At 52.3% G+C, this 281,413-nt stretch overlaps 5 protein-coding genes and 1 non-coding gene across 13 annotated transcripts; 2 read left to right on the forward strand and 4 right to left on the reverse strand.

Moving 5' to 3' along the window:
- Positions 1-299: 299 nt before the first annotated feature.
- TICAM1 (toll like receptor adaptor molecule 1) lies at positions 300-15,085 on the reverse strand. 2 transcript variants are annotated; one of them, XM_043466271.1, is made up of 3 exons: positions 14,939-15,065; positions 4,281-4,404; positions 300-3,052 (listed from the first exon to the last, which is right to left on the reverse strand). In XM_043466271.1, the coding sequence occupies exon 3, from the start codon at positions 2,904-2,906 to the stop codon at positions 600-602; it is 2,307 nt and encodes a 768-aa protein (XP_043322206.1). In that variant the 5' UTR covers positions 2,907-3,052; positions 4,281-4,404; positions 14,939-15,065; the 3' UTR covers positions 300-599. The 2 variants fall into 2 exon arrangements, with proteins under 2 accessions (XP_043322206.1, XP_043322205.1); XM_043466270.1 differs by lacking the exon at positions 4,281-4,404 and having other exon boundaries at positions 14,939-15,085.
- A 9,448-nt stretch (positions 15,086-24,533) lies between these two features.
- Positions 24,534-44,783, reverse strand: PLIN3 (perilipin 3). Of its 5 annotated transcripts, none has more exons than XM_043466276.1 (8): positions 44,689-44,783; positions 41,489-41,570; positions 36,833-37,031; positions 36,602-36,684; positions 35,169-35,466; positions 30,397-30,596; positions 28,962-29,087; positions 24,534-25,316 (listed from the first exon to the last, which is right to left on the reverse strand). In XM_043466276.1, the coding sequence occupies exons 2-8, from the start codon at positions 41,552-41,554 to the stop codon at positions 24,975-24,977; spliced, it is 1,314 nt and encodes a 437-aa protein (XP_043322211.1). In that variant the 5' UTR covers positions 41,555-41,570; positions 44,689-44,783; the 3' UTR covers positions 24,534-24,974. The 5 variants fall into 5 exon arrangements, with proteins under 5 accessions (XP_043322211.1, XP_043322207.1, XP_043322208.1 ...); XM_043466272.1 differs by having other exon boundaries at positions 24,534-25,319; XM_043466273.1 differs by having other exon boundaries at positions 24,534-25,319; positions 44,663-44,738.
- A 20,545-nt stretch (positions 44,784-65,328) lies between these two features.
- On the reverse strand, positions 65,329-84,431 carry ARRDC5 (arrestin domain containing 5). Of its 2 annotated transcripts, XR_006269075.1 has the most exons (4): positions 83,567-84,431; positions 82,121-82,324; positions 75,356-81,930; positions 72,482-72,824 (listed from the first exon to the last, which is right to left on the reverse strand). XR_006269075.1 is itself a non-coding variant. In XM_043466278.1 (3 exons), exons 1-3 carry the CDS (start codon positions 77,482-77,484, stop codon positions 65,380-65,382), a joined length of 1,065 nt encoding a protein of 354 aa, XP_043322213.1. In that variant the 5' UTR covers positions 77,485-80,741; the 3' UTR covers positions 65,329-65,379. The 2 variants fall into 2 exon arrangements, 1 of the variants encoding a protein (XP_043322213.1); XM_043466278.1 differs by lacking the exons at positions 72,482-72,824; positions 82,121-82,324; positions 83,567-84,431 and adding an exon at positions 65,329-65,907 and having other exon boundaries at positions 75,356-75,564; positions 77,157-80,741.
- UHRF1 (ubiquitin like with PHD and ring finger domains 1) lies at positions 82,244-114,690 on the forward strand. Its single transcript, XM_043466277.1, has 16 exons — positions 82,244-82,396; positions 90,944-91,216; positions 91,496-91,650; positions 94,783-94,998; positions 101,073-101,173; positions 101,392-101,578; positions 102,141-102,264; positions 102,357-102,464; positions 102,746-102,850; positions 103,680-103,786; positions 105,492-105,654; positions 105,741-105,878; positions 108,406-108,544; positions 108,630-108,775; positions 110,536-110,634; positions 113,166-114,690. Exons 1-16 carry the CDS (start codon positions 82,244-82,246, stop codon positions 113,310-113,312), a joined length of 2,361 nt encoding a protein of 786 aa, XP_043322212.1. The 3' UTR covers positions 113,313-114,690.
- A 6,938-nt stretch (positions 114,691-121,628) lies between these two features.
- On the forward strand, positions 121,629-237,969 carry KDM4B (lysine demethylase 4B). Of its 2 annotated transcripts, XM_043466280.1 has the most exons (24): positions 121,629-121,759; positions 149,706-149,810; positions 157,609-157,774; positions 160,943-161,118; positions 161,957-162,071; positions 165,847-166,040; positions 184,405-184,454; positions 188,439-188,542; positions 192,696-192,833; positions 210,976-211,172; positions 217,371-217,472; positions 217,834-218,024; positions 224,109-224,536; positions 224,812-224,932; positions 225,492-225,670; positions 227,742-227,964; positions 229,497-229,573; positions 229,839-229,894; positions 230,077-230,185; positions 233,779-233,964; positions 234,041-234,205; positions 234,484-234,603; positions 235,043-235,135; positions 236,095-237,969. In XM_043466280.1, the coding sequence occupies exons 3-24, from the start codon at positions 157,634-157,636 to the stop codon at positions 236,269-236,271; spliced, it is 3,342 nt and encodes a 1,113-aa protein (XP_043322215.1). In that variant the 5' UTR covers positions 121,629-121,759; positions 149,706-149,810; positions 157,609-157,633; the 3' UTR covers positions 236,272-237,969. The 2 variants fall into 2 exon arrangements, with proteins under 2 accessions (XP_043322215.1, XP_043322216.1); XM_043466281.1 differs by lacking the exon at positions 217,371-217,472.
- On the reverse strand, positions 155,242-155,348 carry LOC122441041. The gene has a single exon (XR_006269186.1). It is a non-coding gene; the product is annotated as a U6 spliceosomal RNA (small nuclear RNA).
- Positions 237,970-281,413: the final 43,444 nt, after the last annotated feature.

Genomic DNA, 281,413 nt, shown 5'->3' on the forward strand with positions numbered 1-281,413 from the left:
CCCACCTTCCCTCCAAGCTGGGGATGGCCCATGCGACTACATCCTGACGAATGAAGTAAAACCAAATTTTCAGCTCCTGTTCCTTTTATGGCAATAGTAGCCACCTACTCTGTTTTTTGTTTTGCTTTTAGCCACACAGCTTGGCATGTGGGATCTCAGTTTGCTGACAAGGTATGGAACCCACGCCCCCTGCATTGGAAGCAGAGAGTCTTAACTACTGGACCACCAGGGAAGTCCCACTAGCCACGTTTTTATCTTGACAAATGGCAAGGAGCAGGCCTTCCTGAGTACAATGGTGCTATCAAAGCATTCAATAAATATTTATTACAATTGAAACACCATACCCATACCCCCAGCTCATTCCCCATCACCACCATCTAGAGAGAGGGGAAGAGAGAGAATTGGTAAATTCACATCCAGTTCTGGCCACCTCCAGGGCCAGAAAGTCATGGGGCCCATTTTGCCCTATTTCCTGAGATGGAAGTTCTCCCCTGGCAGTGTCCTGAAAGTAGCAAACGACCCCGTGTTCCACCGCCCTCTAGAGATTGTGGGGGGCGGGGGGGGGGTCAAAGCCAAGGTCATCAGGTCCAGTCACTAGGTCATTCCGTTTCCTGCGTCTTGTCCTCGGGTGCCTGGGTCCCTCTCTGATTCCACATGTGGTTGTTTACCCCCAGCTGGACCATCTGTGCATGGTGTATGATGAGGGGCTGGTGCCCAGAGCTCTGAGGGTGCGCAGGTGGTGCCTGTGGGAAGTCCGGGGGCTGTGAGAAGGCCGGCGGGGGCTGTGAGAAGGCCGGCGGGGGTTGCGGAAAGGCCGGCGGGGGCTGCGGAAAGGTCGGCGGGGGTTGCGGAAAGGTCGGCGGAGGTTGCGGAAAGGTCGGCAGGGGCTGCGGGAAGATCGGTGGGGGCGTGCCCCCCAGCCAAGGAGGTAGGAGCGGCGGTTGATGACCCGGCAGGGTGGGAAAGGGTGATGGTGGGGTTCCCAGGGACCCCTGTCCCCCAAAGGGCAGCTGAGTCCCAAATGGCATGTAGTTCGCCAAAGCGACCTGGAGATTCTCCACCTGCGTCTGGTAGGCCAGGTAGCTGTGGACGTAAGCCGAGTACGCCGCGCCCCACGCCGCTGCGTGCTGCCGCTCACTTTCCAGCTGCTGGCTCTGTTCCCGTAGCGCCCGGGCATCCTGGTCCTTCCTCCACTTGGCCTTGCGGGCCCGCAGCATCTGGGGCTTGAAGGTGTTGGTCACCTTCCTGGCGAAGATCTTGGAGTGCTCGTCCAGCCACACCAGGCCGGTAAGCAGGCTAGATGTGCTGGGGCTGAGCTGGGCCAGGGAAGTCTCCAGGGGCAGGAAGGGGATCACGCAGTCCTGCCATCCATGGCGCGTAAGGCTGCGCATCAGAGACTGGTTCGTCTGATGCTGACTCAGGCGGCAGTCGAAGTTGGAGGTGAGCAGCAGGATGATGAAGGCCGAGTGGTCTAGGGCGTCCTGCAGGCAGTGCAGCTCACCACGCCCGGGGACCTGGAAATCCTCGCAGAACGTGGCCCCATCTCGCACGCCCAGCGCCTCCAGCCTCTCGCGCACGCGCAGTGCGATGTGCTCATCTGCACTCGCGTGGAGCACCACGAAGTTATAGAATTTCTGCTCGGACGACTCCAGCTCCGCAGGAGAGGGCTCTGGGTTCCAGACGATCGGGTGAGCCTTAGGAGAGGTCGGGTGAGCCTTAGGAGGGGTCGAGTGAGCCTTAGGAGGGGTCGAGTGAGCCTTAGGAGCGGTCGGGTGAGACTTAGGAGAGGTCGATGGAGAAGGAAAGGGAGACATCGATGGGGAAGGAAAGGACGGGGATGTTTGGGGCATGGAAGGAGTCGGTGGGCGTGGCTGAGCCGACAGGTAAGCGGTGTCTTCCTCTGAAAGTTGGACTGGCGTCTGATCTGTGACTAGGCAGGCGTTTTTGGAAGGTGAAGGGAGAGATTTTGGGGCCGCTGGCACATCCGTACACTCCACCGGATAGTGGGCGCTGATTTCCGGCACTTCTGGAAGGTCGTGTGGGCTGGCGGGGCAGGCATCCGTGGTCACCTCGGGAAGCCCTGGGCCTGGGCTGCTCCGCCGCACTGGGGAGCCGGCAGCCTCCACCGATGGGGGCCAGCTCATCTCCTCCGGTTCCTGGCAACCCAAAGGGGCGGGCTCGGGCACCACGCTGGCCTGGGGATGGTCACACAGCTTGCTGGGCCCATGGAGGTTGTGGTGCACGCTGAGGAGGGCCATGGTGGGCGACTGACTGATTTCCAAGTTGCTGGCCAGGGAGGCCGGGCTGCCAGTGGATCTCAGGGAACACGCTCTGCTCCAGCCCGAAAGATGCTCTATGGGCCGCGGGTCGCTGCGCGTCCGGGAAGGTGAGGCCGAGGAGGGCGGGAGGCAGCCCAGATCGGAGCTGGAGCGCAGTGTTTGGACTCCTCCCAGATCCTCAAGGACGTCCCATCCGCACCGGTCCCGGGCCTCTTCCTGGAGCTCCCCCAGCTTGAGGTCGTCCCTGGAGCTGAAAGCGCGGAGGGCTGCCCGGTAGGCTTCCTCCCGCATAGGCGCGGGACACAGCTTCTCCTCGGCGAGAAGGTGGTACACCCTGGCAACAGCCCAGGACAGGTCTGGGGGCTCCTCTGGGGCCTCGGTGCTGTCCACACCAGCCCACTGGCGGGCCACCAGTTGGGCCACCGCATCCGCCTTCAGCGCCTCCAAGGAGATCCTGGCCTCGGTCTCCTGGCCCAGCTTCAGGAGCACCATGGCGTGCAGGAGGTATGCCCCCCGGCAGCCGGGCCTCAGAGTCTTCAGTTTGTGCTTAAGATACAAGAGCTTGTCCTGACCCGCGGCGCCTAGAATGTCAAAGGCGGCAGAGAGCGAAGGGCCCGCGCAGGCCATGGGCTCAGGTGGGCGTGGCCTCCAGCGGCTGCGGGAGAAGCACTGGATGATGAAGTCATGTTCTGCACGCCGCCCCGCTGCGCTGCAAGCCTGGTGTCTCCACCCTGCTCACGGGTACCAGGCCCCTTGGGGACTGTAGAGCAGACCTGTGAAGCAGAAAGACATGCTTATCACCAGAAAGGGGGCTCTGAAAGGCAGTCCAGACGTCACACACATACCCCCCCCCACCCCCACCCCCACCCCAGTGCCGCCAAAACCCTGCAGACCCGGACTGCCCTGGTGGCCCAGTGGTTCAGAAACTGCCTTCCAATGCAGGGGATGTGGGTTTGATCCCTGATCGGGGAACTAAGATTCCACCTGCAGCAGAGCTACTGAGCCCAGGCTCTGAAGCCCAAGTGCCACAATTGGAAAGTCTGCAGGCAAGAATACTGGAGTGGGTAGCCATTCCCAGGAAGATCCTCTGGAGAAGGAAATGGCTACCCACTCCAGTATCTTTGCCTGGAGAATCCCACGGACAGAGGAGCCTGGCGGGCTATTGTCCATGAAGTCAAAAAGGGTCAGACACGACTGAGCAACTAATGTTTTTTTCCATTCACAGAGGAAAAAGGTAAGCCAGAGAAGTGAAGTCATTTGCCCCAAGTCACAGCCAGTGAGAGATCTGGGGTTTGTTTGTTTAGTTGTTTGTTTGACTTTTTGTCACATGGCATGTGAGATTTTAGTTCCCCAGCCAGGGATGGAAACTGCGCCCCCGAGGTGAAAGCATCCAGTCTTAACTGTTGAACTGCCAGGGAAATCCCAGAGCTGGGATTTGAACCCCAGTTGTCTGGTTCCAGAGGCTGGGGCTAATGTGCTTAACCACAAGACTACACTGCCTAGTAAGCTGCTAATAAGCCCACTTATGGAAGTGTTTCAGGGAGCTGAGTAGCGTTAACATAACTCAGAGAGGAAAACTCTGAGTCCCATGAATGGAAGCCAGCAGGTGCTCAGTACATGTCACTCAGGAAGAGTCAGTCTCCTAGGCGACCCCAGTGACCCCACATCCTGGTATTCACAGTCCGGGGTAGTCCTTCCAATGTGGTCCTAGAGTTCTGTGAGATTGACAGAATATGGTAGAAGTGATGAGGCGTCACTTGTGACATTAGGTTATGAAAGACACTGGCTTGGGATTTCCCTGGCAATCCAGTGGTTAAGATTCTGCGTTTCCATTGCAGGGGGTGTGAGTTCGATCCCTAGTTGGGGAACTAAGATCTCACATGCCATATGGTACAGCCAAAATAAATATAATTTAAAAAAATAAATAAAAGACACTGGCTACCTTCTTAGTCACTCTGTCTGTCACTCTGTCAGGGGTAAACCACGATGTAAGGGGCCCACCTGGGGAGGAACTGAGGCTTCTCACCACCAGCCACATGGGGGTGGCGATCTCAGAATCCAGCCCCAGTTGAGTCTTCAGATGATGCAGCCAGGAAGACAGCCAGACTGCAAGTTCATCAGAGACCTAGAGACAGAAGCATCCAGCTCATCTGACCCCCAGATTCCTAATATTCAGAAACTGTGTGAGATAATAAATGTTTGTGTTTTGAAGCCACAAAGTTCTGGGGTAATTTGTTATGTAGCAATAGCTAACTGATACATGTTTCATTATTACTATGAAGTTAATCATGACAGAGGGTCAGGTCTATGACTAACACTGCTGCCAAGCCCTTTGGAGGCTCTTTCCTCTTCTCTCCATTTCTTGAAAAATGCCCAGTTGGTTCCCACCACAGGCTCTTTGCACACACCATTCCCTCTGCTTGGAGCACCGAGACCTTTGCCTGGGTGACCCAAATCTCATCATCAGCCCCCAGGTACAATGACACCACCTCAGGGAGCCCTCCATGACCACCCTGGTTCTCTATCCCAGTCTGTCTTCTCCATGTCCCCCCACAACAGAACTGGCCACCGGGTGACCATTTCCTGTGTGTTAAACCTTTTACATTTTCTGTCTGCCTCCCAACCACCAGCTTTCCTGATAGCTCAGTTGGTAAAGAATCTGCCTGCAATGCAGGAGACCCCAGTTCAATTCCTGGGTGGGGAATATCCGCTGGAGAAGGGATAGACTACCCACTCCAATATTCTTGGGCTTCCCTATGGCTCAGCTGGTAAAGAATCTACCCGCAATGCAGGAGACCTGGGTTCGATCCCTGGGTTGGGAAGATCCCCTGGAGAAGGGAAAGGCTACCCACTCCAGTATTCTGGCCTAGAGAATTCCATGGACGTCCATGGGGTCACAGAGTCTGACTTGACTGAGCGAATCTCACTTTCACTTCCCAACCAACAGGAGCATCAGAGGGTGAGGGGTTGTGGAATCATGGAGAAGGTCCTAATAAATACTTGTTGAATGAATGAATCAGTGAATATATGACACTGACAAGATTTCCTTCCAACACTGTTGATAAGAAAACAGGCACAGCCTGGAGAATCCCCATGGATGGAGGAGCCTGATGGGCTACAGTCCGTGGGGTCACAAAGAGTTGAACACAACTGAGCGACTAAGCACAGCACAGCATACTCCTTCTAGAGCTATCTGTGTTGAAATAAACGTATTTGTTTCATCCCCTAAAAAAAAAAAAAAAAAGAAAAGAAAACAGGCACAGGACTTCCCTGGTGGCACAGTGGTTAAGAATCTGCCTGTCAGTGCAGGGGGCTTCCCTGGTAGCTCAGCTGGTAAAGAATCCACCTGCAAGGCAGGAGACCCTGGTTCAATTCCTAGGTCGGGAAGATCCTCTGCAGAAGAGATAGGCTACCCACTCCAGTATTCTTGGAGTATTCTCTGAGCCTCCAGTATTCCTGGTGGCTCAGATGGTAAAGAATCTACCTGCAATGCAGGAGATCTCTGGGAGAAAGGCATGGCAACCCACTCCAGTATTCTTGTCTGGAGAATCCCCATGGATAGAGGAGCCTGGTGGGCTACAGTCCATGGGGTTGAAAGGAGTCGGACACAACTGAGTGAATAAGCACAGCAAAGCACAGCCAGCGCAGGAGACACAGGTTCAATCTTTGGTCCGTGAAGATCCCACATGCCTCAGAGCAATTAAGCCCTTGGCTGCAACTACTGAGGCCTGAGTGCCCAGAGCCTGTGCTCCACAAGAGAAGCCACCTCAGTGACTAACAACTAGAGTACCCCCTGCTCGGCACAACTAGAGGACGCCCCCGTGCGGCAACAAAGACCCAGTACAGCCAAAAATAAATAAAAGAAAACAGGCAAAGAGGGACTTTCCTTGTGGTCCAATGGTTAGGACTCAGCGCTTCCACTTGCAGGGGGGCCTGGGTTTGATCCCTGGTCAGGGAACTAAGGGCTTCCCAGGTGGCACTAGTGATAAAGAACCCACCTGCAATGCAGGAGACGCAGGAGACCTGGGTTTGATCCCTGGGTCGGGAAGATCCCCTGGAGGAGGGCATAGCAACCCACTCCAGTATTCTTGCCTGGAGAACCCCATGGACAGAGGAGCCTGGCGGGCTACAGTCCATGGGGGTCACAAAGAGCCAGACACAATGGAAGCAACTTAGCGCAGCACAGGGAACTAAGATCCCATAAGCCACGTGGTGTGGCAAAAAAAAAAAAAAGCACGCACAGAGAGAAGGTTTCTCCCAAGGGCACAGAACAAGACACCATGAAAAGTGTCCCAAACCCCCAAATTTAAGTCCCCATGTGCTCAAGGTATATCACATTCAGACCTGTAAAAATGCACAGCCTCATTTCCAGTCCAGGGGGCTAAGAACACTTTCTTTGCCCCTCAACTATGCCACTGCCAGTTCCACCCTGGTGCCCATGATGAGACCCCCTCCCCCAAGAGCCCAAAACCAGTGCATCTCCACCATGGACAACTCTATCCCCCCAGGGGACACTTGGAAACATCTGGGGACAGTTCTGGTTGTCACAACTGCATTGAAGGAGGCTTCTGGCATTGGGCGGGTAGGTGCCAGGGATGCAGTTCAACATCCCACAGCTCCCAGGACGACTCCCCTGTCCCGGAGAGAATGACCCGGCCCTAGATGCTGAAAAGCCCTGACGTGGAGGATCCCTGATCTGGATCAGGAGCTGATTCATCCATCAACCCCCTTGACTGACAAATCACAGACGTCACTGTATAAATGACTCAGCTTTTTTTTTTTTTTCAAATTCATTTTGAGCAAATGTCATAGGGCCCAGGACAAAGGTCAATGATTCCAGGAAAGCCAGGCACAGAGCAGAGAGAGCCAGAGGGTGGAGGGTGGAGGGAGATGTGACTGGGCAGAGTGGGCAGAGGAGAAGTTGGCAAGAAGGGGCAGAGGGTGAGGTGGTGCTGGGGGAAACCCACGAGGAGGTGAGCAGTGTCTAGTTGTTTTTGAAAATTGAAGTGGCCTGACATGTTGAAATGCTTATGGGGATGGAGAAATAACAGAGATCCCAAAAAATGGAGCTGACTTCCTAGTGGGGGGGGACAAGTGGTCAACAGAGACATGAGTGAAATTCACGGTATATCACATTTATACTGTATAAATGCCACTGAAAAACAAGGAGGGGAGGAGGGTCATGGTCTCCAAGAATTAAGGGGTGGGTGTGTGCAGTTTTGTTCTGTTTTTAATATTTATTTATTTGGCTGCACCAGGTCTTAGTTGTGGTACACAGGATCTTTAGTTGTGGCATGTGGGATCTACTTCCCTGACCTGGGACCCCTGCATTGGGAACACAGAGACTTAGCAAGTGGAGCACAAGGGAAGTCCCGTGTGCAGTTTTAAACAACATGGCTTAGGAAGGTCTTAATGAGAAGAGAGATTTCAACAGGACACAAACATGGGGAGAAAGTCACCCATCGAACATCTAAGGGAAGAGAGATTCGGGCAGAGGGAACAGCCTGTGCAAAGGCCCTGGGGCTGGACTTTGTCTGGTGTGTTTGAGGAGCATCGAAGAGGCCTGTGTAGCTGCAGCAGAGTGAGCAAGGAGGAGAGAGGAAGGAGGAGAGGGCAGGGAGGGGACGGGCAGGTCATGCAGGGTCTTGTGGGACTGGGGGTGTAGGGGAGAGGGCACTTGGGCTTTAACTCGAAAACCTAGAACCACCTCAACCTGTCTAAATGCGGTGGCCTTGCCTCATGCGTATTGCCAAGAAGGCAAATGGGCTCAGCGGGACCACATTTGCTCACATTTCAAGCAAACTATTGTGCCATCCACAGAGTAAAAACACTAAACATATTTATTGCAAGTAATAAAGGAAGTCTGTGAAGAGGAGGAAAGTATACATAGATAACATTCATTTATTCATTCAAAAGGTAATTTTCCAGCATTTGCCATGTATTGGACACTACTGATCATATCAGGACAGAAAGAAGAATAAAAAAGGAATACTCTTCCCTCTTGGAGCTGACAATCCAGTCCAATTTATAAACTGTACATAAAATACTATTATTATATATAATATATGACAAAAGCAAAGTGACAAAACCACTTCTGTCCACTAGACTGAAGGTCAACATTTCAGTGCTTCATTTGTCAATAGAAAAGGGATTTCCCTGGTAGTCCAGTGGCTAAGACTCCAAGCTCTCAGTACAGGGGCCCAGGTTCAATCCCTGGTCAGGGAACTAGATCCCACATGCTGCAACTAAGACCCAGCATGACCAAATAAATAATATATAAAGAAATATTTTTTTAAAAAGTAGAGTCATAACTATAAAAAGGAGAACAAGTATTGCTTATGTGCTTCCTTGGTTTCTGAATTATTTTTCCATAAAGACTAAATATGAGCCATATATTACTGCAAAGAGTTCCTTTTTTTTCATAAATGTTTTTAATTCTGTTAAAAGCAAATATATGGCAACAAAGTAGGTATATGTATATAAAAAATACATGCTCAGTTGTGTCCAAATCTTTGTGACCCCATGGACTGTAGCCGCCAGGCTCCTCTGTCCATGGGATTTTCCAGGCAAGAATACTGGAGTGGGTTGTCATTTCCTTCTCCAGGGGATCTTCCCGATCCAGGGATCAAACCTAGGCCTTCTGCATTGGCAGACAGATTCTTTACCACTGAGTCACCTGGGAAGCCATATATATACACATTATATACAAAACAAGTGTATTTATTTTTTTGGCCACACCGCACCACATGTGGGATCTTAGTTTCCCCAACCAGGAATCAAACCTGCACCCCCTGCAGTGGAGGCACAGAGTCTTAACCATTGGACCACTAGGGAAGTCCAAACCTAGTATATTATATTTCTTGATTGCCACACTGTCCTTCCTGCTGTCCTTCAAACTTGCCAGACATGGTCCTATCTCAAGGCCTTTGCACTGGCTGCTCCTGTGCCTGGAACACTGTTTCCCCTGTGTATCCCCGCAGCTCACTCCCTCTCCTCCATCAGATTTTTGGTCAAGCTTGCTTGTACACATGATGACACTGTGTACAACTGCCTAGGACAAGGATCACAAAGCCCAGCCCACAGGCTGTTTTTGTGGAGTTGTCCTGGAACACAAGCACGCTCACTCATTGACCTGGGGCCCAGGGCTGCTTTCAGCTGAGTAGCTGCCACAGAGACCATGTAGCCCCTACAGATGACAATAGATGCTCTCATCCTTTCCAGAAAAAGTCTGCCAACACCTGGGCTACAAAAGAGGTATATGATTTTTCTTTTTCCATTCCATGGAGGGGCAAACTTAGATTGCACAGTTAGGGATGGGCAGAACAGTGCTATGACACTAGTGTTTCTAATCCTAAAACCAAAATGCCTGTCACTGGAGCCCATGTGGGCTTTCCAGGTGGTGCTAGTGATAAAGAACCTGCCTGTCATCGCCGGAGACATAAGAGACGTGGGTTCATTCCCTGGGTCAGAAAGATCCCCTGGAGAAGGAAATAACAACCCACTCCAGTATTCTTGCCTGGAGAATCCTATGGACAGAGCAGCCTGGTGGGCTATAGTCCATAGGATCGAAAAGAGCTGGATATGACTGAAACACACACTAGCCCATATAATTATTATGGAGCGTAACTGGTTGGGGTTTTTTTGGTTAGTTTTGGCCGTGCCATGCAGCATTCAGAATCTTAGTTTCCTGACCAAGCACTGAATCCTTGCTCCCTGCACTGGAAGCAGAGAGTCTTAATCACTGGACCACCAGGGAATCCTAACTGGCTGTCATTAATTGAATTGGGTCCCCCTTTCCCAGTTTAAATGTTAAAACTCTAACCCCTAGGACCTCAGGATGTTACCATAGCGGAGATGGGAACTTTACAGAGGTAATCAAGTTAAAATGAGGTACTAGGGTGGGGCCCTAATCCATTAAGTGTGTGTGTGTGCATGTGTGTGTGCGCGCGCGTGCGCGCACGCACGCTCAGTCACTCAGTCATGTCCTACTCTCTGCAACCCCACGGACTGTAGCCTGCCAGGCTCCTCTGTCCATGGGATTCTCCAGGCAAGAATACTGGAGTGGGTTGCTGTTTCCTTCTCTGGGGGGCGGGTCTTCCCGCCCAGGAATCAAACCTAGTCTCCTGCATCTCTTGCATTGCAGGTGGATTCTTTACCACTGAGCCACTTGGGAAGCCCAATCCGATAAGACTGGTGTCCTTATAAAATGGGGTTAGGACACAGACACCCTTGAGGACAGAGGATCTCTTGAGGATCTCTTGAGGACATGGAGGGAGAAGACAGCCATTTGCAAGCCAAGGAGAGAGGCCTCAGAGGGAACCAGCCCCGCCTACACCTTCACCTTGGACGTCCAGCTTCCAGACCATGAGAGTATAAATTTCTGGTGTTTAAGCTCCACACCTGAGGGACTTTGTGATGGCAGTCCCAGCTCTGTGTGGCTACTGAGCACTGGAAATGTGGCTACAAGCTGCCGGGGAGAGAGTAAATACTACATTTTATTCAATTTTAATTCATTAAAATGGAAAAGTTGGGCAGTGTGAAAAAAGAAAAAATTTCACCCCGTTAAACCCAACTTTGTTTCAGTAGGCTCAGATTTCACTTAAACTATATACATATATATAAAAAAGAGAGTTTGAATCGAGACCTGAAAAAATACATACTAGATCTTGAAGAATTAGTACAAGAATGGGACTTCCGTGGTGGTCCAGTGGTCAAAACTCTGTGCTCCCAATGCAGGGGGCCCAGGTTTGATCCCTGGTGAGGGAACTAAAGTCCTAAGACCCAGTGCAGCCAAATAAATAAATAATAAATATTGGGGCGGGGGGAGAATTAGTATGAGAAAAGGTATGTAAGGAGCACAGGTGGACTGGAAGCCAGGCTGCCTGAATCTAAACCCATTAACCCTGTGGTCTCCAAAGCATATCACCAGAGATTCCAGCTTCCATGGACCTGGTTACATGGCCTAAGAAACAGACTTATCTAGTTATAATTAAAATAGCCCATGAAATGAGCTCATGGCCAGCATAGTCCTGGAGGAAAGTGGAAGACAGACAACTTGCCATAGTGCAGGCACAAGTGAGCAGTAAGAAAAAGGCAAAGTGTATCCTTTCTCCTACCTCTGATGTGAGCTCACCATCATCAACAAAATGGGATTAAAAAGGACAACAATCTTACTTTCAGATGGGACCACAAGTCAGCCAAAACTTATTGAAATATCAAAATTACTTGAAGTTTTGACCCTTGGATCAACTTTCTTTCCACCTCTCAGTGGCTCCTAGAAACAGCTGTGTGTATAGTAACTTAAAAAGCAAAAAATCACAGGGGACTCTATTCAGTACTCTGTAATGACGTATACGGGGACAGAAGCTTAAAAAAAAGAAAAAGAGTGGATATATGTATATGTAGAATTGATTCACTTTCTGGTACACCTGAAACTAACACAACATTGTAAATCAACTATACTCCAATAAAAATTAATTTTAAAAAAGATAAAAAAATCAGACACGTGTTGACATGCACCCTCCAATTTTTAATTGATAAAGGGCAACAGCTGATATAGTGTGAAGGATGGGACACGATGGGGGCTGGATATTAAGTTCTATTTCATGCAGTGTTCACTCTGAAAATTCAAGTTCAGTACTTAGGATCTGTGTCCTATTCTGAATTCAGGTTCTATGTCTATAAAATATTAAAAGGAGGGACTTCCCTGGTGGTCCAGTGGTTAAGACTTCACCTTCCAATGAAGGGTGTACAGGTTCGATCCTCAGTTTGGGAGCTAAGATCCCACATAACCTCATGGCCAAAGACCAAGATGTGAAACAGAAGCCATGTTGTAACAGTCAATAGACTTTTAAAAATGGTCCACATTAAACAAAAAAATCTTAAAATTAATGCTAAAAAGGAAAAATGAAACTTACCAACTCCCTACTACACCAGCAACAGTGTGAGAAGTCAATCTGAAATAGCTGCCAACGTTGAACAGAGGAGATTGTGTGTGAAACTCAGATATTTTGGGTTCTCTTGGAATTCGGACGGTCAGCAAGACCGTGCTGGCTGCGCTCATCTCAGAGCCAAAGGCTGTCCCCTTTTACAGGACACCTTTCTGAAATGAGTCACCTCCAGGGCAACAGAGAGCAGTCAGAGAGAGTGTGCCCTTGGGGCTCAGATCTCAGCTGTATTGCCTCCAGGTTATGATCTTGGACTGGCCATATACATGTCGGTGCTTCAGTCTCCACCTCTGTGGATTGGGTACAAAGATAAGCCCTTCCTACGAGGGCTGCCATAGGTCTAATGCATGTAGAGATGGTACAGACCAATGCCTAGCACATCCTGACTGCTCCACGAGCCTTCAAGTGCATGATGATTGCCCCACCCTGGCCCCCTGACCCAGCTGAGGCCCCTGAGCTAGAGGCCCCCGCAGCAGAGGCTCAGGGCTGCGTTTGTACAAAAGCGCACAGCACAGCCAGGCTGAGAACCAGCCAGGCACGACCACTCCTGCTTGCCCTCCTGGCAAATTGCCTAAAATCACACCCTGCTTCTTCTCCATCCCCCTGTCTGCCAGCCTGAGCCCAGACTCAGTGCCCCCTCCCTAGACACTGTCTCCCCCAGCATGTTCCCCATTCACTCAATATGCCCTGCCCAGCGGTCACCCCAGCCTTCAGGAAACCTGGCTTTCCTGCTGCCCTACCTTCCACGGCCTCCAGGGCAAAGTCCACCTCACACTTGACGGCGGGCGCCTGGGCGGCAGTGGAGCAGCCACAAGAGTAGGGAACCTGGCTCTTCTGCCACCTGCCAGGTTGTAGGAGCCTGTTTTTCAGCCTCAGTTTCCTTGTGTGTAAAACCAGCAGGAAAGGGGCCCTTGTCATGTATGAGAGTTTAGAGTAACAATATAATAAAGCATTCCTTGGTGGTCCAGTGGCTAGGACTATGCACTCCCAATGCAGGGAGCCCGGGTTCGATCCCTTGTCAGGGAACTGGATTCCACACGCTGCAACCAGGATTTTTGCTTGCTGCAACTAAAGATCCTGCATGCTGCCACCAAGACCCAACATCCCGGCTGCCTCAACTAAGAGCTGGTACAGTCAAATAAATATTTTTTTAAAGAAAGAAATTTTTTTTTTAAAGTTCCAAGAGATATGAAAGTTAAAACATAACCAGACTATCTCTGGAAAATGTGTAGGAGACTCAAGGGGCATTTATTCAATAAATGTTTCTTGAGCACCTGCTAGATGCCAGGCATTCTGCAAAGCAAAAGCCAAGCCTCTGAGTTAAGACTCCTTCAAAAACTGCCTGTTAACCAGGGGTAAAGGGAGGCACAGAGAGGCTGAGTGACTTGCCCAGGATCACACCGGTAGAAAGCAAAGAGGCAGGAATTTAAACCAGACAGCCTGGCTACAGGGTCCTTGCCTTTATTCATTGCGGGCGTTAGTTGCTAAGTCCTATCTGACTCTTTGCGACCCCATGGACTGTAGCCCACCAGACTCCTCTGTCCATGGGATTCTCCAGGCAAGAATACTGGAGTGGGTTGCCATTCCCTTCTCCAGGGGAACTTTCTGGATCCAGGGATCAAACCCGCATCTCCTGCATTGCAGGCAGATGCTTTACCATCTGAGCCATCACAATAAAGCCCCCTTTATTCACTGAGCACCTACTATGTGCAGTCCCCTTCCCACGCCTGGATCTGAGGAATTATCAAGCCTGTCCACTAAAGAAGGGATCAGATACCTGCCCTCTGCACTTAGCACACACATGGGTCACAGTTTCTGCCCACTGTGGTTCCATGAGGACACTATTTGGCCCCTACTGTGTGCCCAACGTACTGAACAGTGTCTACTGGCACACAGCAGGTGCTTCATAAATGTTTGTTGAAGGATGAATGAATGGCCCTAATTCGGAGGAGGACACAGAAGCCCAGGCAGGCTCTGGAGCCTGGGGCTTCCATCAATTTTCCCCCAAACTCTGGAACCCACACCTCAGCCTGCCCAGGTCACAGGGGGTGCCCCTCCCTCAAACCCCTGCTCAGCCACAAGGAGAGGGTAGGAGTACAGGTGCCAGGAAGAAGGTCTGGGGCCAGCCGGGCCCTGAGTGGTGCCAGCAGCCACAACTGAGCTGACCTGGATCCAATCCTGGGCCAGTACCAACGACCCCCGTACCCCACGGGAAGGTCTAGGGAATGAGGAGCTGATCATTCCCGGATTCATTCTGAATGGGACGGAACCCATCTGATGGATGAGACCCACTGAAAGAAGTGCGCTGCGCCGTGGGAAGGGGTCCCCGAAGCCCTTGGAAAAAGTGGAGATTCAGTGCCCTGGAGGAGAGGGCAGTGGGAGTGGCGATCACGGAGCAGGAGGAACCCGGGCTGGGGCAGAGAGAGCGCCCCGTTTGGAGGAGGAGGAAAGGGGTATAGGGAGGGAAACAGAGCCTGCTGGGGAGGGCTCAGGCTGTTGAGGAAGAGTAGGGGGGATGAGGACTTGGGCCAGGGAGGGGAGCTGCAGCGTTGGGGCGGGCGACCTGAACATGCATCGCAAGGACGTCCGAAGCTCCCAGGGGGGGCAGCTGGCCTTGACCCGTGGCGAGGGTTGCGGGGTGCCAGGCCCCCTACCCCTGCAGGCCTGCGGGGGTCTCCTGTCCCCCCAGGCCCTCGCCCCCTTCTCACCTACCTGGGGTCGCGGGGGCTACCGGCCACACCGCTCGCGTCCTCGGGGCGGAGGTTGGTGGCCGGACGGCCTGGTGGCGCCAGCGGATGGCAGAGCGCCGAGGGCCCGCCTGTAGCCCCAGGCGCACGGCCGCCGCCCGCCCCTTCCGCGTCCGGCGAGGAGGGAGGAACCGGGTGAGATCACGCTTTCCCGGCGGGACCGGGAAAGTCCCTGAGGCGCCCCAGCGAAGTTCTCTCTGCCCCGCCGGCTGCCACGTAGACCGCGTTTGGGGACCTCTGGGGGACCCGGGCGCGGGAGACCACCACGGGGCTCCGCAGGGACAAAAGCCCTGTCCGCGGGGACCCACAGTCTAGTGAGAAAGAACAATTTAGTGCATCTCAATGGGTAATTAATGTTTTCCAGGAAATGAACAAAAGGGATGGGATAATTGGGGGCGTGGGTGAGGGTGGGAATCATGGCCACCCTGGAGGGGTTTGGGACGCTTTTGTGGTTGGAAGAGGGACAGACAGCATGATAGCATGTATGTATATTTGTATATATGTGTGTGTGTGTGTGTGTGTGTGTATATATATATATATATATATATTTTTTGGCCGAGTCACCCAGCGGGATCTTAGTATCCTCAGCAGGGCTTGAACCTGGGCCCTCGTCAATGAAAGGGCAGAGTCGGAACCAGAGGACCACCAGGAAATTTGCAAGGCAAACGTGAAGTTTTAAAATTCACGGGGAGCAGAACTAACTAAAGCTTGTAACCAAAAACAAACAACAAAAAAAGTAATAAAAAATACATATAAAATTAAAATCACAGGGGTCCTAACCTTTTGGAAGGTCCTAGACGCAGGACTTACATATCTATCTGGCACAGTTAAACCACAGTGCTCAGAGCCCATCGTGCTCAGAGGGACCCGTGAAAATGTTTTAATTTCTTTTAAAATCAGAAAGAGAAAAAAAATGAATATAATCTAGCTTAGATTACATGTGTCTTTAAACCAACAAAGTTGTAAAATGTAATTTTTTTTAAACGGAGGAAGATGCCTACAAAAGCCATAAATAATACCTTCTACTGGGCCCCTTTGTCACCTGGAATCTCTCATCAAAATACCATTTGTTATTAAAAACAAACTTCTGGTTACTGAAAGGAAAAGGGGTGTGGGTGGGGTTAATTCCTAACCAGGAATTAGGATTAATAGATAGGTTCATGAGTGCTAAGTCGCTTCAGTTGTGTCTGATTGTTCGAACCTATGGACCGTAGCCTGCCAACTATAGCCCACCAGGCTCTTCTGTCCATGGGATTCTCCAGGCAGAAATGCTGGAGTGGGTTGCCTTGCCCTCCTCGAGGGGATGTTCCCAACCAGCTAATATGGTTCGACTGTAGAGCACAGGGAATTATGTTCAATATCCTGTAATAACCTATAATGGAAGAGAATCTGAAAAGTATATGTATTTTTTTCAATATGCTATACACCTGAAGCTAACACAACATTGTAAATCAACTATACTTCAATTTGAGTCTCTTGGACAGCAAGGAGATCAAACCAGTCCATCTTAAAGGAAATCAACTCTGAATACTCATTGGAAGGACTGATGCTAAAGCTGAAGCTCCAATACTTTGACCACCTGATGCGAAGAGTCGACTCATTGGAAAAGACCTTGATTCTGGGAAAGACTGAGGGCAGGAGGAGAAGCAGGCAGCAGAGGATGAGATGGTTAGACAGTATCACCAACTCAATGGACATGAGTCTGAGCAAACTCCAGGAGATAGTGAAGGACAGGGAAGCCTGGGGTGCCACAATCCATGGGGTCTCAAAGAGTCAGACACAACTTAGTGACTGAGCAGCAACACTTCGATTTTAAAAGTACCATTTGTTAGATTAATCAAATCCATACAGGAGGTTACAACAAAGTCCATGATGTTGAAATACATTTTTTTAACTTTCTATTTTGTATGGAGTATAGTGGATTAACAATGTTATGATAGTTTCAGGTGGACAGCAAAGGGACTCAGCCATATATATGAAACATATTTATTAAAATACTTTTTAAAAAATACAGCTTAGTGATTCATCCTTGAATGAATGGATAAACAAAATGGGGTCTACCCACACAATGAGGTATTATTTAACCTTAAAAAGGAAGGAAATTCTGACACAGGCTACAACGATGTGAATGAACCTTGAAGATATTGTGCTCAGTGAGATCAACTAGAGAGGGAAGGATGAATATTGTGTGATTCCACTCAGGGTCCCTAGGGGGGTCAGATTCATGGAAACAGAAAGTAGGTAGTAGGTGCCACCAGCAGGGAGATGGGGAGTCAGTGTTTCGTGGGACAGAGTTTCAGTTTGGGAAGATGAGAAAGTCCAGGAGATGGATGGTGGGGATGGTTTCACAACAAAGTGAAAGTACTTATTGTCACTGAGCTTTGCACTTAAAAATGGTTAAAAGGTGGTACTTCCCTGGTGGTCCAGTGGACTCCTTGCTTCCACTGGAGGGTGCGTGGCTTTGATCCCCAGTCTAGGAACTAAGATCCCACATGTTACATGGTGCCAGCAAAACAAAAAAACCAAAGGGAAAAGAAAAAAGGCTAAAAGGTAAGTTTCATGTTTACTATATTTCACCACAATAAAAAAATGTTTTCAAACACTTGCAAGACAATAACTTCAAAAAGACTTCTGAAATAGAGCTATACCCAAGCAAACAAACAGAACTTAAGGTTCCACCTCTGTGTGTATCACCACATTAAAAAGATCTCATTACTCCAGTGATTTCTCAATAGTAACAAGGGTCAACTGTATTTTGAGCCACCTGGGGCAATGTGACCTGATGTGAAAATGCCTGTGGTTTTCTACTTGAGACAAAGCCACAAGAACTTCATTCATAATTGAGGAAATGGTAAATATCAGTTAGAGTCAGTGAGAATAAAGATATGAGGTTTTCCCCCCTCATTGATACATTGGACACCCTGAATTTTATCATTAGATCTCCCAAGCAGTGCATGGATTCCAGGCCGAAGTTCACTGAAAGGTTCTTGGGAGAGAAATGAAATTATCTAGATGCTAAGTCCCACTCTTTCGGTCTGCCCCCCCCCCCCCCCACAATGCCTCACTTAGTCCTAGTCTCCTGAGAGGGAGAAATTTTATTGAACCCATACTGTGTGCTAGGCATGTCTAGGCTCTGGGGACACCTGGGGGTGGGGGTGGGGGAAGAAGTGGTCCATGCTCTTGGGGCCTCCCGAGCTGGACAGGGAGAAGGCATCCAACCCATCTTCCCACACCCCTCCCCACACCCCCACACCCACTTTTTGGAGCATCCGTTACGTGGCTGTTCCCACACCAGACACATCTTGGTGGTCATCTGATCCATGTCTTAAAACAACCGTTCCTGCTGGTGTATTGTTATTCAGTCACTCAGTCTTCAACTCACTTTGGTCTGGCTTTGCTGTTTATCCAAATTGGCCAGAAGTCAGCAAAGTTTTTCCTGTGAAGGACCAGAGAGTAAAATACTGTCTGTCTTACGGCCCATAGTGTCTTTATTACAACTATCTGATGCTGCCATTCCTTGTAACCCCAAAGCAGTCACAGGTGATATGTCAATAAATGAGTGTGGCTGTGTGTCAATAAAACTTTATTTACAAAACCAGGCAGTGGGCTGGACAGTGATAGTAGTTTGCTGACCCTGGACATCGATGGTGTCAATATTTTGCTTTATTCTGGGTGACTATGGGCTTCCCAGGTGGAGCTGGTTGAAAGAACCCACCTACCAAAGTAGGAGAGGCAGGAGACTTGGATTTGATTCCTGGGTCGGGAAGATCCCCTGGAGTAGGAAATGACAACCCACTGCAGTATTCTTGCCTGGAGAATCTACTGGACAGAGGAGCCTGGCAGATTATGGTCCATTGGGTTGCAAAGAGTCAGGCACAACTGAGGCAACTTGGCACACAGGCACTGGTGACTACGTCTCCAACATTTTTCTAAGCCAGTATATGTAACACAGACTTTTTTATTTTGGCCAAACCATGCAGCTTGGGGAAACCTAACTCCCTGACCAGGGATCAAAACCATTCCCCCTGCATAGAAGCATGGAGACCTAACCACTGGACTACAAGGGAAGTCCCCAAACTTTGTTCTTTTAAAGTGTCTTGCGGTCTCATTAAGCATTGCTGTATCACAGTTTGTTGAGTCCCCTGTCATTGTTCAGGGCTTTCCGAGGTGGCTCAGTGGTAAAGATTCTGCCTGCCAATGCAGGAAATGAGGGTTTCATCCTTGGGTAGGGAAGTTCCCTGGAGAAGGAAATGGCAACCCAGTATCTAGCCCAGTACCCTTGCCTGGAGAATCTCATGAACAGAGGAGCCTGGAGGGCTCCAGGCCATCGGGTCACAAAGAGTCAGACACGACTGAGCACCACAGCAGCAGCTGTTATTGGACAAGCTGGTTGCTGCCAATATTCCCCCCAAACAGGCATGGACACCTCATGGTTATGAACGCAGAGCAGGGGAGGTGGAGGGGGAATCTGAGTGTCTGAGTGAGTGCTGGGTTCAAATCCTTATTCTGATACTTACCAGCTATGAGATGGGGCCATGGGTGAGTCCTCTGAGCCATGCCTCAGTTTCCTTCCCTTGTAACATAGCCATGATAACAGCACCTGCTGCATTGGATTGAAAGGATTAGGTGATGGGGCTTCCCTGAGGGTCCAGTGGTTCCATGCTCCCACCACAAGGGGGCACAGGTTTGCTCTCTGGTCAGGACCAAAAGAGTTGAGCTATTGCAAATCCTAAAAGATGATGCTGTGAAAGTGCTGCACTCAATACGCCAGCAAATTTGGAAAACTCAGCAGTGGCCACAGGACTGGAAAAGTTCAGTTTTCATTCCAATCCCAAAGAAAGGCAATGCCAAAGAATGCTCAAACTACCGCACAATTGCACTCATCTCACACGCTAGTAAAGTAATGCTCAAAATTCTCCAAGGTTTCAACAATACCATGAAATTCCAGATGTTCAAGCTGGTTTTAGAAAAGGCAGAGGAACCAGAGATCAAATTGCCAACATCCGTTGTTTCATCGAAAAAGCGAGCAAGTTCCAGAAAAACATCTATTTCTGCTTTACTGATTATGTCAAAATGTCTGACCGTGTGGATCACAATAAACTGTGGAAAATCCTGAAAGAGATGGGAATACCAGACCACCTGACCTGCCTCTTGAGAAATCTGTATGCAGGTCAGGAAGCAACAGTTAGAACTGGACATGGAACAACAGACTGTTTCCAAATTGGGAAAGGAGTATGTCAAGGCTGTATATTGTCACCCTGCTTGTTTAACTTATATGCAGAGTACATCATGAGAAACGCTGGGCTGAATGAAGCACAAGCTGAAATCAAGATTGCTGGGAGAAATATCAATTACCTCAGATATGCAGATGACACCACCCTTATGGCAGAAAGTGAAGAGGAGCTAAAAAGCCTCTTGATGAAAGTGAAAGAGGAGAGTGAAAAAGTTGGCTTAAATCTCAACATTCAGAAAACTAAGATCATGGCATCTGGTCCCATCACTTCATGGCAAATAGATGGGGAAACAGTGGAAACAATGTCAGACTTTATCTTTTTGGGCCTCAAAATCACTGCAGATGGTGACCGCAGCCATGAAATTAAAAGATGCTTGCTCCTTGGAAGAAAAGCTGTGACCAACCTAGACAGCGTATTAAAAAGCAGAGACATTACTTTGCCAACAAAGGTCCATCTAGTCAAGGCTATGGTTTTTCCAGTGGTCATGTATGGATGTGGGAGTTGGACTATAAAGAAAGCCGAGCACCGAAGAATTGATGCTTTTGAACTGTGGTGTTGGAGAAGATTCTTGAGAGTCTCTTGGACTGCAAGGAGATCCAACCAGTCCATCCTAAAAGAGATCAGTCCTGAGTGTTCATTGGAAGGACTAATGTTGAAGCTGAAACTCCAATACTTTGGCCACCTAATGGGAAGAGCTGACTCATTTGAAAAGACCCTGATGCTGGGGAAGATTGAAGGCGGGAGGAGAAGGGGATGACAGAGGATGATATAGTTGGATGGCATCACCGACTCAATGGACATGAGTTTGGGTAGACTCCGGGAGTTGGTGATGGACAGGGAGGCCTGGCAGTGCTGCAGTCCATGGGGTCAAAAAGAGCTGGACACAACTGAGCGACTGAACTGAACTGAACTGGGGTAAAAAAAAAAAAAGGACTAGGTGACTTCATTGAAAGGGTTTCTAAGAGTTTCTAGGGTAACTGCAAAGAACAGGAACTTTTGGATCTTTTCAGACATGGAGAAGAAACATTCTCACTCTTACTAAACACTGCCAGAGATTTTTTTTGTCCAAAAGAGTAGCCCTGTTTGCGCTCCCCCGGGAAGTGAACCGAAGGGCTTACTTCCCACATCTCCACCACCATGCCACTTTCTCTTTCTTAATTTGTATTGACGTGTAATTCATAAGCACTGAAGTCTATAAAGCTTAAAGGGACAGCTCAGTGGGTTTGGGGGCATGTACACACTCTTTCCGACCCAGAGGTAAAATCTGGGTTCTTCTACATTTGCAGCCAGATTCTTTACTGTCTGAGCCACCAGGGAAGCCCTTCGTATTTCACACACTCCCTGTAACCAACTTCCTTACCGAGATATATTAGAGATGATTCCAACCGCTACAAGTCTCCGAGGTCCCCTTCTTTGTCCCTACCCACAGGACAACCACCCGCCCGGTTTCTCTCATCATAGCTTTAGTTTTGATTTTGAAACTTCGTCAAAAGAGAACCAGTGTGTGGGTACATTTGCATCCGCCTTCTTTCCCTCAGCATCATGCCTGTGAGTTTCAACCATGTCCTTGTGAATATCAATAATTCATCCTTATTCCCATCTTTACGTACTGGGAGAAACAGTTAAGTCTAAGCAGTAAGATGGAACAGGAAGAAGGCCAGTAAGGTGGTCTCAAGCAGGTTGGCAAGCTATTCCTGTAAAGGGTTAGATAGTAAGTCTTTTCAGCTTTGCAGGATACAGGAGGTCACTGTTGTGTAATTTTGCTTTAAAAATGTACAGATTCTTAACTTGTGAGTCATGCCAACAGACAAATTCTTTGGATAGTATTGGCCCTCAGGATGGTTTGCAGACTTTTACTCTAAATCATTTTACCACACTGCCTGACACACAGCAAGTATTCATTTCTAAGAGTTGACAGGCAAATTTTCCATGGCATCTAATTTTGAATTTATTTTTATGTGTCCTTTTTCTTACTACTACCCCAAAATGTTTAATCTTTTATTTTTTATTTTATTTTTGAAAAATAATTGACATACAACACAGCATTAAGCTTAGGCATACAACATAACGATTTGATGTATGTATATACTGGGCTTCCCTGGTGGTTCAGAGGGTAGAGAATCTGCCTGCAGTGCCAGAGACCCAGGTTTGATCCCAGGGTAGGGAAGATCCCCTGGAGAAAGAAATGGCTACCCACTTCAGTATTCTTGCCTGGAGAATTCCATGGACAGAGGAGCCTGGCGGGCTGCAGTTCATGGGGTCACAAAGAGTTGGACAAGACTTGAGTGGCTAACACACACATATTAACAATATATTGTGAAAAGACCACAATATGTCTAGGTAACATCTATCACCTCACATAAACATTTTTCTTTTCTTGTGATGAGAACTTTAAGATCTACTCTCAGCAACTTTCAAATACACAATGAAATATTGTTTTATTAATGTAATTTTATTTATTTTTGGCTGCACTGGGTCTCCTTTGCTGCTCAGGCTTTTCTCTCTTTGTGGTGAGCAGGCGCTACCTGTAGTTGCGGTGCATGAGCTCCTCATTGCAGCAGCTTCTCCTGGTGCAGAGCATGGGCTCTAGGGTGTCTGGGTTTCAGTAGTTGCAGCTCGAGGGCTCCAGAGCACAGGCTCAGTAGTTGTGGCACGTGGACTTCGTTGCTCCCCGGCACATGGGATCTTCCTGGATCAGGGATCGAACCCATGGCTCCTGCGTTGGCAGGCAGACTCTTTACCACTGAGCCATCAGGGAAGCCCCTGATGTGAATCAAGTAAGTCTTTATTGAATTTGTTACAACAATGCTTCTGTTTTCTGTTTCGGCTTTTTTTGGCCACAAGGCACGTGGGATCTTAGCTCCTCAACCAGGGATCGAACCTGCACCCCCTGTGTTGCAAGATGAAGGTCTGAAACTCTGGACCACCAGGGAGGTCCTGACCTTAGGATCTTTAAGTACACCACTCCACAGAATCTTCGCACAGAACTGCACTGGGCCGGTTATCAATGAAACTGAGGGTTAGAGAAGCAAAAGACCCCACCCAAGGTCACACAGCAGGGACCAAGGAGCTGGCCAGTGGGCCCATGTCCCATCACCAAGCTGGAGTCCAGCATGGCCAGGCCAGCACAGGACGCCGAGCCCTTAGGAGCGTGTCATAAACAGAATGAGCACAAAGTCCTGCCATCACCAACATGGTTGGCGGTAGGCGGACCCTTCCCTACCACGTGCTCCACCTGGTATTGTGTAAAGCTCAATGCCAGAGACTTCCTCGGCAGTCCAGTGGTCAAGATGCCACACTCCAATGCAGGGTGCCTGAGTTCGAGCCCTGGCAGGGGAACTAAGATCCCACATGCCACACGGCACAGCCTAAAAAAATAAATGAAATGAAATAAAGCACAAGACCAAAAAGGTTTGTCTGTGAAGCGTACGGAATGGCCCTGGGCCAGAGTGGGTAGAGAATTTGGTTGCTGTGTTTTCTCTGTAAGCAAACATTAGCACAGCAGTGGGAACACGGCCAGTCCCAGAAATGGACAGAAATTTTGGAAACCCCAAACTAGCAACCTTGAATTCCTCAAAGCCAGGACAAGTTCCCTGAGTCTGCTGTAATAAATGGCCACAAACACAGCGGCTGGAAACCACACACGTTATCATCTGATAGTTCTAGAGGTCAGAAGTTTGGAGTCTTTTTTATATATATAATCTATATGTATATATATTATATGTGTGTGTGTGAGTTGCTCAGTCGTATCTGACTCTTTACAGCCCCAGGGACTGTAGCCCGCCAGGCTCCTCTGTCCAGGAGATTCTCCAGGCAAGAACACTGAAGTGGCTTGCCGTTCCATTCTCCAGGGGATCTTCCAGACCTAGGGATCAAACCCATGTCCCCTGCATTGACAGGTGGATTCTTTACCACCTGGGAAGCCACCAGGGAAGCCTGATAATAATGGTATCATTCTCTAAAAACATACTGATACGTCTCCAGTCAGTAACGTCCAGGTGAAAAAAGACATATTAATATGTGTGGTCAGTAATGTGTTAATTGAATCCCATTTGCAAAGTCTCCTTTGCCATGTGAGAAATCAGGTCATCAGCATCTTTTGGGGGTCACACGGTTCCCCCACACACCTGGGAAGGCCCAGTACAGGAAAAGAGGTAGGCTTCTCCCTTCCGCTGGCTGCCTGGGATGTGGCAAAGGGGGCAAGACTCTGGCAGGTCAGTGGCGGGGAGATGAAAGACCCCCACAGCCCAAGACGGCCATACAGAGACTCGAGTTGTTCAGCTGCTGAAAAATTAAAAAAAAAACCACACACATACACACACAATATATGAGGCCTGGACTTTGCAGGTAAAATTTATTAAGGCAACGCTGAAGCCTCCCGCACCCAGGGCTCGCTGCGCAGGCCTGAGCCCCCTCCTGCTCCAGACTGTCAGCTGCCCTGCCCTCACCTCACCCCAAGAGGCCCACCTCCCAGCGGTCCAAGTCCACTCGCTTAAGGCTGACAACCAGGGGACTCAATGTAGAAAAAGGGTGTGGGATGTAAGAACTATATTCCTGGTTTTTAAGGAAGAAAAAAAAATTGGAAACTTCTAGAAAAAAAGAAATTTCTTTTCCTGGAAATCTTGTCCTGATGATGGATGTGACACTCAGGACACGCTTCCTCCAAGCTTGGAGAGGATGAGGGACGGGTCAGATTTGAGGGGTCCCCGGTCACTCGCCGGCCCCTCAGAGAAGGCCAGAGCCCTCTGAGCCCTCCTCCAGACTCTCCTATTTCTTCTTTTCTGGGGCCTTCTCGACGATTCCGGGGGCGAAGGGGCCCACCAGCCACGTGATGGGTGTGTTCTGGGCCACATACTCCACCAAGTGGTCCAGGGCCTCTCGGGCCCTGGCCACCTGCTCGCGGCTCCGTGTCAGGACGCTGCTGGACAGATCCTGGAAGGAGTGGATGCCAGAGAAGGTGGCTTGGAGGTCCTCGACCTGCTGGCGAGCCTGGAGCGCCTGGTCCTTGATGTGGGCAGGCAGACCCTGGAGGCTGGAGCCCAGCGAGGCACAGGTGGTCTGGAGCTGCTGGGTGATGTCACGGAACATGGCGAGTGTCTGGGACTCGACCTGCTGAGAAGGGGCAGGGTGGGGCGTGACGTCAAGACCCCTTGCTTTGGGGGGTAACAGGACTCAAGGGGCTTCCCAGGTGGCTCAGTGGTAAAGAATCTGCCTGCCAATGCAGGAGATGTGGGTTCGATTCCTGGGTTGGGAAGATCCCCTGGAGAAGGAAATGGCAACCCACTCCAGTATTCTTGCCTGAGAAAATCCCATGGACAGAGGAGCCTGGAAGGCTACAGTCCACAGGGTGGCAAAGAGTCAGACACGATTTTTGACACGACTGAACAACAACAGGACCCAAAGACCAGGAAAGAGGAAATGGGGATATTCCACCCACCTTGGGGAAACCCTTTCCCCAGGGCACGGAGGCTCAGAATACCGGCGCTCTGAGTTTCAAACCGTGCCAGATAATCGCCGGTCAAATTGAAAAACAGGCACAGAGATATTTTCAAAGAAGATACGCAGACCAATAAGCACGTGAAGAGATGTTCAACCTCATTAGACATCAGGGAAGTGTGGTTCAAACCCACAATGAGACACAACTCACCCACACTAGGATGATTTGGGTTAAAAAAGACAGATATGGGGGCTTCCCTTGTGGTCCAGTGGTTAAGAACCTGCCAGTCAAAGCAGGGGTCACCAGTTCGATCCCTGGTCTGGGAAGGTTCCCACATACCTTGGGGCAACTAAGCCCATGCACCCCAGAGCCTGTGCTCCGCAACAAAAGAAGCCACTGCAGAAAGAAGCCTGTGCACCAAAACAAAGAGTAGCTCCCACTTGCTGCAACTAGGGATAGTTCGTGCAACAACACACACCCAGCACAGCAAAAAAAAAAAAAAAAAATTTGTTTTAAAAGAAGACATATATGGGATTTCCCTGGTGGTTCAGTGGTTAAGACTCCATGCTCCCAATGCATGGGGTCCATGTTCCATTCCTGATCAGGGAACTAGACCCTGAATGTTAAAACTCAAGATCCTGAGTGCCACAACTAAGGCCCAGAACAGCCCAATAAATTTGAAAAAAAAAAAAAAATAAAAGATCGAACAGGTGCTGGCGAGGATGGGAAGAAACTGGAACCCTCATATATTGGAGCGCAGCAGTCACTTTGGGAGACGGTCTGACAGTTCCTCAAAATAGTAAAGTGTAAGCCTAAATAAGCACTTGACTCAGCAATTCCACCCCCTAGACTTCCGCCCAAGAGAAAAGAAAGTGCACGTCTGTGCCAAGACTGGTACACAAACGCTCAAAGGGGTGTTATTCACAGCCGCCAAAAGCGGAAACAACGCAAATGCCCATCTGCTGGCAAACAGGGGCACAAAATGTGATTCATTCACACACCGTGACGTTCTCCCGCCAAATAAACGGGTGAAGCCCTGACACTTGCTGCCATGTGGATGGACCTTAAGGACACGATGCTCAGTGAGAGCAGCCATACACCACATGGTGTATGATTCCATTGATATGAAATATCCACAGAAAGTACATTCGCGGGTTCCAGGGCATGGAGGAAGACAGAAGCGGGGTGTTATTATACTGGGGAGACGGTCTCCTCTTGGGGTGATGGGAATGCTCTGAATTATTAACACAGTTGATAGTCACACAACCCATGAATATACTAAAACCCACTAAATTGTACACTTTAAATGGGTCAGTTGTACACGATGTGAATTCTCTCTCAAAACTTCTTTATTTATTTAATTTTGGTCTCACCACACAGCATGTGGGATCTTACTTTCTCGAGCCAGGGATTGAACTGGGGCCATGGCAGTGTAAGTCCTGAGTCCTTAACACACTGGACCACCAGGGAATTCCCTCAAACTTTTTTAAAGTACAAGATCCTGAATTTTACACCTTAATAAATTTGTTTTTGAAAAAGTGTTTGTTTGTTTGTTTTTTAAATGAGAAGGTCTGGAAGAACTTTTGAGGCAGAAGTTGTAAGCAGTGGGGGAGACTATGGTTGAGATAAGAGTCCTTGAAAATTTCTGAGTCTGGGGAGGAAATCAAAGCAGGCAGGGACCCTAGACTGTCCTGAGCCTGGTCAGCTGAGAACTCTGGCTTTGAACCTGGCCAGGAGGTGCTGCCAGGATCAATATCTATCTTTTCTTCAGCAGTTGGGGGATTGGGGGAGATGGTTTTAAGTGGTTAGGGTCTGAATGTGCAAAGTTTTACAGAGATACAATATCTTTAGAAATATAATTTTTTTTTAACACTATGTGCCTTATGTGTCAATGTGTGTGTGTGTGTATATGTAAAATAACTCACATACCAGGAAACTCATGCTTTTAAGTGAACAATTCAGTGATTTTTTTTTATATAGTACATTCACCAGGTAGTGTAACCAGCCCTTCTATCTAATTTCAGAACATTCCATCACCCCAAAAGAAACTCAAAAAAAAGAGGGAATTCCTTGGCGGTCCAGTGGTTAGGACTCTGAGCTCTCACTGCCAGGGGCACAGGTTTGATCCCTGGTCAGGGAACTAAGATCTCATAAGCCTCTTGGCTTGATCAAAAAAAAAAAAAAAAACACGGAAAGAAAAAGAAACTCCCTCCCCACTTACCCCTCTCCCAGCTCCCAACAACCACTCATCCACTGTCTGTGTCAACAGATCAGCCTGTTCTGGACGTTTCCCATCAGTGGAATCACACCCTGTATGTTCTTCTGTGTCTGCTTCTCTCACTGAGCATCGTGTTCTCAGGGTCCATCCATGTGTTAGTGAGTGTCGGGCTTCCCGCCTTTTCACAGCTGAGTGATGCTTCCGTGTGTGGAAGGACCACATTTTGTGATACATCATCTGCTGATGGACATCTGGGCTGTTCCACTTTGGGGCTGTTGTGACTCAAATACTGCTGTAAACACGTATGTTCATTTCACCTTAATGACCCTGCAGATGGTCCTGCACCCCATTCACAGATGGGGAGACTGAGGCCCAGCAAGGTTAGGCTGAGAACCAACAGTGCTAGGATATTAAAAGAGTCTCTAACACAGACAGGCTATGGTTCAGAATGAGGCATGAGAATTGTTTAAGGCAGCAATTCAGAGAAAGCTTGGATGAGTGATGGCACAGGTGGCAAAAGTCAGGGCTCGTTCAAGAGACCAGTGCTAAAATGGACTAGAGGGCCAGAGCGTGCCAGTGAGCAGCAGTCATGAGGAGCCTGGCGGGTAAATATGAAGGATGTGATGGGACACTTTGATGGGGGAGAGGAATCAGTCACTCAGTCGTGTCTGACTCTGTGACCCTATGGACTGTAGTCGGCCAAGCTTCTCTGTTCGTGGGATTTTCCAGGCAACAATACTGGAGTGGATTGCCATTTCCTCCTCCTGGGGATCTTCCCGACCCAGGGATTGAACCAGTGTCTCCTGCACCTCCTGCATTGGCAGGCAGATTCTTTTATCACTGAGTCACCTGGGACGCCTGAGGAGTCAGGGCTCAAGAAAATGGAGCATGGCTTAGAATTCAGCAGGTAGAGGCCCATCCCAATCAAGTGCCCTGTGGTTCAGAAGCAATACGTGCACCCAAGAGTAGAAATCCAGGCAGGCATCCCGGAGGAGTGGTCATCAGGTCCTGAAGGCAGTTAATGGGAGGAGGAGCTGGGGAAAGCATGTGGAGAGGGGAGCCAGGGCCCCAAGCACCCAGTGCCACCCCAGGTGGGTACCTCTGGCTTGGCTGCGTCCTCTTCTGGGCCCTGCAGCCGCTTCTGGTTCCAGCCAAGCCACATCTGGTGTAGTTTCTCCTGACCTTCCACCAGCTTCTGATCGACGCCCTGCTTGACGGTTTCCATCTGGGGCAGAGGGAGACAGACGGTGGCTGCCTCAGGGATTGAATGAAGCTGGCAGAGCCCCTGGGGATCCACAGGAACGCTGGGGAGAGGCAGGAATCCACAGGAAGCCCAGGGGGTTGGAGCCCTGAACCCTAGGACCTTAGGATGTGACTGCATTTGAAGACAGGTCTTCAAAGAAGTGATTAAGCTAAAATGAGGTCATTAGGGTGGACCTAAAAGATGCTTGCTCCTTGGAAGAAAAGCTATAACAAACCTAAACAGCATATTAAAAAGCAGAGACATCACTTTGCCAACAAAGGTCTATATAGTCAAAGCTATAGTTTTTCCAGCGGTCATGTATAGATGTGAGAGATGAACCATAAAAAAGGCTGAGTGCTGAAGAACTGATGCCTTTGAAATGTGTTGCAGAAGACTCCTGAGAGTCCCTTGGACTGCAAGGAGATCAAACCAGTCAATCTTAAAAGAAATCAACCCTGAATATTCATTGGAAGGACTGATGCTGATGCTGAAGCTCCGATACTTTGGCCACCTGATGTGAAGAGTCGACTCAATGGAAAAGACCTTAACACTGGGAAAGGTTGAGGTCACAGAGGATGAGATGGCATGATGGATGATGGATGATGATGCATGGCATCATTGACTCAATGGACATGAATCTGAGCAAACTCTGGGAGATAGTGAAGGACAGGGAAGCCTGGTGTGCTACAGTCCATGGGGTTACAAAGAGTCAGACATGACTTAGCGACTGAACAACAATGTTTTTATACGACTGGTGTCCTCAAATAAAAAGGGGCTATTAGGTGGACTTCCCTGGTGGTCTATTAATTAAGACTGAAAAAAAAAGACTCTGAGGTTCCACTGCAGCGGGCACAGGTTCAATTCCTGGTGAGGGAGGGAACTAAGATTCTGCATGATGCACAGCATGGCCAAAAAGAAAATAAACGAATGAATGAATTTTTTTTTAAAGGGGGATGTTAGGACACAGTCGCATGGAGGAATGACCAGGTGAGGACACAGAGAGAAGACAGCATCTACACGCCAAGGAAAGAAGCCTCAGAAAGAACCAACCCTACTGACATCTTGATCTTGAACTCTCAGCCCCTAGAACTGTGAGGCAATAAATGTGTGTTGTTTAAGCTGCCCAGTTTTGGGTACTTGGTTACAGCAGCCCCAGCAAACTCAACCAGGACTGCAACTGCATGAGTCGGCCCAAGCAGATATGCAGAATGGGGAGGAACAAGCCACCAGGCGTGGGGTGGGCTCACTGGTGCATATGCTGCTTGCCACGGCCCTCCCCACGGGACCTCACCAGGGTAAGCGTCTGTGTCAGCTGGTGCAGGGCCTCCTGTGCCCTCTGCCTGGTGTTCTGCAGCTTGCCCAGAGAGTGTTCGTAGGCCCGCTGGCGCAGCCTCTCCGACAGGGAGCCCAGACGCACGAAGTAGCTCTGCTCCCGGCGCTGCTGGGCCACCGAGGCGATGTCGAAGCCCTCAAGGGACGTGGCGAGGCGGGCTGCGATGGGGAGGCAGGAGAAGAATGGTGAAGGCAGAGTTTATGCCCTGGTCCGCAAGCATAAAAGGATCTCCCTCCCTTGCTTGGCTTTTTCCTCATCTGTGAAATGGGTAGGATGGGGGCCAAATATCCTGGGATTAAGAGGCGTTAGACTAATGTGAGGGTCTGAACACTACGACCCTTGGACCGTATCTGCCCTGCCTCCAGTTTTATATGATCCAACCTGTGAATACAATTGTGCATGTTCGTTATACGCTGTCTACAGCTGCTTTCAAACTATAGTGGCAGAGTATGTGGCCTCTTAGCCTGCAGAGATTAAAATATTGTTTGGGAATTCCTGGTTAAGTGGCTAAGATTCTGTGCCCAATGCAGGGGGCCTGGATTTGATCCCTGGTCAGGGAACTAGATCCCACATGTTGGAACCAAGAGTTTGCATCCCTCAACTAAAGATCTCGTGTGCTGCAACTAAGACCCCGTACAACCAAATAAATAAATAAATATTTTTAAAAATATATTCATTATCTGATCCTTTACAAAAAAAGTTGGCCAATCCTGCCTGTATAGGTCCTAGCATATATTAATAGTGGTCAATCTTTTGCAATGTTCTAGGTGCTCTGCATGCATTCTGTTTTGTCTTTTTTTTTTTTCTGGCCATGCTGTGTGGCATTCGGGAATCTTAGTTCCCCAACCAGGAATCAAACCTGTGCTCCCTACATTGGGAGCCTGGATTATTAACTACTGGACCACCAGGCAAGTCCCTCGCATGTATTCTTGTTAAGTCTTAAGAGCTCTAATAGGGAAGTACTGTCATCCCATTTTTACAGATGGGGAAACTGGGGCTCAGAGAGATTAACTGACTTGCCGAAGCTCACACAGCTGGGGCTCCACAAGTCAAGATTTGACGCCAGGCCCCATGCTCTTAACCATGATACTTGACGGGAGAAGAAGTCTGAGCCACAAGAGAAGCATCTTCACAGTAGTTAAGGAAAAGTTAGGACTGTCTAGTCCAGAAAATACCCATAAAGTTACAAGGCAACAGGATGGAAATCCATCTATCTTGATAGTTTGATCCTATCTTATTCTGCTCCCTGTAGACTTTAAGTCTTAAAGTTTGAGTTTTGTAAGTAACCTTATCTGGATTTGAAATGCCCTATAGCAGGGTCTGCAAATACAGCCCCTGGGCCGAATGCCACCTACTTTTGTGAACAAAATTTTATTGACATGCAGTCATACCCATTCATTTACCTACTGACCACGCTTCTGTGCTACAATAGCAGAGTTGCATAGTTGGAACAGAGGCTGTATGGCCCAAAAAAGCCCAAATTATTTACCACCTGGCCTGTCAAGAAAATGTGGTCCCCTGAAAAAAAGCTATATTAAAAAAAAAAAAAAAAAGGAACCCCCCTGGTGGTCCAGTGGTTAAGACTCCAAGCTCCCAATGCAGGGAGCCCAGGTTCAATCCCTGGTCAGGGAACTAGATCCCACATGCCACAATTGAGAGTTCACCTGCTGCAACTAAAGATCCTGCCTCCCATGACAAAAATCAAATATTTGTTCTGCATTCTGCAACTAAGATTCAGAGCAGCCAAATAAAATAAATAAATAATTTTTTAAAAAATAAATAAAAGTAAAAACTAAATGAGAAAGATAACTAACAAGGACCTACTCTATAGCAAAGGGATCTATACTCAATATCCTATAATATATTCTTTTCCTGTAATGGAAAAGAATCTAAAAAAGAATATATTCATATATGTATGTAAAATGGAATCACTTTGCTGTATAATTGAAACTACCACAACACTGTAAATCAACTATATTTCAATAAAATTTTTTTAAACTTCAAAAAAAGGATTATACAATGTATAAAACAAACAAATAACTGAACAAAAATACTAAACACACGGGACATTTAAAAGCAACAAAAACAAACAAACAAAAAAATAAAAGCAACAAAAACAAAAGTTGGCAGCTTGGGAAAAACAAACCTGCCCCATTCTCCTGACCAAAGACAAGTCTGCAAAGACTAAATCCAAACCAACAACATTCTGAACCCAGGCTACTGGTCAGAACTTCTCCATGGCTCTCTCGGAACCCTGGGGCTCTGCCCTCGGAAGTGAAAGCAGCTTTGTTATTTAGGCCAAGGTTGTCTGGCAACTGACTCACTGGAAAAGACCAATGAGAAATGATTCATTGGAAAAGACCTGATGTGGCAAAAGATTGAGGGCAGGCGAAGGGCATGACAGAGGATGAGATGGTTGGATGGCATCACCAACTTGATGGACATGAGTTTAAGCAAGCTCTGGGAGTTGGTGACGGACAGGGAAGCCTGGCGTGCAGCATGCCATGGGGTCATAGAGGGTCAGACACGACTGAGCAACTGAACTGAAGTGAGCTGTCTGGCAGAGTCCAGGCATGTGGGAGCAAGATGGCAGGGCCCCTGGAGGGGGCAGGTGCCCTTGGCAAAGGGGAGACCCAGGAGACGGGGGGAGCAGGGCTATTCTGGCAGGAGCCCATGAGTAGCATCCCAGCTATAACATGGCACCTTAACTCACAGACTCCCCAGCACCTTAAGCACCGCTCTGCACAGTGATTTCGTCCTTAGTTGTTGTTGTTTATTCACTAAGTCGTGTTCAACTCCTTGTGATCCCCTGGACTGTAGCCCGCCAGGTTCCTTTGTCCATGGGATTTCCCAGGCCAGATTAGTAGAGCGGGTTGCCATTCCTTCCTCCAAGGGATCTTCCCCACCCACAGATCCAACCCACATCTCCTGCACTGGCAGGCAAATTCTTTACCACTGAGCCACCAGGGAAGCTGTTCATCCTTAGCAGATGGACACAAAAAAAAGCACAGAAAGTCAAAGCTGGTCAGATAGATCTGTTCTCTGAAGTGGCTCCCAGGCCTGGCTCACAACCTGCCTCCCTGCAAACTCTGCGTCTTCCCCTGCCTTCTGCTGACCAAGACTCACAGCTGCATTTTACTCCGTCTGAGCACTAAGAGGAGCCAGCAGGCACTGAACTTAGGGTGCAAGATGGAAGACATCAGGTGGATCCCTTCCTTCAAGAGATGCAGGGTAGTTTTGAAAACTCAAACACCAAGTGACATGCGACCCTCAACCCAGGAGCTGCAGGGCCTGAGATCCTTGGCCCTGCTCCCCCTGGATGGAGCATGGTGTCTGGGTACACGTGGCCCTCGGGGACCCTTGTTGCCATGGGCACTGGTGTGTGCAACACTGGTACTGCTGGAAGTTCCCGGCACGGTGTGCAAAGGATGGCCGTGCCTCGAGCGCAGGGCCAAGGCCAACTCCACAAGCCATGAGTAGGACTGGCCGCTTTGTCTCAGTTCTTTCACCCCTGGTTTATTCCTGCCACCATCTGGTCTAGCCCCACCACAGCTCACCTAGACCATCAGGGTCTCCTCTGCTTCCCACCCCCACAGTGTCTTTCCCATAGCAGCCACCAGAGGGCGCCTGTGAACACTGAGTCAGGCCTCGCCCCCTCTGTTCACAGTGGTCCAGGGTTCCCATCTCCCTAGGGGTAAAAGCCCAAGTCCTCCCATGGCTCACAAGGCCCTCCACAATCTGCTCCCGTGCACTCCCTGCCCTTTTCCCTCTCTCTCCGAGGCTCACTGTGCTCCAGCCACACGTGCCTCCTCCCTGCTCCTCCCACAAACATCAGGCACCACCCTGTCCCCTCGTCTCTCTGCTCGGACATCAGCACAGCTTCATATACCTCAGGGCAAGGTCACCTCCTCAGAAACATCTCCTTTAATCTAATTTCTGTACCCTTGAGACTTTAGGTTCTATGAGGGCAGAACTTTGTTCACTGACATATCCCTAGAACCTGGAAGCAGGTTTGGCATATGACTGGTGCTCAAGGTTTGAACAAATAGATGCCTGGGTATGGGTAGAATGATAGAGAAGAGTTTCAGTGATTTCATTCGGGGACTTGAGCACCTGCTGGGCACCATACAGGGGACACAGCTTCTGCTTTGTGGAATTGATGACTAGACAGAAATCAGAGCCAAGTCAAGGGAGGTTTCAGGACACAACATGGGCAAGGAATGGTGTGATTTTTTATGGGGGATGTGTGGGGTGTGTGGCATGTGAGCACAAAGCTGGAGGTGGAAGGGAACGAGCCATCTAGATGTCGTGTAAGGGTTCCTGGTAGAAGAAAAGGCCAGTGCAAAGGCCCCGGTGTGGGAACACATGGGAAGGATGGGCAAGGAGGCCAGTGAGCCTGGAGCAGAATGAATGAGGGCAGGTGGGTAAGTACAAGGGAGCTTCCAGGAGGATCGGGGCTGTTACCCACAGGGAGATGGGAGCCCTGGAGGGCGGCCAGCAGAGGAGGGGCCTGACTTGAGTGCTCGCCGGCGCCCTCTGGAGGCTGCTTCAGGGAGGACAGATACCATGCACCAGGGCAGAGGAACCAAGCTGATAGAGGTGGGTTAAGACAGATGGGGAGAGGCGGCAGGGACCAGAGGACAGGCTGTGAGGGGCAGACTCCAGCTGGCTAAGAGGGACCCACATCAGATGGTCTGGGGAGGGGTTCCAGAGGCAAGGCCTGCACTCACCGAGCTCGGCGTCCGTCATGGGCAGGTGGTTGTCCACCCACTCCTCCGACTTGCCCAGCGCTGTGTCCACCCCACTCAGCACCATCTGGCCCACACGGGAGCCCACGACTGAGTGGACGCCGCTGGTCACCACGGACTTGGTCAAGTCTACGCCGCTCTGCACGGCACCCCGGGTGACGTCCACTGCCTCGGTGACTCGGGAGGCCACAGTGTCCTTGGCACTGGACACTGTGCTGGACACAGCCTGTCGGGCCCCTGACACCTTGGACGACACCAGCTCCTTGGTGTCTGCCAGGACCTACAAGAAGGGCCAGCATCAGCATCTCCATTCTCCCTTTGTACCTAGGTGCCCCCACCCCTGCACCCCAACCTCTAGGTGGGCTGAAGGGAGGAGCTCCAGCTCCCGGCTGATCCTGAACGGTGAGAGCAGTTAAGATCACATGCTCTGGGGCTGGATGGCCCAGTTAGAGTCCTTGGCTTGATATATCCAAGCTGTGGGTCCTCAGGCAGGTCACTTGACCTCTCTGGGCCTCCACTTCTTCTTCCCATGGTGTTATGGGCTGAAGGGTACTGAAGCCCCCAGGACTTCAGAATGTGACTGTATTTAGTGATGAGAACTTTAAAGCAGTAATTAAGGTAAAATGAGGCCATTATAGTGGATCCTAATCCAGTCTGTCCCTTGGGGCCAAAAAACCAAAACATAAAACAGAAGCAAGACTAACAAATTCAATAAAAACTTTAAAGATGGTCCACATCAAAAAATCCAAAAAAGTAAATTAAATAAAAAATAAAATTTAAAATAATTAAAATTAGTAACTGAGCTCCTCAGTCATACTGGCCACCTTCTAAGGGCCGAACACCCACATATGGTTGTTGGTTTCCATATTGAATGGTGCAGAGAAAGAACCTGTGCAGAGAAAGTTCAGAGACTTGGCAGCCTGGTCTACAGAGAAGGAACGGCATGTGCAAAGGTCCTGAGGCAGCTCTGAGATGGGTGTGTTCACTGTCTCTGCTTTCCCTTGCCTCCCCAAGATGAAAGCTCCATGAAGGCAAGGGCTCTGTATCCATCACCCTGTCCCATACATGTGAGACTGATGTGACTGAACTGGAGGACGGAGGCCAGCCCGGACAGAATGGAGCAAGTGAGGTGGGCATAGAGGGTCAGGGGGCAGTGGAGCCAGACCAGGTGGGACCACCAGGAACACTCTGGCTTTTGCTCCGGGCAAGGTGGGAGGCCCGAGGGGGTTTTGGGCATACCTGGCTAGCGTTCAGAATGTTCCTTCAGCTGCCCAATGGGGAGGGGGTGGGAGAATAAATGTGGTCACATTTGTCTTTTACAGTTAAGCTGAGACCACAGACCCCCTACCCTGGTAGGGCGCCAGTCTTAGTGGAGCATCCTCTCCACCCCGCCCCTCATGGAGGGGGTTAGTCACCTTCTCCGGCGGCTGCTGCAGGATGGGCAGATTCTCTTCCAGTTTGTCCAGCCCCCTGTGGGCGTATTCACTGGCCGAGGTGACTGCGGGGGTGGGGGCGATAGACAGCTGATGGTTACTGCGCATGCATGTTCCTCAGGGGCTCTGGGAGAGTCCACAGACACCGCCCCGCCTCCCCCACCCGGAGATAGGCCGGAGTGGACAGTCCATGGGCTTCCAGGCTTCACTCACGCTGGGGTTCCAGCTTGGACAGGATGGGCTGGGCCCCACTGACCGCAGCCGCCGTGAGGGTCTTCACCCCCTTCTCGGCCGCGTCGCAGACAGTCTTGACGCGGGGGTGGCTCTCCTTGGTGGACGTGTAGGCGGCGGACACCATGTTGCAGGTGGAGCTGATGAGGGGCATGCCGGCCACGCGGTCCACCACGCTGGGCTACGGGCAGGGAGGCTCAGGCCAGGGACATGGCTCGCCTCCCCCTCTCTGCACTCACTCGGTTGCACAAGCCAGGAACTGCCCGGTTCCGCCAGGCGCTTCCTCTATCTTGGCCCCGCAGCCCACTTGTTTGAACATGACCTTGACACCCACGGTGAGCCAGGCAGTGACAAGACAAGAGAACCCTACTGTCCTGGAGCTCAGGTCTAAAACTGACGTCAGTAAACTGTGCCCCCCATCCCACCCCCAGGGCCAGCCCACCACCTGCTTTTTCTCTTGCCTGGTTTTTTGTTTTCCTAACGGCATTATTGAAATCTAGCTCATACGTCATAGAATTCCACTAGTTTGAAATGCACGATTCAGAGGGTTTTAGTGTGTTCACAACGTTGTGTAACTCTCACTGCCTAATTTCAGAACTTATTGATCGCTCTCAAAAGAAACTTGTTGTCATTGACTGTCACACCCTTGCCTACCGGCCCCTGGTAACCATGAATCCACTTTCTGTCTCTGTGGATTTCTGCCTGTTCAGGACGCTTCACAAAAAAATGGAATCACACGTGGCCTTCTGTGTCTGGCCTCTGACTCAGTGACATTTTCAAGGTTCATCCATGCAGTAGCGTGTGTCAGTGCTTCACTCCTTTTTTAAAAAATTGTGGTAAAATACACATAAAATTTACCATTTAAATAATTACATGCACAGCTCAGTGGCATTAAGTATACTTACATTGTTGTGCAACCGTTGCCAGCATCTGTCTCCAGATTCTCAACTTCTTAAACTGAAACTCTGTCCCCTTTAAACACTGACTCCCCTCTCTTAGCCCCTGGCCCCACCATCTACTTGTCTCTATGGATTTGACTCCTTTGAGGACCTCTTGTGAATGGGATTAGACGGTATCTGTCCTTCTGTGCCTGGTTTCCCTCACTGAACACATCTTCAAGTTTCATCCCCATGGCACTGCATGTCGGTACCTCATTCTTTTATGGTATGATATTCCAATCTACCTGGTTTTCGTAAATAAAGTTTTTTTGGCACATGGCTATACCCATTCACTTATGTATTGAATATAGCCATTCTTAACCTACAAGAGCAGAACTGAGTAGTCAGACAGGCCTTGTGAGCCTCAGTTTCCTGACGCATAAAATGAGAAATCATTTCTGTCCTAAAGGAGTTGCAAAGGTGACCCATGTGAAGACGCATACAGAAGACTTAAGTCTCATAGGTTCTACCTGTAGAATTTGTGCAATCGCCAGTCCCAGGAGGTTGGGAGTATTATTCCAATTTTACAGATGGGTAAACTAGGGCAAGAAGCAGCTAAGTCAAGTCATCCAAGGTCACAAAATTAGCCAATGGCAAAGCTGGACCTTGGACTCAGGCAGTCCTCCTTCAGCGTTTGCTCAGGTCTCTTCAGAAATTAATCACAAATTTACCACAAAACCCAGCAATGCTGCTCCTATGATTCTACCCTAGAGACAGGAAAACACATGTCCACATAAGGCTTGTACATGAATGTTTTCACCAGCACTATTCGCAATGGCCAAGAAATGGAAAAAAATCCAAATGTCCATGAATGGGTGAATGGATAAAGAAAATGTGGTATAAAGCATGTTTTTAAAAATTCATAGCCTCCAAGGACTTCCCTGGCGGCTCAGTGGTAAAGAATTCACCTACCAATGCAAGAGGTACAGGTTCCATCCCTGGTCTGGGAAGATCCCACAAGCCACGGAGCAGCTAAGCCTGTGCGCTAGAGCCCGGGAGCCGAAACTGTCCAGCCCTGCGTCCTAGAGCCGGAGCTCCACAAGACGCCAGCGCGATGAGAAGCCCGCACACTGCAATGAGCAGCAGCCCCCGCTCGCCACAGCTAGAGAAAAGCCCGCATACAGACACACAGACACACACACACACAAATACAGCCTTTGAAGGGCTAACAGGTACAAGGAAAGACTCTCCACGTCACAACTTGTTAGGAAAATTCAAGTCAAAACTACAATGAGATACCACCTCATACCCCACACTCACTGTGATGGCTACTATCAAATGAACAGATATTAATAAGGGATGGTGGGAATGTGGAGGAGCTGCAGCCCTTGTGTGCTATTAGTGGGAAAGCAAAATGATGCCACCACGATGGACAACACCATGGTGATCCTCAAAAAACTAAAAATGGAATTACCACACGATCCAGCAGTCCCACTTCTGGGTATATAGACAAAAGCCATTGAAAACAGAATCTCAAAGAGATATCTGTATGCCCGCAGTCAAAGAAGCTTTATTCACAATAGCTAAAATGTGGAAGCAAGCCAAGTGTCCTGTGGTCCATGCACACAGTGGAATAGGATTCAGCCTTAAAAAGGAAATTCTGATACAACACGGGTGAACCTTGAGGACATTATATTCGGTGAAATAAGCAAGACACAGGACAAATACTGTATGATTCCACACAGAAGATTTTATATTTTTTTTTGGCTGTGGCTTGTGAGATCTCAACTCCGTGACCAGGGATGGAACCCTCACCCTCTCTAGTGGAAGCACAGAGTCCTGAGACCACCAGGGAAGTCCCAGAAGGTTCTACTTTTATAAACATGATTCTACTTATTTTACTTATACAAGATGTCCAGTGGGTAAAGCCATTGGCAGGAAGCAGGTTAGCGGTTGTCAGAGGCTGGGGGAGAGGGGAACGGGCCTGACTATTAGTGGGTGTGGGGTTTCGATGTGGGGTGAGGAGAGAGTTCTGGAATAAGACAGTAATGATGGTTGTACACTGTGAATGTACTTAATACCACTGACCTGCACACTTCAAAACAGTTAAAATGGTATATTTTTAGGTTATGTGTATTTTACCATAATTTTTAAAAAGGAATGAGAAAACTAATAAGGACCTACTATATAGCACAGAGAATTCTACTCAGTATTCTGTAATGACCTATGAAAATAGAATCTAAAAAACAGTAGATATACGTATAACTGACTCACCTTGCTATATAGTAGAAATGGACAACATTGTATTAATAATGTATTAATTATTAATTGCATTAATAAATAAAAGTCAACTGTTGCTGTTGTTGTTTAGTCATTAAGTCATGTCTGATTCTTTTGTGATCCCATGGGCTGTAGCCCACCAGGCTCCTCTGTCCATAGGATTCTCCAGGTAAGAACACTGGAGTGGGTTGCCATTTCCTTCTCCAGGGGATCTTCCCAACCTAGGGAATCGAACCCTCGTCTCTTGCATCCTGCACTGGCAGGAGGGTTCTTTACACAGAGCCACCAGGGAAGTCAAAATACTCCAATAAAAATTAATTTAAAAAAAAGTAAGGGAACAGAGCACCAACAGATGCTATCAGTACAACATAGAGGGACTTCAAAAAGATAATGCTCAGTGACAGAAACTAGATACAAAAGGGTATCGTAGTGTATGTCTTCATTTATACGAAATGTCCAAAACAGGCAAATCAGTAGAGACAGAACCTAGATAAGGGGTTCCCAGGAGAAAGAGAAATGAGGAGTGACTGCTAGTGGGTATAGGGTCTCTTCTGGGGGGAGATGAAAAATGTCCAGTGTGGTGGTGATGGCTGCATATGGGTAATTTACTAAAAATCACTGAGTACTACTCTTCATGAGGGTAAACTTTTTAAAAATGCTTCATCATCTTTTTTTTTTTTTGGCTTCGTTACGGGGCATATGGGATCTTAGTTCCCCCACCAGGGATTGAACCTATGCCCCCTGCAGTGGGCATGCAGAGTCTTAACCACTGGACTGCCAGGGAAGTCCTCATAAGGGTGAATTTTATGGTATGTGTATGTGCATGTACAAGTTGCTTAGTCGTGTCAGACTCTTTTGAGACCCCACGGACTGTAGCCCATCAGGCTCCTCTCTCCATGGAATTCTCCAGGCAAGAACACTGGATTGGGCTGCCATTTCCTTCTCCAATTATGGTATGTGAATGATACCTTATTTTTAAAATATCATTTAGGTATTTTTAAAAAGGTGTTTATGAAAAGGGGCTTTGGGGAACTCCCTGGCAGTTCAGTGTTTAAGATGCCTAGCATTTACTGCTGAGGGCTGGTTCACTGTTGAGTTCCCTGGTTGGGGAACTAAATCCCAAGAGTCCTGGCACGGCAAAAAAAAAAAAAATGTAGCAGGGGGAATTTTATTTAAACTGGGAAGAAGAAGTGGAAATAGAAACTGACTTTCTTAGAAGGAGGACTCTAAGAGAACCTGTAGAGACAGGAAAGATCTGCCTGGGGGAGCCAGGCAGCTTCAAACAGGAGAACCCCTGTCCTCCCAAGAGCCCTTGGAACCCCAAGTTCTCCCACCTTCGCCTGTTAATGGGGTACCTGCTAGCGCCTAGTACTCGACACACTTGGAAAGGTGTCTCTCGACCCCCCGGTGCTGCCAGCAGCCTCCTGCCAAAGCTCCCCCTGTGGGAAGGCTCCTCCCACAAATCCCAGGCCTTCCTCACCTGCTGCACCGGTTCCTCCGCCGTCACCTGGGTGTTGGCAGGGGCTTCAGGCTCGTCAGCAGACATTTCTCAGAAGCACGCACTGTGGACAGAAGGACTAGTCAGGGTACAGCCTGCCTCTCGCTTCCCTCCATGGGGAAGGCCCGGTTCATACCTGCCCTCAGGGCTCCACCACCCCCCAGTTTCCTAGAATTCTGCCTCTAGATCAATTACACGCACTTGTGAGCCTGTTCAAAATGGTGCTGATTCATCAGGTCAGAAGTCTGCATTTCCAACAAGCTCCCAGCTGTTGCTCAAAGCAGATGGTCTTGGGGCCACAACTTAAAGAGCAAGGTCTGCGCACAGCCCTCCAAGGGCTCACCTGTATCAGTTGTTGTCGCTTAGTCATTCAGTTGTGTCTGACTCTTTGTGACCCTGTGGACTGTAGCCCACCAGGCTCCTCTGTCCGTGGGATTTCCCAGGCAAGAATACTGGAGTGGGTTGCCATTTCCTCCTCCAAGGGACCTTCCCCACCCAGGGATCAAGTCTCCTGCATTGGCATGTAGATTCTTTACTGCCGAGTCACCTGGGAAGCCCCACCTGTATCAATATTATGGTGCAAAACCCCTGGAGTTGGCAAGTTGTCAGTTACTACTGGATTTCAAGACATCTTCCCTTTGACCCAGAAACCTCACTGCGGGGACAGTCCCACACTGGTACTGCCACGTGGACAGAGATCTGTGTACCTGTGGGCTGCTGAGAAGAAGGGCAATAAAGATAGATAACAGTGGTAGCCCAGGGCAGTGGCTGAAGACTGTAAAACTTACACATAATTGACACAGCCCATGTCTGGGAAGATGCCTGGAAAAGGGAATGGCTACCCACTCTAGTATTCTTGCCTGGAGAATCCATGGACAGAGGAGCCTGGCGGGCTACAGTCCTTGGGGTCGCAAAAGAGTTGGACACTACTGAGCAACTAACACAACAAGATATTGTTAAGAGACCAAAGGGCATGAGTGGGGCTAAAGTTTTTGCTTATAACTTTTTAAAGAGACTCAGGAAGAAAGATCGTGTAGCTGGGGCAACCCTCTGACTTGTGAGCCAAGTAGAGAACATTACCTGTTCAAAAAAAAGTTAATGTTTAAAAAAAAAGCTAGAGAGACCATGCCTGGCCCCAGTGTAGGTCCAACAAATCAGTCTCAGGGATGTGGTAAAATCAAAAGAGAGGTTCCCTGGGTGAATCTAATGCACACATTTGCAGGCAAGATAGCAGCCACAGGTGTGCTCCATTTTCCTGGCCAGGTGAAAAAACTAGAGCATTGTCAGATTAGATTTCAGGAGTCCTGGCCCCATCTATGCTGGGCAAGTGGGCAAGGAGCTGATGACCTCGTACTGATAACCTCATAACCTGATAACCTCAGTCCTCTTATCTGTAAAATGGGGCTAAACCTTCCTTAAGGCTGGTTCCCCAAGTGTTTCTTTTTTTTTTTTTGGTCATACCACACTGCATGTTCCCTGACCAGGGATCAAACCTGTGCCCCCTGCAGTGGAAGCTCAGAGTCTCAACAACTGGACCACCAGAGAAGTCCCCCCCAGTGAATGACCCCCAAGGTCATTCTAGGAGAAAGCCTCTGGTGAACCCCTGACCTCGAGTCTGAGCATTTTCTTCCAGACATTGTGTTTGCCATTACCTAAATGGAACCCAGGCTTCCTAGAACCTGGGAAGTGGTAAAGACCCTGCCTGTCAAGGCAGGAGACATAAGTTCGAACCCTGGGTTGGGAAGATCCCCTGGAGGAGGAAATGGCAACCCACTCCAGTATTCCTGCCTGGAGAATCCCAAGGACAGAGGAGCCTGGCAGGCTACAGTCCATGGGGTCACAAAGAGTTGGACGTGACTGAAGTGACTTAGTATGCACATGCACACACACGAGTGGAACCCAGCAAACCGATGTTTTGAGAGCACCAGTTCTGGTGTCCAAACTGGGTTTCTAATCCCAGCTCTGCAACTTGCTAGCTGTGGGAGCTTAGGAAGGCAACACCCCTTCTTGGAGCCTCACTTCCCACATCTAGGAAGAGTCCTAGCACAGAGTCCCTGCGGATTGGAGGAGAGACTGCACGTGTGGCCTTAGCTTGGGACCTGGCACATAGTAGGTGCTCAGTAAATGGATCCATTTCACACCACTCTGTCTGCCACACAGAAACTTGTGAAACCAGCCAGGATTGAGCTTCTGCTTGGTACAAAGGTCCCCCACCTGAGAAGTGGGGCGAGGAGGCACATCCACCCCTGGTGACCATCACCTGACTCCTGTTCTTTCCCTCACCTTCCCCAGAGTCTGAGTTCACCTGGACAGCACACAGGTCCTCCCTCCCATCCGTTTTGTCCATCCAATCCCTCTGGAACCGGTTTAACCAAGGACAGCCATTGCAGATATCACGCCCCCCTCCCCCATAAAAGTCCCTGGGGGTCAGCAACCTGCCTGCAGCGGGCCTCAGCTGTGAGAGCAAGAACTGGCTGAAACGGGAGTCACGCAGCCGTCCAACTGCAGCCAGGATATGCTAAGATCCAACTTCCAGAGTTCTCCCGAGAAGGAACCCAAGCCTCGGCTCTGGTTTTACAAAAGTCCCAAGGACTCAGATAAGGGGTAGGCCTTCCCACCGCCACTTTGTGCAATCCACTGGCCACACCCACCCAGGAGAAGGGGGCGGGATTGGCCCCACCCCCTCCCAGGGACAGCTGGAGCGCCAGAAGGAGGGCAAGGGAGGGGCCAAGTCCCCAGGCGCCAAAACCATTTGGAGAGGAAGGGGCTTTGCTAGGCAGAGGGATTGCTCCCCTGGTGGGGGTTGGGGGGGAATTCCTACGCGGAATAGGCTGCGGCCTGTCTCCAAAGTGCGTCTGCAATGCAGGAGGATGTGGTTTGGGACGGGGGACTTAGCCCCCCGCCCCAAGCTGCCACTTCTAGGGTGCTCTTTCGTGCGCTTCCCCCCCCTACCCCCCAGAGTCCTAGATATTGAGAGAAGAAAGTCTGAAAGTCTAAGCCTGTTCTAGAAGTTGAATTTTTCTGGGGAAGGAAGAGTGCTTAGCCCAGGCTGGAGACCCCTCCCCAGGCCGCGGAGACGAGCAGAGTCCCCAGGAAGGCCCCCCCCGTCCCTACCTCCCTTAGGACACCCCAGGACCCACTGGACCCAGCCCCCACCTCAATCGGGGCCCCTTGCCTCTCACCGCCGTCAGCGGGACGTCCAGGGCGCAGCCGCCACTACTTCAAGGCCAGCTCCAAAACCGTCCAGGGCCGGACCAAGACCAGCGTTTATATTTGGGGGCGGGCGCCCGGGACTGACGGGCCGAAGGACCAATCTGGTTGGGGGCCGCCTGCCGCCAGGCCACGCCCCTCGCCTGGCTTGGGAAGTTGGAGCCACAAGTGAAGTCCAGGAAAGGCTGGACAAGGGCGGCCGTGCGCGCACCCTCCCAACTCTGCACCCAGTTGGCGACACCCGTACGACCCCGGAGCCAGTCCAGGAGAGCCCCCTCCCCGTCTGGGACCCTGGGAACTCGGCGATGGGAGATGATCCTAGGGTCCCGGGTCCTTACCCAATCGAAGCTGTGAGAACTCAGAGATCATTGCGTGAGGCCTCCCGTATGTCAGGCGCCACCACTCCATCCCGACCCCTCCGAGCGAGGGTGATGGAGCCGGCCCCATCTAGCATGATGAGCAACTTGCCCTGACCTGTATCGTGCAACTCAATCCTCGCAACACTATGTGTCCCTTTCTCACCTCATTTTACAGCTGAGTAAGCCGAGGCCCAGCGAGCAGGAACCAGGGACAGTGCAGGGGCCAACCCTTGAATCTCTGACTCCTGGATCAACTCCCTCCTGAAGATGCATCATTTGGATTCCCCCACCCCACCACCAGTCCCCCAAATCCTTTATTTTCTTTGTCTATAAACCAAAGTCTCAAACTCAGATGGCCCCAGGGACCAGGCAGAAGGTTAGTGCTTCTGCTTGAAAAAAAAAAAAAAAAAAAAAGTGATAGCAAGCGTTTCCTCCAGGGAGCAGAGTTTTAACCCTGAGGGAGACACTCCAAGGTATTCACAGATCCATGGGGATTCTGGACTTAGACAATGTGTCCTTCCTCTTAAAAAATTTGACCAAATGAAAATCAATGGAGCTGTGTGACAGAGTTTTCAGAGATTTTGGGAATGTTCTTAAACTGTGTGCCACCCAGAATAGTGGCCACCGACACCATGTGGCTATTGCACACCAAGAAACTGAACATACATTTAAGTAACTACATGTAACTTGTCAGATTTCTGAGTCTGAATCCCCAGAATAATTAAATCAGGTATATAAAATTATCAAAGAAAAAAATTTCATATTTGTGGCATGCTTTTCCCCCCGATCCATTCGTTTTCCTACTCATTCATTGAACAGTTCTTCCTGAGCTGCTGTGCTGGGCGCCGGGAGCCTGGGAGCAAAAGGCAGGTTCCAGCCTTGTGATGCTCACCACCCAGTGGGGACTGGGCCATAAACAAGATAAGTGAGTGGAATGCACAATGGGTCAGGTGGTGGTAAATGCTACCAAGAAAAGCAAAGGACTGGGATTGAGAATGTGGCGGCTGCACTTTTTAATAAGGTAGACAGGGGTGGCCTTTTAGACTGCCATTTGAGTATAGAAAGGAGGGAGGAGAGGAGGGAGCCACAGAGAAATCTGGGGAGATCTCTGATGATAGAAACAGCCCATGCAAAGGCCCTGAGGCCGGACCATGCCTGGTGAATTGGTGGTTGTTGTTGATCAGTTGCTCAGTCATGTCCGACTCTTTGCAACCCCATGGACAGCAGCACGCCAGGCTTCCCCGTCCTTCACTATCTCCCAGAGTTAGCTCAAACTCGTGTCCATTGAGTCAGTGATGCCATCCAACCATCTCATCCTCTGTGCCCTCCTCCTCCTCTTGCCTTCAATCTTTCCCAGCGTCAGGGTCTTTTCCAATGAGTCAGCTCTTCGCATCAAGTGGCTGAAGTATTATAGTTTCAGTTTCAGCATCAGTCCTTCCAATGAGTACTCAGTGTTGATTTCCTTTAGGATGGACTGGTTTGATCTTCTTACTGTCCAAGGGACTCTCAAGAGTCTTCTCCAGCACCACAGTTCGAAAACATCAATTCTTCGGCACTCAGCCTTCTTTATGGTCTAACTCTGACATCTGTAGTGAATACTGGAAAAACCATAGCTTTGACTAGACGGATCTTTGAATTGGAGGTGCAGTTAAAACCTGATGGAGGGACTTCCCTAGTGGTCCAGTGGCTAGAACTTTGTGCTCCCAATACAGGGGGCCTGGGTTTGATCCCTGGTCAGGGAACTAGATCCTACATACCACAACTAAGACTCAGCACAGCCAAATAAAATTAATTAAATAAATATTTTTAAAATGATTTGACCGAGGCAGAGTGAGGAGAGGGAGAGAGCTGGAGGAGAATGGGTCTGGGGTGGGCAGAGCTCAGAGACATGAAGTGATTTGTCCAAGTTCACACAGCTGGGAAGTCACCAGGAGATATGTATGACTGGTAGCCTTCGGCTTCTGAGTGGCCTTCAGTGCTGGGATGTGGCCAAAATACCCCTGGTCAAGGGGATGTAACTCAATTCGGATTTGGAAAATTGGTGATTTTGGTCTTGGTGATTTTGTGATTGGTGATCTTGGTGATTTTGTCCCACATCTTCAACCCTGGCACGGGGACCGTCTCCACCTCCCGTCTCTTGTGAGCACAGCCAAGAGTGCACGCGTGGGGGGGGGGGAGGGGAAGGAAAGGTGGCCACACCATGGGCTGTTAGCACCACTGCCTCTTCCTCCTGGAAGCCTTCCTGCTCGCCTCCCCAGGCTCGTCCAGGCTAAGGTTGCCACATAAAATACAGAATGATCAATTAAATTTGAATTTCAGGTCAACAAAAAAATACCTTTTGGGGGTTTAAGTGTATTCTGTGAAGTACTGGATCTATTTATACTAAAAAATTATTCAGTGTTGGTCTAAAATTCAAATTGAGTGGGGCATCCTATTTATTTTATTGTTTTGACTGAACCTGACAACCCTACCCGCAAACGCATGTCCATTTCTCTGCTCCAGCCTTGTCCTCCTGAAAACTCTGTCACTTCCCAGCCTTGGGTGGGGATGCTCTTTGAGGACAGCACCTATTCCCAGGAGCCCTAGGGTGGCAGGTAAGAAATTGCTGCTGTTTTCTGAGCAATTTTGTTACATTATTCAGCGGCCTGATTTTGATTGTCCCCATTTTCTGGATGAGGAAACTGAAGATTCAAGAGGTGTTGTAATCAGCCCTGGGACACACAGCCACAAATGGATGGCTGCAGGGTTTGGATCTAAGGTCTTTGTTTCTGAGATCACTGCCTGCTTCCTCCTCTTTCTCTTTCTCCTCCTCCTCTCAATTCCCTTCCAGTGGAAAGGTTCTGAAAACTCCCAGGACTTTTCTACTGAACAGGGAAAGGCAGGCAAGCATCACGCCACAAGGTGGCGCTGCTGCTTCCGGATTGGTACCGCGGTCAGTCTGCCCTCTGACCCTTCCTCAAGCCATCCATTTATCAAGCATCTCCTATGATGCACCAGGCAGGTCAGATATGATTGTGAGGACCCAGCGACTCACTGGATAGTCAGTCGGTTAACAAACAATTATTAAGTGCTTGCTGTGTGCCAGCACTGCCAGGCCACCATGGGGACCAAGTCTCCATCTCTGCCTTCATGGCATTCATAGTTGAGTGGAGAGATCCACATGGGGCCAGCAGGGCCCCCATTTAGACCTTAACAGGCCTGAGACCCTTGTTCTGTATCAGATGCCTCCCTTCAGGAAAAATGATCTCTTACAATTGTGTTCTTCTGTGTGTTTTTGCCACCTCTTCTTATTATCTTCAGCTTCTGTTAGATCCATACAATTTCTGTCCTTTATCGAGCCCATCTTGGCATGAAATGTTCCCTTGGTATCTCCAATTTTCTTGAAGAGATCTCTAGTCCTTCCCATTCTGTTGTTTTCCTCTATTTCTTTGCACTGATTGCTGAGAAAGGCTTTTTTATCTCTTCTTGCTATTCTTTGGAACTCTGCATTCAGATGGGAATATCTTTCCTTTTCTCCTTGCTTTTCGCTTCTCTTCTTTTCGCAGCTATTTGTAAGGCCTCCTCAGACAGCCATGTTGCTTGTTTGCATTTCTTTTCCATGGGGATGGTCTTAATCCCTGTCTCCTGTACAATGTCACGAACCTCTGTCCATAGTTCATCAGGCACTCTGTCAGATCTAGTCCCTTAAATCTATTTCTCACTTCCATTGTATAATCATAAGGGATTTGATTTAAGTCATACCTGAATGGTCTAGTGGTTTTCCCTACTTTCTTCAGTTTAAGTCTGAATTTGGCAATAAGGAGTTCATGATCTGAGCCACAGGCAGCTCCCGGTCTTGTTTTTGCTGACTGTATAGAGCTTCTCCATCTTTGGCTGCAAAGAATATAATCAATCTGATTTCGGTGTTGACCATCTGGTGATGTCCATGTGTAGAGTCTTCTCTTGTGTTGTTGGAAGAGGGTGTTTGCTATGACCAGTGTGTTCTCTTGGCAAAACTCTATTAGCTTTTGCCCTGCTTCATTCTGTACTCCAAGGCCAAATTTGCCTGTTACTCCAGGTGTTTCCTGACTACCTGCTTTTGCATTCCAGTCCCCTATAATGAAAAGGACATCTTTTTTGGGTGTTAGTTCTAAAAGGTCTTGTGGTGTTCATAGAACCGTTCAACTTCAGCTTCTTCAGCATTACTGGTTGGGGCATAGGCTTGGATTACTGTGATATTGAATGGTTTGCCTTGGAAACGAACAGAGATCATTCTGTCATTTTTGAGACTGCATCCAAGTACTGCATTTTGGGCTCTTTTGTTGACCATGATGGCTATTCCATTTCTTCTAAGGGATTCCTGCCCACAGTAGTAGACATAATGGTCATCTAAGTTAAATTCACCCATTCCAGTCCATCTTAGTTCGCCGATTCCTAGAATGTCAACGTTCACTCTTGCCATCTCCTGTTTGACCACTTCCCATTTGCCTTGATTCATGGACCTAACATTCCAGGTTCCTATGCAATATTGCTCTTTACAGCATCGGACCTTGCTTCTATCACAAGTCACATCCACAACTGGGTATTGTTTTTGCTTTGGTTCCATCCCTTCATTCTTTCTGGAGTTATTTCTCCACTGATCTCCAGTAGCATATTGGGCACCTACTGACCTGCGGAGTTCATCTTTCAGTGTCCTATCTTTTTGCCTTTTCATACTGTTCATGGGGTTCTCAAGGCAAGAATACTGAAGTGGTTTGCTGTTCCCTTCTCCAGTGGACCACATTCTGTCAGAAGAACTGTACAAGACCACATTCTGTCAGAAGAACTGTACAAAAAAAATCTTCACGATCCACATAATCACTGTGGTGTGATCACTCAACTAGAGCCAGACATCCTGGAATGTGAAGTCAAGTGGACCTTAGAAAGCATCACTACAAACAAAGCTAGTGGAGGTGATGGAATTCCAGTTGAGCTATTTCAAATCCTGAAAGATGATGCTGTGAAAGTGCTGCACTCAATATGCCAGCAAATTTGGAAAACTCAGCAGTGGCCACAGGACTGGAAAAGGTCAGTTTTCATTCCAATCCCAAAGAAAGGCAATGCCAAAGAATGCTCAAACTACCACACAATTGCACTCATCTCACATGCTAGTAAAGAAATGCTCAAAATTCTCCAAGCCAGGCTTCAACAGTATGTGAACTGTGAACTTCAAGCTGGATTTAGAAAAAGCAGAGGAACCAGAGATCAAATTGCTAACATCTGCTGGATCATCGAAAAAGCAAGAGAGTTCCAGAAAAACATCTACTACTGCTTTATTGACTATGCCAAAGCCTTTGACTGTGTGGATCACAACAAACTATGGAAAATTCTTCAGGAGATGGGAATACCAGACCACTTTACCTGCCTCCTGAGAAATCTGTATGCAGGTCAAAAAGCATCAGGTAGAACTGGACATGGAACAACAGACTGGTTCTAAATTGGGAAAGGAGTACGTCAAGGCTGTATATTGTCACCCTGCTTATTTAACTTATATGCAGAGTACATCATGAGAAACACTGGGCTGGAAGAAGCACAAGCTGGAATCAAGATTGCCAGGAGAAATATCAATAACCTCAGATATGCAGACGACACCATCCTTATGGCAGAAAGTGAAGAGAAGCTAAAAAGCCTCTTGATGAAAGTGAAAGAGGAGAGTGAAAAAGTTGGCTTAAAGCTCAACATTCAGAAAACTAAGATCAAGGCATCTGGTCCCATCACTTCATGGCAAATAGATGGGGAAACAGTGGAAACAGTGTCAGACTTTATTTTTCTGGGCTCCAAAATCACTGCAGATGATGATTGCAGCCATGAAATTAAAAGATGCTTTGCCTATGTTCTCCTCTAGGAGTTTTATAGTTTCTGTTCTTACATTTAGATCTTTAATCCATTTTGAGTTTATTTTTGTGTATGGTGTTAGAAAGTGTTCTAGTTTCATTCTTTTACAAGTGGTTGATCAGTTTTCCCAGCACCACTTGTTAAAGAGGTTGTCTTTTTTCCATTGTATATCCTTGCCTCCTTTGTCGAAGATAAGGTGTCCATAGGTTCGTGGATTTATCTCTGGGCTTTCTATTCTGTTCCATTGATCTATATTTCTGTCTTTGTGCCAGTACCATATTGTCTTGATGACTGTGGCTTTGTAGTATAGTCTGAAGTCAGGCAGGTTGATTCCTCCAGTTTCATTCTTCTTTCTCAAGATTACTTTGGCTATTCGAGGTTTTTTGTATTTCCATACAAATTGTGAAATTATTTGGTCTAGTTCTGTGAAAAATACCGTTGGTAGCTTGATAGGGATTGCATTGAATCTATAGATTGCTTTGGGTAGTATAGCCATTTTGACAATATTGATTCTTCCAATCCATGAACACGGTATGTTTCTCCATCTCTTTGTGTCCTCTGATTTCTTTCATCAGTGTTTTATGGTTTTCTATGTATAGGTCTTTTGTTTCTTTAGGTAGATATACTCCTAAGTATTTTATTCTTTTTGTTGCAATGGTGAATGGTATTGTTTCCTTAATTTCTCTTTCTGTTTTCTCATTGTTAGTGTATAGGAATGCAAGGGATTTCTGTGTGTTAATTTTATATCCTGCAACTTTACTATATTCGTTGATTAGCTCTAGTAATTTTCTGGTAGAGTCTTTAGGGTTTTCTAACCCTCTTACACTGTTGATGGGAATGCAAACTAGTACAGCCACTATGGAGAACAGTGTGGAGATTTCTTAAAAAACTGGAAATAGAACTGCCATATGACCCAGCAATACCACTTCTGGGCATATACACCGAGGAAACCAGATCTGAAAGAGACACGTGCATCCCAATGTTCATCACAGCACTGTTTATAATAGCTAGGACATGGAAGCAAACTAGATGCTCATCAGCAGATGAATGGATAAGGAAGCTGTGGTACATATACACCATGGAATATTACTCAGCCATTAAAAAGAATTCATTTGAATCAGTTCTAATGAGATGGATAAAACTGGAGCCTATTATACAGAGTGAATTAAGCCAGAAAGATAAAGAACATTACAGCACACTAACACATATATATGGAATTTAGAAAGACGGTAATGATAACCCTATATGCAAAACAGAAAAAGAGACACAGATGTACAGAACAGACTTTTGAACTCTGTGGGAGAAGGCGAGGGTGGGATGTTTCGAGAGAACAGCATCGAAACATGTATATTATCTATAGTGAAACAGATCACCAGCCCAGGCTGGATGCATGAGACAAGTGCTTGGGCCTGGTGCACTGGGAAGACCCAGAGGGATCAGGTAGAGAGGGAGGTGGGAGGGGGGATTGGGATGGGGAATACATGTAATCCATGGCTGATTCATGTCAATGTATGACAAAACCCACTTCAATATTGTAAAGTAATTAGCCTCCAACCTATAAAAATAAATGAAAATAAATAAATAAATAAAAGATGCTTACTCCTTGGAAGGAAAGTTATGACCAACCTAGACAGTATATTAAAAAGCAGAGACATTACTTTGCCAACAAAGGTCCGTCTAGTCAAGGCTATGGTTTTTCCAGTAGTCATGTATGAATATGAGAGTTGGACGGTGAAGAAAGCTGAGCACCGAAAAATGGATGCTTTTGAACTGTGGTGTTGGAGAAGACTCTTGAGAGTCCCTTGGCCTGCAAGAAGATCCAACCAGTCCATCCTAAAGGAGATCAGTCCTGGGTGTTCATTGGAAGGACTGATGCTGAAGCTGAAACTCCAGTACTTTGGCCACCTCATGCGAAGAGTTGACTCATTGGAAAAGACCCTCATGCTGGGAAGGATTAGGGGCAGGAGGAGAAGGGGATGACAGAGGATGAGATGGCTGGTTGACATCACTGACTCGATGGACATGGGTTTGGGTGGACTCCGGGAGTTGGTGATGGACAGGGAGGCCTGGCATGTGTGCTGTGATTCATGGGGTCGCAAAGAGTCGGACATGACTGAGCGACTGAATTGAACTGAACTGAACAATTGCATTGGTATTATTTTATTCATTTTTCTTTTGATTTTAAGAGAAATTAAAACGAAACCATTCTGTGGGTCCCTGAATGTGCTGTGGGCCCTGGGTCTCCTGTGTCTGATAGATGACAAGTTGCCCCTGGTGACCAGGTGGAATGAAATGGAGTTGGTCGGGGCTGTGATGGGGGTGCATGGGGATGGTGGGGCCCAGAGAAGGCACTGGACTTAGATGTGGGGGGTGGTCCCGGAAGCCTTCTAGGAGGAGGTGATATCTAATCTGAGGCCTGAGAGATGGAATGGGGTCAGGTAGGTGAAGGTACTAGAGAGCTGTTCCAGGCAGAGAGAACAGAGAGGGTGAAGGTGCAGAGTGAAGCTAGAGGGTAGACCATGGCCATGGGCTAGGGAGTGTCATGGCGGGGAGATGGAGCTAGACAGGTCAGCAACAAGGGCCAGGCTGGCAGAATCCTGAGGGCACTGGGGAGCCGCAGAAGTTTCTGGAGCAGGGGCAGCAGGGGCATGCTGGAGCATTTGAAAGATTTCTTAGGTCATCCTGTGGATAAAGGAAACCTGGAAGAGGAAAATAGGCCCACCTGCTTCAGGTAAGTCTTGAAAGGTGGAAGAGGGGGTAAGGAGGATATTCCAGAAACAGTGATGATTATTCATTCCAGAATGGTTTATTAAGAGCCTCTTGTGTACCCTCCTCAGGATACAGCTGTGAGCCAGACAGAACCTCCTTGCCTTCATGGAGCTGACATCCTAAAGGGGTGTCACACAACTCTCAACACTTAGGGTATTAGAACATGGTAGAAGGTACAGAGAAAAATATAGCAGAGAAAGGAGATGGGAAGTTGGGGTGGTTTACAATTTTAAATAAGGTAGACCTGGGACGCTTTGCCATGGCGGTGACAGTTAAGCTGAGACCTGGAGGGAGGGAGGCTTTTGGAGGAACTGTGTGGTTTTCAGGAGGATGTGTGCTCCACGTGGTAGGAACAGGTGTGCAAAGGCCCGGGCACACGACTGTGCCTGGTGTGTTGGAGGAACAGTGAGGAAGCCTGCGTGGCTGGAGCGTAGTGAGCAACAGGTAGAGACGGAGGAGGAGAGGGCAGGGAGGGGACGGGCAGGTTGAGCAGGACCTTGTGAGCTGAGGGGAGGGCTTGGGCTTTGGGTCTCAAGAAGGTGGGAGCCATGGAGGGCTGTAGGCAGAGGAGGGATGGGACCTGACTCAGGCTGGGGCAATGGGCCCTACCTGGGGCCCTGAGAGAACAGGAGGCTTTGGGGAACAGGCTCCTTTGAGGAGGGAGGGACTGGGAGTTGGTAGTAGGGGTTGGTTGGAACCCTGCTGGGGAAGGGGCTTCCAGTGTGCGGCAGAGGTTTGGAGCCTTAATTGTGGGGACAGTGGGTGCAACTTTGGATTCAGAGCGGAGGAGGGGCCCCGTCTAGATATCTGGGGACACAAGGGTGGAAGCTTCGAGACTGAGGAAAGGGCAAATAGATATCTGAGGGGCAGGCAGGAACTCATGGCCCTGTCTGTTGGGGGTGGTGGGAAGTTGGGAGAGACACTTCTGGAGGGTGACAGGCTGAGGTTTGGAAAGTGAGGTTGACATGGACGTCTGGCTGGAAATCCAGCGGTGGGGCATACAGCGGGGTGACCCTGAGGCTGGGACCAGCAGAGGAGCAGGTCTGGGGGGACGCTGGTAAGCCTCTCCTAGAACTCCTGGCCTAACATTGCAGATTTAGTATATAAAAATCTAGGACCCCTGGTTAAATATGAATTTCAGGTACACAGTTAATATTTCTTTAGTATAAATATGTCCCAAGGATTGCAAGGGACACACTTACATTGAGAAATAACTCGTTTACCTGCGGGACCTGTACTTTTTTCTGGTAACCCTACCCCGGCCAGGACAGACCTGCCCACCTTGTCTCCCCCACCCATGGCCAGTGGGTGGACAGCCTGATCGACTGTGGTCTGATGGTCGACTGTGGTCTGATGGCGGATGGCAAGGTTTTGTCTCCACGGTCTGCTCACTGCGGGAAGCTGGGGGTCTTTTAACATGCAGGCCCTGGCCTGTCCCCGCCCCCCCGCCCGGGTGGCGCCAGCTGCCCGCTGCCCCCTGCGAGGCTTGGGGGAGGGGAGATGTTTCCTGGGCCAGCCCCTCCCAGGCCAGCGCAGGGCGGGAGGAGGGGGGTCCACACTGGGCACCCCAGGCCCAGAATGCAGGGCCAGGGGTCTGGGCAGCAGAAAGACCTCTACATGGCCTTTGTCCCGTCCAACCTGATGGCCCATCCAGCTGGGAGCCGGACATCGGAGGCCCCCTGGCCTTTCTGTGAAGTTCTGCAGCTCAGACTTCCTTGTCAGACAGTACCGGAAGGACAGAGGCCTAGGGGCTGCTAACCAGGAACCAGATCCCTCGGGGGCTGCAGCCACCTGCCCCCCACCGCCCCCACACTGAGTGGCCTTGTGTGGGGTGGCCAGGCCTGGAGGCTCTGGCCCGGGCCTGCGAGCGCCAGCTGCCAGGATGTGCCAGTCACGTTGGCGGCGAGGGAACGGGCAGTCCTTGGCTCTCTCGGCTGCCCCTTTGTTCCCCGGTGGAGGTGGGGTGCTGTTGTCCTGGCAACCGGCCTCTTCCCCCTCAAACGGTCCCTTGAGGTGAAGATTGGAGGCACCTTGGGTCCGGGGGCTCTGGCCAGAGAGGGTCCCTTGTCACCCAGGGTAGCAGAGACGTCCCCTCCCCCCCCAGCCAGCCCCGCCTGCTCAGAGCTCTGTGTCCGGATCTTGGGGGAGGCCAGGACACCCCCTTGGGATTGGAATGCCGGAGGTGGCAGCAGAAAGGGGGGGTGGGGGGCACATTTCCAGCGAGACAGGCGCTGTGCTGGCAGCTGCTGGCCACCCCTCACCCCTGCACCGCCTGTCATATGTCCCCTACGTTGAAGGCTGCAGCTGGTGTGGGTGGCTTCGGTTCCGGGGGGATGTTATTTTGGGGATGGGGGCAAAGGAGCATGATAGGTGCCCCCACCCAGGGCAGGAAGTGAAGCGGCCCCAGCTGCTTCTCCGGTTGGCACACCTGGCCCAGTAGGCACTGGCGGCCACCGCACAGGAAGTGTTCCCAACGCCCGCCTGTGTGGTCCCCTGAATCTGAGGCCCGGCGGGGAGGCAGCCGGCAGGGAGGGTGCAGCCCACCCCCCACCCCCCACCCCAGGTGTGGGCCACAATCTTCCAGGAGACCCTCAGCTGGGGTCGCAGTGGTGGCGCCACCGCCGCCGGAGTGAGCGCTTACTCAGGTTGATACTGTTTATAGATGTTAATCCCGAGACTTCTGGAGGGAGAGGTGGATGAATCTGAGTTCTATAGATGGCGAAACTGAGGCTCAGAAATGGAAGCAACTCTGGCGAGGTCACACAGCATAGGAACCACAGAGCCGGGAATCTCAGTAGCTTTTAGAATTTTTTTGGCCACATAGCCTGGCTTGCAGGATCTGTTCCCCAACCAGGGACTGAACCCGGGCCATGGCCGGGGTGAAAGTTCAGAATGTTAACCACTAGGCAACCAGGCAACTCCCTAATCTTCATTTTAAAGATGAAACTGAAGCCCAGAGAGCCTGTATTTTGGACTCCCAGGCTCCAGGTACCCATTTCTCTTGGCTGGTTCCTTAGCGTCCTTTCAAGCTTTGCAGGAAGAAAAGCTGAAGTCCAGAGAGGAGATAAAAGTGGAGACTCGAACCTGCAGCCCAGTGCAGGCCCCTCTGCTCATTTTCACAAAGAAAGTCTGCAATGGCTGCGTGGACTCAGACCCTCCGGGGTCTCTCTTCCAGCTCAGCCCCTCATTGACGCCCAGGGTCCCCGGCTAGGAATGTCATCTGCCTCAGCTGTGTGCCTCTGTGAACCAAGTCGTTGACTTTCAGCTGGAACAGTAATAATAACTGCCGAGGGCAGTATGCAGAGGGGTTAGGGCATCTAATCTTAGCTGCAAGCACTTGGGCAAATCACTGCTCCTCTCTGATCCTCAGTTGTCTCAACTGTAAAATGGGTTGAGGATTGTTATCCCTAACTCACAGATGATGGAGAGGATTAAATGAGGTAACAGAGAACTTAGCAGGGTGCCTGGGACACGGGAAGCACCATAGAAGGGTTGAGTACTTTTTACAAATTTTTAACTGTGGTAAAATACACATAAAATTCACCATTTAAACCGTGTTAAAGTGCACAGCTAAGTGTCATTAAGTACATTCACACTGTTGTGCAGCCACCCCCATCATCCATCTCCAGAACTTTCTCACTTTCCCAAACTGAAGCTCTGTGCCATGAAACCCTGGCTCCCCATCCCCCAGCCTCTGACCCCCATCATCCTACTTTCTGTCCCATGGTTTTGACTACCCTAGGGACCTCCTATGAGTGGAATCAGATAGTGTTTGTCTATCTGTCTGGCTTATTTCACTGAGCCTGATATTCTCAAGGATTATCCTCTTTGTAGCAGGTGTCAGAATCTCCTTCCTTTTTAAAACTGAATTATATTCCCATATAGATGGACCACATTTGTGTATTTACTCATCCTTTGATGGACACTTGGGTTGCTGAACCAGGATAGTGATAAGGGAAAGGGAAATTATCTAGAAGGATTTTTGAAAGTGGATTCAACAGAATTTGCCAAGGGATTGGCTGGGAAATGTGATTTTTAAAACTAAGTCCGCAAATTTTGGACATTGCTTTAAAAAAAGTGAAACCTGGGACTCCTCTGGTGGTCCAGATGTTAGGACCCATTTCCACTGCAGGGGACATGAGTTTGATCCCTGGTGGGGGGACAAAGATCCTGCATGCCATGTAGAGTGGCCAAAATAAAAAATAGAAAGAATAATAATGCCCATCAATTAAAAAAAAAGCTAAAATAAAAGACAGAGCTTAATTCTTTTCCCTCTGACTATGGGCTGAATTTAGTGACTTATTTCTAACAAAATACGGCAGAACTGATTGTGTCTGATACCTACGAGGCTTCTGAAACCAGATCATAGAAGGCACCGTAGCCTTCTCCATCCCCACTCTTGTCACTCGCTGCAGGGCAAGCCAGGTGCCATGTTGTGAGGAGGCCCAAGAAGCCCACTTAGCAAGGAACTGACGCCTCCCACCAATAGTCATGTGAGGGAGTTTTCCTGGGAGCAGCTGTCCCAGTCCCAGCTGAGCCAATAATCACAACTACATTTTGCTTTGTTTGTTTGTTTTGTCCACCCAGCATGTGTGATCTTAATTCCCCCACCACGGATCAAACCTGTGCCCCTTGCCGTGGAAGTGCAATCATAACCACTGGACCACTAGAGAAGTCCACAACTGCATTTTGAAAAGTTGTTTCACTGACTGCCGTGTGGCGAATGGATTGTAGAGGGCAGGAGTGACAGCAGGGCCCCCTGGGAAGTGGCTACTGCATCACTCCAGGCAACCAAGCACGGATGGAGAGGGCAAGAATTAGATGGACGGATTTAATAGTTATTCAAGAAGTGAGACAAACAGGACTTGGGAGAAGAAAATGTCAGTGATGACCCTAAGGTGGGCTCTTCATTGAAATGGAAAGCTGAGGGAGGACTAGGTGGAGGTGGGGATGGGGGAGGATGACATGGTGAGTTTAGTTGTGGCCACATTGAGCCCCTGTTCCCAAAATGTTCAAGGGTCTCCCTAAATGTATCTACTTGTTTAATAAGAATAGACTGTATGGATGTGAGAGTTGGACCATAAAGAAAGCTGAGTGCTGAAGAATTGATGCTTTTGAACTGTGATGTTGGAGAAGACTCTTGAGAGTCTCTTGGACTGCAAGGAGATCCAACCAGTCAATCCTAAAGGAAATCAACGCTGAATATTCACTGGAAGGACTGATGCTGAAGCTCCAATACTTTGGCCACGTTATGCAAAGAGCTGACTCATTAGAAAAGACCTTGATGTTGGGAAAGATTGAAGGCAGGAGAAGAAAGGGATGACAGAGGATGAGATGGTTGGATGGCATCACTGACTCAATGGACATCAGTTTGAGTAAGCTCCAGGAAATGGTGAAGGACATGGAAGCCTGGCAGTACTGCAGTCCTTGGGGTCGCAAAGAGTCAGACGTGACTGAACCAAAACAAAAAAAAGAGGTTCTTCACTGGGGGTGATTCAGCCCACCCAGGGACATTTGACAATGTTTGGGGAAATTTCTGTTGTCATAACTGTGGTGGGAGGGGTGCACAAGGGTTGGGGGGTGGGGTACTCCTAGCATCTAGTGGGTAAAAGCTGGAGATGCTGCTTCAGTTCAGTTCAGTTCAGTTCAGTTCAGTCGCTCAGTCATGTCCGACTCTTTGCAACCCCATGAACTGCAGCATGCCAGGCCTCCCTGTCCATCACCAACTCCTGGAGTTTACCCAAACTCATGTCCATTGAGTCTGTGATGCCATCAACCATCTCATCTTCTGTCGTCCCCTTCTCCTCCTGCCCTCAATCTTCCCCAGCATCAGGGTCTTTTCCAATGAACCAGCTCTTCGCATCAGGTGGCCAAAGTATTGGAGTTTCAGCTTTAACATCAGTCCTTCCAATGAACACCCAGGACTGATCTCCTTTATTTATCTGACCCCAAATTTCAATCGTACCGAATTGGAGATATTCTTGGGTAAACAAATGGCCAGAATAAGAAAATCCCAACTTCAGCAGAGGTCAGTTATTCAATAAAGTTTTATTTAATTTTTTTAAATTTTATTTTTTTAATATGTAACAGTCAAGTACAGACCAAGTTTCCTGAGCAGCTGTCCTCCAAATAACTATCCCCAAACAGCTAGCAGAAGGTGAAAGCCTGAACAAGCCACAGGTGAGAAGTTTTAAAAGAATCAGGATGAAAGAGATTTAAGCCACCTCCTCTTATGGCCTATTGGCCAGATCAGTCACATGGTCTTGCCTAAGTGCAAGGGATACTGGGAAATGTAGTCCAGCCATGTGCCTAAGTGGAAGAAGGAAACAGTCTGATGGAAAAGGAGCCACTTTGTGCCATAGTATTATTATTGTCCTGTTAAATAATTATTATTATTTCTGTTATTATTCAGACCTAGCAGCTTCCTGAGTGTATTGCTACTCTTGCATTCTTTTTCAACTCTAGTCCATCCACAGGGTCAGTGGAGTGATTTTTCAAATCTCCTCTCTCACATCCTGGCTCTCTAGCCCCCTCTAAAGAAAAGCACTCCAATCAATTCTGCCTCAGCCAGAGGATCAAGTCCAAAGCCTTTGGCCTAGTGTTCCAAAGTACAAAATGTTGACCAAGCAGGAGGATATGGATGCCTGCAGAAATGAACCCTAAAGGTCATCCATGTTTCAGGAGCTGGTAGAGGAGGGTTGAGAGGCACTGGAAAGCTTCCTGGAAGAGGAGAAATGGATGCTATGACTTTGAAGAAAGCAGAAGCCCCAAATCCAAAATCCGAGAAGTTGGAGGAGGATGAGAAGGGTGTGGAATCAGGGAAGTCAAGGGGACAGGATATATGAATAAAGAGGAAATGGTCAGCTACAAGAAATGCTGGCGAGAGATTAAAGAGATATCCGGGGTGAGGGAGTGAAGTAGAGAAAGTCCCTCTTTGCTACAGTTCAAGTAGCAAATACAGGAGTCTTTAAAAATAAATTTTATTTATTTATTTTTGGTTGCATTGGGTCTTCATTGCTGCACACGGGCTTTCTCTAGTTGGGGCAAGAGGGGGCTACTCTCTAGTTGACATTCACCGGCTCCTCACTGCGGTGGCTTCTCCTGTTGCAGAGCACAGGCTCCAGAGCGCAGGCTCAGAAGTTCCAGCTCATGGGCTTGGTTGCCCCAAGACATGTAGAATCCTCCCAGACCAGGGATCAAACCCACGTTCCCTACATTGGCAGGTGGATTCTCAACCACTGGACCACCAGGGAAATCCTATAGGAGTCCTCAGGATTAGAAAAATTACCATTTTGCAACCACGAGTGTAGTAACTGATTCAAGCTGGAGCATCCCTGGATATAAAAAAACACTGGGTGAAAACTTATAAGAGGCAAGGTGGTTGCATAATCTAGGATTATCTTTCACAGGGAATGCTTGTCAGTTACAAAGGGGAAAAGGCACCTGTCATGAGTATCACCAGAAGGAAGTGATCAAGGTCCAAGTGATCTGTCCCCGTAAGGGGACAGACCGATATTACGTGCTGCTCGATACCTTCTCTGCAATCTCACTGCTCAAAATGCACAACCTGAATAGTTCTATTTTGTTGTTGCTATTGCTCTGGCTGCGATGGGTCTTAGTCGCAGCACACGGGATCTTCATTGCAGAATACAGGATATTTATCATGGCATGAGGGCTCTTAGTTGTCCCATGTGGGATCTAGTTCCCTGACCAGAGATCAACCCTGAACCCCCTGCATTGGAAGCAGAGTCTTAGCCACTAGACCACCAAGGAAATTGCAGCATTTTTCATAGTAGCCCAAAGATGGAAACAAATGCCCACCAATGGATGAATGGAGAAAAAAAGAATGTGAAATATGTGGGTGATGGAATATTATTCAGCCTTTTAAAAAAAGCAGGGATGGGGATGAAAGGAATGGGGAATTGATGGTTAATGGGGACAGAGTTTCAGTTTGGGAAGGTGGCAAAGCTCTGGATGGTGGGGATGGTTCTGCAATAATGTGAACATGCTTAGTGCTGCTGAAACTGTACATGTGAAAATGATGAGGGGACTTCCCTGGTGGTCCAGCAGCTAAAACTCCACGCTCCCAATTAAGGGGCCCAGGTTCCAAACTTGGCCTGGCAACTAGATCCCACACGCCACAACTAAGAGCTAGCATACTGCAACTGAAGATCCCTCAGGCCACAGTGAAGACTCGGTACAACCAAATAAATAAATACATTTTTTTAAAAGTAAAATAAAAATGGTGAAGATTGGTAAAACTACAGGATGAAATGCAAAGTATAGTGACCCAGCACCGTGATGCTACAGTTTATTGCGAAACAATCTGGGAAAGAGGAAACGAGCAAACATGGCCCAAATCAACACCTAGAGGCTCGAGGTGGATGATTCTTTGTATCATTCTTTCAAGCCTTTTCCATAGGAATTGGAATTTTTCCAAGTAAAAAGCCTAAGACAGTAAAAGGAGGACCAGGAAGTGAGGTGGCCATTAGTTCAATGACCTGGAGGTCACTGAGACCTGATTGGCGAGCAGTTGGAGTTGGAGAAGCCCATGGAAGGGAAATAAATCCTAAAACTCCTAACTGACATCCAGCTGGCACTTGCTGTGTTCCAGAAGTTCTCCCTACAGGGGCCCATGTACTGGCCCTTTTCATCTTCTCCAAACTCTAGGGGTGAACACTATTGTTCCTCCCATTTTACAGATGGGGAAACTGAGGCCCAGAGAGACGTCCCTTGTCCCAAATAGAATGAAGTAAGCATGGTGTGGGCTTCCCAGTTGGCACTAGTGGTAAATAACCTGACTGCCAGTGCAAGAGACATAAGAGATAGGGGTTCGATCCTTGGGTCAGGAAGATCCCCTGGAGCAGGGAATGACAACCGACTCCAGTATTCTTGCCTGCAGAATCCTCATGGACAGCAGAGCCTGGTGGGCTACAGTCCATGGGGTTGCCATACATTGGACACAACTGAAGTGACTTAGCACACACACATGCAAGGATAATACAGTGAGATGGGAAAGAATCTGAGCCCCTGTCCCCCGATTCACTGGCACCCTCCTCCAGTCTAATGAAACCCCAGCTGTGAAGGGCACTCACCAGCTATCTTGTGATCCATCTCTGGCATTCTTAAAATGTTTCATCCGACTATCCAGGATGAATGGAGTCCCAAAGACTCATTATATATTAACAACCACTTGTTATGTATTTAACTACCACTTGGGGATTGGCATAGTGCAGGGAGCCCTGAGGAGGACTCTGCTGTGGTACCCCCCCACCTTAATTTCCCGAACACATGGGATGAAGCTCGGCAAAGGCCTTTGCAGTGGTCAGGACCAGATGGAGGAAGAAACTGCAATGGGGGAACCCAGTGGAGGGCAAGAGGCATGACTGGAAGGCTTCCTGGAGGAGGAGGCATTGGCTCTGCAGCTTTGAAGAACAGTCTTTCTGGATCTAGTTGTGGGGATGTGGGGATGGCCCAGACCTGGCCTTCAGAGCCCAAAGGATGCTCAGGTCAGGGCCAAGGACACGCAAGCAAACAAGATCATCCCACTCATCCCTAAAATAAGCCTTTTTGATTTTGGGGGAAGCTGGAGGATGCCACCCCAGACTTGGATCCCTTTATCCAATGCAAAGTGTAAATCACATACCCAAATCAGCAGGGTAGGTCAGTAGATCATATCCCCATCCTGACCCAGCAGTGACCCCCCTCCAGGGAGCCAGGACCGCCACTCAAGCTCTTTTGGAGACTGCTTATAAAAGTGCCTCAAGGGACTTCCCTTAGTCCAGTGGCTAAGACTCCATGCTCCCAATGCAGGGGTCCCGGGTTCAATCCCTAGTCGGGGAACTAGATCTCGCATGCTGTAACTAAGAGTTCACATGCTGCAACTGGGACCTGGAGCACCCAAATAAGTAAATATTAAAAAAAAAAAAAAGTGTATGAAAGTGAGAGCTCTCTCCCATGAAAAAAAACTGTAAAGACAGAATCAGAAAAGAATGAAATCTGTGCATTCTATCTGCGTCGCTGCTCCTCAAAAGAGTTAGATCTAAAACAGCATCTCCGAATGAGTTGCCGCAGGCTGGCCATTCAAGTGTCTGCTCCTCCTGTCCGCTGACCGAGGGCCTGCGGCAAGGGTGGGGCAGGTGTGGCTATTTCCTAGCCTGTGGGTGCTCCGGGAGAAATATTTCAGAGTCCTTAGCTCAGAAGAAGCAGTCTGGCCCATTCCTTCATTCCTGAGTGCGAGGGACCTGGCCTGTGCTTTGCGAGCCCATGGACTGCAGCCCGGCAGGCTCCTCTGTCCACAGGATTTCCCAGGCAAGAATACTGGAGTGGGTTACCATTTCCTCCTCCAAGGGGATCTTCCTGACCCAGGGATCGAACCTGACTCTTACATCTCTGGAGGGTTCTTTACCACTAGCGCCATCAGACCTTTAAAGATTTTCATGGCCTGATTTGTATGCGGTGTCTTAGTTGCTTGGGTAATCCCATCCCAGATAAAATTCAGGATGCTCAGTTGAACTGGCATATCAGATACACGACGGGTGATTCACGAATGATTTTTAAAAAGCATTAGGAGACCCCAAATATGGTGGGGAACATACTTATGCTGAAGCAATTATTCTTCTGAAATTCAAGTTTAATTAACCCGGGTGTCCTGGACTTTTATTCTCAGGAAGGACAGAATGTGAGGGAGTCGTGAAACCCAGGTGTGGGTGGCCCAAGTGAAGGATGGGAGCCAGGTGGAGGCAGAGGAGGGGAGAGAAATAGGGGGTCCTGGGGAGGGGGGTTTGGAGAAGTGCCTCGGTGGTTTGGTGATGGATGAGATGTGGGTGGATGAACCTAGAAGACTTGGGCTTTTACCCTGTGTGATCTGGGGAAGCCCCAGGGGAGCAGCTGCGAGGAGAGGAGGGATGTGACATGGGTAAGAAGCTCACAGACCCAACCTGTGGACTCAGCAACCATCTGTCCCCAGGCATGGCCCCAGACTGGGTCTCTGTCCCTCGGCACTGCTGACGTTTGGAGCCGGGTCATCCGCTATGGGCTTCCATGGTGGCTCAGATGGTAAAGAATCTACCTGCAAACCTGGGGAGACCCAGGTTTGATCCCTGGGTTGGGAAGATCCTCTGGAGAAGGGGAAGGCAATCCACTCCAGTATTCTTACCTGGAGGATTCCGTGGGTGGAGGAGCCTCACAGGCTACAGTTCATAGGATTGCAAAGAGTTGGACGTGACTGAGCGACTACACACATCCTCCATGGGGGGCTGTCCTGGGCACTGTGGAGCAGCATCCCTGGCCCCCACCCAATGGATGCCAGGAGCACAACCAGTCAGGACAATCAATATAACCAGACTTTGCCAATATCCTCTAGAGAGCAGGGTCACTCCCAGTGGGGGATCCCTCATCTAGGTAGTGTAAGAGTAAGCAAGGAGATGGGTCTGGGGTGCTAACCGGGGCAAGTCCTGGAAGGTTTTTTCAGGCTGGAAGGCTTTGGCCTCTCCTGTCATTTACAGATCTTTCCTGGGATGGGAGAAGTGGATGCCTGCACGGCTGGAGCTTGGCGAGGTTTGGGTCACATGCTGCCCATAGGCAGACTCATCCAAAGGCCATTTGTGCGAGGTGAAGGAAAGATCTGCCTTAGAGTCTGATAAAACTTTTAATATTTAGACGTTTGGGCATTTAATTCTGTCAGTCTGGGCTCACGGGTAATACCGCCCTGGTCCGGCAGCCCGCAGCGGCCTGGTTTGAGTCCACGGGGTTGCTGGTGATAATGATGGGCACCTTGGCCTTGACGCTGGTCAGGGACCAGGGCAGGTGGACAGTGCTGACCAGCTCGTACTGGGTGCTCATGATCTCGCTGTCCTGTGAGCCGCCACCGCTCACGGACAGCACGGGTGGGAGGTGGAAAGTGCTGACGATCTTGGTGGTGTTGAAGGCCATGATGGGGGTGTTGGCCTCCTGCCTGAGCAGCTCACTGCTATCCACCCTGGAACGGCGCTCCGCGTTGGGCGTGAAGCCCTCGTAGTGCACGTGGGCGTAGAGGGCGAAGATGACCGTCTTAATGCACTTGCTGGTCTGGTTGTTGATTTCTGTGGTGAAAATGACCCTCTCCCCCGGTGTGAAGGTGTTCTTTTCCATCTGGATCTGCAGGCAGATGGTGCCCTGGCTGCAGCAGTTGTAAGACACCTTCTTCTCAGCCTCCACGAACAGAGGGTTCTAGAAGAAGTGGGGGCGGGAAGGGACAACTGTGAGGGATTGAGGCCACAACATCTGCTTGCTCACTTAACAGTCCACCTGGTCTTAAGCCTTCGGGACTCTCCAAAGCCCGCTGAACCCTCCTACATTGTTGGTGGAAATGTTAACTGGTGCAGCCACTATGGGAAAACAGCATGGAGGTTCCTCAGAAAACTAAAAATAGAATTTGAACTAGCAATCCCTCTCCTGGGAATATACCGGGACAAAACTCCAATTCAAAAAGATACGTGCCCCCCTACGTTCATAGCAACACTGTTTACAACAGCCAAGACATGGAAACAACCTAGATGGCCATGGATCAATGAATGGACAAAGGAGATGTGGAACATATCCGCAAACATATTCAGAACATATACGGAACATATTCAGCCATAAAAAAGGAGGAAATAATTGCTGCTTATTTGCAGCAATAAGCACGCAATTAGAGATTACCATACTAAGTGAAGCACGTCAGAAAGAGGAAGACAAATACCAAGTGATATCACTTACATGTGGAATCTAAAATACAGCACTAATGAACCTATCTACAAAACAGTAACAGACTCATAGACATAGAGAAGTCTTGTGGTTGCCAAGTGGGAGGGGGAGGAATGGATTGGGAGTTTGAGTTTGGTAGATAAAAACTATTAAATTTAGAATGGATAAACAACAAGGTCCTTATGTATAGAACAGGGAATATATTCAATATCCCATGATAAGCCATAATGGAAAAGAATATTTAAAGAAAGAATGTATATATGTGTATGGACTTCCCTGGTGGCTCAGTGGTAAAGAATTCACCTGCCAATGGAGGAGACGGGGTTTTGATCCCTGGGTCAGGAAGGTCCCCTGGAGAAGGAAATGTCAACCCACTCCAGCATTGTTGCCAGGGAAATCCCATGGGCAGAGGGGCCTGGAGGGCTACAGTCCATGGGGTAGCAAAGAGACAGACATGACTTAACGACTTAACGACTAAACAACAATATGTGTGTATAACTAAGTCACTTTGCTGTACAGCGGAAATTGGCACACCATTGTAAATCAACTATCAGTTCAGTTCAGCTCAGTTCAGTTCAGTCACTCAGTCGTGTCCGACTCTTTGCAGCCCCATGAATCGCAGCACACCAGGCCTCCCTGTCCATCACCAACTCCCGGAGTTTACCCAAACTCAAGTTCATCGAGTTGGTGATGCCATCCAGCCATCTCATCCTCTGTCATCCCCTTCTCCTCCTGCCCCCAATCCCTCCCAGCATCAGGGTCTTTTCCAATGAGTCAACTCTTCGCATGAGGTGGCCAAAGTATTGGAGTTCCAGCTTCAGCATCAGTCCTTCCAATGAACATCCAGGACTGATCTCCTTTAGGATGGACTGGTTGGATCTCCTTGCAGTCCAAGGAACTCTCAAGAGTCTTCTCCAACACCACAGTTCAAAAGCATCAATTTTTCGGTGCTCAGCTTTCTTCACAGTCCAGCTCTCACATCCATAATGACCACTGGAAAAACCATAGCCTTGACTAGACAAACCTTTGTTGGCAAGGTAATATCTCTGCTTTTTAAAATGCTATCTAGGTTGGTCATAACTTTCTTTCCAAGAAGTAAGCGTCTTTTAATTTCATGGCTGCAATCACCATCTGCAGTGATTTTGGAGCCCAAAAAAATAAAGTCTTGACACTGTTTCCACTGTTTCCCCATCTATTTCCCATGAAGTGATGGGACCAGATGCCATGATCTTAGTTTTCTAAATGTTGAGCTTTAAGCCAACTTTTTCACTCTCCTCTTTCACTTTCATCAAGAGGCTTTTTAGTTCCTCTTCTTCAATTTAGAAAAATAAACAATCAAAGCCCTTTTCCATTCTGAGTGTCAATTTCCTTGTCTGTAACATAAGCCTAAGAAATTCATAAGCCCTTGGTTTTATCTCTACATCCATAACTCACTTGCTGTGTGACCTTGAACCAGTGCCTTGACTTCCCTAAACCCTAGTTTTCTGGAAGACAGGGAATGTCTTATAATCAATAGCCCAAGACCTAGGGCTTACCCAAGTAGTTTAGACTTAAGGAGAAAATATGGGCTCTGTATCATGAAAACTGTAGAACTGAAATTATGTAACGTGTTTAAATAAAAACTTCAGGCGCGGCCAGGGAGCCTAGAGGTGCTCCCAGCTGTCAAAAAAAAAAAAAAAAAAAACTTCAAAATGCAGTCTTTATACCAACTGGTTAGCTGCTGGATTGCAAACAAAATCATATATACAGTATATTTAATGTGTGGTTTGGGTAACATTTTACTCTTTCTTAGGGCTTCCCTGGTGGCTCAGATGGTAAAGAATCCACCTACAAGAGACCCAGTTTCAATCCTTGGGTTGGGAAGATCCCGTGGAGGAGGAAACTGCAATTCACTCCAGGACTCTTGCCTGGAGAATTCTATGGACAGAGGAGCCTGGGGGGCTACAGTTCATGGGGTCGCAAAGAGTGGAACCTGACTGAGCAATGAACACTTTGGGTAACACTTTACTTTTTATTAGTGGATACTACTTTAACAGATTTGAGGGAATTCCCTGGCAGTCCAATGGCTAGGACTCAGGACTTTCACTGCCAGGGCCCAGGTTCCATCCCTGGTCAGGAAACTAAGATCTTGCAAGCCTTGCAGTGTGACAAAAATTTTTTTTAATTAAAAATAAATAAAATTAAAGAGATTTCATGTGATGTGGTGTGTGCTTACAGTGAGTTACTCTCCAGTTTTGCTGGCTTCCTGTGTCTTCTTCTAGATGAACTTGATACTTTTACAAACACGTGTGTATGCATGTGTGTTTGTGTGTCTGTGTGGCATTTGTTATTCTCATGCAGATGTTTGCATTGATTAGGAATACATTTATTTGTGGTTGAATTGTACAGTACTGTTTTACATATTTGAATGCTTTGTATAAATCAATCCTCATATGTTTTCCAGCAACTTGCCTGCCTAGCTTAACATTCTGTGTTTTGAAAGGCATTCACGTTGGTGGCTGTCATTCTGATTCATTCAATTTCACAATGGCAGTGAAGTGTGTTGCAAAGTAGCTTATTCACCCATCCCCCCTCCATGATGAACATTTATATTGTTGCTATGTCTTTGATATCATAAAAGAGCTAGAAGGAGCATGGTGAAGACACTTCTGGGGCTTACATACCAGAAAGAGTTGCTCTGCGCCCCCTTGGACTGCAGCCCACCAGGTTCTCTGTCCATGGGATCCTCCAGGCAGGAATACTGGAGTGGGTTGCCAGGCCCTCCTCCAGGGGATCTTCCAAAATCAGGGATCGAACTCAGATCTCCCACATTGCAGGTGGATTCTTTACCCTCTGAGCCACCAGGGAAGCCCAAGAATACTTGAGAAGGTAGCCCATCCCTTCTCCAGGGAATCTCCCTGACCCAGGAGTTGAGATGATATACAGATGGCCAATAGGCACAGGAAAAAATGCCCAATGTTGCTGATCATCAGAGAAATGCAAATCACAGTCACAGTCAGATAGCACTTCACACCCGTCAGAATGGCTGTCATCAAAAAGTCTATAAATAACAAACACTGATGGGGATGTGGAGAAAAGGAACCCTTGTACAATGTTGGTGGGAATGTAAATTGGTGCAGCCACTTTGGAGAACAGTATGGAGGGTCCTCAAAAAACTAACAACAGAGCTATCATATGATCCAGTCATTCACTCCTGGGTATATATCCAGAGAAAACAAAAACCCCCCTGGTGGTGCAATGGTTGAGATTCTATGCTTTCACTGTAGGGGATGTGGGTTCGATCACTGGCTGGGGAACTACGGTCCCACACAGCGCATGATGCAGCTGAAGAAAGTGTTGATTGGACCCTCTGAACTGATTTTTTTGTATTTCTAGTCTACTTATGCTATGCTGTTGTTTTGTCTTATATAAAACAAAAATGTTGTAAGCCATCAAATTAATTTTTTTCTGGCACATTCTATCTCATTTTACTTATTTAATACTATTGTTTTCAGTCCTACACATTGATTTTATAAAAACAAAGTTTGTTGCAACCCAGAAAATTTTATATTTTCCTACCTCTTCTATTCTTTCATTTTAAAAAATAAATGGCAGCCCAACAAATGGATTTTTTACAAATATTTTCTATCCTACTTATTTTATTCTCTGCATTGTTTTCTTTTTAATAGTTTTTTAAATTAGAGGACAACTGCTTTACAATATTGTAATGGTTTTCACCATACACCAACATGAATCAGCATTAGTTGTACATATGTCCCCCACCTCTTGAACTCTGCTCCCACCTCCCCCACTCTGATCCCTCTGGGTTGTCACAGAGCCCTGATTTGGGCTCCCTGCCTCATACATTAAACCTCACAATGGCTATCTATTTTCCATATGGTAATGTATTTTGTGGGTTGCAAACATTGTTGTTTTAATATAAAATAGGAAAACAGTATCCTTTAGTACTGTTTTTGGAAAACAACATTTGCAACCTACAAAGTTGATATTTTTTTTAAAAAACATTTTTTTATTTTGGGCTTATCTGCTCTTTCATTTTGTAGAAATATGCCTCGCAACTTGCTAAATGGATTTCATACCCCACTAATGAATCATGACCGAAGGTTTGCACGACTGTGTTCTAGATCCAATATCCTTTGTCACAGAGACCTCAGGCTGACCCCTGACCCCTTCAGCTTCACCTGCTGCCCTCTGCCTCTGGCCCCTGCCTATCTTCAGACTTCCCATGCTTTCTCTCCCCTTGGAAGGCTAATTGCAGGCCATTTCACTCTAAGCTCCTCCAGTCTTATTCGAAAATTCGTTGCATTCGTTAGGACCCTACAGGCGTGAAAGAACTGGCTACTCTAACTCAAGACCAAGCCAGCAGTTCTGTCCTGGTCCTGAAGGAGGTGCCGAGAGACATCAGTGGTGGCCAAGGGGAGATTTCCATTCCAGGCCAGATGGGGTGGCCCAAGAGCCCAGAATCCCAAGAACTCCAGGTTACAAACTCAACATTGATCTTCCGTACCTGGGAGTTTCTTCGGATCTCCCTCTTTCTTTAGCATGTGTGAAACTTTGGGGGGATTCATTCATTCAAGCAGTATCATTTTATCAACTTGGTGCCAAGTTCAAGGAAAACCCACAGCCGTGAAGACCAGTCTAGTCCCTGCTCTGATTGGGAAGATAGATATAAACATGGCACACTTTTTTTTTTAATGGTACATTTTTAAAGTTCTTGTTTTTTAAAATATGGACTATTTTTAGAGGTTTATTGAATTTATTACAATAGTGCTTCTGTTTTATGTTTTGTTTGTTTGTTTGTTTGTTTCTGGCTGCAAGACATGTGGGATCTTAGCTTCCGACCAGGGATCAAACCTGCACCCCCTGCTTTGGAAGGCGAAGTCTCAACCACCAGACCGCCAGGGAAGTCCTTTAACGGCAGGTTTCTGATTAAGATACGTTATGAGGCTATGACAAGGGGCTAAGGTAAAGGGAGACTCCCTCGGACTTGACGGTTAGGAGAGAGATGTCTTGGGGACAAGTGCTGTACCCAACGGGACTGCTTGTTCCAAGAGACAATGGGTCATGTCTTTCAAAATTCTAAAGGTACACAGAGAGGGTGTAGAAAAATCAAAACCCTTGTACATGGCTGTGGGAATGTAAAGTGGAGCGGCTGCTGTGGAAGAGAGTCTGATTGCCCCTCAAAAGGTAAGACGTGGAATTGCCATCTGCCCCAGCAATTCCACTCCTAGATGGCTACCTGAGAGCAATGAAAACACATCCACGTAAAAACGTGGACACCTACGTTAGAAGCAGCATGGTCCCTAATAGCCAAGACATGGAAACAACCCGCTGTCCATCGAGTGATGAAGAGATATACAAAAGGCGGTCCGTCCATGCCACAGAAAGACAATTCACCCTTAAAAAGGAAGGAAGCACTGACACACACTACAAGGTGGATGAATTTTAAAAAGAAACTTTTCAGCTGTACCCCATGGCAGGTGGGACTTTAGTTCCATGATGAGGGATTGAACCCATACCCCTGCATTGGAAGGTGGACTCTTAACCACTAGACCCCCAGGGAAGTCCCTGGATGAACCTTGAAAACACTATGTTCAAATAAGCCAGAAACAAAAAGGCCACATAGTGTCTGATTCCATTTATTAAAACAGGAAGTGTACAGAACAGACAAATCCCCAGGAGACAGAGAGTGAATGTAGTGGTGGGTGGGGGAGGGGAAAGGGAGGTTTGAGGGTAACAGGTAAGGGATGCAAGACTTCTTTGGTTGTTGTTCAGTCCCTCAGTCGTGTCGGACTCTTTGCAACGCCATAGACTGCTGCACGCCAGGCTTCCCTGTCTTTCACTATCTTCCGGATCTTGCTCAAACTCATGTCCATTGAGTCGGTGATGCCATACAACCATCTCATCCTCTATCGACCCCTTCTCCTTCTGCCTTCTATCTTTCCTAGCATCAGGGTCTTTTCCAGAGTCAGCTTTTCGCATCAGGTGGCCCAAGTATTGGAGCTTCAGCTTCAACATCAGTCCTTCCAATGAATATTCAGGGTTGGTTTCCTTTAGGATTGACTGGTTTGATCTCCTTGCTGTCCAAGGGACTCTCGAGTCTTCTCCAGCACCACAGTTTGAAAGCATCAATTCTTCAGCGCTCAGCCTTTTTCTTTATGGTGGGGGAGGGAAGGCATTAAGGTGTTCTAACACTGACAGTGGTGATGGCTGTACAATTCTATGAATGCATGGAAAGCCATGGGTTTGGACACTTTAAAGGGAAGAATAATAAGGTATGTGAATTGTATCTCAATCAAGATGTTAAAAAAAAAAGTGGAAGGAGAAAAATTTTGCTTCTGCCCCCTGCTTCTCTCCCAGGAGGCAGCCAGCAAGCCGTCTGTTGCCAGTTTCTCTGGTCTCTGGAAAGAGACAGTTTGTTACACCTGCAAGGAAGTTCTGTGCATTTCTTATTTTTACCACCAACGGTGCAGGCTAGACACGCTGTTCTGAACTTTGCTTTATGCGTCCAACCCAGTAACATGGAGGTGCTGATACCGAGAGCTGCCTCATTCTTTTGTCTCTGGCTGTGTCTTGCTCTCTCTTTCTTTGCTCTATCTATAGAGTTGACCTTTGACTGTGAACTGTAACTTTAATTCCCTTTGCAACAAACATTTAAGTGGTTACCAGTTTCTGGCCTCCCAGGCAATGCATGCAGAGGTCCTATCACACAAATGAAATGACAGTGGTAGGAGAATTTTCCAGAAGAGAAATGAAATGGCTGGGGCAAAGTGCGTGTTCCTTTTCATTTGGATAGATATGGCTGAATTGCCTTCTGTGGGGGTTGTGGCAGTTCGTCTGGCTATTACTGAAGCAGGTGACTGAAGATGTAGTTTCCGAGCAAAGATCTAAAGGAGGATGGGGAGGGATTGGAAGATCCTATCACAGGGTTCTGGGCAGCGGGCACACAACACGCAAAGGACCTGGGGCAGGATGATGTTGGAGGAACAGCAAGCAGGCCCGCGTGGCTGGAGCAGAGTGAGAGGGGGAGAAAGGGAGGAGGGGGAAGGCAGGGAGGGGACGGGGCAGGTCGTGCAGGGCCTTGTGGGCCAGGGGGAGGTCATGGGCTTTTACTCCGAGGGAGGTGGGAGCCCTGGAAGACACAGACGGGTCATCACCTGACTCCTTTCAGTTGATCTGAGAAGGACAGACTGTGGGGGTCAGGTCTCTGCCCCTGCTTGGACCAGAGCAGTAGCCTCTGCCCTGATTCACCAGCTCCTGCCCTCACCCTGCCCTCTCCAAACCGATTAAAAGAGTACTGAGTAGTTGAAAAAACACAATATTTTCATCCTCTCAAAATGGATCTGCAATAACTCCTTTGTTGCCGTAGTAGCGATCTGAGCTCTTCCCATGTACCAGGAGTCCTTGATGTGTACCCATCCTGCTGGGTGCTTCATGACCCTCATGATCAAGGAAAGTGTTGTTTCCCATCATACCCATCATACAGATCAGGACAATCGAGGTTCTAGGAGGTGCTGTTAACTGCCCAAGGCCATTTGCTAATGAAGCATCTGGCAGCAGAGACCTCAGTCCAGGTCTGACCCCACAACAGCATTTCGCTCCAATTTCTGCTTTGTGCACCCTGCACTCTAGATTAGCTCTCAAGGGAGGGCCAGAGTCTGCTCAAGGTCACCCAGAAAGCAGGTGGCCAGACTGGCCTTGAGCTCAGATCTGCTCACCTCTTATCCACCCCTCTAAGCATCTACCTGCCCTGGAATCCTCCTCCCCTGAGGTTGGCCAGGCTAGAGATGATTCCCTACTACACAGATAAGACTACACTTGGGACTTCTCTGGTGGGCCAGTGGTTAAGAATCTGTGCTTCCAATGCGAGGGGCTGGGGTTCAATCCCTGGTTGGGGAACTAAGATCCCACATGCCTCAAGGTCAGAAAAAAGCAAAACATAAAACAGAAACAACAAATTCAATAAAGAATTTTTAAATGGATTACATTTAAAAAAAAAGGATCGATGGGGCATAAATATTCTGAGGCTGCCCTGGACACCAGTGCCGAGCACCATTCTAGGCCCTGAACCTTCAGGAAGTCCACTGACTGCTCCTCCTGAGACCTAGGGGCCAGGCACCCTCTCTGTGTCCAAGTGACAGATGAGGAAATGGCACAGAGAGGCGACATCACTTGCAGAGGGTCACACAGCAGGTAGGTTGGGACGCTGGGATTTTAACTTGGACCTTGAGAACTAAGATGCCGGCACTCTCAGCCACCATGCTCTGATGACAGAGGAGGCCCCAGGGAGGTGAAGTGACTTTGGCCAACGGAACTCCACCCTCCCTTACTTCCGCCTCTGCACCTGGCCTCTGGGAGCCATACAGAAACCTCCTCCGCTCAGGTGACCGACGCTGCCAGACCCCTCCTTCCCTGGTTGGAGGGCACCCCTTGCTGTGCTTCTTGGTGGGGAGAGGGTACCATCTCCATTATCCGTTCCCAGAGACTCACTGAACACCTGGGACACTCAGTCAGGGGGTCAGAGCGGGGCATCTGCTCACTCTTGACATACCTACCCTGGGGTCAAGGACATTCAGGGGCCAGGCCATTCTCTGTGAGGGGCACTGTGGTTGAGCAGCTTCCCTGGCCCCCACCCCCTCGATAGCACTCATCCCCCTCCCCAGTTGCGATAACCACACATGTCATCAGACATCATTGCTCAGTGTCCCCTGCAGTGACAGAATCACCTCAGTTGAGAGCTACTGCTTAGTTCCTGCCCTGGTTTCTGATTCCCCTTTTTGCAAAACTCCTGAGCTGGAGAAGCGGCCAACACCTTCCCTTCTTTTTCTGGGTTGGGGCCTTCCCTATCCCCTGGCTGCTCCTGCCCCATCCCCTACCTCTTGGGAACTTTGAGGCCAAGCCCCTACCCCTGCTCCCCCTTGCTCCCCACTACCTGCAATGATTTTTCCGCGTGAAAAATTGAGGAAGTGCCTTGAACCATCAAGTATATTCTCTTCTTGGCTAGAATGTGCTCCCGACCCATGCAGAAGGCCTGCACGAAGTAAAAGATGTTGCCGATTTTGCTGGTGAAGGTGGAAGGGAGCCTGGGAGGTAAGTTGAAATGGAAGTCAAAGGTGTGGCTGCCTGCACTTAACCAATTATCTGAAAGCAAAACACACCAATGCCATCAGAAGGTTCTAGAATCTCCCCCCCCCCACTTTCTTTATTGTTTTGGCAGTTAGCTTTTTCTGGATCTGGCCTCTCTGTCCCTGAGCTAGCTCTGAGTTTTAGGGATCCAAAACACCAAGGCTCATAAATATTAGACCTCAGTTGGGCTGGAGATGGAAGCTCTGGGTGGATGGTGGTCACCCCAATCTACCCACTGGGACTTGCTCACCCCTGCTCTGGGCCTGGGAAACTGGAGGTCTGGCCTGCAGGTTCGATCACACATTTATTCAACAAACACATCCTGGGGCCCAAGGCAGGCAAATCTCCCTGCCCTGGCAGCCGTTGGCCTTCACTGCACAGCACACAGCAGATTGACTGAGTGATGATGGTGGTGGGCCAGGGAGGGACTCACACTGCCCTCTCATCTCTGTGATCTCCCTGTTTTATTTTTTCTTACATTTCCCACAAAGCCTCTTATGAGTGTGTCCTCCCAGTCTGACAGCAACCCCAGGGATGCCAGGGACCTTTTCTGTTTTCTTTGCTGCTGCATCCCTGGTACCTGGCATGGTTGTTGTGCACAGTAGGTGCTTAATACATGTTTGTTTGTGGAGTAAATGAATTGAGGTTGATGCTCCTGAGGGGAAACGATGCTTCCCTTGGAAATGGAGAAGGGTGGTACCTGATGCTGTGGGGTTGAGGGGCTGAAAAATTGTTTTGGTTGAAAGAACTAACACCTATTCAGCACTTACTCTATAACCCCTGCTATTCCGAGCCTGAGACATGCCATTAAATCATCAAGTCCTCAAGACAATCTCAGGAGGCAGGACTTCTTTCTCTTCCCATCTTCCAGGTGAGTTAACTGGGACAGAGAGAGGCGGCCTGATTGTTGAGTATTAAGGTCCAGCAGTATCTGGATGGGTTTCCCTGGTGGCTCAGATGGTAAAGAATCTGCCTGTAATGTGGGAGACCTGGGTTCGATCCCTGGGTCAGGAAGATCCCCTGGAAAAGGGAATGGCTACCCACGCCAGTATTCTTGCCTGGGAAATCCCATGGACAGAGGAGCCTAGTGGGCTAAAGTCCATGGGATCACAAAGAGTTGAACAAGACTGAGCAACTAATGTGCAAACAATATCTGGGTATCTGCAAGGCAGGGACCCCTTCCATCACTAGATCTGAGCTCCATAGTCTTTTGGTGACACCTTCCCCGGCTACCCTATCTAAAATTTTTTAAAAAAATCTGAAATGAAACTTTGTTCAAACAAGCATTGGCCAAGCGTTCTGATTGACTGTGGACTACCCGGAAACACTCATTTTGGAAAGGACCTATAGTTCCCTGGCAGCCCAGGCTCCCTGAGGTCTGTCCAGACTTTAGATCTGAATCTGGCAGAGCTGGGGGCTTGTCAGTGCTTCCCTCGAGGATCTCTCCTAGTCCTCTCCCTCCTTTCTCTTCCCCTGTGACCACAGGAGCCAGGGCTCTACCCATTTCTCATATCCCTGGGGGTTTGTTGATTGATTGACAGATGTGTTTATCTCCCAGACCCTGGTTTCCTATTCTGGCTAACATTGGCAGTCACACCGGTCCTTACCCTCCACTGGGAATGTCTTTGTCTTGTGCACGTAGTCAGCCTTGTTGTTGCAAATAACTTCTCGGCTATAATCGCGGGACGCCCCAGTTTCTTCATTCCACTCCACGTAACCTCTTCCCACAAGCTCCACCTTCACGATGGGGTCCACCAGGGTGCTGTTCAGAGTTAGGACCACCTGTCCTTCGATGATGCAGCCAGCCAGGTAGACTGCATCTTTGGGCAGCACTAATTCGATCGATTTCACCACAGACATGGGGGGTTGGGGTGACGGAGAAACATCCTTCCCCCTCCCCCATGTCACAGAGATCCTCGGCCACAGTGAGGTCATCTGTCTGTGACATCAGCCAGTCAGGGTTCTGGGAAGGGGTTCCCAATGGCCAGGATTGGTGGGGGCAAGGTTTTTGGGGGTGGGCGGCAGTGTGGGAATCCCAAAGGCCTCACTGGTTGATGAAATGGTAGCCTGACCTCTTTTTTCTAGGAAATAGCAAACAAATAAGAAAACCACAAGATAGCAATATTCTTGGCATACAGGGAACAACTGTCATCTTGCCAGATATCTGGGGCCTGTATAGGAAGAATTCTCCCAGGCTCTCTGGTGAGATATGCATCGTAAGCTTCATTTACAGATGGAGAGGGGATGAGCCCAGGGGGATCTTCTGCCCCATCAGATGGCCCCCACATGTGGCATGTGCACCCTCCTCAGGGTTCATACATGGATGCTGGGTCCTATACAGATAATCATTTTCACTTTTTTTTTCTTTTTTTTTTTTGGTTACACCGTTTAGCTTGTGGGATCTTAGTTCCCTGACCAGGGATTGAACCTGTGACCTCAGCAGTGACAGAGTGGAGTCTTAACCACTGGACCGCCAGGAAAGTCCCAATCATTTTGTCTTTAATAGCTCTCTATTTCTATTGATGTATATTAGAAGGAAAATGATAGCGATAGCTAGGACATGGGATTTGCTGTGTCTTGGAGATGCTCAGAGCACTTTGGGCTCCATGTGATCATGGACACCATCACAAAGCACCATCTCCCTGCACAACTGATGACCGTCTTTCCTCCTGCTTCTCCACTGCACAAGAAGTCCCTGTAGGGCGGGACTTGGTCCGCTGGACCCAGGGCCTGGTGCAGACAAGGGAGGGCAATTAAAGTCTGTTCAGTGACTTAATGATTGTCAAGTGCGTATCATTTTGTAAAAGGGAAACTGAAGCCCTTTGCACCCTCAGGGTGCCTGATCTGCACATAGGCAGGTGCCTAAGTAGGAAGGACAGCAAAACAGAAGAAGCTTTAGGAAGTGTCTGTTCTCCAGGCTCTGGCAGGCCTCATGACTATGTCATATCTTGCTGTCTTTGATGCGATGTCTTTTGCGGACATCAACATTTTGCTTTTCCAACTGGTTGTTAAGCTTCTTTTAAAGATGCTTGGCATAGTTTCTTGTTCATGGTTGTTAATTAACCCAAGCAACCCCTCTGACTTTCTTGAAATGAGTAGAGAGATTGGCTGGGGCCCCTCATCACCACTGCTCAAGGTCTTTTCTGCAGGGAAAACCAGACACCTCTTTCTGTGTTGCTTGACTTCAGATATCCAAGGAGGCTGGACTGTGTGCCCTGTACCAAATGTACACAAGGAATATAGAGTCTATTTCTTTTTCAGCCATGCTGAGTATTGACAACAGCAGGCACAGAGAGAGGCTATGCTCTTGCCAGAAAAGGGCTGGGTTCCTGTCAGAGATGTTGTCAGTATGGAAGACCTCATCTGCCTCACAAGGTTGGGGAGGCCTGGCTACCTGCTCACATCTGCAACATGGTCACCACGTAGCTGATAGCTTAGTTTTGATAAATGCTATCAGTTGTGTCGGCGATGTCCTGAAGGTGGGGGGAAATTAATAGGAGCATCTCGACTTTGTGATTGGAGTATGTTCATTCCTATGGCTGCTGTAACCAACGTCCATAAATTCCATGCTTTCAAACAAGACAGCTGAGTTCTCTTACAGTTCTGGAGGTCCGAAGTGTGAAATGGAGCTAAAATCAAGGTGTTGGCAGGATTACGTTCTAGAATTCTAGGAAAGAATCTGTCCTTTGTTTTTTCCAGCTTCTAGCGGTTTCCCATATCCTTTGCCTTTTGCTTTCATCATTCCATCCTCTATTCCCATTGTCACTTCTCTGACTTGACCCTCTCACCACTCTTTTTCATTTACTAGGACCCTCATGATGACACTGGGCCAGCCCAGATAATCTAGGATAATCTCCCCATCTGACAGTCTTCAGTTTAACCCCATCTGCTGAATCCCTTTTGCCATGGAAGGTATGATATTCACAGATCCCAGGGATTAAGATGTGGACATCTTTGGGGGCCATTCATCTGTCTACCGTTGGGAGAAATAAAAGCAGAAATACCAGAGCCAAGATAGAAGGAACTCTATGTGTGGCCAGAGAAACCTTGTGAAAACACACATTGGAGCTCATTGGTTTTCAGCTCACAGCCCTCCCACCCTATCCACTGCTCTCCAGAGAAAGACCAAAGTCCTCCTGGTGGCCTGTGAGGTCTTACATGACACCCCTCTGACCTCATTCGCTCCCGCCCGCCCTCCCTTTCACTGCATCTGCCCGGCTCTCTGTCCATTTCTAAGCCTTTTCCGGCCTCTGCATTTGCTCTTTCCGCCTCGATCCGTCTGTCCTTGGTTTCTCATCTCAGATCTCAGCTCAAATGTCATCTACCCAGAGAGGCCCACCTCTCCACCTCAACCAGAGTGCCTCCTCTCCCCGCCCTCCCACATGGCTGCTGGTCACTCTCCAGCTCTTGTCCTGTCTTCATGGCACGTGTGGTATCTGAAATGATTTGCTTTATTGATTCATTTCTTGCTGGTCTCCCCAGATAAGAATTTAACCTCTTGGAGACCACCAACAGGGTGGGCCTTGCCCACTTTTGGGCCCCCAGCTCTTAACACCCTGTTCAGGCATTCTGTAGGTGCCCAGAATGGGTCACTGTGTGCCCGCCAGGACTGGTCAGAGCGGAGCAGGCAGGGCGGAGGGGGGAGGGCAGCCCTGCCCGCCTGGACAGCTAGGAGAAGGCGGGAAAACGAGGCGGGAAAAACCAGCAAACAAGCCCTGCGGGTGGGTAGGGTGGGGAGCGCTGGAGGGCCCTGGCGCAAGGAAACCGAGCTGGGGCGATCAGGCCCGTCATCGGGGTGCAGGAGGTCTTCTGGGGGGGTCACCCCCAAATTCTCCTGTATAATTTACACTGATTCCGGTCTTCCTGCCCAACTGGTCAGTGCATGCCTGGTAAGAGGGGCTGAAGGAACAGACTTGGAAGGTCAGGGGTGTCTACCCTGGGGGTCTCTGCCCTGGGGGTGATCCTTAGGGCTCATGGAGAGCACCCATGATGAGGGGGCCCAGGTCCCGCCACCGGCCCCGTTGCACGCTGGGCGCGCCCAGCAGAGCGCGCAGGGATGGGCGGGGCCGTGGCCCGCTGGGCGGAGGGGGGGGGTGGACAGAGGCGGGGGCGCCCCCCACCCCCTTTCTCGCTTCCCGCCACTGAGGCGGCCAATCACCAGGCAGGCGCCCGCCCCCGGCGCGGCCTCCTGTGGCCCCGCAACTCCCAAACGCCAAGTTTTCGCGGGAAAAAAATCAGAGCAGCTGGCAGCGCAGCGGGCAGTGGTGGCCGTCCGGGCGCTCGGGATCGCACACACGTCTGCGCAGGGTCCTGGCCACACACGCGGCTCCTCTGCCATCCTCAGAAGGGCCAGCGCGCAAGCAGGCGAGTGGATCGTGAGCGGTCAGGCCGTTTGGGGTGCCAGCCCGGGCCAGGGCGCGGACTGGGGGAGGCGGGCAGGACTCGGCGCACCCGGCGCCTTGACTTTGCAAAACTTTCCGGGACGCTCTGCCAGCACGGGAGTACATTTTCCCCGCGCCGGGGCTACCCTACACGCGGTCTCCGGCTTTGCCCCCAACCCTGCCGGCCCTTAGAAGTCGCCCCGGAAGCCCAGGCTCTGGCAGGAGCGAGCGGAACATCCCAGGCGCCCCGCGGGGGTCGCGCCGGCTCGGTGGGGGAGGGCCCGGCGAGCCGCGGGGGAGGATGTCAGGCTCCGCGCCTGCGCGCGGGGCGCCCCGCGATTCAATTGTCGCGCCCGAGCCCGATTTCGCGCGCCCTTAGTTCCCCGGGCGCGTCTGGGCCAATGAGGAGCGAGCGGGGCGGGGCGGCCGACCGCGGCGGAGCCAATCAGTGAGGCGGCTCAAGTGAAGGGGGCGGGACCTGGCGCGCGGGCCCCTTGGCCGTCCCGGCGGTGGGGGGTGGGCGTGGGCTCGCTGGCGTGGCCCGCGCGGGCGAGCGAGAGAACAAGAGGGGCTGCGGGGCCTTGCGTCGGGGTCCGGGAAACGCAGGCTGGAGCTCCGGGCGGCCGTGGGGCAGAAGTGAGTAGCGCTGCCCGCGCGGGGGTGGCCGGGACGGGGCGGCCGGTTGCCATGGCCACAGCGGGGCCCGCCGCGTCGCGCAAGCGCGCGCGCGGGTCGGGGGTGCAGTGGGGGTCCGCGGGCACACGGGGTCCCCAGCTCCCGGGTCTCGAGTGGGTTTCTTCCCCTTCGGTCCCACTTAGTTGAGTTCCCCGGGACTTCGGAAGTTCCAGTCAAAAGCGGGACTTTTGGGTTTCCCTCTCGCGTCAGTGTTCATCCAGGGAATGAATGAATGAATGAACGAACGAACAAACAAACTCGGCCCCTCACCGTTTGACTGTGTGCCCCTTCTCTTCTGTATCCTGGTGTGTTTTTTTTTTCTCCCCTGTGAAAGGCAGGGTTCGTTGACTGAGTAGCCGAAGGTGCCTTTTACTCTCCCCTAATTTCCCGTCCCTCCTCAATCCTCCACCAGTGCTACTCATTAACGCATTATCTCTTAATTCAGGGCTTGGGGCCTGGGCCAGCTGTGGCAGGTTATAGGGAATAAGGGGCTGGGAGGGTATTCCAAGAGTTACCTGGTGTCCACAGTCTGGACAATAGCAAGGATGACCCGAATATGGCACGGCCATGGTGGTGGTATTGATGGCAGAACTGACCAGGGGTGTCACTCCCTCATCCTTGCAGCTCCAGCAGGCACCATGTGGATCCAGGTTCGCACCATGGACGGGAAGGTGGCCCACACCGTGGACTCCTTGTCCAGGCTGACCAAGGTGGAGGAGCTGAGAAAGAAGATCCAGGAGCTATTCCACGTGGAGCCAGGCCTGCAGAGGCTTTTCTACCGGGGCAAGCAGGTAAACCCGCCCTGCAGGCTGCCCGCCTGCCTGCCTGCCCAGCACCTTTGTTCTTGCCTCATCCAGGCAGGGCACACACACTCTTCCCCCCCACCTCGTCCGGTCTGCTTCTCCACAGAAACCTCCAGTGCCTGAGCGGGGAACAAAGGCTCGACTCCTAGACTGACACTCCAGGCGGGCAGCCGGGCACTTGAATCTGTTGCGTTTGGAGGTCTTTTAAACTCTTAGCCCTCCCCTTTGTGGACGCTCCCCTCAAAATAATTTCTAGAAAAAAGAGGTTGGAGGTGGCCATTGGAGGGCTGATGAATTTCAAGGAAGAGCCTAGAATCAGTACTCAGACACCGGGACAGAAGAGACCAGATTTTTCTTTGAAACACACACCAAAGGTCTACAGTCGGTCAGCACCTTACTATTTTCCGACCCCCATGGGGTTTTCTAGAAATTGGAATCAGCTTATTCAGAGTCAGAGACGGTGCTTGTTAATCAGGAATTTCCGCCACTCCTGGGCCTCCTCTCTGGCGGAGGCGGTGGGGCTGCCCCTGAACGGGGTTTGTGCTTTGCGCGGGCTCAACTGGCCCTGTTTCCTTTCTTCAAGATTCCCCACCACAGCCCCTGTAGCCCTTGAAGATGCCCCCCACCCCTTGGCTTTATCAGCTGCCCACTTTGGAGATGCTTTCTCCAGTGACACCCCTGGGAGTTTTCATTCTTGTTGGCATCTTCAGAGGGGACAGTAGGCCAGGCTGTGTTGGGGTATTGCTGAGTGGGAGAAGATGGTCCCACGGAAAGTGTCCTTCCTGTCTGCTGGGGCCACCCTGCAAGGCGAGTGGACTGTAGGGACCTCGGCGACCTCGGTATAGAGACTACCCAGGATTAAAAGTGTTCCTTTGGGCTCTGACTTTGTTGTTGTCAGGTCTTAAACTGGGTGCTACCGCCATCTGGTGTCTAAATTGAAAAATAGATGCTGTCCGCCTGGCCAGGAGTTTTTTTTTTAGGGCCTGGGAGGATCCTGCCTGCCTCCTGGAAATGAGACCTGATGATTAATTTCTTGGGCTCAAGACGCCCTCCGAGACCTCTCGCCTCCTTCCTGTGGGAGATGCGAGGACTTGAATGTCTTAAGAATCTGAGTTAACGCGCCCCGCCTGGGGAAGGGAAGCTGGGGGACTCACTCACTGTGGTCACGTGCGCTGTGCGGCTGGAGAAAAGGCAGGGCTGGGAGTGGCGCTCCCCTGGGATGCGGTCTATGGGGAGCGGAGCCTCTTTGCTGCCACCTCCAACAGAGTCTCATTTTTGGGGACGTCCATACTGATTTCAGTTTGCCCCCCAGTCTTTGTGTTCAGCAAAAGGTCCTTGTGCTGAATTTCCGAAGACCTCCCATGGGCTAAACAGTTCGTGGCATCATGCAAAGGCAGGTTGGATCGAATCCTTACATTCAAGGCAGTGACTATTTCTGAATGCCTGCTCTGGGCTTGAGCGCCATGCACTTTAATTTTTACATTCAAAAACATGCAGAGAAGTTGAAAGAGCCATGAACGCCTAAACACCTACCCGTGGCTTTTATCACTGACATCACGCAGCTGTCTCTGCCTCTGTCTGTCCACCAGCCTATTTTATCTTGGGAGATGCATTGCAGAGAAAGTTCCAGTTCACGTCACCGTAGACCCTCCAGCTGGCCAGTCCTTAACTAGAGTACAGTGTTTGTTTGTAGCTCTTGTTTCTTCGGAGGAAATTTGCATACAGTGAGAAACATGTCTTAAGCAGATGGTTTGGCATGTTGACAAATGCGCGCATTTGTGTAACCAAACCCCTCTCTTCCTGCATGGGCAACATGGCATCTGATCCATACCAAAGTCTTGGTATTGCCTGTGAGAGTTGTAAAGCGTGATGATAAGCAGCGTGCCTTTAATCCTTAGGTTGGTCTGTCTGTCTGCTCGCAGCGCAGCTTCTGAAGATCTCAGAAGGTTTCTTGTTCCTGAGTAACCTCCTCTAACTGCTGTTCATCCCCTTCCCCATGCTCAACTGGGCCACTGCGTAGTCGGTTCTGTCTTCCGGGTGAGGAAGCCAGGCCTCAGCGTGATGCAATTTCCCCAAGGTTGCGCGACCAGGAAGTGGCCCGGCCTCAGGGAGGTGTGGACAGTGCCAGGCGAGTGGGGGACAAAGGCACCTTGAAGCAAGTCAGGTCTGCAAACAGACTGGGCTAATCACCGTAGGAGGCCTTGCAGAGAGCTGTTGTTTTTATAGAACGTTCTAGAGAGTGTTCGAGATTCCTTCCCCCCCCCCTTTTTTTTTTAAAGAAACAGGGCATTACATGCAGTCCCAGGTCTGCGGTGAGGTCACTCGAGCCAATAAAGCAGAACCAAGCAGAGTCTGTCTTCAGGATATGGGAGGGTCCCGCGGCGAGCTAGCTTAGGCTGAATAGGTTGGCGGTTATGTCGTTTGATTGGCGGAAATGCAGGGAGCTGGATGGGGGAAGGGACCCCGGGCGGCTGGCCCAGCCTGGGCAAGGGTGAGAGGCGTCTGGTGCTTTTTCTTTGTCTTTTTTTTTTTGGCTGCCCAGAAAAATCACAATAGCTGTCATTGGTGGTGCTGGTAACGGCGCTCAGGTGCAATACTTGGGCCTAATCGTCCCAAGTGCCCCGCCGAGTATTTCTGGCCGGGGCAGTCTGTGCTTTGCAGTCAGATGGGGCTAATTGTGGGCCCACCAGTGTACTTGGCGGGACTCAGTGAGGTCACGGATTCGGGGTGTGGGCTGAGCTTCCCTCCTGGTTCACAGTAAAGGGGCGATAAATCATTTAGTGCAGGGCCTCCCCTTGGGCACTGCTGACGTCAGGGCCTGATCGTCCTCCATGGGGGGTTCATCCCCCAGTGCTATGGGGTGTGGAGCAGCATCTCGGTCCCACTCACTTGATGCCAGGAGCACCCCCTTACCCCCCATAGTCATAAGGTCCATAGGGTTCCCAGACATTGCCAACTGCCCCCTGGGGGCAAAGTTGCTCCCAGCTGAGAAGAGAACTAATTATTTAGTCGGTGATTTTGATTTACTATAGGAGAGCTGTCCGAAGGATCAGGTAAAATGGCATCCTGGGAGTGGCCTTCTGAGGGTCACTCATGTCACAGTGCCCCACCAGATGGCCCTGCCCTGCTGGGCCTTCTTTGAAGGTCTGCCCCTTTTCCCAAAGGACAGAGTCATGTGGTAGATCGGACAGCCCCTTGCTGAGACCTGTCCTTCTGGCTGCAGGAGGGTCCCTCCCTTCCTTCCCTCCTTCCTTCTCCCCCAAACACCCTCCCTGCAGCTGGAGACACGCCCTTTAGGTTGGGGGTTAGCAAACTCTTTCTGTTAAGGACCCAGTGGAAACCGTTTGCGGCTAGGCAGTCTGTCTACTCATCTCTGCCATTGAAAGCCAGGAATAGATCCTGAGCCCAAAGGAGTGGGCATGTCCTGATTTGAGCCCTGGTAGAACTTTATTTACCAAGCGATAAATCATTTCGTGCAGGGCCTCCCCTTGTCAGTGGGAACTGTCCCGCTGGCCGAGGTGTGGCAGTTACATACAGGCTTCCTCCCAGGATGGCAGATCCAGGTTGTACTGTGGGACATGCTGGACCGAATACCCAGGGCGTGGTGGGTGTTGCAGGTGTCCCTCCAGGGCATGGGTGTCACACTGTTTGGACTCAGCACCCCTTCCACCCTTCAGAACGATGGAGGACCCCAGAGAGCATTGTGGACATGGATCACATCTGTCATTTTTTGTCCTATTAGAATTTGCAAGTGGAGAAAAATTTGTTGTTATTCAGTTGCTCAGTCGTGTCCAACTCTTTGCGACCCCATGGAGCAGGAGAAAACACACATGTATGTTTCCTTAGGCATTGGAATGGTGGTGTCAGCCCATATCACACAGGCTCCATGCCCCTGCAAGGTCATGAGGCTGGCCAGTGACATCACAGTGTCATGACAGGGTAGGTAGCCTGGGCCTCACAGACCCCTGAAATGGAAATGCCTGTCCAGGGCATGACCTGGGCTGTGGCCTGGGGGGGCTCCTAGGGCAGAGTTCACGTGTCAGGACTGACGGGTGGACAGGCGGGGTCATGCCTGTACACCCATCTCTCCCCCGGCAGCGGGAAGCATGTCCCTCTGCCACGGCCTGAATCATACCTTTTCTTCCTTCTCCCATCTCTGTCTGTCCATCTCTCTGTCTGGCCTGAACCCCATGTTGCTGGGGAGGCCTGGAGTCTTAGACGGGACTGTGGGGGCTGGGACTGCAGCCGCAGGAAGGGTCTTGATAGAGGCCTCTGGCCTCTTCCTGCCGGAGGTCCCTCTTGACAAGTGCTGGTCTGGTTTATGACCTCTCCACTTCTCCCCAGTCCAGGAGAACCACCCCTTGCCAGGCCCAGGGTCATTTATTTCCTGTGCTCTGAGCAGCACTCACACCACAAAAGTGTCCCCCCCAACGCCCCAAGGGGGCAGAAAGTGGGCGGCTCTGACTCTGGATTTCTGGGAGGAAGCTCCGTTGTCAGATGTCCTCTGTGTTTATTTCATTTACTGCCATGTGCATGCCCAGAATTCCCCAAGTCCAGAAAGCTTTGGTTTAAAAGAGGGATGTGATCTAAACGCCGCCGGCAGCTTGGCCTTTACACCTGAATGTGCCCCAAACCACATGTCTTGCGTTTTACTACAGGCAGTTTAAATCCCTGGTGGCTCAGTGGTAAAGAACCCGCCTACCATGCAGGAGACTTGGGTTTGATTCCTGGGTCAGGAAGATCCCCTGGAGAAAGAAATAGCAACCCATTCCACTGTTTTTGCCTCGGAAATCCCATGGCCAGAGGAGCCTGGCGGGCTGCAGTCCATGGGGTTGCACGCAGTTGGACACAACTGAGTGACTAAACTACCACCCCAGGCAGCTTAAGGGATTTTCACCTGCATTTCTGGTTGTACAGGATTCTAACTGCATGTTTAATTTTTAACATGAGAATCTGCAACCTAAGATCCAGCTTGCCATTCGGTTTGAATAGCTTTTATTTTTTGAATTTTCTAAAAAATTATTTTACTCAAGTATAGTTGATTTACAGTGTTGTTACAATGTTGTGTTGAAATGTCAGTCATTCAGTCCTGTACAACTCTTCGCGACCCCACGAACTGCAGCCGACCAGACTCCTCTGTCCGTGGAATTTTCCAGGAAAGAATAATTGGAGTGGGTGGCCATTTCCTTCTTCAGGGGATTTTCCTAACCCAGGGATTAAACCCGAGTCTCCTGCATTGCAGGCAGAGTCTTTACCACCTGAGCCACCAGGGATTTAAACTGTATGTGTTAATTTCGCCTTTTTTTTTTTTTTTTTACTTATTGCAGGGTGGCATGTGGGATCTTATTTCCCCCACCAGGGACTGAACCCATGCTTTCTGCGTTGGAAGCTTGGCGTCTTAACCACAGGACAGGCAGGACAGTCCCTTGTATAGCTTTTATCAATGCTGTTAGTCTCAGTTGGAGTTTTAGGACCTTAGAAGAAACCCCGGGCTTGGCGTCCATATCCTCACTGGGTCCAGCCCACCTCCCTGCTGTGTGCAACTTGAGGCTAGCAGGGTTGGGGAGGCGGGCATCCGACACACACCCTTTTGTCATAGCAAGTGGTTGTGCAAGCTCCTTCCTGCCCACTTCGGGTCCTTCTGGAACTTTCCAGAAGTGGTCCTCTGAAGCCGTCAGACCAGTCTGCATTCCATCCTGGAGGTGGAGCCCCGGGCTAGCCTGGCCCAGCACGTGGCCTCCTCAGTGCCCAGCCCGCCTGATCACACCTTTGCCTGCTGCACTCTTGCACCAGGAGGGGAGTGTGTGTGTGTGTGTGTCTGCGTCTGTGTGTGCGGGCCGCTCCCATCTATCTAGTTTCCTGACCCCTCACAGATGGCCCCATCAGTATTCCTCCTGCCGCCTTTAACTACAGCCCTCAGCCAGGTCCTGATCTTCCCCCACCCTCCTTGTCCTGCACACCCCCAGCTGCCCTTCTGCCCCCACCCCCGGCTCTGCCACCCTGGCTCCTGCTGGGCCTCCATCCCGGAGATCCTTGTAAAACAGAAGTCCAACCACATGCCCCCTCCTGGCCCCGAGTCTCTCCCACTGCCTCTCCCCTGTCCTGGTGCTTCGGTTTATTATTTCTCATCCTCTGAAACCATCCTTGCTTCCCCTGATGTGTGTGGGAAACGCCTCTACTCCCCTGCATTTAGCTGTCATGCTCAGCTGTGTCCTATGTCTTTGTAGGAATGAGCCGCTGCTTGGCTGGCAGATGATGCTGCCCTGAGCATAAGTGCCAGGCTACCTGTCTCTAGCTCAGTGGTTCTCCCTGGGGACTGTTTGGCCCTGCTGGGGCTCTGGGCAGTGTCTGGAGACATCAGTTATCACAACTAGGGGGTGTTCCTGACATCAAGTTGGGGGAGCAGGGATTCTGCTCCACCTCCCCACAAAGAGAATGATCAGGGTGGGGGTGCTTAATGTCTGCAGTGCTGAGGGTTGTCTGCCTAACCATGCAGGTGCTGGGCACCAGGTGCCTGCCTCTTGTCATCATCCTTTTTAATGACATTTTAATGACGTTCTGCTGGTTTCCTTGTCATAATGATGCTGGGGACACCTGTTTCCCCACCGTTTTTTTTAAACTAATAAAGTTTAGGTTTTAGAGCAGTTTTAGGTTCACAGATTTAAGAGGAAGGTACAGAAATTTCTCATATACCCTGTGGCCGCCCCCCCGCCCCTATTCTCCCCACCTGTCTCCTGCCAGATAGTGCAATTGGTATAACTGAGAAACCTGTGTTGACTTTTTTATTTTGGCCTTGCCATGTGGCTTGGGGATCTTAGTTCACTGACCAGGAATTGAACCTGTGCCCCCTGCAGTGAAAACGCAGAGTCTTAACCACTGGACTGTTGGGGATGTGCCTTCTCTCCTTTTTAGAGATGAGGAACATCCCACCATGAGGAGGACCTCACTGTGTTGTTGATCTGTCCATCAGTCGTTGGGCCCTGGGCTGTGTCAGCGTGTGTGTGTCCCTTCTCCTGCTGTCTCCGCTGTCCTGTGTCGGCCCCGTGTAGGAGGGCTGGCGCTGTCTCACTCTGATCTCCCGTGGCAGCCAGGCAGAGCAGGGCATATCGGAGGCTCTTGCTGGGCTTTGGGTGAGCAGGCAGCATGGGCCTGGCTGTGCAGGGTGGGCTTCAGGGGGCCCTGGTGGCCTCTGCAGCAAGTGTGTTCACTTGTGTCTTTCTGGGGGAGAGGGGTTCTCAGCCATTCTGTTCTCAGGTTTGTGATGAATAAAGATTAACAACCACTACCTGGAACGTGCCCTCCCCATGACCCCAGGTGCTGTTTGCATATTAATGGCAATCAGCCCTTTGAACCAGCAGCTTCTGGTTAGAAATTGGGAAGGAGGGAGAGTTGACTTTTGTGTGCTCTTTCTTCTCTTTCTTTTTTTAAAATTTATTTGTTTTGGCTGTGCTGGGTCTTCATTGCTGCATAGGCTTTTCTCTAGCTGGGGTGAGCGGGAGCTACTCTCTAGTCGAAGTGTCCTGGCTTCTCACTGCTGTGGCTTCTCTTGAGGAGCGGGGCTCTAGGAACGAGAGCTCAGTAGTTCTGGCGCACTGGCTTCTGGCTCACGGGCTTAGTTGCTCCGAGGCACATGGGATCTTCCCAAACCAGGGATTGAACCCTGCCTTGGCAGGTGGATTCTTTACCACTGAGCCCCCAGGGAGGTCCCTTCCTTCCTTTCTTGAGGGCACTGCTTCTGAACCAGGGGACACTGGGTGATGTTGGAGGCCCTCCATGGCTGTCACACCTGGGGTGCTCCCAGCATCCAGAGGGTGGAGGGCAGGGCTGCTGCTCCTGTGGTGTCCTTGATAGCCCCCTGCCCAACCCCCAGAGAGCAATCAGAGATCAGCAGAGCCTGCCTCAGGGTGTTCTGGATCCCGAGGGCTGAGGATCCTTGTTGGGTGTCGGTGGGGTGTCCTGGGGCAGTTGCTCATGGAAAGGTAACTCCCAACACAAAGACTTTCGTCCCCTAGTGACGTGCTCCGAAGCCAAACCCCTTCACATACCTGGTGAGTCACCCGGTGCCAATGGATCATAGAGCCCTGCTGGCTCCTAGCCTCCCCATCAGTGAGTGCCTAGTGTGGGTGGAAATAACAGAAAGGTGTTTTCTCTGCGGGCCATCCCGGGCATTCCTAGCACCCCCCACCTTGTCAAGACAACCAGAAATGTCCCTACAGCATCGCCTCCAGGGCAGGTCACTCTCCCTGAGAGCCAGGGGTACTGACAATGCTTGTTTACTGAAACAAAAGTTCCAAAGCACATAAAGTATTGAAACCTCCCCCGACACCTGATGTGTGGCCATGGCTCAGCGGGGTTGGGCCACATGCTTCCGGGGACGCCCCCCCATGTGGCAGCAGGCGTCCTCATTGGATAGGGCTTCAGTGACCTTGTCCCCAGGAGCTGGCAGGCCTCCGCCAGGGCGGGTGTGGTCCATCATCCCCCCCACTCCCCCCAGTGAGCTCCCTTGCCTGGTGACCTTGGCCTGCGTCCCTGCAGATGGAGGACGGCCACACGCTGTTTGACTATGACGTCCGCCTGAACGACACCATCCAGCTCCTGGTCCGGCAGAGCCTTGTGCTGCCCGTCCCTGTTCCCGGCAGCAGCAGTGGAATCAAGGAGAGGGACTCTGAGCTCTCGGACACAGACTCTGGCTGCGGCCTGGCCCAGAGCGAGTCGGACAAGTCCTCCAACAGCGGTGAGGCCGCCAACGAGCCAGAAGGGAAGGCAGACGAGGATGAGTGTGATGAGACGGAACTGGGCCTCTACAAGGTGGGGCTCCTGCATCGCTATCCCCACGCAGCCCTCGATCCCCGTGGCTGGGCAGCCCCCCATCCTGCCCTATGTCATCACAGTCCCGTGGTGGAGACATCAGTGCTCAGGGGTTCCTTCTCTGCCCCTAAAGCAGAACCCTGGAACTGGACCTGTGGGTGTCTTCCCTGTGGTCCTTCCAGGGGCCGTCTAAATTCTGATCTGCTGCCCTCCTCCCCTTAAGACCATGACCCTTCACAGATTTCCCTGGGGCCGAACGAGAGCTTCCTTCCCCGGCAGGTCGGCGAGTATGTGGATGCGAGGGACACGAATATGGGCGCGTGGTTCGAGGCCAAGGTCATCAGGGTAACGAGGAAGGCTCGGGCTCACGACCAGCCCAGCAGCTCCAGCTCAAAGCCAGAGGACGACATCATCTATCATGTGAAATACGATGAGTGAGTATTCTCGGGGTGGGCCCGGGACAGCAGCGGCTCCGAGGACTTGGTGTTTGGAGCTGCCTGGGTGGTGATGTCCCCTCCCTCTGTCGTAGGAATTCAGAGTGTTTATGGAGCACTTAGCATGTGGCAAGCCCTGTGATGGGCCCGGGGAATTCCCCTCTGTGAACAGTGAGGGGCTCTGAGTTGGCTTGGGTGGCCATAACCACATGCCGCAGGCTGGGCGACTTCAGCATCAGGCGTGTATCTTCTCACGGTCCCAGAGGCTGGAAGTCTGAGCTCAGTGTGCTGGCAGGGTCAGCTCCTGGTGAGGGCTCTCCTCCTGGCTTGGACACAACCATCTTCTCACTGCATCCTCACATGGCCTTTCCTCTGAGTTTGGAGAGAGCGAGCTCTGGTGTCTTCTCTGATGAGGACCCCAGTCCTATTAGATTAGAGCCCTGTCCTTATGAGCTCATTTAACTGATTACAGCCTGGGCTTTCCTGGTGGCTCTGACAGTAAAGAATCTGCCTGCAATGCGGGAGACCTGGGTTTGATCCCTGGGTTGGGAAGATCCCTCTGGAGAAGCGAATGGCCACCCACTCCAGTATTCTTGCCTGGAGAATCCTGTGGACAGAGGAGCCTGGCAGGCTGCAGTCCCTGGGGTCACAAAGAGTTGGACACGGGTTAGTGACTAAACAATAACAACCTTTAAGGACCCTGTCTCCAGATACAGTCACAGTGGATGTTAGGGCTTCAGAATGTGTGTGGGGGATACAGTTCATAACCAAGGGCAAGCCTGCCCGCCTATAGGGAGCTTATGTTGTATGAGGGCGCTAGGGCTTCATCTGTTTCCCTGCAGAGTTTCTTACTGCCCACACCAGTTTCTGGCACATCCTAAGCTTAGCTCTAAAAATTACTGGAGTAGTTGGATGAGTGAATGGTAGTAGGTGCCAGATTCCCATCCTCTTGGTCAGGGTTCACAAGCTTCCCACCCTCGGGCCAGATCTGGCCCGCATCCTGTTTTTGACAGGATAAATAAAGCTTTATTTGAAACACACCAGCACCCATTTGTTTACATCTTGTCCATCTGTGCCTGCTCTTGTGGTAGTAGCCGAGTTGAGTGTTCGCAGCAGACACCTTGCAGCTCACAAAGCTGAGTATTGACTATCTGGTCCTTGGCAACCCTTGTTGTGCATGCTAAGTCGCTTCAGTCATGTCCAGCGCTTTGCAGCCCTGTGGACTGCAGCTCTCCAGGCTCCTCTGTCCATGGGATTTCCCCAGACGAAAGTACTAGTGTGGGTTGCCATTTCCTTCTCCAGGGGATTTTCCCCACCCAGGGGTTGAACCCGTGTCTCTTATGTCTCTTGCATTGGCAGGCAGCTTCTTTACCACTAGCACCTCTTGGACAACCCTTGTTCTTGGCACTTTATTAGCAAAAATAATGAACACCAGGCTAACCAGCTCATCACAGTGGAGTTGGGATCATCCCTGCTCTAGGCTGAGGCTAAACTTTGTTGCTAATAGGATATGCTTTTATTTATTTATTTATTTAAATTTAATTTATTTTTAAATAGCTTTTACTAGAGTATAGTCGCTTTACAATGTTAGGTTTTTAAAATTTTCTTACATATTTATCTTTTGTTAATTTTTATTGGTGTTTGGTTGCTTTACTATTGTGTTACTTAGAATATGTTGCTGCTGCTGCTGCTAAGTTGCATAAGTCGTATCCGACTCTGCGCGACCCCATAGACGGCAGCCCACCAGGCTTCCCCATCCCTGGGATTCTCCAGGCAAGAACACTGGAGTGGGTTGCCATTTCCTTCTCCAATGCGTGAAAATGAAAAGTGAAAGTGAAGTCGCTCAGTCGTGGCCAACTCTTAGTGACCCCATGGACTGCAGCCTACCAGGCTCCTCCGTCCATGGGATTTTCCAGGCAAGAGTACTGGAGTGGGTCACCAGTGCCTTCTCTTTAGCCAGTTGTCTTACGCCTTTTTTGAGGCCACTTGGAATTCCTGCATATTCAGAATAATGACTTCCTGTCTTTTTTTAATATAATGTCTTCCCTCTACAAAAGTCACCATCAACACACACATATGGAAAAAAGCCTTCCCTCCCTGCATTTCCTTCTGTCGTAGTTTTCTATGGCTGCTCTACAAAGTATTGCTTCTGTTGCTGGAATAGTCTATCCTCTCATGGTCCTGGAGGCCCTAAGTCCAAAACCAAGGTGATGAGAAGGCTGAGACCCTCGTAGAACCTGGAGGGGAGAATCCTTTCTGCCTCTTTCAGCAGGACTGGCTATCCTGGCTCGTGGCTATGATCCTCCCTCCTGCCTCTGCCTCCTTTTCCTGCATTGCTCTCCTCTGTCTGCCTCTCATCCATCAGTCACTAGGTTTAGGACCTTTCTTCTCTATCAGGATCTGATCTTAACCTGATCTCTTATCTGCAACAATCCTATTTCCAGATTGAGCAGTGCCCCTAAATGAGCAGGGTGCGTGGCATGCTAAGCCACTTCAGTCGTGTCCGACTCTACGACCCCATGGACTGTAGCCCACCAGGCTCCTCTGTCCATGGGATTCTCCAGGCAAGAATACAGGAGTGGGTTGCCAGTTCCTTCTCCAGGGGATCTTCCTGACCCAGGCATCGAACCCTCATCTCTTCCATCTCCTGCATTGGCCGGCGGGGTCTTTACTGCTAGTGTCACCACCTTGGAAGCCCCTATTTCCAGATTAGGTGCCAAAAAAATACCGCTTGTCAGGGTGCCAGGGGTCAACCCCTGGCTCTAATGCCTGATGAGCTGAGGTGGAGCTGCTTTAATAAGAGTAGAAATAAAGTGCACAGTAAATGTAATGTGCACTTGAATCATCCCCAAACCATCCCTGCCTACCTGGTCCGTGAAAAAAACTGTCTTCCATGAACGCAGTCCCTGGTGCTGCAAAGGCTGGGGGCCGCTGTAATTGAAACGTGTCACAGTGCCTGTGTGTTGTTAACACCAACAGATGAGCTCTTGGGGAGGGGCCTTTCTGGGCTGCTGTGATGAGTGTAACTCAGACCCACACACCAGGCTGCCCTCTCTGCCCGGCTTCTGTCTCCCGGTGATGGGGTGAGGCCTGCTGGCACCTGAGGTCTGAGCTCAGGGCTCTCCCTTTCAGCTACCCAGAGAACGGAGTGGTCCAGATGACCTCACAGAACGTCCGGGCTCGAGCCCGACACACCATCAAGTGGGAGGACCTGCAGGTGGGCCAGGTGGTCATGGTCAACTACAACCCAGACCTCCCCAAGGACCGTGGCTTCTGGTACGATGCCGAGATCCTGCGGAAACGTGAGACCAGGACGGCACGGGAGCTGCATGCCAACGTCAGGATCGGGTGAGTCTTCCCGGCCTTTGCCTTCTCCCCAGGCCCTCTACACCCCACCTGTGGAACTATTTCCGGGGCCCTGGCAGAGATTTCCAGCTTCCTTGTTCTCGTATGCTTGTTATTTTGAATTTGGCAAACAGGTGAAAAAATGTGGCCAGGTCCGGAAAGTACTCAAGGCCACACTTAATATTCTTCCTTCTGTTTCCTGGTCACCTGGTTCTCCTGTCCAGAGACATGGCTGGTCCCAGCACCTTCCTGGGTCAACGTGTGTGTGCACAGACAGGCAAGAACACACCCAGAACCACACACTCCTACCCGGGGTGCCCTTCACATCAGGGGTCAACAGGCTGCTGGCCACAGGCCAGAGCTGGCCCCCAGGTCTGAATGGCAAATAAAGTTTTATTGGCACCGAGCCACGCCCATCTGTTCACTGCTTCACTGTGGCTGCTCCATGTTAGGAGGGCGCCCAGAAGAGAGCTGGGTGGCTGCCTACAAAGCTGAAAATATTTACTGCCAGGCCCTTTGCTGAACATATTTGCTGAACCCTTTCTACCAGGCTTCTCTGTGTGTGTGTAGAAAGCTTAACATCTTTACCATTTTAAGATGTCTTTCTTTTTTTTTAAATATATTTACTTATTTGGCCTCACTGGGTCTTTGTTGCTGTGTGTGGACTTTCTCTGGTTGCGGTGAGGGGTGGGGGGGAGTTGCATTGCGTGGCCTTCTCACTGCAGTGGCTTCTCTTGTCGCGGAGCACAGGCTCTTGAGTGTGCGCGCTTCCAGTAGTTGTGCACAGACTTAGTTGGCCCGCAGCATGTGGGATCTTTCCGGACCAGGGATCAAACCCGTGTCCCCTACATTGACGGGTGTCTTCTTCACCACTGGGCCACCAGGGAAGCTCTTACCACCTTAACCATTTTCAAGTGCACCGCTCAGTGGCATTAAGCACATTCACATTGTTGGGGCAACCATCCCCACCCCCACCATCATCCATCTCCAGAACTTTCTCATCTTCCCAGACTGAAACTCTGTCCCCTTGAAACACTGACCTCCCCAGCCCCTTCCCTACCACTGGCCCCCACCACCTACCTTCAGGATCTGTGAATCTGACTCCTAGAGACCTCACCTAAGTGGAATCTTACACTATGTGTCTTTCTGTGTCTGGCTTTTTTCGCAAGGTCCATACATGTTGCATGATGAACTTTTTTGGTGGCTGAATGATACTCCACTGTATATGTTGTATACAAGACATGGGTATCTGGGCAAGTGTCTTGAGCATAGGCACAGTGAGTGCAGAGGCCCTGGGGCAGGACCATTTTTGATGTCTTTGTGGTCTCTTGAGGAGGCCAGTGGGCTAAAGGGGAGAGGGGGAGGAGGAAGTGTTCAGGATACGGCTGGGAGGGGTGCAGAGCTGGAGTGTATTCTCTGTTGCTGGCAGCCCTTGGGAGCCTGAGAGCGCAGAGTAAGTGTTCAGTGTCAGTCGCTCAGTTGTGTCCGACTCTGCGATCCCATGATCCATAACCCGTCAGGCTCTTCTGTCCATGAAATTCTGCAGGCAGAAATCCTGGAGTGGCTTGCCATTCCCTTGTCCAGGGGACCTTCCCGACTCAGCAATTGAATCCAGGTCTCCTTCATTGAAGGCAAACTCTACTATCTGAGCCACCACAGAAGAGCATAGATGCCACTTATAATTAGAATCATCGCTCAGGCAGCTGAGCTGGGAGTTGACTGCAGGGGGCAGCGTGGCAGCAGGGAGACCAGGGAGGAGGCTGATGGGGCAAGGTCCAGGCATCAGCCCTGGCGCAGTGATGTGATTGTTAAAAAAAATAATAACTTGCTTTTTGTTTCCTTGCTTAGAATGTTGTTTTCTTGTTTTCTATGTCTTTGATTTCTGCTCTCATCTTTAAAAAAAAAAAAGTATATATTTAGTTAGTTAGTTACGGCTGAGATAGGTGACATATTAGTTCCCTGACCAGGAACTATGCCCTCTGCAGTGGAAGCTTGAAGTCTTAACCCCTCCCAGGGAATTCCCTGCTGTCATCTTTATCATTTTCTCCATTTTTTGAGTTGATTTTGCTCTTCTTTTTCTAGTCTTTTTGAGGTAGCAACTTAGATTATTATAAGTCTAATGTAAGCATTTTAGTACTGTAAATTTCCCTCTCAGCACTGCCTTACCTGGTTTCCACATACTTTGCTCTGTTGTTTTTCTCTTTATTCAGTTATCTCTGTTTTTACAATTTCCTTTAACACTTCCTCTTTGGCTCCTGACTTATTGAGAAATATGGAGTTTAACTCTCAAGTGTTTAGAGATTTTTGCATTGTCTTTCTGTTGCTGATTTCCAGTTTGACTTTGATATGGTCCAGGAACATACACTATATGATTCCAGTCCTTGTTGAGGTTTGTTTTATGGTTCAGAGTGGGGTCTGTCTTGGTGAATATTGCACAGTTTAAAAAAAAAAAAGTACATTCTGTTGTTGGGGCAAATGTTCTGTTTACATCAGTTAGACTGTGTTGGCTGATTGTTCACATCTTCTAATTCTGCTGATGTTCAGTCTGGTACTTCTGTCGTGTGCTGAGGGGGTGTCCCGGTGTTCAGCTGTAACTGGATCTGTCTCTTTCTCCTGTCAGCTTCAGAATCATGAGGCTCTGTTGTTTGATGTGGACATACTCACGTGTGTTACGTCTTTCTGTTCCTTATGTAATATCTCTCTTTGTGTCTCCAGTAATTTCCTTTGCTCTGAAGTCTATTTTATCTGAGATATGTATATGTGAATTGATACACTTTTTAAAATAAAAGTAAATGAGGAGTTCCCTGGCAGTCCAGTGGTTAAGACTTTTGTTTCTACTACAGGAGGCCTGGGTTTGATCCCTGGTCAGGGAACTAAGATCCTACAAACCACACAGAATGGCCATAAGTGAATGAATGAATATGCATGGTGTATCTCTACCACTGTGGTTGAATTTGGAGTTTCTCATAAACCGTATATAGTTGGGTCATTTTTTTTTTTTAAATCCACTTCATCAAGTTTGCATACTCCTTGGCATGTGTTATGTTTTCTGGCCATTATTGAAATATTTTTTTGGCTGCAACACGCAGCATGTGGGATCTTAGTTCCCCAACCAGGGATTGAACTCATGCCTTCTGCAGTGGAAGTTTGGACTCTTAACCACTGCATCCCCAGGGAAGTCCACCACTTGGCATACATTATCGAACCTTGAACAACTAGGGGGTTAGAGGCACTAACCTCTGTGCAGTTGAGAATCCAAGCATAACTTACAGTCCATCCTCCCATCTCTGGTTCCATTGTATTTGTGGTTGCTCATTTGAGGATTCAACCAACTGGGGATTGTGTGGTACTATAGCATTTACTATTGGAAAAAATCCACCAATAATTGGATTCATGAAGTTCAAATTCATGTTGGTCAGGGATCAACAGTATCTTGACCATTACACATCTAAGGTGATTATTGGTATGCTAGGGCTTGTGTGCTGCTCAGGCGTGTCCGACTCCATGGACTGTAGTCCACCAGGCTCCTCTGTCCATGGGATTCCTAGGCAAGAACACTGGACTGGTTTGCCATTTCTTTCTCCAGGGGATCTTCCCAACCCAGGGATTTCAGCGTGTCCTGCACTGCAGGCGGATTCTTTACCACTGAGTCATCAGAGCTTGAGCCTGCCATTTTGTTACTTGTTTTCTGTTTGTTTCCCCATTTTCTTTTTCCTGTTTCTCTTACTCCTTCCTATGGGTTATGTAAGCATTTTTTAGGAGTCTATCTTGATTTGTTGGTGGTCTTTTGGAATGTATTATTTTGCATAGTTTTCTTAGTGGTTTCTCTGGATTCTGTCATATAAGCCTGTGACATACCAGTGTCTCTGTTACCACTTTGAGGGAAGTGTGGAAATCTTTCATGCATTTACGTCTTGAGTGTCAGACGGTGTCTTGATTTCTATCGTCATGTATGACTTAGAACATGCATAAGGAACATAATCTACTGTACATACCCATGTTTCTGCACTTTCTGTTGTCTGTCTTCCTTTTTCCTCCCAGATGCCTTTCTTTTTAATTTTCTATCTACTTGAAGAACTTTCCTCCATTATTCTATAAAGGAGTATCAGCTAGCAACATTCTTTTAATTTTCCTTCATCTGAGAATGTAACCACCTCCCGTTAAATTGAAGTAATTCCCAGGCATCGAATCATTGTATCTGTTAATACTTTTGAGTATATTTCTTTAAAATGACTCTTTTACAGAAACAGTTTTCATGCTATTATGATAACAGAAAATTTAATTTCTTAACATCTATCCAGTCATTGTTCTGTCTGCCAATTGACTCATTTAGAAAAAAATAATTTGTTTGTTGAAGATCTAAGTAATGTCCACAGATTTCAGTTAAGTTGGTAGATCTGTTTCTTTTAAAAATATTTGTATTTACTTATTTCTTTGGCTGTGCCAGGCCATAGTTGTGGCATGTGAACTCTTCGTTGCAGCACTTAGGATCTTTAGTTGTGGCATGTGGGATCTAGTTCCCTGACCAGGGATGGAACCTGGCCCCCCTGCATTGGGAGCTTGGAGTCTTAGCCCCTGGACCACCAGGGAAAATCCACAGTAGATCTTTTTTTTAAGTCTCCTTTATCTTAGGTTTCCTGTCCTTTTGTTTTTCCCTCCTTTTCCTTGTTTGTTGGGGAGGCTGGGTTTGTCACATAAAATCCATACAGTCTGGATTCCCCACCAGCATCCTCCTGGTGTCATTTCCTCTGTTCCTCTGTCCCCATGTTCCCTGTGAACTGGTGGGTAGATCTGGACATGTGCCATCTAGTCTTGCAGTCACGAGTTGCATGCTGCCAAGCGCTTGAAATGTGGCCAGGACTCATTGAGATATGCTGTGATATACCCTGGATTTCAAAAACTTAAAAGTGCTGGAAAAGAGTGTAAACTGGCGATTGTTAATCATTCCTGAACATTCGTTACACATTGAAATGATATTTTGTATACATTGGGTTACATTTGTTGTTGTTCAGTTGCCAAGTCATGTCTGCCACTGCAGCATACCAGGCTCCTCTGTCCTTCACTATCTCTTTGAGTTTGCTCAAACTCATGTCCATTGAGTCAGTGATGCTGTCTAACCATCTCATCTTCTGCTGCCCTCTTCTCCTTTTGCCTTCAGTCTTTCCCAGCATCAGGGTCTTTTCCAGTGAGTCAGGTCTTTGCAACAGGTATTCAAAGTATTGGAGCTTCAGCTTCAGCATCAGTCCTTCCAATGAATATTCAGGACTGATTTCCTTTAGGATTGACTGGCTTGATCTCCTTGCAGTCCAAGGGACTCTTAAGAGTCTTCTCCAGCACAATTCAAAAACATCAATTCTTTAGTGCTTAGCCTTCTTTGTGGTCCAGCTCTCACATCTGTACATGACTACTGGAAAAACCATCTCTTCGACTATATGGACCTCTGTCGGCAAAGTGATGTCTCTGCTTTTAAATACGATCTCTTTCTTGGTTTGTCATAGCTTTCCTTCCAAGGAGCACGTTCAAATTGATGCCATCTACTTTTTACTATTTAAAAGTGGTTCTCGGAAAGTGAAATTATACATGATTCACATTTGCTTTCCTTAGTAGGTTGTCGATGTAGTGGTGGGGTGATCCGATGGAGGCAGTCAGATGGTCTGATGGAAGCAGTGAGATGATCCTGGGGTCGTTTTAACCTAGAGGAATTTTTGTAATTTTTAAAAATTTTTCATATTTTGATCAGAACTTGCTTTATAGTTTTTGCCTATTGAGCCTTGTTTAATGGGCCTTGCCAATTAGTGGGTGTCACCTCCCAAAGGTTAAAAATTATTCTCTCAAATGTATCACATAATGAAATTCTGGCTTATTTGTTGTTTTCACCTTGTTCCTGATTTGGTAGGACTTGAATTTGCGAGGATAGTAGCTAGGCAAGTTCACAGGGCCCTGTGAAAGCCTCTTCTCCGATTTGATTAGAATCAGAGCTGTTCACGGGCTGTGAGAACATGTCCAAGTGGCCGGGTCTTTTAGGGTCTTCGTTGGGGCCGCCCGCTGGTCGTCCTAACAGGCCCGTTCTCTTGTAGGGGTGATTCTCTCAATGACTGTAGGATTGTCTTCGTGGACGAAGTTTTCAAGATCGAGCGTCCGGGCGAGGGGAACCCCATGGTGGAAAACCCGATGAGAAGTGAGTTCTGATCCAGCCCCTCTGTGCTGGGTTGAGGGTGGGTGCAGGGGTGGGGGTCGTGCCTGAGCTGACATCCCACCCCACCCCACATCCAGGGAAGAGCAGGCCCTCCTGCAGACACTGTAAAACCCCTCCATGCTGTGTGTGTGATGGGGTGCAGGGTGGGAGGGTGGGGCCCTGCCAGAGCTGATCCCATCCCCCTGCTTCCTGGGATCCAGGGAAGAGCGGGCCCTCCTGCAAACACTGTAAGGATGATGAGCGGAAGCTATGCCGCATGTGTGCCTGCCACATGTGTGGGGGCAAGCAGGACCCCGACAAGCAGCTGATGTGTGACGAGTGTGACATGGCCTTCCACATCTACTGCCTGAGCCCACCACTCAGCAGCGTGCCCCCTGAGGAGGAGTGGTGAGTGCCCCCGGGTGGCCGAGGTGATGGAGATGTGGGATCCTTCCCGTGTGGCCTGGCCCTGGCTCTCTGGCCAGGGGGAGGGAGGTGCTGTGGGCCAGAAGCAGGAGCGGGCATCTCAGGCCTGGAGTGGGAGAGTCGTGATGCTCAGCTCTGGTTTGAGAACCTGGAAGTACTAACAAGAGGTGGCTGTTGTTTGCCCCACCCCTGCCCTCCTGGTGGAGACAGGGAACTGAGTCCTTGGCAGTGAGTAGGTGCTGTTGAACTGCCCTTTGTGTTGGCCGCGTGGGGACTGGGCTTGGCTTCACTGTGGGGGCACTGCTGTTCCCAGTGGGAGGGGTCAGCGTCTGCTGTCCACCAAGGGTGCCACTCGCCCCATGTGGCAACCGAGCTCTTCCGATGTGGCCCGTGGGACCGAGAGAGTGGATTGCATGTCGAGTTCGTGAATTTTAAAGTTAAAGCCGTTCCCTGCCTCCGCACTTCTGTGCAGTCTTGGCTGTGCAGGAAGGCAGGGGGCTGGCCATGCGACCTCGGGCAGGGGGTGACGTCCCTGTGGTCACAGGTACTGCCCCGACTGCCGGATCGACTCCAGCGAGGTGGTGCAGGCGGGCGAGAAGCTGAAGGAGAGTAAGAAGAAGGCGAAGATGGCGTCGGCCACATCGTCCTCGCAGCGGGACTGGGGCAAGGTGAGGGGGCCCTGGGCTCCTGGAGGGCCCTGCTGCCCTCTGCCCTCCCGCGGTCACTCATGCTGCTCTCCCCTCTGTTTTGGAATGGACAGGGCATGGCGTGCGTGGGCCGCACCAAGGAATGCACCATCGTGCCATCCAACCACTTCGGCCCCATCCCGGGCATCCCCGTGGGCACCATGTGGAGGTTCCGAGTCCAGGTACGTGCGGATGTCGGGCGCTGCGGCTCAGTCAGCGGGCACTGGCCTTCCAGCAGCCCCTCTGCCGGGGAGGGCTGCCCCAGGGGCAGGAGGCTAGGCTGGGGTTCTCACCAGGTCCTTCCCTGGTATGGCTCAGACTCTGGCCTTCAGGGACTGAGGGTTCTCTTGACAGGAATGATGTGTTTGGGTCGAAGGGTCAGACTCTGGCTCTGAAGGCGGGAGTGAGGGCGGTTGAGCTTTTCTGTAATGTCTGGTCCACTTACCTCTCGGTGGGTTCATAGGTCAGCGAGTCGGGGGTCCATCGACCTCACGTGGCAGGTATCCATGGCCGGAGCAACCACGGGGCCTACTCCTTGGTCCTGGCTGGAGGGTATGAGGACGATGTGGTGAGTATGGGGAGCTGGTTTCATTTGTGTGTAACTGTGGCAAATACACATAACAGAAAACCATCGTAACTATTTTTAAGTACACCGCTCAGTGGCATTAAGCATATTCACACTGTCATGCGACTGTCACTACCATCCATCCACAGAAACTTTTCCATCTTTTGAAACCAAGACTCTGTCCCCACTAAACACTTGAGTCCCCATCCCTTCCCCCAGCTTCTGACCTGTACCATCTGCTTTCTGTCTCTATGGATCTGACATATAAATAGAGTCATATATTTATCCTTCTGTGTCTGGCTTATCTCCCTGAGCATCTTGTCCTTAAGAGTTCATCCACGCTGTAACGGGTATCAGAATCTCCTTCCTTTTTTAAGACTGGGTAATATTCCAGTGTGTGGCTGGACCACATTTTATTTATCCAGTCATCCATCCGTGGATGCCTGTGTTGTCTCCACATTCTAGCCCCTGTGAATAATGCTGCTATGAACCTGGGTCTGCACAGATCTCTTCATGTCCCTGTTCTCACTTCTTTTGGGTATAAACTCAGAAATGGGATTGCTAGCCTGCGGTGACTCTGTTTTTAATTTGTGAGGAATGTCCATACCGTTTTCCACAGCAGCCATACCAGCTTCCATCCTCACCAGCCACACACAGGGTTTCAGTTTCTCCACATCCTCACCCACACTTGGTGTTACCTGTTTGGTCGCTGGTCCTGACACCTTGGTTCTTTGACAGTTGGCATCCTCATGGGCATGTGTGGGTTCATTTTGAGGGTATCTCTCCTTTCCAGTGCGATCAGGGTTTAGCCTGCCCTCTGTCTCATTTTCAGGACCATGGGAACTCGTTCACGTACACAGGTAGCGGTGGACGAGACCTTTCTGGAAACAAGCGGACTGCAGAACAGTCTTGTGATCAGAAACTCACCAACACCAACAGGTTTGCAGAGCAGAGTGTTACTGTTTCTCAGGCGCACATCTGCCTCGTCCTCGGGTGGCTGCACAGGGGAGGGGCTGTGTTCTGTTTTGGAGCCATTACGTGCAGGAAGTTAGATTCCCATTAAGACTGTGGTGGTGGGATCTTCTATCAGTCCAGTGGTTAAGACTCTGCGCTCCCACTGCAGTGCACACGAGTTTCATCCCTGGTCGGGGAACTAAGATCCCACATGCCGCATATCATGGCCAAAAAACAATGTGGTATGTAGGTTCCATCTCTCCCCTGCTCTGTCCACTTGTGAGTCATTTAGTCACAGTTGAAGCAAACTTTCCCACAGAAGGCCAGATAATAAACATATTTGGCTCTGCACGCTGCATGGTCTCTGTGGCAGCCACTCAGCTCTGCTCTCATAGCACATAAGCAGCCACAGAGCCCACGGAAGAGGGTGTGCATGGCTCTGTTCCAATAAAACTTTATTTGCAACACCACTAGGTGGGAAGGAGTTTCCTGAGCCGCAATTACAGGATTGGGTAAAGCATAAATGGAGAGCACAAAGGAAAAGATAGAGATCTGATGACCTTTAAATATTATAAATCACACAAAAGCCATAAGTGTGCAGAAAAGGCAGGTGACTCTTGGGGGAAAGTCTGCCATTAGCAGGATGCTGCTGCTGCTAAGTCGCTTCAGTCGTGTCCGACTCTGTGCGACCCCATAGACGGCAGCCCACTAGGCTCTGCCATCCCTGGGATTCTCCAGGCAAGAACACTGGAGTGGGTTGCCATTTCCTTCTCCAGTGAAGGAAAGTGAAAAGTGAAAGTGAAGTCGCTCAGTCGTGTCCGACTCTTGGTGACCTCATGGACTGCAGCCTACCAGGCTCCTCCGTCCATGGGATTTTCCAGGCAAGAGTACTGGAGTAGGGTGCCATTGCCTGACAGTTATGCCTTTCTATGTAAAGAGCTGTTGCAAATCAACAAGAAAAACTAACAGAATAAAGCAAAGGATGTGCAAATCATTCTGCAATGTAATGAGATCCCAGTGACCATGAAAATTTATTCATCTTTAGTGAGCAAAAAAATACACGTTGAAGCAATGATGAGTTCCTATTTATTTATCCTGTAAAGCTGCCCAGATTCTCCAGTGTTGAGAAAGGCCAAGGCATAGGCTAGCATTCCATTGTTAGTAGAAATCTAAATTGGTATTTCTTGCTTTCCAGAAAGCTCTTTGCCTAAATATCTTTGTTTAAAAAGAGGGCCGCTGAGCTGACCTCTGCTCCCCCTGCTCCCAGGCCTCTGTGCCCTCCGTTGGGACAGGCCTGTTGGCCTGGCCCACATTTGTAATTTTTTTTTTCCCCAGTTTGGCTGTGCTTGGTCTTTAGTTGTGGCATGGGAAATGCGTGTTTTATTGTCTGTTTTTAATTTGAGGCATGTGAGCTCTTAGTTACGGCATGTGGGATCTAGTTCCTGAACAGTGAGAGTGCGGAGTCCCAACCACTGGACCACCAGGGAAGTCCCTCAGTTTCCCTTTCCTTACAAGGTCATTGGATTCAGGGCCCACCCTAATCCTTTCTGACCGCTGCCGAACTTGACCCCATCCTCAAGCACCCTCTTTCAAAAGAAGGTCACATGTTCATGCGATTGGGTGCTTGGGACGCGATCTGCCCCCTGTCTCGGGGACACTGTCCAGAGCATGGGCCTGCCTTGCCCCACAGGGCCCTGGCTCTCAACTGCTTTGCCCCCATCAACGACCTCAAAGGGGCCGAGGCCAAGGACTGGCGGTCGGGGAAGCCAGTCCGCGTGGTGCGGAACGTCAAGGGCCGCAAGCACAGCAAGTATGCGCCCATTGAGGGCAACCGGTACGACGGCATCTACAAGGTGAGCGAGGCCCCTGTGCCTGCACCCGCCGCCCCGCCCCCATGCTAGCATGATGCCCTCTGACCCCCGCTCCCCTCCCTCCGTAGGTTGTCAGGTACTGGCCCGAGAAGGGCAAGTCTGGCTTCCTGGTGTGGCGCTTCCTCCTCCGTCGAGATGACGTGGAGCCGGGGCCCTGGACCAAGGAGGGCAAGGACCGGATCAAGAAGCTGGGGCTGACCATGCAGGTGCGTCGTGGCCAGACCAGAGCCAGCCGGGGGCCCGGGCAGGGAGCGTCTGGCCGGCAGGGCCTTGCTCTCCAGGGTTTCTCTCATCCTGGATGATTTCCAGGTTGCGAACAGGTGGTAGCTCCCTGGCTTTCCCCGCCTCGTCCTTCAGCCAGAGGATGTTGAGGGGGTGGTGGCTCAGGTGTGCACGTGGCTTTGCCTTTTAAACAAAAAATAATGTTTTTAAAGATTTATTTATTATCTTTTGGCTGTGCTGGGTCTTCGTTGCTGTACTCAGGCTTTCTCTAGTTGCAGCAAGTGGGGGCTGCTTTTCTCTGTGATGCCTGAGCTTCTCACTGCAGTGGCTTCTCTTGTTGCAAAGCATGGGCTTTAGGGCGTTCGGACTTCAGTAGTTGCGGCTCCCAAACTCTAGAGCACAGGCTCAATAGCTGTCGTGCATAGACTATTGCTCTGCAGCACATGGGATCTTCCTGGACCAGGGATTAAACTGGTGTCCCCTGCGTTGGCACGCAAATTCTTAACCCCTGGACCAGTAGAGAAGCCCCAAGGCTTTGCTTTTGTGGTTAGAGGTGAGAGCTGGGCTTCCTTATCAGAGCTGTCTTAGAGGCGCTTATCCGAAATCAGTCTGGAGTCTGATCTCTTCTCTTGGCCAGTCCCCTCCACCCTTTCCTCTCCTCTCCTTTTCCATCTCTCTCTCTCTTTATTTTTTTGACCACACCATGTGGCATGTGGGATCTCTTCGTTTCCTGACCAGGTATGGAACCCTGAAGTAGAAGCAGAGTCCTAACCACTGGACCACCAGGGAAGTTCCCATCTCTGTTCTTCCTCTCTGTCCCTCACCCCTTCCTAACCCCAAAGCTGACAAACCAACACAATTGGTCTAAATAGATTAATATTAATAAGCAGTGCATGTGTGCTAAGTCACTTTAGTCATGTCCGACTCTGCAGCCCCATGGACTGTAGCCCCACAGGCTCCTGTCTGTCCATGGGATTCTCCAGGCAAGAATACTAGAGTGGGTTGCCATGCACTCCTCCAGGGGATCTTACAACCCAGAGTCGAACCCACGTCTCTTATGTCTTCTGTGTTGGCAGGTGGGTTCTCTTTTCTTTGGCAGGCAGGTTCTTAACCACTAGCACCACCTGGGAGCCCATAAGAGATGGAGAGAAGTCTAAATGTAAAGATAAGGTGGATCGTGCCCCTGGACCAATTGCTCTTCTCTATGACTACAGAATCTTTTCCAAGAGTTCACCCAGTGCCTGGGGAACACTGCCTTTTTGCACTATAATTATGGTGTTTTCTGTTCCTCACGGTGAGCGGCTTTACAGCTGATACGTCGTGGTGGGACTATTTCAGGAATCTTAATTGCTGTTGAGAGTCTGATAGCGCCTACCCCCTGGGCGGGGGTGCCACAGAGAGTTGTCTTTTGAAGCAGTGTTTATACCGCAGGGAATTCAGAAGCAGAGGAACTGAGGAGGCAGACAGCTGAGGGTCAGGAACTGTTTAGTGGGAGAAAGATTTTTATTTAGGACTTAAGTCTTCACAGTATGTTCACATTACTAGGAAAGCTTGAAGGTTTGTTAATGGAACAATTGTGATTGTAGGTGCCTTAGAGATGGGGTTCTAGGGGCTTTCCTGGCGATCCAGTGGTTACGACTCCGAGCTTCCACTGCAAGGGGCGCAGGTTCAATCCTTGGTCAGGGAACTTAGATCTTCTCAGAGGATCCTCTCAGATCCCAGATCCTCTCAGGCCAAACTGAAACAAAAAAGAAATGGGGTTCTAATAAAGCCTTCTGGAACTTGGAGGAACGCAGGACCCATCAGAATGGGGTCATGGAGCTAAGGCCTGGGCCTGGTTTATGGTAAATGAGGTCATCTTGGGGGCCAGCCATGCCCATCATCCCCACAGGGGTTGGGCGGGCTGTTGGCAGCACAGAGCCTGAAATTCTTACTGCCTAGCCGCCGGCTGGAAAAAGTTTGCCTACTTCTTCTCTTAGAAATGGAAAACCATTAAGACTGTCTTGGGGGAGTTCCCTGGCGGTCCAATGGTTAAGATTCTGAGCGCTCACTGCCGAAGGCCCTAGTTTAATCCCTAGTCAGGGAACTAAGATCCCACAAGCCTCGGGGTATGCAGCAGAATAAATAAATTAATAAAGGCTATCTTGGGAATTCCCTAGCAGTTCAGTGGTTAGGACTTGGGGCTTTCACTGCTGAGGCCTCGGGTTTAGTCCATGGTTGGGAAACTTAAGATCCCCCATGCTGTGTGGGTTCACAGCCTAAACAAAGCAACAACACAAGACTGTCTTTTTTGCTGCCTCTAACGTGCGGGATCTCACTCTGCCTCCTCCCCCGCCACCCCCACCCTGAGGCACAGGCTGTGTGTCTGTGTGTTTGCCCCCGCGAGTCTCTGCTCAGTCACTGCTCCAGAGTCGGGTCGGTGGAGACGTCTGGGTTGCAGCTGAGTGAACAGAGTCTGTCTCTGGGGCCGGACCAGGGAGGGGTAACAGTCCTGTCTTCTCCCACTCGCAGTACCCAGAGGGCTACCTGGAGGCCCTGGCCAGAAAGGAGAAGGAGACCAGCAAGCGGGCAGCCCTGGACAAGGAGGAGGAGGACGGGGAGGAGGGCTTCACATCCCCCAGGAAGGGCAAGCGGAAGAGCAAGTCGGCCGGTGGGTGCCTCTGCGGCCACCCTCGCGCCCAGGGGTGGGGCCGCCTCTACTCTCCATCCTCACCCCGCCCCCCGCTCTGTCCCAGGAGGTGACGGGTCCTCGCAAGGGACGCCCAAGAAGACCAAGGTGGAGCCCTACAGCCTCACCACCCAGCAGAGCAGCCTCATCAAGGAGGACAAGAGCAACATGAAGCTGTGGACCGAGATCCTGAAGTCGCTCAAGGACGGGCCGGTGAGCTCTCCTGCCTGGCTGGGGCCGTTTCCTTTTCACTGTCGTAAGGAGGAGATGGTGTGAAATTGACCGTCTTCACTCTGCGCTGCGCAGCTCAGTGGCATTGAGCACACTCACATTGTGGTATAACATTGCCACCGTCCTCTCCAGGACGTCTCATCTCCCTAAACTGAACCTGTCCCTGTGAAACACTGACTCCCCTCCTCTCCCCCGGCCCCTGGCCCCATCTACTTCTTGTCTGTGGATCTGACTCCTCCAGGGACCTCCTGTGAGTGGGATCAGACAGTGTGTGCCCTTCTGGGTCTTGCTTCTCTCTGAGCATCACGCTCTCAAGGTCCACCCGTGTTGGAACCTCCTTCCTTTCTACAGCCGAGTAATGTTCCACCACATGAATGGAATTTGCTTACCCATTGTCTCTCATTGGACACTTGGGTTGCTTCCAGCTTTGGCTGTTGTGAAGGGGCTGCTGTAAACTTGGGTGGGTAGGTGACTCTAGGACCCTGCCTTTAGTTCTGTTGGGTATAAACCTCGAAGTGGGATTGCTGGTTTCTAGGGTCATTCTGTCTTCAAATTTCCCAGAAACCACCAAACCAGGTCAATTTTTTTTATGTTTGATCCTCCTGCCTTAGTGGGTAGAGTGACATTGATGGGTCACTGCAGGCGAGTGTCTTGGCCTTGGCGTCCTCTGTCCTTCCCTGGTGGGGACCACCTCTCCTTGGCTAACAGTCAGGATCAAACCCAAACCCTGCTAAGCCCTGGGCCAGCTGCCTGTTACTGCTGACGTCCTCTGCTTCCATTGTCTTCCTCTTTGTCATCCTGTCTCACAGCCTTCTCTCTCGTGGGTTTCTCTGCCCAGAGTCCGTTTCTCCCCCAGCCTTCCTGGCTCAGCCTCTCTCCTGTGTGAAATCACTGTGGCTGCCCTAACAAATAAGCCTTTAGGGGTAAAACCCAGGCCTGGGTGAGTCTGGTCCCTCTGGAGGCTCCTGGGGAGTTTCGACTCCTGACTCTTCCAGCTCCTAGAGGCGCCTCATCCCTGGTTCGTGGCCCCTCCCTCCATCCTCAAGCCAGCAGCTCTGCGTCTTTTGTCTCTGCCTCTGACCCTCCCCTTTCTTCTTATAAGGACCCCGTGATGACACTAGGAACCCGGGGTCATCCCCATCTCAGGAGCCTTAATCCCTCTTGCCAAGTCCCCTCTGCTGTGTGTGGTGGGTGACAGGTCCGCAGGTCCCAGGATTCAGACATGAGGTCTCAGGAGGCTGAGGTTCAGTCCTTCAGGTCTCTGTTGACAGATCAGCTTCTCTGTGGCGGGCTCTCGGTCCACCCCCCACCCTGTCCTTCCGCGGCAGCCGCTCCTTGCTCCCTGCTGTCCCCCAGCACTGCTGAGTTTCTGTCTTCCACCTTCCTGTCTTCAGTCTTCTCCTCTGGGCCCCAGGCTCCAAGAAAGCAGGTGTTTCTCCATTTTGCACCCTGCTGGCCCTGGGTGTCTGAGCGGTGGGCAGGTGGTGCTGCGTGTCGCAGGGCTGGGCTCTGCTCCGAAACGAGCACTGACAGAGCCTGGCCTTGGCCTCGAGCCTGCATGCGCTCCGCCCGGCTCCAGGCCCTCTGTCTTCTGGTCCTCAGACAGGGTCACAGTGACCCCTGTCCTCCCAGGGCAGGACCCGGGGCGAGGGCCGAGCAGGGCACCTGGAGACCTGTCGTGCTCCTTCATTCTGGGGAGCCGCGCCTTTGCCGGCCTCACACACCTGCTCTTCCGCTTTCAGAAATTCCTGAGCAAAGTGGAGGAGACGTTCCAGTGCATCTGCTGCCAGGAGCTGGTGTTCCGCCCGATCACCACCGTGTGCCAGCACAACGTGTGCAAGGTGAGGGGGTGGCCGCGGGCCCGCGGGGGCTCCAACCCCCGCCGCCACCCTGTGCTTGTTGGCTTCACTCGTACCTCCTGCCCCTTGCCCTTCCGGGGGCCTCAGGGTCTGTTTCCCGGGCTGCCTGGGTTACAGTTGCTCTCCCCTCCCCCACCAGCCTTCATCACAGGTGCCCATTGCCCTGCCACCACCCTGAGCCTCCAGCCACACTGGCCCTCTGCTGTGCCCTCAACAGGCCGGTGCGTGCCTACCTTCCCTGGGGGTCACACACTGGTCTTCTCCAGCATCTTACTGCCTGGGTGGGAGAGGTGGGAGAGGATGGGCTGTTGTCCTGCTCTGCCGTCTGGTCATACTAAATGATTTAAGTGGGCCTCAGGCAGGGCTGGAGAGGTGTGAGGCACTTATCACCTAGAGGAGCTGGGAGGAAAGCTTCCTGGAGGATGAGGTGGCACTAACCTGCCCCCTGAGAGGGGCCTCGGGGCAGCATCCCTGGTAGGCAGGATCAGGCAGGCTCATGGGAGTAGCCAGGGCCTGTGGGGGATGAGGGCTAGTGAGTGGGGCTGGAGCCTTCAGCCAGTGGTCAGTTTTAGGAGGGAAGCAGTCTCCAATCTGATGCTTTTGAAAGAGAGATTGGGAGAGGCTGAGATGGGTCCTGGACCAGGGTCTCCCCACTTTGGGGCTGGATTGTCCTCTATCATGGGGGTGTCCTGGGAGCTGAGCAGCATCCCTGGCCCCACCTACTTGGTCCCGGGTGTCCCCCGAGTTGGGAAGTACTGGGCTGCATGTATGGCATCTTTGGTGTGCCTTCTGGCCAGAGTCAGTCTGTAGGAACCTATGGGCAGTGCAGGCAGGCAGCTCAGAAGGGACTGTCCCTGCCACCTGCTCACTCTGGGTCGCTGCGCTGCGTCCAGGGCATTGGGTCAGTTGTCAGACCAGGGGAGGGACCCTGAGAATGTGGAGCACTTGGGCAGTACTCACGTGCTATGTGGCCTGATGGAGACTGGGAAAGATACCCCCTGGTGCCCCAGGCCACATGGGGCCCAAGGGGTTCAGAGGCTTGGCAGAGTGGCATAGAGAGCACATCTTTGGGATCAGTTGCCTGGGTTTGACCTCCAACTCTTCTCCTTTCTGGCTGTGTGACTTTAAAAAGCCCCATAACCAGATCTTTCCCATCTTCTCAAACTGAAACTCTGTCCCTGTTAAACACTGACTCCCAGCCCCTGGCCCCACTCTCTACTGATACTGTTTCTGTGGATCTGACTTCTCCAGGGGATGTCTGTGAGTGGCATCAGACAGTGTGTGTCCTTCTGGGTCTGGCTTCTGTCCTGGAGCGTCAGGTTCAGGGCTCACCCGTGTTGTCCCGTGGGTGAGAATCTCCTTCCGTGTGAAGGCTGAGTCACACTGCAGCATGCAGATGGACCACGTTGTGTTGATCTATCATTTGTGAGTGAGCTCTAGGTGTTTCCACCTCTTGGCCACTGTGAAGCTCACAGCAGTCCAGCACCTGATTTTGAACCTGAGTCAGCGCATTGAGCGCAAAGTTACTGTCTCTTGTGTCTGCCATCAGCTATAGACTTTATACTGGAAAAGAACACAGGGATTTTTAAATACAGGAGCCACTGTATTTTTTGTATTTTTTAATACAAAAGCCACTGCCCTCCTCCAGCGGCAGCAGGTTTTCTCCTGCTTGGCGTTGCCCCTTACCCAGCCGCCTGGTGCCATCCTTCAGGTGTGCATACCTGTGCAGGTGTCTATGCCCCTGTGGGCATCATCTCCGGCCTGTTCCTCTCATGGGGCAGTCAGCTCTCCAGGTCCCCTCAGGCTTGCAGCTCGGTCTCCACACTTGACTCTTCCTCCCCACACCACCCTCCGCGTTGTTTGGTTGACGACTGGGTTCGAACCCAGAAGTCTGGCTCAGAATCCAAACTCCATCCTTCCCTCCCTTTCCTCCTGTCTTCTCACCGACACATCTTTATTGAGCCTCTGCTCTATGCTGGGTCCTATGCTTGGTGTGGGGATCTCAGGGAAACACAGCCCCTAATTGTGGGGAGCGTCTGCTCCGTTAACACACAAGCACATCAGTCTATCAGACAGTTCCAAAAGGAGAAAGGTGCTGTTTTGAAAGCAGACAGGGTGTGGTGAGGTGGGGCCATTCTGATGTGATGAGAGAGCCAGGGTAGACCTGCCAGGTGGTGTGACCTCCAGGTGCAGGAGCCTGGCAGCCAGGATGACCTGGGAGTCTCTTTTTTTTTTTTTTCGGCCACACTGAGCGATCACCTTGTAGGATCTTAACTCCCTGACCAGAGATCGAACGTGGGCCCTTGGCAGTGAGAGTGCAGAGTCCTGACCACTGGACCACTGGGAAGTTCCAACCTTGGTGTCTTTGATGAGCCTGGGGCAGCCGGGCCGGTCATGGGCTGCCAGCAGCTGGAAAATGAGACTGAGGGTCAGGAGGGGCCTCTGGGTGCCTGGTGCTGCCCCAGGGCCCTTGGGTGGCCAGGATCACCTCTCACCTGCCCCCTCTCCCGCAGGACTGCCTGGACAGGTCCTTCAAGGCCCAGGTGTTCAGCTGCCCGGCCTGTCGCTATGACCTGGGCCGGAGCTACGCCATGACCGTGAACCAGCCGCTGCAGGCCGTCCTCAGCCAGCTCTTCCCCGGCTATGGCAGCGGGCGGTGATCCTCAAGCACTTCTCGCCAAGTATTTTTTTTTTTTTTTAAAAAACGTTATCAGAGGGGTCTGTGGCCCCCATTTCGTTTTTAGTGGGCTTAACTTAAACATGTAGTTTTTTCCTCCGCTCCCTAAAACTGCCTCGTCTTCCCGTTTTTTTTTTTAATCTATGAATTTTTCAGGAATTTGTATTATGCCTCAAAGGAAGGAACAAAGTTGGACTTCTCAGTGTTTTTATTTTGGTTTTTAACAAAAAGCCTGCAATTTTATCAGCAAAAAAAACCCAACCCAAAACAAGAAAGTTTTTCAAAAACTGGTTTTTCTTCTGAGGATGGGATTAGAAACGAGTTGGTGTGAAGGCTGCTTAAATTCCCAGGGTTGAGTTCTCAGCCATCCCTGCCACCGACTCGCAAGAAGGCACCGGGCTGCCTAGAACAATCTTTTCAAGTTTGGTGGGTCGGGCCCCCAGAGGTGAAGTTCCATCGCCTAAGACCCAGCGAGGCTGTGGTCCTGGGTGTCACCACACCCAGGTGTTGGCCCCGCATCACCAGCAGGAAACTGTTCCAAGGAAAAGCGGAGAAGTCCCACTGGGGCCAGTTGAAACGCTTACCTTCAAGCCATCCCCCACCGGGCTGCCTCCGCGTCCCCACCGCACACAAGCCACCGGCTACCCGAGCAGAAACCTGGGGCCACACCGAAGCTACCTCCACCGGACCCTCCCCTCCGTGGGGCCCAGCGCCGTCCCGACCTGATGCCACGGAAGCCACGCCCGGGGCCACATTCAAGTGCCTTTGGTCCCTCCCTCCTTTTCAACCCGGGGCTCTTTCTCAGCACTGAATTATTGACAATGCCAACCGGATTCTCAAACTGGGGTCCTCCGTGCCTCCCTGGGGATCCCAGGTGAGCGGGTGGGACGATCAGGGTTTTGTGGATCCTCAAAATTGAATTTGCAACTCACCAATTGGGAATTACAAGAGGGAAACCTTTTAAAATGAATAAACACCTTTTCCAAATGAAATTTTTTTTTTTTTTTGTAGTTACTGTATATGTACCAAGGAAGCTAATAACTGTAGGGTTTGGTTTTTTTTGTTTTTTTTGTCAGGGGGAAGTTTTGTATTTGGGGAATGATTCGTTAATGTTTCTAACTTTACCAAAGTTTGCAGCTTATACCTCAACAGAACAGGGATATTTTTAAGTCACATAACTGCAGACAAACTGGAGCAATACTGTTTTAAAAGTTTCTCTTTTTTACTTCATTATTAGGTGGTTTAATGTATTAGGAATAAACACCGAAATCCTGTGTAGGCTTTTTTTTTTTTTTTTTTACAAAGTTCAATATTCTCTGTCCAGGTTTTAGATTCTCAGAATAAATGCCTTTTACAGATGCGTTGGTTGTGTTTTTTTGTTTGCAAATTGCCCTGTAGTCTACTAGGCACTTCTGTAACTTGTAACATGTTTTCTCTATCTAGAAATACCCAGGATACTAGACAAGTAGCATCATTTCCACTTTGCAGGTGAGAAAACTGAGGCCCAGAAGATCCAAGTGATGGGTAGTGGTCCAGAGGGGCCAAACTGGGCCTTCCAGCTTGGAACCAGAGGTCACTTAGTGTCACTAAGGGGGATGGCACTGTCCCCATTTACACTTGAAGAAACAGAGGCTGTCATGGAACCCCCACGAGGAGACTGGCCCTGCCTTAAGTGGGTGTCAGCAGCCTGGACCATCATCTAGGGAACTGCTTTACCCTGCGGGACCCTCTGCAGGCCTAGGGTGCACATGGGGTATGGAGACAGATGAACTGAAATGCTGTTTCCAGTGGGAGTCAAGAGTCCAAGGATGAGGCACATTTTGCAGGTTTTCTCCTGTTTTTGGCTGTGCCTTCGTGGCTTGGCTTGCAGAATCTTAGTTCCCCCACCAGGGATTGAATCCATGCCCCCTGCAATAGAAGGATGGAATCCTAACCACTGGACCACCAGGGAATTCCCCAACAATGAGGCAAGTTGAACAGTTCCAGGGACGTTAACAGTGGCGAGTTCTATAGATGCCAACCTACCACTGGCACCTTGTACTGATGGTTCTATAACGCTGTGGGTGGATGTAAGAAATAAGCTCTGCCTCTTCGGGACCTTCAAGTGTGTCCTTGAAAACATCATGCTAAGTAAAAGTAGTGCTAGTGGTGCTCAGCAGTGTCCAACTCTCTGTGACCCTATGGACTACAGTCCCCCAGGCTCTTCTGTCCAGGGACGTCTCCAGGCAAGAATACTGGAGTCAGTTGCCGTGTCCTTCTCCAGGTGATCTAGTTACAAAAGATATATTTTCTCATTCATATGAAATGCCAAACAGGGATGCATAGAGACAGAAGGCAGATTCATGTAGTGATGACAGGACCTGGTGAGGGATGGAGGAGGTGGGGAGTTAAAGGGTGCAGAGTTCTTTTGCAGGTGATAAAAATGTCCTAAATTTGGTGATGATTGCAATACCTGTGAATGCATTAAAATCCTTTGAATTGTGCCGTATGTGAGTTATATCTCAAGTCAAAGTGTGAACATGAAATAAAAAAGAGGCCGTCTTGTGAGGAGCCAAGAAATAATGTCCCCAAGTGGGCTTAGGTGTCTGCAGGGGGGCCACACATGGGAGCAGGACACACTGAGGTACGTTGTCAAGATTGTAGAATATTTTTTGTTTCTCAGAAGTTAAGGAAGCTGTCGTTAGAAGTGAGCAAACCCCATGGACTTCGCTGGTCAACCAGTGGCTAAGATTTTGTGCTTCCAGTGCAAGGGAGCTGGATCCCATGTGCTGCAACTAAGACCCAAGGTAGCCAAATAAATATTATACAAAATATTATTTAAAAATGTCTAAAAAATGAGCAAACCCCGGCAAAGTGTGTGTGAACTGCTATGCAGAAAATAATTCCAATATTAGGTGTATTGAGTTCCTGGTTGACTTGGTAGTTCTAATTTTATAGCAGTTTTATTGAGATATATTGCCCATGACATAACACCCACTTAAAGTATACAGTGGGTTTTAGTATATTTGCACAGTTGTGTAATCATCTCTATCTAGTTCCAGAATTTCATTTCCCTCAAAGATACCCAGTCCCTATTAGCAGTCACTTCCCACCCCTCCCCCAGCCCCTGGCAACCATCAACCCACTTTTTTTTTTTTTTTTTCCCCATCAACCCACTTTTTGTCTGCCAATTTGCCTGTTCTTGATAGTTCATGTAATTAAATTCATAAGACAGTTTTTTGTGTCTGGCATCTCACTGAGCATCGTGTTCTCAAGGCCCATCCACACTGTAGCAAGTGTCAGGGCTTCACTCTTCATGTCTGAGTAATATTCCAGTTTGAGGTTGGACCACCTTTTAAAACTTACGTGGTTGCTTTTTTCTTTTTTTAATGTAAATCTTTCTTTTCTCCCTCCACTCCTTGCTATAAAATTAATAACCCTTGAAAAAGGCTGAGCGCCAAAGAATTGATGCCTTTGAGCTGTGGTGTTGGAGAAGACTCTTGAGAGTCCCTTGGACTGCAGGGAGATCAAACCAGTCCATCTTGAAATCAACCCTGAATATTAATTGGAAGTACTGATGTCGAAACTCTAATACTTGGGCCACCTGATGTGAAGAGTTGACTCATTGGAAAAGACCCTGGTGCTGGGAAAGATTGAAGGCAGGAGGAGAAGGGGCCAATGGAGGATGAGATGGTTGGATGGCATCACCGACTCAATGGACATGAGTTTAAGCAAACTGGAGATGGTGAAGGACGTGGAAACCTGCAGTCCATGGGGTCACAAAGAGTCAGACATGACTAAGTGACTGAACAACAATAATCCTTTAGAACATTTGTAAATTGAAGATGAAGAAAAAGCCAAAGTATATGATCTTGCCCCCCAGAGGGTTAATATTTTTAGACTTCATTTGTACATGTGTGTTGGCATGGCAACATTCAACCTCAGAACATCTGAGGCATAGACAGGTTAAGTGACTTATCCAAGGACATGGCAAAGCCAGGGTACATACTTGTTTATTGATGTTTCTCTATGTTTTTGTTTTATATACAAATTTAAAGAGTAACATTAGGACAGTAGTGTCTGTACTTTCTTGTGCCTGTTGATGGGGTAGCCACTTTATCCAGCACCTCAACAACCACATGAGCCGTGTGTGGTCTGGTGTTTGCATTATTTGCATATCTGCTCATAAAAGACGTATCCTATATGTGTGTCTAGTGATACATGCTTGGTGTGAAATGGAATGTTAGAATTTCAACCCCAAATGTATTTTTCATTAAAAATTAAACATTAAAAAATTTTTTTATTTTTAAAAATTTTGGCCACACTATGTGGCTTGCAAGATCTTAGTTTCCCAACCAGAGATTGAACCTGGGCAATGAAAGGGCTGAATCCTAACCACTGGACTGCCAGGGGTCTACCCCTCAAATGTATTTCTTTTTTTTTTTTTTTTTAAGCTTTTTATTTTTAAATTTATTATTCTTTTAATGTTTATTTTTATTTATTTGGCTGCACCAGGTCTTAGTTGTGGCATACGGAGTCTCTAGTTCCCTGACCAGGGATCTAACCCAGGCTTCCTGCATTGGGAGTCCGGAGTCAGCCACTACACCACCAGGGAGGGCCGCCCCCCACCTCAACCCTGCCACCAAATGTATTTCTAAAAATTTATATTTTAAAGACGTAGGAGGATCTAGGGACACCCCTGATGGTTCAGTGGCTAAGACTCTGAACTCAGGCTTCAGAACTGATGGTTCAGAGGTAAGGAATTTGCCTGCCAATGCAGGGGACCTTGATTGCCTGGTCCAGGAAGATCCCACATGTCTCAGAGCAACTAAGCCTGTACACCACAACTACTGAGCCTGTACTCTAGAGCCCTCCAGCCACAGCTAGAGAGTAGCCCCCTGCTTGCTGCAACTAGAAAGTCCACGTGCAGTATTGCAGATCCAGCAAAACCAAAAGTAAATAAATCTTAAAAAAAAAAAAAAAAAAAAAGACTGCAAACTCCCAGTGCAGAGGGCCCAGGTTCAATCCCTGGTCAGGGAGCTAAGATTTTGCAAGCCCTGTGGTGCGACCAAAAAAAAAAAAAAAAAAATAGAGGATCTATTTTTCCATCCATCTCTATTATGTATCAAACAAGCCCATAAGCAGAAGCTGGAGGGGAGTTTGGGGAAAGCAGAGGAAGGTGGAAAACAGTGAGAAAGGAACTGGCCTTGGGTCATCTGAAGGCCGGTACTTGGAGAGCCTCCTGGTCTTTCTTAGGGACACATACCAGTGATTCCCAGACCCAGCCTTTGGTGGGATCCGCACTTGTCTGCAAAGACTTGAATATGATTCATGAGTTGTTGCCAAGTTAACTTATCCATTTGAAAATTGTCAGACTGTGTCCTTCTTCCTTGGCATAGAACACTTTTACTTAAAGGACAGTGATTATAGTTTTTTTCTTTTTCTTACATTTTGTTATGAAAACTTTCAAATGTAGAAAAGTTGAAAAGACTGTATGGTGAACTCTCAAATATACTTCCTGTGTGGATCCTACAATTGTGTTTTTTTTTTGACACATAGATGGCATTTTAAAAAGTTCCCTTAAGAAGCCTCCTACGATGTTGATGGAATGTAAATTTGTGAATTGGTGCAGCCACTATGGAGAACAGTATGGAGGTTCCTTAAAAACCTAAAAATAGAGTTGCCATATGATCCAGCAGTCTCACTCCTACACATACATCTGCAGAAAACTCTAATTTGAAAAGATATGTGCACCCCAGTATTCACAGAAGCACTATTTACAATAGCCTGGGCATGGAAGCAACCTAAATGTCCATCAACAGAGGAATGGATAAAGAAGACGTGCTACACACATACAATGGGATATTGTTGTTTAGTCACTCAGTCGTGTCCAACTCTTTTGTGGCCCCATAGACTGTACCCCGCCAGGATCCTCTGTCCATGGGATTCTCCAGTTAAGAGTACTACAGTGGGTAGCGAGCGATTCCCTTCTCCAGGAGATCTTCCCAACCCAGGGATCAAACCTGAGTCTCCTGCATTGGCAGGCAGATTGTTTACCACTGAACCATCTGGGAAGATCATAATGGAATATTACTTAGTCATAAAAAAGAACCAAATCACGCTATTTGCAGCAACATGGATGGACCTAGAGATTCTCATACGAAGTAAGCCAGACAAAGGCAAACAACATGATATCACTTACATGTGAAATCTAAAATACAATACAAATGAAGTTATTTACAAAACAGAAATAGACTCAGATTTAGAAAACAAATTTATGGTTACCAAAGAGGAAAGGTGGTGGAGGAAGGGATAAATATATATAAAAACTGAATCCCTTTGCTGTACAGCAAAAACTAACAGTATTGTAAGTCAACTACACTAGAATTGTTTTTAAAAAAGGAACTTGAGAAAAAATTTAAGTCCCCCTAAGCAAAATTGGAAAGCTGACAACCTATTTAGGTACCCCGATATAAAAAAATCAGAGTCGTGACATCCAAACACCTGGAATTCACTGTCATATGGGGTAAAAAACTAAGTAGAAAAAAAAAAAAAAAGATTTCAGGTGGGGGGGGGAGAATCCCTCTAGGACTGCATGTTTGAGGCCCTATTAAGGCTACCAGGTTATATTTCTGTCTTTCCCACAGGTTAGGGAGTTCCTTGGGAGCAGTTACTATTTCCTGTTTTTTAAGTTAAATTTTAACTGCACAAGGGAATATTTGAATATAGCCCCCATGAGGCTACAAAACACCCTAGAGCAGGTTAACCTCCTCACCAGCTACCCTTTTTTAACCAACCTGGATCCCTCCTCTCCGGAAGATTTACTTTTCTCAGTTTGGGGATGGCCTTTTTCTGCGCGGGGCCACAGGCAGGTGGCTCTTAGAAACCACACAGCCATGAGTGGCCCTGCGTTCCTTTCCATAAGGTATTAAGTTCTGCACCATCCTGCGGCTGTCCACAGGGGTGTAGGGGGGAGTCATTCCTTGATGCCTACATATAAATCTAGCCCTTTTTAATGGCTACATAGTTAAAAGTATTCCAAAATTAGTTATTTATCTAATCTACAGTCGTATATTTAGAGCACAACACTGGAAACAAATGAGTACAGAAATGCAGCAGCATCCTTTCCAAACTCTGCAGCCTTTTTCAGAGTCCAGGACCTTCAGAAATAGAGCGTAAATGCCCTAGCCACGTTATTAGTAAGCGTCCAGTTGTCCGATTTATACTCTGCCAGCTAAAAAGGGGCGTGGTCAGCTACTGGCTGGCATGCAATTAAATAACCATCATGATGATGATCCTGCAAACCTTAATTACATGTTCACTTTGCTAAGTCACATCAAACGATTTACTTGCCTCCTGTCACCTGACTTAAACTTTCCAGGAGAGGGGCACACGGTGAGGGATTCTATCACTCTTAGATCTATTTCACAGGGGAAACGAGGCCCAACGAGGTTACTTCGCTGGGGGCCGACCACCGTGAGGCTTGTGGGCCCAGCTGAGCTTTGAACTTAAGTCAGGAGGCACCAAACTCCTCGCCTCTCTTACGTTTTAGGGATCTCGCGGAAGGTCACCTAGCTTTATCCGAAAGCCTTTGCAAAGTTTTGTGGATTGTGACAGAAATGAACTTGGAATTTTTGGGTGGTGGGGGAGAAAGGAGAAATGGAGGCAGAGGCGCTTGCTGTTTGACTTTTACTTCTCCCGTTCTCAGTGCTCCTCCTTTGCAAAATGAGTTCAGTTGGAGTTATCTTTGCTACCTCCTGACTGGGCGAATTGGAAAACGCTGAGCCCAGTTTCCGGCTCTGGGTCTCGAACCCCCTCTCCGAAGCTCTCAGGCGCGGTGCTGATGCTGTGCTGAGTCTCACGTACTCAGCAGCAGCCTGATAACCGGGGCGGGATTCGGGCCGTGATTGGCACCCGCCCCTGCCAGTCCGCGCCTGGGGCTGATCCCATAAGCCAATATTCTCTTGCCCCCTTGCGGTCGTTGGGCGGTCCCTGAGGCACCCTTGTCAATCCGAGGCCTAGCGCCGTCGGGTTGGTCTCAGCCTCTTAGCTGGCGTGCGCAGCCTGCAATGAGAACCGAGCCGGTCACCGGGCACGTGGGTAGGCGCCGGCGTGTCCCTAACGGCCGGCCAATGGTGAGGCGAGGCCGGTGGCTGCGCCCGCCCAATCGAGGCGCGCGGGGGGCGGGCCGTGCAGTGTTGATGGGCCCGGTGGAGGGGAGGGGCGGAGCTGTCAGCGACAGCCAATAGGCGCGCGGGCGTGGGCTCGGGGGCCAATGGTAGCCGGGGCGGAGCTGGCGCGCGGCCTTATAAGCCCCGCCCGGGGCGCTCGCGGAGGGCTCGGCCGCCAGCGACCGAGCGGGGCCCGGCCCGAGTAGGGCCTGGGGGTGCGACGCCGAGGGCGGGGGAGCGCGCGCCGCTTCTCCGGACCGAGCCGCGCGCGCCGCCTCAGGTGAGCCCGCGGGGAGGCGGCCGCAGCGTCCGAGCGCGGGCCCCAACGCCGCCGCCGCCCCCGCGCTGCGCCCGGGGCTGCGGGCGGGCGAGCGGGCGGGCGCCCGGGACTCGAGGCCCAGGCCTCGGGTGCGGCCTGCTCGGGCCGCGGCCGCCGCGCTTTGTCCGGGCCCGCGAGGCGGTTGGGGGCGTTAACCGTCCGGCCCTGGGCGCCCGCCCGGCCTCGGGCGGGGGCGGTGCGGCTGGACAATGGCGGGGCCAGGGGCGGGAGGCGGGGGCGCCCTCCCTGGGTCGGGGGCGTGCGGGGGCTGGGCCGGGGCGTCCCCGCCGGCCCCGCACAAAAGATGACAGCGTGGGTGGCCCGGCCCGGCTGGCCCTGCTTGGCGGGCCCCTCCTCTTCCATTATTCACAAGAATCCTAATAATTAAAAAAATAATAATAAAGATAGAGAGATCCCAGTCCCTGGGATCAACACGCCTGCATTTCCGGCCCTTTGGGAACCGGTGGGGTAAACGGGGCGCTTCCCAGTGGTGTCCCCCGAAATGTCCATCACTGCATCTCACCATACTGCCCGAGTCAATCCGGCGTGCCATCGCGGCTTCCAAACTCGCACCCCATTTCCCTGAGCCTCCCCTAAAATAAGCATGCAGTCTGGATTTCTCATTTAAAAAAATGTATCCACTTGCTATGCACAGAACAGTTTCCAGACGCGTTACCCCAGGGCCTACCCATCTCTGCCCGATCGCCATCTCAAAGCCCCCCTTCTCTGTAGTGGTAAATCCTGGAGTCGCTCCCACGGGGACCCCCTGGGCTTCCCTTTGCCGCCCCGTGGGAGCTGGGGGACGGATTCCTGCCCAAAGGGACCTGCCCCAGATCTTCCAGGGCCTGGGTCTCCACCCAGTGGGCGAGATGACACCAGGCAGAATGGTGTGCAGGTCCACGGGGGCCAAGGTGGAAGGTTCTACCAAGGATTTTTCTTCCCCGGGGGGCGGGGGAGACGTGCACTGCGCCCTGGCGTGTCCCATCTGTTTGGTCCGGGGAGGATTTCTTGTTTTAATAATTCAGGTGTACCTGGGAACTGTTTCCTCAGTTATGAAACTAGTGAGAAGGTTCTGTTAAGTGGAGCCGAACGATCCTGTAAATACGTAATGTGTGTCCTTTTTCATGTGTTTCTGCCCCCGGCATCGATTCAGAGGCTCCTTCAGGTCCCACTGGGTGCCAGTACTGTCTTAGGGTTGGAGGTTACTCTCCCCATCCCTCCGCAGCCATTTCTCCAAATGTCCCCAGGCTGGAGGAAAGCCCTAAGAGGGGCTCATTACATGAGTCCTCTGGGCTTTGCTCGCTGCCTTGCAAGAGCTGATGGCTCCCCTAATTCTGAAATAATAGCTTCCTTATGAGGCATCGGGAGGATTTGTCAACTCCCGGGTCAGCCTTTCCTCACCACTCTTGCAGAAGCAGCGGGCAGCCTCTTTTCGTCCCGCAGTTTGCTCTTTGGAACCCCGAAAGGATGGAGTGTAAGAGTCTGGAGTCAACTTGCGATGATCTGAGGGGAGGGGTTCTGAAACTCGCCGGCCCTCTTTCCGTGTCTCTGATTGGACGCTTGGCAAACGTTGGCGCTCCTCTCTGGTGCAGGGGGCACCTCCACGGTCAGACTGCCCCGCCCCGGGGGGAGGTCACTGAGGGGAGGTCACCCCGAGGGGAGCGGAGGTGCAGTTGGAGAAATGCTCCCAGGTTTTGCAGCGATTCAAGCAGATACTGTGTCACGCGCTGCGTGTGCGTGTGTGCGCGAGCGAGTGTGCGTGTAGCTACTGAAATGATAGGTATACAGGTCTTACTAAAAATTGGTTTTCTCACCTCTTCTAATTCTTGCCTCTCTGGGGAGTGGGCTGCTAAGTAGGTGTTAAGAGCTTAAAGGTACAGGCTAATCGGTCATTCCGGACCCCGCCCTGCCTTTGTTGTACTTTTCTGTCTCCTGGTGGAGACTAGTCCCCAGTCCCTCTGGGGTGATGCTGGGGGCCCGCCATGCCCCTCTCTCCCACGCTGGCCTCTCTGCTGTACTTGACCTCGAATTTCCCCGCCTCCTATGCATTTTTTTGCCCCTGCCCTCCTGTGCCCCGCCTCTTCCTGGCCCATCAGAACCTCAGCTCCAGGGAACCCATCTGTTCCTTGGTTCCATCTGACACTCACCTGGCCTGGGCACGTTGTGTTTTGAGCTCTGGGGCAGGTTGCTTGGGTCCCTAACTTCAGGGGGTGCTGGGTCTGGCGGGAGAATATGCGGAGGTGTGGGCATACTGCCCCCCCACCCACCCACTCAGGGAGTGGGCAGGACAGGGTGAGAGGGGTGAGGACTGAGATATGGTTGAACGACCATTTCTAGGTGACTCTCTTCTGGGGATCTGGAAGTGTGTGTGGGGTGGCAGGTTCAGAGTTGTGAGACCTTGTGGTCACCCAGCCTTCCCAAACCTCCTGGTCAGGGATGGTGGGTGGGGTGGAAAACAAACTGTGGGCAGACTGCAGGACTGTGAGGTACCCCCACCCCTTGCATCCCCCCCCCCCCCCCCGGGGTTCCTGGCTGCGTTCCAGAGACCTGCTCCCAGGCTCAGCAGGGCCTTAGCACCAGAGCTCTGACCCAGCAGAGGGCTTGACCCTGGACTCCCTCCTGACTTGTGTTCTCTTTTGTGTTCTGGATTCCTGCCCTGATCTCCATTGCCCAGAGTCTAAAAGACCTGGGTTCAGCGCCCTCCTCTGGGGCAGGTCCCTTCATGACTCTGGGCCTGGCTTTCCTCATCTATAAAACGGGTATAATAAGAGCCCATGCCAGGGATCAAAGGGGGTGAGAGTCAGGGAGGGCTTCTCAGGGCACCAGGCTGCTCTGAGTCCAGCGCTGCTTTCTCACTGCCCTTAGGTCCCTCTCTGCTCTGCCCTGCCCACGCTCAGGGCTGGGTTCTCTGGTGGAAGGGGTGCTGTCCCGGACACTGGGGTATTGAGCAGCATCCCTGGCCCCCATTCTGGTGATACGAGGAGTACTCCCTCCCGCTTGTGACAACTGCAGATGTCCCCAGACGTGGGCCAGTGCCCTCTAGGGGGCGCAGTTGCTCCCCAAGTGACCCCCTCTCACAGCTTGATATATATAAAATATTTCACCTCGACCCTGATCAACCTCAAGTTCTGAGTCCCTTTGTCCGTTTCTTCCCTGCCCCCTTCCCCAAAAGGAGGCGCTCCTGTTTGCAAAGTGTGTCCCGCCCACACTGCCGGCTCGCCCCCTGGAGGAGAGGAGCTTCCCTGCAGATGCACCCACGGGGGGCCGGCCAAGTGTGAAGTGGGAGTCTCCTGACCCCCACAGGGCCCCCACCCAGGCTTCCACCCTCTCGTGGGATCTGGAAGTGTGTGTGGGGGGGCAGCTTTAGAGCTGGTGACCCCTACCTGTCTGTTGGCTTTGACCGTTTTCTTCAGGTCGGCTCTGAGGTGAGTCACTCCTGTCCTCTCTCTTCCTGAGGGTGGTGCTGTGGTGCTGCAGGTGCCTTCTGCCTGATGACCTGAACTGCCATACTTACTCACAAAGCTCCGTGCCGCCTCATGGCCCGAGGGGTCCGTGAATCAACCGTGTGGTTGGAGGGTTTGGTTTTGAGTTTACTCCTGGCTTTGATGTGTTAGGGGAGCGTCTCATGGGCTGGACAAGGCGTCCCAACTAGTCTGTCAGTTCCCACTCCAGCTCCCTCGAAGGGCTTTTAGAAACTTGAAAAACCATCTTTCTTCACTCAGGACCCTCCAAGGGCTTCTTCTTGTCCTTGGAAAAAGGGGCCCTCCACTTCCCACCCAGCCCCCATGCCTGCTCCTTTCAGTAGAAACCACCTTGACTACCTTCTCTTCCTGCCTCAGGGCCTTTGCACTTGGTGTTCCCTCTGCCAGGATGCTGTTCGCTCAGGTCTCTACCCAGCTGGCTTCTGGTCATTCAGGACTCAGTCATGAGAGGCCATCCCTGACCCCGCTGCCCAAGTTCACCCTTTTGTCCACCTGTCTCTCTATCCTGCCTTTCCTTCTTTGTATTCAGCACTACCAGAGATGTGTATCAGTCTGTTTACATATTTATTGTCTGTCTCATCCACTAGGGCCTAAGCTTTTCCTGTAAAGGGTTAGAGAGTAATGATTTTCAGCTTGTAGGCTGGACAGTCTCCGTTCTGACCGCTCCTGTCTGCCCTTGTAATACAAAGTACAGAAACCAGTGATTGCGGCTTTGTTCCAATAAAACTTTATTTGTGGTCACGGAAATGTGAATTTCACATACATTTCACATATGATGAACTATCTTTCTTCTGTTGATCCTGCCACCCACCCAACCATTAAAAACCCTTAAAACCATTTGGGGCTTGTGGGCCATACAGAAACAGGAGATGGGTTGGATTTAACCCGTGGGCCATAGGTTGGGCGCACCCACAGTAGGATGCGAGGTCCCCACTGTGGGCACGACATCTGTCTTGGTTGCCGTGTGTACCCCCAGCATCTTGGACAGTTCCTGCCCACAGTGGGTGTTCAGTAAGCATTCAGTTGTTGGATGAATAAGTTTCCATCTTTCCTACAACAAAGTAGAGTTGTACTCTATGTCTTAAAAATGGGTCTTGGGTTGTTTTGAGGAAGTTTAAAGAGCAGGGAATATAAGAAAGTTTTCTGGCCCCAGCCACCAAAACAATCTCAAAATTGAGAAGAGTAGATGTAGGGACTTCCCTGGTGGTCCAGTGGTTAGGGCTCCGAGCTTCCACTGCAGGGGGTGCAGGTATGATCCCTGGTCACGGAACTAAGATCCCGCATGCTGCAAGGCAAAACCAAAAAAAAAAAAAAGCGGATGTAAACAAAGGCAGACATTAATATTTCATGGTTGGCCTTGCCGACCTCTCCAGGGTGTCCCCTTTCTTTCCCCGCAGCAGAAGATTGGGAAGGAGTGTACTTGGCCTAAGCAGTCTGTTTTGATCCGGCAGAGGCTAAGGGTTTAAAAGAAAGACGCTTTTTCCTAATCATTTTGTTTTGTAAGCATCCGACCCACCCTCCTTTGGCCTTCCACGATGGCTTAGTGGTAAAGAATCTGACTGCAGAGCAGGAGATGCAGGAGATGTCGCTTTGATCCCTGGGTTGGGAAAATCCCCTGGAGGAGATCATGGCAACCCACTCCAGTATTCTTGCCTGGAGAATCCCAGGGACAGAGGAGCCTGGTGGGCTACAGTCCACAGGGTTGCAAAGAGTCAGACACAACTGAAGCGACTTAGCACACACACACGACCCACCCTCTCTACCTACATCATTCCCCTTCGGAAAGGACAGCGTGGTTCTAGGCTGCAGCCACCCAGCTGCCCGCCTGCTCGGGGACGCTTGTGGGTATGAGAATTGAGATTTGTAGGGTGAGTAGACAAGGGATGGCTGTGGAGAATTGAATCGGTTGAGTGCCTGTGGCCTTGCTCCCCCACCACGACTTTTGGGAGAGGAGACAGGCTGACGAGTGATTTCCAAGCCGGGCAGATCATTAGCGGCTTAGATCTGGGTCTGTCCCAGGAGTGTTCTGACTTGTCAAGGAAGCATACCGTTAATTTACGGTCATGCCTTCTCCAGCTGATTGAAATAAACAACCTGGAGAGTGTTACTCAGAACTTCTTGGCTTCCCAAAGTTGCTTTTTTTTTTTTTCTGGTCTATGTCTTTCTGTGCCCCTCCGCCATCTCCCTCTTCCTTCTTCCTTCCTGCCTCTCTTTTCTTTTCCTGTGGCTCCCGTGGCCCCGAGGGCACTGATGAAAAGTTTGCCTTGCTATCTTTACCTTGAGGGTGGCCCGTGGTTCTCACAGTGGTCAAGCAAGATCCCTCTGGGCCTTGTGTGTGTTTGTTTAGTGGACAAAGAGTAAGAATCGGAAAGCAAGGCTCTGAGGGTTGCTGCACCCTGAATGGGTCTCTGGTTGCAGCATGGAGCCAGAGGTGATGTGTTTGGCCCCAGCTGCCAGCACTGGTGATCGGTGCTCCAGGTCTCAGACAAGCCTGGAGGGCTAGCTGTGAAGAGGAGATCTGGGGGTAGGCAGGCAGGGTTTGTCCCCAGGCCCACTTCCTTTCTGTGCTTGCCATTGGACCCAAGTGAGGGCTCCTTCTGGGCAGGTAGGGTAGAGGTAGGCCCACTTTCATGGTTTCGTGGCTGCTGGCCCCGATCTCGGGGGAGAGAACGTGGAGAGGAGTGATTCGAGGAGGATGAGCTGGCAGGGGACCTGGAATGGTGCTTTGTGCAGAAGGAGAGCAGGAATCCGGGGGGCCTCTTTTGAGCAGGAGCCAGCCCGAAGCAGCCAGTGGGCTGGAGAGGGGCTGCATGTGAGGCCAGAGCTCAGGACCCTGGCCTGTCTGGGCAACCTGTCTTGCGAGGCGGCAGCCTGGGAGCTGCCCCCAGGATGTTTGGAGGACCCTGGCTGGGCAGCTGGACCGGGACCTGCTCCTAGCATCTTCAGACCCCTGCTCTTCACCCCATCTGTCCTTTACAACCCCCTCCAGCAGAAAGGTCGGCCTCCGCCAGCCGGCTCCCTACCCTGCATGGATCTGATTATCTCGGTCACGAGTCAGGAGCCTTGCTGGTCTCCAGCTTGCGTGTGAGCAAAGGCCCTGGAGCTGAAACTCCTGATTCACTGCTCTGCTCCAGCTCCTTTCCCCAAAGAAGAGGAGGGAGCAGTGAGGAAAGCGAGCTCTGACACCCTCCTGGGAAGGAAGACGTCTCATCTCTTGGCCTCCTGGCTGCTCCTTCAGTGGCCTGTGCCCAGGCTGAGCTGGAGACCAAGGGGCAGCGTCGTTCTGGAGAAACGGGCTCCTCTGCACGTCTAGACCCCCAGGCTGGGCCCCATGGAAGGAAGGGTGGTCGGAAGGCCAGTGGATGAGCTTTGGGGGGGCGGGCGCAGGCAGGACTAGGCTGACCAGAGCTAGCCCCTCCCGGAGCTGGGCTCTAGTGGTCTCTGCAAATATCCAGCCTTGCTGTTCTTCAACCTCGAAGTGAAGACACGAAATCAGACCCTGCAGCAGCCCTTTCCCATGGTCTCAGCCTGGTGGTCAGCAGCTTGGTTTCTCGATCCGACAGGCCTGACTTTATAGCAGACCTGCAGCCATCGGGCGTGTGCTGAGCCTGGGTCCATCTGCATCTTTGCTGTCACCCAGCTAGTGGTCCAGCCCGTGTGCTCATGGCTGGGCGAACTGCATCTCTCTCCTGCCCATAGGTCTCCTGCCCACAGTGGAAGCCTGGAGCCAGGCTCTCGGGACCATCGGGGACAGCAGGGACCGGGGATGCAGAGTGGCCGAGACAGATGCAAACCGAGCACAGGGCCGGGGTGCATATGCTGCTAGGGTGGTGGCCAGCGGGCGGCAGAAGGGTTGCCACCTGGCCTGAGCCTTGTTGTCATGGGCGAAGTAGCACCAGGCGGAGGACTTGGAGGGGGCGCTCGGGCTCTGCCTGGGAGACCCGCCGGAGGAGGCTAGGGAAGCGGGGAGCCCTCCAGCCCCTTAGGCATCTTTGGGGACTCCTCCTGCCAGGTTCCAAGGGTTAAGGAGAAGGGGCAGTAGCTCTGCCCTCAGGGAGTGTAGAGTCTAGTCAGTGAGGCAGGACCGGAGTTGTTTGAGTCATGTGGGGCCACAGAGGGAGCCACAGACGGCTCCTTGGTGACTGGCTCTGGTGTGCTGACCAGACCTCGAGTTTTCTAGGACAGCCGCTCTGAAAATGCGCCTGCCCTGCCTTTTTAAAAATATTTTTTTAATTATGATATTTATCCATGAAATTCGTCCTTTTAAAGGGGACAATTCAGTGGTTTTTAGAACATTTACAGAGTTGTAAACCGTCACCTTTATCCAATTCCAGAACATTTTCCTCACCCAAAAAGAAAACCCCATACTTGTTAGATAGTCACTCCCCATGTCCCTCTCCTCCTTGGCAACCAGGAACCCACTCTCTGTGTCTGTGGATCGGCCGGTTCTGGACGTTTCCCATCAGTGGAGTCACACCCTGTGTGTCCTTCTGTGTCTGCCTCTCTCACTGAGCATCATGTCCTCAGGGTCCATCAACGTGGTAGCGAGCCTCAGGGCTTCTGTGCTCTCCGTGACGTGGTGATGCTCCCGTGTGTGGGTGGACACATTGCGTGTTCACTACTTGTTGTGGGGAGCTAGTAGTTTCTACTTTTTCCTGCCCCTTCTTTTCTGAACCATCTCAGAGTTTCAGAATTTCAGGGCTGGGCATTCAGAATGCTCACCCAGTGCTCTGCCTTCCCAACCCCCCGACGCCCGGCGCGATCCTTTCCAGGACTCTGCGCCCTGCTCCCCCCCATCTTGTGCATGTATGGTCAGGGGGTTTGAACACAAGCTGCTTCCTGGGCCACTTCCCTTTCCTGGTCTGCTCGCCCCGGCCATGGAGGGGTTGTGGGTTGGGTCTTAGAAGGCAGTCCCCTGGATTGTAAATATACCCACGGCCCCCACAGAGCCCTGTGAAGCCTACTAGCCTGCGAGCAGAGTCCTGCCCAGGCTCCCTTGCCTCCAGGGAAAGCACCGTCACCATGCTGGGTGATTCGGAAATGCAGCTGGCTTCTCCAGGGACCGCAAGGGGCCGGACGGGGTGTGGCTTCATAGCCGCACACAGCACAGCCAGCCAGCTAGCTTCGGTCCTCCCACCAGTCACAGGGACAGTGACGTGTATGAGAGACTTGCTGTCCCCTCCCCCAAGCAGAGAATATAGGAGACCTGGGGGGTCTTGAGTGCCAGGGAGCTAGCTGCTCGTGGCACTGGGAGGACCCTGTGGGAGACACGCGTGGATGCTGACGGAATGTCACTGGTGGAACGGCAGACTGTACGGTGCCCACCCCCCCGCCCCCGCCAGGCACCGAAACAGGCTTGAATGTGAAAACTGAAACGACAGAACCCTCAGAAGAGGAACAGGTGAAAGTGGAAACAGTGGCTTTTCTGAGGCATTGCTGCCCAGTAAAGATGCAGAGCGAGCCCCGTGTGTCCTTTACAGTTTTCTCAAAGGTGAGGTGAAAGGAAGCAGGAGAGATTAATTTGAATAATGTATTTTATCGAACCCAGTATACCTCAGAATGTTACCGTTCCAACGTGTGATCTTTATAAAAATTGTTAATGAGCTGTTTTTCTCTCCTTTTCTTGTGGTGCTGTCTTCAACATCCTGTGTACATTTCACATCTTGCGTTGGCCCTGGGCGAGCTGAGCGCTGGGGTGGTGGGGATGCTATATATGGGGGTGCTCATCCCACACCCCATTCCCACCTACCTGCTCAGTCCATCAGAAGTTCTGGATCTGTTAGCTTCTAGCTGGGGAGACCAGAGAGACCCAGGAGAAAGCAACTAGGGGTGAGTGCAGCGGCCTGGCCCATAGGATGTTGGCTGGAGGGCCAATCCCCATGGGCGGGGTGGCCTGGCCTGGGCCTCAATCCTTCCCGTGGACCATTGTACTCAGCCTCTCCTCTTTAACCTTGTCCCGCTCAGGTCAGAGCTCAAGGCAGTGTGTGTGTGGCATGGGTGCTGGCTGTCCTGGGGGCTTTCAACTTGGGGCTCAGGGTGGTTCTGTGAGGAGAACTGTAGGGACTTGGGGTGCTGCTTTGGCTGTGGGAAAGCTGCGACCTGTGTACAAGCAGAGTTCGGCAGTCACATCCCAGAGCTCCAGACACTCTTAAGTGGCCTGAGGTCTCAAGGTAGGACAGCCAGTGAGATCGGCCACTGGAGGCTGGTACCCATGTGCTTGGCTTGCCTGGGCTTGGATCCCGCCTCTGCTGGGTGTGTGCCCTTACCACCAAAGTGGGGGTGACAGTGGAGAGCTCTGCTTCAAGGGTGGATGAGATTTAACTGAGTTAATCCATGGAAATCCTTCAGTGAAGTAGTTCCCGCCCCAGGGGCACTCCTGCCCCCAGAGGACACTGGGTGATGTCTGGGAACATCTGGGGTTGTCACGACTAGTAGGGGCTTCTGGCATCGGGTGGGTGAAGGCCAGGAAGACTGCTTAGCACCCCCTAGGGCCCAGGGCGACCCCTATAGACAGTGACGGGCTCTGATGCCACTGTCTCTCCAGCCCAGGGAGAGCCTTCAGAGGTGACAGCAGCGATTTCCCTCTGGGCCTCTGCCTTTCCCTGACTGTGACTCAAGACGTTGCAAGAGGAGTTTCTAAAATCACTTTCCATCCTGGAATAACCTGTGTTTTCACACTGCTGTTCCGTATTCGTGCAGGGAGGAAAGTGCAGGAACAACGGAGATTACTCAAAGGCACCTTGAAAACAAGCTGGTCTCTTCTCTTCCTGGAGCTTCTTTATGTTAAAGGGGTGTGGGTGAGAGGGTTTGGCTGGGGTGTTCTGGACTGGGAAGCTGGGGTGGTGGTCCCTCGGGCGGCTGGACTGGAGGCAGCCAATCCAGAGCTCAGAGCCCCTTGGCCTGTCCCGCACGCCTCATCCAGGGTCCTCATCCGGTGACTTGGGGTTTGCTGTGGGCCACCTGGCTGAGGACGGGGGTCCTGGGTGAGTGGTGTACCCCTGGGCGGGATGGTGGAGTTTGCAGATGGGCTCCAGGTGAGGAGGAGGACTGGGTTAGGCGTCCTTGGAGCTGTTGTTTCGGGTTCCAGGATCTGCTCCTGAGGCCCCAGGTCTCCCCGTGTTGGTTAGTTTAGCCTTTAGCCAAGAGAAGGGCTAAGAACTTTGGACTGACCAAGCCAGAGTGGCTCTTTTTCTAATAAGCCTGCAAGAGAGATAGTCATTGTAAAAATAATTATTTTCCCCATGTAGGCATCAGCAGTTACAGTGAGGCAAAACCAAGTCAGTGAAGGCTGCCCTTGGTCCCTGCTGAGTCCCTGATGTGCGTCCAGGGGGCGGTGTGGAATTGAGGGTCTCTGTGTGCTGCCGGGATCCAGTGGTTGGCTTGGAGGGGTGGGGGGCGATAGGACATTCTTGTGACCCCGAGAGGCTCCGACAGTGGCTGGGGAGGCGGGGATCCGCGTGTGGGACCGGTGATGTGGCCCTGGGACCGACACGCAGGGGTCTTGTCTCACAGGCTGGGCGCCCGACCCCAGCACGCTCTGGATCAGTCGGGGGGCAGGGAGTGGGCATTGCTAAGTGACCTACCCCACACTCACCACACAGGGGAGAGAGCCTGAACCCATGCTCCCCTTCTGCCTGTAGTGTTGGCTGAGAATGTTTGTCCCCCAGACCTGTGGTTTTATCTGAGCCTCACTGGGCTTCTGTGAACTTGGATCAGGGCCATGGAGATGGGCTTGAGTGGAGAGAATGGCCCAAGAGTGACCCTCTCTGGAACCTACCAGAACCCTCGTCTGTCTGCCCCCATAGATCTGCATCCAGGGTTTTCTCCCTGGGTACGGAGCAGCCCCGCAGCCCTCCCCTGGGGTAGAGAACCCTTGCTAGCATCCCCTAAATGCTGCTGTGGTGCCCTGGGGGCATCATCCCCTTGCGGCTCTCAGATGAGCTTGGCGGGAGGGGGTCGGGAGCAGTGATGGCCTGAGTGATGGGACTCAGTAAATAGTCTTCCTTGAAAAGTGTGGCTGTGCTGGGGTCCCCTAGCGCCCCTGTGTACAGAGACCCCTAGCTGTCCAGGCTCTTAGGAGGGCCAGGGGACTTGAGGGGGGGGGGTGGATCAGCTTCTCCAGGGGTTTCTTGGGCCTTAGCCCCAGGCAGTGCTTGGTTTGGAGTCTAGAGCCCCAGCTCAGAAAGTGACCTGAGCTCCTGAAACCTGTCACTGCCACCAACTTTGGGTCCCTGTGTCCTCGCATGCCTCCTTGTTAGGTGATAGCGAGCTTTAAACGGGGTGTGTGCATTAATAAGTGCTGGTTTTCACCCCTGGTTGCGGCTTCATCTCACGGGGGCTGTGGTGGAGGAGACAGCAGGCACGCACAGCCTCCGTGGCCTGGGCAGTGCTGTCAGCTGGCCAGCTCTGCGTCAGTCCTACAGGCCAGGAGCCCAGGAGCCGGCAGGGAGCAGTGGCCCTGTGTGTGATGGGGACCAGGGAGAGGTCCGATCACTAAAGCTCTGGGTGGTGCTTCCTTCATGGTGCACAGGGAAGGCCCCTCCCAGGTAACATTTGGGCAGAGATTGAATGACTTGAAGGGATAAGAAGCTCCGCGTGGAAGCACAGAGCATGTGCAAAGGTCCTGAGGTGGAAATGCTGGGGAGGCTGCTGTGAGTGGGAGTGAGTGAGTGTGTGTGGAGTGTCAAGCTCAGCTCCCCTGGGAGGTCGAGGTGTGGTCCGCGTGCCCGGCCCAGGGGCAGGCTTGGCTCCTGGGCCACATTTGCTCGTCCTGTTGGTTGAGTCAGCCAGGTGTCCCTTTGTTGTTCTCCCTTTTAAATCTTCTCATTTGGGAAGAGTTGAGACCTTGCTATTGAGCAGATCATTTTCACATGGAAGCAGGGATTTTGAAATGGAGAAACCTTTGCAGAACCCGGGGTGCTCCCTCCCGCCATCTCAAATGCTGTTTTTAACACTGTCGTTCTTCCTGGCAGTGCTTCATGGCAGTCCCCTGTCTTGTTATGATCTATGTTGTGAAAATACTCTGCTAGTTGTTTCGGGGAAGACATCAGATGAGATGGCAGCAGTCCTGATGGTGGGACATCTCTGAAGGAGATTCGTGTATCCGAGTGGGGAAGGGGTCAATGTTGTTCCCTTTGTTTTATTTTTTAAGACTCTTTATTACGAGGAATTTGAACACACAGCAAGGTGCATAGCATCAGATAACCCCGAGTACTCGTCACCCAACTCCAGACCATCAGCCTGCGTGGCAGTCTGCCCTTCTGCCCATGATGGATTAGCCCCTGTATTTTTTTTTTAACATTTTAAAAAATTTATTTAGACCGTGCCATGCAGGTTGTGGGATCTTAGTTCCCGGACCAGGGATGGAAACCATGCCCCCTGCAGTGGAAGCTCAGAGTCCTAACCACTGGACCAGCAGGGAAGTCCCAAAACATTTTGTTTTTAAAGAATTATGGGGGTTTCCCTGGTGGTCCAGTGGTTAAAACTTTGCCTTCTAATGCAGGAGGTGTGGGTTCAGTCCCTGGTTGGGGAGCTTAGATAAGATCCCACATGTCTCCTGACCAAAAACCAAATCATAAACAGAAGTAATATTGTAACAAATTCAATAAAGACTTTAAAAATGGTCTGCATAAAAAAAAAAAGAAAAAGAAAAAGAGAGTTGTAGACTCCCAAGAAGTTGCAAAACATAGAACAGGGTGGGTCTCATGTACTTTTCCCCTGGTGGTGACATTTTGCATGACCAGAATCCACTGTCAAAACCTGGGAACTGGCATCGGTATAGAACACTACAGACCTTACTCAGATTTCACTCATTTTGGCATGAACTCATTTTTGTGTGTTTCTGTGTGATACCACCACCCGAGTAGATTTGTGTAACCATCATCACAATCAAAATACAGAGCTGTCAAAAAAAAAAAAAAAAAAGCTACAGAGCTGTCTTATCAATACAGACTAGCTCCCTCTTGCTCCTTCCTTAAAGCACCTCCCCTCACAAGTTCCCACCCTCAGCCCTCAGCAACCACGGTCTGTTCTCCAGGTCTGTAGCCTCGTCATTTTGAGAGATTTAGGGAATTGTAGGTAACCTTTTGGGATTGGTTTTTTTCACATGAGATCCATCTGAGTTGTTGTGTGTATCCACATTCCATTCCTTGTTCGTTGCTCAGTAGCACTCTAATTATCGAGTATTGTTATTTAAAAAATATTTATTGTTTGTTTACTTGGCTATGTTGGGTCTTAGCTGTGGGTTCTTTGTTGTGGGACGTGGGCTTTGTTGCCCACTTCCGCTGCACTGGAAGGTGGATCCTTAACCACTGGACTGCCTGGGAAGCCCCTCCAATATTATTTTATCATCTTTTTTATTTCTGTAAGGTGGGTGGTGGTAGTGATGTCCCATCTGACATTCCTGATTTTAGCAATTTGAGTCTTCTCTCTCTCTTCTTTCTCTTGATGTTTCTACCTAAAGGTTTGTCAGTTTTGTTGATCATTTCAAAGAACCAACTTTTGGTTTAGTTCATTTTCTGTTTTCTATTTCTGTTTTGTTAATTTCTGCTCTGATCTTTGTTATTTCCTTCTTTCTGCTTGCTTTAGGTACCGTTTGCTCTTCTCTTTCCAATGCCTTAAGGCAGAAGTTTAGATTATTGATTTGAGAGCTTTCGTCTTTTCTTCAAATAGACAGCTATACATTTCCCTCCCAGTTCTGCTTTTGGCTGTGCTGTATAAGTTCTGGTTTGTTGTGTCCTTGTTTTCATTCACCTCAAAGTATTTTTTAAAAAATATGTATGTATTTGGGTGCGTCGGGTCTTAGTTGAAGCATGCAGGATCTACCTTGCGTCATGTGGGCTCTCCCGTTGCAGCGCACCGACTCTCTAGTTGTGGCGGAGGCTCCATCGTATGTGGGCTCAGTCATTGCTGGAGGTCAGGCTGCCCATAGAAGCTGACTGGTCTGCGGCCCTGATTCTGCCTTGGGATTCCACATCTGGGTCAGCGTGTCACACCCACATGGAGGTGGGTCTTGGGGGTTAAGGAGTGCCCGCTACAAGGAGTCCCAGGTCAGCCTCGAGATAAATTTGTGGCAGGCCAGCGAGCTGGTGGGGCTCTGACTTGGATGTTCACTGTGGCTCTTTCTGTGAGAGTCCAGGTGGGCAGCTTGGTGGGTGGAGGTCAGGATGGCTCTGGGCAGAGAACCAGGGGCAGATAGAGTGGGCGCCTCTGGTCACTGACATCATGGGCGGCCACAAAGTTCTGGATACATTCAATTAAAGCTTCATAATAGCGTCAGAGTTTTGATCAGAAAGTTGGGGAGCTCTCATGATTCTGTTTTTTTTTTTTTTTTTTCCTTCTGGCTTGGTGTTTTTAAAATTTAATTTTTATTTATTAAAAAGCTATTTATTTAAGTGAGTCTTAGATGCACCCTTGGGATCTGTGTTGTGGTGCTCCACCTCTCTAGTTGTGTTGTGAAGGCTTGGTTGTTGCGTCTCATGGGCTTAGTTGCCCAGCTGCATGTGGCATCTTAGTTTCGTGGCCAGGGATCAAACCCCTGTCCTCTGCACTGCAAAGTAGATTCCTAACCACTGGATCATCAGGGAAGTCCCTTGGTATTTTGTTTAATAGCAGGTTATTAAGTATCATTCACATCCACACAATCCACCCTTTTAAAAGTGTACAGTTCAGTGGTTATTAGTGTATATAATGTGCTGTTATATATACATATATATATACACGTACACACATACATACATACAGGGATGTGCGACAATCACCACCCTCGAATTCTAGAATGTTTTCATCACTCCAGAAGGAAACTCCGTACCTGTTAAACAGTCCCTGTCCATTCCCCCCTCTTCCTTGGCAAGCATGAACCCACTCTGTGTCTCTCTGGATCAGGCTCTTCTGGATGTTTCCCATCCGTCTAATCACAGAGTCCCCCAGCAGATCTGTCTGTCTGTGGATTTGCCTGTTAAGAGTGCTCTATATAGAGAGAATCACACCCTGCGTGGCCTTTGGTGTCTGGCTTCTCTCTCTTGAGCCTCGTGTTCTCAGAGAATCTGTGTTGTAGTGAGTGTCAGTGCTTCTCTGCTTTCCTGGCTACGTAATGTTCCACTGTACAAACAGACCACATTTTGTTTATCTGCTCACGCATTGATGAACATTTGGGCTGTTTCCACTTCGTTTGGCTATTGTGAATAATGCCTGCAACACATCATACATTCATGTGCAAGTTTTTGTGTGGACACAAGTTTGATTTCTCTTGGGTAGACACCTAGGAGTGGAATTGCCGGGTCAGATGGAAACTGTGTTTGAGGCTTTAAGAAACTGCCAAATTGTCTTCCTGAGCGGCTGCACCCCGGTCCAGTCCTACCAGCCATAGACGAGGGTTCCAGTGTGGTTTGGTGTTTTAAATCTGAATTAGGTTGGGGACCATGATCATTTTGGTTTATTCCCAGACACTCTGCCTCTTTACCCTGAGGTCAGCTCCTGTCCACCCAGGTGGACCAGCCAGGGAGCTGCTGGAGGGACGGGACCCTGGGTCCCAGGCATAGCCCTCCAGGCGGCTCTGAGTCGTCTTTGTTTTTTAAGAAGTGACACGTAAGTGTTGTCAGTAGAGACAGAAGCCTGTGTGAATTACATGTTTACCCAGGTCCTGCCCCCCAGAGAGACCCCTTCTTGGTGTCGACTGTCTGGTTATCGCTCTGTGTCCGGTAGACATCTTTCTAGCTCATCAACTCCACGTTCCTTCATTTTGTGTGAGTGGGTATGATTTTCTTACTGCTGCTTCTCTCTCTCTCTTTTTTTTTGTTTTAATAATTTTTTGGTTGCATCTCGAGGTATGTGTGATTTTCGTTCCCTGCAGGGTGGAAACTGCACCGCCTGCACTGGAAGCGCAGTCTTAACCACTGGACCACCAGGGAAGTCCCACTGCTTCTCCTCTTAACTTGCACTGAGATTATTTGATTTTTCTCTCTAACACTACGGTGAACACCTTGGCTGCTGTCTCCTCGAGGCAGACTCCATGAGCATTGTTGCTCAGGCTCCTTTTCCGTCTTGGACAGTGTTTCTCAGTTGTCCCCAGAAAGCTCGGCTGCATGGACACTCCTGCAACAGCTGGGGGCTCTCGTCATCCTGGTGACAGCCCCTGCTTTTGTCCCTCCTAATCTGTCACCTCCTAGTCAAGCTGTTTTAGAGTTGCCAGTTCATAGCCATCACCCACATATTAAATTGGGGTATTTGTTTTTTGACTTATAACAGGGATGTTCAGCCTCAGCACTGTCGATACGTCTAAGCCGGATCCTTCTGTGGGGGCTGCCCTGGGCACGAGGGGGTGTTGAGCAGCGTCCCTGATCCCCACCTCCTCCATACCAGGAGCCTCTTCCCTCCCCCCGTCGTAACAACCACAGATGTCCCCGGATGTCACCAATGTCCCCTGGGGACAGTCGCCTCTGGCTGAGAACCAGTGTTCTGTTATAACCCTTTCTATATTAGGGCTATTAGTGTCTTTTGTGTTATACACTTTTTGTCAGTTTCTCATTTCTTGTCCAACTTTATTTTTGATGTGTTGTTACATAGAATATTTTAAAGTTTATTGCCAAATTTGTCCTTTCCTTTAAAGCGCCTGGTCTTGTGACCAGCCCAGAGAGGTCTTCCCTTCCTTAAGATTACCACAACACTAGTCTACTTTTTTTCTCCTCCATTTTTCCAGTTTTAGAAGGATCCGGTCTGGAGGCACCAGCTGGGGCCTGAGCTGCGTATTTTTCCATGTGGCTCCTGGCTGGGCTGGTCTGTGTGAGCTGATGAGGCTCACTGTTAGGACTGGGATCCTGAGCTGGCTCCTCTGGCGCTGGCTGTGTGATGCCAGCTGCCCCGTGCCTCAGCTTGCTCATCTGTGAAACGGGCAGTGACAGCAGTACCTGCTTCTGAGGATCTTGGGGGCTGCTTGGACGTGCCTGGTGCTTAGAGCTGGCCTGCACCTGGTGACCCGGGTCCCCATCGTTGGCCTTTTCATCTGTCCTGGTCATCCCTGACCCTCACACCAGCTCCGAGGGACGCCCCAGGCAAACTCTAGAAGGATAGTGATGTTCAGGAGGTCAGGGGGCCCATCCAGGGTCCCCGCCTGGGGCCATGGATGATGGGCAGGGGCCTCTCTGGGCATGGAATGTGTGTACACATTCATCCTCCAGCCTCACCCCGCGCCTACACAGATGCCCACAAGATTAGAGGCACATTTGCAGAGAAATAGAAAGATGATTCTCTTAACGATTACTTTTTTAAGTGGTTAGTCATGGAGTGTCTAAGACCTACACACACAAATAGAGAATGGGCTGGTGTTGAGCGTCTGCCAGGTGTGGCCTTCTGGCCAGGCAGGCTTGCCGGGGCGCCCCCTCCCAGGGCACTGGCATCCGCCCCTCTCTCTGTGTGGTGCCTGGCCCTTGCCCGGGCTCTGGGCCAGGGGGACAGGTGGCCTTCACCCAGGCTGCCTCCCTGACCCCCCGAGCCCAGTGAAGATGTAGGTGGGCCGGTAGGCCGTGTTCTTCTCCACGACGTTCCGAAAGCAGGTGCTGGCAGCCTCCGGGGCTCGCTGGCCTTTCGCCCACATGCTTCCTTTTATTTTTATCTTTCCAAGCCAAGTGCTTTCTTTCTCTTTCTCTTTCTTTTTTTTGAATCAAATTATTTGGGGATGTGATTTCAGTTTTCCAGAAAAGTCACAAGAATGGCACAAAGAATTCCCAGATGCCTTTCACCCTGTTCTCTAGTTCTCTACGAGTTCGCCTTTCAATTTGTTGGCTATTATTCCTTTTTTGTTTTTTTTGGTCTCTCTCTCTGCACCTTTTTTCCTGAACTGTTCCAGATACACATCTCTTTACCTCCAAACACCTCAATGTTCATTTCTTCTGAACAAGGGATGCTCTTAATCACATCATCAAAATCAGAAAGTGAATTCTCAGAGGAGAGTCTGGGTTCACACACTGCATTCATCTGTCACGTTGCTTTCATTTCTGCTCATCCGGGTCAGTTTCCGCATCTGCCCTTCAAGCTCATGGCTTGGGCGTCGGGAGAGTTCAGGCCTGCTGTCCTGTGGCGCGTTGCATGCTGTGGCTGTGTCTGGCGGTTCCCCCGTCTGTCAGGAATGTCCCGGAAGCAGTATGGAGTCCTTGGTGCCTGGAGCCCACTTCTGTTGACATCAGCCTGGCCCAATAGGGTAAGGGTGTGTCTGCCAGGTTTCCCCACCCTGAAGTCACAATTTTATTTATAATTGATAAGTTTCTTGCGGCAGGTCGTTGGGGACCGTGTAAACATGCTGTTGTTCCCCAGACAATCACTGTTTGTTTGGGTAGCCATCATTAATTCTTTTTTAAAAAATTAATTAATTAATTGGGCTGCGCTGGGTCTTAGTTGGTCTTAGTTGTGGTATGTGGGATCAGGTTCCCTGATGGGGGATCGAACCTGAGCCCCCTGCATTGAGAGGGCGGAGTCTTAGCCACTGGACCACCAGGGAAGTTGCAGTCATAGTTGATTCTTGCAAAGTAGGGGATCGTGTCATTTCACCACTTCCTTCTGCACTTGTTAGTCGGCTTTCTCCTGGGAAGAGCAGCTGTCTCTTCATCCGCACTTGTTTGATGGCATCAGCGAGGCCGTGTGCATCCTCACCTGACTCTGGGTTGTAACCCACGGCTGGGTTTGGTTTCGGTTATTCCAGTGGTCCCAGATCCACCCGGGGCGGGACTCATCACCTTGTGGCTCCTTGTGTCCTTCTGGCAGGTGCCCACAGCCTCTGGGCACTTACTGCCCTGCTTTGGGGCCTTAGCTCCGGGCTTGAGCGCTTCTCCAAGGAGCCCTGGTTCTTCTTGTTGATGGTGCATTTAGAAACCAAGACCTGGGTATTTAGGGTGCTCACTGCCAAAGGGGTGTCTCTGCTTCGGGGCCTTCTCGCCTGGGAAATACATGTGTAAATAAATATACACATGCATATTGTATCTGTGTATGTATACCACACAGACACTACATCCATTTCTGCTTTGGCACACACACACTAGTGCCCATGGGTTCACGCCGACACCTGCACTTCCAGCCGTCCGTGCGGGCTGCGTGCCAATCTCCCCTTTCCTGTTCTGTAACCTCTGACTCTGTCCCTGAGAACCCTGCGTCTCCCACAGTAAAAGAAGGCTCTGGAGTAAGTCAGTATTTATCTTGATCTCCAAGGCATATAGCTCAGAAGCCATGCTTAAAAGCCACATAGGCTCGTTATTCCTTTTCCTCATCCTTGTGGTTGTGTTATTTACTTGAAATTTGGTTTGGTTTGCTTCTGTTTGTATTTCATTGTAGGATACCTGTCCATCCCAGTTCTTGTTGATTTCATTCATTCCCTCTTACATTCAGTATGTGGGACATAGCATGGTTCAAGGTCAGAACTGTGCAGAAAGGTGTCTGGAGAGATGTCAGCCGCTCCTCCCCCCCCCCCCCCACCAGGAACCATCTCATTAGCTTATGTCTCTCATTAGCTTTTGTCTCAGAAGAGCAGACTTTTTTTTTTTTTGGCTATGCAGCATGGCTTGTGGGATCTTAGTTCTCTGACCAGGGATTGAACCCACTCCCTCAGCAGTGGATGCGCAGAGTCCTAACCATTGAACATCCAGGGAAGTCCCATGTATGTTTTTTCATTCATGAAAAGTGCCACAATGGGTTCTCTGGTTCAGAAGATAAGCACAGGTGTTAGCATCCGCCAGGGTCCCTCCCAGGAGGGCTGATGGGTTTGTTCCTCCCGCAGCACTGAGAGGATCTGGGCCCTCAGCCTCACCAGCAGGGGCCTCTGTTCTGTTTAGAACAGACCTGCTGTCCTGCGCCGTCAGTATCAGGGTCTCTGTGTAGTTTCAATTGGCATTTCCAAAAATGAGGAGTGAGGTTGAGCATCACCTAATGTGTGAAAAGCCAGTTTGATATCTTTTCTGTGAATACTCTGTTGATGCTTTTCACCCACTTTTCAGTTGGATTTGTGCCCTTTCCCCCTAATTTTGTAAATTTAGTAATAATATGTCTTAGGGAGCCCTTTGTAGCATGTGTTACAAACATGTAATCTGAGTTTCCTGGGTGCATTTTGGCTTTTTAATGGTGGTTTAAATTTTTTTTGAGATAGTCAAATTTACAGATCTTTTGTTTTTTCTTTTGGCTGCACTGAGTGGCATGTGGGATCTTAGGTCCCTGACCAGGGATCGAACTCGTGCCCCCTGCATTGGAAGTTCAGTCTTAACCATTGGACTGCCAGGAAGGCACCTGAATCTTTTCTTCTATTGCCTCTGGATTTTGCGCTGTCGTTGGAAAGCCTTTTCCTCCGTGAGGTTTCCTCCGTGTTTTCTGTCAGTGCTTGTGTGGATCCTCATTCCTCGTGAGTTCCTTGTGGACCTGACTTGACCTTTTTCCCAGTGGTGGCCCCCGTCCCAGCCCCATTGTTTAAGTTCCGTCCTTCCCCAGTGCTTTGAGATGCCACCCTGCCTCCCCAGCCCCCGGAGGCGGTCACCCTCTGGAAAGCGGTGTGCACGCACCCCTCTCTGCGGCGTGCAGCACACGTACTGTGTGCCCCTCAGGACTTGGTGGGTCACTTCCGTGTGTTTCAGGCCCACGAAATCCGGGCCTGCTGCTTGCTCAGAAGTCTGTTTCTTAACACCCTCCCCACCCCTAGTCACCAGGCCCTTGAGCTCCCAGCCCTGCAGGGGCCGGTCCTGCAGAGGAGCCAGGGTGGACAGGGAGGCCGTGTGTCCAGGTCATGAAAGCCTGAGGGCAGCCTGCTGGAAGGGGGTGGGGGTATTTTTTTTCCAAAAAAGAGATGTTGCCAGACTGCCCTTGGGAGAGGTCCTGGGGGCCTGTCATCGGATCTGCCTTCCTGGTCCTGCTGAGGCTCCTAGGTGACGTGGCCCAGGACAGCTGCCATTTATGAGGGTGTACCGTGTGCCAGGGTTCTCGGGTGCCTCTGTCTGTGGTCAACACCACAAGCAGGCCGTGGTGCCCCACTTGAGAGACGAAGAGTCTGAAGCACAGGGATTCAGAACTTGCTCCAGGTCGTGTGATGGGTTGGGACCAGGCCTCTGGGGATCTGTGCTGGTCCCCAGAGCCCTGCTGTGGTCTCTAGAGAGTAGAGAAGGATGCACCGCGGGAAGTGCGATTGTGAAACTGTATGTAAAGCTCTGCCACGTGAGAGTGGGCTCCAGAGGCCGCCTCTGGGGTGTAGCTTCTTTTTGTCCTTGGCTCCATTGCTGCACCATCTAGCGTCTTCTCAGGTCCTTGTTTACTGCTTGTAGATCTTCCAGGAAGTGTCCATTTAAGTCCTTTACCCACTTATGAATCAGACTTTGTCTTTGTTGTTGTTGAACTGTAACAGCGCTTTATATATTTTGGATGCAAGTTCCTTTTGAGATCTAAGGTTTGCAGATATCTTCACCTCTCCTGTGGGTTGTCTTCACCTTCTTGATTATGTCCTTTGAAGCACAAAGTCAGTTTGTTAATTTTTTTCTTTAGTCACTTGTGCTTTTGCTGTTATATCTTCACCATTGTCTAATCCCAGGTCACAAAGATTAATTCATGTGTTTTCTTCTCAGTTTTCATGCTAACATTTAAACCTGTGAGTTAATTTTGAGTTAGTTTCTGTCTGTGGTGTGAGGTAGGGGTCCAGCTTCATTCTTTGGCATGTGGACATCCAGTTGTCCCATCACCATCGTGGAAAAGACTGCTCTTCACCCCTTGGACAGTCTTGGCAACCTCATTGAAAACCAGCTAACTTGACATGTTTATTTTTGGACTGTCCACTCTCGTCCACTGAGTGCTCTGTCCATCCTGAGGCCGGTACCACATTGTTTTAATCACTGTGGCTTTGTCGCCCCAAGTTATTTTATTTTATCATTAATTTATTTGGCTGCCCAGGGTCTTAATTGCAGCAGGCGGGATCTTTGATCTGTGTTGTGGCATGCAGGATCTTTAGTTGCAACATGTGGAATCCAGTTCCCTGACCAGGGATTGAACCCCGGCCCCCTGCTTTGGGAGTGTGGAGTCTTAGCCCACTGGACTACCAGGGAAGTCCCCCAAATTATTTTATATCTAGTCTCAGGGATGGATGTTAAAGAGAAACGATACAGTTCTTATGCCTCCAGGTGATGAAATGAGAGTTTCCCTAGTGGGGATCCAGACAACCCAGGGGACCCACCTCCTCTCTGAGCCATCACCACTTCCACAGGGGCATTTTGTTGTCCATAAGGACACAGGATCTGGTGAGATATCTGTGCAAGAGAGGCTCTTCTCCCAGGACGTGAAGGCTGATGAAAACGCTAGCTTTTTAGGTCTGTCAAACGGGAAGCACTGGGAACTCGTGTTCAGCAGGTTGGGTCTTTAATCGGCCCTGAAACTGGACTGCAGGCTGGTGTCAGCTGGCTTCTGCTTTTCTTAGAGGTTTGGATCTTTTGACAGCCAGGCTCTCCTCTTCCAGCTAAGACCCGCTGTGCAGTGAGCTTCAGAGGAAGGAAATAGAGGTGGTTATGTTTTTAAAGTTTTTTTGTGTGTGTGCTTTTGATACTTTATTTTGAAATGATTTGAGAGGCATTGAAATGTTACAAAGAAAGCAGGGGGAGTTCCCTGTGTTCCTTTCAGCCTTGCTTCCCGGATGCTAACACCTGATGGGACTGCAGAAGGATGCCCGGAAAGAGTGATAACAACAACTTCAGATTTGATTAGGGTCCCAGTGCTTGACCCTTGACCTCATTTCTGCTCAGGACCCCACAGTGAAGGCGTCAGGCTCCTTAGACTCCTCAGGGCCAAGGCTGTTTCTCGGTCTGCTTGTCTCTCATGACCTTGACACTTCTGCAGAGCGCTGCTTGGGGGTTTTGTAGCACCCCTCACCTTGGCTTGATTTCTCACGGTTACACAGAAGTTGTGCATTTGCGGGAGGCTGCCCGGGGGTGACGTGTTGATGTGTCTCCTTGCCTGTGGGGTCAACCTTCACCCCTAGGATAAGGTGGCCCTGGCTGGGATTCTCTGATGTGAAGTTTCAGGTTTTCCCGCTGGGACCTCGAGACAGCGCACCTATTTCTTATCAAATATTTGCATGTCGATTTCCGCGTCCACTGTGGATTTTCCTGGCAGCAGTGGGTCACTGTGTGGATCTCACGGTGCATTGCATTTATGTTGCCTGCATTGCTTCTGCATTTATGAACTAGAACACTTTTTTTTTTCCTTTGATATTTATTGACTTGACTGTGCCAGGTCTTAGTTGCAGCCCTTGAGATTTTCAATTGTCCTTGTGGCGTGAAGGATCTTTAGTTGCGGCTTGTGGGATCTAGTTCCCTGACCAAGGATCAAACCCAGCCCACCTGCATTGGGAGCCTAGAGTCTTAGCCACTGGACCACCAGGGAAGTTCCTATGAAGTAGAATTCTTCTGTAGAGGACAGCTGTCCCTTCTTCCCCTTTGCATTACATTTTGAATTTCATACCTAAGGATGGGCGTGTGTTTACAGTATCCTGTGGGTTATAGTCCAGGATGCTAGCTGTTCATCTTGTCCTCATTTTTGTTATTGGGGACCCCCATCTTTTAGGAGTGTTTGCACCCTCCCTGCCCCCACAAGGTGCTCCAGCTCACCTTGTATTTTCCCTGCCCCCGCCTTGCACTTGATGGTCTCTTCAGGAAGCCCTGGTTCCTGCTGTAGGGGAGGGTGTTTAAAAGCCGACATCCAGGTGCTGATATGGGTGGCATGACTTCCCGGGCCCTTGGGTCCACACAGCCTGGAACTGTGAATGTGCATCCCTGCACAGGGGACATCTGTGCTTATTTCTGTATTTTCTATGTATATTTTTCAAAAGCCCTTGAGTTCATGCTGCTTTGATGATGGAGGCTCCGGGTGGCCTCCTTGCCCCGTGGTGGGTGCACAGAGCCCCTGCAGGCCAGGCTGAGTGACAGGAAGCTCCAGACCCCTTTTGAGAGCTTCTCAGGTCTCATGGCCAAGGGCAGAGCAGGCTGAATTGGGCCCTGAGCCCTCCTGGGTCAGGTAACACACAGGCGCAGGCTTCCTGCCTTTCTGGGCAACAGATGCTGGTCAGTTCGTCATCTTTCAGACCCTGGGCCCAGCTCCAAGGTCACGTGGGTGGCGTGGGTGGCTCCACCTGAGGGCCAGCCCTGGGTGGCCCAGGGTTGGTATAGGACCAGGGGCCAAGGTACCCCTGTGGGGTCTCCAGAGATGCCAGCAGTCGGTGGCAGTTCCGGTGCCCCAGCACGTGGGGACAGCTGGCTCGTCCCTTGTTCTGCCGCTTCTTCCCTGCCCCACCTGCCTGCCCTGTGCGGAGGGCGGAGGAGGAGGTGAAGGAGGAGCCACCAGCATCTGGGGCTTTGGCAGGTGGCTCCAACAGCGACATCATCTGATCGCCGCATGGCGCTTTTTAAAGGAGAAATGGTCAGACTGCGCCTCTTTGAGGTGATGGTGTCTGAGGCCTGGGGTCACTGCCTAGCCTGTCACCTTGCTGCCTACCCCCGCCTACCAGACACCCTCGTCTGCCTGGAGTTCTGTCTTCAGCACAGGCTTTCCGGCCCTGCCAGCTTGTACAGCGGGAGACACCAGGCCTTTCTGTTCTGTTTTCCTTAAAAAAAAAAAAATTACTTAGACTTTAATTTTTAAACAGTTATAGATTTGTAGAGAAATTGAAGCTGGTAGGGCAAGTTCCCTGTACCCTGACCCCAACACCCAGTCTCCAGTTACTGTGTATTACGTGAGGTGAGTGCGTTTGTTGCAATCCATGAACCTTATGGAGACTTTCTTGTTGACTAGGGTCCTGCTTCATCCAGCTTGCCCCATGTCTCCCTGGTGTCCTCTTCTGTCCCAGGACCCTGATCAGGACCCCTGTGATGTTCAGACATCCCATCTCCTCAGGCTCCTCTGGGCTCTGGTAGTCCTCAGACTTTCTTTGTTGTTAATGCCCTTGACAGCTTTGAGGAGGACTGGGGTGGGAGACTTCCCTCTGTGGGAGTTTGGTGTTTTTCTCATGGTGACACTGGGGCGCTGGGTGTGGGGAGGGGGTGAGGGGCCATCTCATCCATCATCTTGGGGTGACTGCCATCAGCATGACTCTTCCCTGCTGGTGTTGACCTGGGTCCCTGGGCTGAGGTCATGCTGGTCAGGTGTCTCCACTGTAGAGTCATGCCTCCCCTCTTCCCATGCTGTCCCCTTTGGAAGGAGGTCACCGTGCCCAGCTGACACTTAAGCCCCCTCTGATTCCTTAGCCCTGGCTCCCCTTTGCCAGGTTGGCTGTGGCCCTGATGGTGACAGGCTGGCCACGGTGTCCTCAGCCCTTGTGGGAGCAAGAGAGCCTAGCCCTGCGTGGACAGAGGTCTGGGTGGACAGAGGCCTTGCCTTGCCTGTGGCCGGAGAACTGAGCCTTGACCTCAGCCCCAGAGCTTCCAGCCTCCTCTCCTGGGGTCAATGCTGTCATCCCCCAGAGCATGACGGCAGGAGGACCCATGGTCTCGGTGACCTTGCAGCCATGGGTGGCAACGGACTGGGGTCTGTCCAGCCGAGGACCACAGGCTCAGGCGGTCTGTGCCTAACTGCCAACATGCTGCCGGGTTGTCATTGTCCTCTGGGGAGAGTGAGTGCCAAGAGGCAGTGACAAGTGACAGGGGAGACACATGGTCCATTAGACATGAGTGAGGGGGGGTACCTGTGGGCATTGGGAGTGAAAGGGCCCCCTCCTCTGTTGTCAGGGGGATGCGTGTGGAAGCTGCCGGGTCAGATTCTCTTTGCTACTGTAACAAACGACCACGGACACAGTGGCTTAACACAGCGTGAGTCTGTCATCTCACTTCCCTGGAGGCCGGAAGTCTGACCCGGGTCTCACTGGGTTGGGACCAAGGCCTAGGCAGGGCTGGATTCCTCCTGGAGGCCCCAGGGGTGAATCTGTTGCTCTCCATTTCCAGCTTCTAGAGGCGCCATGTTCTCGGCTGGTGGGCTCTTGTCTTCAGAGCGCATCGCTGTGACCTCTGCTGACTCTGACCTTCTTACCTCCCTCTCCGAGGGACCCTTGGGTGACATTGGGCCCCCTGATAACCCAGGAGCATCTGCTATGTCAAGATGCTTATTCCTGTCTGCGGTCTGTTGCCACCGAAGAGAGCATAGTCACAGCTCCCAGGGACCAGGTTGGGAATGTGCCGGGGGCCATAGTTCCGCCAGGCACAGCCGCGTGGGGGCGGGGAGGGGGATGCCAGAGTAATCGAATCTCCAGACACCAGCTCTTGTTGCTGGCGGGGCAGGTGGCAGCCGGGCAAGTGGGAGAGGCCAGGGAGCCCTTGGGATCTCACGTTGCCATGGGCGGCTTAGCAGGTTCAGAGGTGGCGGCAAGCACCCGAGGCTGGTAATTCCACAGCTTGGTGTGGCCTTTCAGCCCTGGAGGTGGGACCTGTTAGAAGGCAGTTAAATCAGGACTTCCCTGGTAGGCCAGTGGTTAAGACTCCACACTTCCAGTGCAGGGGGCACAGGTTCAATCCCTGGTGAGGGAACTAAGATTCTACATGCCTTGTGGCTCAACCAAAAAAAAAAATGTACAGAAGACCATGACATCAATTTAGTGGGTTGTGCCCAATAATTTTAGTAACCCAATTAAAATAAGAAAATGTCAACAGGCATTGTCTATTGAAATGGTGTTTGTGGGACTCATGCTATTTAAAGCTACCGCTGAGTTGGGGAAGGTACGGGGGACCTAGTTCCATGCAGCCAGGACCCCAGGACCCTAGGACCTAGCTGCCCAGCCCAGAAGGTCAGCCCCCAGTGACCTGTCCAGCCTTGAGCAACATGTGAGACATCACTGTTGCAGGGAGGGTCTGGCAGCCCCCAAGCCCAGGTGTCTGGAAAGTGGGGGTGGGGAGGCTGGACTGTTGGGGGCCCTGGGGCCACACCCCGTGTTTGGAATCTTGATCCGGGGTCCATTCAGCAAATGTCCCTGAGCCCAGCTGTGAGTGCCATGGTTGGGATCCTGTGCTCCGTGAGGGTCTCAGCTACACATGGCTGCCCCTGGGGGTGTAGATGGCAGTCACTGCGTGGCAGTTCCCGTCCGACTGTCTTCCTTCAGGGGCACCTTCCCTGCCTGCGGGGTTCCCGAGGAGGCAGGACTTTGTGTACATCTCCCAGGAGTGTCTGTACCCTAAGGCTTCCAGAAACTTCTTGGGTCTGATGCGATTGTTCACGGAGACCCTTGCTTCCTCAGCTGATGTTTAGGAGCTGAGTGTAGACTGGGCCGTTTTCGGGAGGCGTAGTGGGGAAGGTGCTCATGGTTGTGGATTTTCATGTCCTTGGAAACATCTGAACAGAGGCAGGCATCCCTGGGCTACATGCAGCTGCGAGGTTCATAATTTGGAGTTAAGATCCAGCAGCTATCAGTTTCGTTCACCGTGCTTTTATTCTGTGCGTTTTAGAAACCATCGCCATTGCTGAAACCCAGCAGAAACCCTAAGAGAAGCCACTTACTGGACTGTTGTTCTCTGCGGCCTCACTCCCCACGACCGACCAGGAACCGTGAAGTAAGTGGTGTGTGGTTCTGTCCCCAGGGCTGCTGGTGGAGAAGGTGGCCCTGTTTAGTTCTGAGTTCCTGGGGTGTCCAGGGACCTGATGCCCCAAGAGGAGCCCAGACCCCTCAAGGTGGTTCTGCTGGGTGGGTCTGTTCTCCTGTGGGCTCCATGTCTGCACATTGGCCCCTCGCTTCTAGAAGCCCTGAGAAGCCTCGTGCGTTTCGGGGGCACCACCAGGCTCGCTCCGGATGAGCAGCCCTGTCTGCGTCGTGTCCCTGGGTGGGACGCCATGTCTGGCTTCACCAAGGGGCATATTCACCCCACCCCAGTCATGGGGAGGGGAGGGTCTCTAAAAATGAAGGATTATTTTTTGAATGCTTTGAAAAGAATCCTGCAGCCCAGCTGCTTCTGAGTTTCAGCTCCAGGGTTTCCACCTTCTCCCGGACTTTTCTAATTAACCAGGGACAGAGGGTTCACAGAGGGTGGCCTCTGAAGGTAGCCCAAGGGGATCACTAGTGATAGGAGAGGGTACAGCCTGAGCGTCTCTGATCAGCACCCATGGGTGGGGAAGGATTCAGGGTGGGACGAGTGGCCCCATGCTCCAGGCCACAGTGAGGAAGGCTCGTGTTCAGTGTTGACCTTATCTGGAGGCTCCTACCAAGGCCTCGTGGCTGATGAGGGCCTAGCATGGACTAGAACGTGGCCTTGTGTGTTCTACCATGATTTAGGAACCCAGGAGTTGGGCTGTGGAGCTCGGGTTCCCCTCTCCCTGGGGTGGCGTGCAGGTTTTGCTCCTTAGAGGGTAGCTGTCAGGCCTCTGAGTCTGGGGTATGGCCTGAGGACTCCTTGGCCCACTGTCTGTTCTTGTAAATAAGGTTTTATTGGTGTGTAGCTGCATCTGTTCATTGATGTCTCCCTTCTCACAGTGGTGGGATTGAGTGGTGCCCAAGGGGCTCTGTGGGCAGCCTCATGATGGGCACATCCTTTTCAGAGGGTCATGACAAGGAGAACTTTTTTTTTTCAAAGTTCAAACAGATACTGAAGATCAGGAGCAGAAGGTGGTCTTAGTCCAAGTTTTTTGGTGGAGAAATGAGATAAATGTTTCTTGTTTGCTCCTGTCATTTTGAGCAAAGGCCCTGACCCTAGGGTACATGTGACTGTTGATTCACTTGCCGCCTGCAGTTTGGCGGGGGGGTACTTAAGTGGAAAGACTGGGTGTTGAACCAGGACACCCTTATTGCCTGAGTTGCCTGAGGTTGTGACCATGACCACTCCTTTCATGGGGCTTTGCCCCACGTGGCTTATTGAGGTTTCTGTGGGCCAGTGCTGCTGGCCCTGCAGCATCATCCGAGTGTGTCGGTCTGACCCTCGCTGTTCCCGGGTGGTACGTGCTTGCTCTCGGATCAGCCAAGGGGCTCTGGGAATGTGGAGGACGGGCTGGACCTGGGGATAGAGCTCCAGGGCGGGACCTCTGCCTGCGGTGTTACACAGCCCAGCTTACAGCTCACACCTCCTGACTCCTCCCCACAGCTCAGCCGAGTGGCAGGGGGACTGATGAGGCGACACCCTTGTACCTGTGAGTCCGCCTGCAGGAGCCTGGCTCCGACGTGAAGATGCAGGCCAAGGTCACCCGGAGGGGAGTGGCTAGAAGCAGCTCCCAGGGCTTTCTGGGGCCTCAGGCTGTGCCTGTGAGTCAGCTCTGCAGCCAGAGAGAGACTCGAGGCCCTGTGCCTGGGGTGCTGTCCGTGTCTGCGTGGTGGGAGGACAGAGGGGGTCGGGGGGTGGCATTGCAGACCGCTGAGTATTGCTTGGTCTTCTTCCTGGTTTTCTAGAAACTTCTGTCTGAACGAGTGGGCACAGATGCTTGACCTTGCAGGCCACCCCTCACAGCCGCGGTCCCAGGTGGCAGGGGCGTGGTGACTATTACTTATTTCTTTCTGGGATGGATTTTTTTTTTAATATTCTTTTTAAAAAATTTATTTTTGGCCCCGCTGGGTCTTGGTTGCTGAGTGCATGGTTTTCTCCAGTTGCAGCGAGCAGGGGATACACTTTGATGCAGAGCGTGGGCTTCACATTGCGGAGCACAGAGCGTGGGCGCATGGACTTAAGTAGTTGCGTCTCATGGGGCTTAGTTGTCCAGAGGCATGTGGAATCTTCCAGGACCAGGGATCCAACCCGTGTTGCCTGCATCACGAGGCAGATTCTTAACCACTGACCTACCAGGGAAGCCCTATGTGATGGATTTTTCTTGTGTTTGAGGGAGGTGGAATAGTGCCCCCCAAGATGCCCAGGCCCTAATCATGGGACCTGTGAAGATGCTTCCTGACATAGCGAGAGGATCTCACCGGCTGGGACGACGTTAAAGATCAGGAGATGGGTGCTCAGCCCAGGTTATCTGAGCTGTCTGATGTCATCACAGGAGTCCTTCTAAGAGGGAGATGGGTTCAGAGAAGGAGACCTGGTGATGGAGGCAGAGGTCAGGGAAAAGAGTCTGAGAGACGGGAGATGCTGCACTGCTGGCTGTGAGGATGGAGGGAGGGGCCCGAGCCAGGGAGGTGGTACCTCTAGAAGCTGGGAGAGTCAGGAGCCCCCCAGAAGACACACAGCTCATGAGAGATCCGCACAGGACTCCTGGCCCTCACAACTCGGGGAAATTTGCGCTGTTGGAGCCCCTAGGTTTGTGGAGATTGTTTGGTAGCTGACAGGAATGCATGCACAGAGCTGTGGGTCATTCTTCCTTTGTGCCTTTCAGTCTTGGCGTTGTTCAGGTAAATGTCAGGATGGACCCAACCTGGTGCTCGGGGCCCCGCCCCCACCCTGTGCCCACACAAGCCCCGTCTGGCCTCTGCCTCCCACCTTCCTGCCTCTGGGCTCTGCTCGCCTTGTCCATCTCACTCCTGTAGCAGGGTCAGTCCAGTTCCATGGGGTGGACTCAGGTTGAAGCTGTGTCCTCGCATCCTCTGAGGGGCCCCTGGCGCCTGTGCTCCCCCGTCTTAGTGCTCCTGCTGTGTGGAGGGGGCACCCTGAGCCCCCGATCCAGCTGCACAGGCCAGGGAGCAGAGGGGGCAAAGGTTTCTCTGACATGGGCTGGGGATGTGGAAGGGCAGCAGGTAGTGGCCCCGAGTGCCCCCTGGACTTCAGGCTCTGTGTGATCAGGGAGCACACCCAGGGTGCAAGGACCCCGGGTGGACTTCAGGCTCCGTGTGATCAGGGAGAGTGCCTGGTGTGCAGGGAACCCGGGTGGACTTCAGGCTCCGTGTGATCAGGGAGAGTGCCTGGTGTGCAGGGAACCCGGGTAGACTTCAGGCTCTGTGTGATCAGGGAGCACGCCTGGTGTGCAGGGAACCCGGGTGGACTTCAGACTCTGTGTGATCAGGGAGCATGCCTGGTGTGCAGGGAACCCGGGTGGACTTCAAGCTCTGTGTGATCAGGGCAGGGAGTGCCTGGTATGCAGGGAACCCAGGGAGAGTGCCTGGGTGCAGGGAATGGTGCTCCAGGCAGAGAAGGGTGAAGTGGGGAACTGTATGCAGTTTCGAGGGACATGTGACAGAGTGCCAGGCCCATGCGGTGGGCTGGAGAGGGGGTTGGGACAGGGCTGGGAGTATCAAGCTCTGCCTCCACAGTGGGTTTCGTCTTGACTCCTGTTGAGGGGCAGTCGTTCCTCCCGGGCCCAAGCCTGCTCGGGGCTCCCAGTTGTCGTCCCCTGTTGGGAACTGGGCTTTGGTGCAGGAGCTGAGCCAAGATGGGGGCAGACCTGGGGCTGGCCAGGAGTCCCAAGGAGGCTGGGGCTTTACCTGGCAGCAGGTGGAACAAGTAGAGGGAGGGGCCGGGGGGAGAGATCTCAGGGAGAGACACCTCAGAGAGCCCCAGAATCCTTTTCAAAGACAGTGCACTCCTCAAGGTTTAGCTGTGTTGTGAGGTTACATTTTCTCCAGAGGACATACCTTTCCACACACTGAGTACTGTATTCTTGTCAAACCCCAGAGTTGCAGGTTCCCAACGTCCAGTTCCTGGACAACATCTGCCATCAGCCTCAGAAACCCTTAGTCCAGGGCCCACTGGGTCAGAAAGACGAGACTGTCTCCTGGGGAGGCGGCGTCCCTGCCAGTCATCTCTCGTCTGAGTCCTGGGTCTCAGATGGACAGTGCGTGCCTGGCTGTAGGAGGCCCACCCCTTGGAGGTGTTTCTCACCCACCCTCTCCTTCCCTAGGTGCTCAGGCTCAGCGGACTCCACTGTCCCGGGCTCCTGGGGGTGCCTACCCCAGGCTGGGGTCCAGATCCAGAGAGCCTTCTGCTCCTGGGAGGGGCGGGAAAGAGTCACACCTGGTCACTGGGGTGCAGCACAAGTGGGGTGGCAACCTTCATGGGGGGCAGCCAGAGTACCCCCACGGCCCAGCCCATGAGTCCCCAAGTTTGAAGGCCACTGGGGGGAGGTACCAGCGCAGGAGGACCCCTCTGGGCTGGGCTCACTGGGACCTAGAGGGCGGGGGATCCCTTGTCAACCTGACTCAGTGGCCCCTCTTGTCAGGCGTGTCTTGGTGAGGAGGAGCCCCCAGGACGGCCGGGCAGTGCCCTTCCCGTCTGGTCCTGCTCCTCCGTCCCAGGCGGTGGGGGCTGCAGGGGGCCTGGGGGGCCTCAGGAAGGCCGAGTCACGCAGGGTCTCCTGAACACATGACTTTAAAAAGAGATGATCACTTTATTGAGAGGTGATTCACAGAGCAGACGGTTTATCCATTTAGCTTGTGTAAAACTCCCTGATTGTGGCCTGTACGGATGCTCTGCCCGTAGCCTCAGGATGAGGAATGGGGAGAGAGGGGCACGGTGTTTCCTGCTAAGGGCTTTGAGAGCCGGGGCAGGGGCGGGCGGGGGAACCCACTAAGTGTCTCTGGAGTTCACACCTCCTGTAGACACCTTCTCCATGGCTGACCCAGGGGGTGTCCTCTGTCCTTCATGGAGTGAGGGGCTCAGGTTTGGGGGAGCCCTTCTGTGGGCTGAAGAGATGAGGGCTCTAGTCGCCCATCCTGCCAGGCTCCAGAGGTTTTATTTGTTTTTGCAAGTGCAGAACTTTCTTCTTTTCTTCTCCCCCATCCCAACCTCTGTTTCTCTTTTGGCGGGAGTAGCAGCTTTATTGAGATTGACTCCACCCACCAGCCAGTTCCTCCGTTTAAAACACATAATTTTGACGTGTGTGTTCAGAGTCCTGCAGCCATCGCCACAGTTGAGGGGAACATTTCCATCACTCCCTAAAGAAACCCAGCCTTAGCCTCTGGGGTCCTTCTGGGTCTGCTTCTCTCACCAAGCATCACATTTTCGAGGTCCGTCCTGCTGCGGCAAGTGTCAAGGCTTCCTTTCGTTCCGTGGCCGAGCGGCACTCCCGACGTGCCGCTGAGTGGCGGGGCTGGTTTGTGTACCTTCATTTCTTTTTTTTTTTTTTTTCTTTTTTAAAAATATGGAACGCTTCACGAATTTGCGTGTCATCCTTGCGCAGGGGCCATGCTAATCTTCTCTGTATCGTTCCAACTTTAGTATATGTGCTGCCGAAGCGAGCACATACCTTCATTTCTTGATGGACACTCGAGGTGATTCCACCTTTCGGCTGCTGTGAAGCGTGCTGCTGCGGACATCTGTGTATAAGTTTTCGTGTGGACATAGGTTTCTCTTGGGTGTGTACTGATTAGTAGGATTGCTGACTTGTGTGGTCAGTGCCACATTTAGCTTTTGGGGGGACTGCCGGGCTGTTTTCCACAGTGGCGGCGCCATTTCATGTTCCTGCCAGCTGGGAGTCAGGGTTCCTGTTTCCCCACCTCCTCACCTGCACTTGTCATTATCTGCTTTTTCACTCTGGTTGTTGTGGGCAAGGTGTGTCTCACTGTGGTTTCCATTTGCTTTGCCCTGGTGGCTGACCGCCTCCAGCATCTTTCCATGCGCTTGTTGGCCATTTGCGTCTCTTTGGAAAAATGTCTGTTTGAGTCCTTTGCCCACTGTTTAATTGTGCTGTTTGTCTGTTCACTACTGAGTTGTTAGAATCCCGCTTGTCTTGGCACGGCATGGTCTGGTCAAGAGTGTGTCCGTCTTTCTGGACTGTTCTGTGAGTTCCCTCATGGGGGGTCCTTGGTCCCCCTGTGTTTCCAGAAGGTTGGCTCAGGGCTGGATTTCAGTCAGATTCCTTTTGTTATCTTTTTAAGTATGTGCGTGTTTGATTTTCATTTGCCCTCCTTCAAAGAAACATGTCAGGGGTTATGGAGTATTGGGATTATAAACAGTTTTAATTTTCTTCTTCATATTTACTTACTGAAAGCTTCATTGCAAAGGGCACGAATAAGAGGAAAAACCTCACACCCGCTTCCCTGCTGAGCTGAACCTGCATGGCAGTGGTGGGTGGAGAAGCTGGGTCTCTTGCCAGGTGCAGCTGTCAGAAGCTCCACCTGCTTGCATCCCCACCCCTCGATGGGAAAGCAGAGGGCGCTCAGGTGGGCAGGACTCTGGGGCCACCCCACCCTGCGCAGGACAGGCTGGTCTTGGGGGGAGACAGGTGTGGTGTCCTGCTTGGGCTCATCTCCCACCAACAATGTGGGGTGGGGATGGGGGGCAGTCCCTGAGGAAGGGTGGGCTCCCCACTTGGGGATGCAGTGGTGACCCGCAGAGTCTGTACCAGTCCTGCCAGCCGTGAGGGTGACCTTCACGGCGGGGCCTTGCCTGCCGCCCCCGCCCCTGCCCTGAGCGCCCAGGTGTGGCGTGGGGTGGCCCAGGGCAGGGCTGGTTCCGGCGCCTGTCCTCCAGGCCTGTCCCAGGGAGCTGCCCGCTCAGAGGCTGTTCCTGGGCTTGTGCTGCCCTCTAGTGCCCACTGCGGGGAGGGTGTTTGGAGAGCTGGTGGCTGTGACTTGGTGAATGGACACCGCCCCCCACTTCCAGTCTGGTGGGAGTCCTGCCCTTCTCCCCCTCCCCCCTCACTTTGTGGGGGGTCTGGACTTGGTGACTTTTTCTCCTAGTTCTGGGTGTGCGTGCACTGGAGTTCTGACCTTGTCCACATCCTGGAGCGAGTCTGTTTTCTCTTGTTTGGAGAATTTAAGCTGCCAACAGGGACCCTTCCCCAGTGTGTGTCCCTCAAGTGTCTCCCTGGCTAGGATGGGCCACAGCCTCCCTGCTGGTCCCTGTGACTCTCAGAGCAGGAGGGGCCTCTCTAGCCTGCAGACTTGTCACCTGGAGGAGGTCCCCCTCACTGACTCTCCTCCTCTGTGCCGCGTAGTCCAGGCTTGGCTGTAGCCCAGGGTGATGGGGCTCTGCTCTCCTGGTTTCAGGTCCTGCCTTGGGCAGCCCGTGGGTCGCTCCCGTGGGTCGCTGGGGCCTGGGTTCACTGACAGCAGCCGGCCCAGGTGCTGCTCGCCTGCCTGCCTACCCGCCCATGGTGGCCCTGCCCGAGGAGGGCTTCCCTGTTCAGGAAACACACACACACATGACCTTACTCCCTTTTCCAGCCTGCCCCATGCCGCTGCCCCTGGATTCCAGCTCCACGATCAATGTCAGTGAATCTGGACATGACCCTGATATGAAAAGATTTTTATTTCCAAGGCCCCTTGTTTGAAATGGGGGCTCAGGCCTCCAGCATTGCAGGAGCTCTTATAACGAGGCCAGCTCTCTTTGTAATTAATTGAAGTCATTTGGTCTTTTGTGCAGGAGATGAAGCAGCCCTGGCTCCCCTGGGCCCCATTCAGCTGCACAGCCTCTGTCCTTGGGTGGGATGCTTTGGGCCCTTGTGGGGGCGGGGGACCGGCTGGCGGCGGTGGTGCTGACGCTCTCTGTCTCCTTGCAGGTGTGGCCATCCCTCTGCCGCAGCCATGGGGTCTGAGGATCATGGGGCCCAGAACCCGAGCTGTAAGATCATGACTTTCCGCCCAACCATGGAGGAGTTCAAGGACTTCAACAAATATGTGGCCTACATCGAGTCCCAGGGGGCCCACCGGGCGGGCCTGGCCAAGGTGAGTGACCCCTGCTCCTGTAGCCACTTTCCACGGCTGCTGCTCAGTAGCCCCCACCCCTGGGACTTGGGGCCCATGAGGCACCCATTAATCCACTCCTTGAGCCCCTTATTTATTAAGGACACCCGTATGTTCTTTCCCCAAGCCCAGCACTGTTTTGGGCACTGGGATCCCTGAGGGCATGGATGCAGGGTGGGACTCAGCGCTTCGTGATGGGACCTGCAGCCTCCTCACCTCCCTGGGGCTTCGCGGAGGTTATGCTGAACAGGGCTGACTTTCTGCCTTCATACTCCTCCTTAAACACGTTTTTTGGGAGACTGTCATGTACATGGGCAAGTTCAAACGTTGTGATGGGGTCCAGAGGGAGAACGAGTGCCCCCTCTGACCCCAGCCCCTCTGCCTGGAGCAGCGGGGCACCAATTCCTGCATCTCTTCCCATGCCTTTCCCACACGGGTGTGAGCGTGTGTGTGCGCCATAGATGGCTGCCCACACCCTTCTGTGCAGGGGACAGGTCTCAGAGCTCCTTCGTGTGCACGTGAGCCTGTGTATACATGGTTCTGCCCAGCACATAATCTGGGAGATTCCTCGCCTGTTTGGGGTCCTTTGAGTCGCTTCCCATATGCCTGTCATTGTGTCTCATATCCAGTCCTCTGTTAGTGATGCTGGGGGTCGCCCAGCCTTTTCTGCAAAGGCAAGATAGGAAATATTTTCAGATTCTTGGGCCGGACTGTCTGTCTCCACCTCTCAGCTCTGCAGCTGTAGTTGGTTCGCATCCCCACAGGCCTGGCTGTGTGCCCATAAAACCTGATGTATCAAAGTGAAGGTTTCATAGAATTTTCACCCATTCTGAAATAAGTCTTCTTTGTCATTTTCCCCTAACCATTTAAAAATGAAAAAAAAGGAACATGGTATCAGCTTGCTGGCTGGACAGAAGCAGGTGGTGGGTGGTCCTGGGCCGTGGGCCCTGGGGGTCTGTCCCCCAGACAGTGTCTGCAGCAAGGGGGCAGGTGTGCTGGCCCCCCGCATCCTCGGCTGGCTTTGGCTGACCATGTCACACCCATGCCTTTCATATCAGCTGCGTGGAGAGCGAGAGGAGCGCCGTGGGCCTGCGGGACCCCCCCAATCTCTGTTCCTTGCACCACCCACCCCCGCATGGCACAGACTCAGCAGAAGGTTCTCATCAAGGTCCCTGGCTCTGGAAGACCCCGGCCTGGTTCTTGTAGGTTCGGAGCCTCTGTTTGGGGCTAAGAGATTGGCTGGTGGCAGTTGTCGGGCCCCTTTCCCCCAGGCGCGCCCCGTCTGTCTGGGGTGGACTCCTGAGGCCTGGGGCCTCCCTTTATCTGGCATGTCTTCTGTCCCTGACCTCGTTCCGCGTCTGCTGGGATGCAGCGCCAGTTCTGTTTTTGGATCCCAGTCCTTTCTGCCAGGAATCTTGTTAACATCATGGAATGTTCTGCCGGCAGCACCTGACGCTCCCCCCAGCCTCTCCTCTCCGTCCTCTGCTATCACCCCCGGCTCCCACTTCTGGGTGTTTCCAGTGTTTTCTGTCGCGGGGCCACTCAGGGTGCAGCCTTGTGGGCTGTGATTGAGTCTCGGCACACGACCTCGCCAGCATTTATCCTCTGGGCCCTGCATCTGTCTCTGCTCTAAGCTCTTCAAGCCGCTGGACCCACTTTTTGCCAGCTTACTTGAATCGATGGGAAACCACTCAGCCTGGATATTTTTGTGCGTCAGATGTTTTCAGGCACATTTTCTCCCTGCCCTTTGTTTGAAGGTTCCTTTCCACTCCTCTTAAGTGGTGTTTTCTGTGCTGTTTGCTGTGGTACGGGCAGGTCTCTCTGGAAGGGCGGGGTGGGGGCAGGCATGGCCGCTGGGAGAACTCCCCCGCTGTCCCTGAGACGTGCTGTGGGGACAGTCACACTGACACACAGGCTTGCACATGCATCCTCCCTGCCCCCATCTGCAAGGACAGCATGCTGGTGTCTCTGGCCCCCAGCAGTCTCCCTGCCTCTGCAGGGACAGACGGATCCAGGGAGACACCCCGCCACATCCCTCTTCTCCGCCCCCCACCCCCACGCCGCGTATCACTTCTCCCCCATGCAGCCCTCAGCCCTGCCAGCCTCCTTGGAGAAGGGACCGGGTGTCTTGCTGGCCTGAGTGAGCTCTGCAGACGCCAGGTCCCCTTAACTCAAGTCTCACCGGCCTTGACTGCCCTTCTGGGGTGGGTGGGTGTGTGTGTGGTGTTGGGGTTTCCTTTTCCATCAAAGCTACGTTTGATGACACCCCCCACCACCCGAACACTGGACTCAGGGCAGCTGGCTGGGGGTGGGGTGAGCACTCAGTGTGAGTGGGGGCCTGGGGGGTGGGGGACTCTGGGTATGTGTGGGACTTTCAGGGTGACCAGCCACATTCCTCAGCTGTTCTTGTGATCTGGGCCATTGCCCAGCTGGGGTCCGTGCCTCAGGCTGCTGGGGAAGGGGCGAGGGGGAAGGAGTCAGGAGGGGGCATGGCCTGGGGTCTAGGGCCGGGGTTAAGGGCGGTCGGGACCCTCAGTGCATCCCTGAGCCAGGCGGGGCCTGGCTCCTTTGATCACCAGGCCTGCCATCTTCAGGGCGGCTTGGGGTTCCGCTGGTTCCCAGGAGCAGAGGCTGGCCCCTCCCTTGCATCTCACAGGGTCCCCTCTACGTGCACCCCAGCTGCGCACTGCTCCCGGCGTGGCCGTTCGTCCCGTGTCCCTGTTCCCTGGGCGGTGTGGTCTCTTCCCAGGAGGTGTCCTTGAAGCGGGGCTCCTGGCATGGGTGTGCACTGCAGCATCCGTGTCTGCTCTGGGGCCTCACCCACGCTGAGTCCTGAGCTGGGCACGCGGTGGCCAGAGGGTATGATAATGGAGCCTCCGGGACGCAGCGAGTGCATACTATGCCAGGCAGCACCCACGGCCCACCCTGCCCACGGCTGCTCCCTGTGTGATCACACAGATCCTGGGCAGCTGCGCACAGTCCCTCCACCGCCCAAGCTGCTGATGCCCAGGTTGGCCTGGCCCTGGGGCTCCAGGGAGCTTGGTGATGTGGATGTGGGGTGCCCAGTGCCCCGGTCTCTCTCCGTCTGGCGCCTGGTCCCAAGCGGCTGAGCCCAGGGAGGGGCCGCTGACCACTCTCCTGGTCTTGCAGATCATCCCCCCAAAGGAGTGGAAGCCGCGGCAGACGTACGACGACATCGATGACGTGGTGATCCCAGCGCCCATCCAGCAGGTGGTGACCGGCCAGTCGGGCCTCTTCACACAGTACAACATCCAGAAGAAGGCCATGACGGTCGGCGAGTACCGGCGCCTGGCCAACAGCGAGAAGTACGCGGGCGGGGGCGGTGTGGGGGGTGGGGCAGACACAGTGCCCACGGAGCCTGCCTGTGTGCCCCGGGTGGGCCTCAGCACCCTAGGCTCTCAGCCCCAGGTTCTCAGGGGGCAACGTCTGGACCCTCACCTGACCCAGGGCCACGCCATGCACCGGTGTTGCCCTGAACACTGACTGCTGAAGGCCAGCCTTTCAGGGCCCGTCCATGTCCCCGGCCCTGGGGCGCCTCCCGGTCCCTCCTGGGATGTCTCAGCTCTGCGGCACCTCCTCAGAGGGAGGCTCCTGGCAGGGTCTGTCCGAGCTCCTGGTCCAGCAGGGCCCACGTGGGCGCACACTCCAGGAGCTCGTGGGCGCGTCCCTGGGCGTTCACGGCACGCGGGCACGCTCCCTTTCTGTGGAGCTCCTGGCCTCCCTGGCTCGCTGAGACCACTGGTGCAGTGCTGGCAGTGTGTTTACTTGTTTGCTTTCAAGTGTCCTGTGAGGGCACTGTCTGCCCCCACCCCATGGTGCCCGGCCCGTCATTGGTACCATCTGTACCTTCAAGGGGTAGGCAGACAAGAACTGTCAGAGCCCAGGTCCCTCCTCCAGCTCCCGTGCCCCTGACCTGTGGTCTGATTTGGGGGTCCTGGGCCCCGAGAGCTGGTGAGACGGGACCACTGGGCACTGTTCCAGGCTGGACTGCCCGCCTGTCATCCCCCTCCCCTGACGGCCGTCACACCTCGTCCTCGTGCTCCAGGGCTGTGCCCACCCCACAGCGGCTTGTGCTTGAGCAGAGCTCCTCCCCTGGTTCGTCCAGCAGGTGCCCTGAGCCCCTCACAAGCGGTCTGTCCCCAGGTACTGCACCCCCCGACACCAGGACTTCGACGACCTGGAGCGCAAGTACTGGAAGAACCTGACGTTCGTGTCACCCATCTACGGGGCCGACATCAGCGGCTCCTTGTACGATGACGTGAGTGCCGAGGCCGCCCGGCGTCTGGTGGGCAGTGCGGGCGAGGGCGGGAGTGGGCTCCCTCCTGGACGGTCAAGGCAGGGATGACGCGGGACACTCCGCTGGGCTTCTGCTGGGGCTCTACAGACAGGTGGGCGCCGAGCTCAGGAGGAGAGAAGCAGGCTGGAGGTCTGGAGACCCTTTCCTGCCAGGTCAGAGCGCAGCCCTGCCCGGATGCCATGCTCGGCCGCTGACCTGCAGCCTGACTCCAGGGCAGTTTCAAAAAGACAACAGCAAGCATTCCATCCCTTGTCCCAGTTGTTGTTTAGTCTCTCAGTCGTGTCTGACTCTGGCAACCCCGCAGACTGCAGCCTGCCAGGGTTCTCAGTCTTGACCTCCCAGGGCCCCTGTCAATTCTCACTTGAGTGCTTTTCTTCTCGAGTTTCTATCACTCCATCTTCCTGGAGACCTGGGAGCTGAGTTCCCAGCCAGCCGAGCTGCCCCTGGCTGCATCACGTTCAGTCCCCTTGCTGCCTTCGGGCCTGTGCTGCCCGAGGCCTGTCCAAGGGGTGAGACCAGACCGCTCTCCTGACTGAGGCTTGATGCCAAGGCCTCGGGCAGGGCTGGTGTCGAGCAGAGTGGGACCGTGTTTTGTGGGGATGGTTTGTAAATATTTACGGGACCTCGAATATTTGGGGGGATGGTTTATAAATATTTACGGGACCTCGAATAACCCTGGGAGGGACCTAATGGGGTTCATTTCAGGGCTCTGAAGCCTGACTCTCTCCTAGGTGTTCTGCCCTGGTAGGCACCTGTCCAAGCCCCCTCTGCCCGCTGCCTGCCCCCTCCTCTGTCCCTCTGAAGGCTGTGTGCTGAGAACACTCTTGTCCACTCCGCCCTGCTCCCCCGAGGGCAGCTGTGGGCGCCACCTGGTCTCGGGCTGGGAGGTAAGGGTGGGCATAAAGTTCCTCCTGAGAGAAGGGTCAGGACCCTCCCGGGCACCCAGGGGAGGAGCCTGTTAGAACCAGCGGCTTGTGTTACCCAAGAAGCATGGGAAACATGTGACCTTGCTTGGGTCCCGAGCTGAGTCGCTGGTGGCGTTTCAGCTTCACAGAGCCCGTCTGACCTGCGGCGGCTTTTCCCTCTTCTGCTAGTGGGTTTGCCTCGTGGTGCAAGGCACCAAGGGTGTTAGTTTGTTACCTGGGAGGCACGGGTCAGGCTTCAAGTGAGCTCACCCACGTCCCCTAGAACCCAGGGAGGCACCCTCATCCTGGGTCCAGTACCAAGTTTGCCCCCAACCCCGCTTCCTCCTTTCTGGGCCTTGGTTTCCCCATCAATAAAGTGGGGCACAGTGAGTGCAAGGAACCCTTCATTAGGGGTATCCCAGACCCTGAGCTCGTCCTCTTGGCCTTGACCCCAGAGTCAGATGACGCACAAGTCCAGCCCTCTTCCAGACGAGCACACAGCCCCTGGCAGCAGGGCAGTACCTACTCGGAGGACGCGCTCACAGATGCCCTGTCGCATGCGCTGCTGCCCAGGCCCGTGACTGCCCCCCAGCACATCCCTGCCCTGTGCAGCTCCCGTGCACCTTGCCCCATCTCCTGCCCGTGCACCTCTGAACGTAGGGATCAATCACCTTGTCGTTGGCGAGTTTTCCAGTTACACCAGTATGTTTTTGTACCACCAGCCTTGGGCCAGTGCAGAGGTTCTGGTGTCAGATTGATGAGGGGCTAGTGGGGCCGTGTGCCTTGCACTTCCTGGGGCTCCTTGATGTCCATTCACTGCTCCCCCTGCTTCTCTGCTTACCTCAAGGGCCTCCGGACCCAGGGATAGGGATTTCATCTCCAGGCCCCCATTCCCCACATCAGGCCACTGAGGCCCTGAGCCGTCACCCCTAGAGGCCAGGATCAGGGCTGGGCTCCCCCAGCTCTCCCTGGTTTCATCGTGTTCACGGCTCCTCCTGGGAGTAGCTCTGGCAGAGCACCGTGGTGGGCATCCCCCAGGACACGTCTGGTCTGTAAACACAAAGAGGGCAATTTCCCCGGGCAGGATGAAGCATCTCTTCTGTAACTAGCACCCTTTCCCTTAGGACACTTAGCCCTTTCAGGAGATTCCCCAGCTCTGAGTGGGGGGCGTCGCGGCTCCGTGGCCGGGAACCTTGCTGCGTCCCACTCCGTGTCCAGTCCCAAGCTAGTGTTAAAGTCCAGGCCAGCTGGCAGGTGGCCCCAGCTGCCTGTGCTCTGCGCCTCCAGCCGGCTGCCGTCCTGACTTGGCCGTGGTGTGGACCTCCGGTTGGGGGTGGGGGTGGTCAGTGTTAGCCTCCCGCCTCCCCAGCAGCCCGGCCCCAGCTCGCCGCTCTGCTGCCCAGTTTATGGATCATGACTTCTTGGAGGGGAATTTGACCCCAGTAGCCTGATAGGACAGAAGAACGGGAGTTCATGTGCTTGAGTACAGGGTGGGTGTGGAGTTGTACGCCTGTTGGTCAAATGACCCGTCATTTTCCACATAGAGTTTTGGAAAGTTAGTGCCAGTTGGGTTGCTTTGTTTATTTGTTGAGTATTTGAGTCATTGCTTTTTTAAACATTATTAAGATATAATTCACAAAGCATACAAACCACCCGTTTAAAACAGACATTTGTTACTGTTTAGTTGCTCAGTTGTGTCCTACTCTTTGCAACCCAACCCCATGGACTGTATAGGCCACCAGGCTCCTCCCCTCTGTCCATGAGATTTTCCAGGCAAGAATACTGGAGTGGGTTGCTCTTTCCTTCTCCACAGGATCTTCTTGACCCAGGGATCAAACATGCATCTCATACATTGGCAGGCAGATTGTTTACCGCTGAGCTACCTGGGAAGCCCTATTTAAAGTGTATAATTCAGTGTTTTTTGGAGTCACACTGTGGATGTGTAGGCCTGACGGCGGGTGAATGCATAGGGCTTTGGGGAGGTGACCGGTTGCTGGTGCCCCCTGACCTCAGGCAGCTTCTACTGGAGGTGACCCCAGGCTTCTCATGCTTATGGTGAGGGTCTGATCCTGGCCTTCCCCTGCATCCTGGGCTCCAGCCACAGCTCCCCTTGTAGAGACCTACACTGGCCCTGTGAAGTCAGGGCCTGGAATGTGGATGAGGCGGGTGGCAGGGTTGGATCTGAGGTGTGAAGGAACACCACCGTGTGATCAGCATCTCAGCATCTCCTGGAGGCTTACCTGGGGACTGGGAGTCGATGGAAGCGTGTTTTACGAGCTCTCATGACAAGACAAGGCTTGTTTGCTTGTGGCATTAGAAATAGATGAACCTGGTTGGCGGGGATCCTCCCGCGCTTGCCTGGCTCTGAGCACTGTCCCCGCCTCCGCGGTGGGAAGGTGCAGGAAGGCCTGTCTGACACGTGATGTGAGGCTCCGCTGGATGTGTCCTTCCTTCCCCTGTGTCAGTGAGCTCAAGGCACGTGAATTATTCCTCACTGGCCATGGCCTCTGCCGCGTGGCCTTCACTGCCCGCGATTCCCACACAGCCACGCACAGCTCAGTGCAGGATCGGGGGAAGCCGCGTCTGACCATCTGGCCCCGGGCGGGGGCTGTGCGTGGCTCGGGGTGGGTTTTGGACACCAGCGTGGGCGAGGCTGTGATGTGGGCGGGTGTGGGGCTGGTTGCTGACTGTCGGTCCCTGGGCGGGGGTCACACTGCCACGGGAGGCTCAGAGAGTTACGTAGGTGTCTCACTGCTGGCGTCTGGGGGCGGGGGTCAGGGGAGCTGGGTGCCCAGGGTGGCCAGCGGGCTGACCATGTGCTCGCCCTGCAGGACGTGGCCCAGTGGAACATTGGGAACCTGCGGACCATCCTGGACATGGTGGAGCGTGAGTGCGGCACCATCATCGAGGGCGTTAACACGCCCTACCTGTACTTCGGCATGTGGAAGACCACCTTCGCCTGGCACACGGAGGACATGGACCTGTATAGCATCAACTACCTGCACTTCGGGGAGCCCAAGTCCTGGTGAGGACCGGCCGGGAGATGCGAGGGGCTCCCCAGGTTGGGGGGAAGTGGCTGCAGTGCTGGGTGGGGCTCTGCCAGCCCAGCCCCACTAGACGAGGGCATGCAAGCCCCCCCAGAACCAAGCTCCAGATCCCTAGAGCTTGTGGTTTCACCCGGAGAGCCTCACACTGAACGTGCCTGCGGCCAGGCTTCTGATAGTGCCTCGTGGGGTTGTGTGAGGCTGTTGTCTTGGGGCTCGTGGGACCACGGTTTCAGCCTCCCCATACCTCCCTCTTGGCCTCCAGGTTGGAGTGGGGTTAGTATTGCCCCTCCTGATTTCTGAGGAGTGGGATCCACCTGCTGTTTGCAGTGTGGGGCGGGCATGCAGGCCCCTGAAAGGCACTCTGTGAGTGCCAGGCCCCAGAGGCTGGGCCGGATGTCCAGCGCAGTGGTCTGGTAGCTCCGAGCTGAGAGCTCCCCTGACACATGGCTTCTGCTGGTAGGATGGCGGGCGGCTGTCAGTGTTCCCTGCGTCTCCAGCAGAGACTCCTGAGCTGGGGCTGCTGCGTCTCTCTGCCTCTCCCCAGCTGTTAGGAGGCTGGTTCTCTTGTCACAGTAGTTGTTGCAGCTCAGAGGGGGGTTGGAGCTGGGGAGCAGAGGGAGACACTCAGGAGCTCAGCTGGAGAGCTGTGCTTGCCTTCGTTGGGGGGCAGCAGGGACCCAGGCGGACCCTGGCCCAGGTGCCCTGCCTTATCCCAGCAGAGAGCTGAGCCCTGAGAGGAAGGTTATCCCCGCCCCTAAGTCATGGGGACATCCTGGGCCATTTGCTGAGGGGCAGGGAGCTGACCCTCTGAGCAGAGGGCCCAGAAGCCAGGCCCCCCTGTTGGCTGCTGGCTTGTGACCACCTCTCCTTGCCTCTGCCGTGGACAGGGCAAGCCCCCCCCTGCAGTCTGACCGTGGCTCCCGCTTAGTCGGGCAGGGGAGGCTGGGGATGTGTGAGTTTCCCAGGGGTGCTGTGACAAAGGATTACAGGTTTGGTGGCTTTACCTCCCTGCACATTTGTTCTCTGAGAGTCCTGGAGCCAGGAGGCTGTCCTGGACCTCATGGGACTAAATCCAGGCATGGACAGGGCTGGTCCCACCAGAGGCTCCAGGAAGCACCAGCTCCTGCCTTTTCTAGCTTCTAGAGGTTCCACATCCCTGGCTTGCGGCCCCTCCCTCAATCCTTACAGCCATAAGCTCAGCATCTGTCTCTCTCTGCCTCTGACCCTCCCCGCTCCCTCTTATAAGGACTCTGTGATGACACTGGGGCCCTAGGAATGCAGAGTCGTCCCCATCTTAGGGGCCCCTACTTAACCCCTCCTGCAGAATCCCATCTGCTGTGACAGGTGACATGTCGTCAGATCTTGGGACTGGGCCATGGCTATCTTTGGGGCCGTTTTTCTGCTGGCCATGGGCTCTCTGGTCTTGCATTTGTACAACATTGTGGGTTGCTGGGATCTTGTTACAGTTCCACAGGCTTCCTGTCTTCAATCTGTGTCTCTTCTTGTGTGCCTTTCTGTGGCTTTCCATGAGCCCGTGATCATCAAAACCTCCAGGCACTGGGGGTATTTGTCTTTGGGAGAGACTTGGAGAGAAATCGGTGGGGTTGGTGATGGTGGCCTGAGTCTCGCGCCCATGGTGTGGTCCTCTGCATGGAGCAGAGGGGCTTCCTGGTCTGGGTGCTGCCCAGAGCTGCCCCCAAGGCCCCCCAACAGCACAGCTCCCTGCACAGCAACGCTGGGCTGGGACTGCCTGGTGGGAGGGGCCCCTGTTCTGCCCAGGCCCACACCTGGGGGGTGAGGGGGGTTCTGGCGCCATTTCCCGCAGGCGGTGTGCTCCCCATGGTCCTGGTGGGCAAAGTGTGGACAGATACCCAGGCTGGGGCTGCATGTGTGCATGTGAGTGTGTGTCTATGTATATGTGAATACATTTGTATGTGAGTATTTGTGTGTGTATTTGTGTTTGTGTGTATACAAATGAGTGTGTTAGTGTATGTGAGTATATGCATGTGAGTGTGTACGTATACACATGGGTGTGTGTATATGAGTGTATGTGTGTATATGTTAGGTATCTATGTAGTATAAGCATGGGTGTGTATGTGTGTATCAGGTACCTGTGTGTGTGTGTGTGAATTGTGTGTGTATATTGTGTGTGTGCTGCTGGGCCCAGCTCCCTGGCCTGGTCGGTGGAGGGAGGAACAGCCACCAGGGTCTCTTGAGTGACTGTGTCCAGTCCTTTTAATTAAATGAAATTAAAAGATGCTTGCTCCTTGGAAGAAAAGTTATGACCAACCTAGACAGCTTATTAAAAAGCAGAGACATTACTTTGCCAGCAAAGGTCCGTCTAGTCAAAGCTATGGTTTTTCCAGTAGTCATGTATGGATGTGAGAGTTGGACTGTAAAGAAAGCTGAGTGCCGAAGAATTAATGCTTTTGAACTGTGGTGTTGAAGACTCTTGAGAGTCCCTTGGACTGCAAGGAAATCCAACTAGTCCATCCTAAAGGGAATCAGTCCTGAATATTCATTGAAAGGACTGATGCTGAAGCTGAAGCTCCAATACTTTGGCCACCTGATGCAAAGAAATGACTCATTGGAAAAGACCCTGATGCTGGGAAAGATTGAAGGCAGGAGAAGGGGACGACAGAGGATGAGATGGTTGGATGGCATCACTGACTCAATGGACATGAGTTTGAGTAAACTCTGGGAGTTAGCGATGGACAGGGAGGCCTGGCGTGCTGCAGTCCATGGGGTCGCAGAGTCGGACACGACTGAACTGAACTGAACTGTCCAGTCCTGCCCCGACGCTGCTCCCCAGTGACCACTAGATGGCGTTCTCGCCCTTCCCTCTTGGCCCATGGCTCCAGGCGCAGTGGTGGAAATCTCCCACGTTCTTTCATCTTTTTCTAGACTCCTTGCCTGGTAGGGGCAGCGATCTGTTGCCCCCACGGCCCCCTGGGAGCAACAGCAGGAGGAGAGTCCCCCTCCTGGCAGTGGGACTGCTCAGCTCTGCTCAGCCCTGGGTTTGGTTGGGATCTCTCACCAGAGGGGTCCTAAGGGGAGAAAACCCACCTCTTCCTTATAAAAAAGAAAAGAAAGAAGAAAAAGCAAGCCGCCGCTGCTAGGTCCTGGCATGTGCTTGGAATGGGAGGTGGAGCTTTCAGACATGGGCCTGCCTGGGGACAGGGTGACCCCTGGAGACTGGGGCCCTGGTGTGTTCTCTGGGGACATGCGGCTGGGGGAAAGAGCAGGGAGGGCACCCCACAAGAGGAGTGAGCAGGAACACTGGGGTCCAGGGCAGTTGGAAAGCAGTGGGACTGGATTCGAGGGAGGTCCCTGAGAGAGGGGATGCTGGAGACATGAGGGCCAGCAGCCCTGGGTGATGGGGCAGGGTGATGTCTGGCTCTGCACACTCCCTGTCCCCCAGGACGGCCCCCAGCATCTTGCTCCTGTGCTGCACCCCTGGTTTGCTCAGGGTGACCCCTGCTGTCTCCCCCGCACCTTCACCTGCCCTCACCAGCCCGATTACTGAGTGCTAAGAAGCAGCCAGTGAGGTATGCTGACCACAGCGCTGGCTCCCTGAAGGAAGAACATTCTGGAAGGCACTGGACCTGAATCTTGTCTTCTGGTTCAGAGGGGGTGGGAGTGCACATGTGGTCCCTCACGCTGCCAGTGTAGCCAGTTCAGCGGGACAGTATGGGGGCCCCAGATGCTGGCCTGGCACCCCACGCTCGTCCTCCAGTGATCACGTGCTGGCTGTGTGTGATGCAGGCGTCAGTCTTTCCTTGCCAGACATGGAACCCATGGAGTCAGGGCCTTCGGTCCCCACTGCGTCCCCATCCCCAGCAGCCTTGCATGGGAGGGGGAGGGCTCTGACTACCAGGAGAGCTGGGAGCACCACGGGCATGGAGGTTCATGGTGTGTGGAGGCCGCATTCCCTCCTGGGCCGACTCGGACATCACCCTGGGGGCAGGGTGGCAGGGGCTGCCGAGGTGTCCTCTTGTCCCTGGGCTGGGGATTCAGGAGCCACCCAGGATCCTGGGAGGTGGTGCCCTACTCCCCGCCCTTCCCCTGGGCCCTGAGGAGTGTTCCCCAGTGGATCGCGCGCCCACATCTGTCTCCCTGATCACACCACGCTCTTGTGTCTGCAGGAGCTTAATTGCAACTATTTCAGTGTTACGGTGGCAGCACTCTTTTTTAAAAGTGTCGACTTAGGTTGCATGTCTTCCTGAGCCTTTCTGTGCCTGTTGTTACTTTGGCAGTGTGATTTGAGTGTCAGCGTGATACGAAGAGCCTGGTGTTGATAAAGTCATGGAATTTACTCTGCAAGGCCGGCACTGTGCCGCACTCAGGCAGCGAGGCTAAGAATACCTGCAGATCTGAGGCTCCAGATCGCTTTAGAGACAGGATTTAAAATAGACCTGGCCTTCCTGCAGCCTGGACGTCGGGCAGTGAGGCCAGGAGGTCGTGGGTGGTGGGAGGCGGGCGTTGCAGTTCTGTGTGATTTGGGGACCCCTCCTGTTGGGCTGGGCCTGGGTGCAGGTGGTGCTGGGTCCGCGTCCCAGGGTCCATCTGTCTGCCCGGCCTCCCTGGGCAGCACGCCGCCCAAAACTGTAGATGAGTGTGTGACACACCTGCCCATGCTTGCTGCCCGGACATAGGGTTATGTATCCACACGCAGGGGTGGGGGGACAGGGCGGGACCAACTGTGTTCCCTGTGGGGATTGTCTAGGCCGTGACTTTGAACTCTGCAATTGGTTTTCCCCGGCTTCCCCAGCTGCTTGTGTTTGCTGGGGCATCAGGCTCGCCTGAGTCAGGGCACGGAGGAGAGGGTCTCATGTTGTGCTCAGTCCTGGGGTGTGACGGGTGGATTGCTGCAGGCAGTCGGTGGAAGGGGGGTAAAGGTGGGAGAGCCTGGGAGTGGGGAACCTGGCCCTCTCCCTGACCTTTAAGGAGCCTGAGTGCTGCTCTAAGCGTGGTGAGAATTTCTCCTTTTGACTACCTGGCACCTGCAGTTTTTCTTTGGCATCTTTGCTCAGGGGAGTTCTGCAGGAGAGGGATCAGGCAGGCTTTTTTTTGCTGCTGGGAAATGTAACGCCAAGCAGGCAATTGGCTGAGCCTGCACTTGGTACTCTGGAGGTGTGTGTGTGTGTGTGTGTGTGACAGTGTGCGTGTGTGTGCATGCGTGGGCATGGGTGTGTTCGTGTGTGCACAGGCACATTTGAAGGAAGGTGTGTGCTCCCTGTCTTGAGGCCCAGGGAGGAGGCCAACTGGTGTTTCCTGCCCTCTGGCTGCAGCTTGGGGAAAAAGCCGTGAGTTGGGCTCAAGTCTGTTGCTATTTGGGAGTGGGGGCTGCTGGGCTGCTCCCCTCCCCCTTGATGGGCCCCCTGCTGGCCCCTGGGGACCCCCTACAGGCCCAGCCCAGGCAGCAGCAGCCCAGTGCCCAGCTGAGCCTCCCGTCCCAGGGGACCAGCTCCTCCCCAACCCTGCCTCCCTCCCTGGCCACGGGCTGCAGGCTCCCCCTCCACCTGCAGGTGGCGCTGCTGGACCACAGTGCCGGGCCCGCTGTGAGGGCCTGGCTTTGTTGTCCCCGGTGGCAGAACTGGGAATTCTGATGCTGAATGGAGCCAAGCAAAGAGACCCCAAGCTGCCCCCTGAAGGCACAGGATGCTGGCACAGGGCTGGGAGAGGTGGTTTAACAGGAGCCCAGAAGGGCTGAGCCCCTGGGGCTTATGGGAAGCACAGCTGTGTTACCCTCCCTCACTCCGGGACCTCTCCTCCTCCCTGCATAAAGCCCTAGGCCCCTTCTTGTCCGGACCACGCTGTCTTCCCTGATGCCACCAGCCCCGCCTTTCTGCTTGTCAGGATTGTGTCAGAACTCTAAAACCAAAAGCTGGCCTTGGCATTCGAAAATCAACTCCTGAAGTTGGAGAAACCTTCCAGTCTCACACCAGGGCATCGAGTGTCATCAGGCTGCGAGGGCAGGATGGCATCACTACTTATGCTGGCGGGTGAGACAGCAAGCAGCTTCAGAGGGTTTTGTGTGGCGTGGCTCAGCACGGTTTGAATCACAGATCAGCCCGGTTATCGGACTATTTCTTGCCAGCCTCACTCGCACTGACCCTGTGGAAGCCTGGTGCTGCCCCTGCAGAGCTGGCCAGTTGTGTCAGTTGATAACCCATGCTGCGGGAGCCTCGGGGTGGAATGGACACCCGGGGGATCCCAGGGCACCCCTGGGGGCCTGCGCCCGCCCACCACCCACTTGGCAGTGGGATCCAGTCCGGAGGCTGTTTCCTGGAATCTCACAGTGCTGGGGGGACAGGCACAGTTGGTGTTTGTTCAGGGGATGCAAAGTGGTTTTCACATCGCGCTAGGCAGAGTTAGGTCAGCCTTCTGCGGAGGAAAATCTCACCATATGCTCTCCTGCGGAGCCAGTGAGGCTGAGGGGGGCGATCTGCTGAGGTTCCCGATGATCTGATGCCTCGTGGTGGGCCTGGGCAGCCAGGTGGCACTCCAGCCTGTGGGTCGGGGGAATTGGCTTCTTGGTGAGCAGGGGCAGGAGGGCTCGTGACGCAGGGTACCCTGCACAGGTGGTTCGCGATCCACTGAGAGGCTGTTTTCCTTGTTCCTTCCGTGTTTGCCACAAGCTTGTCTGTTTACCCACTGTCTTGGTGGCATGCTCCCTCCCTCTCTCTTTTTAAAAGAGTTTGTTTTTTAGAACTGTTTTAGATTTGCAGAAAAACTGAGAAGCTAGCGCGGAGGCCTGTGCACCCACCACCCAGCTCCTTAGTTTACACGAGGCTGGAACATTTGTTGCAGTTAATGAACCTTATGGAGATGTTCTTGTTGACTAGAGTCCTGTTTTGTCCAGCTTGCCTCGTGTCTCCCTGGTGTCCTTTTCTATCCCAGGACCCCCGTGACATTCAAAAGTCCTGTCTCCTCAGGACCCTCTGGGCTGTGATAGTTCTCAGACTTTCCTTGCTCGTTTTTATTTTTTAGAGATTTATTGAAGATTTATTTTATTGAAGTATGTACATCAAAGGGATTCCTTCATGGGAATGTGTCTGGTGTTTTTCTCACTGTGACACTGGGGCACTGGGTGTGGGGAGGAGGACACAGGTGAGGGGCCGTCTCATCCTTCATCTTGGGGTGATTGCCGTCAGCATGACTCTTCCCCGCTGGGTCCCCAGGCTGAGGTCATGCTGGTCAGGTGTCTCCACTGTAGAGTCAGGCCTCCCCCTTCCCATACTTTCTCCCTTTGGAGTTTACTTTTTTTTTTCCTTCAGTACCTCAAATTTCAGAAAAGAAAAGAGAACAGTGAACAGAACAGGCTAGTGTCCGATACCCAGATTGGACAGATGTGGCCGATTGGGCGTCCTTCTGTTGGACGTCTTGCATCTCTGTCTTCCTCCTCCCTCCCTCCTGCTGGGCAGTCTCCATTCCCCGCTGCTCCATAGCTGATCCCACGGATGGACATCTCACGGCACCCAGGAGCGGGCCTGCTGGGGTCTCAGTTCAGGGCCTGAGGCAGAGTCGAGTGGTGGTGGGCCAGGCCCCTACCTGGGGCTCTGGAGAAGGTCCGCTTGGCACTGGGGATCCTCTCACACTTAGACCCCCTGACTTAGGGTGGGCCCAGCACCTTTCCAGGGCTTACCTGATTAGGTCAGGCCCACCCAGGGTCACCTCCCTGTTTTGGGATCTGCTGTTTTGGGGCCTCAGTTGTAACAGCCACGTGCCCTCCAGTAGCACTGAGCAGGCTGTCGGAATGACCATGCGCAGGGGCACCCGAGAACTGCCTGTCATGGTGCGTTCGCTTCTCGGATGTCTTTATCATGAGACTTAACACAGAACAGAAAACCGTATGGAATACGTACTTGTCCAGGGAAAGATAATTACATGCAGTTTATCAGATGGCTCCTCCGTCCACCTCTGTGTAAGCCCCCAGGAAGGACGATGTTGGGAAATGAACTCCCTCATTCCCTGTCCCAGGCCCCCTTCCTTTGCGGCCCCATCCCCACCCCCAGAGCTGAGATCATCCTCCCGATTCTGGTGGTCTTCTTGTCACTGCTTCTCTGGGCTGTTCTCCACGTGTGTCTGAGTCCCTGGGGGACACGGCTGCATGCTGGCCGGGTTTGAAACCGCCCCCCGCCTCCCTCACGGACTGATCTGTCTCTTGCGTCTCTGCTCTGAGTCTGTGAGGATGTGTCCTGCCACGTGTGGTGACACTATCCATTTTCATGGCTGCAGCGTTTTCTGTCATGTGACCACGCCTCCATCTGTGTGTCTGTTCCCTGTGGGTGGACATTCGGGTTGCTGTTTGCAGTTTGGGGCCTGGCCAAACTTCGTGTTATCTTTTACCTGCTGCTTGTGAAGAAGTCAGTCACGGTACGTGACGATGTGACATGACAAGAAATAGCCACAGCAGTAGCCACGTTGTCTTGCCCGCAGCTCCTTCACAGACAGGACCGGATTGGTGGGACCATGGCTGGGGGGTGGTGGGGCCGGGGCAGGGCCCAGGCTGCGGGGTGAGCCCACATTCCTAACCACTGCCCCGCCCTGCCCCTTGAAGCATCCTCCTGCAAACCAGGCAGGTGCTCCTGTGGGGACACACAACTGGGTGTGTCCCAGTTGGCAGAGGCGGCCCAAACTCTGGGGTGTGGGAGAGAGTGGGTCCTTTTCTTACAGAGTCCCCCAGACATCATTGAATCAGGCCTGCTGAGCTGAAATCAGAGCCTGCGGATCCTTGTGAGAGATGGAGAGGCTACAGGGGTTCTGGAACCCAGGCCAGCAGAGGCTCTGCCCCCTTAAACACATGGCTTCTGAGGTCACCCTGGGCAGAGACATTCCTGTGGGGCAGAAGGAGGCATGTTCCTGAAACTGTGATGGGCGGGCCAGGGAGTCAGTACCTGGCTTCTGCCCACATCTCATTGGCCAGTGCTGGGTCTTGGGGCCATACCTTCCAGCACTGGAGCCTGGGAGCCGTGGTCTGACCGCGTATTGGGAGTGCGGGGAGGGAAGAGGGCAGGTGAGCCATAGCTTTCCTGCCTGTGGTGCTGGACGAAGGTGGTTTCAAGGTTGTAGAGATGGGTTCAGCTCAGGCCCTGACCAGGTGCTTACTCTGGGCTGAGCATGAACCACACCAGAGCAGATGCCATCTGTCAGGGCAGGAGCTTGTGTGTGTAGCCCCGCTGTCCCCCAGGCTCACCCCCAGTGGGGCATAGAGGGCCAGGCAGGAGGCAGGTAGCAGCTGGGACCATTGAGATGGAGGCGGGAAGGCTGCTGGGCTGAGGCTTATGGGAGGAGAGGCCACTGGGAAGCCCATGCAGGGCCCTGATGGAGGGCGGGCAGCCAGACCAGGAGCAGGGAGATGGGAGGGCCCTGAGTAGGGAGTTACCCCACGGTTCCAGAAAGAGCCCTCTGGCCAGGGGGATGCTAGCTGTGGGAGGGAGGTCTGGGAGCCTGGGCATGGGGGTTGGTCTGGCAGGTCAGGGTAGCCCTTGCTGCCTGGGCAGGCCAGCCTGCCTCTGTGGGCACAGCCATCTCCTGTCTGTCTGTGACTCATGGCCGCAGGCGTGGCTGGCCCATCGCACAGCCTGCTGGCTTGGTCTGGCAGGAGCAGATGGCCCTTCATTTTGGAGTCTTTTGTTCAGAGTGGGCGCTTTGGGGTTGGAACGGCCAAGGCTGCGCTGGCTCAGGCTGCTTGAGTGATTGCTGCGCTTTTGCTTTAGGGTAGCAGGGGCCATCCCCGCCCGCCCAGAGCTCCAGGCTGGGGCACCAGGCTAGCCACCCTAAGGAACCATTGGTTCTAGAGAAGTGTCGTCGCTGGGCATCTGTCCATCCTGAGATGCCCCCACCAGCAGTGTTTGGATTAGGGGTTGATTCAGACCTCCGTGGTCTTGGCCCCAGGAGTCGCTCACCCTCCCACCCATCCTGTAGATCCGGCTCTGTGTGCTGGGTCTCGTTTCCATGGCAAACTTCTCTGCTGTTGGCCGCTTTCAGCTCCCCGGAAGGGAGATTCCTGCAAATCTGAGCTGAGGGCGTCTTCGTTAGCTTTGCTTCAGAACCTGGCTGAGGGCGAGTTTCCCCTCACGTGGGCACAGCAGCAGGAGACGGGAGCAGGGCTGTGCGACCGGCAGGCTCACGTGGCTGGCGTGAGACGAGCTGAAGGTGCTCTCTCTGCGGCTCCTGTCGGTCTGCATGCCCTCTGCACCTAACTCTCCTGAAGGGCCAGGGTCCCCACACGTGAACAGGCCTGGAGCCACTCCACATTGAGGCTGCCCTGGCTCTCGCAGCCCGAGGACAGACCTGGACCCCTGGGCACACTCTCCAACCCCCCAGCTCCCCCCGCACCCTGGCCTGGCCTTTGATGTCCAAGTCTTGCCCTGCGGGGGGCTCATGGGCTCTGTGCACCTCCCTCTGTTCTTTCCTATTCACACCTTCTGTGCGTTTCTGCAGAAATAAATCGAGGAGGGAGGGGTGTCCCCCACTGGCGTGGAGGCCATGGGCCCCGGCGCACTGGCAGGCTGCCTCCTGGTTTTATGACCAGAAATTGAGCCAGTTCGAGGGGGAGATGGCGGTGGCTTTTCTGGTGGCATCGGGTGCTCACTGGCACTGCGTCCCCACACACTGACCCCCCATCACTGGCAGCACAAGGCTCTCTCCCCACTCTGATCTGAGGCTGTACTGATCGGCTCGCCTTTAAAACCTCACCTGAGAAGGGCTCTCACAGCTTCAAAAGCAACGTTGAAACCCAGCTCACCTGTGACTTGGCATTTTTGGTCCTGTTGTATGACAAAAATAATTCAAGGACCTGAAATAGACTGGGGCTGGAGATCAGATGCCTCCAATTCAGCATTTAGTTGCCTTTAACACTTGCCTTGTAAAGCCTGCTCCTTAATAAAAGTGGGTGACCGGCTCTTGTGAACTAGGCCCTGGAGCTGGGGGTCATTCAGGTGCTGACCCACCCCCAGGTTCCCAGGGAAGCAGGGAACAGGGCGAGTGTGGAGGCCAGGGCGCCGTCCACCCGCGCCCTGAGAGGCCTAGGCGGCCCCTCCGCCTGCGGAGCATCCTCCCTGGCTGGCATCCCCACCTGAGACTCCCCATTTTCTCTGAGCAGATGCTCCCAGGACTCTGTTTATCTCGTGCTGTCTCAATAAAAATGTCATTATTTGAAATCACTGACACTGCTGGTGTGAGATACCAAATTCCATCGTCTATTGTCCTGTAAAACGATCCATTAAAGATAAAACCACCCGCAGCTCAATAAGGTTCTATCCTGGGGACAATCCTCCTAGGTCCTTGGCTGATCCTATCTCCCCAGCAAGTGTCTGTATCTGTCACATAAAGGGCCCCGGTTCCGGGACAAATGAGGGGGGCAGCCTCCTCGTGCGGGCTGCACCTCGGAGTCCGAGATGGGAGCTCCTGATAGAAGCAGGGCCGCCATCCTTTCCTTTTGCTGTCAGGCAGTTTCAGTCACTCTCAGGGAGCCATGCTGCCAGGCCTAGCGATTCTGCACAGTGGTGCTTTAGTAGGGGAGGACGGTGTCCCCCCAACCTGGGCTGGAGCCTGGCCTGGAGGCGCACTTCCCTTGCTCTCCTGATTAGAAAGGGGCTCAATCCCTCGCTCCCCATGCCAGCAGGAGCTCTCCCCACCCACCCAGGCAGATGGGATTGGTGACAACTCTTCTGCCCTCCCCTCCCAGGAAGGCAGGGGATCCCGGGCATCTCAGTAGTCCCAGGGCTGTCCGTCTGCCCAGCCTTCGGACCCACTCCCTCATGTTTCAAGGGCAAGCGAGCCTGTCAACTTTTTCTAACATCTTTTATTTCTCCTGCCTGGTGCTGGGTGATCGTTTGTCCCCCTTTAACCCTGCTGTCAGTGTGACTGCCAGTAACGCGTCTTTCACGTTTGAACCAGCATGATGAGGCCCCCCCAACTCGTACCTGACAAAGTAGCCTCCTCGGGTGCATTCTGGGGTCACTGTTGTTATCACATCCGTTACTCCCTCCTTTACTGAAGGATAAGGTGGGGGGCATGGGGGCGTTTTGTGGTGCAGGCTCACCTTGTTTTATTGTGCTTCGTAGATGCTCCGATATTTTTACAGATTGAAGGTTTGTGGCAGCTGTGTGTTGTCCGGTGATGGTTAGCACTTTAGAGTAAGAGAGCATTTTAAAATTACGGTATGGGCAGTATTTTTTTTTTAGATATAATGCTCTTACTGCACACTTAATAGACTACAGTAAGCGTACAGTTTAAACGTGCCTTCCCTCACGCACTGGGAAACCGAAACCTCACGGGGCTCATTTTATCGCGGTGGCCTGGAACTAAACCCGTCCGATCTCAGCTCCGCCTGTGTGCGTGCCGCCCTGTCCTACTCCGGGCAGGGATGCCGTGTGGCTCACTGCCGGCCTCGCTGAGAGCTCGTCAGTCTCTTGCACCAGACTGGTGATTCTGTGAGTGGCTGGGACCTGCGCAGGTTTCTGTTTGCCCTCGTTTGCGGTCAAGAATTCCTGCTTCTGGACCCCAGACAAGGGAGAGGGTTTACCTTAGTGGTTTTTATAGTCCTCTGGGAAAGTACAGACGAAGCCTGGCTATCTGTGTACTGATTTTTTTTTTTTTAATTCTGCACCCTCACTTAACTGTTTAGTTCTTTTTAAAAATGTTTTATTTAATTAAATTTTTTTTCTTTACTTTTTGGCTGTGCTGGGTCTTCTTACTGCGAGGAGGCTTTCTCTAGTTGCGGCAGGCAGGGGCTACTCTTCATTATGGTACACAGGCTTCTCATTGCAGTGGCTTCTTTTGTTGTCGAGCACAGACTCTAGGGCACTCGGCCTTCAGTAGTGGTGGCTTCAGGGCTTAGTTGCTGCACGCCATGTGGGGTCTTCCCAGAGCTGGGGTCGAACCTGTGTCCTCTGCATTAACAGGCGGGTTCTTAACTCCTGACCCACCAGGGAAGTCCCTGGACTATTCAGGTCTTACTTTCCCAGCTCGTTCTCGTAGTTTCCCAGGTGGAAGGTTATGTTGGTTTCTCACCTGGCCAGCGTCTGCAGTGCAGTCCTGTGGACTGCTTTGCCCCGACTTTCTGGGGTGCCTGTCCTGCCTCACCCCAGTGAAGTGTGACCGTGGGAAGGTCCCTTCTAGTTCTAGAGAGCTAAGAATTTTTTGTACTGGATGGTTTGCAATTTTATATAAATGAAAGTCATCTGAAGTGCAGGGACGGGTAGGTAGAACAACTCTCTGTGGCTCGTCTCCGTGGTAATCACATTCGGGGTAACTGTGTTTCTCTGGCCCTTTGGCTCTGCACTGCAGAGGAGTGGAGTGCGGCTTCTCTGGCTGGGCTTATCTCTAACCAGCGTGGAGATGGTGCCTGGGCAGCTGGGAGTGTGAGGGGAAGCCTGCTCTGTGACTGGGTTCTTCTGCTTGGCCCACCCAGACCACAGGGCAGCGAGCTGGGACTGTCCCACTGACGTGTGGCTGGAGGGGGCATGGGCCACGATGGGCTTTGTGCTTGAGGATCACAGTAAACACAGCTCTTCTGTCTGGCCAGCACATGGGGCTCTGGGGCCGCTGGCGTTGGGAGCTGCCAGGGTCTCCCAGGGCCGTGCGGGTGGCTTGCTCGTGCCAGGTGGCCTCCAGTGTGACGCGTGGTCTCGGCACTTCCCTGGACTCTGCCGTCTTGTTTCTGTTCCCGTAATTACAGCCTGTTAAACGGCGAGGGGCCTATCTGCCCCAGCCTTGTGCAGACACTGTGAAATTAACTTCCTTGCCCTCCGACTCGCGTCAGGCTGAACTGACATTTCCAAAGGGCTCCTGGCTGGACCCCTGCTCTTGGCTCGCGTTCCTCGGCAGAGAGGAAGGGGGAGGCTGAGCCTCATGCTGGGGGGAGCTGTCAGGCCAGTGATGGAAGAAATCCCAAGCGCTGTTGTCACCAGCGAAGTCGCATGCGTCTCTGGGAACAGATACCGTCCGTGTCACGGTGCTTCCACCCTGGCTCTGAGCAGGACGGTGCTGCAGGCCGGGGCAGTGGCCGGGGGCCTCAGGAATGGGCAACAGGGTCTGAGAGGCAGGCCCCCTCAAGTCTCGTTACCCTGGCAGCTGGCAGGAGCATGTGGGAATTACCTCGTTACCATGGCAACACGCCCCGATCTCAGGGAACTCAATCCTTTCTGCGAGGCCCTGCAGTCCAGGGTGGGCGGCCAGCTGAGCCAGTGGGCCCTGGGGGGTACGCTGTCTCCCACTGGAGTGGGTGTTCCTTGTCCTGAGAATTTGTCTGAGGACCTCAGGTTTTCCTGCTGTTCTGAGAGGCAGTACCCACCTGGCATTGTCTGTCCATGGCCCGGAAGAGGAGGGGCAGAGGCCAGCCCCCTACTTGCCTCGTCTTCTGAGGTCTCATGTGGCCGTCCCAGGGCAGTGGCACACGACTCTCTGGACCTTCGGGGGTCAGCTGGACACGCAGGTACTGTGGTGCACACCTGCCAGTGTAGCCCTCCCTCCTGGGAGGTGGTCCCAGGGACCCACTTCCGGGCCAGAGGGCACCAGGTGGTGGGAGTCCCCACCCAGAGAGGCCTGGGTACCCTTGGGGCCCGAAGCCACTTGTTCCATCAGCAGAACCAATGGCCCCTGAGCAGGTCCCTACTCTCCACGACTGCCTGTGTTCCTCTTCCTGACACACTCATTTAATTTTTAACTCACAAGGCATTTGCTTATTTATTTTCATTGTTCTTGATAATAATTCTAAGCCATTAGAGGGGAAAATTATATTCAAAAATGCTGTTTCACACTTTATTTGTTTGATGATTTAGAGCGATAGAAAATAGCACATTTGCTGGCTTTTATAGTCTGATAATTATTCACATCCATCAAGCCATTCCAGGGGAATAAACAAAACACCAAGAAAATGACACTATTAATAGCATCCTCTGCTGCGGACTGGAAGACTCTCCGGCCCGCTGTCTCGGCAGGAATGCAGGCGGCCCGTCCCCGGCCCGAGGCGAGAGCTGCCCGCAGAGGGCATTTCCTTTCAATTTCCCTATGTTCCTGGGCTCAAGAGCTGCCCTCCTGCTGGACTGAGGCCTCTATCCACCAGCACCCAGGAGCCCCAGCTTCCTTACTGGACTCCAGCTTGGTTTCAGCAGGGCCCGGGGGATGCCCACCTTGGCGTCCAGCCTCAGTGTGTCCCTGGCCCCCTGTAAGCACGTCCAGCCCCCACACCCGTGTCAGGATATGGGTCTCGGACGTGATTGCTGGCAGCCATGGCCCCAGGCCTCCCTCTCACCCTATGCCGGGTATGTGGTTTCTGCATTGCCTTTTGGGGAGTGGCTGTGATTGGGGGCGAGGGATGTGTATCCACTCCTCCAGGCCTCAGTTGTAAAAGAGGAACCTGGAGGAGAGGCTGGCAGATGCCCGCCTTGTGGTGCAGCCCGCTTGTCTCTCCGCAGACCAGGGGGCCGCTTCCTTCTAGATTATGACATCCGGGCCATGATCACCATTGTTCCCAGAAACATCTGTGCTCATCAGCCAGTCACTTAAACAGTGAAACTGCTGGATCGGGCTTGTCTCTTCACTGTCTTGTGGCTTTACACATGTCTTGCGTCCCTGCCTGGGAGCCAGCTCCAGAGAGACCTGGCTTGGTCTTTCCCATCACCTCCACGGCTGTACAGCAGATCGAAAAACATTTTATTTTCTCACTGAAGCCCTTGATACTTACAGATGACTGCCTTTTTGAAAAAGGCATCTGGCAAACAATGGTCGACTTCGTCTCTCTCGGCCTCCTCAGCGATTCCACAACATTAAACCCGGAGTTATGGAGCCTGTCCGGTCCTGCTGCAGCCTCGCGGGGTCCCATGCCCATGGTTGCCAGGGCCACCAAGCCAAGAGCGCTGAATTTTCCACAACTTTCTGGTTGAGTGTTGGCCAGAAGCAGTTTGTTTAAGAACTGTCACTACCAGAGAGAAAGGGTGGAGGAAGAGGGGTGCATAGGAAGGGCTGGGAAAACACGTGGAGAAGGTCCAGAGGGACCTGCCTGGTCGGCCTCAGGACTGGGGCTCCCCGTGCTGTGGGTGGAGGAACCAGTGTGACCCCCTCCATGGGTGGCCTGTGCCTCTGCAGCCTCCCCCATTTCCGACTCTGGCCCCCAAACCTCCAGTCTATTTTCTCTCCCAGTGGTCACCAGATTCTGGGAGTAGCGCTGCCCGATCCTGTCCAGGCTCTTCTGCCGTGACTGTGCCGTCTGGGACTGGACCCTACCCCCGGGAGGAGGGAGGGGCTGTTGGACCGGGGAGATGGCTATAGTGCAGCAAGACGTGCAGAAAACTAGCCTTGCTGGAGAGGGGCGCCCATGCTGGCAGAGAGCAGGATGGGGGAACCAAGGGGGACTGTGTGTGGGCTGGGGCAGGGCTGCCTGCCAGCCGGGAGACCTCACACCAGCCCAATCGTGAGATGGATGTGGTCCCGGGCAGACCGTCTGTCCATCGAAATAGGCAAGCATCCTTTGCCACCCCGGTGACCAGGGCTGCCACGTCCAGAGAGCAGCTGCCTGGGATCTCAGATGGACAGAGCAGATTGATTTTGGCCGTGAGGTTTGACCTTGTGTTGTGACAGAGTTCCTGGGGGGCAGGACAGACTGCCCCCATATTGGTGACCAATAAAGCTGACTCTGTTTTATGGCCCCAGAACCTGCTCTCTAATAGCCAGACAGATGCTTGCTACCTCGAGGGTGAGTAAGCAGCCCAGCTCAACCCAAGGAGCCCTTCTGCCTTCTTCCTCTCTTTTTTCTCCTCCCAGACCCGAGTCCGACCCGGTGGTGTGACGCTGGGTGGGGCTGTGATGATGTAACATGACCCGGGCCCTGACTGGAGACCCCATGAGGTTCTGCCATTGAAGCCCCTCGGTTTGGGGACTTTTCCTCCGGTGGTGAATGTCTGCTCTGCAAGGGAGGGCTGTGGCTGGGTGGGGGCTCGGTGTGTACCTACATTGCCACAGCCAGTAGAATTCGGGGAGCCCTCACAGCTGCACTGATGAAGCTACAAACACCCTCCCTGCCTCCTTTGTTTGGATGGTCCATGCTCAGCGCTTACGTAGTCAGGACTAGCACCCCGCCCTCCCCTGAAGACGGAGATTTTCATCCTGCAGGGTCCCTGGAGGTGGGAGGGGGTAGCTCTGGGGCCTCTCAGTACCCCAAGGGGTTCACCTGGTGGTTGCCGACTGTGGCAGGCGCCACGTGCTCTTGGCTCTCGGAGTCCGGATGTCCCCATGGCCGCTGACTTCCGTCCATGAGTCCTTTCTCCTCTCTCCAGGGGCTGCCCTTCTGAACACTCGGCCTGCGTCCTGCAGTCTGTACTTTCTGATAACAGAGGAGCCACGTGCCAACATATTCAACTTTTAACATCCACCAGATTCAATTAATCTTATCTTTACAACTCCCAATTACAGGCGGTAATTAAGTGAAAGCAGCATTGTAGACCCGCGATATTGCATTAATCATCACAGCCTTGGAGCCGTAAATTAGTTCCTTCCCGGCCCTGGGCATCTTCCCAGAAGGGACGGAATGTTTCATTCTGCTGTTTGTGGGGGGTGACATTAATCCCACCAAGGTGCCTTGGATTGGGATTAATTTTAATCATCTTTATGTAAGCGATAAAAGGCCGTTTAAAAAAAGAGTCGCCTCCTCTTTGTCCAGATAATGGGAAATTCTCTGACGCCAGCAGAATTAAAGGTGCCACAGCCACCGCCTCCAGGACCCTGAGCATGCTCGGAAATTAATTGTGTTTATCCTGTTGGATAAACGAGACAGCACAGCGTTCACCTCTCCTCCCCTCGCCCCCTTTTATTTTATTAAGAGCAGTGGTAAACCTCTCCATTGGGGTGGGTTCAGCTGGCTGCCATGTCTGGGGGATCTTCTGTGTTCCCTGTGGTCCTCCACTTGGCTTCCTGGGGGGATGCGCCCTCACAGGGTCTTGTTCTAGTTCCAGGTGTTGCCCGGCTGATTCAGGAGCACAGTGCCCCTACCCCTCCGCACTGCAGCCTTGGGCAGGTCACTCTGTGGGGGTGGGCCATGGAGCAGTATCCCTGCCCCCACCCCCTCGCTGCCAGGAACCACCCCCCCAGTGGTGACAACTGGGAATGTCTCAGATGTGGCCTGGTGTCCCCTGGGGGGAGGATCGCTGGCTTGAGAGCCACTGTCTGGAGTTTCTCCCAACAGGTCTGGAGGCAGATGGTCTGATAACTGCAGTCGGACCCTTTACCATCCTCCCTCCTCCTTTGGACAAAGGACACACCCCACATTTGTTTGAAAATGGAGGTATCCACCTGGCCACACGCTCTCAACTCTGATGTGCCTGCCTTCTCTCGTAGGTATGCCATCCCCCCGGAGCACGGCAAGCGCCTGGAGCGGCTGGCCATCGGTAGGTGCCCGGGGCCCCCTGGGGCTGGGTGGGCCGCGGGCTGGCAGCCCCACCCTCCCCGACTTCCCGCTGTTGTCTGGGTGTCGGTGTCCCACACTGTGTCCCCTTCCTTCCCTCTGGGTCAGGCCGTGGTCCCCCAACTGTGGGTCTGTCGCTTGACACAAGCTGCACGGATGTGTGCTTCAACACTCTCGTTTTCCAGACTCTTGGCACGGAGTTTGGGATGTGACCCCAGGCTTTGCAGGCTGGAGGCAGCCAGTGTTCTCGACCCCCACCCCCCAGCTCCTGGGCCTCCATCCCGCACTCCTCTGTCTTTGCAGAGCCTTTGCTCAGTCTTGAACATGAGAAGTTCAGTTCGGAGGTCCTCACAGTGCTGCACGGCCGAGTGGGGGCCGTGGGGCTGTCTGCTGTCCGTGCAGGACTGGATCACCCGGGCTCCCTCAGCAAATGTCCCGCTATCTGGATTGAGGCCCTAGCTGGGGCCTCTTGGGCTGATGGGATTTATCAGAGAGGGTCCTGGGCTGTGTCTGGACAGGGGGCCACTGACCACTCAGGCATAGGAAGGCCCTCAGGGCACGGAATCCTTCGAGACAAGCAGACATCCCGGCTGGGAGGCCCTGAGGCCTCTGTGTGCCCCAGTGGAGGGCCAGGCCACGGCCCTGAGTCACTCTCATCATAACCCCTGCCCTGTCCCCACAGAGGCTCTTGTGTCATGAGGGTGGGTGGCTGTCAGTGCTGGACGGACAGTAGCAGACGACTGGCCCAGCCATCAGCCCTTGCTCCACAGTCAAGAGTGGCCCCTCCTTCACAGGCTGCATCCAGGTGGGGGTGAGGATCTGCCTCTCAGACAGCGCCGGGCCTCTGGCCACCCTAACCTCTGTGGCAGCAGCAGGCAGCTGGTGCCCTCAGGCGGTGGAACCTTCCAAAGCCGTGGCTTGGTGTTGGCGAGGCTCCCTGATGGCCCGCCGCCGGCCTCCGTGCCTCTCCCACCCTGGGGAGCATGTTTCTCCTGGTGGGAACTCCAGGACAGCCAGTTCTGGCAAAGGCCAATTGCACTTATTTCCTAAGATCTAAAGGGAAAGCCAAATTAGATTTTTTCCCCATTATCTGACTTTTTAAAATGCCAATGAAAAATGTCTTTTCCTGTTGTATTAGCTTCTGGTTGATGTAACAAATTACCACAAACTCCCAGGGGGCACTCGTGGTAAAGAACCCGCCAACCTGTGCAGGACACATAAGAGACCTGGGTTCGATCCGGGTGGGGAAGGGGAAGAGCCCCTGGAGAAGAAATGGCAACCCACTCCAGTATTCTTGCCTGGAGAATCCCATGGTCAGAGGAGCCTGGCGGGCTATAGTCCTTGGTGTCACAAAGAGTTGGACACAACTTAGCACGCACGCATCACAAACTCAGTGACTTAAAACAACACCAATCCCCTCAATTTTGCTGTGAACCTTAAACTACAGTTTAAAAAAAAGTCCTAATTAAACCCCCACAGTTTTGTGTTCTTACGCTTGTGGAGGTCAGAAGTCTATACCGAGCCTCTTGGGGCCAAGGTCCAGGCATCAGCAGGCTGGCTCCTTCCTGAGGCCCCCTCGGTGGAGTGGGGTGGGGCAGAACCCAATTTCTGGCTTCTCTGACTTCTGGAGGTGCCCCGTCCTGGACTCAGGGCCACATCGCTCTCATTCTGTCTCCCTGGCCCATGGCTTCCGCTGCTATGGTTGGGTCTCCCCTGCCCCCGTCTTAGAAGGACCTTCAGGATGTCACAGGCCCCCACAGGGGTCCAGGCCCATCTTATTTCAGGGGCCTGCACTTGATCCCATTTCAGAGCCCCTTTCTCCAGGGAGGGGACCTTACACAGGCTGCGGGGATCAGGGAATGGATGTCTTGGGGGAGCCACAGTTCAGACCCCCACCTGCAGAGCCAGGAACATTAGCACAGGTGCTCTCTCTCTGGGGACCCTGGGCCTTGTCTTCAGCATCTCTGCTCTTGCTGTTTGGTGGGGGGCCGAGGGTGTTTGGCTTTCCCTGGTGGCTCAGACAGTAAAGTGTCTGCCTACAATGCGGGAGACCTGGGTTCAATTCCTGGGTTGGGAAGATCTCCTGGAGAAGGAAATGGCAACCCACTCCAGTATTCTTGCCTGGAAAATCCCATGGATGGAGGAGCCTGGTAGGCTACAGTCCATGGGGTCGCAAAGAGTCGGACACGACTCAGCAACGTCACTTTCACTTTCACTTTCAAGGGTGTTTGCAGCTAGCCACGCCCAGCTGTTCTCTGTCAATGTGCCTTCTCTACTAGAAAAGTGTGGGGTGATCTGAGCGCCAACTAGAGAAGCTGGAGGCGGCCGGAACTACTGCCGGGGCCTTTCTGACGCCCGGACCTGGATGCTGCCTTGCTGCCTGGGCATCTGTGGAGGGCTTGGTTCCGTGGCCGGGTTTGGGAGAGGATGGGTGGGTGGGCAAGCAGGAAGGTGGCCCTTGTGAAGTCAGGCTGCACCTGGAATTCAGGGAAGGGGCCAACAGCTCCGGAGGAGGGGTGGGGGATCTCATGGTTCCTCCACAGCCTGTCACTCGGACTGCTCTCCCCTCCTCAGAGGAAGGACTGAGGAGGCTCCAGGGCTGGTGACTCACTGCCCTCCTGGGCGTCCCTTCCAAACTTTTTGGGGGTGTGCCTCCCGGGCGGCTTTGTTGAGATGGGTGGAAGGGGGTTGCAGTTAATATGGAAAATGAATAGCTGCGCTCTGAATGGGCTCTCTGGGAGGGTTGTGCAGCCCACGGGGAGAGCGTTAATGTGTTGGCGCATTATTGGTGCTAATCACTTAAAATGTGCGCCTTTATTAGAGCTTTAATGAGAGCCACTTAAACTGTGCATTAAAAAGAGGAACTGCAGAGAGGCCGGCGGGCCAGGCGGCAGGCAGCCGTAACTCTAATGGAAATGCTTTTAGTGCAGAGCAGAGTGTGGGATTCGGTCGTCCTGGCTCTTTCCAGAACCTCCACACTGAGTCCTTGCCATCAGGAGCCTCCTCCAGCCTCGGTGTGTGGGTGGGGCCATGTGTGCACACAGACACACGCACACACGCACGTGCACACACGCACGTGCGCACGTGCCCATCCAGGGTGTGCACTGGCTGGTCTCACTGGAAGGGCTCCGGGGCCACCCAGGCCTGGGGGTCAGCCCTGGAGGGAGGTGGACACTTGGGGGTGCACGCTACTGCCTTGGGGACATGTCCCACACCTTGAGGAGCCATGCGGCCCTGCTGTGCCCACTCTGTGTGGTTTGGGGTGAGAAGCTCAGCCACCATGGGCAGAACCTGAGGTTGGCTTTTCCTTAACCACGTGACTAGCCTGTTAGTGACTTGAATTTCAGCCAACATGTGATGTGGGAACAGTGCTGAGCTGTGCTGGTGAAGCCTGGTGTCTGGGTCTAGGTGTCTGGGCCTCCCGTGGACTCGTGGATCATCTTTTAAATTAGCTACATGGTGCCCTCTGGGGCAGAAAGCAGAGGGGCTTCGAGCACAGATAGAGGCGCAGGCCTGGGTCGCCCACTCTGCCCCCATGTCCTGTGGGTCTGGGCCATGGGTAGGTGGGTCATGGGACCATGTGGGTAGAGAGCCCTCGCCCACTCAGGCAGCCCCCCTCTTTGTTGTGGAGTTGGTCAGTGTGTGGGGGGGACGGAGGCCCCGCTCACTCCTCACCCCCATAACTCATCAGGCTCTAGAGAGCAGCTCCTCTGTCCTGTCTCCCGGCTGCCCTCTCACGTGGCCGAGTGACCGTGTGGAGGCCCCTGAGGGGAGCTCGGAGTCGGGGGCAGTCTGTGGGCAGCTGTGCCCCCACCGCACACCTTGTCTGTAGTCACAAATGTGGTGCTGTACGTGGGTACACTCCGCCTGGCAGGCCCCTGGGTATTTCGTTCCTGCGGGGCCAGAGGAGGACAGGGCCGCCTGGCCACCCCGCCCCATCTGGCTGACACTGTCTCGTCTGCTCCAGGCTTCTTCCCCGGAAGCTCCCAGGGCTGCGATGCCTTCCTTCGGCACAAGATGACCCTCATCTCGCCCATTATCCTCAAGAAGTACGGGATCCCGTTCAGCCGGGTATGTAGGGGCGGGTATGTAGCCTGCCAGTGGACGGGCTTCTGGGCCCGGGCCCTGCTGACTGTGAGCGCCCCAGGAAACTGGCGTCTTCACGCTGGAGAAGGTTCTAGAAGGACTGCAGGCTGGGATCTGGCTGCACTCCTGGGCCGACAGCTCCTCCACAGTGGTGGTGAGGGTGGAGGTGGGTATCAGGAGGGATTTCCCTCCCGGTCCCTCCCAACCCAGACCCGAATATCTACTGATCCTAGGGTCAGACTGGGGAGTGGATGGTGGGGGCAGCTCCTGACGACTCTGCATGAAGTGCTGAGGAGCTGGGCCCCCCTTTGTGGGAGCCCCCTGCCTACCCCACCCATGCCCAGGGCAGACGGCCTCACTCCAGAGGGAGTGAACACCTGTTTAGAAATGAAGCGTCTGACTCGTCTGCAGCATGAAAGCTGTGACCTCATGCAGTTTCCTGTAAGGTGTCCACATGGGGCTGTGAGGGGTGAGGCCACATTGGGGGCTAAGTTTGCAGGGACCCCACCACCTGGGAGAGTGGGATGGGCAGCAGGGACTGAGCTCTGGGGCTGGGCGCCTCTGACCCGAGAGTGGGCCCAGTCCTCGTCACGCCAGGCCAGTCCCTCCCTACAGACAAGCCTCCTGGACACGAGGGTCCAGGCGAATGGCCCATGCCTGGAACTTTCTGGAAGGCATGTGGGCCATGGCCCTGAGGGCAGAGGCAGCCCAGCTACTGCAGGTCTCCCCAGAGAGTGATCTGTCAGGCACAGAGCGAGCTCTGTGAGCAGACTTCCATGCCTGCCTCTGGCCCTGGGTGTCAGCAAGTCGAAAACTGGCTCTGATGTTTTCAGGCACACAGCTGCAGGCAGCATCACCATGCGGATGGGGGTGTGGCCTCTCCTGCCAGGGTCACCCCCACCACTACTGCTCTTCAGGTAGTGGCTGTCCCTGTTCTCTCTGCCCCCTCTGTCTTCTGGTTGGATCGTTGTTCGTTACCAGAAACCTTGCAGACAGATAACAGCATTGCTCACGGGACTGAGAGGTCCTTGTTTCCCATCGCTTTGTGAAGAACATTCTCCACAGCCCTGCATCCTGGAGAGGGATGCAGGTCGTGGGAGTCAGCTGGTGGTCGCTGTCCATCCTCCCAGGCCGGTGCCGGTGTGGTCCTGCGGCTCATATGTGCAATATCTGAGTACGACCCACAGGCAGTGGCCTCCCGCTGGTGACCCTGCTGGTGACCCAGGAGAGGCTGGGCTCCGCGGCCATACCGGCTCCCACAGGGGCCAGGACAGAGCTTCGCTCTGAGGCTGTGGGACCCAGGCCCTTGTCCGGCAGCAGAGAGCCCTCCATGGGCTGCAGGCCTGGGGACCAGGCTCCAGGCCCCGCAGAGTCAGAGATGGACGCCTCTCTTAGGGCTCCACATGTAGCCCCTCATCTGAATTCCTGGTAGAAGAGTCACTCCACACTCCACTTATAAATCTTCGTAATGGTATTTACTTCTGGAAGAAAAAGCAGATCAATAGTGGAGCTTTTTAATAATTAAAAGTGTGTGTTTCTGTGATGTGCCACAGACTTCCTCATTCATTCTCCGAGAGCTCGAGGGGCAGCCGGGCTCCGGGCTTCCTCTGTGACTGGCGTGTGGGGCCCATGCTCCCTCCTCTCCCAGCTGCTCTGCCTCAAGGCTGATCCATCATCCCCGATGCCTTCTAATTTATTGTCGGGCTAACGTTGATGGCAGTGACATGGAGGACAGCCTCCGTGGGCCCGAGGTGGAGCCACCGAGATGTAGATTTTCTGAAGGGAACATAATCTTCTTGTCATTCCAAATGAGCACACCTTCCCTTCTGGGCCTTGATTTATGGGAGGGGTCTGGCGGGGGGCTCCGGCTTGGTGACAGGGACCCCACTGCCTCCCCGAGGCTCTAGCAGACCAGCCGTGCTCAGAGGCATCGGAGGAAGAGTGAGACAGCACTCTCTAGGATCAGCTCAAGTAGGATGAGAAAATCAGTAACTGGGTTTAACGGGCCGTCCCCAAACCCGAGTTTATTTACCATTTCATGAGCTCCTGAGTCCTGCGACAGAAGCCGACCCAGGGGGCCCTGCCTGAGGACCAAGGATGCTGGCCACTGGTCCTGGGGACGCTGCCCATCCCCACCTACCCCTCTCCTACCGTCACTTCATCCCTGAACACAGCTGTCACTTGGACTGGAATTTAAAAATATAACTTAATGCACAGTGACTTCCCTTGATTGGTGCAATTCATTATTTGAAAAGAAAAATATCAGCGTGTTCTTAAGGACTGGCTTTCCTCCAGGCTACATCAGTTTTGATTGATTTTTGACTCTGTGGTTGGTTTCTGGACGTCTCACCCCCCACCACCTCCCGCCGCTCCCCTTCCCCTGCCAAGGTTTGACTCCTCGTCAGTTCCTTAGATAAATCCAGCGATTTCTACTCATCCCTCTGGGGTTATTAGCAGGGCACAGAACCATAGTCAGTGACAAAGCAGTGAACGGTCTCTAAGTGGGGCAGGAGAATTGAACAGACACACTTGGCAAAAGGAGGCACGCACCTGCAACGGCAGATCCAGAAACACCAGGACCAGATGTGGTGGGTGGCACCTACCAACTTGGGGGCAGGGCTGGAGCCTTGTACCCCCTACCTGGGCCGTGAACACCCCCGACACTGCCAAGGGGGCAGGGGGATCTCACCCTCACTGCCACGTTGGTGCAAGAAACACCAGCACCATCTGGAGAAGTGGTTCAACTGGCCCCGCCGCTCTGCTCACTGCATCCCGACCAGGGAACAGCCTCAGGCCTGTCAGCAGGAGGCCAGATGAGCAAGTAGGACACGTCCGCGTGACAGGAGGCCCTGTAGGAACAAAAAGGAGTCAGCGGAGTGCCCACTGGGACGATAAACCCTGAGGATGTACCAAGCGGAAGAGGCCAGACCCAGAGCAGAGATGGTGTGGTCAGTGTCCGTGAAACCCTAGAGAGACGAGGAGGATGGGATGGGGGCACATTTGGGGCCACAGTCCCTGGAACTCCAGACAAGCTGATCTTTGCTCCCAGCTCAATCCAGGAAATGATGGCCCTCCCGACCCCAGAGGTCACTCCTGCACATGGCCTCCGTTCCAACAGCCACACCTTGCACCGCAGGACACCATGAACGGGCATGCTGGCTGCTGTTACTTCTCATCTCTTTCAGAACAGCCTACTGTTGGAACGACTGTTGATGGCTGGGGATGGTCAGTGGGGAGGAGGCTGCAGCCGCCACCTTCTCCAGGCCTCAGGGTGACAGTACTGGACGCCTCTGTGTGTTGTCATCATCCCCCGTCCCTCAAACCCAGCTCCTGGGTTTGGCGTCTTTGATGCAGAGGCCGGACCAAAGTCTGGCTGTCCAGACCATTTTGAATATGCCTAGAAACATCAGCTCCTCCTGTGGGGTTCTGACCTTGATGTGTGTCCTCCCAGCCTGCCGATACGTCACTTCAGTTGCTCTACCCTCACTTGGAAGGACCCATGTCTGGATCTAGTGGATAGGCTCCCTGCTCACAGTGGTGGGGTGACTCAGGCAAGCATCTGGGGCCGTTTCATGGGTGGGCCTACTCCTTCCTCACACAAGGACTGGACGCCGTGGTGCAGGCTCACGCCTGTCCTGAGCTCCCAGGGCTCCGAGCTTCCCCAGAGTTGACCAGCCCACCTTGCCAGCCCTGGTGCCGTGTGGGAACATCTCACAGGGGACAGGAGGTGTGATAGCCACCTGCCTCCGAAGCAGAAGCTGCCCCCCGCCCCAAACAGAAAGCACCTAGAATCCTAGTGCTGCAACTCACCTGTCTGAGCGTCCAGACTGTCCCCTTGGGCCTGGTGGGGCCTTTGTGAGCGATGGGGCTGGTAGCAGCCACCCCAGCCGCTTGCCTCACCTGCTCTACTGGCCCCACGAGAACCAGGCTGCAACCTGTAGAACCTTGGCCTTTCACCTGGCCGACTCCTTGGCTCCTGAAGTCAGGTCCCCGCACTTGGTGGGACGTCCTGGAGCCCACACCCCCCTGCTGGGCCCCTCGGTGGCTTCTGGTGGCTTTGCTGCCAGCCTGTGATGACCCATGTCGGGCATTTCTTCCAGCCGGCCTCATCCCTCACCTGTCACCCCTCCCTCCTCAGATCACCCAGGAGGCGGGGGAGTTCATGATCACGTTCCCCTACGGCTACCATGCTGGCTTCAACCACGGATTCAACTGCGCCGAGTCCACCAACTTTGCCACACTGCGGTGGATCGATTATGGCAAGGTGGCCACCCAGGTGAGTGAGCACTAGCCCCCCACCTGCTCCCCCAGCCCAGGGCCTAGGTGACAGCCGCTTATATTCAGCCTGGGGCTCAGACTCAACATCAGGGTCTGTTTCTGGATCCTCAGCAAACATGTCGTCAGCTCATTCCTCACTTGGAGGCAGGTCAGGTGTGTGCAGCAGCCGGGGCCTGGCCAGGCCTGGCTCAGGGCTCCCTCTGTCCTGGCAAGCCCAGGTGCGCTCCCACCATCTGGGGGCCAGAGAAGATTTGTTCCTTGTTAGTTGACTCTTGAGGGGCCTCTTGGTCAGGTGCGGGGTTTGCTCCGGCCCCAGAGCCTGTCTTTACAGGCTCTGCAGTGTGTGTGTGCACATGCGTGTGTGTGCGCGTGTGTGTGTGAGTGCACGTGCAACAGAGAGCAGAGCCCTGGCAGGGCAGGCCCTGTGCTCGAGCCCAAGGGCTTCCTGCTGCCTCGTCATCCACAGTGGTCACTCAGAGCCCAGAAGACTCATTTGTGTTCCACGGTAATTTGCCGACCTGCTCCCAGAGGGACGATAATCAGTCTGCAGACCTGATACTTGAACTGAGTGCTTGTTCTCAACTCCTTTTTCCCGTGCATGCACCCATCTGTGGTTCTGATGGGCAGCTCAGTGGGGCTCGAGGCCCCACAGTGGCATGTCTGGGGAGCAGCTGGATAGTGGGCAGGTCCCTGGGAAGGGGAGGCCGCTAGGAGGGCTGTTGGCCATGCAGCAGGCCCAGCCCTTCCTTGGCAGCTGGGGCCAGTGACCTTCCTCCCAGGACTGGCACCATGACCACCCTGAGGAAGCCAGTGAGCTCTACCCATCCGGCTGGGCGCTGGCCGAGTGGCCCCGGCTCTCAGGCTTCAGCTGCTTTAATCTTTTCTCTCCAGCGTAGAAAGGGGCCCAGCCATGCACACGTCTCACTCTGGCGCTGAGCACAAGGAACAGGAGAGGCCCCTCCTGCGTGGGCCTGTTCAGTGAGATCGGGGTGCCTCCTATCAGCCTCCTCAGCAGAGCCCTGGGGGTCTTCCATGAAATCACTCAGCTGTTGGGGGCTAGGGTTAGGGAGCATGGTGGGTTTCTCCCAGACATGGAAGTGGGGGCGATGTGGACCAGGAGAACCTCGAGCCCAGATCCTGGTTTGGTCAGCCCACCCCTGACCCCAGATCTTTGGAGAAGAGGGTCTAGGCTGTGATGATTGGGCATCATGGCCTGGCGATATGGCCCCATGGGGAGGGAAATTGGCATCCAGGTGCAGCATGTGGCAAAGAGCAGGAAGGCCCAGACCGAGGGTTCTCAGGGTGCTCACAGACTGGAACTTGGAAGCAGACAGGGTTAAATGAGATCCCTTCTGAAAGGGAACACCTCCTGTCTCATTTCCTGTTTGGGGTGAAAGGCTGTATGTGCTTAGTCGCTCAGTAGTGCCCACCTCTGCAACCCCACGGGCTATAGCCTCCCAGGCTCCTCTGTCCATGGGATTCTCCAGGCAAGAAACGTGGAGTGGGTTGCCATTTTCTCCTCCAGGGGATCTTCCCAACCCAGGGTCAAACCTGCATCTCCTGTGTCTGCTGCATTGCAGGTGGATTCTTTACCTGCTGAACTATCGGGGAAGAGGGTGAAAGACTAAGAAAATTAAGCCCTGGGGGTGGCTTTGTGGCACATCTCCGCTACACAGCGCAGTCTAGACGGGTTGGCGGTCTAGACGTGTTGGCTCATCTCTGTTTTTCTAATGATCTCTCTAACTTTGCTGTGTCAGTGCAGTTGAGAAAAGGAAACAGGCTTTGCAGCCAGGAAGACTGGAGAGGCGCCCCGGGATGTGAAGCGTTGGGCTTTTAGACTTAATTCAGAAAATCATGAGAGTGTCTTTGGCAGAGAGTCTTAACTTGGCTAAAAGAGGAGAAATGGGGACGTCAGAATTGTCCGCTTAGATCCAGAGGAATAATTACATCTCCCGGGGCGTGTTCGCGTTGTCACCAAGAGTTCCACATGTGCGGGGCCGCGTGGTCGCATCGGGCACTGGATTGAGTTGTCAGTCCGTCGGGGGCTTGTCCTGGAGGCCCTGCTGGAGCCAATCCTGCTGCAGAGCCAGTGGGGACCGCCCGGATATTAAAAGCAATTTGGGGTTCAGCCATGTGTTCACAAACAAGTGACATCTGGGAGGTGCAGCCTGAGATGGGGCTCCACGCTTACATTGCCGGGCGGCGTAGCATGAAATTACTGAACCAGTCAGTGTGGTGCTCTGAGCTGGGCCGGGGTTCCAAGGGCCTGGCAGCTGGGGTAGGGCCCCACAGGAGTGGCCACTGGCCCTGGGGTGCCCATCCATGGCTGCCTGATGTCAGCTCCTGGGCTGTTCGCTGGTGACCCTCCGAGCTCCGCTGCCCTATAACTAGTCTGGGCTGGAGAGGCTGCCTGGGCACTTGGCCTCGCAGATGACAAGCTGAGGTATCAGGGGCAGGGGACTGTTCGGGTTCCGTGGTGCTAGGGCTGTGGATTTAAGGGAGGGGGTGGGTGGGGAAGAGGGGCAGCCAGAGCCCGCTTCCCACTGAGCTGGGGCCTCTCCCTGCAGCCTGAGTGCCTGCCCTCCAATCTGTGTCCCCTTCTAGCACATTCCTCTGACACAGCCCTGGGGGAGAATGGCCACTTCCCAGGCGCTAGAGACCCTTTTACTTGCTGGTTCATTAGCTTCTCAGGTGCCCAGTGAACCCCCCACTCCCTCCATCGACCCATTTCTGTCATTCTCTCTGTTGACACATGAAATGCTAAATGCCCAGGCTCACCAGCCTGTGTGAACTTCAGGTGTGCCTGCTCTTTCTTCCTGATCAGGGTCAGCAAACGGGGCCCGCAGATGAAACCTGGCTGGTTGACTGTTTCTGGTACTGTCTGCAAACAGACCCTTGCTTAGATGTCTTTGTTCTTCTGGCCACGTCATGTGGCATGCGGGATCTTAGTTTCCCAAACCAGGGATTGAACCTGAGCCCCCTGCAGTGGAAGCTCAGAGTCTCAACCACTGAACTGCCAGGGGAGTGCCGAGTGTTAGGTTTTTAAAGAGCTGGGGGAAAAAAAGTCAAAAGAAGTTATATGTGACACATGGCAGCTAGATGAAACTCACATTTCACATTGATAAAGTTTTTTAAATTAATTTCTGTGTTTGGCTGTGCTAGGTCTTAGTTGCAGGATGTTCCCTGACTGGGGATCGAACCCAGGCCCCCTGCCTTGGGGGCTCAGAAACTCAACCACTGGACCACCAGGGAAGTACCGATAAATAGAGTTTTATTGGCACAGGCTCACCCATTCATTGACATGCTGTGCAGGGGCTGCTTGCATTTGGGTGTGGAGCTGAGTAGTCGTAACAGGCCATCTCACCTGCAAAGTAGAAAATATTTGCTGTTGGCTCTTGTCAGGAATGTGCAGTTCCTGGTCTAGAGAATCGATTTTGTGGACACCCTGGCTCCAGGCAGTCAGGGCTGAAGGGTCCCCCTCACTCTTTCCTCCACCGCCCCCAGGGTCTGTGGCATCAGAGGGGCTGTTCCCTCCCAGCACGTTGGCCCCCAGCTGCTGCATCACTGATTTTAACCAAGGAAAATTTATACCCATGACTGGGGGATTGGGTGGACTATGGAATATTATGCAGTCACAAAAATAGGTTCACTGTTTACTGACGTGGAAAAATGGGAATGGCATTTTGGGCGGAAAAACTAGGTTTTGGATCATGAATATGTAATCCCATCATGTGTGTGTGTTGGGGGGAGGGGTATTTACCAAATGTTGATCGATGTTAGCTCCATGGGGTAGAATTGGAGGACTCAGCAGGCCTGAGATCAGAGCCAGCGGCGGCCAGTCCTGCCTCAGGTCACATGCTGCTGCTTTGGTTTTGACCTATCCCTTTCCCTTGACCTCCCCAAGCTCCGCAACCCCGCTCCTGCAGCCCTGTCTCTCTCTCCAGCTTTCCTGATGGATCTTGCCTGCATCAGGCTCTGACTCTGGGCCTCATGACCAGGCCCACCGGTGTTCCAGAAGACACCTTCCCCACCTCCGTTGTCTCCCAGGCTGGCTGCCCCCTTCAGGCAGGTGTCCAGGGCTTGCCTGGGGCTGCAGGGGCCACCTCCACGGGCCTATGCTCCATTTCCAAGAACAGAATTCCCCAGGCAGGCGTTGTAGTGGGATTACCAACTGGGAAGATGAGAGGGCTGCTCCATCTTCACTGCAGAAAATGAAGTGTGCACACATCAGCCTTTTAGTTCTGAGCTCGAATTAGTCCTACAAGGCTGCACGCCACGTTGGATTAGCTGTGCGGCCTCGTTGCTCCTGCGGTGGGTGGCACTGGGTGAAGCCTGACAAGGGCCTCCTGCCTCCACCGGGGCGCCCCACAAGGCGCAGGAGTTGACTTCGGATTAAACAGAGCAAGAGAGGTTTAGAACCCAGCTTGAACGCTGGGAGCCCCGCACGCTTAGCTGGTTTTCCGCCTGTTGTCTGGGCCGCTGCCTAGCAGCTCTCAGTCTCTGGGCAAGTCTGCTCCCCGGCAAGGTGTCTGCTGAGCGTGGAGGGCGGGAAGACCTGGCCTCCACATCCCCCCACTTCTGGATCTGGGTTGGGGGGCCTCCCCTGAAACCTCCCACCCGGGCTACCTCGAACTTCACTGCTGTGAAATATGAACCAAATTGTCCCCGCTGCTCCAAGGACGCCTGCCTTCTGTTTGGTGACACCGCGCCTGCTCTGGGTGATTAACTGAGAGCCCCTCCCCATGAGGGGAGGTGACAGAACAGGGCGGGGTGGGGGCGGGCAGAGGAGGGCCAGACGGACGGATGCTTCTCTGGCCCACCCACACCCGAGGTGCCGGCCTGGGCACCTCTGCGCCTCCCTGGCTCCCTGATTTATGGAGCTGTGGTGGCCACTGCTCAGGGTCTGCGGTCAATGCCGTATAAAATAAGCTTCCCTCCCCCGAGCCTCCCCCAGGCTTCCTGTCACTCTGTCCCTGCAGCAGCTTGAAGCCGGTCCCCCGCCATATCCCGCCCTGGGAACTCAGGATGCACACAGCAGTGTGGGGAGGGAGGGAGCGGAGAGGAGCGCACGGCCCCCGCTCTGCCTCCCCGCTCACTTTGGCTTTGGCTTTAACTCTGACCATTTAGAACAGGTCCGGCCTGATTTGGAAGGGGGGTCTCAGGCAGAGTCTCCCTGCATCACTGTGACCTTGGATGGGCGGTGGGGGCTCGGGGGGAGCTACCTCCTCCCCTCGGTCGTGACCTGATGTCCCCTGGGCAGGGGTGAGAGCCTGGTCTGGAGGAAGGGTCGGGAGCAGTTGTTGCGCCATCTTTTCTGTTGTCACCACCCCAACCCCACAGACCACTTGGACACTTTTGTCCTCTGTGCCCACCATGAGGTTCTGACTCCATGGGTACACCCCACGTCTTTTCAGAGAGGGAAGCCTTTCTGTCCCTGAGAAGGAGTCTTCTCCCCTGGGGACTGTGTGCCCCCATGAAGACACTCCCAAGGACGGGTCTGGGGAGCAGCCTTGGAGGCAGAGAGAGACACCCTCACCAGCTCATATGCAGGCAGGACTTCCACCAGCCTGAGGTTCAGAGCCCACCTGTCATCCCTGCTCCACTCCCTGCTACTCTGTCTGGGGGGCTGGTGGGGGACATACATGCCCCAAGTCCCTCCAAGACAGCCTTGCAGCTGAGAAGCCTTCTGTTTGTCTTCTCAGGAAGTCAGAGTGATTGCAAAGAATCACAAATGCATTGTAGCTGCAGCCCCTCCCCCAGGGAGCACGCCAGTCTGTTGCGTCCCCTCTGCCCCCCTGGCCTGTGTTCATTCTGGCGCCCGTCAGCCCAGAGCCCCCTCCCCCACCCCTGTTGTCTTCGTCTCCTGTCCGCCGCCCCCCACCTCCTGCCCAACCGCCTGGGGTTGTCGCCTGGGTTACAGGCCTCTGTGTTCAGGCTCCCCACTCAGAGGGTGGCCCTAGAGACACTCTAAGTGCCCTTGCGCTGGTCTCTCTGGGGGCTGCCCGCTCCTCACGGTGCCACTTCAGCCGGCTGTTCCCCTGGTGGGTTGCCAGCGCTGGGGGTCCCCACCAGCAAGCACACGACCACACGGCTCTGGCCCGGGTGCTGGCCGCTGCGGGCTTGCTCACCCCACTGGGCCTGCTGCCCCTCATCCTTGTGGCTTTGCTGTGTTTTCCCACGAGAACTGGGAGCTTGTGATTCAGATCCACAGACCAGAGTTTCGGCACTGTGAATTGTGGGGCTGCACCATCTGTGGGCTGTCCCTGCCCTCTCCCCACCCACTCAGCACCAGGAGCCCCCCAGTGTGACAACCACAAGCGTCCCAGATATCGCCCAGTGTCCCCTAGGGCTGTTGGATCCCCCGTGTGAGAGCCCTGGGCCAGCGGGGCTCCTCAGGGGGGGCATCTTTGCCCTCCCGAGGTATCCAGCCCATGTTGCCCAGAGGTGCTGCCAGAGGGTCTGTTCTGGGGGAAGTGGCTGCGTCTGGCCCAGGGAAGGCATGGAGGCTTTTCTTAGGTCAGGCTGTAGTTTGGGTCAGGGGACTTCACGGGCACACCAGCACCTAGACCTTTCTACTGTCCTGCCGTGGACAGAATTTGGTTCTTGGCCATGGTCAACACTGAGACTTGGGATGGTGGGGTTTCTACAGAGGGCAGATGGGCTGGCTCCCCTTGGAGCCTGGGGAACAAAGGGAGACTAGTCCACGGGTGTCCCAGTCACCAGAGGGGCGGGGGGTGAAGGGCTGCAGTGAGAGGAGAGCTGAGGGGCTTGTGGGTCCTCAGGCAGAACGCCATTGGGAAGCATGGCCCAGAGCACCCGGTTTATTAGCATCTGGGTAGAGGGGGAGGAGGGAAAGCTATGACAAACCTAGGCAGCATATTAAAAAGCAGACATTCCTTTGCCAACAAAGGCCCGTCTAGTCAAAGTTATGGTTTTTCCAATAGTTGTGTATGGATGTGAGAATTGGACCATAGGAAAAAATGAGCACCAAAGAATTGATGCTTTTGAACTGTGGTGCTGGAGAAGACTCTTGAGAGTCCCTTGGACTGCAAGGAGATCAAAACAGTCAATCCTAAAGGAAATCAGTCCTGAATATTCATTGGAAGGGCTGATGTTGAAGCTGAAGCTCCAATAATTTGACCACCTGATGTGAAGAGCTGACTCACCAGAAAAGATCCTGATGCTGGGAAAGACTGAAGGCAGGAGAAGGGGATGACAGAGGATGAGATGGTTGGATGGCATCACTGACTCCACGGACATGAGTTTGAGCAGTCTCTGGGAGCTGGTGATGGACAGGGAGGCCTGGCGTGCTGCAGTCCATGGGGTCGCAAAGAGTTGGACACGACTGAGTGACTGAACTGAACTGAGAAGGGGAGAAGTCTGGGGACCCTCACAGGAGGACCAGTTCGGCTGCTGGGCTGCAGCCACAGTGCTACGCGGATGAGGCTTTTCTGTGTAGAGGAGGAAAGAGAGTGACCTTGGGGTGGGGGTAGCATCCTGGGGGTCAAAGGTTCGATCTGTGACCTTGCCCAGCCCCCAGGAAGCAGCCTCCCCAGCGAAGGACGGACGTGGGAGCCCTGGGAGCCCTGCACCTAATGGTTTTGTTTATGAAGCGCTTCCGAGGGCTTCCAGTGGATTTCCTAATGAACTGGTTTGTTATTGCGTCCCCTGCTGCAGCGTGCTGGTGATTACATCAGAGACAGGGGGCCAGGCTGCGAGCTGGCCTGGCAGATGCCGGCTCCTCAGCAGGGGATCTTCCCTGTCCTTGGGTGTTTAACGCTTTGTGGGCAGACGTGCCCCCTGCCCCCACCCCGGGATTGTTCCCTCGGAAGCATGTGTGCTGCTCCCCGTCTGCATCTGCTCAGCAGCAGTCACCCTGCAAATGCCGGGAGACAGGAAGAAGCTGTGCAGAGGGGGACACGGACGGGGGACAGGACGCCTGGGATGCTCAGACTCCGGGAGACCACAAAAGGCACGATGTGGGGGACAGGCAGCATCAGCCAGCGGGGGCTTCTGGAGGAGGGAAGGTTCAAGACCTGGCCCGGTCACACCTGTATCTCAGACTTCTGGCCTCCAGGGCTGGGCGGGGACAACATCCTGTGGCTTTCGGGCCCTCTCCCCTGTCGAGGGCACTCTGTGACATGAATACACCAGAGTCTTGAACGCTTCCATCCATCAGAGGAGCAGGGATGTGACCCGAGTCCTCTGGATGCTGCCGGCCCTACTCAGACTGGAGCAGGGCCTCTCCAACAAGGGGTGGAGGGCCGGTTACCCCCAGCGCAGATGCTGCAGGGTGTGTGCGTTCCTAGGGATCAGGTTCCAGTGGGCCCCCAGCTCCCTAGCTGCTGGCCCCTGGTGGAGGGGGTGGGGCAGGTGCCCCACATGAGCTTTTTGTAGGGGATACAGTGACTTCACAGGGTGCCTCTGGGGTCCTTCCTGCCCACTTCCTACAGCACAGAGGGGTCTTACCCTCAGTGGGGGAGCTCCAGCTTCCTGCCCCTGCTACAGCCCCAGACCCCGTCCTCTGCCTCCGCGAGTTGGGGCATTTGTGTACCTGGAGTCGGGGGGGGGGGGTGACCGTGATTATTAGTGACTGCCCAGGTTCCTCTCCCTTGCGATGCCTCCTGCAGCTGAGAGGCCAAGGGAACCCTGAACTGAGGGCAGACATCGTGAGGTGGGGAGGGCCGTAGGGATGTGAGGGGGGGGGTTCCTATCAGAATCGGAGCTTTGAAGACTGTGGACTGAACACGTGGGGTAAAGAAAGTAGAACGGAAAGGAAAAAGCAGGTCACATCCGTCAGAAGACAAGGAGATGGTTGCCGTTAGCAAAGAGTCTGCCGAGTGAGGGGAGTTAATAGTCTCCATGGCCAGGACTGTGTTAACTCAGTGCCTGTGGGTTCTGAACCACGTGGCAGGAGACTGGAGACGGCCTGATGCCCACGTGCGGATGGGCCGTCCATCCAGGCACCGAAACACTGTGCACCCCGAGAGGAACGAGGGGCTGGTTACGTGCTCCATTCCAGGGGGAGGCACGTGGGAATGGTGATGGCCGGGTCTTCTCTGGGATGACCGGATGCCTCTGTCCTGTGTGGGGATGCAGGGTATACCCTGGAAGGAGGAAGTGGGAACTGCGGGGGTGGGGATGGAGTGGGGTGGGGGAGCGGAGTGGGGCTGAGTGTCTGCTGCCCTCTGTTCCTCAGACTCTGCACCCTGCGAGGGGCTGGCTCTTCCCCCAGTCTGTCCTGAGCTGCGTCTCTGTGTGTGGGGGCAGAGCCCGGGAGGGGCACACTGGTGAACACCTGCCAGGAGACGGGAGCCCTCACTCTCCTCTGCTGAGGATCCCCCCAAATCCTGGGCCCCTACATTCTTTAGATCTCAGGCCTCAGGACCCAAATAATTTGGTCCAACCCGTGGCTTCACGGATGGTTTTTGTGTGTTTGTTCCCCAAAGAGGCCCCCAGCTTGAGATGAATACAGAGCCCCTGGCAGTGTCTTCCGGGGGTCTTGTCTGAAGTCCTGACCAGGGAGACCTGTAGAAAAGGGGCCTCAGGGTCACCGGGAACAGGCTGGGGTCAGGGGGTGTCTCGTGTGAGGGCGGGGTCAGTGGAAACCCTTCTCCCGGCCGTGGGGCTTGACATGAGGGAGAGTTTCCTTTTGTGCTGAGGTGTTAAAGGAAGGTCTGGCTTTCAGTAGGTTTTTCATTTGATCTTTCATTACACTCTCCCAAAGCACATCGTTTTATATGATTTCAGATTTGCTGGAGATGATTACAGTTTGTAAAGCGTAATTCCTTAGGCATTGAGAATGCACTAGGAGGCTGGGGAACCAGACAGAGAGCAGCCCAGATGCCTTTCATGGAACAGATGAATGGGAGGAAGGGGGCCCGGAGGGGAGGGGGCCAGAGGAAGAGGAGGGAGCGTTGGAGGGGTCTTGTTTTAGGATCAGGATGCCCCAGTACTGGGAACATTGCTTAGGTGATCCCATTTCCAACCCTGACGGCATGAGGCCGAGGAGAGGATGTGCAGTCTTGTGCCGTCACGGTTGGAAATGAGATCACATAAGCGAAGCTCCCAGTACTGGGGCATCCTGATCCTAAAACAAGATCCTTGTCTCCAAGGCAAGCCAGCGCCACCCTCCCAAGGAAGGTGCAGGGCGCATATCTGAGCTTGTGGGATGTTGCTTTCTGATGCCTTCTTTACATTTAGCAAAATGCTTGCTGAGGGGACCCCGGATTCAGTGGGACCCACTCCAGCACTGTCAGTGGCTGGGCATGTCCTGGGAAGCCCTGGGGAAGGGTAGGATGCCAGGGTGCTGGAAGGAACCCTCGTTCCCTTTCTCTGTAGACACCCTGTTCTGACCTTGCCCTGGAAGTAGGCATCCTCCGAGGACTTCGGAGAAAGGAGCAGAGCAGTAATGTTTTCTGAGACTTTCTGCCTCTGGAAATAGGGAACAAACAAAAACGGCAGAAAAACAGCGCAGTGGAATGTCTGACCCTGGAGTCTGAGGCGCTCTCCCGGGAGCTGCTGCTGAGGACAGGGCTGACGGTTTGCTGGGTGTAGAGTCTCTGTGGGCGATGGTTTCCTCCAGAACTTGGAGGTCTGACTCACGCGTGGTTTTTGTCCTCTACTGTGGCAGAAAGCCAGCTGCTTTTCCAGTCCCCCATCCTGGGTGGGTGGTAGGTGTTACTGCCTTCTAGAAACTTCTTTAATCCTCTTTGTGTTCTGAAGTTTCTTTATTACGTCCTTGGTGTGAGTCTGATTTTAGCCACCTGACACTCCTTCGGCCGTTTTGGTCTAGAAACTAATGATTCTGGGAAATTTTCCTCAGTTACTTCATTGATGGCTTTGTTTTCCATCTCTTCTCTTTGTTTCAAACTCTCTTATTCAGTTGGACTTTCAGATTGTGTGATCTTGTTTCTTTATACTTTCTTACCTCTTTGCTACTTTGTCTAGTCCTTTTATCTTTTGAATTTTTAGTTGTTATTTTTTGGTACACCGTGCGGCCCCAGGTGCCCCTGACTTGCGAGTCTCATAGCTGTGGTTTAGGGGAGCAGGAAATGGCTCATTTAGACCCCAACCATCTGGCCATGGTACTGGCCTGTCCTCCCAGCATCCTCCTCCTGCCCGGAAGCCGTGGGTGTGGGATGGCTCAAGGGAGAGCTTCATGGGCCTGGAAGGGTCAGCAGGTGGAGTTGGACCTTGTCAAGGATCAAGGCCAGAGATGAGTGAGGGTGGACGGAGGAATGGAGCCGGGGGTCCCTGCTCCCCTCTCCCCACTGAGGCCTGGCTGTACTCGGGCCCTGCAGCTCAGAGACTAAGAGCTTCCTTCCCCAGAGGAACCAGGCGTCCCCAGGAGGCACCGCGGCTCCGCGCCCCATGTGGGGCACCCCTGCGTCTCTGCCTGGACAGCTCATGCTGAGCGCTGCTGGACCCCAGGGGCCATCCTCTCTGATCCGCACAACAATTCTCATTTCTGTTTTTTCAAGCTGTGGAGAGAAAAGAAAAGTCTGTTTATCCTGCATGGCTCCCCTGGTCTGATAACCAGAGATAGACCTCTGTTCTACTCTGTTTTCTCATTTTCCTCAAACTCAGCTACAGGTCCTGCGAGACCTGGGCACGCATGGCACTGCTTTGATGTGTCACTCTTCCGATGTGGTGACAACCCGCCTGCTCCCAGCTGGGCGAGTGGATCAGGCCCAGGGCCCCTGAACTCCACCGTCGTAACTCTCACCATTTGTCATTTGGAAGTGACAGGTGTGCGTCTTGTTGAGGCTCTGACGGGTGCTGTCAAGACTCGGCCTTCTGTATAAGGCTGTGATGGGATCAAGCCGTGGGGTAGGGGGTTCATGTAGGTGGGTGCTTACATGCCCCCTGTTGGGGGCACCCTGTGTGGGGAGCAGCCCAGGCCCCAGTGGCCAGGGTGCTGCCCTGTGTGGAAACCCTGATGCCCCTGAATCCTTCCTGCCCTCTTCCTTCCTGACCCCTCTGTCTTCTCTCCCCCATTCACCCCCTTCTCTCTCTGAATCCCTTCCTTCTGCAGAACTGAAGCTGGCCGGCCACATGTACACTGGGGTCCTTAGGGACCCTGGCGAGTCCCTGGGGCTCAGTAACTGGGGGGGAGGGTGAGGAGGCAGGAGGAGCCCCCCACCCTCCTCCAGGGCCTTGAAAGGGCAGAGAGTGCCCAGAACTGGAGGGGCCAGACTGGAAAGGCACACAGGGGGCTCTTGGTCCTGGCAGCCAAGGGGGTAGCTCAGGGGGACCTCGGGGGATGTGGCCCTTCTCAGCCCTGAGTTCCTGCCCCCTCCGCAGGCATTTAAGGAAGTTTCTCCCCATCTCCCTGGAAGCTGCTGCAGGGCCAGGCCTGTTGCTGGGCTGAGGGGCCAAGCCATTTAGCCTGAGTAGTAAGAAGGGCGTGACGGTTCCAGTGTGGGAGCTAAAAGTGGGAAACCATTTTGCTCTGGGACTTTATGGCTTCTATTGCCAAATCTAATTTAGATCAGAGCCTGTCTTTTTAAACATCCAAACCTCGGGAAGCTGAAGCCTTGGAATGTGCTTGTCAGACTGTCCTGAAGCTCCAGGAAGGTTCGTATCTGCTCTGCTCTGAGGTGAGAGGGAGCCAGGCCTGGACCTTGGGCCTTGTCTTAGATGCATCTCTGAGGTGTGGACAGAACGTAACTGCTGTTGGGTGCAGCATATTAGGGTGGATTCAGTAAGAAAAGGGGGCCCACCTGCACACCCACCAGCATGAGAAATAGAATAAAACTCACCCCCAAGACTGGCCCTTTTGTGTCTTCTGCCAGGGACCCTGGTGAGGTGACTGAGGGGTTGACCGCTTCATTTAGGTGTCATTCAGGGACCTTGATTCCTGTGTTCCTCTACTTGTGAGCATTGGCGTCGTTAAGTCAGAAAACCTCGGGCTGGCCTGGCAGAATGTGTGAGATCTGTGGCTTGAGGTTAGGAGCTAGCACCTCTGTAAGAAGGAGACTTGGTGCCCCCAGACTACATGGGGCCAGTCCCTTTGTCCAGCCTCCCAGTCCCCTTTAAAGTGGGGTCCAGGCCCAGCTAGGGGGTGTGCACCACTGGCCCAGGCCCACCAAGGTCCCAATGGGCTCCAGGGAGGGGGTGCATATTCTCCTAAGAGCAGCTGGCTTGGGCTGCTGGTATGAAGGCAAGTGCAGCCTGGAGGAGGTGATTCCAGGGCTGGGCCTCCAGGTGCCAGGTTCTAGGTGCTTCTGGCACCTGTGAGCACTGGATCCTGGCAGCAGGTGGTGGGGAGTGTGCATCTCACTCTCCTCAGTGAACACTGGGCCCATAGTAGGTTTCCACATAGACACCTGTCTTCCATTAACTCAGGCTGCTGGATCGCGGTACTGAAAACTGGGCAGCTGAACCACAGATATTTATCCCTCACACTTCCTGAGGCCGGGAGCCTGAGACCAGGGTGCCACTGGGGTTGGCTTCCTGGTGGGGACTCCAGTCCTGGTACGTGGACTGCCAGCTTCCTGCTGTGTCCTCACCTGGGGGTGGCGGTGGCAGGAGTCCTGTTTGTCTAGCCTATTCTTCTTATAAGGACACTGGTTCTATAGAGTTAGGGCCCCAGCCTCTTGACCTCATTTAACCTTCTTCACCTCCTAATTCCTTCTCTGTATGTACAGACATATTGAGGGGTTCAGGGCTTCAAGATACCTTGTAAAAGGGATTCTGTGACTTAAATCAAGGTTTTTCAAACTTTCTGAAAAGGGACGAGATAGTGAATATTTGTGGGTTTGGGGGCCTTCCAGTCTCTGTGACTGCTTGGCTCTGTGGTATCAGCATTAATATGACTGTGGCCACGGCCATGTGCCAATAAAACTTTATTTATAAAAACATGTGGCAGGTCAGATTCCATAATTTGCCCGGCTCTCAACCAACTTAAATGATGTACCTGCTCAATAAAGAGATTTGGAAAGAAAAAAAGCCACAAAATCATTTAATCCCAATTCTCCCATCAAAAGAACTGTGGTTGGGGTTTGATGAAGCCCTTGGCTTTCTCTGAAGATTTTTGGTTGTAACTGGGACTATACTGTAATTTTGATCATGCATGCTGTATTTCTTATGACAGCAGACCCCTCCTGAGACCATTTCTGTAGTTGAACTGGTGTTCAGAACTAGTAACCAGCCCTCGCAGGGCTGTCTGCCGGCTCCATACCTGTCCATTCGGTCCACAGGTGTAGAGTGGTGTGGTTAGAGTTGTCCTGAAGTGTGTACACATGGTGTGTGTGTGGACACACAGTGTGTTTATGTGCACCTGGCGTGTGCGTTTTTCTCTTTGTGATGCAACAGACAGTCTTTGGATTTCACATCCTTGGGTGTGATCCTTGGGAGGGGGAAGGCCTCATCTCCGGCTGGTCAGAGCTGCGCCCTCACCCTCACTGTTGCCAGCCTTCTGCTCTGCAGGTAGCCGGTGTCTGCTACCAGGGCAGGTGGGGGGGCATCCTGTCCCTCCTCCTCTGGTGGGGGGATGTGGGGGTGGAGGCCTTGTGTCTCCTCTCTGCTGTCACTTTAAACAGCTCTGTTCCTTCTGCGTCCCGCTGGTTAATTAACTTGACTGGTCAAGGGCTCTCTGAGCTGTGCTTTTGTGGGGCTGTCAGACCCTCTTGATGAGAGGCTGCGTCCGAGCCTGTTTTGTTCCAAGTGTTGGGGTGGTGCCTCCCTTTGCTTGCAACGTGGGGGGAGGCCACAGTTCCAGGCTTAGAATTTGGGGGTGGGGCCCAGTCAGTGGGGCCCAGAGCCCCCTATGGACAGGCCCACCCTGGAGGTGGACAGGCCCACCCTGGAGGCCGGCAGGGACCCACAGCCAATGCAGCCTGTCTCGCATCCTGGCCGTGGGACCCAGGCCCGATGCAGTGTGTCCACCCCAGTCCCTGCCTCTTCCTTGTCTCCTGCTGTCTGCAGATGGCCCCTTGCCCCAAGTGCTGCCTGGTGCAGGATGCTCCAAAACAGGAGCTCCACCCTGCAGCTCTGGTGGCCAAGTCTTTAAGGTACAGACCCCCTGGGGCACACTCAGGCTACAGGGGGCCAGCGGTCCTCCTCCCCTTCCAGCCCATCTCTCCATCAGAACTAATGGGTGGCATGCACTCGGGGAGAATACTCTCCGGCTGGTCCCAGCTGACAGGGCTGCTGAGCACCGGCACTGGAGGGACAGTAGAAGACGCAGTCAGCTTTAATGGCTCTGGCAGGGCCTCAGGATTGGCTGGGAGCCAGATGGCTGCCCTGAGGGTCATGGCCCGAGCCCCCTTTCCAGGCCAACCCTGCAGCTCATGGCCCCATCCTTATTCACAGGCCCAAATGAAACAGCACTGCGGGCAATTCCACTGTGCGGGGGTCATAAATCAGGAGACGGCCAGGGTAGGGGCTGTGGGGCGAGGGGGGAGCTCTGGTGTGCTCAGCCCTGCAAGTTCTTTTCGCTGGTCTTAGCAGATTCCTCTGCCAAACTGTGAGCTGAAACAAGGCGATGGGTCTATAGTGTCTGCAACCCTGGGCTCAGCTGTTCTGCCCACGGAGGTGACCGTTGCCCTGTCCTAAACCAGAGGTGTCCCTTCTGCCCCCCAGGACCTGTGGGGCCTTGCCTCCATCCCTCCCACTGCATCCTCCCCAGTGCCCATGCTCCGTGCACCTCCATGCCCACCAGCGACCAGCCATGCCCTGCCACACCAAGGACCCCACGGAGACGTGAGGGCTGCTGCTCCCAGCGCTGACCCTGGCCGGGCTATAGGCCATGGTGACATGCCCCAGGTCCACTCTGTCCCCTCCAGGGCCACACAGGTGCTTTTATTAATTACTTAAGGAAAAGCAATTGCATGGCCACTCGATACAAATCCCTCAAGCTGCTGTTGGTGGCCACACCGGCCAGGCCGCAGCCGGCCAGGATCCCGGAACCCGGGCGCCATCTGGACCCCTGCCACTCTGCAGCCAGATTGTACTGCCAGCCTCTCTCTCTTGTGCAATTTTTCATTAAATGAATTGAGTTTGCTGGAAATCGCTGGGTCGTAAGTATTCCCTCCCACTTGGTGTGGTTGGCTTATTGCTGTCCCCACGCTGAGCTCCCAGATCTGGCCTGGGAGCGGGCAGGGTTGGGGAGTAGGGGCTGCAAGAAATGCCGCATTTGCCTCCCACCTCCCTGCCCAGCATCCTCAGACTTCCGGGTTGTAAATATCTCACTGTTTCTGAACCAGCTTAGGGAGGTTGGGAAGGACTTGTCGGGGTGGTACATAATTGCTGCATTCAATTAAGTCTTTTCCTTCTGCTCCCTTCATTTCCATTGAGAAAGTGGCAGTGACGGAGGTGGTTGTACATGGAGACGGTTGTACACGGAGGCAAGACGCGCATTTAACATGGAAATGCATTCATAACATCCTTTGAAAATTGTATGGGATGAAAAAATAAGTGCATATTCAATTCTAAATGCATTCATACATACACACATCCATACACACACTTGCATTTACCTGCAGGGGCATGTTCACACACACTCAACCCGGGAAATAAAAATCCTGAGACATTTTTAAACTGTGGTTTTGGGAATAAGCATCTCCTATGCCTGTTTATCTGACAGGCGGGCATTGGAGCAGAGCTGCAGAGGCTGTGGTGCAGGTGTCCCCCAGGGGCAGCCGCCCCGAGGCCTCCTGTTGCAACTCTTGGGACAGGCGTGGCCCCCTAAGGAGGCGAGGACCGTCCCCTTCAGAGGAAGGCGAGCACAGCCCCCCAGGTCAAGCCTGCCCCGAGGAAGTGCCTCTCCCCGAAGCTGGCCTTTCCTGTCCAGCAGTGGTCCCCAACCTTTTTGGCACCAGGGACCAGTTTCGTGGAAGATGGAATTTTTCCACGGACCTGGGAAGGGGGAGTGGCTTCCATTTTGCCTCCTGGTCACCTCCTGCTGAGCAGCCCGGTTCATAACAAGCTGTGGACCAGTACTGGGTTGGGGATCCCTGCCCTGGAGTCTACACCTGGAGCCGGCAAACCGTGGCCTGTGCTACATCTGGCACCTGCCTTTTTTGGCAACAGTTTTATTGGCACTTGCCTACCCCCATGTGTTTGTAAGTTGGTCTTGCTGCTTCCCAAGTGACGACAGGGCTGAGAAGTCATCACAGAGCTCGGTAACCCATAGAGCTGGAAGCTTCCACTCTTCGGTCCTTTCCACTCTCTATGAGCAGGTCACCAGCCCTGCCCTAAACCAGCGGTCCCCTCTGTTCCTCCTACCATCTTGCCCATGGCCTCGGCCCACAGGTAAGCCGGAGGCCAGGGCTGCCTGGCTTCCTTCCCTTGACTGAAGGCTCGCTGTCCTGAGCCCAACTTCTGCAGTCCTTGCTGGGCTTCTCCGGCCCCCAGCTCCCTGGAACATCCACGGTTCCTCCTGCTTGGGGCCTAGTTCCAGGGCGCTTCTGACAGTGCAATATAAGGGAGAGGCTCCCAGAACGCATGGTGTGTGTGTGTGTTGGGGTGTTGAGAGTCTACACAGCAGAGGAGGGGGCGGAAGGACCCCATCTCAGCCCGTCCTCCTCAGGCTTGTTTGCCCCTCTCTTGCCGCGCCCAGGCACAAGGGGCTCCCCTGGCCAGGCCGGCATTGCGGCGAGTCCTGCCGGCCTGGGGTCCAGTGCCAAGCCTCCCAGACTCTCAGCTTCCTCCCCTGAAGCGGCGGCGGGGACTCTGGGCCGTGTGAGCACTTTTCTCCACATCACCTTCACTTCTTTGTTTGCCCCATGGAGATGGACAGCTTTCCCCTCTTCCTTACTCTGTAATCACCGCTGTTATAAAACATTGCATGGGCGTTTTACCTGGTCAGGGGTACATGCTTCTGACTGGGGGGAGATTTTGGTTTGAAGTGACTTCAGGCGGCCGAAGCTCAAACCACACGGCCTCTGGGCTCCTGAGTGAGCCTGGGCACCACAGTGGACCATGTGCAGATGGGGTGTGACTCTGGGGGGTGGGCCAGAGGCACCCACTGGGGGATGCAGCCTCCCCTCTCCCTCCCCATCGGGATGAGAAGACACCCTTTCCTGTCTCAAGAGAGAACTTCTTGGGAGGACAGGGTGGGCTCAGCACGCCCTGGGTAGTGTGGGGTCGCAGGCCCGTGGGCTCAGCCATCTCTCTCCTGCCCCCCCACGCAGTGCACGTGCCGGAAGGACATGGTCAAGATCTCCATGGACGTCTTCGTGCGCATTCTGCAGCCGGAGCGCTACGAGCTGTGGAAGCAGGGCAAAGACCTGACGGTGCTGGACCACACGCGGCCCACGGCCCTGAGCAGCCCAGAGCTGAGTACCTGGAGCGCCTCCCGGGCCTCCCTCAAGGCCAAGCTCCTGCGCAGGTGAGCTGCCCAGCCGCCCCGGCCGCTGCTCCTCCAGCCAGGCGGTCCCCCATTCTCCCTCTTCTCATCTCTCCTCCTCCTCCCCCCCCCCCCCCCCCCCCCCCCCCCCTCTGCTTCCCTCCTCCACCATTTCTCCTGCTTCGGAAGCAAAGTGTTTTCTCAGCCTGATTTCTTCCTCCAACTCTTAGGGCATCACCGCCAGCACTATCTATGTTGTCGGGGTCTCGGGCTCCCTCTCACTCCTTGTCTGCCCTCCCAGGGCCCCACATGCTGTCTTGTCTCAGGCTTCTGGTTCACTGTCCTGGGTGGGAGAGCCCCATTTCTGCACTGGGGCTGTGAGACCCTTCTTGACTCTTGAGCGAGGACAGGAGCTGGGAGCCTGAGGCCCCCCCCCACCCGGATGGGAGCCTCACTCCTGCCCAGCGTGTCTGTGGCTGCTTGTTCTGGTGCCTCGGGTGATGTGTTCCTTGCATCCTGGTTATGGATGGTGGTTATGGGGGTGGTTACGGTAGTTACAGGGGTGGTTGCACAGACCTGTCACCTGGATGCTCTCTGCCCCCCATTCCACCTCAGAGGCCTCCTCTGAGCCCTCCTTCCACCCAGTATGCGTGTCCCTGCCCAGCTCCTGCCTGCTGTCAGGTGGGGAAGGAGAGAGCACAATGGCCACCCCCTCCTGGCATCTGTGCTTGGCATCTGGCCAGGAGGTTGTGGGTGGCAGGGAAAGACAGCGTTGTGCAGCCTCGGAAGTGTCCATCTCCATCGCGTTCTTTCTCGGGGGAATATCCCGGCTCTCGGGGCCTGAGCTGCCCATGGACGGAGTTGAAACAGATCCCTTTTTGGTGCTCAGGGAATAGTCCCTGGGGCCTCACCGGGCTTGGGGTGTGGTTAGAGCAGGCGGGGTGGCCCGGAGCATCACACATGTCTGCGTCTGGGCTTCGGGGCCCAGCGGGCTCTCCCGTGACCTCTCGGCTCCATGGAGGTCACCCTGGATTGTAGACAGTCTGTCAACGGTGAGTGTGGCGTGTCTCAATAAAACTTCATTTACGGACACTGAAGTGGGAATTTCATACCGTTTCCACATGCCGCAGAAGGTTATTATCCTTCAACTTTGGAACCACTGAAAAACACGAACACCACTCGCAGTTTACGGGTGACACCAAAACAGACAGCAGTTCCGGGCCTCCGCGAGGCTTCCATCTGGGCCGTCAGTCACTGCTGGCAGATCCTGTCCCCACTGGCCATGGGTGGCGCCTCCCCAGAGCCTGGTCCCTGACGGGTGGGGGCCCGGCCACTTCATTCCTTGGGCAGCGCCTCCTTGGTGGCACCCCCACACTCTGCCGACACTGGGAGAAATCGTCCTGGCTGGGTGGTCACACCCGCCCGGCAGCTTCTCTCCCCCGGGGCCGGCCTCCGTTCTGTGCTCTCATCCGTGTTTCCACCCTCACCCCCTCTCTGAGAGCGTTGCCTCAGTGCTCCCCGCTACTCCTGACAGCCCGCGTGGAGGGGAGGCTCGCTTCTGTCTCTGCCGTTGTCTCTCCCTTTGATTTCCCACTCCGTGTGTTCCTCCCCGAGAGTACTGCCTCAGGGTGGCTCCTCATCTCTCCCAAGAGCAGGAAGTGAGCCTGCTGACTCTTCAGCTGCCGGCTCCCAACCCGATCCAACGTTGCAGGGTGGTTGGCTGGTGGTGTCTCAGGCTATCTGGTCAGTGGAGCGACTCAGGGCTCCCTCCAGGGAGGAATGGGATGTGGGGCTGTGAGAGGAGCCTGCCCAGAGGACGAGGACAAGGCCTCGGGCCAGGCCACGCTGGAACCTTCTGTGTACAGAGGAGGAACCCCGCGCCACCCCCCCCCCCGCCCCCGCCAATGGGTCCCACAGCACAGGGCTCCTTCCCACCTTCTCTCTCTGTGCCAGCCTGGGACTGAATGACCAGCCAGGTCGTGTTCCCAAGGATACATTTAGTATGTGAGATAAGGCCGAGTCCCCCACTTTGGGGGGCATTCTCTGAAGAGGCTGACAGATGAAGGGCTCAGGAGTGGAGCCCCAAGCCCCAGATGGGGGCTGAGGCCCCCGCTAGCAGAGGCCCTTGTGAGCTTCCCTGCTGGCCGTGTGGCCGCCCTGCCCTCACCCCGCTGTGCCTGGCCTCCAGGGCCACCAGCTCGCCGAGCCTCCTTTGTTGGAGAGTTGGTTGGGGGTGCAGGGGGCACCACCCAAATATCCTTGTCTTGGGCCCGATTGGGGGGGAGCACAGAGCAGATTGGGGGAGAGAGACAACAGCAGAGATCAGAAGAGAGCCTCCCCTCCACGCTGGCTGTGAGGAGTAGCGGGGAGCGCTGAGACAATGCTCTCAGACTGGGCCAGATTGGGATAAACCTGGGTCTATCCCTAGACCGGGGTCTCCCTCCAGGCCTGCTGACATCCTCTGAGGGGACCGTCCAGGCTCTGGGGGCGGGGGTGGTGGAGCAGCATCCTTGGCTCCACTCGATGCCAGGAGCACCCCCCGCCAGTGTGACAACCACACACGTCCACATTGGGGTGGGCTCCTCCCCGGCCGTCTGTGGGCCCCCCTGCCCCCCACGTCCCTGTGTACCCTCGCCACCTCCTCTGGGTCACTGCAGTGACTCCTCGGTCCTTGCTCTGTTGCCTCATCCAGCCCCCCCCGCCCCCCCGAGGGCCCAACCTTCCTGCCCCCTCTCCCAATACCACACCCCAGATGTCACCGCAGAGCAGAGTCTGGTGTTGGCCCCTTTGGGAGAAAACGACGCTCCCTGTGGATTTACTCCTCATGCCTAAATCTTGCCTAGTGAACTGACCCCACCCTGTGATAAACAGGACCCGTAACCTGTGACCTTGTCCTTGCTGGTGCTCTGCCCAGCTGGTGTCTTGGCTGCACTCCCCTGCCCCCACTCCTGCCTGAGCAGCCCTTCTCCATATGTGGACAGTCTTTTCCTCTCAGCTCTTGATTATTTCCAACGAGAGCTGCGTCGCCCACATGTTGCCGCAGGTGTGTGTTCCACCGGCCCCTCATGTGCACCCCGCGCAGAGCGTCTGAGCAGCCAGGCTCGGTGGGGGGGGGCATGCTCATCTCTGAGCACGTGGTCCTTGTCCCTCCCCAGCCTCTGCTGCTGCCGCTGGTGGGACCTCCAGCTGCCCCTACAGGAGGCAAGAGCCTGCCAGCCTCCCTTACCCAGCCCTGCAGCTCCTACCCGCCTCCTTTCTACCTGCCATCCTCACTCCCCATGGAAACGAGGAGTCAGAGAGGACACCCCTGCCCCCTCTGCTGCTCCCAGACCCTTGAGGGGCTGGCCTGGTCTCCCCTCCTCCCTGTGCCTGATGCCCTGGCCAGATGGACACCCCTGTGCCTCCAGCTCGCTCCCACCAGCCACCTTGACCCTGCCATGCTCCTGAGCCCTCCCCCCACCATCACCTCCTGACCTGTCAGAAGGGGCCATGACCATGGGCTGCCCCCTAAACCTCTGAGGCAACTCAGTGCAAAAGGGTCTCAAACAAAAAGCAGGACCTCACAGAAGAGGCTGACAATGAGCAGAAGAACACTTACCTCTTCTCCAAGAGAGTGGGTGACGACATTTGTGGAAGAAGCTGCTTGTGTAAAAAGAAGACTTTAGAAGAGATGGCACTTGGGCATTTAAGAGAGAAAAGAGATACAAGAGGTGGGTTGGGAGACGCTTCACAATGTGGGTTAAACAGAAGACACCCAAGCCTCTGGAACGAGTAAAAGGTCAACAGAAGCAACACGGGGCCCAAATGGAATCAAACTTGGCAATTGTGATGCTGCAAGCTAATAGACAGAGGACAAGGGCCTCAAAGGTCAGGAGAGCAGTCATTTCAGCCCAGAAGTATGGACCCAGCCAAATTACCAACCACGTGTGGGAAGGGAGCAAGTCCCAGGTTTCCCCTCCTACCTGAGAAAGCTGCTGGAGGATGTGCTCCAGCTAAACAAGGGCATCAATCAAGAAAGACATGCGATCAAGGAAACTGGATCCAATCCAAGAGAGTCCAAGGCAGCCTCAGATAAGGGGATGGCCCCGGACTGTCGTTTAGAAGCAAGTGACCCCTGCCCAGGAGGCCACACCAAGAACTTGGAGATAACTAAGAACACTAAGCATCAGGGATAGGAGGCCAGTTACTGACTCCAGGATGAGAAAGCAAAGAATGCAGTGAAGCAGATCTGTTGTTCATGGACGAACTATGTTTATGGGATCAGAAAGATATAATATGGAGGGGGCCCCGGGGATCCTGTTGCAGCCAGACAGTGATTAGGGTGTGTGAGGTGACGTACCTCCTCTAGCCATCAGAAAGTTAGCCCCAGATCCTCCCAGTGTTGTTCCCAGCTAATGTTCTCATGAAACAGACTCTTCTTTGCATGCGATGTTCACTTTGCTGTCCCCTTTGCCTCCACCTTTGTGCCTAGTTTCACTTATCATGGGGAGTCCTTGAACTAGTGAGGCCCAGTAGCTGCTGGGGGGGGTGGGTTGGTGCTAGGGACAGAGCTCTGAGCCCAGTGGTGTGTTTTCTAATTTTATATATTTATATATTTGTGGCTGTGCTGGGTCTTCACTGCTACTCAGGCTTTCTCTAGTTACGACAATCAGGGGCAGCTCTCCAGTTGCAGTACATGGGCTTCTCATTGTGGTTGCTTCTCTTGTGGAGCACGGGCTTTAGGGCACACAGGCTTCAGTGGTTGGGGCGCACAGGCTTAGTTGCCCCGAGGCATGTGAGATCTTCCCGGATCAGGGATTGAACCGGTGTCTCTTGTATTGGCAGGCGAATTCTTTACTGCTGAACCACTGGGGAAGCCCCTCAGTGATGGGTTGGGGGCTGAGGAGAGTCTGGGCTCTCTAGGGACCCTGAAAGTGGGTGGGACAGGGTCAGAAGTGGCCTCTGGGGCCGGTTCCAGGTGGGGGGAGGGGAAGTGCTGGGGGAAGGGGGGTGCTGCAGGACACAGAGGCCAGGTGAGTTGGCAAGAGAACACCTGGATATGGTGGCCATTGTAGGGGTTCGCTTGGGCACCCGGCCCTGCAGCATCCGCAGACCCTGAGAGAAGCCGCCAGGTGACTGTGGGTGAAAAGCCCGCAGCTTCCCGCCTGTCTCTGAGTCAGGGCTTCACCCAGTGTGGGGAGTGTCCCCTGGTGGGCCTGAGTCTCTCGTGCTCCCTCCCATCCTGCCCTGCCTGCCTGTCCTCCCGCATCCCTCCCCATCGCTGTGCACCCCTGCACGCCATGCTGTGTGTGATGCCATGCTCTGCCCATGACGCGCCCTCCCTGGAATGCTCCCCACTCCCGCCTGTGGTCATCGGGGTGGTCCATGCTTCCAACATCCAGTAGGGCTTGTCACACGCTGGGCCATGCTTGGGCTCAGGGCACAGAGCAGCTGCCAGCCAGGGGTAGGGGCCTGCGGGTCAGTCAGGCAGCGAGCAGCAAAGGACCAGCAGCAGTCAATGGTTAGCATCAGGGGACAGTTAGAAGGAGGCATTCCGGGAGCCAGCGTCAAGGGCTAGGGCCACTGCAGACGCCCTAAGAGGAGGTGGGGGTTCTGGCCTCCGGAGCCTTTGGGGCTCCGCCTGCCCAGCCCCAGGCAGATGGCTTCTGAGTGAGCACCTGGTCCTTGTCAGTGGGAGGTCTTGGTGTCTGAGCCCACCAGGGTGGGCGGGAAGCCCTAGCCTGCAGCCTGGGCTGGCCTACTGTCCCTTCCCCAGGCAGGGCTTTTCCCCACCCACCCCCCCACCCCAGCTCCTGGGCCAGCCACACACCTCCCGTGGTCTCTAAACTTCTCTGTCCCCTCCCTGGAAGGTTCCGGGAACTGGCCGGGACATCCCCACAGCCCGAGCCCAGCAGAGGTGCCCTGGCCACTAACCTGCAGCCCGCCCCCACCCCCCATCGCTTTTCTTTCTTCTTTTTAACCCTGATTCCCCCTGGCTTTCACTCAGAAGCTGCAGCTCAGCCTTATCTGGGATGCTCACTTGGGGCCCGAGGACCTCCCTCAGTCCCTGGGGGCAGGGGCAGGGGCTGGGGGCCGGGTGCAGCTTAGACGAGGGGCCAAGGGGTCACTGCAGGCTCTGGGCGCAGGGCTCCTGCGGGTGGAGAAGACGCAGGGAAAGCCTGGGCGGGGCCAGGCCCTGCAGTGAGCCATCTGGGGTTAACAGGAGTCCTAGAGAAAAACCCCCTGACGTTTACATTCTAGACAAATTAGTCTGAAGGAAAACAGACACTGGAAAAAGACTGAGGAGGAGAGAAAACCCAGTCTAGAGAGGAAGAAAGAGCAGACCCGGAGGCCGGGGCTCTCGTAAGTGCACCGTCTGTCCGTCACGCAGGCATTTTCTACCAGCCGCTGTTTCCACCCGGGTTCACACTCCTGTCTCCCCGCGCCCTCCACACAGAGGCTCTTAGAGCCGTCCATCCCTGCATCCCATCGCCAGCTGCCATCGCACCCGCTTGATACCGCCCACCCTCACCATCATCCTCCCCTCCCCCAGGCCTCTCTCCCTTTCCCGCCCCTGCCCCCAGGAGCCAGCCCCACCCAGGGCCCCCGCTTCCCCTGCCCTCCTGGGGGGTGCTGTCTGGGCTCTCTCTCTGGGCGGAACGCACAGCCTGGTGCTTCTCCCTTGCATTATTTCACCTCCCCTCTGATGCCTCTCCCTCTCCAGGTCTCACCGGAAAAGGAGCCAGCCCAAGAAGCCCAAGCCCGACGACCCCAGGTCTCCTGGAGAGGGGGCAGCCGGGGCAGCCCTCCTGGAGGAGGCAGGAGGCAGTGCGAAAGAGGAGGCGGCACCGGAGGAGGAGGAGGAGGAGGAAGCCCAGCTGCTGCCACAGGGCCGGGAGGCCGAGGGCTCAGAAGGTCAGTCCCGCTTGGCTGCCTGCGCTGACCAGGCCAGAGGCCCCGCGCTTTCACACTCCAATTTGTGTGCCTCATGGGCAGGAACGGTGCTTTCTAAAAATGCATATTCTGGTGGGGGGGCCTCTGGAAAGTCCCTCACCTCCCAGAAACTGAAGAGAGGCTATTCTAGTCCGACTGGTGGCTGGAACAGAATCCACTGGTCAGCGGCTCAAATTCATGGGCTTTACGCGCTGGTGCTGGAGGCTGGAGCTCTGGGTGCTGGCGTGGCCCAGCCTGGTGAGGGCCTGCCTCCTGGTCTCTAAGGTCACTGATGCTTCGCCAGGGCCCCACCCTCATGACTCTCACCTCCCAGCCCCGCGACGCTGAGGCATAGGGCTCAACGTGAACTTGGGGAGGCAGACTGAGTCCGTAACAGGTGTCATCTGGTCAGTCAGGAAAGAGGACGGCCTGCTGCTAGCTGGACGTGCCTGTGGTGGGGCCGCCCTGCTGGTGTTGAACAGAAAAGTGTATCTGGGCGCCGTGGTCGGGTGTCTCAGAACTGTGCCCTTTACACGCCCCGGGGCTGTTAGCCATGGAGTATTACTCCTTGAGTGTGTGAACGTCCACCAAACCCACATTTTATGTGCTGCTTTTCTTTTCCAAGCTGGTTTCATTTTCCTCATTTTCAGATTCAGCTGCTCACATGTCTGCACGTAGCAGCTGCCCCCCCCTCCCCGCCAGGCGTGAAGGAGGGGCTGGGTGAGGCTGGGGGTTGGTGGCAGATCTCCAGGCAGCCCTGTCTCAGACCCCATCACAGGCTGTAGGCTGCTGGGGTTCCACTCAGGCCCTCCGTCTAGTCCTCAGGACTGTGTCTTGCTGCTTATGAGCCCAGCATGGTCGCTGCCCAGCTTGGGGTCAGGCTGTCCTCAGGGTCTTGTGGCTGATGTCACAGATGATACGGTGTTCGAGGTGACTGTCCACGAGGCTCTGTGTGTGGCAGGCATGAACCCTGGATATTCCCACCGGCTGGAAGGGGGTGTGTCCCTGCGAGGGGGCTCCTGAGTTGGAGACGGGGGAGATCGGAAAGCTTCCTGGGAAGTGACACACTGGTGCGTGTCCCCAGATAGCCTGGCGTGCTGCTCACCCGGTGGGCATCGTGAAACAGCCCGGCTCCACCCAGGAGAGTCTGCACAGCCTGGGGAGGCAGCAGCCCAGGGGAGGGAAGCGCATGTTGGCACCATCTGGGCGCAGGCGAGATCACCCCATAGAAATAGACCCGGAGCCACATCACACTTGTTTGCAGAACATGTGGTTTTCACAAAGATCCCACTTGTGATAAAAGCAACCAGAGAGTGATGCGGCCTGGAGCAAATCTCCCCAGAAATAAGAGCTTTATGGGGAAAACCAGAGATGTTTTTGAAAGACAAGGAGGAACTGAACACAAATGGGGCTGCATGTGTTAGGGGGACGCCTGGTGGTGAAGGTGGATCCCCAGCTCAAGGATCGAGGATGTTGATTTCACTGCAGCCAGAGGGATGGAGGCTGGAGGAAGAGAGGTCATGAGAGGTCAGGGCTGCAAGACTGGAGGCAAGAGCTGTCCCAGGCTGCAGTGAATACCACCACTCCGCCCCAGGGCCACCGGTCTTCACACGCAGCCTCGTATCTAACACTTGCACCCATATCCCAGTTACTTAAAGTTCTGAAAACAGGCCGGGCAGACGCTGGATGTTTAAGGGGCATCCGAGTATGCTCGGCTGCCCTGACCCAGGCCTGAGTCAGGGCTTCAGGAACCACAGCACAGTGTCTCCGATCTGGAGGCAGGAAGTCCAGGGTCAGAGTGGCTGCGGGCTGCTCCTGCTGAGGACGTGGGGGAGGGTCTGTTCTGGCCTTGCTTCTCGGCTGGTAGACAGCCAGCTTCACAGTCACACAGTGAGCCTGTCTCCGTCTTGCCCATTCACAAGGACACTGGTCACGCTGGCAGAGGGCCCACCCTGATGATGACCTCATCTTAGTAACTCATCACATCGACTGTTAAGGGACACCCCCCCTCCCCATCACCACCTGCTGGACGCAGCCCCTTGCAGCAACACTGCCCCGGCCTCAGTGTCTCGGGATCCCGAGAGCTGGCCTCATGCCCATGCTCAGCAAGGCGTCTTCCACGGTGAGACTCCGGTTCCTCTCTGGTTTTCCCTGTTGTAAGCAGATTGCCACCTAAACAGTGGGGGATGTGGCGGTGGGCTCTGTCCTTTAAGAGTAAGATGTGCTGCAGACAGGACTGTGCAGGATGCGAGCCGGCCTCCATGGCTTCTGTGCTCCCTCTGTTCTACTTCCAGGCCCCAGCCCAGGGCCCCAGGGCTTCTCCAAGGGGCTGCAGGGTCCACCTTCTTTGGTGAGCTCCGTGTTGTGTGGCTGTGGACCCAAGAAGAGTGGGGACGTTCCCAGGGAGGCGGCCCTGCTCCCTGACTCATCACCCTGTCCCTGTTCCAACCCAGAGCCTGGTCCCCAAACAGAAGGAGCTGGACTTTTGGGGCATCTCCTGCAACACGGGCCCTTTGAGAGAGGAAGGGGTCCCTTCAGGCTCCCACAGCCGGGAACCGCACTCTGGTCAGCGGCTGTCCCTTGAGCCCTTGGAGGAAGATCGCTCTGAATGCATTAGATGAATAAGTGCTCGCAGCTAGGGGTGTCCGCAAACATGTCCAGGAGTGAGTGGAAGACTTTAAAGTGGTTTCTAGACTTCCTTTCATGCCAGCTTAATGTCTCTCAAAGCTATGAGTATAATGACCGCCTTGGGCATGAAGATAGAGTCTGTGTTCTATGTTTGCATCAGGACAGCACGTGCCACTCACACGCAGGAGGCTGCCTGACAGAGGAGGCGGGGGGTGGGCAGGATGGAGAAGCCTGTACACCACGTGACAAGAGGAGCCAGGCTGGCTGATGAGTCACTGGGCCTGGGGACGGGGGCTGCTTCCCCTCCTGGCTGCCCCGTGTCCCCACCCTGCTCTATCAGCTTCCCCTGCCCCCAGCCTGAACCCTGGGCCAAGCCCCGAGCAGAAGGCAGAAAGGCAGCCCGGGTCCACCTGGCCTGCTGGGACCACAGGGGCTCCCTCCTCTTGCCTGGCTGTTTGGCCAGCTCTGGCCAGGCATGGCCGCTGTCCCTTCTTGTAGCTCTGGAGCTGGGGGTGGCAGGAGTAGCACCAGGACTCCAGGAGGGCTGGTCCCAGAGCTTATAGTCCCCCCGCCCCCTGCCCGTCCCCCACAGTGCTGTCCTGTCTCCCATGCAGAATCCTGCCCGAGGGCCGGGGAGGGAGCATGCAGCCATCCTGGGTCACTTCTCTTCCCCCAGGCCCAACAGCCTGTCATGGCTTTAGGAAGGACCCCAAGGCGGCTGTGCCCCGCGGTGAGCAGCGGGCAGGGCGAGCGTTCACACTCAGACCACGTGCTGCCCAGTACCCCCAGCCAGCGCAGCCGCCCTGGCCTGGGCCCCTGCTCAGGAGGGACACGGTGCTGGCCAGGTGGGGCAGGGCCCCTAAACCAGGTAGCAGCCCCATGTCCCTGCTCGGCCCTGGGAGAACGTCAATGGGAGAGGAGTTATGGGAGCCCTGGACACTGGCAGGATCCATCAGCAGGGGGATCTTGCCTGTGCCTCCCTGCAAAAAAAAAAGTGCCAGAAGGGCCTCCATGCCTCTGCCGGCGGAGGGGTCCCAGCCATTCTGCTCCCACAACACCCGAGGACGTGAGAGGGACTGTGTCCTGGAGCCATCATCCCAGCTCTGTCAGCAGGCCAGCTGAGGGCTTTCCACATGCGGCCCCCCTTGGCCTGCAGTGGTCCCCTCACAGAGTCCTCTGGGTGTGCCCCCTCCTCTGCCGCCCTGAGGCCAGACTAACAGCCGTGTGCCTGCGCTGTCTGAGAGACGGAGGGGACGGAGGTTTCCTCAGAAAACAAAGCCACTCACCCTCAGCCCCTGCTGCGTGTCTGGGCAGCCCCAGTGCCATTTCTGTAAGTCAGTAGATCTCCTCAGCCTCGGCCGCCTCCTGGGCCGGCTGCTGTAACCAAGCTCTATAAGTAGTGCGCCCCCACGTCTCACCCTTCCCATCTCCAGGGACAGGGGGTGACCTTCTATTGCCAGGACCTTCCAAGTCCAGCATCTGTCAGGGAAGCAGGTTGTCTGCCCTTTCCTCGACCAGATCACTGTTCTGGGATGCTGGTGGTTGGGGTCCCTCTGGGTGGGCGAAGGCATAAGGGATCCTGCTGGTGTCCTTGCCCTCGGAAGGTTCAGGGCCAGAGGGCATGGGGACTGGTGAGCACTCCCTCCTCTGAGCATCTCTTGAAAAGTGTGGCTGCCTGCCCAGGACCCGTGGGCTGGCCCGCCATCACTGCGGCGCCGTGGTGAGCAGTGGCCAGAGGGGCTGCCATCGCTGCGGGCCAGGCTGGCTCTGAGCTCACCCGGTGGGGGCCGCTGGTGGGAGTTGACCCCCTCCCAGCACTGAGGCCAGGGGTCTGCCTGGAAGAAGGGAGAAAAGATTCTTGTTTGACCCCTTCCCGGGTCGGGATGGTCAAGGACTAAATGATGGCCTTGCCCTCGGGAACATCGTCCCACCTGCGCCATCGTGTTTGGCTGGGGGGTGGGGGTGACACTGGACAGGTTTTTATGGCATGAGGTCCGTGTGGATGCCGTGTGGCTGACCAGACCCGGTCACACACCCCACTGTCACGGGTTTAGCAGGAAGAAGGACCAGTGCTTCCCGTCGAGCACTCCTTACTTTTCCAGCCTGGTTTGCGGGGGCCCAGATGGTGACACGTTGGCACTGACAGCTCACGGGTACCAGCAGCAGGACGACCAGCTTGTCCTCTGGGCATCAACCACTGTCACACCTCATGTGATGTCGCGAGACCATGGGGACGCAGGCCGGGCAGGGAGGGCCTGAACTCGGTGCCCATTCTCCAGGCGGGCAGGCGGGGCCCAGGGGCTGTGCTGGGGCTGCTGGTCCTTGTGGGCAGGGGTCCCTGAGGCTGTGCAGGCCTTGTGGAGACCCCCACCTACACACGTCCCCAGTGACTGTGTGATGATATGACCATGGACTTGGTGCCCGGAAGCAGCTCTCTTTTTGTCTGACGTTTCTAAGGGTCAGGAGTCCCACACGGATCCCACTGGGCTGAGATCCGGGCGTGGGCAGGGCTAGTCCTTCCGGAGGCTCCAGGGAGCACCGGCCCCTGCCTTTTCCAGCTTCTAGAGACACTGCCTGCCTGGCTCACAGCCTCTCCCTCCATCCTCACAGCCAGCAGCCCAGCATCTCCTTGAGCCCAGCGGGATCCTCTGCTTTTGAGGATCTCTGTTAGTAGGTGGGGTCCACCTCGGGATCCTCGGCTCACCCTGTCTGTAGAGTCCCCACTGCCAGTGTCTGGTTCCACGTCCTAGGGTCCTGGGGCTACAGTGTGGGCGTCCTTGGGGGCTGTGACTCCTCCAGCCACACCACTCGGCTCTGTTTATTTGAGGAGCTGCATACCCATTGTGGCCCTGAATTAAAATGCTCCTGAAGACACTGCCTGCCCACCTCCTTCCCCACCCTGTCACCTGTTAGGAAGCCCTGCCAGTGCTGGCCCTGAGGGGCCAATGGGTGTTCCGGGCCCTGACGACACTTCTGTCCCCCACACGTGGAACCACTTGTTGTTTAAGGTTTTGCTTTTAAAAAATTCTATGAGCTGTGTGCGTTAGCCATAGAAATAGGGAAAACCCAGATATAGGAAAAGAAAACGTATCCTGCTTCTGCCCCCTCCCCTTTGGAAGGACCTTTAGAGTGGGTCCCTCCCCAGCTACTTGCCGACAGCTCGACTCGGCGCCCCGTGCGAGGACACCGCATGGTGCTCTTCCAGAAGGTTCCCTGGGCCCGGGGCAGAACTTTGTGGCCAGGGTGCCGCTGCTTCTGGCTAGGCTGCCTGGCAGGGGACCTGGTTGCAGGTGGGACTGCCCGAAGCCCAGGTTCCTTGGGCAGGGTTGGGGAGGGTGGCCTGTCTTGGGCAAGGGGGCTGGAAGGGGGCTCCCGGCCACTGACCCCTGGGGTGCCCCGGTCCCTTGCCTCTGACTTATCTCTCTTCTGTCCCCGCAGAGGACGGGAGGGGCAAGCTGCGGCTGGCCAAGGCCAAGAGTGACCGGAAGAAGAAGAGCTACGGCTCCCTGCACCCCCACCACCCGCTGCTGCCACCGCCCCCGTCCACCCAGTTCACCGAGGAGGCGCCCTTGCTGGAGATCCCGGGACCGGCCCCTGGCCTTGAGGCTGCCGAGGAGAGCCCCCTGCCACCGCCCCTCAATGTGGTGCCCCCCAAGGCCCCCGGCGAGGAGCCAGAGGCAAAGCCACGCCCTGTCATCCCCATGCTGTACGTGGTACCTCGGCCTGGCCCTACCGGCCACAAGGGCCGTGTGTCCTGCCAGCAGGCCTCGGAGCACTTTGCCCAGAAGGGCCCCAGCTGGAAGGAGCAGGCCACCCCCATGGAGCTGACGGGGCCTGAGGAGGAGAGCGGAGCCAGCGAGGGGCAGGTAAAGGGGCAGCGGGTACAGGCTGGGGGGTCCCCCTCCCCTATGTGCCGACCATGGCCTCGCTTGTCCCAAATGGGCCCTGTGGCTCCCATCCCAGAGGCCAGTGACACAGATGTGGTTTAGCAACCACCACGGATCTGGATTGCACTTTCCTGGGGTCTCCTGCCCCCGACTGGGGACTCTGGGGTCCTTTGGAACCGGGCTCCAGCCCTAGTGAGCAGTCCCTGCTTCTGGCCCCAGAGCTGCCCCCTCAGAGGCCTCCTATGCTGTTTTAGAATCCGTCCACCTTTTCCAAGTTGAAAATGGAGATCAAGAAGAGCCGGCGCCACCCCCTGGGCAGGCCGCCCACCCGGTCCCCACTGTCCGTGGTCAAGCAGGAGGCCTCGAGTGACGAGGGTGAGTGGGGGTGTCCCTGGCTCTGCTGGGTCCCTGCCCCACCTTCCTCTGCTGCCCGCCCATCCAGCCTGCTCACTCCCACCCCAGCGCCCCCACTCAGCCTCAGACCCTCTCTCCAAGTGCTTAGGGCTGAAGTATCCCCTGCCTATTCTACAGCTCCCAGCCCCCATAAATGAGCACCTTGCTTCTTGGGCGGGTCCCTGGGGACCACCAACACAGACAAGGGTGGACGGCGCCCCAGTGTCCTCGGGGAACGCAGGAATGGGCCGTGGGGGCTCGGGGACAGCCAGCCAGGAACCATGGCCAGCAGAGGCCCGCCCAGTGACAGATGGCAGGTTGGGCAGGATGGATGTCTGTTGGTGGCCTCCATCTTACAGGACGTGGGGGCGATGGTGTCCCCACCCGACTTCCAGGGGTCTGTGCCCCCTTGCCATGGCCTGACCACGCTGTGTCCTGTCCCCAGACGGGATTGGCCCTGCGCCAGGGACCCACCCCTGAGCACACCTGGCGGGGTGGGGTCCCCACTGCTGACACCCCTCCCCACTCCCCTTTACTCCAGAAGCCTTCCCTTTCTCTGGGGACGAGGACGTGGGTGACCCTGAGGCCTTGAGGTCGTTGCTGTCCCTGCAGTGGAAGAACAAGGCGTCCAACTTCCAGGCCGAGAGGAAGTTCAATGCGGCAGCCGCCCTGACGGAACCCTACTGCGCCATCTGCACGCTCTTCTACCCGTACAGCCAGGTAAGCCGGCACCGTGGGGCGCCAGGTCCACACCAAGCCGGGCGTGTCCGCCTGCTCCTGTGGGCGCCCTGCCAGAAGCCAGCCCTTGCGCCCTGAAGAGAGGGTGTCGGGGACCAAGAACCCATTGCTTTTGGGGCCACAGTGGGCTCAGGGGAGAGCCTGGCTGGCGGGACATGAAGCTAAGGCCCCAGTGAGGGCTACGGGGAGAGCGCCTGGGGTCTGAATTTTCACTGGAAGGTAACTTACTCACAGGTATCAAAGAGGATACTAGCACAGGGAGTGCTGTTCTCTGAGAGGCCCTCAGCCTGACCCGGGGGCCCAGGAGTGGGGCCAGGGAAGGGCCTGCGTAGTGAGCAGGAGTCTGGAAGCCCGACCAGCATGGGGCTGGTGATGGTGGGCTGGGCCAGGCAAAGACTCCCCGTGTGGCCTGGCCCAGACACAGCCCCCACTCTGTCCTGAGTTCCCAAGCCGTGAACCTGGCTTCTCCCTGCATTCTGCCCTGAACCGTCCACTGCCAGGTTTCCTTCTTCACCTGTTTCCTGCCCTGGCTCCCTCCCTGGCCCTGACCGCTGCCTGCCTCCTGCCCTTCCTGTTAGCATCTCATCACAGCCACACGTGGCCCAGATGGAAATGCCTGGTCCTCGGCCTCTCCACATGCCCACAGCCATCCTCTCCTGTGACATCTGCCCCCACCCCTACATAGCACGCCCTGTGCTGTCCCCCAGCATCTCCCATGTACCCACCCAGCCCCCTGCCTGGCCAGATGTATTTCTATGCATTCTTTAGTTCCATCCCACTTGCCACCTCTTCCAGGAAGCCTTCCTGGATCTGCGTCCCTGGCTGACTTGGGCCCACCTCTGCTTTTGCTCCTGCCCTCTGTTTATCAGCCCTGGAGGACAGAATCAGATCTCATTTGCTTTGTGATCCCCAGCTCCTAATCTAGTGCCAGATGTTTTCCATGCATTAGCTGGGCTGATTGAGGTCTGTGCACCATGCTGGGGTGGCATGCCTGTCTCCAGGGCCCTGTTGCTCTGAACGGCTGGGACCTGCCATCCCTAAGCGATTCAACACCTGGTGGTGGAAACAAATAAGATGTACCATCCGGACATCTCCAGGCCTGACCTCCTCGGTGCTGCTGGCGTCAGTGCTGGGAACGTCCTCTTAAGAGGCGCATCTCCTTAATTCCAGTGGCTAAGTGAAGCATCGTGACTGAACTCAATCATGCCCACAGCCGCAGCCCTCAGCATCGGGGCCAGGCTCTGCTCGTCCCGCATCATGGGAAGAGCTATGGCTGGATGCTGTGCCTGTTTGGAAACTAGCCAGTCCCCTCATCCAAGGTGGACCCCCCCCATACACACACATACAGTGCGTCTGACCAGTGGTCCCGGTGACCGCTTTCCTTCTGCTTGAGCTGGGCAGAGTCCTCCCTTCACTCTGGGGGTGCTGGGGAGGCTCGTCTGGGAGCCCCGCCGTCCTGTGACAGGCCCAGTGTTGCTGGATTTTTCATCACAGACTTCATCTGATTGGATCTGGGGGGCTTGGGGAACTGGGGTACAGCTGTCATGGCGTGCAAGTCATAAGTGTAGATACACAGGTAACATGGCATCAGGTGATGGTCAGGACCACAAGGCCGATACTGCTCAAAGGCTTGGGGGCTGCTGGTCACGTGAGTGAGAGATGAGCACCCCAGGCAGTGGGAATGGCACGTGCAAAGGCGCTGGGGCAGGACCCAGCCTGGCATTTGGGGTGTTGGGGGGGGACAGCGAGGAGGCCCCTGTGGCTAGAGCAGAGCAAGCCCAGGGCAGTGGAGGCAAGCCGGTCAAGGACTGTGGGGTGGCGTCTGTGCTGGTCTGGACGTAACTCTAAGTGGGAGAGCTTGTGGGTGGGTGGGACACAATCTGACTGTCTAGAGGATCTCTCAGGGGGCTTCTGAAGCAGGGCTGCGGGCTGGGAGGGTGTCAGGGAGAACTTGTGGTGGGGCAGCCACAGGTGTCCCAGTAGGGGTGAGCTGGGGCTGGAGGCCCCGCCTGCCCCGGGCTGGCCTCTCTGCTGAAAGCGTCCCTTCCTGCAGTCCCTGCAGACTGAGAAGGAGGCTCCCCAGGCCGCCCTCGGGGAGGGCCCCTCGGCCATCCCACCTTCCAGAAGCGGCCAGAAGACGCGGCCGCTGATCCCCGAGATGTGTTTCACGGCCAGCGGGGAGAACACAGAGCCACTCCCCGCCAACTCCTACATCGGCGATGACGGGACCAGCCCGCTGATCGCCTGTGCCAAGTGCTGCCTGCAGGTCCATGCCAGTGAGTGCTGGGCCAATACCTGGGGGGCTGCAGGTGGGCAGAGTGTCTGCGGGGCAGGGCCGCCCCTCCCTCTGGCTGCTGCTTCCAGCATATAGCAGGACCTGGTGTCATGGGATCGGGGTCTCCATCCTTGGGGGGCAGACATCCTGCTGCCCCCCAGTCAAGGTAGGCCTTCCTGACACTTACTTCTGGAATGTTCCGCTGTGGCCTGCCCTCCCCTCCCAGGGCCCGAGGGGGCAGCAGATCGGGTCCCCATCAGGGACTGTGACACTTTTAAATGCTGTGCCTTGGGGCTGAGGCTGGAATTGATGGTAAAGCCGAGATTCTGCAGAGGTCCAGGGGTCTGATTTATCTCTGCCGTCGGTGATCCCCTCCACCAACACCTCCCCTCCAAATCCTGAAACTCGACCTATCAGAGACAGGAAGATGAATGTCTGTTCCCTTCTTGGGTGGAAGGGGGTGGTAAACATCAGACTGTGGTCCAGGATGGGGAGAAAGCTTCCTGGAGATGCTTAATTTCAGTGTGGCCTGTGGAGGAAGCTGGCCATACATCTCTGTCTGGCGCCTGCCCCTGCCAAGGCCTGCCCGGAGCTGGCTTTGTCTCCTGACTGGGGTCTGGCTATGAGACACGATCCCTGGGTGTGGGGGGGGGAGCGGGTGGCAGCAGCGGAGCCCACCATCCTGCTTCCCTCGTGGGGCCCCGCCCAGCTGCATCAGTGGAGAGAAGGCTTAGGAGACAGAAGGCTCAGCATAGGCATCTCCTTTGGGACCTGGCACTGGACAGAGGGGGAGCCCCCACTTCCTCCAAGAGCCAGGACCACACCCCCGGGTCAGACCTCGGCTGAGGGCCCAGGGGACAGAGCAGGGGCCTCTCGAGTACCTTGCTGGCACTCAGGGCCTCAATGAGGACACAGCCCCCTTCCTGCTGTCCTGCTCTCTCCTGGAGTTTCCCTGGGGACCCCTTGGTACTGGTTGATGGCCCCTTCAGACTTCAGAGCCCCGGTTTGGTGGGCAACAAGCCCCAGCTGCTTGAGGGTCCCTGCAGTATTGCTGGGTGGCAGCACCAATGAGGCAGGGCCCTGGGGGCATGGCCCTCCACCCCTCCTCCATCCCCCCTCCCCATCTGTGAACCCAGCCACATCCCACAGCCGACTCCCTGGGTAACTCCAGAGTCTCACTGTGCTTTCAGAAGCGGTGGGTTCTGAACTGCGGACTCTTAAGGCCCACTTTGTATCTTATGCAACCTCTCAGCCCCTTGCTGCACTCTCAGCTCCTCCCAGACAGGGGTAGGGGGCAAGGGCCAGGCTGAACCTCCAGACCTGGAGGAGCTCTGGCGGCAGGGGGTGGTGGGGAGCCTGCTGTCCTTCCCCATCCCTTTCCAGACTTTCTCAGGCTGTGTGTGCAGTGGTCCGGATTGAGGCCTAGCAGGTGGTGAGCGCAGTTACTGCATCCGGAACCCCCCGCCCTCCCCCACCGGGCTTTGACAGCCTGCCCACAGCCATGGTGACAGACGGGCTTGCCCTGTCTTCTAGGTTGCTACGGCATCCGCCCGGAGCTGGTCAACGAGGGCTGGACGTGTTCCCGGTGCACAGCCCACGCCTGGACTGCGGTAACTCGCCCCTGCAGCTGGGGTGGTGCTCTGAAAGCCGGCGCGGCCCGTGGGGGAGCCGGGCCTGGGCCCCGGGCTCGCCCGATCCCACGGGGAGACCTTGGGCTGGCTGCCTCACCTCCTTGGGTCTCGGGTGGAGCCCATCGCTTCGGTGGCCGCTAGTGCGAAATGTAAGGACCGCTGGCGGGGGCCGGAGCAGATTCCGGAGCAGCAGGCGGGCGGTCCCGCCCTGCACACCCCTCAACGAGTTGTCTGGTCCCCGCAGGAGTGCTGCCTATGCAACCTCCGGGGAGGCGCCCTGCAGATGACGACCGACCGGAGGTGGGTGGAAGGGCCCCTTAGAGGGGACGGGGGTACCTGAGGGGCAACTCGGGGTCAGGAGCAGGACCGGCAGGAGCAGATGAGGTCCTGTCGGCTTGGCAGGCCCGTGCCCACAGCTTTGAGATGACCCTAGAGGGACAGGGTGCACCTGTGACCCCTGATCCCTTCGGCTCCTCCCCCAGGTGGGTCCACGTGATCTGCGCCATCGCCGTCCCAGAAGTGCGGTTCCTGAACGTGATGGAGCGCCATCCGGTGGACATCAGCGGCATTCCCGAGCAGCGGTGGAAGCTGGTAGGGGCCCTTGAGAGCTGCCCCGGGGGTGTGGGGTAGCTGCTGCGGAGCCAGGAGGTGGTTTCAGTGTGGCCAGCAAGTTACTCTTTGAGTAGGCAGGGGGTGCCTCTCCGTGGCTCCATTTCCTGTTTTTTACACAGAGAAAAGCCTCCTGCGCTCTGCCCAGTTCTTTCTTGATTTACTTGCAATCAACGGCCAAATAGAATTTTAAGAACATAATAGCCAAGAAGGTCTTCATCAGGCGTAACTGAAAATTCACACACGTTAAATAGCAGCTGCCAGTTTCCCCTCCCTCAGCCCCAGAAACCACCTCTCCTTTCTGCTTCTGTAAGTTTGTTTTCGCTTCCTCCTGGACGTGGAGATAGGCAGCAGGTGGCTTGCTTATTTCACTGAGCATGATGTCCTCAGTGTCCATCTGTGTGGCTGCAGATGGTAGGATTTCCTTCTTTTTCATGGGCGAGTAACATTCTATTGTCTTTCTACACTATGTCTTCATCTGTTTTCTCTCCACGGATGCTTAGGTTGTTTCCAGGTTGTGTCTGTTGTACCGGTGCTGCCGTGAACATGGGGGTGCAGATATCTTTTCAAGATAGTGATTTTGTTTCCTTCAGCAAAAGACAAAAGACCCATGAGTGGAATTGCCAGATCATATTGTAGTTCTGTTTTTAACTTTTTGAGGAACCACCATACTGTGTTCCATAGCAGCTACACCAATGTGGGTTCTGACCGGCAGTGCGCGAGGGTTCCCTTTTCTCTCTGTCCTTGCCAATACTTGTTATCTCATGTCTTCTTGATGGTGGGCATTATAACAGGTGGTTTTTATTTGCACTTCCCAGATAGTTACTGATGTTGACATCTGCTTTCATACCTGTTGGCCATCTGTATGTTTTCTTACAGAAGTATCTAGGCAAGTCCTTTGCCCATTTTTAAACTGGGCTTTTTTGCCTGTTTTGCTCCTCAGCTGTGGGAGCACTGTCTCTGGCTCCTCTAAGGATCACAGCCATCCTTGGGTAGGAGTGGTCTTGCAAGTTTCACTCTTCTGGTTCTTGCTAATAATGTCTGCCCACCCTCCCCCAATCTGGGGGAGCCTTCGGGGCAGTGGGCCACAGTCAGTAAGCAGCGCTGACTTTCATTCTCAGCTCTGTTACCAGCCAGCTGTGTGATCCAGACAGATTCCTTGGCCTGTCTGTGCTCAGTCTTCTTCTCCATAAAGTGGGGCTGCTGACAGTCCCCCGCACGGGAAGCATGAACTGGGCCACAGCAGGAAGTGCTGCTGATGCCATCTCAGCACCAGCTCCTGCTCTCAGGTCATCACCACCTATGAGTCTGCAGGGTGGCCTTGTGGGGGACATGTGGGGAGTGGGATGTGTCTTACGGCCCCCAGGAGATGGATCCTTGGCTGGGGGTACGGAGAGCATCCTGGCTGTTCTTGCCTGGTTTATTTCCTAGCTGCCTGGGACAGGGCCTGGGTACAGAGGCTCCTCCAGGCCTCCAGCGGGCAGGAGGCAGAGAAACAGGGCTGCAATTGGTGACCCTGGTGAGGAGGCCCAAGTGAAGGCTCAGAGGCACCACCCTGGAGCCCCTGGGTGCGGGGCCTCCGGGCAGGGCAGAGTGGATGGCTGGCGGGAGCCGTGTGGGAGGGGAAGGGGGCTGGTCAGGAAACGTGGGGCTCAGGCCAGTGCCAGCCCCACCGGCTTAGGATGGTGTTAGGAGGAAGCCGCAGCGGCAGTGATTGCTGCAGGAACGCGGCAGCAGAGGCCTCATTATTCAGGTGGAGTGATGGCACGGTGCACGGCGCCGGGTAGATCCTCCCTCCCAGACGCTTTATGGATCATCTGACATTTCCAGCTTGCAGCCTCTTCATTACCGGCACTTGTAACGATGAATTAAAAATCCTTTTACACGAGGCTTGCTTGTACTGCCTAATGGAGCCTCACAAGGAAGCTGGCAGTTAACTCCTGCTTGCCCGGCCGCCCGCCTGCCTTACTGGGGTCACATGCCAGCCGCAGGCTTCGGGACGGTCATGCCTGGTCGTCCGCCCATCCTTCTGTCCCCAGGATTCTCTGGCCGCTGGTCCTGGTGAGTGGCGGCTGCCCCAGCCGGCTGGTAGCCTGAGCCTGGTGCTCACCCCCTCACCAGCCCGGATCAGCTTAGGGGGCAGTAGAAGTGAGGCTGTCAGGGCAGGTGCTCAGACCAGCTCTGCCCTTCTCCTCAGCTCTGCCTTGAGGTGTCACATCTTGATGGGAGGGAAGGTGGTGTCTGCCAAAATTGGCAGGAAGGCAAGGGGCGGCGGGAAATGGCTTGAGGGGGGAAAGGCCTGAGACATGACTGCCTTGTGGCCTCCATGGCTGATGGCATACCAGCTGTGGCCCTCAGCCTTCTCCCACAGTCCATCCTGTACCATCCCCCCACCCCCATCTCCTGCCCCCACCTCACAGCCTCCAATGAGGGAGATCCAGACCCAGGACTCACCCTTAAGGCAGCCCTGAGTTCATCGCCTGGCATACGGCCCCTTGCGGGCCTAGCGCACTTTCCTCAGGATGTGGAAACTCAGAGTGACGAGCTGCCACCGCCGGTCACACCGTCAGGCTCCTCCTGGGCCTTGCTGTGGGGTTTCTGCCTTCTGGTGCAGCGCCCCGTTCTCAAGGGCCATGTCACATGTCTCCCTCCCTGCCACAGGCCAGCTGGAGAATCGGGGATCGACAGTTTAATAATGAGATCTCATTGCCATCGATCGGCACGGGGCTGCACTCCCGCAGCGCCCTTGCTGTGGGGCTTCTCTGGCTTTTGAACGTGGTTTACAGAGCGATAAAGGCCGGCTTATTAAAGGCCCAGAGTCATTGGCAGGTGGCTGCTGAGTGGCGGCAGGGTGTGGGCATGGATGCAGTGTCGATGGCTTGGGAGCTGACGCCCAGCAGAGCAGGCCGCCCAGGCGGGTGTTCCCACAGTGTGGGCCCCCTGCCCCTCCTTATGAAGGGCTGCACTGCAGCATCTTTCATTCAAAATTAAGATAAAGTCTCCCATTATGTTTTTTTTTTTTAATCCCCATTTCAGTGGCTTTAACTACATTCATAGATTTAGGTAACCATCATCTCTAGCTAGTTCCAGAACATTCCATCACTGCAGAAAGAAATCCGCCCCCCCCCGCATGGGTGACTGCCAACCCCCCCCCCCCCCCCCCCGCCCCAGCCCCTGAAAACCCCTAACCCCACTGCCTGTCTGTGGATTGGCCTGTTCTGGACATTTCCAATCAGTGGAATCACACCCTGTTTTTCTGTGTCTGCTTCTCTCACTGAGCATCCTGTTTTCAGGGGCCCTCTGCGTGGTAGCAAGGTGCCTCTTCAGCCAGCTATGTGGAGGGGCTGGTGGAAAAGAGGTCTAGAGGTGCTCCTGGGGGCCAGCTGCAGGCTGGGTTGGTGGGCCTGGGGTGGTCAAGACTCTCCCAGGATGACCCCTCCATGGGGCTAGGCCCCTGCACTCCAGCTTCAGATTTCAGAGTCACTCTCAGGAGACAGACCTAGGGGCCCAGTAGGGCAGGGGCTCGCAGCCCCAGGGGGCAGAGGTACCCCATTCCCTCTGCCGTGTCCCCACAGAAATGTGTGTACTGCCGGAAACGGATGAAGAAGGTGTCAGGCGCCTGCATCCAGTGCTCCTGCGAGCACTGCTCCACCTCCTTCCATGTGACCTGTGCCCACGCCGCCGGTGTCCTCATGGAGCCGGACGACTGGCCCTATGTCGTCTCCATCACCTGCTTCAAGCACAAGTCGGGGGGCCACAACGTGAGTGCCCGCCTGCCCCCAGTCTGTTCCCCTGCCCCTCTGTCCTGCTGTGTTCTGACATCCCCTCTACCCTCAGGTCCAGGTCATGAGGGCCGTGTCCTTAGGCCAGGTGGTCATCACCAAGAACCGCAACGGGCTTTACTACCGGTGCCGCGTCATCGGCACCACCACGCAGACCTTCTACGAAGTGAACTTTGATGACGGGTCCTACAGCGACAACCTGTATCCAGAGAGCATCACTGTGAGCGGCAAGGGCGGCGGGGGCGGCGCAGGCGCGGGGCAGGCGCTGCTGGGAGGGGCCGATTCCTCACGGGGGTCTCCTGCTGGAGAGCTCTGCCTGCAGGAGGGTGGGCCCCAGGGCAGGGGTGCAGCAGACCCCTGGGCACCCGCCCACAGCTCGCCCTGACAATTTAAGCTGAGACCACCGCCTTCTTCTGGCTGGGACCTTTCTTAGCCCAGGCCAGCGTGGTAGCCGAGGCCAAGGGCACCCCTCACCCCGTCCCATCCTTCCCTCCACAGAGTAGAGACTGTGCCCGCTTGGGCCCGCCACCCGAGGGCGAGTTTGTGGAGCTCCGGTGGACTGACGGCAACCTCTACAGGGCCAAATTCATTTCCTCTGTGACCAGCCACATCTATCAGGTGAGGGGGTGCTGTCTGCCGGGTATGGACTGGGGTGGGGCCCTCAGCAGGGTCCTTTGGGGACTGTGGAGCTAGACTCTAAGGTCAGTGCAGGCAGGAGGCCTTCTAACTGTCCCAGATGTCTTCTCGATTTTGTGTGTGTGTGGTAGAACATACTTAACAAAATTTACTGCTTTCACCATTTTTTAAAATGTACAATTCAGTGTTCCTGATTTAAAAAAAAAATAAAGTTGGTTGTTAGTTTTTTCTCATGATTGTGGAAGAAAAGTTATTGACGTGTGAAATCTTAGAAGAAAAATCACCCCCTATCCCAGCGACAAAGACAGTGGCGGGTGACCCTGTGCTGTTTTCCCAGCGGTTGCCCTGCAGGCCGACCTTGAGTGGGTGGGCTCGGGGCTGAGCCAGGTGGGCCACAAGCTGAACTGCATCCCCTTGGCAGGTGGAGTTCGAGGATGGGTCCCAGCTGACGGTGAAGCGTGGTGACATCTTCACCCTGGACGAGGAGCTCCCCAAGAGGGTCCGGTCCCGGCTGGTAAGTGGCCAGGAGTTGGGGTGGGGGTGGGTGCACAGCTGCCTTGGGGAGCGACCCATCCAGGAGGCCTTGACGTCCCGCCTTGGCCTTTGCTGGTTTTGAGGCAGGAAGGGCAGTGGGAGGGTCAGCCCGGCCGGCAAGGAGGAGGCAGCAGCCCCTGAGCATGGATCGCAGCTGCACGTTGGCGATGCAGAGGGAACGAGAGAAGCTGGGCTTTTCTCAGGACTTTTCGCCATCTTCTTTCTTTCGGGTTTAACCCAGAGGCAAACTTTTGAGGATCTGGGGCTGTGGCTGTGGGTGGAAGAGCTGAGTCAGAGCTGGTGGGGGTCCCAGATGCGAGGTTCCCTGGGGGACGGACAGGAGCTGCCAGGCAGACCAACGGCCTGTGTGCAGCTCGGTCTTGCCTCTCACATTCTGTGGATGGCAGGGCTCCCACCCTGCTAGGGGGCCAGTGGGAGGCTAGACCCCTCCTCTGCCTGCCTGGGGGGGTCATTCGCAGGGTGGGGGTTCAGGCAGAGGCAGGAGGGGCCGTCCCCAGCAGCCAAGGGCCTTTGGCCTCCAGCATGGCAGGCATTTGTTCCAGCCAGACCCCCAAGCACAGCCTGTATTTCAGTCCATTCTGGCTGCTATACTACACTGGACAACTTAAACAATCTCGCAGGAAGCTGGAAGTCCAAGATCAAGGCCCCGACAGGTCAGGGTCTGGTGAGGGCAGCCCCTGGTTTACAGACCCCTGCCTTCTTTGTCCTCACGTGGTGGAGAGAGAGGGCGCTCTCAGGGGTCGCTTATAAGGGCACTCATCCTGTTCTCGAGGGCCACTCTCTCATGACCTCACCACCCCTGACCCCATCGTGCCGTGTGGGGCGGGGCTTCAGCATAGGACTGGACCTTGGGGGCCACAGATCTCTGCCCACAGTGCCCTTTCTGCACTAACCCCCACGCCGTCTGCTCCCCTGTAGTCGGTCAGCACAGGAGCCCCGCAGGAGAGTGTCTTCTCCGGAGAGGAGGTGAAGGCCGCCAAGCGCCCTCGGGTGGGCACCCCTCGCGCCGCAGAGGACTCAGGGCGGAACCCGGACTACCCGGCCTTCATGGAGAGCCTGCTGCAGGCGCAGTGCTGGCCCGGAGCGCCCTACTAGGACCGCCGGCCGCCCGTGAGCCCTTGGCCCAGCAAGGCAGGCGCGGCGGGCCCTGGCGTTTGCTTGCTGTGAATCCCTGTCCTCGCCTCCCAGCCCGAGAGGCTACCTCGGCGACAGGAGCGAGCAGGACGCTGCACGCGCCCCCGGACTCAGGGAGCAGGGCCACGCGGGCTCTGGGGGCCGGCGGGGGTGCGCGCGCCACCCCCTTGACCCAGATTCGTAAACCACGTAAGCTCTTCTTCTCGTAAAAGGTGCTACTGCATTGCCTGCCTCCTGAGCAGCCGTGGAGATTGTGACTTCTGTACATACATCACCTTTGTGAGGTTCTTTCTATAAATACCTATTGTTTAAAAAAAAAATGCAAGAAAAAAAAAGGAAAAGGAAAAATCACACCCCAAAGTTGTTTTCTAGATTTGTGGCTTTAAAAACAAAACGAAATGAAACAAAATGTCCTTTTTCTCAGAACCCGGTGAGCTGCCCAAGATAAAAGCAGCTCAGCTTTTTGTTTGTTGTGTTTTCTGGTCCCGAGCGAGCGGTGGGGATGCGCTGTAGCAGCGGTGAGGCCGGGGGGCACGGGGAGGCGCGGGCAGGACGCCTGGGCACCCCTGACGGTGGCGCCAGGTCACTCACTGTCTCCCGGTCTTGAGATTGAGCAGGTCTGGGCCGCTGGCACTGTGCGGCCAGCACGCAGCGGGACGAGGCTGGCAGCTCCTCTGGTGGCCTCCCCCAGCCCCCCGCGTGGCCTTTTGCAAAATAAATGCTCTCTCTTCTGGTGGCTCCATCTTTTGCTTCTTCCCCCGGGAAGAACCATCTCCCAGCTGAGGCCGCGGGTGGGCGGCCCTCAGGGGTCTGGCTGCAGCTCACACATGTGCAAGGGGTCTTCCCCAACCCCGAGGGGCTGGTACATCCTGTATGATCTCTGTGACGCGTGGATTTGTGTGTCTGGGAGAGAGAGCTCTCTAGAGGGAATTATGGCTTTCAGCTCGGAGGAAATCTGCCCCGGAAGGCTTGTGGGCTGAATTTCCAGGCAGAAAAACATGTTCCTCATTCTGGGCTGGGGGAGGAACGGTGCCCCCCACCACATCTCAGCCACGCCGTGGTCCCTGCAGAGGAGTTGAGAGCGTCATTTGCTTGTATAAAGATTTTTTAAGTTTAAAAAAGAGGCTCTAACAGTTGCCAGGCCAGAGAGAACCAAGTAAAGTGGAGAGAAACTTCCGTGGTGGGGGGAAGGGCAGGTGCCCTAGAGGGGCGGGCGGGGCGGCGGGAGGTGCCAGGGAGTCAGCGGAATGTGGGGGTTCCCTCTGCATGCAGCAGGCCCCTGCCCCGGGGCGCTGTCCCTGTGTTCATATGTAGTTTGAAAATGCTATTTATATTGTAAAGAAAATAAAAAGAAGCAGGCAGACGCCCCTGTGGCTCCGGGTCGGGCAGGTGGGCCACCCCCGTGGCCAGTCCCTCAGGGTTCCACCCCATCCATGGTGGGTTCCTGGACCACTTGTGCAGACAGGCAGTGGCGCAGCAGAGGGGGAGCGCGCTTTCCCCATGAAGGTATATCTGTGTCTATGTGTGAAAGCAAGAAACACAAACTCCCACCCACCCTGGTTTTTTTCCACCTGAGATGAAGGATGCGCTGTATTTTTGCCTAACTCCCCTGCCTCTAGGTTCATAATGAATTAAAGGCTCGTGAGCACTGCGATTACAGCTCCAGGTGGTTGCAGCGTCTTCTTTTGTCTTCTTTTCTGAGCGGGTGCCAGGGAGGCGGGCAGCGGTCTCCAGGCTGGGGTGGGCTCTGGGTGCCCCCTCCAGGAGGGAACAGGCGTGGTTCCTCCCCAAAGGGTGGCCCAAGGCCTGGCCCCACGGCCCCTGCTTTCTGCCTCCAGGATGGAGGAAGTTTCCTTACAGAGCTGGACATCTGAAGCTTGTGTCCACACAGACGTCTGGCCCCCAGGGCTTTCGGGTCTCCCTGGGGCGAGGCCCTCTCCCCCTGCCCTCCCAGCATCTGCCCAGTTCTTGTGACACCTGAGTCAGGGGTCGTATTTTGTGGTGGGCAGCCATCAGGCCTATGTGAGACAGCAGGGTCCACGTGGGGTGAGGCTGCCCCCCCCAATATTCATGAATGTGTCCCTCATGCAGCCAGTACCCAGGATACAGCAGGAGGTGTGACAGCAGTGGGAGAGGTAGACGGTGTACAAAATGGGACGTCAGCTGTAACGTAAAGAACAGGAGGTCCTGAGGGAGATGAGAGGGTGAGGCATGGGGACCTCTTGGGGCACAGTCAGTGCAAAGGCCCTGGGGCAGCACCATGCTTGGCTTTCGTCCCCTGCACAGCTTGTGGGATCTTAGTTCCCCAACCAGGGATCAAACCTGTGACCCCTGGCAGTGGAAGCACCAAGTCTTAACCACTGGACCACCAGGGAAGTACCCATGCCTGGTATTTTGGAGGAACAGTTGAGTGGGCCCATGTGACTACATCGGAGCAAGGGGGAGAGGGGTAGGGGAGAGAGGGAGGAGACGACGGCAGGGAGAGGATGCGACAGGTCATGCAGGGCCTTTGGGCTGCAGGAAGACTTGGGCCTTTACCCCAGGGGAGTGGGAGCCTGGGAGAGTTGTGGGCAGAGGAGAGGTGGGGCCTGATTCCGCCTCTGCTCACTGGTGCCCTCTGACCCCTGAGAGGAGGACAGACCATGGGGTGAGGTGGGAGCCTGGGGACCAGGGCAGAATGGAAACACTGAGCATCTTGAAAGATGGCTTTTGAGGTGAGCTGGGCTATCATGGCTGGACGTGGGGCTGAGGGCTGGGAGAAGGCATTTAGGAGACATCAGCAGATGAGCCTGGGGGCTGTGGACAGGGCGCCCCTCTGGGCCTCAGTTTTTCCTCTGCAGAACGGGCATCCTTAAGGGCGCTGTGTCCTGAGCAAATTTCCTCCAAGGAAGTATCCACCCAGCCACTGCCACCCTCAGTCTGCTTCTCTGACCCCTTTGCAGAGAGGCTGCCCAGCACCCTCAACAAAGCCCCCAGGACTCAGTTTCCTCATCTGCTACAGGGGACTCCCTGCAACACTGACCAGGTGAGTCAGCATCCTCTGACCCTGCCCGGGGCCTGGCGGATGTGGTCGGTCCTCAGTGGTGAGGAGGGGGCCACAGACAGCAGCAGCGTGAATGGCTGACCAAGGTGGTCTCAGCACGGCTGCAGATGGCTCTCTGTTCTCAGTGCTCTCTGAAACATCATAAAATGGGGAGGTAATTTGGCTCAGGCCATCGTGGACTGAGGTCAGGGCCAAGATACCAGGCTGACTCCACAACTCTGCAGCTGCGTGGAACCTACGGGATCTGTGGCATCCAGGCACTGGGCCCAACGCTGGAGTCTGATAAATTTATCAGGTGGCAAATGTCACCTGCCCTGTGCCAGGACCTGGGAGGTGGCTGAGAAGGAGGGGGGCAAGGCCACTGCTTCTGTGGAGTTTATAGAGTTCAGGAAAGCGGGCAAGTGATAAAAACATAAAGCGCCATAAACACAGCTTTGGCATGTGCCCTGAAGGACAAGAGAGGGAGCAGAGATGGAGGGGAAGCTGTGGTCACAGAGACCTGTTAGGATCCTAAAGAGGTGATATTTAGCTCTGACCCCTCAAGGGAGGTCAGATTCAGGCAGGGGATGTGGTACATGGTATTGAATACCCCAGCCTTTTAGGTCAAGGTCCCTGCAACCTAAAGCCCTCAAGTCAAATCCGGCTCTCCTATAAATAAAGTTTTGTTGGCACATAGGCACACCCATTCATTGAGTACCATCTATGGCGGCCTTTGCTGTACAAGGGAGGGCTGAGCGGTAGCAGCAGAGACCGCCTGGTGTCCCAAGAGCTAGACATACACTATCGGGCCCTTTACAGAAAAAGTTGTGCTCATTTTAGACCTAGAGCAAGCGAGAAATGGCAGCCTCTATATACTTGATGGAGAAGGCAACGGCACCCCACTCCAGTACTCTTGCCTGGAAAATCCCATGGATGGAGGAGCCTGGTGGGCTGCAGTCCATGGGGTCGCTAAGAGTCGGACATGACTGAGCAACTTCACTTTCACTTTTCACTTTCATGCACTGGAGAAGGAAATGGCAACCCACTCCAGTGTTCTTGCCTGGAGAATCCCAGGGACGGGGGAGCCTGGTGGGCTGTCATCTATGGGGTCGCACAGAGTCAGACACGACTGAAGTGACTTAGCAGCAGCATACGCTTGATCTGTGCCTGTGACAGAATCGTTTTCCCGTGGGGCATCCCTCAATGCCTAGAACTGCCTTGCCTCCCAGAGGCCCCTGATTAGGCTCACTCTCCATAGCACCCACCCCAGACCATCCCTGCAAAGAGCTTGGTGGAAAGAGAAGGACTTTGGCTGGGGCCCCTCCATCCATTTGTCATTGATCCACCAAGGGCTCCGCCCTCCACATCCTGGAGCATCCCTGCTCATCCTGCTGATTGCTGAAGGGAAGCCCAAACACGCCCTATGTCCAACCCATTGGGCTGCCCCCACCTCCCCAAGTTGCCCCCTTTGGCCAGTGCAGAGAGGGACAGTGGGTCTGGGCCTCTGATGGCCTCTGTGGTCCAGAAGTCCTGGCTCTAAGCCCCACTGTCATGATTCACAGCTTTTATGAAAGTGAAAGTTGTGTCCGACTCTGCAACCCCATGGACTATACCGTCCATGGAATTCTGTAGGCCAGAATACTGGAGTGGGTAGCCATTCCCTTCACCAGGGGATCTTGCCGACCCAGGGATTGAACCCAGGTCTCCTGCATTGCAGGCAGTTTCTTTACCAGCTGAGCTACCAGGGAAGCCCAAGAATACTGGAATGGGTAGCCTATCCCTTCTCCAACAGATCTTCCTGACCCAAGAATCGAACCAGAGTCTACTGCTTTGCAGGCAGTTCTTTACCAGCTGAGCTACCAGGGAAGCCACAGCTTTTATGCTGGTGCTGAAATCTTTGTGTGCCCATTCCTCCCTCTCCCTAGCACCAACTGTTCCGCCTCCTCGACTGGCTGCCCATCCAGGCTGCTCCGCTCCACCCCAGAGAGACTGCTCAGGGACATAGAACCACAGTCCCGAGATCACCACAGGGAGAAATATTCCCTAAGGCAGACCTAAAAGGCCCAGAGGCCAGGCTCAGAGAGCCCTGCAGCTCTCAGCCAGGCTGGGGGACCATTGCCAGGGAGTGTTATTTATGGATTAGATTTCTGGAGCACTTTTGCTCCCTTAATGGAGAAAATAAGAATTACTTGCTGCCATAGGCAGCGCAAGGGGTGACACATGGCGGCCGGCGGAGGCAAGGCCAGGAGGGATGAGTGTCTGGGTGCCTGGCATCTCCCTGGTGCAGCATCCATCCTGCTGGGCGGCAGGGACAGATGGCTCTTTTCCCAGCAGCTTCCTGGGGGAGGGGGGCAGGGGGGCCTTCCAGGCCAAGACAGCCTCCCTCCCCGCTCTTCCAGGTGGCCTCCACTGGCCCCAGAACACTTACTGCTCTGTTGCCCGCATATTAGTTTCAAATCACCATTAACCGGTGGCTTAGAACACCAGACGTTCATTCCTTGCCTATCCTGGAGGCCGGAAGCTTGAGACCCAGGGGTCACAGGCTGTGCTGTCTCCAGGGGAGAACGCTTCCTGGCTCTTCCAGCTTCCGGTGGCCCCAGGTGTCCCTCCACCCTCTGTCTGTCTTCACACGCCATCTCCCTGTGTGTCTGTGTCTTCCCTCTGCCTCCAGTGTCCCTCAGCCTCTCTCTGCTACAGGGACACCAGTGATTGGACTTCGGGCCACCTGGATCATCCAGGACCTGCTCGTCATCTCCAAACCCTTGACTTAGTCACAGCCGCAGAGACACTTTTTCCAAATAGGGTCACAGCCACAAGTTAGGGGAAGTAGGGCATGATTGTGTTTTTTGGGGAGCCCCCAGGCAAGCCACTCCAGGTTCCTCCCCTCACCACAGTCCCAGTGATCCCCTACATGATTATGAACACTATGAGCATAAAGATATAGTCTTGGCCCCATCGGCAACCCCCATGCTCAGCCTACAGCCTGACAGGCAGATAGGTCCTGAAGAGCTTAAGGAGGTTGGTGACCTACAAGGGCTGGTGGGATGGGGTATAAAATAATTAGGGGAGAGGGGAAACAGTAGCTGGAGTGAAGAGGGGGTGACCCGTTCTGAGTATACCTCCTGAAATAGCTCTGACCCTTACAGTCACGGTCTTTATTTCACATGCCCCAAACAATAACTAATTAAAATCAACCAGAATGTGGTGGGAACCCCAAAATGGAAAACAGTAACACATGAACCCAACTGCGCTGTAAATGAAAAGAAGGGAGAGAGAAAGCTTATCGAAGTAACTTTCGAAATGGTATCTTGAGTGGATAGTGTTAGGCTAGAAACAAAAATACCTACACACCAATTCTGTTCTCCAGTAGAAACCCTGGTTCTCCCAGGTAAGCCAAGCTTTAGCTCCCTTATAGTGAAATTTGCTCAGTTGTGTCTGACTCTGCAATCCCATGGACTATACAGTCCATGGAAATTCCAAATAGGGTCACAGCCACAAGTTAGGGGAAGTAGGGCATGGAAATGTCGAACCAGAGTCCACTGCATTGCAGGCAGTTTCTTTACCAGCTGAGCTTCCATGGACTGAAATTTCCAGTCCATGGAAATTTCCACCCACTGGAGTGGGTGGCTGTTCCCTCCTCCAGGGGATCTTCCCAACCCAGGGATCAAACTCAGGTCTCTCACATTGCAGGTAGATTCTTTACCAGCTGAGCCACCAAGGAAGCCCAAGAATACTGGAGTGGGTAGCCTGTCCCTTCTCAGTGGATCTTCCCAACCCAAGAAACGAACCAGGGTCTCCTGCATTGCAGGCGATTCTTTACCAGCTGAGCTACCAGGGAATACCTATGTGAATCCTGGGGCTGGACAAATAAGTCAATAAATTGTAGATGATGAGAGCTGGATTCCTCTCAGTCAGAGAAAGAAATTACAAGGAAGTCAAGAAGGCAGGAAGCTGGAACAAACCATCTGCTGGGCTGGAACCAGAAGTCCCAGTATTAATTCATGGTCCTCGATATATAGAGAAAGATTAGATAGATAGATATAGTAAGACAGTACAGCATACCTGGCACCTGCAGTTTGGTTTCTAAGTACCATTCTCAAATAAGAGGAGCAAGGGCTTCTTGGAGAAATCATTAACTTTATGCTGCATGGAGCAGGGGAAACACAAGATAAATCTGGAGCATCTTGTGTTGCCAAAAAGTAAGGAGATATATATGTGTGTGTATATATATTTGTATACACAGAGCCCAAACCAAAGCCACTCCCAATAACCAACACTAGAAGAATTTGAATCATGAATATGATAGTATTAGATTATAATGTAAGAGTAAAATATCCAAACTGCTATAAATAATTGAATTAATACATAAATGGACTGAGGGAGAAGGGACAGGTCTTCCTTACAGATGAATCCTGATTCATTAATGTAGGGGTGAAAGTTTACATTCAAACTGTCTACATTCAGACACTCAGATGTGAACTCTGACAGGGGGCCACTGCTGTCTGGTTCCATTTCAGGAGCTTAGGATACACAGGGGAAGAAAAGAGGCCAAAAAACAAAACAAAACAAAACATTTCTGTCCATGGTAGCTCATAGCCTCTCAGGGGAGGCAGGCAGGATGAATAACCAAACTATAGAACAGATTAGAAGACTGTAGATACTACATGGAAAAAAAGGGAGGAGAGATGAGGGCAGAGAGTTGATACTGTTTTGTTATATAGGATGTTTAGAGTCTCATCGAGAAGGCGACATTTGAGCAAAGACCTGAAGGAAGTTAGGGAACGAATCAGGTGTACATTTAGAAAAGAGCTCCTGCTGGCTCCTTGGGTCTGAAGCAGAGTGAGCAAGGAGGAGAGAGGTAGAGGGGAGGGCAGGGAGGGATGGGGCAGATCCTGTAGGACGTTTGGGCCAGGGGGAGGACTCGGGCTTTTACCCCGAGCAGGTGGGAGCCTGGAGGGCTGTGGGCAGAGGAGGACCGGGGCCTGACTCAGGTGTTCACGGGCACACCCTGATGGCTGCGGTGGGGAGGACAGTCAGTATGTGACCCGGACAGGAGCCTGGACCGCCAGTGGAGGCAACCGAGATGGGCGATGTTGGGGGCTGGACCAGGTGGAATCAGAGTGACCATTCTCTGGGTTGAGCAGTGTAGAGGTCCCTGCAGACCCTGAAAGGGGACAGTTAGGGTAGAGCAGGGGCATGAATGCCAGGTTGGAGAAGGGTCCACATTTTTACACAGAATTGCCCTGTTCTCTGGTAAAAAGTAATATTCCTTAGTACAGATAGACTGTAATTTGTTTAATCAATTTATGAACCTGGAGGTTATTTCCAGTTTTTCCCAGCTGTGAACCGTGCTACAGCAGGGCAGTTTTCCTGGCATTCATGTGTGCATGTTCCCCTAGAATAAATTCCTAAGAATGGGGGTGGGGTGGGAAGGATAGCTGAGTGGAAGCTTCTGTCATTTTACTTGTAATTCCTGCAGCCAGGTGACCCCCAAACTCCTTGTGCGTCCTGAGGTGTGATGGAAGAGGGTGCCTCTTCCCCAGAACTTCTAGGGTGAATGCTCCCACCTAACCTGTGATCCTCACCTACTGGATTGGTGAAAAGCTACATCTGATCATGATCTTAACATTTATTTCTCTTATAAAGAGGTTGAGCATTCTTTCCGATGATTAAAAGCCTTTTGTCAGGACAGTCTTGAAACAAAGTATTTAAAATTCTGCTCTATGACCATTTCCTGCCAGCAATAGAGTTTGATGTTTTGCCATGGTGTATCCATCCAGTTCCAGGTCACTGGCGGGAGCTGTGGATCGGTGCCGCACCTAGGCTTATGTGTGTGCATGCTAAGTCACTTCAGTTGTGTCTGACTCTTTGCAACCTATGGACTGTAGCCCGTCAGGCTCCTCTGTCCATGGGATTCTCCAGGCAAGAATACTGGAACAGGTTGCCATTTCCTTCTCCAGGGCATCTTTCAGACCCAGGGATCTAACCTAGTGGTGGGCAGGTTCTTCTGGGAAGCCCTGCACCTAGGCTTACCCTTCTCTTATTTGATTCTGTGAAATTAGAAACAGCAAGCTCATAAATAACTGTAGAGCAAGTGGCTGGTGGCGGGACATCAGCTCAAGCTAGGACTGGGAAAATGCAGGCATCTCTCGCCAAAGACCCCTGACCATCACTGCGGGCTGGAAAACTGGTCCTTGCCACTTGGGGAAGGACCACACATTCCACACCCCAACTCTGGTTGTGTTAATGCTGCAGAGAATCTCACATTTGTGTCTGCTGAAGCATTTGGATATAGTTTTAAAATATACCCCCTTGATGAATCATCCATCTTGTTCTCCAGCAGGAAAAGAATCATCACTGAAGGCTCAGACCTCTGGTAATGGAGCCATTGTGCTTCTTAAGAAGCCCCAATTTGTCCTCAGAGTTCGGAATTCTGGAGAAGTTTTTTATTTCCTCGTGAAAGGGACAGTCAAGGCTGGTGCTGCTCTTTTTCCCATTCCTTTTACCTCTCCCTGCCATATAGGATGTGGACATGATGGCCAGAGCCACGGCAGCCATTTTATTATCACAGGAGAGAAGCCGAGATATCTTTTACATCATTCATTCATTTATTGGGTTGGTAGTTTTTGCTTATTTCCAGGATGTAAATACTCTTACCATGGGTGATTTCAAACCATCAGCATGATGTCACTAAATGCAGAATTGGAAAAAAAAAAAGCACAGTAGCCCACCATTATATAATGTTTCCATCAAACAGATATTGATATAATAAATATTTTAAAATGCCTCAAGAGTATAGATGATAGAAAAATGTTAGTAAACATAAGCAGCAAGTGATAAGTTTTGAATATTTATTGCTTTGGTTTTAATATAATTTCATTGGAAGTTTATATAATTTTATTTTTCATAATGGCTGTGTTTAACAACCAGTTCACAACAATAATTACATTATTTTGCTCAGGTTTGGGAGTGGGATAAAAACATTTGGTAGAGGCCAGTGCATTTTGTTTGAAAAGTATATCATCACATTCTGTGATTTTTTTTGCAGCTCAGATTGCTAGGGGCCCCACGTCATCTTTCAAAAGTATTTCCTAATCATTAGTTCACCAGAAACAGGGCTCAAGTGACCACAGAGTTGATAAATACCCATTAATCACTGTATTTTTCATTCACATTCCTTCCAGTGGTCGTGAGAATTCCTCACGCTCACAACTTGACTAGTCCTGGAACATACAGATTCTCTGTTTCCTATTTGGGCTGATCTGTAGCTCCCATTCATGCTTACAGCATATTTCTAGGTATTTACCTTGTATAGCATGGCTTTTACACTTTAATGAGTCACTTCCAAGCCACTGATCCAATTTTTATAAAACTTTTTGTGAAAGTATAGCACACAAACAGAAAAGTATATTTCCCCCATAAAATGAAGATACTATGGTTATGCCTGTTTGAAGTGCATTTCTCAATTAGCCTTACACTGTAGACATTTTTCATATCATTAAATATACTTGGTCTACATTTTAACACCCATCTAATATTTTTTTACTGAACTGTAATTTACAGTCCATAAATATATCTTGAGTCATGTGGTTATGTAAGTTTGACAAATGCATCCTTGTGAAAAACCACCAAGCAAAACATGATATGGAGCATCTCCTTCCCTCCACAATATTTCTTGATCTCCCTCCAAACTCCAAGGCAACCATTATTCTGTTTTCTATTCCTCTAGATTAGTGTAAACTCTTCTAGAACTTTCTGCAGATGAATCCTGAGGAATGTACCATCTGTATTTGGCTTTCTACCCTCAGCACAATGCACTTCAGATTCACCCTTGCTGGGTGTTTCAGCACGGAGTTCATTTTTCACAGCTGTATAGTATTCCACAGCAGGGCTGGACTAGAGTTTGTTTTGTGTGCTCACCAGTCAATGGACATTTGTGATTGCAGGTGAAACCAGGTGAATTCATTCATGCTCTCAGCCACTTGTGGGTATTTCATGAGGCTTTTAATCTCAGCTTTTCACTGCTTCTTCCTAAATCTTCTCCAGCTAGGGTTTCCAGCATGGAGCTCTTCCAAAGAAGGTTGCAATGATTCACTTGTATCTAACTCTAGAGCAAATGAGGGACAATGCATGTGTGGGTCAGGGCGGTTCATGGCCACCAGGTTGAGTGATGAGCGAGTGGGAGGTGGCCTCAGGGAGGAGCTTGGCCTTTGTTCACTTTGCTTGGAGAGAACTGGGGTCTCTGGGAGGATTCTGAGTGGGGAATCGGCCCAGAGCAGCAGTCAGAAGACCCTGTGAATCCCCTAAAAGGGGCACAAGGAAAAAAAAGAAGGGGGGGCACAAGGATACAACTAGGTGGAGCCAATGGACCAGCCCTGCATCCCCTGGAGAAGGGCTGAGTGCAGCCCTCGAACCCCTGCCTCTGCTGGATTCAGTGCATTGACATCAGGGCCATGGCTATCTGATCATAGAATCTGTTCAGAACAGCTGCCTGGTGACAAGTATAATAAAGCGTATTAATGAGGCCATTATTACTCCCTAATTAAAAGCTAATAAGGAAGAGTTAATTGCCTTTAAAAGATGAAGCAAGACCGGGCTGGGATTTATCTCTGTTTGCTTTTGCTTGCCTGGATAGGCTGATATTTGGGAACTAATTAATTGAATCAAATCTTACAGAAAACTAATAATCTCCTCGTGCCATTTGGGCTGTTGAATTTAAAGGTGTTTGCTGCACGCCTGGGGTGTTTCCGTTGTAAGATCCTAGGTCCTCTGTCCCCTGCAAAGGGCATGGGTGGTGAGGTGATAGGGGGTGGGTGGTGGTTGGGGGGCCATTTGCCCTCTTACTTCTGGTTCCCACTTTGCCGCCCAGGGCCATATCTGGTCCACAGGCAAATCTCAGATCTATTTCCATAAGGTGCATGCTCGGTTGCTTCAGTTGTGGCTGACTCTGAGACCCTTTGGACTGTAGCCCACCTGGCTCCTCAGTCCATGGGATTCTCCAGGCAAGAATTCTGGAGTGGGTTGCCATTTTCCTCCTGCAGGGGATCTTCCTGTCCCAGGGATTGAACCCAAGTTCAATCCTGTATTGCAGGGGGATTCTTTACCCACTGAACCACCGGGGAAGCCCATTTCCACAATAATTGTTATTGTTACCTTTTTATTTTGAAATAGCTGAAGACACAAGAAGTTTTACCAAAAAATAGCGCAGAGAAGTCCCCCATCCCCTTCACCCAGGCTCCTCTATAATCCTATTTTACACAGTCATTCCACCTTATCCAAACCAAATTGGCGTCATACAGTTAACTCAGGCACAAGCCTTGTTCTGATTTCACTGTCTTCCTTTTAGAGTTTATGTGGGGATGTGTCACATATCAGCAAGCTCAGCCATTTAAATTGTACAGTTCAGTGGCTTTTATTGTATTTACAAGGCTGTGCAACCGTTGCCTCTAATTCCAGAACATTCTCATCACCCCAGAAAGAAATGCCATCCCCCCAAAAAAAAGAAACCCCACCCCCATGAGCAGTCGCTCCCACTGTCTCCCCAACCCCTGACAACCAGGAATCTATGTCTGAGGACCTGCCTGTTCTGGACGTTTCCCATCAGTGGGATCACACCCTGTGTGCCCTTCTGTGCCTGCTTCTCTCACGGAGCATCGTGTCCTCAGGGTCCATCCACGTGGTAGCGAGTGTCAGGGCTTCTCTCCTTTTTCTGGACAAGTTTGTGTTTTCAGTTCTCTTGGTCTGTATTCATTTTTTTTTTTTTTTTTGTGGCTGTGCTGGGTCTTTGTTGTTGTGCAGGCTCTTTAGTTGCAGTGAACAAAGTTGAGGTGCGCAGGCTTCTCACTGCGGCGGCTTCTCCTGTTGATGAACAGGGGCTCACCGGTGCTCCGGCTTCAGTAATCGCGGCTCCTGGGCTCTAGAGTACGGGCTCGGGAGCTGTGCTGCACGGGCTTAGTTGCTCTGCAGCAAGTGGAATATTCCCAGATCAGGGATCGAACCTGTGTCTCCTGCATTGGCAGGCGGATTCTTTACCACTGAGCCACCAGGGAAGCCGTGTATTCATTTTTTCTTTTTTCTTTTTTGGCCACACCACACGGCATATGGGACCTTCGTTCCCCAGCCAGGGATCAAACCCTTGCCCCCTGCATTGGAAGCCCAGAGTCTTAATCACTGGACCACCAGGGAAGTCCTGTATTCATTTTTAATGTAGGTTTTTTTGTGTTCTTTTTTTTTTTTAACATTGACTGACTGATTCGGCTGTGTCGGGTCGGGTCTTGTGACACTTGGCCTCTCTAGTTGGGCATGTGGGCTTAGTTGCTCCACAGCATGTGGGATCTTCCAAGACAAGGGATTGAACCAGTGTCTCCTGCATTCCAAGGCCAGTTCTTAACCACTGGACCACCAGGGAAGTCCTGTGGGTTTGCTTTTTTTTTTTTAATTGCACACATCAAATGCAAATCTGCCACTGAAAACTAGAAATAAAGCTTAATCTTTCTCCACCTCCTTCCTCTTTGCTCAGCCCAAACCCTCCTCTCTGGGGGAACACCCCATTACATTTGGGGACACCTCCAGCATACCATTCTCTGTGTGTTGACGTATGTCCATGCGTCTCCAGGGAGATACATTCACTATCTAGAGACCGTTTTCACAAAGATGAAATCTCACCTCTAATGAAGTTTGGCTGTGTTCCTAGTTTGTTTTTCTAGAAAATCTGCATGGAATTACCTGCATTTATTTTTCCCTTTTGCTCTTACAAATCAAATTAGAACTTAACTACACAATGATGCTCCAACCTTAAGAGTCCAGCTTGACAGTTTTGCATAGAGAGACATGCTACCCAAAAAAGTAGAATGCATGCATAGGTGCTCAGTCATGTCCAACTCATTGTGACCCCATGGACTGTAGCCCTCCAGGCTCCTCTGTCCATGGGATTCTCCAGGCAAGAATACTAGAGCGGGTTGCCATTTCCTTCTCCAGGGGATCTTTCCCACCCGGGGATCAAGCCCACATCTCTTGCATCTCCTGCATTGGCAGGCAGGTTCTTTACCAGCTGAGCCACTAGGGAAGCCCAAAAAATAGAATGGGGGTTAGCAAACCCTGACCCACAGGCCAGGTCTGGACCCCTGCCTGTTTTTGTATGGCTTATGGGCTAAGAATGTTTTTATATTTTTAAGTGAATTTTTAAAAGCCAAGAGTGCTAACTTCCCTGGTGGTCCAGTGGTTAAGGCTTCAGCTTCTAATGCATGGGGTGTGAGTTCAGTCTCTGGTCAGGGATCTCACATGCTTTGTGACCAACACATAAAAAACAGAAGCGAGATTGTAACAAATTCAAGAAAAACTTGTGAATTGGTCCACATCAAAAAAAAATCTTTAAAAACCAAAAGAAGACTAATATCTCACCACACATAATAATTGTATAAAATTCCATTTCTGTACCATGAATAAAGTTTTTTTTGGAACACAACCATGCCCATTAATTTGCATATTGCCTGTGGCTGCCTTAGACATTTCTGAGAAGTTGTCCCTCAAGCTTCAAGTATTTATTTTCTGGCTCTTTACCAAAAAAAAATGTTTGCTGACCCCTGCCCTATAAAGGCCTGATGGGCAGGCCTCCTTCGTGCTCTGATCTCAGAGAAGTCAAGAGCTGAGCCCAGGGTCACACAGCTAACATTCTCTTCCTTGGCTCACACTTGATAATTGGCAGCAGATACGTAACCATGTCCCCCTGTGTCCTTCCTGTGCTGGTTGGAACTGGAGCCCCAGATGGGGGCAGAGTGAGCTAGAACCAGACATCTGTAGTCCTTTGGGGTCAGAGCTTGGGGAGGCCAGAGCAGGCTGGAGTGGGGACCCCAGAAGGCTGCTTGGGGAGTCGCTGATGGAGCCGGGCTTTGGAGGACAGGAGTTCTTTGGGGAGAGGGGAGGAAGGATAGAGACCCCACCATGTTAGGTGGGGTAAGGCGATCAGAGCCTGAAGCAACCAGAGATGCAAGTGTATCTCAAACCCCTTGTCGAGAGGATTCACCACAATCAAGAGCGACAGAGATCCAGCTAAATCACAAAGCTGGCAGTGCCCGTCCATCACTCCATAATCTTCCATGGCTCCCCATTGCCCCCAGGATAAAGTCCAAACTATCATGAATGTGGCTTACGAGGGCCTTTGGCATCTGGTCCCTACTGACCTTCCCACTACCTCTGCCCCGACTCTGTTTTCAATCTGTTTCCGTTTAAAATCATTATTGACAGATAAGGACTTACTGTTGACATTTTGTTCTTTGTTTTCTAGTTCTTTAAAAAAAATTTTTTTTAATCTTTTGGCAGTGATGCACAGTATGTGGGATCTTAGTTCCCTAAGATCTGATCGAACCCATGCTCCCTGCCTTGACATGTGGAGTCTCATCCCCCGGATCCCCAGGGAAGCCCTCTCTTTTTTTAGGTCTTACTTTGATCCCTGCTGCCGTTTTGTGTGTTTTGATGCCTTAGTATGAATGTGCTTTGATTTCTGTATCCGGGTCTTTTGCATTATTACTACAGGTTTTTTCCCTTTTCATTACCACAAGGCTTACATAAAACATCTTCAAATTGTAACACCTGTTTTTAAACTGCTGGTAACTGAAACTGGATAGCATTCCTAAGTTTATACTTTTACTTCTTCTCTCCTTCACCTTTCAAGTTACAGTTTAAATATTTTTATATTGTGTATCCAATAACAGATTATTACAGTTGTGATTTTTTTCACTACCTTTGCTTTTTAACTTTTCAGTTTGAGTTGTATGTGAATTATACAGAGCCTCACTATATCTCAGAATCTCTGACCATATATTAACCATTCCCAGTGAGTCCCATGCTACCTTCTTATGTTTTAATAATGTTAATTAGAGTTCTTTTGCTGCCAGTTAAAGAACTCCTTGTAACATTTCTTATAAGGCAGCTGGCCTGGTGATAACTCCCTCAGCTGTTGTGCATTTGGGGCAGTCTATCTCTCCATTTCTGAAAGACGACTTTGCCAGATACAGAATTCTTGGTTGGCAATTTCTTTTTCTTCCAATATTTTGAATCTAGCATCCTATTCTCTCCTGACTTGAAAAGGTTTTGTTGAAATATCCACTTATAGTGTTATAGCGGCTCCTTTTTAAGTATGTGCGGGGGCTACTGGCTTTGTTCTGCAGATCAACTCCTCCTGCCAGACCCTGGCCTCAGGCCTCACTGGCCTACACAACCCCACAGCTGTTACCACTTAGGCTTTCTGGTCCACTTGGCCCCAGAGCTCCTCTCGAAAGTGGGCGGGACTGTGAATTAGCATCCCAGCTTGAGCAGAAGGGGGCCAGACTGGGTTCCAGGACCCCAACAGGGCTCCTCTTTTTGAGGGCCTCCATCAGACAGATCCGCATCCCTCCGAGTTCCCTGGTCAGACTGTCAGTATCCTGGCTCTGCAGATGAGCAAAGCTGCTGGCTGAGACGACAATTCCTAGAACGCTGAAGGTAGGAACTCAGTCTGCCGGGATCCCAGGGCTGGTTATTGCAAGGTCCTCTCCACTCCTCCATCTTGGTCCTATTCATAGTGGTCAAGCTCCCGAGATCTTCCTGCACTCCCCATAGGGTGAGACCAAAGTGGGGGTTCCCAGAAATGGACCCACAACCCTGGGGGATCTAAATGTCCACCCTGGGCTCTCTTTCCCCCCTGGGAGAAGCAGAGGTTCGGAGGGAGCCACCCCGCTGAGTGCTGCACCAGCTGGGGGAGGGGCTGTGTGGTCAGTACGTCGGCCCTCCCATGCAGCCTGTCTTGGTCTTTGTGGCACAAGGGAGGCTTGGCCTTAAGTGCACTTTCTAGGATGTTCCCTGCAGTGCCTTGTCCATAGATAGTTTTTCGTTGCTGTTCCTGTGACGGTGGAGCAAAGTTGGGAGTGAGATGTGGTTACCCGTCTGGTTGGCAACACCTCCCTGTGCCTCTGCTTTTATACTCCTGGCAAAACTCACAGTCCTCAGACTCACCTCCTCTGAACCTTTGAACTTGCTGTTCCCTCTGCCTGGGATGCTGGGCCTCTCATCTTTGTCATGGCAGTCCAAACGTGGGTTGGAAAAGAAATTTCCAGACACACAGCACTTCAGAAGGGAGAGAGTTAATTAAGAGCAAGGAGCAGAGATAATGAAGGCACTGCCAGTGCGGTGGGTCCGGGAGAGCTGACGCTTTCTGTGGGTTAATAGCTAATTTTTATAGCCTCAAGACAGAAACTTCCTGCTGGAAGGGTGGCATTAGGTAATGGGTTAGGGCACTAGAGGGTGAGTAGCCAGGTGGGTGTTTTTGCCTAATTTGGGTTCAGGAAGCCTGCTGGTGATGATCAGGGGGCTTTGGGCAACAGTCATAGAGGGGCTCAGTCAATTCTGGAGATGACCTTGTGTCTGACTTCTGTGGTGACAAGGGCTTCACTTCTGTGGCCTTGGGGCAGGACTCCACAGTCTTTACCTATCTCCTCTCTCCTGTTTATCGTTTGACTCTCAATTGGAGGTGGTCTCCTCTGGGAAGCCCTCCCTGCCCCCATGATCTTGCTGGATTGTGTACCTTTCTCTCTGTGAGCCCTGGTTGCCAAGGACAGCTGTGTTCACTGCTTAGATCTCAATCTGTGGGTATGTGGACGGACTATGTGGGGGTAGACTGAAATCCTTAGAGGAAGACAAAACTGCAGCCCAGGATGGAAGCCAGAAAAGGCTTGGCGGGACAGGAGAACAGCTATCAGGTGGAAGGACCAGCCTGAGCAAAGGCCTGGAGGTAGGACTTGCCAGAATGGACTTTGCAGGGAGTTGTCCCCGTCTGCCCCCTTGCATCTGGGCCCAGAACGGCACTACCATCATACTGCACACACATGCCTCGTGGTCGCTTGCTGTTGTCCGGAGCGTGGTAAAAAACAACCAGCAGGTGGTATAGATTGTGCTTCTGCTCACCCTGTGGTTGGGAATGCTGACTTTTCCCATACAGCTTCTGCCAGGGCCATGGGCGATGCAGGCAGCTCTACTGTGCTTGGCCGCTCAGCCGTGTCTGACTCTCTGCGACCCCATGGACTGTAGCCTGTCCGTTTCCTCTGTCCCTGGGGATTCTCCAGGCTGCAATACTGGAGTGGGTTGCCATGTCCTCCTCCAGGGGATCTTCCCAACCCAGGGATCGAACCCAGGTCTCCCACATTGCCGGTAGATTCTTTACCGTCTGAGCCACCAGGGAAGCCCAAGAATACTGGAGTGGGTAGCCTATCCCCTTTTCAGCGGATCTTCCCAACCCAGGAATTGAACTGGGGTTTCCTGCATTGCAGGTGGATTCTTAGCAGCTGAACCACAGGGAAGCTTAAAACATATCTAGAAATGCTCATTTGGGGAAAGATGTTTTCATACGGTTTGGGGGCAAATAAAGCCATCCAACAGAACTGTGCCATAAACACCACTGACAGGTGCGAACTTCCAGGCGAGAGTCCTTCCTAAGTCCACAGTTTCCACTCACCTCTGGTCCAGGCCCCCAGCCACACTCTGCTACATGACCACTGCTGGATCTGCTGTTCGCTGTTAGTATGAGGGAAGGAGGCCTGGATTTGTCTGCAGCCCATCCCAGAATGGGGGCCCTGGGGTCATGGGCACCGAGTCTGGCTGCACAGTGTACCCCGCAAAGGGGGGATGCAGGCACTGCCTCTGATGGAGTGCAATCTGGATGGCCTGCTGGCAGTTAAGCATGGAGAAGTTCGTGGGCATCTTCACGTACACATTGTTCATGGTGCCCATGGGCAAGCAACAATTGATCTGGGACCTGGTTGGGGGTGCCCAGGCCACCAGGTTGGCGCTAGAGCTTGGGTGCTAAATATCTCAGACTCCCGTGCAGCCCCCCTTTTGGGCAGATGGTGTAGTGCCTTCTATAGAAATCCTGGAGCTGGCTCACTCTTTGTGCTGGGGTCTCCCAGGGAGTCATGTGATTTCAGCTTGCATCTTTGCTGCTGGGAAGATTGGTCATTTATAAGACCACAAACCTCAGTCCATTCTTTTTTGTTTTTTAACTTTTTATTCTGTGGGCTTTCTCTGGTGGTCCAGTGGTTGAGAATCTGTGCTTCCCCTGCAAGGGGCACAGGTTCCATCTCTGGTCGGGGAAGTAAGATTACATATGCCTCACAAAAAATGCAGCCAAAACAAACAAAAAACTGTAAAAAAAAAAAAAGAAAAATAAAAAACCCAACTTATTTTTGAATGATTTCTAGATCTATAGAAAGTTGCCAAGATAGCACAGAGAGAATATATGTATATGAGTATTTGTATCTTACATGTGAAAGTGAAGTGTTAGTCATTCAGTCGTGTCCAACTCTATGTGACCCCATGGACGGTAGTCCATCAGGCTCCTCTGTCCATGGAATTCTCCAGGCAAGAGTACTGGAGTGGGTTGCCACTTCCTTCTCCAGGGAATCTTCCCGACCCAGGGATTGAACCCAAGTCTCTCACATTGCAGGCAGACTCTTTACCAACTGAGCCACCAGGGAAGCCTGTATCTTACATAACCCACCTCAATAACCCACTGTTAGTATAATATCCAAGGCAGGAAACTGGCATGGATACACTGTATTTCATTCTATGCAATTGTATCACACAGGTATGTTGACTCTTATAAAAACCACCATCTTGATGCATATCTGTTCCGTCACCCCCACAAAGATCTCTCCTGCATCTCTCTATGTTGTAGAAAGGCAATGGTACAGTACAGTTGTGCTTTGAGATGGCTTTTTTCTTTTGAAGGAATGCCCTTGAGATTCACCTAATGGTTGAGTGATGGGTGGTGGCTTCCTTTTCGTGACTGAGTGGTATTCCCTGGTGTGGATGGACCCTGGTGTACTTAACAGGTGAATCCTCGTCACAGGACATCGAGGTTATTTCCAGGTTTTTGTCTATTATGAACAAAGCGGCGACAAACACTCATGTCCAGGTTTGTACAACAACATAAGTTTTCATTTCTCTGGGATACATGCCCAGGAGTACAATTGCTGGATCTTATGGTAAGTGTTTAGTGTTTTAAGAAACTGCCAAGCTGTGTCCCAGGGGGACTGTACCATTTTACATTCTCACCAGCAGAGCGTGTGATCCAGTTCTCTGTACTCAGAGCAGCTCTGATCTCCATTCAGGCTTGTCCTGAAAACCCTACATCCCTGGTTTTATTTTTAGGGGAGGAGAGTTTCCCGGGCCCCAGGGACGGCCCTTGGAAGTGAGGAGGGGTGTGGGTTGTAAGCTCGTGATTCTATTTCAGGGAGAATTCTGCCATAGACTGAACGTTTGTGTGTCTCCCAGAATCCCGATTTTGAAGCTCTAATACTCAGTGATGATGTTCGGAGATGGAGCCTTTTGGAAGTAATCGGGTTTGGTATAGGTCATGGGGGTGGCATCTTGTGAGGGATTAGTGCCTTTATAAGGGGTTGCCAAGCGGTGCTAGTGGTAAAGAACCCACCTGCCAATGCAGGAGGCATAAGAGATGAGGGTTCAGTCCCTGGCTTGGGAAGAAGGAACTGGCAACCCTACTCCAGTATTCTTGTCTGAAGAAAATCCCCATGGACAGCTGGCAGGCTACAGTCCATAGGGTCGCACTGCTGCTGCTGCTAAGTCACTTCAGTCATGTCTGACTCTGTGCGACCCCATAGACGGCAGCCCACCAGGCTCCCCCATCCCTGGGATTCTCCAGGCAAGAACACTGGGGTGGGTTGCCATTTCCTTCTCCAATGCATGAAAGTGAAAAGTGAAAGTGAAGTCGCTCAGTCGTGTCCGACTCTTAGCGACCCCATGGACTGCAGCCTACCAGGCTCCTCCGTCCATGGGATTTTCCAGGCAAGAGTGCTGCAGTGGGTCACCAGTGCCTTCTCCGAGGGTCGCACAGAGTCAGATTCAATTGAAGTGACTTTGCATGCATGCATGCAAGGGGATGAAGGGACCAGAACACGCTCTCTCTCTTTGGACCATATGAGGACACAGCAAGAAAGTGACCATCTGCAAGCCAGGGAGAGGGCTCTTGCTAGAACCCAACCATGCTGGCACCCTGATCTCGGACTTCCAGCCTCCCAAAGTGTAAGGAATACATTCTTGTTGTTTAAGCCACCCAGTCGATGGTATTTTGTTATGGCAGCTGAAGCTGACTAGGACTTGTTGGAAAGCTCCCCGCCCCTGGAGCTCTGAGCTTCCTAAGCTTATAGGATCCAAGATGCTACCAACCGTCAGACAGAACATCCACACAAGGCAGATGCCAGAACTTGAAGCATAGAGTTAGAGGCATTCACTGAGAACTTTTATCTTTAAAAGCAAAATATGCAATTGGTTTTATCCCTGGTCCATAGAGTTCAGTCTTGCCACTATATGCGGATCCTCAAATTAAAAAAAAAGAAACCATTCAGGTGTTAGGGACAATTTGGGCTTATATTTTCTTCCAGCAAATTGCGTCCTGGAATGACACACACCTGTCTCTGCCTCTTAGATTTTATTGTGTGAATAATCATGGGGGCTTTATGCACGTGTATGTACACACACGCACGCACACGCGCACACACACGCACGCGCACGCGCACGCGCACACGCACACGCACACACACACACACACACACACCACCCCCCCCCCCGAGGTTCCTTGAGTTTTGCCAAGCACCTTAATCCATTGGCCCTTAACCCATTGCTAATCAGCTCTGTCTCTTTTGCTTTTTAACCTTTTTTTTAAAAAAAGAAAAATTATAGATGGACAGGAAGTTACAAAAATAGTACATGGAGTCCTAAATATGCTTCCCCCAGTGCTGACATTTTTGGCTGCTCGGTATGCAGGATCTTTGTTCCCCAACCAGGGATGGAACCCATGTCCCCCTCGCACTGGAAGTGCAGACTCTTAACCACTGGACCTCCAGGGAAGTCGCCAGTGCTGACATTTTCTTTATGACTCTAGGGCAGTGTCAGAGCCAGGAAGCTGACGTTGGGCTAGTATTGTTAATTAGGCATTCAGAGGTCGTCATTTTTAACGTGTGCGTGTGTTTCCATGTAGTTTCGTTCCTTGGATAGGTGTGTGTGCCCGCCAGCACTCTCAGGACCCAGGACTTGACTTCTCCACCTTCACAGATCAGGTCTCTTGTGCTATTTGTCTTTTCTTTTGTTTAATTTTATTGAAGTATAGTTGATTTACAATGTTGTGTTAATTTCTGCCGTAGAGCAAAATGACTCAGTTATACATCTGTATACATTCTTTTTCACATTTTTTTCCATTATGCTTCATCCCAGGATATTGAATATAGTTCTCTGTGCTACACGGTAGAACCTTGTTGTTTATCCATTCCGTGTACAATTGTTTACATCTGCTAACTCCAACCTCCCACTCTATCCCTCCCCCTCCCTCTTGGCAACCTCACGTCTGTTCTCTATGTCCATGAGTTAGTTTCTCTTTCATAGATAAGTTCATTTGTGTCATATTCTAGTTTCCATATATAAGTGATATCATATCATATTTGTCTTTCTCTTTCTGACTTACTTATTATGACAATCTCTGGGTTCATCCATGTTGCTGCAAAAGGCATAATTTCATTCTTTTTCATGGCTGAATAGTATTCCACGATATATTTGTACCACATCTTCTTTATCCATTCATCAGTCGATGGCCACTTAGGTTGTTTCCATGTCTTGACTATTGTGAATAGCATTGCTATGAATTTAGGGGTGCGTGTAGCTTCTTTTCAAATTATAGTTTTGTTTGGGTATATGTCCAGGAGTGGGGTTACTGGATCATATTCTCATGCTATTTCTTAATATTAACCCCTGCCCCAGGAAACCACTAATCCATTCTCCATCTCGTTAGTCTTGTCATCGTGAGAATGTTGTACAAATGAAATCAAATAGCACATGACCTTCTGAAATCTACTGTCTTAACTCCGCATGACTAACCCTTAGGTCTGCGCAGGTTGCTATGTGTATCAATCAGTTTTTCCTTCTTGTGGCTGAGTAATATTCCAGGTACTGGTTGGCCAACGTTTGTTCAGCCCACTCATTTACTGAAGGACGTTTGGTCTCCAGTATTTTGCTCTTATGAATGGAGCTGTTATGAATATTTGTGTACACTTTTTTGCATGAACATATGTTTTCATTTCTCTGGGATAAACGCCCAGGAATGCCTTCATTGAGTTCTATGGCAGTTACATGTTTGGTTTTTAAAGAAACTGCCAATCTGTGATCCACAGTGACTCTACCATTTTTTCTCCCCATGGGTAACATGTGAGAGATCCAGTTTTTTGGCACAGCCTCTCCAACATCTGGTATCTTCACCATTTTTTTGTTTTTAGCTCTTCTTATAGGTATGATAGTATCTCATTTTGGTTTTAGTTTGCCTTTCCCTAATGGCTAATGATGCTGAACATCTTTTAATGTGCTTTTTTTTTTTTGGCATCAGATTATTCTCTTTTTCCAAAAAAAAAAGAGGCTTTCCACACAGCAGAGAGTACATATCTTCAGGGTATATCTTGATGAATTTTTACAATGGTGTAGAGTATTGTAACCACTCCCCAGATCAAGATAAAAATCATGGCCAGAACAGATCACAGAAGGTTCCCCCATGTTCCCTCCCTCAGCTGTTTCTCCCTCCTGGCAGCATCCAGTGATCTGATCTGGGTGACAGTGGTATGCAAAATAAAGCCCCCCCCCACAAAGATACCTACATCCTCGTCCCCAAATCTGTAAAAATGTTAGGTTACATGGCAAAGGGTTACATGAAGTACAGGTGAAATGAAGTTGGCTAGTCAGCCGACCTTAAAATAGAGATGCTCATGGATTATACAGCTTGGCTCAAGGTAATCAAGGTTCTGAAGAGCAGAGAAGAAAGGGGGGGGGGAGAGAAGATTTTTTAAAGGTTAGTTTTTATAAAGATTTATTTATTTTTATTTTCTGGCTGTGGTGGATCTTCGTTGCAGTGAGTGGGCTTTCTCTAGCTGCAGTATGCAGGTTTCCCTTTGAAGTGTCTTTTCTTGTTGCAGAGTACAAGCTCGAGAGTGTAGGCTCAGTAGTTGGGGCACATGGGCTTTGTTGCTGCAAAACATTTGGGATCTTCCCAGACCAGGGATCAAACCCATATCCCCTGCATTGGCAGGCAGATTCTAAACCATTGAACCACCAAGGAAGTCTTATATATTGGTTTTTGTGTAAACATATGTTTTCATTTCTCTTGGGTAAATACCTAGGGTTAGGATGTATGTGTCCTAACTAAGCAAATCAACTTTGTAAATACCCACCAAGCCATTTTCCAAAGTGGTTTTACCACATCTTGCATCCCCACCAGTGATGTTTGAGTATTTCAACTGCCCCATTAGCCTCACCAGTGCTTGACATTGAAAGGCTTTAAAAATTTTAGACACTCCAGAGCCACAGTGTCCAGTGCAGTATCCGTTACCCACATGTGATTGTTTATTTGATTACCTTTTTTTTTTTTTTGGCTGTGCCGCATGGCATGTGGGATCTCAGTTCTCTTGACCAGGGATTGAACCTGTGCTCCTTGCGACAAAAGTGCAGTGTTAATAATCACTGATCTGCCAGGAAGTCCCTGTTTATTTACTTTTAATTGAAATATGGTTGAGTTACAAGATTATATTTGTTTCAGGTGTCCAACATAGTAATTTTATATCTTCATAGAGTATATTCCATTGCTCAGTCGCTAAGTCATGTCTAAATTATTTGCGACCTCACAGATGGCAGCATGCCAGGCTCCTCTGTCCTCCACTATCTCCCAGAGTTTGCTCAAATTCATGTCCACTGAATCAGTGATGCTATGTAAACATCTCATCCTCTGCCACCCCTTTTTCCTTTTGCCTTCAGTCTTTCTCAGCATCAGGGTCTTTTCCAGTGAGTTGTCTCTCTGCATCAGGTGGCCAAAGTATTGGAGCTTCAACATCAGTCCTTCCAATGAATATTCAGGGTTCATTTCCTTTAGGATTGACTGGTTTGATCTCCTTGCAGTACAAAGGACTCTTAAGAGTGTTCTCCAGCACCACAATTCGAAAGCATCAATTTTTCAGTGCTCAGCCTTCTTTATTGTCCAACTCTCACACCTGAACATGACTACTGGAAAAACCATAGCTTTGAGTATATGGACCTTTGTCAGTCAAGTGATTCCATGCAAAGTTTTTATTAAACTATTGACTTTATTTTCTGTGCTCACGTGACTATTTAAATTCAAATTAATTTAAATGAAACAAAATGGAAAATCTAGCTCTTTGTTTATGCTGGTCACATTTCATGTGTTCAATAGCCACATGTAGCTAGAAGCTACTGTATTGAACAGGACAGATAGAGACCATTTTGATCACCGTAGAAACTTCTAGTAAATACTGCTTTTTCTAGTGAGTGTGCAGAGGTATCTCATTGGCTTTAATTTGTTTTAATTGAAGTATGGTTGATTTACAGCGTTGTTAGTTTCTGGTGTAGAACAAAGTGATTCAGTTATATATATATTTTCTTTTACTTTTTCGGTATATATATATTCAGAATATATACATATATTTCAGCATATATATATATTTCTATCCATTATAAGTTATTACAGGATATTTAATATAGTTCCTTGTTCTATACAGTAAGTCCTTGTTGCTGACCTATTTTATATACAATAGTGTGTGTCTGTTAATTCCAAACTTCTAATTTATCTCTTCATGCACCCCTTTCCCCTTTGTTAAACAAGAGTTTTCCATGCCTATGAGTCTATTGTTTTGTAAATGTTTGTTTCATTCTTTTAGATTCCACATATAGGTGCTATCATATGATATTTGTCTTTCTCTGTCTGACTGACTTAGTATAAAAATCTCTAGGTCCATCCATGTTGCTGCAAATGACATTATTTTATTCTTTATTCTGGCTAATATTCCATTGTATGTATATACCACATATTCTTTATGCACTCCTCCGTCGATAGACATTGAGGCTATTTCCGTATCTTGGCTATTATAAATTGTGCTGCTATGAACATTGGGGTACACATATCTTTTCAAATTTGTTTTCATTTTTTCAGAATATATGCCAAGGAGTGGGACTGTTGGGTCATATGGTAAATCAAATTTTAGTTTATTAAGGAACCTCCATATGGTTTTCTACAGTGGCTGTAACAGTTTACATTCTCACCAAAAGCATTGATGGTAATTCCCCACACCCTCTCCAGCATTTGTTTGTAGACTTCTTGATGATGGACATTCTGACTTGTGTGAGGCAGTACATCATTATAGTTTTGATTTGCATTTCTGTAATAATTAGTGATGTTGAGCACCTTTTTATGTGCCTGTTGGCCATCTGGATGTCATCTTCAGAGAAATGTCTATTTAGGTTCATTTTTCAGTTGATTTTTCTTTTTTTATATTGAGCTGTAGGAACTGTGTGTGTTTTGGAAATTAAACCCTTGTCAGTTGCATCATTTGCAAATGTTTTTTTTCCATTCTGAGGGTTGTCTTTTCCTTTTGTCTATATAGCTTTAATTTTTATTTCTCAGTATTGTTTTGTAAACCCCTCTGTTTTTTTTTTTAACCATCTGGTTTTATTTTTTAATAATTTTTATTTGTCTGTGCTGGGTCTGTGTTGTGGCATGTGAACTCTTAGTTGCAGCATGTAGGATCTAGTTCCCCTACCAGGAATTGAACCCTGGACCCCTGCATTACAGCATGGAGTTTCAGCCACTGGACTGCCAGGGAAGTCCCCCTCCAGTGCTGGACTCAAGAACCCTGGATGACAGCCTTTTCCATAGGAGGGACCAGAGTCGGTGACTCTCCATGAGGTCTTCATGGAGCACCAGCCTGCCATGCTTGGTTGCAATGTAGGGGGGAAGGGACAAATTCATGGGCATGCCCCCACTTTCCTTTGAACCATGATCAGGACCCCCGTCTCTCTTGTCACCCCCATATCTAGTCTCTCACCACATCCTTCATCCCATTACTCTCCCTCTCCATCCCCACCCGTCCCTGGGAACTGTCCCCCACTTCCTGCTTCCAGTTTCCACCTCCTCCCATATTTCCTCCATGCAAAAGCCAGAATGATCCTTTCAAAACATAAATCTGATCATGTTTGTCCATTGCTAGAATGTCAGCTTCAGGAGGGTGATGATCTTCCTTTGATTTCATCACTACTGGATGTCAAGTCCCTGGTATACAGTAGGTGCTCCATAAATGCTTGTTTAATGAAGGAGTGACTTAGGACCTTTACAACAGAGATCATGGGTGGCCACCCAATAGCCATCCCTCTTCCCGTCTTTTTTGGTCACAGCATCTTGGTATTATTTAGGGCACCAAAGCATCAGCCTCCTTTACAGCCAGATGTGCTTTTGTGACTACATTCTAGCTGGTGCGATCCCAGCAGAAGTTTGCTGGGGATTTCTAGGGAGTCTCCTTTAAAAGAAGATGATTCAGATGGAAACTACATCATTTTATCCTCCTCCCCTTTTCTCCTTCCTGCTGTTTGGAATGTAAGACTGATGGCTGGTGCTCTGGCAGCCACTTTGGATCCTGAGTTGACTCTGAGAAGAGTAGAGAGAGGAGAAAGAGGAAGCCTGGGATGCTGATGACCATGGATGTGTCAACCAGCCCAGAATTACCTCCAGATATCATCTTTATCTTGTTTGAGCCATTATTAGTCCAGTATTTACTAATACTCAGTTTGGGTTCCCTAAAAGGAGACCCTGAAATAGGGATTTGGGAGCAAGTAATTTATGTGGGAGATGATCCTAGGAAGCCCTGGGTGGGGGTGGAGAAGTTAGATGGGAAGGAATGGAGTTAATACAGAATGCATGCCCAAGTTAGGTGACAGCTATGGATAACTGGGGCTCAGTCCACTGGGACTCTTGCTGACAGTCCAGAGCACAACCTTAGTTGTCCTACCTGAAGGATGAGGGAGCTGGGGAATTGATCTCCCAAATTCTGCTGTCCTTGTGAGTGAGGGGTGAGTGAGAGGCAAGCTTCAGGTTGGGGCCTGTTGTTGTTGTTTAGTCCCTAAATCTTGTCTGACTCTTTGAGACTCTCTGGACTGTAGCCCGCCAAGCTCCTCTGTCCATGGGATTACCCAGGCAAGAATACTGGAGTGAGTTGCCATTTCCTTCTCTAGGGGATCTTCCCAACCCAGGGATTGAACCTGCATTGGCAGGTGGGTTCTTTACCACTGAGCCACCAGGGAAGCCCCAGGCTCACCCTGCATGGAGGAAAATCCCACAGCAGAGTCAGGATTTTGCATTCAGGAGACTTTGGTGTGTTGAGATGAGCACAGGGGCATGGACATTTTCCAGGGCCCCCATTTTCCTTCTTTTTTTTAAAAAAAATTATTTATTATTTATTTTTGGCTGCACTGGGTCTTCATTACTGTGTGCAGGCTTTGTCTAGTTGTGGGGAGCCTGGGCTACTCACTAGTTGTGGAACTCAGCCTTCTTACTGCAATGGCTTCTCTTGTTGCGGAGCACAGGCTCAGTACTACGGCGTATGGGCTTAGTTGCTCTGAGGCATGTGGCATCTTCCTGCACCAGTGGTCAAACCGCTGTCCCCTGCATTGGCAGGCAGATTCTTAACCACTGGAGCACCAGGGAAGTCTTCCCCCATTCTTCTTAGGACAGACTCCTCAGTATGAGTTGCAAGGTCCAGCCTCCCTTGCCTTCACCTCTTGAACTTCGTTCCACATTATACTCTCAAAGGCATCCCAGACTCCTCAAAGACACCAAGCCCCTTGCACCTCCTTGCAGGCCTTTCCCCAGGCTGTTCCCTGGAGCATCCTTCACCCCTCCCTTCTCCTGGCCAACGCCTATTCATCATTTACACCTTTAACACCATCTCCTCCAGGAAGCCTTCCCTGATGCCCCCATCCAGTTCAAGCCCCCACTTCCAGCTTCCCACACCTTCCTGTGTGCTCACCTTTGGAGAAATTATCATAGCCATATTTAGACAATTATTTGTACACAATTTAGGGTTTATCTCATCTGCCTGCTTCCCCAAAGGTGCCCCCGTATCTGGGGCATCCATCCTGGGGCCTGGTATGCAGCAGATGCTCAATCGATAGGGGAGCTCATGAGGGCAGACCTTCCCTTGCCAGGAGACTGAAGTGTGGCTTGGATCACAGAGCAGAGCCCACTGGCATCTCTTCTGCTGCTTCCACGGTCCCCCTGGGAACCCCCCTGGCCCTTTATTCCAGAACTCCTGTAATTGAAAGCAAATGTTCCTTCCAGAAGTTTACCCTATCTGTGTTCATCTTCTGCATTGGCTAATTTTATTAAAGTTCCCCAAAGAGGGAATTGTAAATTCATTAGCACGCATCTTGGACCAGACCCTCCTGTATGCCGGGTTAAAAAAAAAAAAAAGATTAGAAGTCAGCTGGGCCTGATGATAATGAAACAGAAGATGCTCCAACATAATTCTTAATTAAACAGTAATGAGATAAGGAGTTGTCGCCGTCTTGTGGGCCTGGCCTGAGTCGCCCGTGTTCTCACTGTAACTCTGTGATTTACGATTTTCCTCCCTTAAAGATGTAATTAGTTTTTGCTTCCCACTTTAAAAAAAAAAAATCCTAAACATTATTTAGAGTATTAAAAAAAAAAAAAACCAACCTGGCTGCCATTGGGGGTCGTTTTTATCCTAGTGCAATAGTAATGTCAATTTAGAAAAAAATAAATGTAGGAAGGTGAAGGAGGAGGGTTCAAGATGAGGAAATGAAGCATAAGAGGAGGAAACTGTGTCCAGTTCTTTCCTGAGCCAGCCTGCTGGACTAGGACTGGCTGGTGCTGCCCCCAGAGATGTCCTTTCTTCTCTGGGGTCATTTAGGATGCCCCCCATCTCTCTGAGGGGCTTCCATGGTGGCTCAGTGGTAAAGAACCCACCTGCCAATGCAGGTTCAATCCCTGGGTTGGGAAGATCCCCTAGAGAAGGAAATGGCAACCTACTCCAGTTTTCTTGTCTGGAAAATCCTATGGACAGAGGAGCTTGGTGGGCTACAGTCCATGGGGTCACCAAGAGTCTGACATATAACTGAGCATGCATGCACGTCTCCCTCAGAGCCTCTTGCAGCCCCATGGTGCAGGAATATTTGGGGTCCACTTGACCTCTGTCTCCTTGTCACTGAGCCCTGGGGTCAGGACGGACTTGTATCTCACAGAGTTGTTTGGTGGCAAGTGACAGAAACCACTTCTGCTGTCTTAGAGGAGTTGGGTCCAAGCAGTGGGATACCAACGGGGATTTACAGAACGGAAATAGGAGGGCAGTCAGGCTTGCTCCATGGCCTCATGCCAACTCCCTCCCCTCCTATCACCGTTTCAAAGCCCCAGGAGAGGGTGGCCCAGCCTCAACCCAGGACGGCCTCTCACACACCTTCCCATGGGGTCATGGGAGGACTAGGTCCTCCATCCAAGGAGGACATCATGACACCCCAAAACTACATGCAATGAGAGCCTCCCTGAAATAGAAGCCAGGTGCAGTTAAACATGACTGCTCAGTTCCCCAGTGATGACTCTGCTGTGGGACTTGCCACAGCCTGTTTGAAAACAGTGTGTGGCAAGGGGAGGGGGGTGTGTGTGCAATCCTCGGTCAGCACATCTGTTCCTTAGAAGTCGGCTCCTCATGGCCACGATGACAGGTGAAATCAAAACCACTAACAATTTTTTAAAATTTACTTATTTTTGGCTATGCTGGATCTTTGTTGCTGTGCAGGGGCTTTCTCTAGTTCAGCAAGTGTTGGCTACTCTCTAGTTGCGGAGCTTGGGCTTTTCATTGCAGGGGCTTCTCTTGTTGTGGCTTCTGGGCTCTAGGGTACGCGAGCTTCAGTAGTTGTGGTACAGGGGCTTAGTTGCTCTGCAGCATGTGGAATCTTCCCGGACCAGGGATGGAACCTGAGTCCCCTGTATTAGCAGGTGGGTTCTTATCCACGGGACCACCAGGGACTTCCTGTTATGACTTTTCTTACTTGACTGTTTTTCCTTTGTTTCTGCACCCCCTCACTTCCCTAATTAATGAGACCAGGGCTTTCTCTACAAACAATAAGCAGGGGAGGATGAACCTAGGGTCTGTCATAAAGAGTGAAATAAGTTGGAAAAAGAAAAATACCATATATTAATGCATGTGAGTGGAATCTAGAAAAATGGTATAGATGATCTTATTTGCAAAGCAGAGACACACAGATGTATGGATCAAACATATGGACACCAAGGGTGGAAGGGGAGGATGTGTAATGAGTTGGGAGATTGGGCTTGACACATAAGCAGTATTTATACTACATATAAAATAGGTAACTAATGAGAACCTATTGTATAGCTCAGGGAACTCTGCTCAATGCTCTGTGGTGGCCTAAATGGGAAGGCAATCCTCCCAAAGAGGGGATATATGTGTACATATAGCTGGCTCACTTTGCCGTACAGTAGAAACTAACACAACATTATAAAGCTACTAAACTCCAATAAAAATTAATCTACAAAGAAAAATAGAACACAGAGGGGCTTTTGTACTCAGGAGGGCCCTGCAGAGTCCTGCTCAATTTCAACCAAAACCCAGTAGACTGGCTTTGCTGCGAGTGGGTAAGAAGACCCCAAGTCATTTCGGTGACAGTTCATTCACCTATTTAACGTGTACTTGTCGTTCAGTCGCTAAGGTGTGTCCGATTGTTTGCAACCGCATGGACTACAGCATGCCAGTCTCCCTGTCCTCCACTATCTCCCAGAGTTAGCTCAAATTCATGTCCATTGAGTCTGTGATGCTATCCAACCATCTCATCTTCCGCTTCTCTTCCTGCCTTCAATCTTCCCAGCATCAGGGTCTTTTCCAGTGATTTGGCTCTTTGCATCAGGTGCCCAAAGAATTGGAGCTTCAACTTCAGCATCAGTCCTTCCAATGAATATTCAGAGTTGATTTCCTTTAGGGCTGACTGGTTTGATCTCCTTGCTGTCCATGGGGACTCTCCAGAATCTTCTTCAACACCACAATTTGAAAGCATCAATTCTTTGGCACTCAGCCTTCTTTATGGTCCAACTCTCACATCCATACATGACTACTGGAAAAAACCATAGCTTTGACTAGACGGACCTTTGTCGGTGAACTGATATCTCTGCTTTTTAGTACACTGTCTAGGTTTGTGAACACATACTTCATGTGCAACTATAAGGTGCCAGGCCTCTGCTGGGTTCTGGGGACCCTGCAGTGACCAAGAGAGACAAGATCCCTCCTGTTAGAGACCTCACAATCTAGTGAGGGGAGACCAATGTTCAATGTATAACCCCACACTGAAATAGGAAATCACAACTGTGGTCACCTCTAGGAAGGAGCAGGGGGTTAGGAGGATGCTTGAAGCGGGGTGAACCCAGTCTGGGAGATCTGTGAAGACTTCTGGAAGAAGTTTGAGCTGGGAGCTGAAGGATGCAGGGGAGATACGGGTTGGTGGGGGAACAGGGCAGATAGAAGTGTGCCAGGCAGAAGGAAGAGTCCGGACAAAGGCACTGCGGTGGGACAGGTGGAGGGGCTGGAGGCAGGCTGAGTATGAGTTTGCCTCAGAAGGCCCCGAAGGCAAAAAAATATGTATTTTAAAAAAAATTATTGTTTTGGCCACACTGCACAGCATGTAGGATCTTAGTTCCCTGACCAGGGATCAAATCCTCACCCCTTGCTTTGGAAGCTCAGTGTCTTAACCACTGGACCACCAACGAAGTCCTCCTTTTCCTTTTCTTTCTTTTTTTAGTTTTATCGAAGTATCATTGATGTACAATGTATTAATTTCTACTGTACAGTAAAGTGACTCAGTTACACACGTGCAGATTCTGTTTCATATTCTTTCCCATTACAGTTTATCACAGGACATGGAATAGAGTTCCCTGTGCTATACAGTAGGACCTTTTTGTTTATCCATCCTATATATCATAGCTTGATTCTGCTAATCCCAAACTCCCGATCCTTCCCTCCCCCACCCCCTTGCACCCTTGGCAACCACGTCTGTTCTCCGTGTCTGTGAGTCTGCTTCTGTTTCATAGGTAAGTTCATTTGTGTCATACCTTAGGTTTCACATGTAAGTGATATTATATGGTATGTCTTTTTTGGGTTTTTTAATTGAGTTAATTACATAACCTAAAACTCTCTACTTTAAAGTGTACAATTCAGTGGTTTTTAGTATGGTCAGAGTTGTGTAGCTATCACTAGTCTAAACTCAGAGCATTCTCATCTCCCCGAGAGGAAACTCTGTCCCCATCCCCCCTCCCCAGCCCCGAACGACCTCTCATCAACTCTCTGTGGCTCTGGACTTCACTGTTCTGGACATTTCCCATCAATGGAATCACACCCTGCGTGTCTGGCTTCTCTCACTGAGCATCGTGTTTTCAAGGTTCGTCCATGTTGTAGTGAGTGTCAGTGCCTCCCTCCTTTTTGTAGCTGAATAATGCTGCATTGTACACACGCATGCTAAGTCACTTCAGTCGTGTCCGACTCTTGGCGACCCTAAGGACTGAAGCCCACCAGGCTCCTCTGTGCATGGGATTCTTTTTTTTTTTTTTTTATTTCAACTACAGAGGGCAGGTCTTTATTCCCAATCCCGATCCCCCCTCCCACCTCCCTCTCCACCCGATTCCTCTGGGTCTTCCCAGTGCACCAGGCCGGAGCACTTGTCTCATGCATCCCACCTGGGCTGGTGATCTGTTTCACCATAGATAGTATACATGCTGTTCTTTTGAAATATCCCACCCTCACATTCTCCCACAAAGTTCAAAAGTCTGTTCTGTATTTCTGTGTCTCTTTTTCTGTTTTGCATATAGGGTTATCGTTATCACCTTTCTAAATTCCATATATATGTGTTAGTATGCTGTAATGTTCTTTATCTTTCTGGCTTACTTCACTCTGTATAATGGGCTCCAGCTTCATCCATCTCATTAGGACTGGTTCAAATGAATTCTTTTTAATGGCTGAGTAATATTCCATGGTGTATATGTACCACAGCTTCCTTATCCATTCATCTGCTGATGGGCATCTAGGTTGCTTCCATGTCCTGGCTATTATAAACAGTGCTGCGATGAACATTGGGGTGCACGTGTCTCTTTCAGATCTGGTTTCCTCAGTGTGTATGCCCAGAAGTGGGATTGCTGGGTCATATGGCAGTTCTATTTCCAGTTTTTTAAGGAATCTCCACACTGTTTTCCATAGCGGCTGTACTAGTTTGCATTCCCACCAACATGTGCATGGGATTCTTCCGGCAAGAATACTGGAGTGGGTTGCCATACCCTCCTCCAGGTGATCTCTATGGTTATCTTCATTTTGTTTTATCTGTTTGACATTGATGGACATTGGGTTATTTCCACCTTTTAGCTATTGCGCATCATGCTGCTATACACATTTCCATACAAGTTTTTGTGCAAACATACATCATTTTCTGTTCTTCTGGGTAGATACATAGGCATGAAGTTGTTGGATTCTATGATAATTCTATGTTTAACTTTTGGAGGAACTTCTAAACTCTTTTCCTAAGTGGCCACAGCCTTTAAATATCCCACCAGTAGTGTTTGAAGTTTCCAATTTCTCCCCATCCTTGTCAATGCTTATTGTGTTTATTTCTTTCTTAGATTAGTCATTCTCGTGTAGGCAGTGTGGGGTCAACTCACTATGGGCTTTTTTGCTCAATCACTGTTGTTCCCAGTTCTTTGCAACCCCATGGACTACAGCATGCCAGGCTTCCCTGTCCTTCACTATCTCCCGAAGTTTGCCCAAACTCATGTCCATTTAGTTGGTGATGCCATCCAAAATCATCTCATCTTCTGTCACCCCTTCTCCTGCTGTCTTCAGTCTTTCCCAGCATCAGGGTCTTTTCCAATGAGTCAGCTCTTTGCATCAGGTGGCCAGTGTATTGGAGCTTCAGCTTTAGCATTGGCCTTTCCAATGAATGTTCAGCGTTGATTTCCCTTAGGATTGACTGGTTTGATCTCCTTGCAGTCCAAGGGACTCTCAAGAGTCTTCTCCAGCACCACAATTCCAAAGCATCAGTTCTTCAGTGCTCAGCCTTCTTTGTAGTCCAACTCTCACATCTGTACAAGACTACTAGAAAAACCATTGCTTTTCCCATGAGTTATAAGCTGGAGGGACACTGGTGGTTGGAAGTTACTGCAGAGAGAGAGCTCTGATCTTGTTAATGAAGCCAGTGGGATTTAAGGGACTTTGCTGGTGGTCCAGTGGCTAAGACTCCAAACTCTCAACACAGGGGGCCTGGGTTTGATCCCTGGTCAGGGAACTAGAACCCCACATGTTGCAAATAAGGGTTCTAGTGCTGCAACTAAAGATCCCACATGCCACAATTAGATAAATAGATAAGTAAGTGAATGAATACATAAATAAAGCCAGTGAGATTCTGGAAAAGGAAGAAACTTACAACTGCCCCCAGCTCCCTGGTGCTTTCCTGCCGAGTGCCCATTGTGAGGGTGAGAGGGAGGGGGCTAAGCCAACCAGGTCCTCCCAGGACTGGGAACCATCAGCAGGGCCCCAAGATAGCAAGTTTCACTATTCAGGAGGCTTATTCAGCTGGAGCCCCTTTCTAAAGGGGTCAGAGAGGGAGGAGGCCAGGCTGGGGCTCACAAACAAAGCTTGGAGCGGGAGCGGCCTCAGTCCCTCCTTTGTAGGGTCCAGCTCTGCTCTTGGTTTGGGGGCCTGAAGGGGTGGGGAGGCACCCTCGCCTGAAGCCCTCGGGCTGCGGATGCCCATTGTTTGCCCTGATTGAAATGCAAAGAGAAAATTAGAATTCACCAGCTTCTTTGCCCTTCTTTCTTCTGGATTTTAATGAATTCGGTGGTTATGGGCAGAGCAGGTGAAGAAAACAGGCTTTTGAGATGTTTTCTCAAAAGAACGATTTTCTTTGTTGTCAGGCTGGTCCTCGCGTTCAGCTTCACTTGGCACAATGTTCTCCCTAAGTTTAGGGGTCTGGGCAGCCCTTTCTTGATCCACTGACTCACTTCTCCTTCTGATTCACAAGCCATACTTAAAGAGTCACCTGTTTATGAGACAGACCATCAGGAAAATAAATACAGGGGAGGACGCATTTGTGAAAGGCATGGCTGATTAAGTGCTGTTATCCAGAATATGCAAAGAACGTTTAAAATTCAACAATAAGGTCACTTCAGACTCAGTGGTGACAAGCTGAAAGCTTCTCTTTCAAGATGAGGAAGAAGACAAGGGTGCCCACTCTCGCCATCTCTGTTCAACATGGTCCTGGAAGTCCTAGCCAGAACAATCAGGCAAGAAAAAGAAATAAAAGGCTTCTAACTTGGAGAGGAAGAAGTAGAATTATCTGTTGCAGAGGACATGATCATATATATAGAAAATTCCAAAGAGTCTACCCAAAACTGTTAGAACTAACAAGTTAACTCAATACACTTGCAGGATCCAGAATCAGTACACAGAAATCACTTTGGCTTCTGTACACCAACAATGAACTTTTTTAAAATTAAGAGAACATCCCATCTACAAGATCATCAAAAAGGATAACAAACTGAGGAATAAGTTGAACCAAGGAGGTAAAAGATCTGTGCACTGAAGACTAAACCGTTGATGAAGAAAACTGAAGAAGACACAGTTAATACTGTTAAAATGTCCACCAGCAACTTCTCTGGTGGTCCAATAGCTTATACTCTGAGGTCCCAAAGCACGGGGGCCTGGGTTCGATCCCTGGTCAGGTAACTAGAACTCAAATGTCACAACTAAGAGTTTGCATGCTGCAACAATGTTTGAAGTTCTTGCATGCTGCCAACTAAGACCCAGTACAGCCAAATAAATAAATAAAAATTATTAAAAAAAAAACAAAACATGGAGACAGAAACCAGACCCCAAGAAGAATGTGCTACATGATTTCATTTCTATGAATCTCAAAAAACAGGCAAGACTAATCTATAGTGACAGAAATCAGAACAGCCATTCTCCCTGGGGTGTGAGCATTACCTTGGAGAGGTTACGAGGGAGCTTTCTGGGGGCTGGTGCCAAACTGGTTGAGCTGCTGCTGCAGAAAACCAGAGGCTGGGTGGCTTATAAACAACAGACATTTATTCCTCAAAGTTCTAGAGGTTGGAAGTCTCAGATCAAGGCACTTACTAATATACCAGGCATTTGATAATCCAACAGTGATCAAATCAGAATAAGATCCTTACCCTCCTGAAGCTGACATTCCAGAGAAATAGGATCAGGTTTTTTATTAATTAATTTAATTATTATTTATTTTTGGCTGTGCTGAATCTTCATTGCTGTGCTGGCTTTTTCCTAGTTGCAGCGAGTGGGGGCTGCTCTCTAGCTGTGGTGTATGGGTTTCTCACTGCGGTGGCTCGTCCTGTTGTGGAGTACGGGTTCTCGGTGTGTGGGCTCAGTAGCTGAGGCCCTAGAGTGCAGACTCAGTAGTTGTAGTACATGGGTTTAGTTGATCCACAGGCATGTGGGATCTTCTCAGACCAGTGATCAAACCCATATCTCCTGCATTGGCAGGTGGATTCTTTACCACTGAGCCACATAGAAAGCCCTATGTTCAGTTCATAAAAGATCATTCCATTTTTTGCATGATGAAAATATGGGAGGAGGTGGAGGCTGGGAGCAGGAATCAGGGCATTTCCCAGGGAGGAGTGGAAATGAAGAATCATGGCGTGAAGGATGTGGTGAGGTACTAGATATGGGGGTGACAAGAGAGATGGGATTCCCTGGTCATGGTCCAGAGAAAAGACTAGAAGTCCAAGATCAAGGCACTGACTGAATTGGTGTCTGGTGAGAACTTCCTGATTCATAGAATGCCATCCTCTCACTGTGTCCTCATATGGGGGAAGGGGTGAGGAGCTCTCTGGGGGTCTCCTTTATAAGGGCACTAATCCCATTCATGAGGGCTCCACCCTCATGACCTAAGATCCTCTCAAAGGCTCCACCTCCATGTAGCACCACACTGGGGTAGAGTTTAACATAAAAAGGGGGTGACACATATAGACTATAGCAAGCCAGAAACATTCTATTATCTTGATCTGGCAGGGTAGGTCGATGTAAAAAATTCATCCATCTCTATATTTCATATTTGGGCTTTGATGACAGGTAAATTAAACCTCAGTTTTTTAAAAAGGTAGCGGAGGGACTTCCCTGGTGGTCTAGTGGTTAAGAATCTGCCTTCCAGGGCTTCCCTGGTGGCTCAGTGGTAAAGAATCCGCCTGCCAGTGCAGGGGATGCGGGTTTGACCCCTGATCTGGAAAGATCCCACATGCCACAGGGCAGTAGAGCCTGTGTGCCACAACTGTTGAGCCTGTGCTTTAGAGCCCGGAAATGGCAGCTACTGAGCCCACGTGTTACAGCGGCTGAAGTCTGAGAGCCGGGGAGCCAGTGCTCCACAACAAGAGGCCGTCGCAGTGAGAAGCCCTCACACGGCAACTGGAGAGCGGCCCCTGCTCTCCGCAACTGGAGAAAAGCCTGAACAGCAACGAAGACCCAGCATCACCAAAATAAATAAATTATATATAGAAAAAGAAATTAAAAAGTAACAGAATCCGCCTTCCACTGCAGGAGGCATGGTCAGGGAACTATGATCCCACACGCTGTGCAGCAAGGCCAAAAATAAATAAATAGAAATGAAAAGGTAGGAGGAAGTTAACAAGGGGTGGGTGGTGGTTGATAAATAACACTCAACCAAATCTTTTCGCCTGGAGCTGAACAGAAGAATTAAGTGAGTGTTAGAACATCCTTATTTTCAGTTCAGAGCTACTTAGTTCCATTCCCTGGGCCATCTAAAGTCATCCCTTTTCCTGTCGATTCTAACTTCTCTTCTATGATTTGATTCCCAAACTTGGGAAACCATGTTTGCTTGGTCTGCTGTAACAAAGCCCCACTGATGGGGCAGCTTAAACAATAGACGTTTATCATCTCACAGTGTGGAGGCTGGAAGTCCAAGATCGTGTCGGCATGACTGGCTCCTTCTGAGGCTTCTCTCAGTGGCTTCCAGGTGGCCGTCATCCCCCTGTGTGTGTCTGGGTTGTAGTCTTTTTTTTTTTTAAGTATTTATTTGGCAGTGCCAAGTTGTTGTTGTGGCATGCAGAATCTTTAGTTGCAGCTTGTGGGATCTAGTTCCCCGACCAGGGATTGAACTCAGGCGCCCTATATTGGGAGTACAGACTCTTAGCCACTGGACCACCAAGGAAGTCCCCTGGGAAACCATTCTTGATGACCCTCTCACCTATGAACCTTTTGGCCCCATGTATTTCACTCAGCAGAAGAGAATAGAAATCTCCCATTTGTGAGTCTGTCTCCCCCACTCACCAACAAGCCCACCAAGGCAGGGGCTACGTCTTGTACACTGTTAAATACCCAGTTCCCCATACAAAGTGTTCAATTTTTGGCTCTGCCATTTTCAGGCTGTGTGACCTTGGGCAAGTTACTTAACCTCCCTGTGCCTCAATATTTTCATCTGCACAAGGGAGGTGACAATGCTACTTTATCACAGTAGTATAAAACACCACAGTTACCACTGAATAAACAGGAGCTATTTTTTTATGATTGTGACAGGGCTTCCCTGGGGAAGATGGCATAGTTAACAAGATTTAGCTGTGTTCTTGTGCTTGCAGGATGCTGCTGTCTGCTCAAAATGAGCTAAGTCTCTAATACCTGATAGTGAATGGAAGGACTTTATTTATATAAATAATTTTTAAACTCTTTTTTTATTTAAAAAACTTTTTTGACTGCACTGACGAGAGGCATGTGGGATCTTAGTTCCCTGACCAGGGATTAAACCTGTGACCCCTGCATAGGAAGCACAGAGTCTTAACCTCTGGACCACCAGGAAAGTCCCTGGAAGGGCTCTATTTTTTATAATTCACTTTAATCAGAATTATTGTATAAATGCATTTTCCATTATAAGAACAGAAATATGACTATAAGAACTAAAGCTCTTTTTCACTCATCTTTCATGCTGGTCTGGTCTTTGCCCTCTATTCTACTTTACCTTGCTGGGGTGGTAAAGAATCTGATTGCCAGGAGGTGTGGGTTTGATCCCTAGGTCAGGAAGATTCCCCTGGAGTAGGAAATGGCAACCCACTGCAGTATTCTTACCTGGAAAATCTCATGTACAGAGGACCTGGCAGGCTACAGTCCGTGGGGTCGCAAAAGAGTTGGACATGACTGAGCACAACCTCCACCCCAGGCCTCCTGTTGTAAGCATTAGTCATTTTGTTGTGACTGTGGGTCAGTCATTTGGACCAAATGTGGCGGCGATGACTTCCTTCCATGACATGATATCTGCGGCCTGAACTTGGAGGCTGGGACTGCAGACCAGGGCACCTATATGTGGCCTCTCTGTGTGGCTTGAGCTTCCTCACAACATGGCGGGGGTCCAAGAGCATGTCCTCAGAAGATGTTTCTAAGAAGTGAGTGTCTCTAGGGAACCAGGTAGGAGCTGACAGTCCTATATGCCCTAACCTCGAGGACCACCAGTACCACTTCCCCTATATGCTACAGAATCAGTGACAACCAGCTGCAGGGGGAGGGGACACTGACCCCACCTCTCCATGTCAAAAACTTAGTGGTCATGTTTTAAAACAGCCGTACTTCACGTATACAGTTTAGATGTATAGCTTTCAGATCTCCCTTTCCTATGTATTTACAATCATGTGTGTGTCCCCAAGAAAAGAGCTAGTGTCTTTTTTTTCTGACATGGATACATTTATAATCTTTTTTGATTGTGTTAAAATAACATAAAATTTACCCCTGTAATAATTTTATTTAACTAAAAAAATTTTTTTTACCGTGCTGTGTGGCACATGAAATCTTAGTTCTCCAACCAAGGATTGAACCTATACCGGAAGCCTGGAGTCTTTAACCACTGGGCCGCCAGGGAAGTCCCACTATTGTAACAATTTTTAAGTGTATGGCTCAAAAAGAGTGTGCAGGGTGGTGTTGATTCACGTTATTGTGCAACCATCCCCACCATCCATCCCCATACCTCTGTTCATCTTGGAAATCTGAAGTTCTGACCCAATTCAATTCTAACTCCCCATCCTCTCTGCCTCCCAGCCCTGGGAAGCATCATTATGATATGATGGCTTTTTTGTTTATAATTTTCTCTTTTAAATTAACATTGTTTTGGTTGTGCTGGGTCTTCATTGCTTTGCGCAGGCTTTCCCTAGATGTGGTTAGCAGGGGCTACACTCTAGTTGCTGTGCATGGGCTTCCCATTGTGGTGGGTTCTCTTACGGCAGAGCACAGACTCTAGGGAGTGCAGGCTTTGGTAGTTGCAGCCCTCAGGCTCAGTAGTTGTGGCTCATAGGCTTAGTGATGCTGAGGCATGTGGAATCTTCCCGGATCAGAAACAGAACCTGTGTCCCCTGCATTGGCAGGACGATTCTTATCCACTGTAGCACCAGGGAAGTCCTTATTTACAATTTCTAATTCATTATTGGTGATAGTTACAACTTGCTGATGACTTTTAGAAACATCATTATAACTTTTTATTTTGAAATAATTTTAGACCCACAGAGATGTTGCAAAAATAGTACAGAGTTCCTGTGGATCCTTCATCCAGCTTCACCTACACAACTGTGGTACATTTACTGAAACCAGGAAACGAACACTGATACAATACTAGCAACTAACTACAGAACTCATTCAAATACATGTAAGCAGTTTTGCCTCTCAAGTCATTTTTCTGATACAGAATCAAGCTAGGACCCCATGTTGCATTTCATCATTGTATCTCCTAAGTGATAGATTAGAGTTTGTTTTTTTTTTTTTAATGTTTTTTTTTTTTTTGGCAGTGCTGAATCTTGATTGCTGCACATAGGCTTTGTCTAGTTGCAGTGAGCAGGGGCTATGCTTCTTTGTGTGCAGGCTTTGCGTTGTGATGGCTTCGCTGGTTGCGGAGAACATGTTCCAGTTGCGGCATGCAGGCTTGGTCGCCTCCCGGTAAGTGGGATCTTCCAGGACCAGGGATCAAACCCCTGGCTCCTGCACTGGCAGGCAGATTTCTTAACCACTGGACCACCAGGGAAGTCGCTATAGATTGGATTCTTATTCTTTGTCTTTTCTGTTCTCAGGTACCTTAAAGAGTATGGGTCAGTTATTTTGTAGCAAGTCCCTCAAGCTGAGTTTTTCTGTTTACTCACGATTATACAGAGGTGGTGCATTTTGGGGCAAGAATGTCACAAAAGTGATGCTGTGTCCTTCTGAGTCAACGTATCAGGAGACAAATGATGTTGGTATGTCTCATCTGTGGGGGTTTTGACCTTGATCCCTTGGTTAATGTCCTATTAGCCAGGTTTCTCTATGGTAAAGTTACTGTTTTCCCCTTTGTAATTAAAAAGTATCTTGTATGGAGATACTTAGAGACTATGCAAATATCCTGTTTTTTCATCCATTAACTTTATTATTTAGTATTTCCTTCCTTTTTTGCTTGTTTTCTTTTCTGAAATATGTATCTTCAAAGCTAACTTATGCCAGGTAATACTTGTGCATATCTCAGTGATACAAAAATAGACTTCTAAAATCCCGCCCCTCGAACAAGTATTTGTAACCCAGAGAGAGAAATCTAACTAACTCTGGCTTCACAAAGGGTAGAGGAAAGAAAATGAACTCTGCCTGACTTTGGGGGGGTGGGGAGAGAGAGCCAGGTTCGAGTGCAAAGTGTGAGAGGGTGGCAGACCTCTCTTTTGTGTGGAAAATTGCATTTCTTCTGGCTTGTGAGTCTCTAGTCACAAAGGTTTAAATATGAGAGTGTTGAGCAGTTGATAAGAAATTGGATCAGAGCCTTTCACGGCTGAAAGTGTTTTTAGTTGAACTGCACCAGCTTCAGAAATAGGCCAGTGACTTTTCATGGTGGCTTCGTAACTGGCACTTTGTTGGATTTTCCTCTTACTTACAGGACAGTTTAAGATGATTTGTTGGAGCTGTCTGGTAGGCAGTCCTATCTCTTACGATAATGAAATGTTTGTGTTCTTTTCATACCTGTATGTCACTTCTTGTTCTTGTTGCATTGGCTGGGGTCCCTAGTATTACATGAAATGATTGTTATCATCATGGGCATTCCTTGTGTCATTTCTGAATTCCCTGGATGTGTTTCTAGAGCACAGACTGGCTCACTATAGCCTGTGGGCCAAATCCAGTTCACTACCTGTTTTTGTAAATAAAGTTTTATTGAAACACAGCCAGGCCCGTGTGTTTTGTCTGTGGTTGCTTAGGTGCTGTAGTGGGTTAGCTGAGTAGTTGCAACAGAGACCTTCTGGCCTGCAATGCCTAAAATATTTTTGCCAACTTTTGTTGTAAAATTTCAGTATTGGGAAGTTACTTTATCAAATTATGGAATATTTTTTTTTTTAAATCAAAAGCTTTGGGGCTTTCTCTCTCTTTCTTTCCCCCATGGACTGATTTCTTATTTTCTCATTTCAGATATATAAATGTGATATAATGAACACGATATCCTTAACACCCAAGTTAAAAGTTAAAACACATATCGAGCTGGATTTACATGTGTGCCTTTTGCTAAATGCATTCCCCTTAGTCCTGCCCAGAGGGAACAGTTATCCAGAATTTGTTTAGAGATGAGTTTTTCCTAAGAGTTTTATAGTTTTAATTCTTTAATAATTAAAAAATTTTGAAAGACTTATTGATTTGTTTTTGGCTGCACTGAGTCTTTGTTGCTGAGTGCGGGCTTTCTCTAGTTGTGGAGAGTGGGGGCTACTCTCTAGTTGCAATTTGTGGACTTCTCATTGCCATGACTTCTCTTGTTGCAGAGCATGGGCTTTGGGCTCTGGTAGTTGCAGCATGTGGGCTCAGCAGTTGTGGCACATGGGCTTAGTTGACTCACAGGATGTGAAATCTTCCTGGACCAGGGATCAAACCCACGTTCCCTACCTTGGCAGGAAGATAGACCACCAGGGAAGCCCTCTTTGATGCACCTTGAGTTAATTTTCATACGTGGTGTGAGGTACGGTCCAATTTGACTCCCCAGGTGGCGCTAGCGGTCAAGAATCTGCCTGCCGATGCAGGAGACACAGGAGACGTGGGTTTGAATCCGTGGCGGGCTGCAGTCCATGGAGTTGCAGAGTCAGACATGACTGAGCATGCCTGCACACAGAGGCCAATTTCATTCTTTTGCATGTGAAGATCCAGTCCCAATGCCGTTCGTTGAAGAGCCTGTTCTTGTTTCACTGAGTGGCACTGGTACCCTTGTCAATCTCTAGGTCATAGATGGATGGGTTTATTTCTGGATTCTCATTTCTATTCCATTGATCTCTATGTTTGCTCTTAAGCTATGATCACAGTGCTTTGATTACTGTTGCTTTGTAGTGTTTTGAAATTGGGAATTGTTAGTCTTCCAAGTTTATTGTTCCTTTTCAAGATTATTTTGACTATTCAGAGTCCTCTGCAATTCTGTATAGGATTAGCATTGCCATTTCTGCAGGGAAAAAAATCATTTGGATTTTCATAGGTATTGCATTGAATCTGTAGATTGCTTTGAATAGTATCCATATAGATGAGTTTTTACATATTTGCCACTTGCATTTATCTCTAATATATATTTGCTTAATGTGTTTTAAAGTATTCTGTGGTAGAGTTACACTAACTTTTCTTCCTGTGATTTGCTTGCTTTCTGTTGAGTGTATTAGAGATTTGTTTATATTGTGGTGCAGTTCCAATTGCTTTGTATTCATTGTTGTGTAGTATTTCATTGTGTGACCATACAGAGTTCTTTAGACATTCTTCTGCTGGTGGTTGGGCTTCCCAGGTGGCATAGTGGTAAAAAATCTGCCTGCCAGTGCCAGAGACATGGGTTCAATCCTGGGGTCAGGAAGATCCACTGGAGAAGGAAATGGCAGCCCACTCCAGTATTCTTACCTGGAAAATTCCATGGACAGAGGAGCTGAGTGGGCGCCATGGAGTCAAAGGGTCAGACACAACTGAGCGACTGAGCATGCATGCACTTCTACTGCTGCTGGCTATTTTTTTAAATGTTATTGAAGTACAGTTGATTCACAACGTTGAATTTCTGCTGTACAACAAAATGGTTCAGTTATATATATATATTCCTTTTCATATTCTTTTCCATTATGGTTTATCACAGGATATTGAATATAATTCCCTGTGCTATGCAGTAGGACCTTGTTGTTTA

The sequence above is a fragment of the Cervus canadensis genome, chromosome 4 (genome assembly GCF_019320065.1).
Source record: "Cervus canadensis isolate Bull #8, Minnesota chromosome 4, ASM1932006v1, whole genome shotgun sequence".
Lineage (NCBI taxonomy): Eukaryota > Metazoa > Chordata > Mammalia > Artiodactyla > Cervidae > Cervus > Cervus canadensis.

What these genes read in the sequence shown, in the direction of transcription:
- TICAM1 (XM_043466270.1), bottom strand. Translation starts at nt 2,906, where the DNA reads ATGGCCTGCGCGGGCCCTTCGCTCTCTGCCGCCTTTGACATTCTAGGC.
- PLIN3 (XM_043466272.1), bottom strand. Translation starts at nt 41,554, where the DNA reads ATGTCTGCTGACGAGCCTGAAGCCCCTGCCAACACCCAGGTGACGGCG. An exon ending in GTCCAAGCTGGAACCCCAGC is followed by an intron (nt 36,685 to 36,832) that starts GTGAGTGAAGCC and finishes CCACCCCCGCAG; the next exon opens with TCACCTCGGCCAGTGAATAC. An exon ending in TGACACAGACGCTTACCCTG is followed by an intron (nt 29,088 to 30,396) that starts GTGAGGTCCCGT and finishes CCTCTGCCCCAG; the next exon opens with ATGGAAACCGTCAAGCAGGG.
- ARRDC5 (XM_043466278.1), bottom strand. Translation starts at nt 77,484, where the DNA reads ATGACCTCACTGTGGCCGAGGATCTCTGTGACATGGGGGAGGGGGAAG. An exon ending in AAAGACATTCCCAGTGGAGG is followed by an intron (nt 75,565 to 77,156) that starts GTAAGGACCGGT and finishes TTTTGCTTTCAG; the next exon opens with ATAATTGGTTAAGTGCAGGC. An exon ending in ACGCGGAAAAATCATTGCAG is followed by an intron (nt 65,908 to 75,355) that starts GTAGTGGGGAGC and finishes CACTTCTTCTAG; the next exon opens with AACCCTCTGTTCGTGGAGGC.
- UHRF1 (XM_043466277.1), top strand. Translation starts at nt 82,244, where the DNA reads ATGTGGATCCAGGTTCGCACCATGGACGGGAAGGTGGCCCACACCGTG. An exon ending in TTTTCTACCGGGGCAAGCAG is followed by an intron (nt 82,397 to 90,943) that starts GTAAACCCGCCC and finishes GCGTCCCTGCAG; the next exon opens with ATGGAGGACGGCCACACGCT. An exon ending in GGTACGACGGCATCTACAAG is followed by an intron (nt 105,655 to 105,740) that starts GTGAGCGAGGCC and finishes CTCCCTCCGTAG; the next exon opens with GTTGTCAGGTACTGGCCCGA.
- KDM4B (XM_043466280.1), top strand. Translation starts at nt 157,634, where the DNA reads ATGGGGTCTGAGGATCATGGGGCCCAGAACCCGAGCTGTAAGATCATG. An exon ending in ACCGGGCGGGCCTGGCCAAG is followed by an intron (nt 157,775 to 160,942) that starts GTGAGTGACCCC and finishes CTGGTCTTGCAG; the next exon opens with ATCATCCCCCCAAAGGAGTG. An exon ending in TTCGGGGAGCCCAAGTCCTG is followed by an intron (nt 166,041 to 184,404) that starts GTGAGGACCGGC and finishes CTTCTCTCGTAG; the next exon opens with GTATGCCATCCCCCCGGAGC.